Genomic DNA, 287,150 nt, shown 5'->3' with positions numbered 1-287,150 from the left:
AATAATAACTACAACAATAAAAGAACAAGGGCAACAAAAAGGAAATAAATATTTAAAAAATTAAAAAATAGTATGAATATGTCAATGGTTGCACTCCAAAGCATTAACCCCCTCAGTTAAAAAAAAAAAAAAAAGCTTTATTTTCCATCTCAAGCAGAGTCAGAGAAAAGAGAGATGTTACAGCACAGCATCAGTGCTCATGGAACTCCTTGCTTGGTGTCATGCATGATGTCCCCACGTCTCTCCCCCCATCTTCTAGCGTGGCAAAGTGTGGGCTTCACCAGGTGAGCTAGCTCCTGGCCCCTGTGGTACCATTTATAGCCTGAAACTATTTGAAGATTCACTGAATTCAGCGTTAGCAAAATGCTCCTTCTTCCTGAAGCCTCCATGTTCCCCTTAGGTCAAATCATGTCTCCCTCTTCTTTTGATCTTGATGGCAAAAAAAAAAAAAAAAAAAAATGGATCAATCCTACTTGGCTGGGGAGATAGCTTAGTGGTTATGCAAGCAACTTTCATGCCTAAGACTCTAAGGTCCCAGGTTTAATTCTGAATCCCCAGCACTACCATAAGCCAGAGATGAACAGTCTCTGGTAAACAAGAAGAAGGGGGGGAAACAAGAAAAAAGTGAATCTTATCTTTCCCACCAGTCATTCCAGTCATTCCGGGAGTCAGCAGTCACATTTTATTCACTTCTAGGATCTTTTGAACCTCAACAGAGGGTCTGGTGCATAACAGAAGTCCAAAATACTCCCGGTTTAACCAGAGCTCACTGTGCATCCATCACTGAGGAATGTTTTTGCAATTGCAGTGAATGCTTTCTAATAGCTCAGCCACTCACTTTACAGACCAGAAAGCAAGATCCAAAAAGATAGGATGACTTGCCCTTAATCGCACAGATGGCAAAGTGCAAAACCAGGCTTGCTCCAGGTCTGCAGGGATCCAGAGTCGCTGTTCTTGCAGTCCAGGGCGTGGCACAGATTTAAGCGTTGAATCCTCAAGCTTGAGGTCGAGTTCAAACCCTGACTCAGAACATATACCAGAGTAATGCTCTTGTTCTCTCCCTTTCCTAAATGAACGAATAAATAAATCAAAACCAATAAAAGTTAAAAAAATATATAGAGTGGGGGTAGATAACATAAAGGTTATGCTGAGACTCATACCTGAGGCTCCAGAGTCTCAGCTTCAATCCCCAGCATCACCATAAACCAGAGTTGAGCAGTGCTATGGTAAAAAAACAAAACAAAAACAAACAAACAAATAAAAAAATCCCTGCTCTTTCCACCGGTGATGGGAAGGATGGGGATGGATGGGGCGGTGACCTGGAGGAGCCTGGATAAGGACACAGTGCTTGCTGCCCAGGCACAGAGGTCAGAACCTCTGTCTAGCCATGGTGTGGCGTCAGGTGTGGCCGGGGCGGCCAGGGGTGCACTGCCAGCAGTGTCCTTGCGGCCCCAGTGTGTGAGGCCCATCTTAAGGGGTCTGCGGGGAGGGGGTTGCTGCATCCACCCGGAGCTCCTCCAGGGACCGGGAGCACGCGCTGCATTAGGCGCAGGTCACCCAGCGCACAAGCGGGCCCCAGGCTCCTCCCACGAGCAAGTCCCTGCGGTCGCGCCGCCTCCTCCACCCTTCCCGGCTTCTAGCCCCACAGCCGGCTCCCCTGTGACCAAGTGCCTAGCGCGGGGGCTCAAAGGGACGTGGCCCGCCGCAGTGGAGACCAGGAGAGGAAGCTGGAATGGCCCGGATGGGCTGGGTTTGGCGGTCTTGAGTGGTTTCCGGGCGCCACCTCGTGGTCATGGCTCGCGTTGCCGCACCTGCTTCGAAGGGCCGCAGGTGCTGCGCTGCAGGCCAGGGTTGGCCCAGTTGGGGGCTCTTGGACATTGCTTGGGTTTCCTTTAGAGGGAGAAACCAAACTCTCGAGGTCCTTCCGAGACCTGTGTTGAAGCAAAAAGGCGAGGAAGGAAGATCGAGGAGGAGGTCCACTGAGACAGGGGTGGGAGGCAGGGTAGGGACCCTCTTTGGGACTCAGGAGGAATTAATTAGACACCCCCAGTAACTACATTATGCCTCTCTTTACCATGACTTCCTCACATTCCAAAGTACACTGCACTCCTAGGGTCTAGGAAGTTCCCAGCTGAGGCCAGTGCTGTTGGTGCATGAACCATACTTTGAGGAGCTAAGCTTTAGATAATGTTGTGGAGAGAGATGGCATTCTGAGCAGGGATGATCTCATTGAGACCAGAGATGAACGGCCTAGGCTGGTTGATCGGCTCTGCAATGTGAAGGACCCAGGTTTCTCTCCTCCCGTTGCACTTACAATGAAGTCCAGTGACTTGCCCAGGGATAACAGGTCAAGATGTGGCAGAACTACCTTTTGGACCCAAATCTTCTGGCTCTGACACCCATATTCTCTGCTTGATCCTGTGCCTTCAGTCCTTGTTGCTATCTGGTGCCTATAGCTAGCAGGAAGCTGGTCTGTGGTGGGGGAGTGGGTGAGGTGGAAGGGTTTCCAGCCGGAAATCTGGGCAGGTGACCTCCAGGGACTTGGGTGAGACTGCAGAACCTGTTGTCAGGTGGGGCAGATGAGTCCTTGGGACGCTGTAGGGGACAGAGTATCCCAGGCAGGGATGGAAAATAGTGACTTCTCATTGCTGCCCCTGTCCCACCTACTGGTATTACTAAACAGGCATAACTCCATTTCTCTTTCTTTCTCTCTCTCTTTCTTTCTTTCTTTTTTAAAATATTTTATTTATTTATCTGGCACATGTGCTGCCGGGGATCCAACTAAGGACCTCATGCTTGAGAGTCTAAAGCTTTACCACCGCACTACCTCCCGGACCACATCTTTCTTTCTCTCTCTCTTTCTTTCTTTCTTTCTTTCTTTCTTTCTTTCTTTCTTTCTTTCTGTTTTTTCTCCTTTATTGGGGGATTAATGTTTTACATTTGACAGTAAATACAATAGTTTGTACATGCATAACATTTCTCAGTTTTCCACATAACAATACAGCCCCCACTAGGTCCTCTGTCATCCTTTTCCAGGACCTGTACTCTCCCTACCACCCAGCCCAGAGTCTTTTACTTTGGTGCAACTCAACTCCAGTCCAAGTTATTTTTTATTTTATTTTTTTTTTAAACTGAGCACTGATCAACTCTGGTTTATGGTGGTGCGGGGGATTGAACCTGGGACTTTGGAGCCTCAGGTATGAGAGTCTCTTTGCATAACTATTGTGCTATCTACCTCCACCCTCTTTCTATTTTTCTTTCAATTACAGATATAGAAATGTTTTTTTAAAAAAGAATTTATTTATTTATTCATGAGAAAGATAGGAGGAGAGAAAGAGCCAGACATCACTCTGGTACATGTGCTGCTGGGGATCGAACTCAGGACCTCATGGTTGAGAATCCAATGCTTTACCCACTGTGCCACCTCCTGGACCACCAGATATAGAAATGTTTAGCTGTAGGAAAGTACAGGAAATTATACAACAAACACTTTAAATTTTTTAAAATAAATAATAAATAAAATAGAGTCAGAGAGAAATTGAGAAAGGAGGGGAGATAGAGAGGGAGAGAGAGAGACATCTGCAGCCCTGCTTCACCACTTGTGAAGCTTTCCCCCTGCAGGTGGGGGCTAGGGGCTTGAACCTGGGTCCTTGAGCACTGTTGTGTGTGCACTTAACCAGGTGTGCCACCACCTGGCCCCAACAGACACTTCTATACCCTCTAATAAAGTGATTTTTTAAAAAATAAATTTAATCTTTATTTATTTATTGGATGGAGACAGCCAGGATTGAGAGGAAGGGGGGAAATGCAGAAGGAGACAGAGAGAGAGAGAGACAGAGATTTGCAGCACTACTTCACCACTTGTGAAGTTTCCCTCCCTGTAGATGGGGACCAGGGGCTTGAACCTGGGTCTTTGTGCATTGTAACATGTGCGCTCAACCAGGTGTGCCACACCCCCTTTTTTTCTTCACCAGAGCACTGCTCAGCTCTGTCTTATGGTAGTGCTGGGGACTGAACCTGGAATCTAGGAATCTCAGGCATGTAAATGTATTATGTAACCACTTCTTCTTCTTCTAGCGTTTGCCCTTCTTCCGTAGCCAGTCAACAGCGTCAGGTTGAGCCTGATGTAAAGTTTCGAGACCTCCTTTGAATCTGGAGAGGTGGCAGTCGTTGACTATGTGGGTCATAGTCTGTCTGTAGCCGCAGGGGCAGTTTGGGTCGTCTCTGGCTCCCTAGCGATGGAACATAGCGGTGCACCGGCCATGGCCTGTTCGGTAGCGATTGAGGAGGGCCCAATTATAACGTGCTAGGTCAAAGTCGGGTTGACACTTGCAGGGGTCTGTGATGAGGTGTTTGTTCTTTACCTCAGCTGACTGCCAACTCTGTTTCCAAGAGACTGGAACAGAGAAGTTCAGTGTAGGCGTAGGGGACCAGATTGGGTGACGAGACGTCAAGCGTTGAACAGGGTGGGCGAAGATATCTGCGTATATTGGCCGGTCCAGTCAAGCGTAGACGTGGGAAATGAACTTAGATGATGCCGCATCCCGACGAATATCTGGCGGGGAGATGTTGCTAAGAACTGGCAGCCATGGAACCGGGGTGGAACGGATGGTTCCAGAAATTATCCTCATGGAGGAATATAATTTGGAATCGACCAAGTGGACATGGGGGCTACGGAACCATCCTGGGGCACAGTATTCTGCAGTGGAATAGCATAATGCCAGAGATGATGATCGTAGTGTGGAAGCGCTCGCGCCCCATGAGGAGCTGGCCAGTCTTGCAATGATGTTATTCCTCGCGACCACCTTTGCTGCAGTTTTTATGAGATGTTCGTGAAATGACAGAGTACGATCAAGAGTAACGCCAAGATAGACTGGCTGGGCTTCATGCCGGATTCTCGTATCGCCAAGCTGCACAGTAAGCTCACGCGAGGCCGAGGCATGGTGTAGATGGAAAACAAATGATACCGTTTTTGCAGTGCTAGGGATTAGTCGCCATTTTTTACAGTAATCAGATATCAGAGACATGTCTTTCATGAGTGTTTCCTCAAGGATGTCGAACTTGGATGCCTGAGTTGCACAGCAGATGTCATCGGCGTAGATGAACTTCCTTAAAGAAGTTTCTGGGAGGTCATTGATGTAAATATTAAGTAGCGTAGGAGCCAGAACAGAGCCCTGGGGGAGGCCACTTGAGACAAGTCTCCATCTGCTAGACTTGTCACCCAGATGCACCCGGAATCTTCTGTTTTGGAGAAGAAACGATATAGTGTTGGCCACCCATGGAGGCAGGCATCTTGAGATCTTGACTAGGAGACCACAGTGCCAGACCGTGTCATAGGCTGCTGTGAGATCAACAAAGACAGCACCCGTCTTTAAATTCTTCTGGAATCCATTTTCAATGTAAGTTGAGAGGGCCAGGGCTTGTTCACAGGTAGATCTTCCTGGGCGGAAACCAGCTTGGGCGGGTGATAGGAATTTCTCTGTAAGAGGAGAAATACGTGACAGAAGCAGCCTCTCAAGGAGTTTGTAACACACAGAGAGGAGAGAAATTGGTCTATAGCTGGCGGCCAGTGTTGGGTCTTTCTTTGGTTTCAAAACTGCTATTATCTTCGCACGACGCCAAACTTTGGGCATAGACTCAGATTCCAAGATGTGGGACAGGAATGAAGCGTAACCACTACACTATCTCCTTGGTTTCAAGAAAGTGATTTTTATTTTATTTTAAATAGAAAGAGAGGGACAGGGAGTCGGATGGTAGCACAGCGGGTTAAGTGCTGGTGGTGCAAAGCAGAAGGACCGGTGTAAAGATTCCAGTTCAAGCCCCTGGCTCCCCACCTGCAGGGGGTCTCTTCACAAGTGGTGAGGCAGGTCTGCAGGTGTCTATCTTTCTCTCCCCCTCTCTGTCTTCCCCTCCTCTCTCCATTTCTCTCATTCATATCCAACAACAACGACATCAGTAACAGCAACAACAATAACTACAACAATAAAACAACAAGGGAAACAAAAGGGAATAAATAAATAAATATTTAAAAAAATAAAAAGAAAGAAAGAAAGAGAGGGACAGAGAGAGTGAATGTGACCATAACATCAAAGCTTCCTTCAATGTGGTTGGGTTCAGGCTCAGATCTGGGTTGCACACATGGCAAAGTAGAGCACTATCATGCAGGGGTAGATAGCACAATGGTTATGCAAAGAGATTCTCATGCCTGAGGTTCCAAAGTCCCAGGTTCAATCCCCTGTGTCACCATAAGCCAGAGCTGAGCAGTGCTCTGGTAAAAAATAAATAATAATAATAAAATTAAAAAATATAAAAATGAACTGGAATTGGTGTGTTCACCAAAGTAAAAGACTCTGGGGTGTGTGTGTAGGGGGGAGAATACAGGTCCTGGATAAGGATGACAGAGGATCTAGTGGGGGTTGTCTTGTTATGGGGGAAACTGAGAAATGTTATGAATGTAGAAACTATTATATTCACTGTATATTATAAAACATTAATCCCCTAATAAAGGAAAAAATATATAAAAAAGTAGTGCACTACCCAAGTGAGACAGTTTGCTAGCCCAATAAAATGGTTATGAATAAATGGAGTCTGAGGAGACAGCATAGTGATTATGTAAAAGATCTTCATTCCTGAGACTCTGAGATCCCAGGTTCAATTCCTGGTTTGAAAAAAAAGTTTATTAGAAAAAAAAAGTGGGGGTGGGTGGGTAGCCAGTAGTGCACCGGGTTAAGCACACATAATACAAAGTGCAAGGATCTGGGTTCGAGCCCCCAGCTTCCCACTTGCAGGGGAGTCACTTTACAAGCGGTGAAGGAGGTCTGCAGGTGTCTATCTTTCTCTCCCCTTCTCTGTCTTCCCCTCCTCTCTCCATCTCTCTCTGTCCTATCCAACAATGACGACATCAACAATAACAACAATAACAATAAAACAACAAGGGCAACAGAAGGGAATAAATAAGTAAATATTAAAAAAAATAAATTATCGAAGAAAGAACTGAAGTCCACCCTGGCTTCTTTTTTCTTCCCTTCCTTGAAGTACTTTTCATTTCCAAATATATTTCAAAGTGCTCACCAAATAAACATATTCCCACAGACAGTATATGGTATTGTTTTGTATTGTAAAAAGCTGCCTAAGTGGCATCACAATATTACATATCATTTTGCAAATTGCTTTATCTCAACATTATGCTTTTGAGATCTGTTAGTGCTGATCTGTGTAAATCGAATCCACTTACCATAATCTCTGTGTCTTTTATCTTATGACAACCACAATTTATCTGCCCTCCTGCTGAGAATAGTAGCTTGCGATATTTTATGATTATGATCAATGCTACAGAGAGCCTTCCTGATCATGTCTTCAGCTTCTCTAATGTCTGTCAAATTGTTCTCCAAAGTGGTTGCACCAATTTTTACTCCCATGAATCATCTATACAATTCCCGGTTCTTCTCACACTCTGATGAGGTCTATTAATTTTTGCCAGTCTGTTGGTTATGAAATAGCATTTCATTTTTGTTTTAATTTACATTTCCTTAATTATTAATGAGATCCAATATGTTTTTCTCTTATATTAGTCATGGACATCTTCCATTCTTTGAAAGCCCTGTTTAGATATTTTGCTTATTTTTGGACCTTGAGAACTTGTTTGGAGGTTCTAGCAGGGGAGCGCAGCTACTCCTATACCCTCAACTGAAAATGGGTCCATCTTTATTGGGGAAATCTGTCCTCTGTGCAGTTTTGGGTGGGACGCACAGAGGTGAGGGAGGAAGGAGATACCCGGCTAGCCAGCCAGATCAGCCGAATCAGCCCTGGCAATCAGAGAGAGGACACTAGAGCATCACTCTAGTGTAGATACTGCCAGGCATCAAACTCAGGACCTTATGGTCTTTTTTTTTTTTTCCTCCAAGGTTATTGCTGGGGCTCGGCGCCTGCACCAGGAATCCACCGCTCCTTTGAGGCTATTTCCCCCCCCTTTTATTGCCCTTATTGTTTTTTTTATTATTGTTGTGGTTATTATTGTCGTTATTGATGTCATTGTTGTTGGATAGGACAGAGAGAAATGGAGAGAGGAGGGGAAGACAGAGGGGGAGAGAAAGATAAACACCTGCAGACCTGCTTCACAGCTTATGAAGCAACTCCCCTGCAGGTGGGGAGCCCGGGCTCCCACCATGATCCTTACACTGGCCTTTGCACTTTGTGTCATGTGTGCTTAACCCGCTGCACTACTGCCCCAACCCCCAGGACCTTATGGTCTTAGGCTTAATGCTTTAGCCATGGTACCATCTCCCAGGCCATTTTATCTTATTTTATTTTACTTAATTAAATTAATTAATTTTTAAATCATTGCTGGGGCTTCACTGCTCCTGGTTAACATTTTCAGATAGAAGGAAAGAAACAGAGACATAAAGGCAGAGAGATAGGGGGAAAGATGAAAGATACCACAGCACCAAAATGTCTTTGGGGACTTAGTTCAAACCTGAGTCTCACACATGGCAAGGCAAGTATAGTATCCAGGTAAACTATTTTGCCTACCCTATTTATTTATTGGTGTGTGTGTGTGTGTGTGTGTGTGTGTGTGTGAGAGAGAGAGAGAGAGAGAGAGAGAGAGAGAGAGAGAGAATCAGAGCATCACTCCAACATATGCAATGTGAGAATTGAACTTGAGACATCACACATGCAAGCCTTGTACTGATACCACTGAGCCATCTTTTGGACCAAAAAAGGAAGATTTAGACCATGCTGTAGGTGTTAAACTTATTCCTGATTTTACTTGGTCTTTCTTACGTTTGTTTTGACTTTATCCTACTTTGTCTATTATTTGATCTTTAAAATCTTGTTTTGTATCTATTTTGGGTGTTACTTAGAATCCTTCTGGGAAAAGATGAGGTAAGATGAATAATAGCCCCCTTATTGTGTTGTACCCCAGTGCTCTCCTGGGGTACAATCCACCCAGAGGATGAAATGGGACTGGGACTGGGGTGAGTGGGGTATGAGAGGGTCTAAGAGGGAGGGGTAAGTCATTAATGGAGCACTTGGGCCTGAGAAGTGTGTATTTCTTTCTTTCTTTCTTTCTTTCTTTCTTTCTTTCTTTCTTTCTTTCTTTATTCCTTCCCTCCATCATATATATATATTTACCAGAACACTGCTCAGCTCTGGCTTATGGTCATGCGGGGGATGGAACCTGTAACTTCAAAACCTCAGGCATGAGAGTCTCTTTGCATAACCATTATGCTATCTACCCTGCCCTTTCTTTATATTTTTTCACTTGCTTGTTTTGGATAAAGGCAGGGAGAAATTGAGAAGGAAGGGTGAGATAGGGAGAGAGAGAGACACCTGCAGCACTCTTTATTTTTTATATTTATTTATTTATCCCCTTTTGTTACTCTTGTTTTATTGTTGTTGTTATTATTGTTGTTATTGATGTCATTGTTGTTGACTAGAACAGAGAGAAATGGAGAGAGGAGGGGAAGACAGAGAGGGGGAGAGAAAGATAGACACCTGCAGACCTGCTTCACCACTTGTGAAGTGACTCCCTTGCAGGTGGGGAGCCGGGGCCTCGAACCAGGATCCTTATGCCAAACCGGGATCTTTACACCAGTCCTTGTGCTTTGTGCCACCTGTGCTTAACCCGCTGCACCACTGCCCAACTTCCACCTGCAGTACTCTTTCATCACTTGTGAAGCTTCCTCCCTGCAGGTGGGGACCAGGGGCTTGAAACTGGGTTCTTGTTCGTTGTAATGTGTGTTCTCAACAAGGTGCACTCCCCACTCCCTTCCTTCCTCCCTCCTTCCTCCCTGTCTTTTTATTGGATAGAGACAGAGAGAAATCAAGTAGGAAAGAGGAGATAAAGAGGGAGAGAGACAGAGAGAGACACTTGCAGTCCTGCTTTACTGCTTAGGAAACTATTCCCCCTGGGGGCTTAACCCTGAGTCCTCAAGCACAGGAAATGTATGCTCTGCAGGGTGCATCACTGTCCACCCTGTCGGCCTGCCTTCCCCATCCCCATCTCTCTTTCTTTTTTGTTTTTGCCACCAGGGTATAGCTGGGGCTGCATGCCTGCATAATGAGTTCACCGGTTCCAACAATAATTTTTTCCCTTTTCTTTTTATTTTATTATTATTTTTTATTTTGATTAATTATTTTTTGCTTCCAGGGTTATTGCTGGGGCTCGGTGCCTGCACTACAAATCCACTTTTCGAGGCTATTTTTTCCCCTTTTGTTGCCCTTGCTTGTCGTATGCTTTACATTGGTTTGTTCTAGCCCTCCCCCGCCAAGAGAATTGGATCAGTCCTGTTAATTTCGCAGGCCTGCTGGGCCCCGCCCCAGGGACCCCGAGAGAGGGTTCCTGAGTCCGAAAGTTCCTGAGTTCGAGAGTTTCAGAGTTACAGAGTAAGAGAGAGTTCCACAGTGGAAGAGTTTCAGGGGGTTCCCCAGTATGAGAGTTCCAGAGTTCCAGAGTTGGAAAGGTCCTGAGTTCCAGAGTAAGAGAGAGTGCTTGCGCCCCCGCAAAGAGACAGCAGAGTTCTGTTTGGTGATTAGTTTGTCTTAGTTTGTGAATCGTTGTTCCTGAATAAAGAAATACAGCTTTCCTGCCCAGCCGTTGTCTCCGCGTCTCTGTTACCTGCCCGTGAAGCTAGACCCGCCCGGCAAGAGCCTTCCGAAAATTTTAACAACAAATGGCGCCCACGTGGACCTGACCTGCGCATCTCTCAGATAAATAAAGACAATTTGGCTACCTATGCACGATGGCCTTCTCTTCTGCTTGTGAAGAGATCTCCAAAGGCCTCTGCTCTTTCTTCACGAGACTGTTTTGCTGTTTCTGGAACATTTATCTCTGGACCACTCTGTGGTTTCCACTCGTTCGGGCGAACTCAGAACAGCCAGCGGAAGAGCCAGCGGGAGGGAGGCGAGGCGCGGAGCTGCTGTTTCCACCTGGTTAAACAGCCAGCCAGCCGGCTGCACCCAGACAACCCCACGCACCGCGCCCGCAGCCCCGCAGCCCCGCAGACCGCAGGAGGCCGAGGCCAACACGCAAGAGCCCGAGGCCAACACGCAAGAGCCCGAGGCCAGCCCACAGGAGCCGGCTCTCCACCGCGTGGCGCAGGGCACTGGACGCGTGATCCCTCCATGCTGCTCGGCCACTGCGAGCAGGGTAGCAGACATGACAGGGCCATGGGGCAGGGCCACGGCGGCCTATCATGGTGCCACCCCTGGGCACCTAGGCCCACGCCTTCTACAAAGATGGCCTGCCTGCCCTCTTTCTATGAATTCTGTAACCATCCCGGGCCTCCCGGACCCCCGGGCTCCCTGCCGAAACTGGGCACACGAGATCTCCAGCCGCCGGTTCGGTCTGAAGACAGACAAGCTGGAGTAAGCAGAGATTTGTGCAGAGATCGCAACCTGCAATTCCTAGAAGTGGAGCTGCTCGGGAATGGAACTGCGCGGGAAGCCACCTCCGAATGGTGACCCCCCCCCCCCCAACCACTAAGACAGTACAGATTTAAATTCGTGTTTAAAATGACATGTCTTTGTAACAAAGGTTTCTCTCCTAGTGTATTAATGACCATGTTTATGTGTATGTTTAAAGTTTGGTAAACAATAGCTTTAAGGCTAAATTCTTACTAGTCAAAGTTAAATGAAAAAGGTTTTCAATATAATTCTCATAAAGATAAAATTAACTTACATTTAAAGTCTAAGGTAAAAATTAGTTAACAATCAATATATTTTAACTAAGTTAGTCTAAACAAAAGGTTAAATAGACTTGTTGATATGTAAAACTCTCCATTACCTTCTCTATTAGAAATGGTAGATCACACAATGGCTATGCTAATTATTCTCATGCCTGAGGTTTCCTCTCCGGCCCACACCTAGGGTGTGTCTCCATCTTGAATGGGTGTAACAAAAGGTTAAAAGACGTTGTTGATATGTAAAAGTCTCAAATTCTTTCTCTATTAGAAACGTTGGATCGTGCAGTAGATATGCTAATAACAAGTTTTGTTTCATAGTAAGTAAGTTGCAGCCAGCTGCCTGTGGGACTCTAGGCCATTCCCCGCCCCCATGCAATTGCCCGTCAGGCAAGTAGCCCCCCAGAGGCAAGAAATGTTTTTTTTTTTTTTTTCAGATATGGCCCCCTCAGGCCTTCCATTGGCAACATGCTGGTTTTTGTTATATATGTTTCTGTTCACCCCACACCCTTGATACTATAGTCATTTAGTTAAAAAGAAAAGGAGGAATTGTGCTTTACATTGGTTTGTTCTAGCCCTCCCCCGCCAAGAGAATTGGATCAGTCCTGTTAATTTCGAGGGCCTGCTTGGCCCCGCCCCGAGGGACCCCGAGAGAGGGTTCCTGAGTCCGAAAGTTCCTGAGTTCGAGAGTTTCAGAGTTACAGAGTAAGAGAGAGTTCCACAGTGGAAGAGTTTCAGGGGGTTCCCCAGTATGAGAGTTCCAGAGTTCCAGAGTTGGAAAGGTCCTGAGTTCCAGAGTAAGAGAGAGTGCTTGCGCCACCGCAAAGAGACAGCAGAGTTCTGTTTGGTGATTAGTTTGTCTTAGTTTGTGAATCGTTGTTCCTGAATAAAGAAATACAGCTTCCCTGCCCAGCCATTGTCTCCGCTTCTCTGTTATCCGCCGTGAAGCTAGCCCGGCCAGCCAGAGCCTTCCGAATTTTAACAACACTTGCTTATATTTTAAAAAATTATTTATAATTTTATTATCTTTATTTATTGGATAGAGACAGCCAGAAATTGAGAGGCAGGGGGAGACAGAGAGGGAGAGAGACAGAAAGACACCTACAGCACTGCTTCACCACTCCTGAACCTTTCCCCTTGCAGGGACCAGGGGCTTGAACCCTGGACCTTGCGCATTGTAACACTTATGCTCAACCAGGTGCACCACCACTGGTCCCAAAAATTTATAATCTTTATTTATTGGATAGAGACATCCAGAAATCAAGAGGGAAGGGGGAGATAGAGAGGGAGAGAGACAAGAGAGACCTGCAGCTCCGCTTCACCACTGGAAAAGCTTTCCCCCTGCAGGTGGAGAGGGGCTTGAACCTGGGTGCTTGTGCATTGTAACATGTGAGCTCAACTAGGTGCACCACCACCTGGCCCCTTTAATTTTTATTTTTTTAAGTCTTTATTTTATTTTACTTATTGTGTAGAGACAGAAAGTGAGGAGGAAGAATGTTGCTTCCAGCTCCTATGAGTAACCGGCATTTCCTGGGCCCCAGGCCTTGTTTACACTGTGTGGGTTTGACTCTAGCGCCTGTGGCTGATGCTATGCTGCCATCTTTCCTGCTCTAGAGTCCAGGACACATACCCCTTTGCTCTGGACTCCATTTCCAGGATGCTTGTTACGAAATAGTCTTGGAAGATACAGCTAGATCAGAGTTGGTAAGTTTGCTTATTGTCCAGTATAATAAGCTTTCTTTCCAGGGTAAAGAATGATCAGATTTGGGAGTCAGGCGGTAGCGCAGCGGGTTAAGCGCACGTGGTGGCAAGCACAAGGACGGGTGTAAGGATCCCAGTATGAGTCCCCGGCTCCCCAAGTGGTCTGCAGGTGTCTAACTTTCTCTCCCCTTCTCTATCTTCCCCTCTCTTCATTTCTCTCTGTCCTATCCAACAATGACGACAACAGTAACAACAACAATAATAACTACGACAATAAAAAACAACAAGGGCAACAAAAGGGAAAATAAATAAATAAATATATAAAATAATAATAAAAAAAGAATGATCAGATTTGCTTTGGTTCCTTATAAAGGTAGGTGTTCCCAGGGCCTGGAAGATAGCGTAATGATTATACAAATTATTTATTTATTTATTTAATTTATTTTTGGATAGAGATAGAGAGAAATTGACGGGGAAGGGGGAGATAGGGAAAGAGACAGAGAGACACCAGCAACCATACTTCACTTCTTGTGAAGCTTGCTGAGGGGGACAGGGGGCTTGAACCTGGGACCTTGCACACTGTAGTGTGCATGCTTAACCAGCTGCGCCACTGCCTGGCCCCTATTTATTTATTTATTTATTTATTTATTTATTTTTACCAGAGCACTGCTTATGGCTTATGGTTTATAGTTTATGGCTGTGCTGTGGATTGACTCCAGGACCTCATTGGTCCTTATTGGTCAATTGGCGATACAGCATCAGGCAGATGTTATCTGCCTACAAGAAACACATATAGCAGTCGATGAAGCTGCTCGATTCACCGTCAGTGGATTCAATTTAATATTCTATAATCTCCATCCTAAACACGGCCGAGCCATCTACGGCAAATTGTGTCTTGCAGACGTTTACCATACGGCCTCTTCGACCTTCTACGACTCCATTACTATTGGAACTATTCAGCTCGTCAACGTATATAAGCCTCCCAGTGCCTCATGGGATAATGAGGTCCTGCCTAGCCCAAATCACCCAGCCGTTTACGTTGGAGACTTTGATAGTCATCACCAAGACTGGGGATATTCCTCCACTCGTGCTGACGGCTCTATCTTAGCCGACTGGGCTTCAGCGAATGACCTCTCCCTATTATACGATCCCAGTCAGGCTTTTTTCACAGTGCTAGATGGAATAAAGACTCGTCACCCGACCTGTGCTGGATTAGCACAGTCAACGGCCAAGCCTTTCCCGCTACGAGACAAGTTCTCAAGATCTTCCTGCACAGTCATCACCGCCCAGCTATCATCCACATTGGTCTCCAGCTTCCACTGATTCTGTGCTCAGAGAAACTAAGATGGAACTTTCGGAAAGCAAACTGGCGTCTGTTCAGTGATCTTACCAACAAATCTATTCCTGCAATTCCAATTAACTCTATCCCCTCTGAAGATTCCTACAGGCGCTTCCGCCAAGCCATCTTCAAAGCAGCTTCCCAAGCCATTCCTCGTGGGAGACGTGCTAACTATACGCCTTGTCTTGATGCTGAATGCGAGCAACTACTAAAGCAGTATGATGAGTCGGGCGACCCAGATGTGGCTGACCATCTCATTGCCTCCCTGGATGCAGCACGCCAAGCCTGCTGGCAACAACTCACGGAAAGTCTGAACTTCAGTCACTCAAGTAGGAAGGCCTGGAAGCTTCTTCACAGACTGGGTGCCGGTAGCCAACCCCCTCCCGTCTCCCATCCTCCCGTATCTCCAAACTCAGTGGCCAGTCACCTAACTCAAGTTGGACGTGCTAAGATCGACCCAGTCTGGAAAAGAGAAATTTCCCATGAGTGGTCATCCCACTTCCGTTTATCTTGTCCATCTCCAAAACTCTCTCCCTTTACACTGTCTGAACTGGAAGACGCTTTGAAGAGGGTTAAACTGGGAACAGCTGCTGGCTATGATAACATCACCCCAGAACTCATTCTTAACCTGGGTCCCGCGGCAAAGAAGTGGCTCGCTTCATTCCTGTCCCACATCTTGGAATCTGAGTCTATGCCCAAAGTTTGGCGCCGTGCGAAGATTATAGCGGTTTTGAAACCAAAGAAAGACCCAACACTGGCCGCCAGCTATAGACCAATTTCTCTCCTCTCCATGTGTTACAAACTCCTTGAGAGGCTGCTTCTGTCACGTATTTCTCCTCTTACAGAGAAATTCCTATCACCCGCCCAAGCTGGTTTCCGCCCAGGAAGATCTACCTGTGAACAAGCCCTGGCCCTCTCAACTTACATTGAAAATGGATTCCAGAAGAATTTAAAGACGGGTGCTGTCTTTGTTGATCTCACAGCAGCCTATGACACGGTCTGGCACTGTGGTCTCCTAGTCAAGATCTCAAGATGCCTGCCTCCATGGGTGGCCAACACTATATCGTTTCTTCTCCAAAACAGAAGATTCCGGGTGCATCTGGGTGACAAGTCTAGCAGATGGAGACTTGTCTCAAGTGGCCTCCCCCAGGGCTCTGTTCTGGCTCCTACGTTATTTAATATTTACAGCAATGATCTCCCAGAAACTTCTTCAAGGAAGTTCATCATGTCTTCAAGGAATGACATCTTCCGTGCAACTCAGGCATCCAAGTTCGACATCCTTGAGGAAACACTCACGAAAGACATGTTTCTGATATCTGATTACTGTAAAAAATGGCGACTAATCCCTAGCACTGCAAAAACAGTATCATCTGTTTTCCATCTACACCATGCCTCGGCCTCGCGTGAGCTTAATGTGCAGCTTGGCGATACGAGAATCCGGCATGAAGCCCAGCCAGTCTATCTTGGCGTTACTCTCGATCGCACTCTGTCATTTCACGAACATCTCATAAAAACTGCAGCAAAGGGAGTTGGGCTGTAGCGCAGCGGGTTAAGCGCAGGTGGCACAAAGCACAAGGACCGGCATAAGGATCCTGGTTCGAACCCCGGATCCCCACCTGCAGGGGAGTCGCTTCACACGTGGTGAAGCAGGTCTGCAGGTGTCTATCTTTCTCTCCTCCTCTCTGTCTTCCCCTCCTCTCTCCATTTCTCTCTGTCCTATCCAACAACGACAACAACAATAATAACTACAACAATAAAACAACAAGGGCAACAAAAGGGAATAAATAAAATTAAAAAAAATATGAAAAAAAAACTGCAGCAAAGGTGGGCGCGAGGAATCACATCATTGCAAGACTGGCCAGCTCCTCATGGGGCGCGAGCGCTTCCACACTACGATCATCATCTCTGGCATTATGCTATTCCACTGCAGAATACTGTGCCCCAGGATGGTTCCGTAGCCCCCATGTCCACTTGGTCGATTCCAAATTATATTCCTCCATGAGGATAATTTCTGGAACCATCCGTTCCACCCCGGTTCCATGGCTGCCAGTTCTTAGCAACATCTCCCCGCCAGATATTCGTCGGGATGCGGCATCATCTAAGTTCATTTCCCACGTCTACGCTCGACCGGACCGGCCAATATACGCAGATATCTTCGCCCACCCTGTTCAACGCTTGACGTCTCGTCACCCAATCTGGTCCCCTACGCCTACACTGAACTTCTCTGTTCCAGTCTCTTGGAAACAGAGTTGGCAGTCAGCTGAGGTAAAGAACAAACACCTCATCACAGACCCCTGCAAGTGTCAACCCGACTTTGACCTAGCACGTTATAATTGGGCCCTCCTCAATCGCTACCGAACAGGCCATGGCCGGTGCACCGCTATGTTCCATCGCTAGGGAGCCAGAGACGACCCGAACTGCCCCTGCGGCTACAGACAGACTATGACCCACATAGTCAACGACTGCCACCTCTCCAGATTCAAAGGAGGTCTTGAAACTTTACATCAGGCTCAACCTGACGCTGTTGACTGGCTACGGAAGAAGGGCAAATGCTAGAAGAAGAAGGACCTCAGAGCCTGAGGCATCAGAGTCTTTTGCATAACCACTATGCTATCTCCCTCACACCTTTTGTCTCTGACCCTGGATTCCTGTGTGTCAGGCCAGCACCCTCGAACTGTGGCAAGTTAAATTGCTAGCCTGTAAGTAGGACAAAACCTAATACTCTTCGCAGCCTTGCCCAGAGTTCTAATGAATACCATTGGTTGTGGCCCTTTGACTGGCCTTGCAGCTGCACTAGCATCTTAAAAGGCATTTAGAAAAAGTGTGGTTAAAAAAACAACAAAAACCAGCACATAGAAGAATTACCATCTTAACCACTTCCAGCATCATTTGACTATAAGTTCCCTTAGCTTGGAGAGGCCTATCTGTCCAGGGAAGAAGGCAGAGGAGCCACTGACCAGAGGCTCTGGAGGGTCCACGCAGAAGGCGATCAGTGTCACTGACAGCCCCTTCCCCGGTGGCACAATGTGGGCTTTGCTGAGGTCCTATTTATTTATTAATTTATTATTTTTATTTCCAGAGCACTGCTCAGCTGGTGTATAGTGGTAGGGAGGGTTTGAACCTGGGACTCTGAAGCCTTAGGCATTGTTATTTTGCATAACCATTATGCTGCCCCCCCCCCAGGTTCTGGTGCTCCACTCACTACTGGGCTAGGTCCAGCTCTTCAGCCCTCCAGGCTCCACAGGAGCCAGGTTCCTTCATCCTCTCATCCTACTGTGGGGCAGTTAAGTCTTCCCGATTCACATTCCCAATTACATGTTTACAATTAAGACTATTCACAGCTAAGAATACTGATCAGTCTTAACCAGAAGTTTGCCAATTTAATTGATCGTTGCACAAAACTGACTTTTGATTTAATTGATTTTCTCTCCCATATTTCCGTTAATTAATTGTTTTTTTATTTCTTTATTGGGGAATTAATGTTTTACATTCAGCAGTAAGTATAATAGTTTGTACATGCATAACATTCCCCAGTTTCCCATATAACAATACAACCCCAGCTAGGTCCTCTGTCATCCTTCTTGGATCTGTATTCTCCCCACCCACCCACCCCAGAGTCTTTTACTTTGGTGCAATACACCAATTCCATTTCAGGTTCTACTTGTGTTTTTTTTTTTTTTTTTTCTGATCTTGTTTTTCAGCTTCTGCCTGAGAGTGAGATCATCCCATATTCATCCTTCTGTTTCTGACTTATTTCACATAACATGAATTTTTCAAGGTCCATCCAAGATCAGCTGAAAATGGTGACATCACCATTTTTTATAGCTGAGTAGTATTCCATTATATATATATACCACGACTTGCTCAGCCACTCATCTGTTGTTAGACACCTGGGTTGCTTCCAGGTTTTGGCTATTACAAATTGTAATAACATATGTGTTATTAATAACATATTACTACTAAGAACATATGTGTACACAGATCTTTTTGGATGGGTGTGTTGGGTTCCTTAGGATATATCCCCAGGAGAGGAATTGCAGGATCATAGGGTAGGTCCATTTTCTAGCCTTCTGAGAGTTCTCCAGACTGTTCTCCACAGAGGCTGGACCAATTGACATTCCCACCAGCAGTGTAGGAGGGTTCCTTTGACCCCACACCCACTCCAGCATTTGCTGCTGTTACCTTTTCTGATGTATGACATTCTCACAGGAGTGAAGTGGTATCTCATTGTTGTCTTTATTTGCATTTCTCTGACAATCAGAGACTTGGAGCATTTTTTCATGTGTTTCTTGGCCTTTTGGATCTCTTCTGAGGTGAATATTCTGTCCATGTCCTCCCCCCATTTTTGGATGGGGTTATTTGTTTTCTTGTTGTTGAGTCTGGCAAGCTCTTTATATATGTTGGTTATTAACCTCTTTTCTGATGTATGGCATGTAAAGCTCTTCTCCCATTCTGTGAGGGGTCTCTTGGTTTGGGTAGTGGTTTCTTTTGCTGTGAAGAAGCTTTTTAATTTGATGTAGTCGCATAGGTTTATGCTTGTCTTAGTCTTCTTTGTAATTGGATTCGTTTCATTGAAGATGTCTTTAAAACGTATGCGGAAAAGAGTTCTGCCAATATTTTCCTCTAAGCATCTGATAGTTTCTGGTCTAACATCCAAGTCCTTGATCCACTTGGAATTTACTTTTGTATTTGGTGAAATACAGTGATTCAGTTTCATTCTTCTGCATGTTTCAACCCATTTTTTCTGACACCATTTGTTGAAGAGACTCTGCTTTCCCCATTTAATAGTCTGGGCACCTTTGTCAACGATTAGATGTCCATTGGCTTATGGTAGTGTGGGGGATTGAACCTGGGACTTTGGAGCCTCAGGCATGAGAGTCTGTTTGCATAACCATTATGCTATCTACCCTCCACCCTGTTAAAAAATTAAGATTAATTTATTAATGAAGAGGAGAGAGAGAGAATACACACTCCAGAGTATCACTCTGATATATATGATGCTTGAACCTGGGACCTCAGGCTTGAGAGTCTAACCCAACACTTTACACCACTTCTTCCTGGGCTGCTAAAAATACATTGTAAATTGGGAGTCAGGAAGTAGTGCAGCAGGTTAAGTGCAGTTGGCACAATGCGCAAGGACCGGTGTAAAGATCCCGGTTCGACCCCTGCCCCCGGCTCCCTACCTGCAGGGGAGTCGCTTCACAGGCGGTGAAGCAGGTCTGCAGGTGTCTGTCTTTCTCTCCCTCTCTGTCTTCCCCTCCTCTATTTCTCTCTGTCCTATCCAACAACAATGACATGAATAACAACAACAAGGCAAACAAAAGGAAATAAAAAAATACATGTTAAGTTTATTATTACTTTGGTGGCTTCAGGGTCTTGCTCCCAAGCTGAGTTTTTAATTCATTTTATTTTGGAGACATAGATGACAGAGATGGCGAGACTGGGAGGAGCTAAAGCACAGAAGCTTCCCTGGGGCTGTGACAGGCACCTGTGCTGCAGAGATGTGGACCCGGGGTGGTGGGCATGCCATGCTGTGTGTGACTGGGTGGGTTATCTTCTGTTTCCTTTTTTGTTCTTTTAAAAAATATTTATTTTCAGTACCAAGTAGTGGCACACCTGGTTAAGTGGATGCATTACCATGCACAAGGACCCATGTTCAAGCTCCTGGTCCCCACCTGCACGGGGAAAGCTTCATAAGTGGTGAAGCAGTGCTGCAGGTGTCTCTGTCACTCTTTCCCTTTCAATTTCTCTCTGTTCTAACAGATAAAATAAATAAAGTTTAAAAGGTCTTATTTTATTTATTTCACACAAGGTAGAGATTTTTTAAGAATGTTGATTTCTTCTTCCTCTTCTTCTTCTTCTTCTTCTTCTTCTTCTTCTTCTTCTTCTTCTTCTTCTTCTTCTTCTTCTTCTTCTTCTTATCTTTCTTTACTGGATAGAGACAGTCAGAAGTCAAGAGGGAAAAGAGAGGTTGCGAGGGAAGGGAGAGATAGAGATGGAGAGAGTGAGACACCTGCAGCACTGCTTCACAATTTGCAAAGCTTTCCCTCTGCAGGTGGGGACCAAGGGCTTGAACCCCGGTCCTTGCACATTATAACATGTGCGCTCAACCAGGTGTGCCAGCACCTGGCTCTGAGATAGAGATTTTAATGAGAGTGAATGAGAGAGGAGCTAGAGTGCCCCTCTGGCACCAGGGATGGCACAGGGAGTCGTAGGCCTGCAAGTCCTCTGCTCTACCAGCTGAGCCATTTTCCCTGGTTACTGTTAACTTCTGCTTTCCTCTTTCTCATTTCCTGACCGCCAACTTGTTGTCACTGGGGCTTCACTGCTCTGGGGTAATTTTTAAAGAAAGAGTTGGACTGGTGAGAGTCACCACAGCACCAAAGCTCCCCTCAGTGCCACAGTGCTCCCCTGGGGGTTGCTGGGGGGCCGGAGCCTGGGTAGTGTGCATGGCAAAGCAGGTGTCTTTCCAGGTGAGCTATCTTGCTGGTGCCTGACTTCTACTCTTTTTGGATTTATGTGGCTGTTCTTCTACTTCTTCTTTTTCACCTTGAGCAGTCAGTGTATCACTTTCCAACTTTAAGCTTTTCTTCTTCTTTTTTAAAGATTTTATTTATTCATGAGAATGATAGGAGAGAGAAAGGACCAGACATCACTCTGGTACATGTGCTGCCAGGGATTGAACCTGAGGCCTCACACTTGAAAGTCCAGTGCTTTATCCACTGTGCCACCTTCCAGTCCACGCCTTTCTTCTTTTTAAATTTCTAATGTGGCTCGGGGAAGTGGCTCAGTGATAGAAAGTAGTACCAGCCATGCAGCAGGTCCGCAGGTGTCTGTCTTTCCCTCCCCCCCACTCTGTCTTCCCCTCCTCTCTCCATTTCTCTCTGTCCTATTCAAAAACGACAACAGTAATAACTAAAACAATAAGACAACAAAGGCAACAAAAGGGAATAAGTAAATAAATATTTAAAAATAAAGAATAATAATAATAAAAAAAAAGTAGTACCAGCATGGATGAGGTCCTGGATTTGATCCCTGGCACTTTATGCCTCTTTCTTTCTCTCTAATAAATAAACAGATCTTTGAAACTTTATTATTATTTTGTCTCCAGGGTTATCACCAGGACTTGGTGTCTGCACTAAAGATCCACGGCTCCCGGAAGCTATTTTTTCCCTTTTGTTGCCCTTATTGTTTATTGTTGTTGTTATTATTGTTGTTGTTGGATAGGACAGAGAGAAATCAAGAGAGGAGAGGAAAACAGAGTGAGGGAGAGAAAGACACCTGAAGACCTGCTTCACTGCTTGTGAAGTGACACCCTGCAGGTGGGGAGGTGGGGGCAACCAGGATCCTTATGCCGTCCTTGCGGGTCCTTGCACACTTCGCGAGCCATGTGTGCTTAACCCGCTGCGACACCGCCCAGCCTCAGTGTTTTGAAACTTTTAAGGGCTTGGGAAACAGTATAATGGTTATGCAAAAGGATTTTTAAAAACATATTTATCTATTATTTATTCCCTTTTATTGCCCTTGTTGTTTTATTGTTGTTGTCGTTGTTAGATATGACAGAGAGAAATGGAGAGAGGAGGGGAAGATAAGGAGGGGGAGAGAAAGAAACAACTGCAGACCTGCTTCACCGCTTGTGAAGCGACTCCCCTGCAGGTGGGGAGCCAGTGACTCGAACTGGGATCCTTACGCCAGTCCTTAGGACTTGCGCCACCTGCACTTAACCCGCTGCGCTATCGCCAGACTTCCCAAAAAAAGGCTTTTAATGCCTGAGGCTCTAAAGTCCTAGGTTCAATCCTCAGCACCACCATAAACCAGAACTGAGTAGTTCTCTGGTCTCTGGCTCTCTTTCCCACTAAAATACCATCAGTAAAATATTAAAGGTATTTAAAAGTTTTAATGTTATTTACTTCTCTGAACTCATTGTTTTTACAGTATCTAGATTTGATGCATTTATAGTCATGTTCATTTTTAAATATTAAAAGGTCACTTTCAATTATTTGGCACATGAGTGATTTTGGAAGACTAAGCTGTTTATTATGGAAAATTAAATATGTAAAAGCGAAGAGAACCTATAATGAGCCCCCAGGTACACATCAGCCAGGGCTAGCTGTGATTCTGAACATATGGCCAGCCTTTTCTTTTTCATCTCTATTTCCACACACTCCCTCAACTCCCAAACCTGGTTTATTTTGAGAATGTTTTAAATTCTCAAGTGTATGGAACACTGTCACTTATTTTTGTTAAGGACTAGTAATGTACATTGTGGTCTGCATGATGCTGAATTATTAATTTGTCCTGAGACTTGCCCTCTTACTAGCGTATACCACATATATGTAATTGGATCAAGTATTCGAACCCAGGTCCTTGCACTGTAAATTGTTATTGGGTTCAGCCCCTGCATGTGACTAGTTTTGGTGACTATTCCACATGTGCTACAGATTGATATCTGGTCTCAGTTGTTGGGTGCTGACTTTAACATGTGTCCATTAGATCAAGTTTGTTAATTTCATCATTTGCATCAATATCTTTGCTAACCTTAGTCTTTTTAGTTTATTAATAATTGGAGGTCAGGGGTAGATAGCATAATGGTTATGCAAAGAGACTCTCATGCTTGAAGCTCCAAAGTCCTATGTTCAGTCCCTCACACCACTATAAGCCAGAGCTGACCAATGCTCTGGTTAAAACAAAAACAAAAACAAGGGGGCCAGGCGGTAGCACAGCGGGTTAAGTACACATGGTGTGAAGTGCAGGGACTGGCTTAAGGATCCTGGTTCTAGCTCCTGGCTCCCAACTTTCAGGGGGGTCGATTCACAGGCGGTAAAGCAGGTCTGCAGGTGTCTATCTTTTTCTCCCCCTCTCTGTCTTCCCCTCCTCTCTTCATTTATCTCTGTGCTATCCAACAACAGCAATGGCAACAATAACAACAACAACTAGGGCAACAGCAAAGGCAACAAAAGGGAAAAATGGCCTCCAGGAGCAGCAGATTCATAGTGTAGGCACCGAGCCCCAGAGATAACCCTGAAGGCAAAAAACAAAAACAAAAACATATATATTTGGAAAAGCTCTATTGAAGTGTCTTACTATGAGGGTGGATCTTCCCTGTGGTTCTGGTCATGTTTTGCCTCATGTATTTGGAAGTTATTCTATTAGACATTTAGAGTTGTTTATTGTTTACTTAGATTTTTCTTTCTTTCCATTTATTTATTTATTTGTTTATTTATTTGTTTATTTATTTATTTTTATACCAGAGCACTGTTCAGCTCTGGCTTATGGTGATGTGGGAGACTGAACCTGGGACTTTGGAGCCTCAGATGTGACAGTCTTTTTGCATAACCACTAGGCTATCTAACCCCACCCCTAGAGTTGTTTATTTTTGAAACAGTTTGACATTTATCATTGTATGGTGACTTTCTGTAACTCTGATTTCTTTTTTTTTTTTTAAATTTATTTCTTTATTGGGGAATTAATGTTTTACATTCAACAGTAAATACAATAGTTTGTATATGCATAACATTCTCCAGTTTCCCATTTAACAATACAACCCCCACTATATCATTTATTATCCTTCATGGACCTGTATTCTCCCCACCCACCCACCCCAGAGTCTTTTACTTTGGTGCAATACGCCAATACCACTTCAGGTTCTACTTGTGTTTTCTTTTCTGGTCTTGTTTTTCAACTTCTGCCTGAGAGTGAGATCATCCCATATTCATCCTTCTGTTTCTGACTTATTTTACTCAACATGATTTTTTCAAGGTCCATCCAAGATCGGCTGAAAACGGTGAAGTCACCATTTTTTACAGCTGAGTAGTATTCCATTGTGTATATATACCACAACTTGCTCAGCCACTCATCTGTTGTTGGACACCTGGGTTGCTTCCAGGTTTTGGCTATTACAAATTGTGCTGCCAAGAACATACGTGTACACAGATCTTTTTGGATGGATGTGTTGGGTTCCTTAGAGTATATCCCCAGGAGAGTAATTGCAGGGTCATAGGGTAGGTCCATTTCTAGCCTTCTGAGAGTTCTCCAGACTGTTCTCCACAGAGGCTGGACCAATTGACATTCCCACCAGCAGTGTAGGAGGGTTCCTTTGACCCCACACCCTCTCCAGCATTTGCTGCTGTTACCTTTTCTGATGTATGACATTCTCACAGGAGTGAAGTGATATCTCATTGTTGTCTTTATTTGCATTTCTCTGACAATCAGAGACTTGGAGCATTTTTTCATGTGTTTCTTGGCCTTTTGGATCTCTTCTGTGGTGAATATTCTGTCCAAGTCCTCCCCCTATTTTTGGATGGGGTTATTTGTTGTCTTGTTGTTGAGTCTGGCAAGATCTTTATATATGTTGGTTATTAAACTCTTATCGGATGTATGGCATGTAAAGATCTTCTCCCATTATGTCAGGGGTCTCTTGGTTTGGGTAGTGGTTTCTTTTGCTGTGAAGAAGCTTTTTAATTTGATGTAGTCCCATAGGTTTATACTTGCCTTAGTCTTCTTTGTAATTGGATTCGTTTCATTGAAGATGTCTTTAAAACGTATGCGGAAAAGAGTTCTCCCAATATTTTCCTCTAAGCATCTGATAGTTTCTGGTCTAACATCCAAGTTCTTGACCCACTTGGAATTTACTTTTGTATTTGGTGAAATACGGTGATTCAGTTTCATTCTTCTGCATATTTCAACCCATTGTTTCCAACACCATTTGTTGAAGAGACTCTGCTTTCCCCATGTAATAAATAGTCTGGGCCCCTTTGTCAAAGATTAGATGTCCATACATGTGGGGCTTCATTTCTGGGCTCTCAATTCTATTCCACTGGTCAGTGTGTCTATTCATGTTCCAGTACCAAGCAGTTTTGATGACAATGGCCCTATAATACAGTTTGAGATCTGGGAGGGTGATGCCTCCGGTTCTGTTCTTTTTTCTCAAGATTGTTTTGGCAATTCTAGGTCTTTTCTGGTTCCAGATAAACATTTGTAGCATTTGTTCTATTCTCCTAAAAAAATGTGCTTGGGATCTTGATGGGGATAGCATTAAATTTGTAGATGGCTCTGGGTAATATATCCATTTTGATGATGTTAATTCTTCCAACCCATGAACATGGAATATCTTTCCACTTCTTTGTGTCTTTTTCAATTTCCTTGAGTAGTGACTCATAATTTTCAGTATACAAGTCTTTCACTTCTTTGGTTAGATTTACTCCTAGATATTTTATTGTTTTTGTTGCTATAGTAAAAGGAATTGATTTCTGGATTTCAATTTCTTGTAACTTAGTGTTTGCATAGAGGAATGCCACTGATTTTTAAATGTTAATTTTATAGCCTGACACCTTACTGTATTTCCTGATGATTTCCAAAAGCTTCTTGCTGGATTCCTTAGGTTTTTCTGTGTATACTATCATGTCATCTGCAAATAAGGAGAGTTTGACTTCTTTTCCAATCTGTATCCCTTAAATTCCTTGCTCCTGCCTGATTGCTATGGCAAGAACTTCCAACACTATGTTGAATAGTAATGGTGATAGTGGGCAGCCCTGTCTAGTACCTGATCTGAGTGGAAATGCTTCCAGTTTTTCACCATTGAGTATGATGTTGGCTGTAGGTTTGCTATATATAGACTCCACTATCTTCAGGAATTTTCCATCTATTCCCATTTTTTGTAGTGTTTTGATCATAAAGGGATGTTGTATTTTGTCAAAGGCTTTCTCTGCATCTATTGATATGACCATGTGGTTTTTGGTCTTGCTTTTGTTGATGTGGTGGATCACATTGATTGATTTATGTATATTAAACCAACCTTCCATGCCTCGGATAAACCCTACTTGGTCATGATGAACAATCTTTTTGATATACTGCTGTATCCGGTTGGCTAGAATTTTGTTCAATATTTTCGCATCTATGTTCATCAGAGATATTGGTCTGTAGTTTTCTTTTTTGGTTGTGTCCCTGTCTGCTTTTGGTATCAGGGTGATGTTGGCTTCATAGAAGCTGGCAGGGAGTATTCCAGTGTCTTCAATCTTCTGGAAGACTTTTAAAAGTAGAGGTATTAGTTCTTCTTTGAAAGTTTTGTAGAATTCATTTGTAAAACCATCTGGTCCAGGACTTTTATTTTTGGGAAGATTTTTGATAACTGTTTCAATTTCATTAGCTGTGATGGGCCTGTTTATGTTATCTACTTCCTCTTTACTTAGTTTTGGAAGTCGGTAGGTATCTAGGAAATCATTCATTTCTTCCAAGTTCTCTAGCTTGGTGGCATATAGTTGTTCATAGAAGCCTTGCATGATATGTTGAATTTCTGCAGTGTCTGTTGTGATATCTCCTCTTTCATTTACTACCCGATTTATTTGGGTCTTCTCCCTTTTTTGTTTTGTGAGTCTGGCTAAAGGCTTGTCGATTTTGTTTACTCTTTCGAAGAACCAACATTTACTTTCGTTGATCTTTTGTATGGTTTTCCTATTCTCAATGTTATTTATTTCTGCCTTAACTTTAGTGATTTCTGACCTTCTCGTTGCTTTAGGGTTCCTTTGTTGTTCTTCTTCTAGGTCTTTAAGATGTGCAATCAGGCTGTTTATTTGTGCTTTTTCTTGTTTCCTAATGTGTGCTTGTATAGCTATGGACTTCCCTCTTAGGACTGCTTTAGCTGTGTCCCAGATATTTTGATAGCTTGTGCCTTCATTTTCATTGAACTCTCGAAACATTTTGATTTCTTCCTTGATTTCCGTTTTGACCCAGAAGTTGTTAAGAAGTGTACTGTTGAGCTTCCAAATTTTGGGACTGTTACTAAACTTTTGTTGATTGTTAAGTGTTAGTTTAATTCCACTGTGGTCTGAGAAGATGCTTGGGATGATTTCAATGCTCTTGAATTTGCTCATGCTGTCTTTGTGGCCTAACATATGGTCTATCCTTGAGAATGACCCATGTGGATTTGAGTAAAATGTGTATTCCAGTTTCTTGGGATGAATGACTCTAAAAATGTCCAATAGTTCTAGTTTATCTATCTCTTCATTTAGCTCCCTTATGTCTTTATTGATTTTCTGCCTGGATGATCTGTCAAGTTGAGAGAGTGGGGTGTTGAAGTCCCCTACTATGATTGTGTTACTGTTAATATTGCTGTAGCTCTTTCAGTAGAAGTTTGATGTATTTAGATGGCTTCTCATTGGGTGCATAGATGTTAATAATTGTTAAGTCCTCTTGATTGACTGATCCTCTGAGCACTAAGTAGTGTCCATTCCTATCTTTTTAAATCTTATCTATTTTAAAGTCTATCATGTCAGATATGAGAATAGCTGTTCCTGCCCTTTTTTTGTGGGTCATTGGCTTGTATGATAGTTTTCCATCCTTTCACTTTAAGTCTGTGTTTGTCTTGTTGAGTTAGGTGGGTTTCCTGTAGACAGCATATTGTTGGGTTGTGTTTTCTGATCCATCTTCCTACTCTGTGTCTCTTAATAGGTGAATTCAGGCCATTGACACTTATTGATATCAAAGATTGAAGATATTTTAACGCCATTCTTGTAGAGTTTTAGAGTGTTTTGATATATGTCCTATTTGTGGTGCTCTGACTGTTTATAGGAGACCTTTCAGAACTTCTTTCAGGGCAGGCTTGGTGATGGTTGATTCCTTCAACTGTTGCTTGTCTGAGAAGGTTTTTATGCCTCCATCTAGTCTGAATGACAGTCTAGCAGGATATAGTATTCTTGGCTGAAAGCCTTTCTCATTGAGCACTCGATAGATATCTTGCCATTCTCTTCTGGCCTGTAGTGTTTGTATGGAGAATTCTGCTGCTAATCTTATGGGTTTTCCTTTGTAGGTGACTCTTTGTTTTTCTCTTGCAGCCTTGAGGATCCTTTCTTTATCCTTATTCATTTCCATTCTAAGTATGATATGTCTTGGTGTCTTTAGTTCTGGGTTAATTCTGTTTGGGACCCTCTGGGCTTCTTGAATCTTTATGTCTTTGATGTTGTCTAGACTAGAGAAGTTTTCAGCTATTATGGCCTGGAAAATGCTTTCTTCCTCTCCTTCTCTTTCTTCTTCTGGTATGCCAATAATGCGTATGTTGTTTCTTTTGAAGTCATCCCATAGGACTCTGTTGTTGTTTTCAGCATCTTTTAATCTCTTTTTGAGATCTCTTACTTCTTTTTTAGTCGTCTCCAATTCATCCTCAATCTTGCTAATTCTGTCTTCAGCCTCATAGATTCTATTCTCTCTGCCCTCTACTGTTTTCTGGAGTTCATCTATTTTGTTGCCCTGCTCTGATACTGTTTTAGCTTGTTCAGCTAGTTGCCTTCTTAGCTCAGCGATTTCAGCTTTCATCTCTCTAATAACCATGAGATTATTAGTATTTTCTTCCATATTCTCATTTGTTGTTCCTGTATTTCTGATTACAATTTTTTCAAATTCTTTACTCACTCCTGTTATTATTTCCTTAGCTAATGTTTGGATGTTGAACTCATTGTTTTGTGCTTCACCCTCTGGAGGACTTTTAGCTGGACTCTTGTCCTGGTTCGATTCTCCAATATTTTTTCTTATTGTTTTAACCATTTTATTTATTTATTATGTTATGAGTTCCCTTTGTGAGTACTTTTCAAATTATTGATCACTATTGGCTGGATTGACTTGTGTCTAAGTAAGTTAATTAAAGAGTTCACAGTGGTGGAAGTTAACAATTGTTTCAATCCCTGAGTTGGAGCTCTGTGGTTTAAAAGCCTTTTTTTTTTTCTTCCCTGTAGGCTATGGGAGCCTGAGGGCTTTTAAACTATCAATAGGCTTATTAGCTTAATCACTGACTCCTGACCAAGAGATAAAGCAGGGTGTGGCAGAGATAATCCAGTGGTTATGCAAATAGACTTTCACAGCCCCTCAGCTATGCCACCAAGGTATAGGTCTTCTCCTGAGTTTCCTGGTTAGATCTCTGTCCCCTGGTGTCCCTCCCTGTTGCTGCTCCAGATTCTGAGGGTAGTAGCAATGGAGACTCAGAGTTACACTTGGTGAGTCTCTGGGGAGTCCTCTTCTCCCTTCAGCTGTCCCCTTGTTGGTGGAGCAGACTGGAGGTGGTGTCTCAAATGATAAACTGCTGAACTGTTAGCAGTCACTTAATCTCTCCTTAGGCTCCTCTCTCCTCTCTGTCACCAGCCACACATGTTTGTACTCACCGGTGATTTACTGGGTTCCTGTGGTCATTCTAGTCCTGTCTTGTTTCAGTCCCGGGTGGTCTCCTTTGGTATTCCTAGTTGATCCGGGAGAGGAGAGGAGAGGAGAGGAGAGGAGAGGAGAGGAGAGGAGAGGAGAGGAGAGAAAGCGATCTGCTGCTCGTAGCTCTGCCTCCGGAAGTCCCTGATTTCTTTTTTAATCTAAAAACTGATTCTGTCTGACAGTAAAGATATACTAAGTTTAAAAGAGACTTTCTAGGTTTAGCCTGGCTCCTCCTGCACTGGAGGGAGCTCCGGCACCATGGTAGCATTCCTTCTGTCTCTGTTTCTGTCTCTCTCTTTCTATCTGAAAAACTCAGGCCTGGAGCAGTGAAGTCCCAGTGACACACACACACAAAAACAATTTTATTTATATTGTGTATGTGTATTTTATTTTTATTCTTTTTTACCAGAGCACTGCTCAGCTCTGGCTTATGGTGGTATGGGGGACTGAACCTGGGACTTCGGAGCCTCTTTACATAACCAGTATGCTATCTACCCCCACCCTGTGTGTGTGGTTTCTTTCTTTCCTTTTTTAAATATTTATTTATTTATTCCCTTTTGTTGCCCTTGTTTTATTGTTGTTGTTATTATTATTGTCGTCATTGGGTAGGACAGAGAGAAATGGAGAGAGGAAGGGAAGACAGAAAAGTAGAGAGAAAGATAGACACCTGCAGACCTGCTTCACTGCCTGTGAAGTGACTCCCCTGCAGGCGGGGAGCCAGGTGCTCAAACCGGGATCGTTATGCCGGTCCTTGAGCTTTGCACCAAGTACGTTTAACCTACTGCGCTACTGCCCAACTCCCTTTTTTAAATTTTTATTTTTTATATTTATTTATTCCATTTTCTTATCCTTGTTATTTTATTGTTGTAGTTATTACTGATGTCGTTGTTGTTGGATAGGACATAGAGAAATGGAGAGAGGAGGGGAAGACAGAGAAGGGGAGAGAAAGATAGACACCTGCAGACCTGCTTCACTGCTTTTGAAGTGACCCCCCATGCAGGTGGGGAGCCGGGGGCTGGAACCCAGATCCTCAATGCCTGTCCTTGTGCTTGGTGCCATATGTGCTTAACCCACTACACTACTGCTCAGCTCCCACAAGTCTTGTATTCTACCACCTGAACTACTTTCTTGGTCAACATACTGTTTGTGTGTGTGTGTGTGTGGAGGTGTTACTATTTATTTTCCTGCTATATTTTCTTTTCCATTATTAAAAAAAACTTATTTATTTATTCACATGGGCATCAGAGCATCACTCTGGCACATACAATGCCAGGGACTATACTCAGGACCTTCTGCTTTTGAATCCATCACTTTCCTCACTGTGCTACCTCCTGGGCTTTCTGTGTATTAGCCTTTTGAAAGCAGTATATGGAAGATACCAGGAGGCACCTGTCATTTGGAAGGACTTCATCTCATCTTGAACAAGGGACTCCAGACTCACCTTTCCACGCAGAGCTGGCTCAGGGCTCAGATTCCCAGCATCAGAGTGAACTTAAAGTTTCTGAAAAGTGTATCATTTGGCCATTTGAGCATATGGGAGAAATGCCTTCCAGTTGCTCCAGTCCTGACAGGGCCCCAGTCCCTTGTCCAGGAGAGGACATCCTTTATCTCTTGTCAGAATAACTACATATTAAAGTACAGTCTGTGTACTTGGGGGACTGTCAGTAACTCAACTGGTAAAACGGAGCTTCATGCCTAAGGTTCACAGTTCAATCCCATAAATGCATGTACCAGGGTGGCGCTCTGGCTTGTCTCTCTCTCCTTCTACCTGCCTCATGTAAAACTCTCATGTGTAATAAATAAAACAAACCTTTAAACAATATGTTTTGTAGTGCCTAGTTGTTCTACTCAGCTATGATACCAAAATTCCAGAAGATCTTTTAAAAATGTCTTTTCTATTTACAATATCCTGTATAGTTTCAGTTTCTATAATTCAGACCAGATAGCTGACAAAATAGTTGGGCTGACGAAATATTGATAGCTCACTTTGACAGTACACTGCTTAGTCATGTGTGCAACCCAGGTTCAAGTCTGCCCCCACTTTTATTGAGGAAGTTTTGGTGCTGTGGTGTCTTTTACTCTCTATCTCTGTCTCTCTAAAGGGGAAGAAGAGTGAGAATTGCTTAATTTGTGGCCCAGGCGGTGGCGCAGTGGATAAAGCATTGCACTCCCAGGCATGAGCTCCTGAGTTCGATCCCCAGCAGCACATGTACCAGAGTGATAGCTGGTACTTTTTCTTTCCTCCTATCTTTCTCATGAATAAATAAATAAGTAAGTAAATAAATAAAAGCTTAAAAGAAGATTGCTTGATTCTATCCTAGGTAATTACATGGCTAGTATATATGGAACTCTGCCTTTACTTTTGTTATTATTATTTTTATTATTTTTTAGAGAATTGACTATTAGTGAGGTGTGTGTGTATGTGTGTGTGTGAGGGGGTGGGGGATGTTAGAGTGTCACTCTGGCATATGTGGTGGACCTCATGCAAGCTGGGAGTGCTACCCATAACCCCACCTCCTGGACTGCTGGAACTCTGCCCTTCTAATGGTGGAAGAGTGTCTTCTTTCCTATACTGGCAACATCATAAGGATGTGAGCTCAGTGAGGTTACTTACAGTCCTGCTTCTCACATGGAAGTATAGCAGTATGCTGAGAGATGAAGAAAGGTGCACTAGAGAACAGGGATCAGTTATCCCTGTGTCATCCATGGTCTGATCATGTGAGTCAACACAGCCTCCAGCCCTCCACTGCATTTTCTGTCTCTTGCTGTTTTAACTGACTATATGGTGAGACAGTAAGGAGTCATCTTTTTCTATCATTTATCATTTTGTATTTTTAAAAGTATTATCATTCATAATTTTTTAATAATATATTTATGAGAAAGGGATAAGGAGAGAGAGAGAGAGAGAGAGAGCACAGGAAAATGAGAACCAGAACAACATCATTTTGGCACTTGCGATGCTGAGGATTAAACTTGGAACCTTGTGATTTTAATTTTAACTATTTACCCACTGATCCAACTTCCAGGCCACTGTTTTTTTTTTTTTTTAATGTTGCCTTTAAAAAAAAATTATTTATTTATTCATGAGAAAGATAGGCAGAGAGAGAAAGAACCAGACATCACTCTGTGCTGCTGGGGGGTTGAACTCAGGACCTAATGGTCAAGAATCCAATCCTTTATCCACTGCTCCACCTCCTGGACCACCAGGCCACTGTTTATATATTCTCTCTCTTAAAGATTTATTTATGGGAGATAGAATGAGAGTGGAGGGAGGGAGAGACTATAGTATGAGCTCTATATGATGTACTTTCTTCTGACCCCAAGAACTATTTTAGGTGATTTATGCCAGACCTTAGAAACTGAAGGTGTCCTTTCTTTGTCTCAGTTGTTTGGCTCAGCATGGGGTCCTGGGTGGGTGCCACAACAGCAAGCTATGTGTGTGTCCCAGGAATGAAGCTAAGTCCCTGTCCTTGACACGGTGGCATGGTGTCCCAGCAATCCTGGATCAGATAGCTCAAAAAAGGTTCCGTTTCAGGGTCTTGGAAGAGGTGAGACCCTGAGACTGAACCAGCTGGACATAGACAGATGACTCCACTCCCTCCTCCACAGTACAGCCTCTGCAGGGGTGGGGGCTCAGTCAGGGTCAGCAGACAGCAAAGGCCCTTGGAGTGGCGGTTGGGAGGGCCAGCCAGGGCAGAGTAGAAAGCAGTGCTCCTCCTGTGGGCTCTGTGCCCAGGCTTGGTGCAGGGCACCTCGCTATACTTTCTCTTATGGTCACTTTAGGAAGGCCTTTTAGAGGAAGCTTGTGATCAATGTAGGGGAGCACTTTTCAGGAGCTGTGTGCACCGGGTGGAAAGTGTTTCCAAGGACATTCTTTCCAGTCCTGTTTCCTCATCTATAAATGGGGGTGATGATAGCTGTCTGCAAGGTTCTGGGAGAAAGGAAACATTGTAGGTACTCAGTAAATGGAAGGTGTTATTCTACCTCCTCCCTTCATGCCTGCCCTAGTTCCTAGCATTTTTGTGAATAGCTGCGAAGGGCCAAAAGGGGTGTTTGGAGCGACCTCTGCTGGCTAGTGGTGGTCAGAGGACTGCATTCACTTCCAGAGTATTTGATCTTGGTCCTCCAGCGCCCAGCTGAGTCCTGGTGGGGAATACATATGGATAGGATCCTGCCAGTAGTATTCTTTCTGCATTAAAACATTTTTTTGGTGGTCCAGGAAGTGGCATAGTGGCTAAGGCACTAGACTCTCAAGCATGAGGTCCTGAGTTCAATCCCTGGCAGCACATGTACCAGAGTGATGTCTGGTTCTTTCTCCTATCTTTCTCATTAATAAATAAATGGGGTGGGGGTATAGCATAATGGTTATGCAAAGAGACTTTCATGCCTGAGGCTTTCAAGTCCCAGGTTCAATCCCCCACACCGCCATAAGCCAGAGTTGAGCAGTGCTCTGGTTAAAATAAATAAATAAATACAATCTTAAAAAAAATAAACAAACAAACCTTTTTTGGGGGTGGTGGTGGTGGTGATGGTGGTGGTGCACCAGGTATAGTGTATATATCACCATGATGGTTCAAATCCTGGTCCCCACCTGTTGGGTAGACACCTGTTGAAAGACTCTCTCTTTCTTCCCCACACTCTATTTTTCTCTGTATCATATAAAAGAAAGAATGAAGGAAAGAAAGGGAGAAAGAGAAAGGCAGGCAGTTGGGAATGGTGGGTTTATTGTGCAGGCACCACGTTCCAGTGAAAACCCTGTTGGCAAAAAGCAAAAACAAAAATAATTTTTTTGTAGAGCACTACTCAGCTCTGGCTTCTGTTGGTGCTGAAGATTGAAGCTATGGCCACTGAAGCTGAGGCATGGAAGTCTAGTGTAAGACCATTGTACCATCTCCCTGGGTCTTGCCTGTCTTCTTGTATTCATATTGAAAAATATAGGGGGCCAGGCGATAGCACAGCAGATTAAGCACACATGGCACGAAGTACAAGGACAGGTACAAGGATCCTGGTTCGAGCCTGCCCCCCCCATCTGCAGGGGGACCACTTCACAAGCAGTGAAGCAGGTCTGCAGGTGTCTGTCTTTCCCTCCTCTCTACATTTCTCTCTGTCCTATCCAACAACAACAACAATGATAACAACAACAATGATAAACAAGGGCAACAAAAGGGAAAAAATGGCCTCCAGGAGAAGTGGATTCATAGTGCAGGCACCAAGCACCAGTAATAACCCTGGAGGCAAAAAAAAACCAAAAAACAAACAAAAAAAACTAATATTTTCCTAAACCAGAAGCTGTAGGCACTTACTGTTATTGTTTATTTAGAATTTTTATTCTTTTTCCTTTTTGTTGCTCTTGTTTATTGTTGTTGTTGTTTTATTGTTGTCACTGCTGCCATTGTTGTTAGATAGGGCAGAGAGAAATTGAGAGAGGAGGGGAAGACAGAGAGGGAGAGTGAAAGATAGCCACCTGCAGATCTGGTTCACCACTTGTGAAGTGATGCCCCTGCAGGTGGGGATCTGGGGACTCGAACCAGGATCCTTACATTGGTCTTAGCGCTTTGTGCCATGTGCACTTAACCCACAGCGCTACCGTCTGGAACCCCCCTAGAAATTGTTATTCTTTTAAAATATTTTATTATTTATTTTAAATGAGAGGCAGATAAATACATATATGGATATTGACATACCAGAACCCTGCTCAGCTCTGGCTTATGGTGTTACTGGGGACTGAACCTGGCACCTCAGAGCTTCAGGCATGAAAGTTTTTTGTAGAACAGTTATGCTATACCCTCAGTTCTATATTGTATGCTTTTAAGTTACCTTGTTCAGGAGCATTCTCTTCTACTGGTAGAGGGAACTGAGTTTAAAAAATTGATGACTGAGGAGACAGTGCAATGGTAGTATAGTGGACTTGCATGGAAGGGGTGCCAGATTTGATCTCCAATATCAGCATCACTAGTCACAGCAGAGCAGTGCTTTGTTTAAAAAAAAAAAAAGAAGGAAAAAAACCCATGACATGTTACTTATTTTCAGTGACATGTTTTTGAGGGGAGGTACTGATATGTCTTTTTTTTTCAATATTTATTTTATTTATTTATTCCCTTTTGTTGCCCTTGTTGTTTTATTGTTGTAGTTATTATTGTTGTTGTCGTTGTTGGATAGGACAGAGAGAAATGGAGAGAGGAGGGGAAGACAGAGAGGAGGAGAGAAAGATAGACACCTGCAGACCTGCTTCACCACGTGTGAAGCGACTCCCCTGCAGGTGGGGAGCCGGGGTTCGAACCGGGATCCTTATGCCGGTCCTTGTGCTTTGCGCCACCTGCGCTTAACCCGCTGCGCTACAGCCCGACTCTCCTGATATGTTTTTTGATTTGGTGAGATGCTTACCTTACCTTACCTTTCACAGCATATTACCCCTCTCCATTCAATAGCAGGCTTTCAAAAGACACCGTATAAGTCTTCTCTCACAGAGAAGTGGTACCTTATCAAAACAGTCATTCTAGTGATCCTGGAGGTAGTGCAGCAGATAAAGCAATTGACTATGAAGTGTGAGCATGAAGCTTGAGTTCAGTGCCCAGCATCTGTCTTGCATTCACAAATAAATCAATCTCAATAAACAAATAAACAAAACACAGTCAGGCTGGGGAGAGCACACAATGGTTATGCAACAAGACTTTCATGTCTGAGGCTTTGAAGTCCCAGGTTCCATCCCCAGCACCAATATAAGTCAGAGCTGAGCAGACCTGAGCAGTGCTCTGGCAAAACAATCAATCAGGAGAAAAAAAAAAAAAAAGAAAAGAAAATCAAGACAGTCACTCTGGCCCTGTACATTCTCAAATGCCTTTTCAGTTCCTCCAGAAGCCAGTGCTCTGACCTACTGGGAAGCAAACCTGTTCTCAGAATTTTCCTGCTTAGGGTAGAAAACTTCCTCTGCCTGGGTGATTTATTTCTGTCCTGCTCCAGTATCTTGCTGCCCTGTCCCCCTGATCCTTTCCTCTTTGGGGTCCAGACCTCATGTTGTTGTTTTTAGAGGCTGCCTGCTCGCCTTCACTGTGGATGGATGCATGGATGCTTCCAGTGCTCTACACCCTGGTTATGCTGAGGGCGAGGGGTGCTTCGTTCACTTTCTTTTTTTAAAGCTTTTATTTAAATTAATTAATTAATTTTCGATTGAATCTGAGAGAAGTTTAGAGAGGAGGGGAAGATAGACAGTGAAAAAGAGACACCTGCAACATTTCTTCACTGATTGTAAAGCTTCCTCCCTGTAGGTGGGGGCTGGGGACTTGAACCTGGTCCTTACATGTTGTGATATGTTTGCTCAAGCTGACACACCACCAGCCAGCTCCCTTACTCATGACCTTTGTTCTTATATTTGGGTAGTTGTGAGTTTAGGGGGTCTGGAAACTGGCTCAGTGTTTCTAGTCAACTCACAGTAACCACTGGCTATTTACAAATGAGTTGCTGAATCAGTTCCTGTGATTTATTTTATTTTATGTTTGCGTAAACTAGCGGCATCACCTTGTTGGCTTGTGACCAAAGAGTCCTAGCTGTATCTCTGTATTTCCTGCTGACTGGCTGAGCTGGGTGTCAGGGACAGGCAGATGTTCATGTTTCAAGCCCAGGAGGCACTTCTGGGAACTGGGTGACTTCCAAATTTTTGTATTTATTGAAAGTTTTACTGAATAAAATACATTAAAAAAAAAAATCCCAGCTGGAGCTCCATTGCTGCAGGCTGACTGTTTCAGATAGAGAGAGGCAGGAGCTAGGTGGTGGCTCACCCAGTAGAGTGCTCACATTACCATACGCAAAGACTCAGGTTCAACCCTTCAGTCCCCACCTGGCGGGGGGGGGGGGGGGAAGCTTCACGAATGGTGGAGCAGTGCTGCAGGTGTTTCTCTGTCTCTCTGTTTCTTTCTTCCTCTCTATCTCTCTCTGTCTCTCACCAATGGTTGCCATGAATGGCGAAGTAATTTAGTTACTGAATCCAGTGGTAACCCTCATGGAAAAAGAGAGGAGGGGGTAAGACACAGTAGTGCTGAAGCTTCCTCTAGTGTGGTAGGGGCTGGAAACACAGAGTGATCATACTCAGGTGATTCTCCTCCAGGTCAAGGTTAAAACATTTGAGTCCCCAGAAGCCTCCTCCTCATGCCCCTTCTGGGCACTGCCCTCCCTCTAAGGGTAACTATTCCGACTTCTCTTACTATAGCTTAGTTTTGCCTATTTATATCCATCTAAAATTTATTTTGTTTTATTTATTATTCTGATTCTTTCTTTCTTCTTATTATTTTTTATTTTATTTTACCAGAGCACTGCTCAGCTCTGGCTTATGGCGGTGCAAGGGATTGAATTTGGGACTCTGGAGTCTAAGGCATGAGAGTCTCTTTACATAACCATTATGCCATCTACCCCTGCCCTTATTTATTATTCTACCTGTACTGTGTGCGACTGGAATCACACAGAATGTCTACTTTGGTGAGGGTTCTTTTGTGCAATATTATGTCTTTGTGGCTTCAGTGGATAAAGGGATAAACCCTTAAGCATGAGGTCCTGAGTTCAGTCCCCAGCATCATGTGTGCCAGAGTGATGCTGTTTCTCTCTCTCTCTCTCTCTCTCTCTCTTCTCTCTCATAACTTCCACACACACTTTTTAAAAAAATTCTTTATTGGGGATTAATGTTTTACAGTCGACAGTAAATACAATAGTTTGTACATGGCATAGCATTTCCCAGTTTTCCATATAACAACATAGCCCCCACTAAGTCCTTTGCCAACATGGTCCAGGACCAGAGTCCTCTTTATTTTGTTTTTTAATCAGAGCACTGCTCAGCTCTGGCTTATGGTAGTGCTAGGGGTTGTACATAACCAATAGTCTACTTTTTCAGCCCATTGATGAGTAGATCTTATAAAAATACCATATCTGTGAGTGTCAGCCATGTGGTTGTATAGACACAAGGTATATCTTGGAATGTTGGTGATAGAACTTGGAACTTTTCTTGGATAGAACTTGGAGGAACTTTTCTATAAATGGTGCTGGGAAAACTGGCTTGAAACATGCCAGAAGAATGAACTGACCTACTTTACCTCACCAGAAACAAAAATCAACTCCAAATGGATCAAGGACCTGAATGTTAGACCAGAAACTATCAAACACTTAGAGGAAAATATTGGTGGAACACTTTCCCATCTAAATCTCAAGGACATCTTCAATGATACAAACCCAATTGCAGGGAAGACTAAAACAGAAATAAACCAATAGGGTTACATCAAATTTAAAAGCTTCTGCACAGCAAAAGAAACCATCACCCAGACAAAGAGACTCCTCACAGAATGAGAGATCTTACATGCCATACATCAGACAAGAGGCTAATACCAAAATATATAAAGAGCTCACCAAACTTAGCAACAAAAAAGCAAATGACCCAATTTGAAAGTGGGGAGAGGATGTGAACAGAATATTCGCTAAAGAACAAATGATACAGAAGGTTAATAGATATGTAAAAATTGCTCCAAGTCATTGGTTGTCAGAAATGCAAATAAAGACAATGAGACACTATTTCACCCCTGTGAGAATGGTATACATCAGAAATGACAGCAACAACAAATGCTGGAGAGGTCGTGGGGACAAAGGAACCCTCCTACACAACTACTGGGAATGTCAATTGGTCCAACCCCTATGGAGAGCAGTCTGGAGAACTCTCACAAGGCTAGAAATGGACCTTCCTTATGACCCAATAATTCCTCTCCTATGGCTATATCCTAAGGACTCAATCACACCCATCTAAAAAGATATGTAGACACCTATGTTCATAGCAGCACAATTTATAATAGCCAAAACCTGTAAACAACCCAGGTGCCAAACAATAGAATGGCTGAGAAATTTATGGTGTATGTATACAATGGAATACTACTCAGCTATTAAGAATAATGAACCCATCTTCTACAACTCATCCTGGAAGGAGCTAGAAGGAATTATGTTAAATGAGATAAGTGAGAAAGAGAAAGATGAGTATGGGATAATCTCACTCATAGACAGAAGTTGAGAAAGAAGAACAGAAAGGGAAACGCAAAGCAGAAATTGACTGAGTTTGGAGTATTGCACCAAAGTAAAAAACTCTGGGGGTGGGAGAGGGGAGGGTAGATTTTCAGCTCTATTGGGGGGTGTGGGTAGGGATAAAGACTTTTGGTGGTAGGAATGGTGTTAATATACACTAAAAAAAAAACAACAAAAAACTTGGCGCTTCAATGCCTTGGGCAAACAGCTGGTGTCCTGCATCAGCAGAAGGGGACTGACCACAACTGTACGGAGCTGTTACATACACTTGCAACACCGAGCTCTTGGAAAGACCTGAGTAGGTCATAGGCCCTAGGGAGACCTCTCCCTCTCTTTGTCTAAAGAGCTGCTGTGACCCAACTTTTGTCTACCCCTGTATGTGAAACTCAGTTGCCCTCTTCACCCACATTTCTAGATATGAAAAAGGCTTCTCCCATCCCAGGCATGCTACGTCCTCTGCTCTCCACTCTATGCCTCCAGTCCCCAAATACTTGGGAAGGATATTTTTTGCATTTTCAGTAAAAGTATTACTTGAGGGGCTAGGAGATAGCTCACCTGGTAGAGGGCACATCTTTCCCTGTGTGACATTTTGGGCTTGAGCCCCGGCACCACGTAGAGAACATCATTGATAGCATCGGTGGAGCTTAAGGATGCTGGAGAGGAGCTGTGGTGTCTCTCTTCTCCTTCTCCCTCTTCTCTTCCCTTCTCTCTCTCTGAAAGTATTTTACCTTGGAGACCACTTAGGCGTGTCACACACTTTCAAGGCTGGTACACACCTAAACAAAATTACCAGGTTCAAGTTCCTGGTTCTCACCTGCAGGAGGGGGAGCTTCATGAGCAGTGTTGTAGGTGTCTCTCTCTCTTCCTCTCTATCTCCCCCTTTCCTCTCAACTTCTTTCTGTTTCTATCAAAAAGAAAAAAAATATTTAAACAAAAATTACCTGTGTGTGCTAGTGAGGACTTCTTTCACTTGTAGGGAGCTGTAGTTGGCAGAGGCATGTGCAGGGAGTTCAAACCCAGCCTCCGGAGCCCCAGTGAGGACTGGCACCATCTCAGGGCTGTGGGGAGGTTATGGGGGTGGTTGTTGTTGTGGTGGTGGTGGTCCTCCGAGCTTATCAAGGCTGTTCCTGTATTCCCTGATTCCATGGCCTCAGGCGGGCCTGCGTTTAGCACCACCCAGGAATAAAAAGCCCATGTTGTCCCCAGGGTTTCAGCCGTGTTGCAGGGACCTCTGGCCGCATAGTGGGAGCATCATGAACTCTGATAGTAGTGGAGAGGAAGGAGCGAATTTGGAAGGCTGGAGTTTGAGACTTCCTGCTGCTGGCCCATCCTCTGTCCCCTTTTCACCCCTCATTGCACCCACCCCTCAAGCGTCACCGCGCCTTCAACCCACTACAAGATCGAGCATGTGCCTGCCTGGGGTTAGTCCAGGCCCCCTTGAATTTGGGGGGCATGGAAGGAGGGCTCCTCCCTCTTCTGCCGTCAGCGCAGGTGAGCCAAGCACGAATCCGAGGGGGCGGTGGCCCAGCTGGGAAACTGCCTTGAAATAGACCCCCTGCCGCCCCCGCGGCTTCCTCCCGAAATCTGCTCAGGTGTAAAACATTCCTTTCGGTGAGTGTCTCTCTGAGCGGGAGGGAGGAGGCGCCCAGCCCTGAGAGCACCAAAGCTCCTCAACCGGCCTGTAGTGAAGGCACTCGGCCACCTGGTGGCGCTGCTGATCCGCCGTGGTTCTCCCTCGCGGCTTCTGGGGCTCTCTGCCCCGCTGGTGGAAAGGGAAGTGCTGCAGCGCTGCCCTGAGAGAAGTGTCCTTACGCCCTTTTTCAGCCTGGGGCACTGCAAAAGGTGGTCTCCTTGCATACTCGAGGCGCAGTGAGGTCAAAGGAGGCCTTAATCCTGAGAAGGCCGAGACAATACATAGACTTTTCTGCATGAGACTACAGAGCAGGAAGTGGGTTCCTGCTCAGGATTCTTGTGGTCGCATATTTTCTTAAAGATTTGCTCATTTATTAATCAGAGAGGGAGAGGAGAGAGAGGGCCCGTGCATCACTCTGATGCATGTAATTCAGGGGATTGAATTCAGGATCTCATGCTTATGAGTCCAGCTCTTGGGGAGTCAGGTGTTAGCGCAGCAGGTTAAGCGCAGGTGGCCCAAAGCTCAAGGACCAGTGTAAGGATCCCAGGCTCCCCACTGGCAGGGGAGTGAAGCAGGTCTGCAGATGTCTTTCTCTCCCTCTCTGTCTTCCCCTCCTCTCTCCATTTCTCTCTGTCCTATCCAACAACGACATCAATAACATCAATAACAATAACTACAACAATAAAACAACAAGGGCAACAAAAGGGAATAATAAAAAAAAAAAGAGTCCAGCACTTGATCCACTGTGCCCCTTTCCAGGTCACCTGTATATTTTCCATTGCTTCCTGAGTCTGGTCCTTGGAGCTGGGGAAGCTTAGGGCCATCTGCCTGTCTCACCACACATCTGCCACATTCATTACCCACCTATTTTATAGGCTAGCTGGGATGGAGAAAAGGGGGAGTGTGATTGTGTGAAGAGCTCCCTTCCCAGTCTTGGGGAGGGAGAGCAGTGGACTGGGTACCCTGGAACCCTGGGTTGGGCTGATGCTTAAGTGAGGCCTTGAAGGTCTGAGGAGAGGGGTTTATGGGTGAGGAAAGAAGGTGATTTGGCCATAGAAGTTAAGAAGGAGGTTGGGGCCCCAGTGTTTGGGGAGCTGAATTCAGTCTCACTGGTGGTGGGCTGTGTGCAGGCGCAGTAGCTGAGGTGGAGCAGTGGGAAAGCGGCCTTTACCCATGAGGTCAGAGCCAGACTCAGCCCTGGCAGCTCACATCCTGCACCCTGGTCACCCAGGGGCATGTGGGGCTCTGCTCCTATGCCCCAAGGAAGGAAAGTTCTGAGGCTAGGTTCTGCCAGCAGCCAGACCTTTGCAGTGCTTGGAAAATTCTTTATCTGGTGTGAGGGTTCGGGACCAGGGGTGGGGCAGGAGAATTGGTGGGGCCAAACCAGTGTCCCTGGGACTTACATTATGTTGGGGGCTGAGGCCAGAGAAGACTGGGTAGGGAAGTGATGGGATGGAGGGAGGTGGCCCTACAGGACTAGGGCCTGAGGTAGACTTCAGATGGTGAATCTGCTGTGCAGCCCTGGCCCTGTGCTCCCTGCTTCCTGGGCCTCAGTTGCTCACCTGGATCCCAAGGACTGGTGCAGAACCTAGGCTGGGCAGCTAAGGGGAGGCCCAAATGGAGGGGTGGAGCAGGGCAGGGTTCTGCAGGTGTGATAGGAACCCCCTCAGGGCCCAATACTACTGGGAGGACCCCCCATCTCTCCACCCAGCTGCTCCCCTACCTAGCATCTGCCTGCCTCTTGTGTCTTCAATAATGGGGGCCTCCCACCCTCACCAGCTGGTTGGACTTCTATTAATATTTCAGTTTGATGAATTAAAGATTCTTTTTTACCCTCCTGCTTCTGCTGTCCCAGGAGGGAATTAAAAGCGCATCTGATCCAATCAAACGCTATTAAAATGCAGTCCACGAGGCTAGGAGCTGGCGGGTGTGGTGTTTTCTTTGCCTGCATTGCTTTGTCCTCTTTGGGGGCAGGTGGGGTCTGGGTGAGGCTTGGTCTGGGATGAGGGTGCAGAGGTTGCGGGGTGTTTGCGGAACATGGGGCAGTGGGGGTGGGCTTGTTGGTGCATCTGTGACTCTAACCCCGGGACTTGACCATGATCCTCTAAGCATGGGGCGTTTCCGGGATCAGTTCAGCCAGTCCTACCCTCCATCGCTCAGCTGCAGAACCACCAAGACTCAGCCTAAGAGCAGCAGCAGGTCCTGAGTGTCCTCCCAGCCTGTCCTTCTGTGAGCTGTCTCGGTCCTTCTCAATAGGGAGAAAATGCTGGGCTTCCTTCCATCTCTCCAGGAACTTCCTGAGGAGGCTGGAGTATGTGGGGGCGACTGATGGAGCCCCACTGGGATTTCAGGCCCTTCTGGAGGTTAAGAGCCATCTTACACTGGTAAAGTGTTTCTCATCCTACTCTTTCCCCCCTTTTAAAGAAAGATAATTATTTATTAATGAGAAATAGAGAAAGAACCAGAGCACTGCTCTGGCACACCCCATGCTGGGGATTGAACTCAGGACCTCCTTTCAGAGAGTCCATCCTGGCTGTACTTCCTGGCTGTCCATCCTTTTTTTTCAGATCCTGGAAGCAGTCTCCAGTCAGTACAGTACAGGTTGCATACTGATCCCTGTTTGGCAGCTGAGAACACCGAGGCTCAGAGTAGGGTTGTGGCAGGGATGCCCTGTCCCTTTGGACAGTGGAGTCTGTTGGCTGTGTCCACCCAATGATCAGAGGAGTGTGTGAGTGACACAGAAGCCCTGTGAAAGGAGGTTAGGGGTCCCCTGGAGAAGCAAAGGCATTCCCTGCCCTTCCCTTCCTTTTCTCTTTTCTCCCTTCTCCTCCCTTCCCCTGTCCTTCACTACCCACCTCCATCCTCCCATCAGCTACACCGTCCCCTCTGGTCACCTGGTGGCTCCCCCTGGTGCCCGGAGCCTTGACCACTCAGCAGGAGGAGCAGGCTGGCCTCCAGGCTTGGCTAGGATGGGAGGGGCTTTTAAATGTTAATTGAATTTTGACATCCATCCTAATGATCTTTGACTCAAAGTTGACAGCCCCTGGACATGGAGGGAGAGAGGGAGAGAGGGAGAGAGGGAGAGAGGGAGAGAGGGAGAGAGGGAGAGAGGGAGAGAGAGAGAGAGAGAGAGAGAGAGAGGACAAATAGTTTTAAATTTCAGTGTGGCAAAAAGACTGGAGAATCCTGAGTCTTGAGAAAAGAGAGAGGGTGAAGAGATGAGAGGGAGGTGGAGCTTTTGGAAGTCCAGGGTGAGAGAGAAGCCTCCTGTATAGAAGGGCCCTTTACTCAGTAGTTTGACTAAAGAACAATTAGTGGGCCCTTCCTTGGCACAACACCATCCTGTGGAGGGCCAGGTGCTCAGTCTGCTGTGGCTTCCACTCCCCTTTCTGACCCATCGTCTCCTCTAAATCCTACTCCTCTGTTGGTCTAAGTGTCCTCACTCTGGGGCCCCTGACCTCCTGTTCTGGTCATACTTGAACTTAAAATTTCTTTAAATTTTATTTTAATGAAGGAGGAAGATACCATGGAGAGAAAGCTACAGAGTCAGAGAGCAGAACATTGTTCAGCTCTGGCTTGTGGTGGTGCTGGGGAATGAACCTGAGTCCCCAGAACTTCAGGAACAAAAGTCTGATTTGATTTTTATTTATAAAAAGGAGACTCTGATAAAACCATAGGATAAGAGGGGTACAACTCCACACAGTTTCCTCCACAAGAACTCCGTATCCCATCCCCTTCCCTGATAGCTTTCCTATTCTTTAACCCTCTGGGAGTATGGACCCAGGGTCATTATGGGGTGCAGAAGGTGGAAGGTCTGGCTTCTCTAATTGCTTCCCTGGTGAACATGGGCGTTGGCAGGTTGATCCATACTCCCAGTCTGTCTCTCTCTTTCCCTAGTGGGGTGGGACTCTGGGGAAGCAGGGCTCCAGGACACATTGGTGGGATCATCTGCCCAGGGAGGTTCGGTTGGAATCATGGTAGCATCTGGAACTTGGTGGATGAAAAAAGAGTTAACATATAAACAAATAGTTAACTAATCATGAATCTAAGGGCTGGAATATTGCAGATGAAGATTTGGGGTCTCTGTTTTGAAGATAACAAGTAGGCCTATTTTAGCTATATTCCAAAGGGCCCATGACTATACTAGTTTTTTCCTGAGCCTGACCTCTGATATGCAGGTGGACCCAAGTTATTGTTTGGAGAGGTGGTGTCATGGCTGGATAAAGGGCTAGGAAACTGGATCAAGGAAGAGAGTAGCTCCCAAATATGGGAAACATGTATAAATATTGTTGACTGTAGACCCCATCGATTTGATCTGGGGCCCATATTCAGCTTAGGAGCCTATGTGACCTCTGCATCCCTGTAGGTCTGAGCTCACATTCTGTGGTCATGAGTAGGAACGTTCCAAGCTGCCCCAATTAGGCATGAAAGTCTTTTGCATATATATGATGCTGTTTCCCCAGCCCCTCACTTGAATTTGATGCTGTACTGGCACCTCCCTTGCTCTTCTTTCCTCACAGTCCCTCCACCTCTGTCCCTCCATTTGGGGAAACAGAGGCTGAGGGAGGGCAGGAGAAGCAATGTCTCTCAGACCAGCCAGCTCTAACGCAGAGAGTTAAAGATGCTAAAGTTGACTCTGGGCCACTGCTTCCCAGCTGCCTCACCCTCTGTATAGCTAAGAAGAGACAGAGACCTCAGTCTAGTCTCTAGACCCCTGTCTTGCATCCACATTTTTGTGTGTGAGGGGAACAGCTCTCACATGCACTAGGGCCCCTTTAGCCTAAAATTTTGACATACCTTGTCGAGGTTCTCTGTGTGGTCCTGTGCACCAGGGTTCAGCAGAGCTGGGCTCTGAATCTGTTCTGCTGTTTTAACCAGGCTTTGTTTTCATTCTGGTTGCCAGGGCATGTGACAGGGTATAGATACCCATGTGCCTTGCTGAAAAGTCCTTACTCCAAATGGAATGATAACAGATACAGAGACTCTTATCAGCCTGGAGCCAGCTCTGTTTGGACTTTAGCAAGATAATATAGCACAAATATTATATACTGTGAGACACTCCCAAGAGGCCTACACTGCTGGGCAATATTCCCTAAACAAACACACTCACTTGCTTTCCCACAGTGAAACAAAGGTATCTTCCATCCAGGGATCAAGGTGCTGAGTCGATTTCACATCAGGTTTTGCTGTTAACTGAGCTGCCCTAAAACTTATGGACAGTCTAGTGGTTTTTAGAGCATTTTGGATTTTTTAATTGTCAAACAGTGACTGCAGCTTTACCTAAACTCATTACTGGGAGCCAAAGGCTTGAGAAAGTTCCAGGGGGAATGGAGAAGTCTCACTGTCTCCTTGGGGGCAAAAGAGAGGGTGGGGCTAGGGTGGCTGCAGAAAGCAGAGCAGCGACACTTATCCCAGGATTCTGATCCTGGGGGCCTTAGACTCTGACCCCAGCCCAAGGTCTCCTACTCCTGCTGTCAGCCTGCAGGGTGACTTATGACTCTCAGGAGAGCCTGTGGCCATTACATTCTTTTTTTGTAGTCAGCTCTTCATCCTGGAAATGTGCTGCCAGGGGACAGTTATTGTTTAAACAAACACCCTCATCAGAGACATTTCCATCTAATGGCCCGGTTAAGGAAAACCAAAATTGAAACCCATCAGATGTGGAGGCTGAAGTGGTGGCTGGGTCAGCTCAGCCTGGGGACCATTTATCAGGTGTCCCAGGCCTGCCAGGCTCTCCCTGGGCTCCTACACATTCCAGCCCACTTTGATATATTTCAGAAAATCCTAAACGCCAGGATTTTCAAAGATGATGGTTTTCTCACAGTGTTCTTTTGAAGTGGAGAAGTCCTGGGAGAGGCAGTTTGGTGGCTATGAGTTGCTCAGCAGTGGGTGACGGGGCAGGGGAATAGCTGGAAGGTGGCAAGGCAGGTTTCTGGTAGCACTTCCAGGTTGCAGAGGTAGGGAGCTCAGATGCAGGGCATCGTGTTCTTATCTCCTCTAGGGCTGCCTGCCTCTTTCTCTCCTTCCACAATAATGAATGGTGGCTCCTTTGCTCAGGTCAATGGGTCAGCTCGTGCAAACAGGGACTGGTGGGTAAAATGACCAACTGCTCACCTTGCCAGTAGCAACTTAAAACCTTTAAAGGTTTTAATATGTGGTCTGGGAGGTGATGCAGTAAGTAGAACATCAGACTTTTAAGCATTAGGTCCTGAGTTCAAGCCTTGGCATTGCATGTATTAGAGACTAACACTCTGGTTCTCTTTCTTTGCTCTTCCTTCTCTTATTAATGAATAAATAAGTCTTTAAAACAAAAAAGGGGCTGGTAGAGTGCACACATTACCATGTGCAAGGACCTGAGTTCAAGCTCCCCAGTCCTCACCTGCAGGGGCAGGGGGGAAGCTTCTGAAACAATGGAGCAGTACTGCTCTCTCTCTCTTTCTCTCTATCAATATCAAAAAAGAAAGAAAAAGAAAAAGAAGAAACACTGGGAATGATGGATTCATCATTTCATCATACAGACACCAAGCCCCAAGCAAAAATCCCAGGGGCAAAATCATCATCACCATCATCATCAACATGAGACCTAAACTCATATCCCAGCATCCTTAGAGAGATCTCAACTTGGCTTCTTCTATCATGGATGGGGAAATCAATGCTCAGAGGGGTCAGATGAATCTCCCAGATCACAGACTTAGCACCAAGGGCCCACACTCTCATTTCCAGCATGTGTCCTCCTGATCAGAGAATGACTCAAGGGGTGGTGGTGTGGGGCGGACAGCTTGCTGAAGAGGACAGTTTGAAATGCAGGCCTTTGTTCCAGCTGACTCAGGCAAGGCCCTCTCTCAAGGCTGTAGGATTCCCTGAAGTTGAGTCTGGTCACTTCATTCTTCTCCCACTGAGGCTTCTCTTAGCCCCCTTGCTTCCACATGATGCCACCCCCACCCCAACTCGTTTAGAGCTGGGGATACTTACAAAAGGTCCTGGAGATGTGCTAAGTGTGCTTGAGTCTCTGTATGTATGTGCCATTGTGGCCAAGTTTATATATATATTAATAAGAGGGATAGGAGGAGAACGAGAAAGAACCAGACATCATTCTGGTACATTTGCTGCTGGGGATCGAACTCAAGACCTCCTTGTTTGAGAGTCCAACCCTTTATCCACTACACTACCTCCCAAATCTCTGGCTGATTGTGTTTGTGCATATGAGTGTGTCTGAGTCTATGTCTGTCTCCACGATCAGTATAGTTAGCTGCAAGTCAGCAAGGAGAAGGGGGTATCCCAGTGATTAACCTGGGTTTCACAAATGAGAATCAGATGGGCCATTGTGATGGTTTTGGGGGGTCTGAAAGCCTGGGATGGCCCAAGAGAACTGCTTAGAAAAACTAGTCCTCGGGAGCTGGGCGGTGGCGCAGTGGGTTAAGTGCACATGGCGGAAAGCACACAGACCGGCATCAGGATCCCAGTTCGAGTACCTGGCTCCCCATCTGCAGGGGGAGTCGCTTCACAGGCGGTGAAAACAGGTTTTCAGGTGTCTGTCTTTCTCTCCCCCTCTCTGTCTTTCCCTCCTCTCCCCATTTCTCTCTGTCCTATCCAACAGCAACGACAGCAATAACAACAACAATAATAAAAATGATGATAAACAACAAGGGTAACAAAAGGGGGGAAAAAAGAAAAAAAAAAAAAGAAAAAGACAAGCTAGTCCTCAGGCTGGGAACCTTCGAACTGGACTAGTCCACATACTCAGCCATCTGCCAGCAAACAGTGCTTCTTTTTTTAACCCATGAAAAATATAGCCTGCCCAGCTTTCTGTGACACAGCTGTTGTGGGGCGGGATAATTACGGCCAGAGTGAAGGCAACACTGGGGCAGGGGGTGGGGAGAGTGGTTGGCTTAGTATTGACTCTCAATAAACCAAGGCCTGTGTTGTTTTTAGTTTCATTCAGCCATCCCTTCATCCCTCCATATTTGTTCAACAAAGGGCTAGTGAGGACTATGCTTTCTCACATTTCAGTGGTTCTCACTTATGGGGACCTAGACCTAGGACCAGGCACTATGCATATGGCACGTCAAGTCCTTTTCCTGAGCCCCTTGCCACTGCTCCTTGTGGTAACTTTGTATGAATCAGCTAAAGGATCCCCATCTTTGGGGCAGACACAGACCCAAAACAGGAAGTACCACTTGTCCAGCCCAAAATGGTACTTCCTGGTACCCCCTCAATTGAGTGGTTTCCTACTTACCCTCCTGATATCCTCACACTGGAGGCCCATATCTTGTTCTCCAGGTAGGAAGCTAAGGACCCTGGCCAGGAACTCCAGGTAGACTCAGGACACAGTTCCCAGAGACGAACTGTTCACTGGCATGTGGCCTCTCAGGAGTGGTGAGCTCCCTGCAGGCCCAGGCAGTGCACCCTTGACTGAGTAGAGTGGCTGAACGGTGGGAACTTTTGCTGGCTGACGGGATGTTTCTATCAAATGTGTTGTGCTCAGGTGACTCAGCCACAGGGTGCACTTCTCAAGGGCGGGGCGGTGCTTAGTACCTTCAGATCTTGAAATGGAGCAGGAGCTTGGTTCAGCATTGGTTGCATTTGGAAAGGGAGGGGGGGTTAAACAAACGAATGAATGGTCTAGATCCTTCCATCAGACAGTTCTGTCTGGGCAAGTCAGAATTGTATTTGTGATCATTACCTGTGACAGGAAAGAGTTTCTGCTTTGCCAACATTGATTCATTCACCAGACATTCAATGAGAACTCCCTGTGGACTGGGAGCCATGGTGAAGATGGTTCTGACCTGGCATAGTCTGGACTTTTGGAGGAGGGGGGAACCTGGGCAATTATTACAGCAGGAACAGGGGCTTTGGGTAGGGTCATGGAGAAAGAAAGAGCAAGCCAGTGGGTGACTCTGGTTCCCAGACCCCCAGACATTCCCTGATATAGAAGAGGGGGCTATCTGTGGAAGTTTGGGGTTGTCCTGAGAGGGGATGCTGAGTCCTCATCAGCCCGGAGACAGCAGAGCACAGAGTGGCACCCCACACGCCAACCAGGAAGACAGGTTCTGACAGGGAGAGGCCCGGGCTCTGCTACCAATCACCCTTTTCCCCCCAGTTCCCTGATACTGGGCTGAGTGAGTATCCTCCCTGGGACAAGGAAAGTCACATGTTTCAGTTCTAATTGAAGAGACTTCTGCAGCCTGGGATGAGATGCTCTTGCAATCCTAAAAGTGCTGCGTGACTCCCTCCTTCTGTCTTTGAGGCCGGTTTTCTCCCGTGATTCTTCACAGCGCCCCCTGGGAAGGAGGAAGGTTGGGGCTTCCTGGGTGAGGGAGTCTTCCTCTGGCTCATACCAGTCTGTCGGCTAGACCACCTGTTACACTTTGGAAACCCGAGCTGGAGGGAGATGGGCAGCTCTGGGCCATGGGGTGGGGGCTCCCATAGCCTGATGAATGTTCTGCAACCAAGGGGGTTTCAGTGGAATGGGGCCCTCTGACAGCCTGTGGCCTATCTCCCTCCGCCCTCCCACCCCCATTTTCAGCAGGAGCAGCAGGGTGTGCAATGAATATGCCACTGGGGGGCACACGCCACGTGCGTGAGGATGGGTGAGAAACCCTGGAAGAGGGGGTTCTAGTGACGCAGGACAGTGGGGAGGAGCGCAACCCCTGTGCACCTCTGCGCTCCGTTGGACTTCTCAGGATGTGTGTCGGAAGGCCAGGTTCCCGGACCTAAACCGCTGGGTACCGGGGCCCCTGCTCAGTCCTCCAGGTCGGGGTAGAAGAGGGGGCTTCCTGCAGAGGGCGCCGGTGAGGCGTGGTGGGAGGGGCGGGCGTGGAGGGGTAGCGAGTGCTTGGTGAGCCCCAGCCTTCCGGCCGTGAAGGTGCCGTGAGTGGGGAGGAGGGCCCCCAGACGCTCTCTCTTTAAAAGGCCGGTGGCAGCGCGGGGCGCTCGGCCGGCACGGGCGGCGCGAACTTGCGGGGCTGGGCGGGCGCCTTGAGGAGTGCGGCAGCGGCGGCGGGAGCCCGGGCAGAGCTGCTGCGGCCCCCTCGCCCTCTGGTGCTCCCAGGCGCTCCCGCCCCTTCCCGCAGTCTCCCCTCTCGCGTCTTCCTCACTCTCCCGGTCTCTCGCTCGCTCTCCAGCGCGCTCTCTCGCTCACTCTCATTTTTGTCTTCTGCCGCCGCCGGGCGCCAGCATCTCGGCGCCCGCTGGTCGGCTCCCACCCCACTCACTCCCCTACAGCCCGGAGCCCGAGGCGGGACCCCCTTCTCCAGGGCCGCCTCGTCCTCTCCCTCCAGCGCGGCGCGGGGTTCGGCGCGGGCAGAGCAGGGCGGCCGCCGCTCCCTCGCCCGCCCGCCCTCAGCGCAGGAGCAGCAGTCCGGCACCGCGCGTTTGGCTGCAGCTCCGGCCGGATAGCCGCCCGCTCATCCCCGCTGCGTCCCGCACTCGGGGCGGCTCCGCGCCGGGCTCGGTCCGCAGCGTCAGCGTCGCCCGCCGCGGCGGGGATCCCCGCACCGAGAGCCCAGCCTCGGGCCGCCGCCTCCCTGCACCCCGGGCAGCGGGCGCGCTTCGACCCCTCTCCGCGCTCAGACCTCGCGGCGCGCGGTGAGTTGTGCCCCGCGGGGAGCGGGCAGAGGGGACCGGCCCCCCCGGCCTCCGGGTCGCGGGCTGCGGCGGGACGCGGGCTCGGGAAGGTGGCCTCTGGCGAGCGCCTGCGCTCCGGGCGACGCGGAGGAGGGCCCGCGGTCCGGAGCCTTCGGGGCTGGAGGGCGCGGGACTGGGGAGGGAGGGTCTCTCCTCGGGCGGGGGCCAGCTTTCCTGACGCCCCTCGGAGAGGGGAGAAGAGGGGGCAGAGGTTCTTCGCTGCTCTGGGAAAGTGTCCGCGGAGGGGGGCTGTGTGAGGTTCTCCTGGAAGGTGGGGGTCGTGTCTCAGATGGGGGCAGCGTCTTTAGCGGCACCTCTGCGGAGAGGCAGGGCGGGCAGGGCGGGCAGGGCGGGGGGCATCGCTTGCACCGCGTCTCCGCGGCCCCGGCGGGAGCATAGCCCAGCTCCGCGCGCCTCGGCTGCTTTCCCCGCACCGCGTCCCGCGCCAGCCCAGCGGCGCCGGAGCCGAAGCCCGCGGCTGCGGGAGACGGCTCCCTGGGGTTTCGGGTCTCCCTGGGCTCTGGACTCGGGGTCAGGCGCTATCGGACACTAGGAACCGACCCTGTCTGGGACCCTGCTGAACCCCATACCTACTACATATGTGGCGGCGTGTGTGTGTGTGTGTGTGTGTGTGTGTGCGCGCGCGCGCGCGCTTGCGTGCGGTGTGTGTGTGTTGGGGGCCCCCTCTGGGGCTGGGCTTCTCTGACACCCGCGATCAGGAAGCGCCCCCTTCCCACTCGGGGGCGGGGCTGGAGGTGGAGAACCCCACGGAGAGGCGCCCCCGCAGTGGGGTGGTCTGAGGCTGTTTGTGTAGAAATCCTATGGCCGCCGCGGTAGTGGAGAGCCGCGAGGCCCGAACCAATGAACCTGAGAGCCAGCTCCTCCTGCCCCGGACCACCAGTGATACTCTGCCCGCAGACTCTCGGTTCTTTTTGGGGTGCCCGGCTTCTTCCCTATCTCTCTCACCCATCCCTGCCATAGGCTGGGGAGAGAGCTGCTTTGCGGGCCCGGCTGTCTGGGTCCGCCTGGTGGGGTCCTCACAGTCTCGTGTGTGCTGGAGCTGTTCCTCTGCGGGGGTGTTGAGGGGGCGGGGTGAGGGTAAGTGCTGGGGTTGGCCGGTGGATCTGGACCTCTAAGGGCATCCCTGCAGCCTGTCTCTCAGCCTCACCTCCCCGGACCAGCTTCTGGTTGAAAGAAATGAGAATATTCTTCACATCATCCACTCCCTCAGGCGTGCTCTGGACCTGCCCTCCACTTTAAGCATAGGGTTCTGGGTCTGGGGTGCCATCTCAGGACCTGGGTGGTGGAGAACTTCCATTAACTGCTGAGGACCCGCGGGGCCTTCCAGAGAGGTGGCAAAAAGATTTTCTGGAGGATTCTGGAGGTTCCAAGGTGTGGTCCCTATGGGGTAGGGGTGGGTGGGTGGTGGGCTGGGGGGTAAAAGTGAGGAGCACAGGTCTTGGGGGAGAGTGCCAGAAGAGGCTGGCACCAGCAGAGATTGTTGGTCAGACCTGATTCCCACTCCCTGGTTTCCCAGAGGATCACTTCTTTGGAGAGGGGGAGGGGGAGGGGGGGGCTCTTCAGCACTTAGAAATGAGGAAGTTTTGGGGATGGTGGCCCTGAGTCTGTGTCACATGCCTGTTCTCTTGTGAAGCTGGTGACCAATGGCTTCATCTCCCCACAACTTTGGTTCTTTTCATCATAAACTCCCTCCCTTCCCCTTTTAGAGGCAAACATTCTCCTCAAAGTTGTCCTTCCTTGAGGTTTTAGTCACTTCTGGGGTTTCTCCTCCCAGGGATGGTTGCATTTAGGAGAGGTACCCAGATGATAGTGGCAGTGCTGAGTTCAGAGAGCTTAAACCTGCCCCCCTCCCATGGTGGGGTTCCTGCAGCCAGCAGTGGAGTGGGGGGGGGGGGGGAGCCCAGGCAGCACAACACTCAGGCAGGACCCAGGCAGTGGAGAGGGAGGAGGGAGAGTGTCAGGAGCTGAGTTGCTTTCCCTGCCTTCAGGGCCCAGTGTAGGTTGCTCCACCCGCCTCCTCCCTCCTCCTCCTGGGGGTGGGTGGGGCCCAACCAGCATCTGGTTGGCTTCACTGGGTTGGAGGAGTGACATCTCCAGGAAGGGAGTGCCAGCAGCAGGCAGCTGTGGTAGGTGAGAGAGCAGGCAAGCACACATCTCACTGAGTAGGATTCCAGATCCCAGTGATCAGGGGACTCAGGATTGAAGGGCTCTGCAGCCCCAGGCCATTTCCAGAGAGTCCCCTGGTCCATCCCCTTACTGCTTGGTCACACCTGTCCTGGGTGCTGCAGTGGGACAGCTGGTAGGAAGGGATAGGACCAGGCCCTACAGGCTTCCTGATCTTTATAATTACAGCTGAAACATCCATCCTCTCTCCCAGACAAGCAAGGAGCTACAGCCCCTAATTACCACCCACCTCAAGGCAGATATGTACCCCTGCTGTCCTCCTCTGCTTGGCCTAGCACCCAGCTTTGCAGTGGGCAGGTCCTACTGGCAGCCTGGGCTGGCGGCCGCTTGCTGGGAGGTTATCTCACTTCTGCAGTGGTGACCACCTGGGAGCTGGCATCTAAACAGCTGCCTGCTAGCCAGGCCTGGCCACAGAGCTCCCCAGACCAGCAAAGGGTGGGGCAGAGGGGCTTCTCTGGATGTGTGTGTGTGTGTGGGGGGAGTGGGGTGAGGGATAGAGGAGCTTGGCTTCTCATTGTTCCCTCCAATCTGGTGTTGGCTCCTGGAAAGCTCAGGGAGGGTTTGTTTTCTTTCTTTCTTTTTTTAAATTAAGTATTTATTAATTTTCCTTTTTGTTGCCCTTGTTGTTTAACATTGTTGTGGTTATTAATGTCATTGTTGTTGGATAGGACAGAGAGAAATGGAGAGAGGAGGGGAAGACAGAGAGGAGGAGAGAAAGACAGACACTTGCAGACCTGCTTCACCGCTTGTGAAGCGACTCCGCTGCAGGTGGGGAGCCGGGGGCTTGAACTGGGATCCTTATGCAGGTCCTGGCGATTTGCGCCACGTGCGCTTAACCCGCTGCGCCACCGCCCAACTCCCGGAGGGTTTGTTTTCTTATCAACTCTGCTTAGCAAGGGACTATCAAAAATTAATTGAGAGATTTCACCGCCTTTGGCCCTGACACTGCAGGCTGCTTTCTCTCCCGCTTCTGGCTGCTCCATTTCTTTCCTTGCCATCCTTGTCTCTGTCTTCCCTCCAACCTCAGCCTCTGCCTCACTCCACTGTCTGTCTCCTTACTACCTCCCTGCCCAATCTGAGGCTTGCAGCTCCTTGTTTTAAATGAGCCTTCTTTCCCCCTGCTTACTCCACACCTACCCCTGCCTGAGCCAGCTCTGGAATGGAAGGCAGAGGGACTTCTGAGAAAAGATGCCGCCTGCCCCCGCCTCCTAGCCCTGAAGGTCTGCAGGAGGCTCGTCCAGCCTGCCAGTGTTCTCAGCTCCTCTGGAGAGATGACTTCCAAGAGTATAGTAAAAATCACCCCCTAAATTAAAGCTGATAACTTCTGTTGAAATGTTTTATTATTAACCTCACCGTTCAGCAATTTCTTGGTAGCAGTGAGGCATAAATATATGTGTACACATGTATATTAAATAAATGGAGGGAATGTGGTGCATAATGACATTATCTGAACCCCATTCAATTAAGGCAGATATTATCTGTGGTAATTGGGAGACACCAGCCCATAATGACAGCCCATGCCATTTCAGGGCCTAGCAGGCTGTGGGTCTAGTTAAGTCTTCCTATTCATGTGCTGAGAGCACCAGCCACCCTTTGGTTGTGGTGACAGTTAATGTTAGGAGCCCTCAACCAGCTGCCTGTCCCATGCTGGACCAGCGGCCTCTGGAGCATGAGGTTTGGATCCCCTCCTGTCCCCCTCACTCAACCCTCCCAGCCTCTACTCTATTCCTTGGGGTGACAGAAACTAGCTCCAGGCCCTGTTTTCTGGTTGGGACCACCACTTCTAGTATAAACATCATCATTGTTACAGGCTATTTTTAGATTTGAATATAGAAATAAAGATTGGGGGGGAGTTGGGCGGTAGTGTATCGAGTTAAGCGCATGTGGCACAAAGTGCAAGGACTGGCATAAGGATCCCGGTTCAAGCCCTCGGCTCCCCACCTGCAGTGGGGTCACTTCACAAGCGGTGAAGCAGGTCTGCAGGTGTCTAGCTTTCTCTCCCCCTCTCTGTCTTCCTCTCCTCTCTCCATTTCTCTCTGCCCTACCCAACAATGACGACGACATTAATAACAACAACAGTAACTACAACAAGGGCAACAAAAGGGAATAAATAAATAAACAAATATTAAAAAAAATAAATAAAGATTGGGGACTTGACCTGGATTCTTCAGATCCTGGTGATGAGGATTGCTTTTCAGATGTCACTGCCCCTTTTCCCTGAACTGCCTCGGGTGGCCTGGGATGAAGTCTCACTTGCAGCCTCAGTTTTGTTCCTAACCATGAAAGACAGTAGAATTTGACCATTGATTGACTAAGGTGGTGGACTCCAGTTTTCCAGGGTAATGCTGGGGTTGGAGGAACTCTGACTTGAAGACAGGAAGAAAGGAGGGAGGGAGGGAGGGAGGGAGGGAAGGAGAGAGAGAGAGAGAGAGAGAGAGAGAGAGAGAGGGAGAGGCTGAGACTGCATTAGTGGCAAAACCCATTATAGCAACAGCTGCAAACGAAGCCACTTGCCCACTTGGGTATTATGCCAGAAAACAATGGGATGCGGGGGACATGTGGGGGTGGGGGACTTGAGGTGGGAGGGAGAGGCCTCAGGAGATCTTGGTATGCTTGAGCCTGGTGGGTGGTCTCCTGGTTTCTGTCAAAGAGGAAAGTCAAGGCTGAGAATCTTCTGGGCTGAAGTGGTGGGACTGAGGGTTGGTAAGCAGAGCTTGCTTTGCCTTCCAGCTGATGGGAGCTGCTGTGATCTGAGATGGCTGTCCTTGGAGGCCCATGCACTCTTGTCATGGTTCCCTGCCTGTCACCATGCTCACAGCTCTCCGGTGGGCTCCAGTTTCTCTATCCACAACCATGACCTTCTTGACTGTGTGTTCAGCCTCCTCTCTGATCATCTTTCCTGCGCTCCTCTTCCCACTCCCCTGTGGTTGTGTTGCTCTCCTGGCTGTTCCTTAAACAATGATTGCCAAACACGTGCTTACCTCAGGATCTCTGCATTTACCATTTCCTCTATGTCTCACTTTCTTCTCCTAGAGTCATGCATGCATGCCTCGCGCCTTTATTGCTTTAGACTTCTGCTCCAATGCCACCTCCTCAATGGATCCTTCCCTCAGAGCCATTATTCCTTTACCTGCCTTATTTTTTTTCAAAGCCCTTGAAGTGCCATGCATCTCCATGTGAATGTGTTTGTGTCTCTGTACCATACCCCACAGGAATGTTGGCTCCACAGGCAGGTGTGTGTGTGTGTGTGTGTGTGTGTTTCAAGCCAAGCAGTTCCCGAAATGCCCAGAGCAGAGCCTGAACATAGTAGGTGCTCAGCACATATGTGAGTGACACGTTGGATGACTGGATGATCATAGCAGAAAAGATTGCACTTATGCCTGACTGCACGAATTCAGTGTGAGGTCTGAGCTGCCAATGGATCTGGAGTGCTGCTGCAGACCCCCTACCCTGGACTCTGCTTCGGAGGGGGTGGTTGCTGGCTCTGGGCAGGGCCCAGCTTTTTCTGGTCATGTTGAGAATTCCCTGTGTTGTGAATCTGGGCTTAGACTTGGGGCAGCCGGAGATGAGGATGAGGCTGTCCATGCAGGGAGTTCATGTGCCCTGGGCTCATTAGTTAAATTATAACTGAGCTATAGAGACAAGGGAAACACATAGAGAAATAGAGAAATGTATGGGATTAACCATGGGGGAAGGAGAAGAAGCTGGGATAATCAGGGCAGGTTTCTTGGAGGAAGAAAGTTCTCAGTTTGCTTCTTAAGCGGAGAACCTGAGAGGGAGGAGACTAGAGGTCATTATAGGGTAGGAGACACAAACAATTGAAATTGTCCCCTACTACTCTCCATTGGAAGTAAGTTAAGGCATTACTTCCCTTCCTCCCTCCCCTACCCCCAGTGTCCACCATGTGCCCAGCACAGAACCAGCCACTTCATGTGTTTACCTTGGTGTAAAGGGGATGTTAAGGGACTGGGGTAATATATAGTGGGGTAATATATATATATATATATACAAAAGACTGTCATGCCTGAGACTCTGAGGTTCCAGGTTCAATTCCAGACACCACTACCAAATGCCAGAGCTATGCAGTGTTCTGGTCTGTCCTCAGTCTCTTTCTCTCCTTCTTTCTCTCTCTCTCTCTCTCTCCCTCCTTCTCGCATTAAAATAAACAAATAAAATATTTTTAAAAATGAGGGAGGCTAAGGTTCTGACCTGAGGCCTGGGAACTTGGGAAGGTTCTCTGTCCAGGTTTGAAAGCTAGAATAGTGCAAAGGATATGATGTCAGGGAGTGTGGGTGCCAGACATCCCCGCGCCCCCCCCCCCCCCTTGTGCCTTCCTCCTTGTTCAGACCAAGGCCTGGTGAGGTGAGTGCTGGGGAGCAGGATTGCTCTTTCTAGAACTTGGATATAGATGCCATCAGACAGAGGGCCCTGCCACCCTCCAGCAGGAGCCATGCTGCCAGGGGGGCTGGGCTGCAGAGGCATCCAGATGAGCAGGACCTGGGTGGAGGCTCCTGCTTCCTAAGCCAGGCCTGTTCCTTTGGGAGGAGCCTGCTCAGCAGACCACACACTGCTGCCTGGCCAGGGGGGCTCCCTGGAGGGATTAAGGGTGTCAGAGGGAGTGGATCTGTGTGGTCCTTCCTTCCAGGGAGGATGAGGCATCTCAACAGCTGAGGAGATTGGAACCAGGCTCTGCTCACCCATTCAGGACTGAATATCAGTTCTGAGCACCTGGGCTGGGCTGGGCTGGGCTGGGCTGGGCTGGGAAGAGGGGAAGGTGACTAGAGATAAGATGAGTACCGGAGGACAGGGCTTCCCTTGCTCTGTAGGTGAGGTGGGCAGAATGTGGCGATTTGGGAGGCAGCCTCAGCTGGATCTGGAGTCTTCCCAGGGCTTGGCCTCACCCTCTGCCCCCCCAGAAGCTGGGCAACCAGATGAGACAGAGCTGAAAGCAGGAGCTACTCCTCTGGTTGGGGTCCTAGTTCTGGGAGCCCATGAGCAGAGAGGGTCCCTTTGATGCTGTGCACCCCCTCCCCTTTATTTTTGTAGTTGGGTTTCATTTGATTGCCTTCTTTTGAGGAGAATAAAAGGAAGCTTGATGGGGCTGGGTGGTAGCGCACAGGGTTAAGCACTCATGGTACGAAGAGCAAGGACCAGCTTAGGGATCCCAGTTCGAGCCCCCAGCTCCCCACCTGCAGGGAGTCACTTCAAGCAGTGAAGCAGGTCTGCAGGTATCTGCCATTTTCTCCCCCTCTCTGTCTTCCCCTCTTCTCTCAATTTCTCTCTGTCCTATCCACAACAACAACAGCAGCAACAACAATGGAAAAAAAGATGGCCCCTAGGAGCAGTGGATTTGTAGTGCAGGCACTGGATAACCCTGAAGACAAAAAATAAAATAATAAAAAAAAGGGCAGCTCGATGAAAAATACTTTGGAGCTGAGTAAACCACGGAAGCTTTCTTAGAATCTGGTTGCTGCCTTGTGGTCTGTGGTTCTCTCTGGCACAGGCCCTGGCTGCGGGGGGAGGGTTTGAGTGAGCTTGTGCTTGTGGAGGTGAGGGAGGCACTGGGGACAGTTTTCTGGGTTCCTTCATGCAGGCCTTGTGTGATCCAACTGGAGCTGCCTCCCTCTGCTGTGGAGGGGGAAGTGGGGGGGGGTTGGGGCCCTTCAACTACTCCTCAATTCCTAACAGTAAGGCAAGCTCAAATCTGGAACAATTAGAGGATTTCCACCCCATGTAAAGTCACCAAGATGACTGTGCCCTCCCCCCAGTGTCTAGGTTATGGTAGGCATGAGGAAGAGGTGGGGAGAGGGAGAACAGTAGACTCCAACCACCCCCTCGCAGCTCTGCTCACTGGAGAATGTTCTGGAACACTGTTGGCCAGTGATGCTGCTGTGTGATGACTGTGTGCTCTTCCCTCCCTGACTAGCTCTGTCTTCTTGGGAGCTAAAGGGTCTAGCTAGGATCTGAGGGCCTGAGGGGAGGGCAGGGGGTGGGATGGGAAGACACTGGGGGGTGGGGTGGGGTGGTGGCCACAGTCATCTTGGTGACTTTGTAGGGTTGGGAACACCTAATTGTCCTAGGTTTGAGCTTCCCTTACTGTTTAGAATTGGGGAGTAGTTGGAGGGCCCCAGGCTTCCTCCCTCCAGGTTCCCCTCCACCGTGGAGGGGGGCAGCCCCAGCGGGAGGGATCAGCCTGGCTCCCTCCACCCCACCTCCAGCCTCTGCTCTTGGTGGCTCCTTTCACTCACAGGGTATTTTTACTTTTCCCTTGTTCCCTTTTCATGATCAAAGGAAGGAGGGGAGGCTAAAAGAGGCAGCTGGTTGCCCAGCTCTTTGGAGAAGCTAAGGAAAGGCAGGTCTGGAAGGACTGAGGGTGGAGTAGAATCTGCTACAGTGGGGCTGGGGCCTAGCTCAGTAGAGGGAGGCCTTGCTTAGGGCAGGCCTGTGCCCTTGAACCTTGAGTCTAATCCTATGATTGTTTATTCACTCTTCTTCTTCTTCTTCTTCTTCTTCTTCTTCTTCTTCTTCTTCTTCTTCTTCTTCTTCTTCTTCTTCTTCTTCTTCTTCTTCTTCTCCTTCTTCTTCTTCTTCTTCTTCTTCTTCTTCTTCTTCTTCTTCTTCTTCTTCTTCTTCTTCTTCTTCTTCTTCTTCTTCTTCTTCTTCTTTTTTGGCCTTTAGGGTTATTATCACGGGCTTGGTGCCTGCACTATGAATCCATGGCTCCTGGAGGCCATTTTTTCCCATTTTGTTGCCCTTGTGTTATTATTGTTGCCATTGCTGTTGTTGGACAGGACAGAGAGAAATTGAGAGAGGAGAGGAAGACAGAGAGGGGGAGAGAAAGACAGACACCTACAGACCTGCTTCACCGCTTGTGAAATGACCCCCCTGCAGGTGGGGAACCTGGGGGAGTGGGGGGTGAGGCTGAACCAGGGTCCTTGCGCTTTGCACCATGTATGCTTAACCTGCTGCACTACCCCCCTCCCTTTCTCCTCTCCCTGCCCCTGGCCCCTCATTCACATTTCTTCTTGCTGAGGCTTCCTTCCCTCCTGTGGACTCTGTCCTTCCCACTAGTGTGTTCTGTGCTTGTTATGTGTGTGTATGTGGTGTGTGCATGTGTGTGCTCACACGTACGCATTGTATGTATGGTGTGTGTATGTATGTGCCTGTACTCATGAATACACACTGCATATATATAGTATATGCATGCATGTAAATAAATGTGTGTATGGATCGCTGTGCACACTACATTGTGTGTATGTGTTGTATGCATGTATCATGTGTATGTCACTGTGTATCCATGTGCACATACTGTGTGTGGCATGTGCATGTGCTGTGTCTGTGCATGTAGTGAATGTGTGTGTCCATGTGTACACACTATGGTTTGTGTGTGGTATAGGTATATGTGTATGTGTGCACATATGTATGTATACACTGCTCAGTCCAGCAGTGCTTGGGTTTCAGGGAGAAGTCAGCACTGAGCATCCAGAGTGATCTGCAAGCCTGAACAGAAACGATTGTGCATCTGTTTCCTAGCTGGATTCTGCCCTCTGCAGCCTCGGCACACACACTGTCACCAGGCCAAGATCCCTTTGCTTGAAATTCAGGTGTCTGAGCCTGAGCTCCCAGGATGCTGGAACTGGGATGGGTCTGAGGGAGCTTGCAGGCCAGAGCAAGGGGTGGTCAGGGCTCATGCAACCTGCACGAGCTTAGTGTCTGCAGGCCACATGCCACTGTGGGAGGTTCAGGGTCTCAGCTTCCTCATCTGTGAGCTAGGGATCAAATACCAGCTAGCGTCTAGAGCTCTGAGCATGACCTGAAAAAATGTCAACAGAGCACTTAGGACAGTGCCTGGCACATGCATTATGCTGTCATCTCTCCATGGGCACTGTTGGTGGGAGGGCAAGGCAGTGCTTCATTGGGCAAGCTGCCCCCTCAATGTTTCCCTGGCCTTGCCTGGATGCAGGCTAGTAGTGACCCCTTCCCTCCCATAATTGTGACAACCAAGAATGCCTCTGCAGGGACAGTGCAGTCCCCAGACTGGATCTTTTTAAAAAATTTAAAAAAAGATTTAATTAAAAAAGATTTAATTTAATTTTTTATTGCCACCAAGGTTATTACTGAGGCTTAGTATCAGCACTATGAATCCACCACTCCTTGTGGCCATTTTTGCCTTTTTATTTTATTTGATAGGGCAAAGAGAAATTGAGAGAGGAGGGAGAGATAGGGAGGGAGAGAGAAAGAGAGACACCTATAGACCTGCTTCAAGATTTTATTTATTTATTAGTGAGAGAAATATCAGGGAGAAAGAAAACCAGAGTATCACTGACACATGTGCTTCTGGATATTGAACTCATGCTTGAGAGTCTAACACATTATCTACTATGTACTCACTATCCACAGAGTGGATCTTACTTCAACCTGTACATTTAACAGATTCTGAAACTGAGGATCAGGATGGGACCTGCCTCACCTTCCAAAAGGCTGTAGTAGGTCTTGGGTTTATCCACATCGTCCTCCATGTCTCTTTTCTGACTTTGCCTGGCAGCCACCACAGCACCCAGACCTCTCCCTACAGCCACCTAAGAAGAGCCCACTTACTGAAACCACTCACCCCAGGATGTGAGTGATGAAGAGAGCTCTGCATGAATGCAAGCAGCCTTCCCCTGTGCTAACAAGCCCCATTTCTGAGAGAGAGAGAGAGAGAGAGAGAGAGAGAGAGAGAGAGAGAGAGGACACTAGCAGAACATTCAGTACAATACTCTTGTTTTTCTGTGGTGCCAGGAACCAGGCCCAGGGAGTCACAGGCTCTCCCACTAAGTTCTTGCTTGCACCCTTGAATAGCTTTTAAGACCCCCTGACAACCCTGATCCCATGCCCAGGCCACTGGCTGCAGGGGTAAGGTGGCACTTTGTAGCTTCGTGTGGTCTGTCCCAGGATGTTCAGTGTGCTGCTGCCTTTGAGTCCTGGCCCACCGTGCTTTGCTGTGTGAGCTTGGGAGATTCACATGATACCTCTGAGCTGTGGCTTCCTCCAAAGAATGTGTTGAAGAAGTAACAGTGATTCCCAGCCTCTGAGGAGCCAGGGGTGAGGGGGTGGGGGTGGGTGGGAGCACTTTGACCAGGGGAATGGTGTGGTGTGCAGTGCCTGTTCATCCCCTCTTCTGGGGTGGGTGGGGTCACAGGAGGAGGTGGGTGGCTTTAATACCACCACTAGATAGGACAGGGTTGGGGACCACGTTCTCCAGGGACATCTCTAATTCAAGCCCTTCTTCCAATTTTGGGAAAAATGGAGGCACAGAAGGATCAGGTGGCCTGCTGGTCTCCATGACAAGCTCATGAACACAGGGGTTTTAGGATCAGCACCCCTGCCCCTGACACACACACACTTAGCCCTGACCCAGCCTCCAGCCCTTCTTGTTACTTCCTGAGCTGAGGGGAGGGAGGTTGCTGGCTTTGTGCAGGGAGGCTGGGGTGAGGGAAGGAACCCCAGGGGAAATTAGCCCAAATTAGCAGTGAGAATGAGGAAGAGCTGGTGTTCTCTCCTCTACCCTGGCAGATAAATATTTAATCACAACAACAATAATAATGACGATGATCATAATAATGTGCAGTTGCTCAGGCTGTAACCTGAGCCCTTCTCTCAAAGGGAGGAAGTGGGGGAGAGAGAAGGAGCAATCTAGAAATGGAGGGAGACAGAGAGAGGGAGGGAGAGGGGGAAGTGTAGAGGAGTGGGGAGGGACGGAGCCCAGGCCACTGAAAAGGAGGCTGGATTTGCCCTTTGCTTGGGTTGGGAGGGCTGGAGGGTGCAGCTTGCACTTCCTGAACCCTGGTAGCTGGTAGCCCCAGCTCTCCCTGACCTTCAGAGTCAGAAGTTTGGTGGGGTGGAGTGGTGGCTAGTGGTCTTTCTTTGTTTCCCAGTTCCCAAATTGCCTAGATATCTCTGGCTCCAGAGCTAGGAGTTAGGAAGTGGGTTCTAGTTGGTGTTTTGCTGATGACCTTGTGACTGGGCAAGATTCTCTCCTACTGGGGCATCAGCATCCTTATTTGTAAAATGGTTTCTTGCTCTTCCTTTGTGCTGGAGTGTGGAGGCAGGTGTCTCTCCTTCCCACAGTAGTGCCTAGCTGTTCCCTGGCAGCTGGGTTTCTGGTGGTGGTGGGTACAGACCTTGAGACATCTTCAGACAGGAGCACTGTGAGTGCTCCCATTTGACCCCCAGATGAACAGTGGCTGTGAAAAGGCCAAGTTCAGTTTTGTGGAGTCTTTGGTGATAACCTCCAGCATCTCATCTCGGGTTCCTGATGAGAGATCAAAATAATGAATGTCTTCTGAGTGTATGTTTGATTCCATCTCTCCCTCTTTCCTAAGGTTGGGAGGAGCACAGTGGAGCTGCTTTCCTCTTGATGCCAAGACACGCCAAACTAGGAGAGCTGTCCTCTTTTCATAGTCAGCCGTGGAGAGCAGGCCTGCAGGACGTGGGAACTGAGACTGGCGCTTGGCTGCACCCAGGCTGTCCCCTTCTGTTGCAGACATGGACTGTGCTGGAAACTGAGCACCTAGACGCCCCCAGTATGGTTCACCGTGTTGGCTGCCCTCAGCCCCCCTGCTGCTGAAGCTGCCCTGGCGAGACTCTTGGGCACTGCTTCACCCATGCTCGCCTGGGCTGTGGGCCCACGTGCCTGCCAGGGCTAGGAGTGGGGCCTGCCATTCATGGGTCTCTAGGGATTTTCGAGATGCCTGGGAAGAGAGGCAGGGGCTGGTGGTGGGCCCGGCTGCCCCTGTGCCTGCTCCTCAGCCTGTCTGGCCCCTGGGTGCCCCCATCTCTGGGGAAGCCCAAGGGCCACCCCCACATGAATTCCATCCGCATTGATGGGGACATCACGCTGGGAGGCCTGTTCCCGGTGCATGGCCGGGGCTCAGAGGGCAAGGCCTGTGGGGAGCTGAAGAAGGAGAAGGGCATCCACCGGCTAGAGGCTATGCTCTTTGCACTGGATCGCATCAACAATGACCCAGACCTGCTGCCCAACATCACCCTGGGTGCCCGCATCTTGGACACCTGCTCCAGGGACACGCATGCCCTTGAGCAGTCGCTGACTTTTGTGCAAGCACTTATTGAGAAGGATGGCACAGAGGTCCGCTGTGGCAGTGGCGGCCCTCCCATCATCACCAAACCTGAACGTGTGGTGGGCGTCATCGGTGCTTCTGGGAGCTCTGTCTCCATCATGGTGGCCAACATCCTGCGCCTTTTCAAGGTCAGTGCCCAGCTGGTTGACCCCAGGGGCCCACTGACAGCCCCAGCCCTCCACTCCAAGGGGCCCAGGCCTGCCCAGCTCTTTTCTAGGGAGTTTGCCTAGGGAGCAGTGTCTGAGAATCTGTGGCAGTCCTGTGGTCTCAGCTCTGGTCTGCTAGGGAGGGCCCAGGGTCTGTGGTGCTGACCATGGTGCTGAAACAGCTCCTGCCCTATCCAACATCTCCTCAACCAACCCTGTATCATTGCAGGGAAACTTTGAACCAAGAAGGGGAAAGGAAGTGCTGTGGGAAGGGAGAAGAAGACAGGGAGGCAGAACTACAACAAGACAGACTGGTGGACAGAAATAGAGATAGAAGAGAAAGTTAAAAGTTAAAATATGGGAGATTAGGGGCTGGGAGGTGGCATATGTGGTTGAGCACCTACATTACTATGTATAAGGAAGGACATTGACTCAAGCTCCAGGTCTCCACCTGCTGAAGGGATGCTTCACAAATGGCGAAGCAGTGCTGCAGATGTCTCTCTTACACACTCTCTTTGCTTCTTCTTCTTTTGAATTTTTTAATATTTATTTTCCCTTTTTGTTGTCCTTGTTGTTTTTCATTGTTGTTGTGGTTGTTGTTGATGATGTGGTTATTGGATAGAACAAAGAGAAATGGAGAGAGGAGGGGAAGACAGAGAAGGGGAGAAAAAGACAGATACCTGCAGACCTGCTTCACCATTTGTGAAGCGACTCCCCTGCAGGCGGGGAGCTGCCGGGGGCTTGAACCAAGATCCTTACACCAGTTTTTGCGCTTTGCGCCACGTGTGCTTAACCCGCTGTGCTACAGCCTTTGCTTCTATCTCCCCCTTCTATCTCAGTTTCTATCTCTATCCAATATGTGAATAAAGAAATAAAATATTTAAAAAAAATGGAGACTGCCAGAGAGAACAAACAAAATTTGTGCTTTCACTCTGCTTTAAAATAATTATAATTCCTGGGGGGCCAGGTGGTGGCGTACTTGGTTGAGTGCACATGTTATAGTGTGTAAGGACCCAGGTTCGAGCTCCCAGTCCCCACCTGCAGGGGGAAAGCTTCACAAGTGGTAAAGCTTGTCTTTCTGTCTCTCTCTCTCTCTATCACTCCCTTCCCTCTCAATTTCTGACTGTCTCTATACAACAAATAATAAAGATTAAAAAATAATAATTACAGTTCCCAAGAAAGGCATGTTTGTGTTCTGAATATTTTTGAAGGACGTGAGCAGCTTCTTCCTCTACCCCAAGATTATGGTTAGAAAATATGTCTCGGGAGGGGGTGGGCGGTAGGTAGCGCAGCGGGTTAAGTGCAGGTGGCACAAAGCACTAGGGCTGGAGTAAGGACCCTGGTTTGAGCCCCCGGCTCCCTCCCTGCAAGGGGGTTGCTTCACAGCAGTGAAGCAGGTCTGCAGGTGTCTGTCTTTCTCTCTCCCTCTTTGTCTTCCCCTCCTCTCTCCATTTCTCTCTGTCCTACCCAACAACTATGACAATGATTTCTTTCTGTTCTATCCAACAACTACAAAAACAATAACAATAACAACAAGGGCAACAAAATGGGAAAAATGGCCTCTAGGAGCAGTGGACTCATAGTGCGGACACCGAGTCCCAGTGATAACCCTGAAGGCAAAAAAAAAAGAAAATATGTCTTTCTTCTCCTCCTTTTTTTTTTTTTAAATATTTATTTATTCTCTTTTGTTGCCCTTGTTGTTTTATTGTTGTAGTTATTAATGTCATTGCTGTTGGATAGGACAGAGAGAAATGGAGAGAGGAGGGGAAGACAGAGAGGGGGAGAGAAAGATAGACACCTGCAGACCTGCTTCACCGCCTGTGAAGCGACTCCCCTGCAGGTGGGGAGCCGGGGGCTTGAACCGGGATACCTGCGCTAGTCCTTGTGCTTTGCGCCACCTGCGCTTAACCCGCTGTGCTACCACCCGGCTCCCTCTCCTTCTCCTTTTTTAATGGGGTTCTGAGCCTGCAGGGAACGCAGCTAAGGATGGAGGGATGGAAGCATGGAAGGAGCTGGTGATCTGTTTTTGGTGCTTCCGCTCTTGAGCAAACACCCCTCACTCATTTTTTTTCTTTCTGCACTTTCTTGTGTGCACACCTTCTTCCCCACTTTTTTTTTTTTCTGAATCCCTCCCTACCTCCTCCTTGCAGCCGCCTCCCTTTCTCATCCTGGGGCAAGAGCTGCTGATTTGCAATTCAATTGGAGCCAAGTGCTTCGCTAAGCTGCTAAAACAACTGAAAGCTACCGGGTAGAGAGAAAAACATTACAAGCATTTTACCAATAATTATGTGCCTGCTCCTCTCAGAACCTGCCTTGTTTCCTCTCTCTCTCTCTCTCTCTCTCTCTCTCTCTCTCTGTGTGTGTGTGTATGTGTGTGTGTGTACCACATGTGTGTGAGAGAGGAAGACAGAGGAGGGAGAGTGAGGGAGACAGAGACTATGAGACATGAAAATACAAGGTAAGGGAGGAGGGAAAGACTCAGAGAGGAAGTCATTGGGCTCCTTTTCACTGTCATGTCAGATTCTTGAGTGAGAGAGGGTATTTGCTGCAGTACAGGATTGGAGGCATGGAGGAGGTGGGACCCCCCCCCCCCACTAGATCCTTTCTGGAACCCACTTGCTCAATGGCATGGTGCATCAGGGTTTGGGGGCAGTTCTGGGGGTTGGAGTAGAAATGAAGGTTAGGGAGAGCTCTGTGTGGGGGATGGAGTCTGGGGTTGTCCTGTTACAGTGTGGGATGGTGGAGGCCACTGCTGCCCACTGCACTCACTAGTGCCATGCCATCCCTGCTGAAGACAGGGTACTACCTCATGGGTAGTTAATTTTACTTGATCTGGCTGAAGGCACTCTTTCAGTGTCTAAGCAAATGGATGCATCTTGAAGGATGCAAAAAGGGGCTAGGGGCAAGGCTCAGCAGTCTCTGGGGTTGATCCCTGGACCACAGGAGACAGCATCAAGGACAAAACAAGTGGAACTCCATAGTTGGAGAAGCTATTAGTGCTTTGGTCTCTCTCATAAATAAATAAGATAAAAACAGTAAGAGAATGGTTACAAAGTGAAGATGAAGCAGGAGCCTTAGAGGGAGCCCTGCCCTTGCAGTGGACCACCTAAACAGTCCTAGGGGCTGTGTCACTGTAGTCATCCCTTGGGGTGATGGTTCAGGAGTAGGCAGCCTGGGTCAGCCCCACAGTTGTGCAGTGAATTGAGGAGACTCAGAGGACAGGGAGAGCAGGGTGTGGGGCCTGGCTGGGGTCTAGTGATGGCTTGGGCTGAGCCTTCAGACACCTTTTGTGACTTTGGATGTTGGAAGTGTGGTAAGGCAACCTGGATGGACCCCTGGGTCCATGACACAGGTGAGGGCCATTCCCCACATCACCCAAATAAGCACCAGTGTCTACACCACAGGGAAGAGGATCATGGGAACTGGGAGCTGTTACCATACATGGCAAAGAATGGTTGCTGTCTGCACCAAGCCACTGAGTATGTATCTTGGATATGTGAATTTTTTTTTTTTTTTTTGGAGGCAACAGTTCTTTTTTTTTTTTTTTTTTTTTTTTTTAAGAAAGGATTAATTAACAAAACCATAGGGTAGGAGGGGTACAACTCCACACAATTCCCACCACCCAATCTCCATATCCCACCCCCTCCCCCGATAGCTTTCCCATTCTCTATCCCTCTGGGAGCATGGACCCAGGGTCATTGAGGGTTGCAGAAGGTAGAAGGTCTGGCTTCTGTAATTGCTTCCTCGCTGAACATGGGCGTTAACTGGTCGGTCCATACTCCCAGTCTGCCTCTCTCTTTCCCTAGTAGGATGGGTCTCTGGGGAAGCTGAGCTCCAGGGATATGTGAATATTTTGCAGAGTGAACTGTGACCTTTGAGCTAACTTGTTTTGGGATGGGGAAGGTCAAAGGTGAGGATAGGGTTACTGGGTTACATGTCTTACCAATTGAGGGCACACAGGTACACCTCTTGCTCTGCCCATCTGGCCACTTATGTTTGTGGCCTCAGGTTGGTCTGCTCCTCCTTCGATTATAGAATGCTGAGCAAACTGGGGCCAGGGATCAGAAGTCCCTCCCTCTCCCCCTCTCCCAAGCTGTACAGAAAACCAGACAGGATTAGGAGGTAGAGATGCCTGGGGAGGAGAGAAGAAATGGGAGCAGAGAGGGAGTGCTGGGAAAGGAAACAAGGGGATGTGGGGAGAGAGCCAGAGGGAGACAGATGGCTGTGGTCTGCAGTCCCTGGGTCCCTTTTAGCAGTGTTAATGTTCCAGGCTGGCGACAAGAGGACTCCTCAATAATTAAACTGATAGAAATGAGAGGCTGGGTGAGAAACTTAAAAGCCATTTACACAGGCAAGAAGGTTGAATATTGGGTAGGGAGGTCAGGAGCAGGGGGCCTCAGGGCTAGAGAGGATGAGAGGGAGCTACTTGGGAGAGACAGGGGAATTGCCCTGCTAGGCATCTGTTTGGAAGGGCACCACTGTGGTCCCAGGTCCACCCCACTCTGTCAAGGCTATTAGTGGGGCTTGCTGGGAACTGCTCCCAGAGGCCATGATTGTAGTTCTCCCTCCTCCAGAGGTGGGCTTCCTGCACATCAGAGAGCAGCTCTAGGTTTGAGGGTACAAGGGTGATTTCCTGCCTAGAGCATGCTGATGGAGCATGCTGATGGGGTGCAGTAAAGGTCAGGGTATGAGTACGACTGTCAGAGCCCCAGAGGCCAGCTTCTTGTCCTACAGAATTAGAAACAGCCCTGATTAAATGACAGGCAGGGCTGGAAATCAGGTCCCTAGATCCCAGGCCCATTCCTTTCAGATGACCTGCCAACATTGACTGGGTTGGAGAAAGGACTTCAGCCTAGATCTTCATGGAGAACAGCAGCTCTGATTTGAGACATGGGCCTTTAGGGACTGGGTGGTGGTGCACCCGGTAAAGCACACACACTACAGTGCCCAGAGACCCAGGTTCAAGCCCTTGGTCATCACCTACAAGGGGGGGGAGTTTCATGGACAGTGAAATAGCGCTACAAGATGTCTTTCTTTCTCTCTCTCTCCCTTTCTTTCAGTCTCCCTCTTCTCTCTTGATTTCTCTGTCTTTACCCTCCTCCCCCCCCAAACAAACAAACAAACAAACAAAAAACTAACTAAACAAAACAGTGCATGGGCCTGACACAGGAATACTTCCTCTTTCCCTATGTCTCCCCTCCCCCTACATAGTCATCCATCCTCTTTGGGTAGGGAATACTGATGGGTATAAAGAGTTCCCTTCACAGGTCCCAGACCCAGAGGAGGCAGTCCAATGCATGCTGTGTTGTGAGGTAGATCCTGGACCTAGGGCCAGTGAAAGTTTGGCTTAATCTTTTCCTCCAGAGCTTCTCACCTCTATTTACCTTATCAGCCATTTATACTATAATGAGAACGAGTTGGTGAGGTCTTTCCCCAAGATCCTCACAGGGAGAAAAAAATGTATTAAGTGCCCCAGAAGGAAACAGTTTTCTTTCTTTAATCTTTTATTTAAAGCCATTTTAAAATTTATGATTAATAGTATAATCAAATATAATTAAAATTACAGGGCTGTAGTCCCACACCACACCCATCACCAAAGTTCTGTGCCCCCCACCCCTCAATGATAACATCATAGGCTTCATAAAGTCTTAGAGATAGTTTGCTCTTGTTTTTTTTTTGGCAAGTTGATGTGAATCATTTCTCTAGATTCCGCATATGAGAGAGACCATCTGGTAGTTGTCTTTTATCTTTTATTTCACTAAGCACAGTCACCTCCAGTCCCATCCATTTTGTCCCAAAGGGCACAATATCATATTTTTTGATTGCAGAGTAGTATTCCATGGGGTGTATATCCCCCATAACTTCTTTATTCAGTCGTCTATTGATGAGTATTTAGTCTGGGAAATGGTTTTCTATTCCTGCCCCTGACAGAACTCAGAAGGATGCAGAAATCATCCTATTTGCTCCTTTGTGCATTTGGCAACATAGCACAAATCCAAGACTCAAGAAAGGCTCGGTGGCACAACACAGAGGTTAAACATTTGGACACAGGAGTCAAACTCCCTTTGTCATGTTGGCAAACTGTCTAGGGGGTGTGTGCCTCAGTTTCCTCACTTCTCAAGCAGGGATAGTAATGGTCTTGTGAACCAGATGGGGGAGTTAAGCATTAGTGTCCAGGGAAGGCCTAGCGTGGTGCCTGGCACACAGTCAGCCTGCAGGAAATGTCACGGCACAGCTTGTCGTTGGGCCCGAAGTCAGCATGAGAGGCTTCATCCATGTGGAAGAGGCTGGAGCGGTTGGGCAGTGACAGACGGTGACCTTTGAAGCTGATCCTGGCGAGGCCCTGCCATCTGCTGGGCCCCTCACATTCCCCTGCAGGGTGTTGGGGCTGAGCAGCCTACCTATCTTCTCATAAGGAGAGCTTCATGGCTGTCACCACAGGGGCCATGGGAGGAGTGTGAGGTGGGATGCAGGGGGAAAGAGGGACCCAGCCAACTTCACCTGCCTGGGATGAGTTGATGAGTCACCATAGCCCCTAGCCTGGCCTGGAGGGATCTCTTTCCCCATGGGGTGGAGCAGAGGTCTTAGTACTGTAAAGGATCCTGGTTGCTTCTAGAGAAAGCCACCTGCCTGGTGCTTGTCCTGTCTGCCCCCTCCTATCCTCAGCTCCTTCCTTGCCCAGGGCTCCTGAAGAAACCTAGTGGTTTAGCTAACCCAGATGTCCTATGGAGGGTGAGACTTTTATGTTTTCAGAGCATTTTCACTGCACAGTCAGGGGGGACTTGATTTTATTTTTCCAGTGACTCATTTATTTATTAAGTGGAGGGAAGTAGAGAGAAAAGCAGAGCATCACTCTGGCACATGTGATGGCAGGGATCAAACTTAGGACCTCATGCTTTATCTATTGTGTGGCCTCCCCAGCCACAGGAGGGGCTTTAGAGATATCCCCCCCATCCTCTCACTGGAAAGCAGATCTGTGCTTCTGGGACCAATACCAAGAGACCTGGTGGCACCTTTGCCCACCCTCTGTTTTATTGTCAGGAAATCCTGCAGGATCCACCTGTCAGAGTGCCTGTCTCCTTTATGCCCACAGCTGCCCCTCTCAGACCACAGTGGAAATAGTCCCCTCGATGCCTGCCTCCAGCCTGTCTGCTCAGACATCACAGGGATCTTTTAGGAGGTGAAGCTGAGTGCTCACACCTTAGCCCCTGGGTTAAACTTTTTTTTTGATTTCTGTCATTACTGGGATTTCACCTTCCAGGCTGACTTTTTTTTTTCTTTTCCCCTACCAGGGTTATTGCTTGGTCTGGGTGCCTACATGATAACTTCCACTCCTGGAAGCCATTTACCCCTTTTCTTTTTTTTAATGTTTAATCTTTTAAATTATCTTTATTTATTAGATAGAGACAGCTAGAAATTGAGAGAAAGGGGAGAGAGAGAGAGAGGGAGAGAGACAGAGAGAGACTTGTAACTCTACCACTCGTGAAGCTTCCCCCCCTGCAGGTCCCCTGTTTCTCTTCTCTTCTCTTCTCTCCTCTTCTCTTCTCTTCTCTTCTCTTCTCTTCTCTTCTCTTCTCTTCTCTTCTCATCTTTCCTCTTTTCTTTCTTTCTTTCTTTCTTTCTTTCTTTCTTTCTTTCTTTCTTTCTTTCTTTCTTCCTTTCTCTTTCATTCATTCTTTCTTTTTACCAGAGCACTGCTCAGCTCTGGTTTATGGTTGTGTGGGGGACTGAACTTGGGACTTTGTAGCTTCAGTCATGAGAATCTCTCTGCATAACCACTATGTCATTATGCTATCTTCCCCAACCCTTTTTCTTTTCTTTTTTAAAAATTTTTTCTTTTTGTTTATTTCCCCTTTTGTTGCCCTTGTTGTTTTTTATTGTTGTTGTAATTGATGTCATCGTTGTTAGGACAGAGGGAAATGGAGGAGGGGAAGACAGAGAGGGAGAGGGAGAGATAGACACCTGCAGACCTGTTTCACTGTTTGTGAAGTGACTCCCCTGCAGGTGGGGAGCTTGGGCGGGGGGCTTGAACCGCAACCCTTATGCCTGTCCTTGTGCTTTGCGCCAGGTGCGCTTAACCCGTTGCGCTACTGCCCGGCTCCCCTCCTTTTTTCATTCAAGGGTGAGAGAGAGAGAAAGAAAGACAGATAGATAAGTAGGTAGATAGATTCCTGTGGTACTATTCCACTGCTCATGAAGCTCCCCTCCTCTACCTTCCCACAGGTGGGGCCAGAGGCTTGAACTCAGGTCCTTGCACATGGTAGCATGGTAATGTGTGTTTTAACTGGTACATCACTGGTATACCAGTTAAATCACTGGCCCTTCAGGCCAACCTTTTAAGATAGAGAGAGGGAGAGTGGGAAAGATACCACAGCACCAGAGCTTTCTCCAATGGGTGGGAGCCAGATTCAAACTCGGATTGTGCACATGTCAAAGCAGGCCCACTAACCAGGTGAGCTATTTTACCAGCCCCAGGTTAAATATTTTCTTGCTCTCGGATTAAAAGATAAACCCCCAAACTCTGTGCCTGTTGGAGAAACCTCATACCACTTGGAGACCCTCCCCACACTTCTCTCTCTGGGGTGTGTCCCACCAATCATACTGCTTTATTTATTCCTGGAAATCACCACGTGGCTTACCAACTGCAGGGCCTTTGCACCTGCTGTCCTCACTGTCTGGAATGTCCCCCACCTCTCATTATGGCTGATTCTTCTCATTAAGCTGAAACTGACTCTTTAGAGAAGTGCCCTTCCCAGTTGCTGTATTTTAAAATAAGTATTTATTTATTCTATGAGAGGAGAGATAGATCGACAGAGACGAGAGCACTGCTCAGTTGTAAGTGGTGCTGAGGCTCACTTTTTGTACACCTCACACACATGAAGAATGGGCTCTGAGGGCCAGCGAAATAGCTCACGTGGGTGAACTGCTTTGCCATGTGCATGGCTCAAGTGGAAGTTCAGTCCCCACCACATTGAAGGAAGCTTTGGAGCTGGCTCCTGTTCATTCTCTCCATCTCTCTACCTTTATCTCCCTACCAAAAAAATGGACTCTACCTGCTGAGTCACCTCTTTGATCACAGCCCAGTGAGCTCATTTTCTATCATCATCAGAGCACTCACCACCGTTTAGAATAAAGCTTGTGTCTGTTTTCCCATTTGCTGTTGGCTTCTGCTGTAGATCAGAGGCTCACAAAGTACAGCCCATGAGCAAGATCTAGCCCACTGTCTGTTCTGGTATGGCCTATGAGCTGAGAACAGATTCTGTGTTTCAAATGGTTGAAAAAACAAAGAAGAATATATCCTGATAGAATTATATGAACACATGCTTCAGTGTCCATAAAGTTTTATGAGAATCTAGCCATACTTGTTAGTTTACACATTGTCTGGGTCTGCCTGGAGTGATGGGCTCAGAATCAAGTAGCTGAGACAGCCTTTGTGCGAGGCCTGAGTGACTCTGAGCTGCACTGTAGCACCAGCTGATGCAAGGCCCATAGCAGGTCCTCAGGAGGCCTTGGCCACATGCACACCTGCAAGAATGGGGGACAGGAGCGAGGCATCTGCAGCAGCAGTAGGGTGTCATGGTCAGTGGAGCCCATGCGAGCTCCTGGTTGGACCCATCTAGTCATCAGCTGGAGACAGTGCACACACTCTGGGGTCTCCAGGACCACTGGGTTTGTCTCATCTACCCAGGCATCTCCAGGGAATTCTTCTCACCTACAGCCTGTTAAAGGGTCCCATGTGTTTGTTTAGTATATTTGGGGAGTGAGTGAGGCATCCTTCTGCAGAGATGACTGAGGTGGGACCACTCATGCCCCACTTATGCGGCAGAGGATGTGGCTTGGGGGTAGAGGGCTCAGATGTTAGGCCCTGAGTTTGATCCCTGGTGCTTCCAAGGATATGCTTTGCTCAGGAGATGGCTCAGTGGGTGGAGTGCTGGGCTTATGCAGCTGGACTCAGTGGGTAGAGTCTGCCTTCATTGTACTCATCTGTAAAATGAACATAACACTCACCTGTGTGTGCAGAGCTCATGGTAGGTGCATAAGGAATGCTGATGCCAGCAGAATAGATCTGAGGGGGTGTTGGTAGGTGCTGGGGGTGGGTTGGGGGAGGAAGAGAGGAGGTTCTGAATGGCCTTCTGCCCTGAAGTGAGGGCTACACAGCCCTCCATTTTCAGTTTCTTCTCCTCCCATGTCCTTCATGTCCCTGTGTGGTGGGAATCTGGGGAGGGGCATCAAGATGCAGGGTCATGGCAAGCTAGCTCACCTGGGAGGGTGTCTGCTCTGCCGTGCACCTGGCCCAGGTTTGAGCCCAGCCTTCTCTGCATTAGGTGAAGCTTCGGTGTTACAGTGTCTCTGCCTGTGTCTCTGTCTATTTCTTTCTGTCTGAAAAAGTTGACCAAGGTGGTGAAGTCGCAGTGATGCCAGAAAAAGATTCAGGGTCAGGTCTGGCCTCATGGAGAGTGTAGGGTAGCAGCCATCTCGCTGCAGTGGCTTTCCAGGCTGGCGGCTCATCACCCTTATCTGGGAGTTTATAGGTCCTTTCAATTCTCTCTCTCTTAGACAGAGATGGAGAGACAGAGACAGAGAGGGGAAGAAGGAGAGAGAGAGAAAGAGAGAGAGAGCGAGAGAGAGAGATATCACAGCACAGAAGCTTCCTTCAATACAGTGGGGACCAGGCTTGAAGCTGGATTGTGAATATGGCAAAGCAGCTCATATCCAAGTAAGCTATCAATATTTCACCAGCCCCATGGGCCCATTCAATTCTGGACCCTCCTGCTGGGTACTGAGCCGGTGGGCATTGAGTCCGTGTCGGACACCTGTGGCAAAGGAGGACCAGGTGCTCTGAGTCTTCCTCTGCATCCTGGCATTCCTGCCTCACCCATTTCTCCAGGGAGCTCCCTCACCTGCCCTCAAGCTGGCCACCCCTCTGTGAAGTGAGAGTGCTGGGGGAGGTGGCTCTCACCACTCTCAGCCTTTCTGGTTGTTTCTTTGCCGCCTTCCAGCTGTCTGAACCCATGTATTTCCTGGTCATGAATCCTGCTTTCTCAGATCTGCCTTCAGGCTTTTGTTTGGGCTGAGTTCTCCTCCTGGGGTGCCCTTCTCGATGTTTGCAGGGCAGAGTCAAATCTGATCCTGCAAGGGCTGATGTGATCCTAGGGCACCAGGGCTCGCCAAGTGCATGGGTACATCAAAGGCAGGATTGAACTGGATCTCTCCCAGTTATCCCTCTATGCCCGGAGCCTGGCCCACTGACAGACAGACTGACAGACCAGGGAGCCTGCTAGCTTGGGGGCTAGGTATGGAACTGAGGCAGAGAGGACTGTGCCTTGTGTAGTGGTGGGGCTCACTGAACCCTCCCTTCTCAGTCCTGAATAAGTTGTGTGCTTTTAGGTTTCCTTTCAGTTTATTAAATTAGCATTTTTATGACACAGGCGTGGTTGAAATGAAAAGAAGGCACATTCTACTTTATATGCCAATTGACCTTTATGCTTGACACTTGCTGGGGGCCCTGGGCTCTGGGAAGGCTGATAAGATGCAGTTCAGGCCTGGCTTCTCCATTCTGGGGCTGCCATGTGGAGTGGCTGGAAGCTACAAGGGTGGGGTGGGAGACAGGGCCTCTCTCAGCCTGATGCCCTCTTTCCTGATTTCCTGCCTCTTCCTTCTGACAGGCTCCTTCTTCTTCCTCTTCTTTTTTCTTATTTAATATGTATTTATTTTTATTGCCACTGGGCAGTCATTTCATTTCTCTCTCTTTTTAACTTTACAGCTTATTGAGTAATTATTTACAGTATAGTTTTAATTTGTTTTATTAAAAATTTAAAATTAGCTTTATTTATTTATTGGATAGAGATAGCCAGAAATTGAGAGGAAGGGGGAGATAGAGAGGGAGAGAGACAGAGAGACACCTGAAGCCCTGCTTTACCACTTGTGAAGCTTTCCCTCTGCAGGTGGGAAATGGGGGCTTGAATCTGGGTCCTTGCACATCGTAACATGTGGGTTCAACTAGGTTTGCCACTACCTAGCTAAGTACTTTTTTGTTTTCTCATACTCCTATCACCAAAGGTCTGTGTCCCCAGCCCCACCCCCATAGATACCCATTATAGTTCTTCCACAGTCTTAGAGGTTGACATTTTGTTTTTCACATTTGTATGCTTGCTCAATTCTCTATATCCCACATATGAGTGAAACCAAATTTTTTCTATGGTGAATAAAGCTGCTAGGAACATGGGGGGTGCATATATCCCTTTGAATCAGTTTTTTTTATTTTTTATATCTTTTGGGTAAATGCCTAGGAGTTGGAATTGCTGGATCACGAGGTATTTCCATTTGTATTTGTTAAGGATTCTCCTTACTAATCTCCATAGTGGCTGCACCAATTTGCACTCTCACCAGCAGTGTGGTAGACTTCCTTTCTCTCCACATCCTCTTCAACACTTCTCTTCTTTTATTTTACTCATGGAGCCCATTCTCACAGGTATGAGGTGGAATCTCAATGTGGTTTTGATTTGCATTTCTCTGATGATGAGTGAACTGGAGCATTTCCACATAGGTCTGTGGGCCATGTGAGTTTCTTTAGAGAACTGTCTGTTCATATCTTCTGCCCACTTTTTTTTTATTGGCTTGTTCTTTTTCTTTTGTTGAGTTGTATGAGTTCTTTATAGATGTTTTTGATATCAACCACTTGTCTGAAGTGTAGTGTGCAAATATCTTTTCCTATTTGTTAGGTTTCTTGTTTATCCTTATGGAATTTTCTTTCTTTCTTTCTTTGTTTCTTTCTTTCTTTCTTTCTTTCTTTCTTTCTTTCTTTCTTTCTTTCTTTCTGTCTCCAGGGTTATTGCTAGGGCTTGGTGCCTGCACTACAAATCTACTGCTCCTGGAGGCTATTTTTCCCTTTTGTTGCCCATGTTGTTTATTGTTGTTGTTATTGCTGGATAGGACTGAAAGAAGTTGAGAGAGTATGGGAAGATAGAGGGGGGTAGGGAAAGACAGACACCTGCAGACTTGCTTCACCGCTTGTGAAGCGACCCTCCCCCCTGCAGGTGGGAAGCCAGGGGCTAGAACTGGGATCCTTACACCGGTCCTTGTGCTTTGTGCAGTGTGCAATTAACCCACTGTGCTACCACCAGCCCCCCCTTCTTCCTTTTTATTCTCTTTCCCCCCCCTTGGAAATGTGCTATAGGCTATAGGCAAGTCCTGCTGCTGCTCTGGGCTCTGCTTTGCTTGTTTGTGGGTTGATGAGGTTGAGCCTGCATCATGCTTCCTGAGCTGTGGAGAGATGAGAGGGAAAATCCTGCTCCTTAGTGGGTAAATCCTTGCTGTCACCTCCTGCCCTTGGGCAGTAACATAGCCTCTATGAGCCCAGTATCCAGAACTGTAAGTGTATGTTGCATGAAATGGGAATGGTGAGAAGACTAGCACAGTGCCTTGTGCATAGTAGGTGCTCAAGAAAGAACAGCTTGTGTGTGAGGCTGGACCTAGGCCCTCATCCCTGCAGCACTCACCTAACAGGCTGTGGGGTGGGAGTTGTGTTTAGTGAAGTTTCCTTCTCCCCCCACCCTCTGGTGCCCAGAGCTGCTTCCCTGTTCCCTGTTCTGATTCTGGAGACTATCTGGGGGCCCACTGACACCCTGAGTGTATGCAAGTCAGAAGAGGACAAAGCTGGATCCTTAGGAGCAACTTCAAGTTGTAGACCACCCCCACCCCCAATATTTGAGGTTTGGGGTTGGAGGGTGTGTTCAAAGAGGGGAATGTGGTGGGCAGTGGGGTGCAGCTAGAAGGGGGTGCATTTGGTTTTCAGGGAGAAGGCTTTCTTTGGCAGTGATCGGCATCTCCTCTGTGGATCTGGCAGGAAAGGTTTTCTCCTCCACAAGGCATCCTCTGTTTAATAACAAATTGTTTCCAGCATGTAGAAAATTATAGAGACTAATATAATAAATGGACCCACCACCTGGCTTGGTCAAATATTGATTTTTTTTTTTTACCCTCCCAGTATTAAAGTTGGTTTTCATCTTAAAATAGCAACAACAACAACATCAATAACAATAGCCCAATACAAATATAGTCAGAGCCCCAGTACCTGCTTCCTCAGAGGTGACTGCAGCCCTCTCACTCCTGTATGAGTTGTTTTTGAATCTGTGCACTTAAAAATACAGAGCTCCATAAATAACGCTTGGTTTTGTTTTGCATGCTTTCAGCTTGATGGGAAGCAGAGCAGGCCGTGTGCTCTGTGGCGGGCTGTTTTTACCCAATGTCACAGTGCTCTGCGGGCACCTTGCTCCTTTTCTCTGCCCCCTAGCTGTCCGCTGGGACAGTGTCTTGTGGGCTTGCCTGGGCCTTCTGTGGTGGCTACCCAGCAAGTGCTCTGATGATTTGGCTCTTGGCAGCAGTGCTGCTTGATTGTCCTTGGCACTGTCTCCTTGCCCCGTGGGAGAGCTTCTCGTGGGTTTTTCCTGAAAGCGGGATGAACTGCCTGCTCCCCATTCTGTGCAGGATGCTGGTCTCTGGACCTGTCTCCCCACTGAAATTGCCTGGGGCTTTGTTAAAACTGGGCTTTCACCAGGTGCCTGGGCCCTACAGCCCTGCTAAGCTAGACTCTGATGGCGTAGTCTTGTTTCATCAAGCTCACAGAAGCATCCCCCAGCACCCCCACCCCACCTGGGTTGTTGCTGGGCTTCTGTGCCTGCATGATTCTTCTTCTCCTGGTGAACTCTTTTTTAATAATTTATTTATTTTTATTTTTTATTACTGCCACCAGGGTTATCACTGGGTCTCAGTGCCTGCACAATGAATCCACCACTCCTAGTGACCATTTTTTCCTTCCCTTTTTTCTTTTGTTTGATAGGATAGAGAGAAATTGAGAGGGGAGTGGGAGATAAAAGGGAAGAGAGAGACCTGCAGCACTGCTTCACCACTCATAAAGTGGGGACTGAGGGCTTGAGCCAAGGTCCTTGTGCAATATAACATGTGCACTCAACTGACTTTGCCACCACCTGACCCCCCCTTTTAACAGAAGGTGAGAGATAAAGAAGACAGAGACAGAGGAGAGACACCACAGTACTGCTCCACCACTTGTGAAATCTCCTTGTGAAATCAGTTCCAATGTGCTGACCAGGGGCTCAAACCCTGGTCCTGGTATGTGGCAAAGTGTGCACTCTGCTGTGTGAACTGTCTCTCCCTAAGCCCCCAGAAGCACGTTGACCTGCATTTGGAGACTCCCCTTTTGGTTTTGCCACTCGTTTGCTGTGTGACATTGTGTGGGTTTCTGGGTCTCTCTGATCCCCACTTTTGTATGCGTAGATGAGAACAATGGTGAGGACTCATTCAGGGATGGTTGGTGGCTCCACTGGGGTATAGCTTGCTGCTGCTGAGGCCCAGGAAGGGCCATGGGTTGCTGCAGCCTGGTTGGCCGCTGGTGCCATCAACAGAAGGGTCATGTCTCCTGAGCTTCTTTGGTGGTTAGGCTCAGGGCCATTGTTTGGCTAAACAAATCTCAGGTACATTGCCCAGTACTTTAGAATGGAATGGGGACCAGGGACTCTGCTTTTGGGATTTGGGTGATAGTTTCCTGACAGTGAGGTGAGTGTTGTAATGGAGTAAATGAGGTGGTGCCTAGAGCACCCAAGGAAGGCCCCCCAGACCCAGCCTGGGGGCAGTTATGGGAGGCTTCTTAGACAACAACTGGGGTTCAGTGACCAGGGCACAATACTAGGTTGAGGCCTATGCTGGAGAGCAGAGCAGGATTTCAGGGGAGCTCCACATGGCTGGTGATGAGAGTGGCGTGTGTGTGTGTGTGTGCGTGTGCGTGTGCGTGTGCGTGTGCGTGTGCGTGTGCGTGTGTGTGTGTGTGTGTTGCTGGCTGTCCCACCTTGGCTTGTGTGCAGTTGGTAGGAGCTGGGGTCTATCCCTGCTGCTGCTTCCGACTCCCTGAGATGGTCTCTTTCTCTCACTGTGAGACTCCAGACAGCAGCTGGAAGGGGCTTTATGGGAAGCCTGAAGTGTGAGGGAATGTTAAGTGTCTTATAAGTACTTTGATTATTTTAAATTGCTTAAGTGGTTTTCTAAGATGGTCCTAAGTAGCCCAGTGACACAGACACAAAATCAATTAGGAAAGTACAACATGAGAAACCCACATGTCCATATCTCTCTTACTCTTCACTGCCCCCCACCCTGTCTGACTGGGACCCCTACCTTCCACCTCCCAGAGCCCAGTCAGCTCTCCTGCCTTTAAGGCCCAGCTTCTTTCTCCAGCATTTTAGCTGTATGTGTGTGTAGGTGCCTGAAAGGATCTCTCTCTCTCTCTCTCTCTCTCTCTCTCTCTCGTTGCTATAACACCAAAGCCTCCTTCAGCATGGTGGGGGCCTGACTCAAACTTGGATTGTATACATAGCAGAGCTGCGCACTATCCAAGTGAACTATTCTGTTGGTCTATGAGATAATCTCTTTCTTTTAAAAATTTATTAATGAGAAAGGAGGGGGTGGAGAAAACCAGAGCATCTTTCTGACACATTCAAGGCTAGGATTCAGTTTGGGACCCTACATTTGGAAATTCAGTATTTTATTTGCTGTACCATTTCTAGCTTCAAGAGAGTCTCTCCTCCCCCCCCCTTTTATTTTGATAGGACAAAGAGAAATTAAAAGGGTAGAGGGAAAGAGAGAAAGAGAAAGATTCCTGAAACACTGCTTCACCACTTGTGAAGCTTCTCCCTCTGCAGGTAGAGACCAAGGACTTGAACCTGGGTCCTTGCGCACTGTAATGCATGCATTCAACCAGGTGTTCCACCACCCAGCCCTAAGAGGGTCTCTTTTGAAGATGCTCATCAGGTGGCAAGATAGCTCACTTGGGAGGGTAGATGCTTTGCCATCTGGTGGGTTATTTATTTATTTATTCATTTATTCTCTTTTGTTGCCCTTGCTGTTTTATCATTGTTGTAGTTGTTATTGTCGCCGTTGTTGGATAAGACAGAGAGAAATGGAGAGGAGGGGAAGACAGAGAGGGGGAGAGAAAGACACACCTGCAGACCTGCTTCACTGCTTGTGAAGCGGCTCGCCTGCAGGTGGGGAGCCTGGGGCTTGAACTGGGATCCTTATGCCGGTCCTTGCGCTTTGCGCCACGTGCGCTTAACCTGCTGTGCTACCACCTGACTCCCTATTTTTTATTTTTTATGCATTATCAATAGAACCAGAGCATCAGTGTAACATATGTGATGCTGAGGATCAAAGCTGGCATCTCATACTTGCAAGTTCAGTGCTCTAATTCTTGCTCCACCTCCTGGACCGCCCCCACCCCCTCATTTTTGATGATTGCTGTGTGACAAAGCACAAGACCTTTCTTTATTCTTTAAATTTTTTTAAAAATTTATTTAAAAAAGGAGACATTAACAAAATCGTAGGATAAGAGGGGGTGCAACTCCACACAATTCCCACCACCGGATCTCTGTATCTCATCCCCTCTCTTGATAGATTTCTTATTTTTTATCCTTCTGGGAGTATGGACCCAATTAGGGTCATTGTGGGATGCAGAAGGTGGAAGGTCTGGCTTCTGTAATTGCTTCCCTGCTGAACATGGGTATTGACAGGTGGGTCCATACTCCCAGCCTGCCTCTCTCTTTCCCTAGTAGGGTGGATCTCTGGGGAAGCGGAGCTCCAGGACACATTGGTGGGGTCATCTGTCCAGGGAAGTCTGGTCGGCATCATGCTGGCATCTGGAACCTGGTGGCTGAAAAGAGAGTTAACATACAAAGCCAAACAAATTGTTGAACAATCATGGACCTAAACGCTGGAATAGTGGAGAGGAAGTGTTGGGGGCTACTCACTGCAGACTATTGTGTACTTTTGCTTTCAGGTATATATTTTGCCCTAGTTTATGGATACGTGTGAACGTAGGCTCTATCTCAGGGGACCTGGTCTATATCTAGGTTTTGGGACTTTGTTAGGAAGTGAACCTCCTGGAATGGAATTAGAGAATACTATAAAAGGAAAGGTCTCAGCCAAGTAATGAAGCTGAAGGGTTGTCATTTTACACCTGAAGTCTCTGGACACAGTCTGAAGTGAAGCATGCTGAGGTGGTATTCGTTATGTTGATTAGGTTGGGATTGGCGGATGCAATATTATTTGGTGTGAATTGAGAGAAGCATGCAGGAAAGTGTGCCCCACCCTAAGGTTTCAGGACTGGGGGAAATACAGGCTTTATATAGTGGAAATGAGAGGTTCCTGCTGTCTTAGGGTTCAAGAAGACAATAGATATTGTTATAATCACATTGTTTAGTAATTGGGTTAACTTTGAAAAATCCCTATGTTAGGATTTTCTGTATAATACGCAACATCACCATAATTTATGTCCTTTGACATTATTTGTATGTAGCTGTGCCACCAGTTGCTTCTGTTCTCCCTGGTCTAGGTTTTTGAGAGAGTCAACATATCAAAAACTCAGCCTATGTATTAAAAAGACTCAGTGTGTGCTTTAAAAAGTTTGAGACATACAATCAATTTTTCCCCTCTCATATTAATTAAATAGTGATTTATATGACTGCAAATTAATAGGAGTGTATATAAACACCATTCCCACCACCAAAAGACTGTGTCCCACTCCCCTCCCCCTCCCCCCCACCACCCCAGGAAGCCAAATATCCACCCTCACCCTCACCCTCACCCCAGAGTTTTTACTTTGGTGCCCTGCTCCAGAAGACCTTTATTCTTTGTGAGACTGCACAGTGGTCTCTGATTCCAGTTTCCTCACAATGGTCGCTACAGTGCTTTCCTATCTTGGCTTTTACTAAAAAGGCCTCATAGATGAGTGTGCCTTGTCCACCCTGCATGTCTGTGTAGGGAGAATTCCTGACAACACAGTGCTGGGTCACAGGGTGTCTGACACCATGATTTGTGGCTCCACTGCCCATGAGGGATGAGGGCTGGGCCTCCTCCATCTCTGTTCTTGGGGTCTGTGCCCTGGAGGAGCTCCCATACTGATGCTGAGTGAGTAACAGACACTGGGGAGACCCCATTTGAGAGGCTGTCAGAAAGGATGTTCAAAGGTTTCCTTCATTGAGAGTCTACATGTGTGTGTGTGTGTTTGTGTGTGTGTGTGTTTTGTGTGTGTGTGTCCATCTCTCCATCACTGGCTAGGCTCAGCTGTTTACCCTCCACCCTCAATTCCACCCCTGTTATGCTGGTGTGACTAATCCTAGTAAAACTGATTCCCTACACCTACCCCACAGTCTTTGGAAGCTCGTGGCCATTTTGTATATCCTTTTCACAGACAGGACTCTGAGAGGTAGTGCTCTGGGTCCTGTGTCTGTTGGGTGGGGTGTAGAGCCGGGTGGATTCTTTGCTTCTGTGGGCCCTTCAGGACTGCCCCCATCCCAGGATTGTGCAGCATGCTCTTCCTACCTTCTAGGCTTTTTACTTTCTTTTTTTTTTATTTTTTAATATTTATTTATTTCCTTTTGTTGCCCTTGTTTTATTGTTGTAATTATTACTGTTGTTGTTACTGATGTCATCGTTGTTAGATAGGACAGAGAGAAATGGAGAGAGGTGGGGAAGACAGAGAGGGGAAGAGAAAGACAGACACCTGCAGACCTGCTTCACCGCCTGTGAAGCGACTCCCCTGCAGGTGGGGAGCCGGGGGCTCGAACCGGGATCCTTATGCTGTTCCTTGCGCTTTGTGCCATGCGCACTTAACCCACTGTGCTACCGCCTGACTCCCACCTTCTAGGCTTTTGCTTAAGTAGCCCTCTCCACTGGAAATGCTCCCCTTCTTTTCTAACCAGCCTGGGGCTCTTGGCAAGATCACTTATACTCTGTGCTCTTCAGTTTCCCCATCTGCAGAATTCACCCAGACCTAGTCTCCCGCCCCCCCTTCCCCAGATCACTGCTCAGTTCTGGCTTATGGTGGATACTTTTGCATAACCACTATGCTACCTCCCTAGTCTCCAGACCTAATCTTACTTTATTTTTAATTAAATTTTTATTATCTTTATTTTTGGATAGAGACAGCCAGAAATCGAGAGGGTAGAAGGAGATAGAGAGGGAGAGAGACACCTGCAGCACTGCTTCACCACTTGGAAAGCTTTCCCCTTACAGGTGGGGACTGGGGTCTTGAACCTGGGTCCGTGATAATGTGTGCTCAGCCAGGTGTGCCACCGCCTGGTCCCCTCCTTTTTTTTTTTTTTTTTTTTTTTTAAACCAGAGAACTGCTAAACTCTGGCTTATGGTGGTGATGTAGATTGAACCTGGGACCTTTGGTGCCAGTCTTTTGTACAACCACTATGCTTTCACCCCCCTCCCAAAGGGTAGTGTGGAAGTTTTCCCACTTCTCCCTGGAGGGCCTCAAAACTTCTGGGAATGGTGGGGATTGAGACTATTCTTTTGTTTTCCTGATAGACGTGGTGTTAAGTAAAAAACAATCCATTGCCTCATTTCTCTCCCAGGAACCCCAAGGAACACAGTGAAATGAGAGATGAGAGGTAGAAAAACCTTACCGACAAAGGAAATTGTCCATATTTATTGTATTAATTTACATGATTCATCAGACCCCCTCTGAAAGTCACGCGGCTCTCCTCCCTGAAGTTCAATCCATCTTCCCACCCGTCAGAACTCTTCTATTCTATGACTCCACCTGCCCCTGGACTCCAGTTTCCCACAGTCACTGAATTTTTACTTCTCTGTCTTCCCATTAGAGAGAGAGAGAGAGAGAGAGAGAGAGAAGAGGGAAAGAGAGAGACACATTAGAGATTATGTCATCTTTGTTGGGTCCTCATAGAATCTAGAGAGAGAGATTTTAACTTTTTTTTTTTTTAACAGAGAGGTGTCAATGTTGAGAGAAAAAGACCCCAATACAAACCAAAACAAAAACCCCTCTGTTTCTACAAGAAACCAGGCACACAGCCTACAGGAAATTAGGCAGCTCATATCTGATTCAGTCATGAACATCTCCTCTTTCACAGGAGATTACACTGGGCTTTGTTTCGGTGTGTGTAGTTGTGTTCATCAGACAATGCTGATTGAAGCTCTACAGCTTATTGAGGACCTATAGGCCCCACATTTTGCCACTTTCTCTTTAGCTCTTGTTTGGCTTCCAGTTCAATGAACATAGATGTCTTTTATGTACAGCTTGGGGTTCAGCTGGCGAAAATGGCCTCTGATTCACAAGCCTTCCAGGTGCCTGTATTTCTGAGCAGCAGTAAGGCTATAGAGGCTGGTGAAGGCTGGAAAAGGGGAACGTGTAGAACACTCACACTTGTTTGCAATGTGAAATCTGTCACCGTTACTTCTGGATCATTCCATACAATGCTGCAAAGTGGTTAGGACAGATACTCTATTTTATAGATGAGGAAACAGAGAAGTTAAATTAGAGTTGGGGTTCCAAACTATAGACTCAGTCCTTTATATACCTGGACATCCTGGGTAGGTCCTTCTAATCCAGTAGCTCTGAATGCAGGGGCTGGAGGTGGTTTCAAAATTAATTAATTAATTATATTATTTGTTTATTTATTTTTGCCTCCCGGGTCATTGCTGGGGCTTGCTTGGTGCCTGCACTATGAATCCACTGCTCCTGGAGGCCATTTTTTCCCATTTTTATTGTCCTTGTTATTGTTACTATTTCCATTGTTGTTGTTGCTGGATAGGACAGAGAGAAATCGAGAGAGAAGGCAAAGACAGAGAGGGGGAGAGAAAGATAGACACCTACAGACCTGCTTCACTGCCTGTGAAATGATTCTCCCCCACCCCCGCTGGTGGGGAGCTGGGGACTTGAACCAGGATCCCTACGCAGGTCCCTGCACTTTGCACCATGTGAGTTTAACCCTGTGTGCTACTGTCCAGCCCACAATTAATTTTATTTTAATGAGAGAAAGAGCTGCAAGAACACACACACACACACACACACACACACACACACACACACACACACAGAGCGAGAGCAAGAGCAGAGCGCTGCTCAGTTCTGTCTTATGGTGGGTGGTGCCAGTTGTTGAACCTGGGATCTCAGAGCCTCAGGCATGAAACTCTTTTGCATAACCACTGTCTCTCCAGTCCTGGGCATGATTTTAAAGGTAGTTTTCAGAGTGGACTCAAGTTGGTCCTTTCTCTGCCTATCTGTGTGTGTGTTACTTGAAGTCCCCTGGCTCCTTCTGTTGGTTCAGTTATAAAAGTTAGCATGCTCATTACAGATTTGGAAGGAAACAGAAGAGCATAAAGAAGCAGAGGAAAACTACCCATTTCTCTCACCATCTGGAGTGAGAACCTTGATGCATTTGTGTACTTCCCTCTAGCCTTTCTGTGCAATTTATGGAGTTGAGCTCATAACATCTATGAGGCTCTGTAGCCAGTTTTTGTCCACAGACTCCAGTTGGGAGCATTTCCCAATATCCTTAAACAAGTCTCTTAAACATGGCATTTAATGACTACTTGATCCCCTGTTGGGGGACTCTGCCATCTTTTATGTGCCACATCTCACTGGTGGCTGGTGGGGTGTGAGGTTTTGGCTTGCCTCCTCAGCCACGCCTGTGTGTTTCCAGCAGGCTCCTTCTCTACCTGGAGATGTGATGGTGAGGGCTCACGTGCTGGGTGGTGGGAAGCAGGAAGTGTGTGTGTGTGTGTGGGGGGGGGGATGTCTTACCTAATTGGAACGGCTATCCTGGGAGAGACAGGTGCTCAGGTGAGCTTCCTGTGAGGGTAGGTGGGAAGGGTGCTGGGCAGATGGAATGTGGGAGGCAGAGCCAGGTGCCTGGGTGATGTGATGGGTGTTGGCTGGGGGGTGGGGAGCTGGGGGCTGCAGAGATGTCAGCTTAATTGCAGGCAGAGAGCTGGGGGCCTGTGGGTTCACTTTTTCTCTGCTTAGAACTAGAGTCCTGGACATGCAGCTCAAGGATTCCAATCCTGTATAGTGGCTGAGGGGGTGGGTGAACAGCAGAGCAGGCAGGCAGGAGGGTGATGACCTCACCTGTACCATTTGCTGTGAACAGGTGGGATGCATGGCAGGAGGGGTCTGGCAAACAGGCAGAGCCTGGGGGAGTCCTAGAGTGGCCCTGCATTCGCAACCTGCCTCACCCACCTGGTGTCTCCAGCCCCTCCCTGTGGCCCTTGCCACTCTCTAAACTCCAACCCCCCTAGTGTGCTGGCCTGTGTTTCCGATGTTCCCTTATCCCCTGGAGAATGTTCTGGCCTTCTTTTCTGTCCTTTACATTAAGAAGTTGAAATATGACTTATACAAGCTGGTGCACACACATCTTAGGTGAATTGTTTGGTGAAGGTTTATAGATGCATGTGCCTGTTATGAGCACTAAGATGCAGAACACTTTTGGTGCTCTGGAACATTCCCTGTAGTCCCTCCTAGTTAGTGTCATTCCCTCCACCAAGGCCTGGCTTCTGACAGCATACATCAGTTTTGTCTGGTTTTGAGCTTTCTGTGCACAGAATCACATGGGAAGACCTTTGTTCTGGCTCCTCTCATGCACATGGTGGTTGGGTATTTAGTTAAGGGGATACTTCATGGTGAGAATGCATTCTGAAAAGTGTCTCCTTAGACATTTTTGTCATTGTGTGAGTGTCACAGAGTGCAATTACACAAACCAGGTGGTATAGTGGTATAGTCTACTGTACACTTGGGCTGTGTAGAGGAGTCACAGTTATAGGTATTGTGTGTCATTCACTAAACTGTTATTGTGCATAACTGTATTGATCATTTGTTCTTTTTCATTGCTCTATAGTGTTTCAGCGTGTGACTGCTTGTATAAGTCAGCATCTATCACATATTTTGCTGCTGCTGAATCCAATGTTTGGTTATGTAACAACACTCTTAGATATTTTAGTGGCCATAAGTGCTCATTTCATATATGTTCATGTAGATTTGTCAGCTCACAGGCAACATGAGTGTTTAGCTAGAGGATACATTTCCACCCAAAGGATAATGCCTCTCTCTCTCTCTCTCTCCCTCTCCCTCTCCCCCCTCCATATATATATATATATATTTGCTTTGGAAATTCCACCTGAGCTTCCAGGATCTTCTTGAATGCCATCTTTCCTGTCATCCTGGTCAATAACACTAGTCACTTGGGTGTCAGTTCTACAAGGCTGGGTTATGTCTCTCTTCTTTACTGCTCTGTCTCCAGGGCTCAGAACACAGTTAGTGCTTAAGAAAATGAATGTGCTTGGTACTGTGGCAGGAGTAGTACATATGAAATGTCCAGTGTAAGTCACCTGCTACAAAGTCAGTATTTCAAGGCCCTTTCCCCCAGTAGGGCTAGTTTCTGTTTTTTTGTTTTATTTGTTTTGTTTTAACTAGGGCTTCATTCTTGAATGATTGCACTGTGCCTGGTGGAGTCTTTTTTATTATTATTATTTTTTTAGTTAGCAGTGTGTGTGTGTGTGTGTGTGTGTGTGTGAGAGAGAGAGAGAGAGAGAGAGAGAGGGGAGAGAGAGAGAATCAGAGCATTACTGTGGCATATATGATCTCTATCCATTTTATTGTATAGAGACAGAGAGAAAGCAAGAGGAAAGATGGATATAGAGAAGGAGAGAGAGAGAGAGACCTTCAGCACTACCTCACTGCTCATGAAGCTTTCCCCCTGCAGGTAGGGTCTGGGGACTTGAATCCAGGTCCTTGTGTACTATAATGTGTGCACTCAACTGAGTGTGCTACCACCTAGCCCTGATCTCTTGGGCCACTCTCTCTTTTGGTTAGAGAATGAGAGACAAATAGGGAGAGAAGGAGACAGGAGAGATGCCACTGCTTGGGAAGCTTCCTCTGCAAGGTGCTCCCATGTGGTGGCAGAGGGTTCAAAGCCTTTTCCTTGAGTTTGGCAAAGTGTATGCTGTACTGGGTGAGTCACCCCCCGCCCCCCTTGGGATCTTTGCTCTAGGAGAGGAAACTGAGGCTTGCCCAGAAAGCAGCAGAGTCTGCTCTGCCTGTCATCCCTGGAGCTATGCTCATTCCATAGTTCTAGGCAGCATGTGTTTGGAATGGCTTGCTCTTTTTCAGTTGCCCACTTTGATTTCACTCGGCCTCACATTCTACTCCGGGGGGTTGTTGAATTAAGCCTTGTGGGTGACCTAGTTAGCTTGTGACCCAGCCAGCTCCTGAAGGATCTATCATCTTGTTCTTCCTCCTGAGTCTGTGTCCCAGAATCAGGAAAGTGCAGGTTGAGGTGGTGTGGGAAGGCCCAGGAACCCACCATTAAAGCCCTCTTCTGGTGGGACCAGCATTTATAGCACTCCTTCCTTTCTTTCTTCTTTTCTTCCTTCCTTCTGTTTTCCTTCCCTTCCCTTCCCTTCCCTTCCCTTCCCTTCCCTTCCCTTCCCTTCCCTTCCCTTCCCTTCCCTTCCCTTCCCTTCCCTTCCCTTCCCTTCCCTTCCCTTCTCTTTCCATGTCTCCATTCATTGTGACCATCCTGGGAAGTCATAGCCTGGCCATTATCATTTGCATTTTTCCAGGTGAAAAACAAGGAACCCAGGGAGTTGGTGTAATGCCTAGAGTTCACCATGGGTCCCAAAGAAGAGCTGGGCTGGGAGCTGTGCATTCCTGTCTCTCAGCCATGTGCTGTCACAGTGTTTTAGGCAGGGCTGTGAAGGGAGGATTGGAGTGGGACTCACAACACAGCAAGGCTTGTCCCAGCCCCCTTTGGGCAGCTGGAAATGTTCTATTAGGTCATTGACTCACTAAATGTCTTTATTTTATTTTATTTTATTTTATTTTATTTTATTTTATTTTATTTCCCTAAAAGGCTTGCCAGGTCTTGGGGTGCAGCCCCTTGGGTTGAAGCTCCCCACAGAGAAGCCAGGGCTGAGAACCCACTGCCCATGGCACTGAAGCACAGCTGTGTCTTATGAGGCTGAGGAGTGGAGCAGTTGGCCTTGGGGGTGCTGAGGGCTTCCTGGGAGGGGCTATCTTGCAAATTTTGGTGGGAGCTGGACATGTGGCAGGGCAGACGGTGTGGGTGCCTTGATATTTTAATTGAAGCCTGAAGACATAGTTGCTCTCTCCACTGTGCTAACAATGTATGGAATAAATAATTCAGCAGTGGCTGTGTTGTGCCTGCTGTCCTCACCCATGGGGGTGGCCACACATGTGCTCGACGTGCAAACTGCTGGGCTGCTCAGGGGCTGCTTTTGTGGGCTAGTGGCTGAGCAGGAGGCAGTGCAGTGCTGTTTTAATAAGACCCCCATCACCTCTCAACCCCAGTGAATTGTTTTCCCCCTGGACACCCCGTGAGGGGAGGTTAGCAGAGTGTAGGGCAGGCTGCTCTCGTGTGAGGCTATTAAGTGGCACTTAAAGGCTCGTTTGTCCTTAGATCATCCTGAATTGGCAACACGATGAAGGAAAGACCCCTCTTAATGGGCACTCCACTGGCTGGGTTTGAACCAGTTCCATTTGATTCAGCCAATATTTATGGAGCTCTCAGTTTGTGCAAGGTACCTGAACAGGTGGTGTGGAGGGGAGAGACTGCCAGAGTGAATCAATCTTCTGGTTGGGGAGGTGTGACACATATGTGATATATCACAGCTTAAGGTGGGATGTGGAAGGGCTGTAGTGGGAGTGGGGGTGAGGGTCTACAGGGCACAGAGGAGGGAGATACTTATCTGACAGGGCATGAATGGGGTGGCTGCCTGAAGGGGGCAGCCGGTGTCTTGTAGGTAGGTAGAGAAGGTGGGGCTCTAAGTGGGAAGGGCAGGGGCTAGTTGTGTGACTTCAGGTATGTGTGTCTTATATGGGTGCCACTAGCTGGTGACATGTGGGAGGGCCAGGTAGCAGATTAGTACAGAGGACATCTGGGTAGAGTGGGGTAGGGAGCAGAAGTTAGGCCAAGGATGTGGGCTTGTTCCTGCAGGATGATGCCCTAGTTGGACTTGGAAATTAGAAATATTTCTTTTTGTTCCCTCTTTTGTTGCCCTTGTTGCTTTTTTTTAAAAAAAAATATATATATTCGTTTTCCCTTTTGTTGCCCTTGTTGTTTTTTAGTGTTGTTGTAGTTATTATTGATGTCGTTGTTGGATAGGACAGAGAGAAATGGAGAGAGGAGGGGAAGACAGAGAGGGGCAGAGAAAGATAGACACCTGCAGACCTGCTTCACCACTTATGAAGCGACTCCCCTGCAGGTGGGGAGCTGGGGGCTCGAACCAGGATCTTTACACCGGTCCTTGCGCTTTGCACCACGTGAGCTTAACCCGCTGCACTACCGCCCGACTTCCAGCTCTTGTTGCTTTTTTTTATTGTTGTAGTTATTATTGCTGGTGTTATTGATGTTGTCGTTGTTGGATAGGACAGAGAGAAATGAAGAGAGGAGGGGAAGACAGACAGGAGGAGAGAAAGATAGACATCTGCAAACTTGCTTCACTGCCTGTGAAGCGACTCCCCTGCAGGTGGGGAGCCCGGCACTCGAACCGGGATCTTTATGCTGGTCCTTGGACTTCGTGCCATGTGTGCTTAACCTGCTGCGCTACTGCCCGACTCCCACTAGAAATATTTCTTTGGGGACCAGGTGGCGGTGTGTGCATCTAGTAGAGCACAGCACCATGTTTAAGGGCCTGGGTTTAAGTCCTAAGTCCCCACCTACAGAAGGAAAGCTTTATAAAAGCTGAAGCACTGCCAAAGTTGCTTTTCTTTCTTTCTCCTCCCTTTTTTCCTCTGTCTCTATCAGAAAAAAAAAAAAAGATATGGCCACCAGGAGCCATGCGGTCATCATGGAGGCTCCAAGCTCCATCTCTAACCGCGGTGGCAACAAAGGAAACATGTTCCTTTGGGAGTGGGAGGTCCCAGTGGACAGTGAACTGCTGATCACTGATGCTTTTGTGGGGAGTGAGATGTGATCACATTGGTTTGAAGAGGTGTGAACCTGTTCTCCTGCAACATACACTCTGAGGCAAAACAATGTTATCTCAGTAATTAAATAAAATGTAAAAAAGGGACATCACTTTTGAGGTAGGATGGAGGGTTGATTGTAGGTTGAGGCCTGAGGCTGAGGAAGTGATCAAGAGACTGATGGGGGGCCAGGTGGTGGTGTACCTGGTTGAGCACATATGTTACAATGTGCAAAGATCCGGGTTCATGCCCCTGTCCCCCATCTGTAGTGGGGGAAGCTTCACAAGTAGTGCTATAGGTGTCTCTATGTTTCTCACCCTCTCTATCTCCCGCTACCTTCTCAATTTCTCTATTCAATAAATAATAACACATAAATAAAATATATAAAAAAGAGACTTAAAAAAAGAGACTGATGGAATGGTTCTAACTGGAAGTGATGGTACAATGTGATTCATCTAGCCTTCCTTCATTCACTCGTCAGTCACATAGGTAGTTATATGTTGGGGTCAGTTAGGAAAACAGCAGTGAAAAAAATCACATACAGGCTTTGCCCATTTGGAGCAGACCCCACTGGGGTGAGGCCAAGAGACATAATAATTCAAGCGATGACAGGTACTATGGAGGAACACTGCACTGTAGAGGTTTGAGGATAATGGAAGAGGAAAAGGACCCTTTTCAACAAAGCTCTCAGGGAAGACATATTTGGACACAGATTTGGGGAGCCAGGTGACTAGATAGTGTTTTGGGAAGACAAGCAATGCAAAGGCCCTGAGGCAGAAACACTTTGGCCCAACTCAGGAACAGCTGGAGTCTGTTCTGAGGAGGCGATAGAGCAGCATGACTCCTGGGACCTAGCACTGAGTCTGGTGTTTCACTTCGGCTGCAATAGGCAGCCCTTGCAGGGTTTTAAGCCGAGAGTGTCAGGATCAAATCTGTAGTTTGATAGGTCCTTTCTGGCTGCTCTGTAAAGACTGAAGCCTAACACTGTTAGAGGCTGGGGGTGAGGACATGAAGCTGACTATTTGTAATTATTCTTCCCCACCTCCCTCCCTCTTCTCTAGTCTTTGCCCCCTCCTTTTCTTCTCCTCTTCTCCTCTGTCTTCCCCCCTGCATCCCTCCCCTCAGAAAACAGTCTGCCTCAGCCCTCTTCCACAGAAAGCTCCAGAGGAGGTCTCTGGGGGTCCTGGTAATTCTGCAGAGTCCTATTTTTCTGTACCCTTCCCCTACACTTTGGCCAACTAGGACTGGGGACCCCAGCCACTGCTATGTAGGCTTAGCCTAGGTCTCTTCCTCCAAGTCTCAGTGTTCCTCACCTATGACTGAGTTTCCTGGCAGATGGACGGCTCCCTCATTGAGCTGGTGTGCTGTGTAAGCAAGACAGTGTATGTGGAGGCAGGGGCAGGGGTTATCTACTGCAGCCAAGGGTGGTCTAGTGGTGGTGATTCCAGGGCTACTTATGAGAAAGACACCACTAGATAACCTTGTTTTGTGAGGATGTCATAGAATCTATGGCTGGGGAAATGGCTCAGCTGGTAGCGCATCAGATTTGCATGTCTGAGGTTCCTGGTTTGACCCCTGGCACATTTATGGAAAAATTCAGCTCTCAGATTTTTCAGATCCCCAGTGTTACAACTGGAATGTAGCCAAGAACGAGACTGAAGCTGCATGGAGGGCAGGGAATTACATTTATTTCTTGTCAGTGGGTTCCAACCTTCTGCCTCAGTAACCAGCTTTTATCCTTTTCAAACTGGGTGTGGCACAAGCCAGACAGAATCAAAGGGTGAGATCGGATTGGCTACAAACAGAGTCTGCCAAGGTTTCCACTCAGGGCACTGGAATGAAGAAGTGAGAGCCCACCACTTCCGGGGGTTTTCTCTCCTTTCCCCTTCATTCTTTGCCTGTGGATTTTTCATTTCAGCACCATAAGTACTGGAGTGATGCTCTGGCTTCTCTCTTTCTGTTCCTTGTGAATCTTTTACATATGTACTAAATAAAATAAACCTTTAAAAAAAAAAGAGGCTTATTAGCCACCCCTAGAATAGCCTGCTTCATGCCAAGGGAAACGGTTTGGCTGACTGGGGTGGCTAGTAGAGGCGACCTAACCTCTGAAACTTGTTCTGAGACATGGCTGTGTTAACTGTCAAAGCTTGTGCTTTCTGGCAGGGTGGTTGAAGCTGGACCCCTAGGGGGTCTGGTGCCTTCTGAAAGCAGCCCTGGCTAAAACATTAATGGAGTCAAAAGTTGCAGGAGAGGGAAATTTGGTGAGGCAGATGCCAGATGTCTGGCTGTGGAAGCAGGGGTGCCAAGCACATGTAAGACTGGGGCAACTGAGCCCCCCTCACAGGGAGCCCTTCCTCTGCAGCCCTGGCCTGGGGCCTTCCATCCCTGCCCCACTGAGCTTAGGCTTAGAAGGTGCTGCAGCCAGAATTGTGGGTGTTGCTCCCCCCTCCCCCGACTTCCACTCCCTTCTCTGGCCCACAGAGAAACTGTTGAGTCCCACCCACAGGAGATAATACACACCAGATAGGCCCCATGAGATCCTCCCTAGGGGGGCTGAGCACCTGCCCTTCCTATTTCTGGCAGAGAATTGACAGTCAAACCCAAACCAGGAGTGTGTTAACTGTGGGACTCTATCAGAGGAGACCCCTCTGATGGGCCTGCGGGACCCGCTGGTCTGCTTATAGAGTTGTAAGCATGAGACACCACCTCCCCGGAGTGGGGAGAGGATGGGAAGGAAGGGCTTGTGTAATTTAATTCTGTGTTTTATCGCTCGCTGGATAAATAGCCTTCATTAAGATGGAAGGTAGGGGGACGGACAGGGAGAAGTTTGATTAATTTTGAACTGATTTCTCGTTTGTTAATTTTCTCCCAGTTCAGCAGGATTATTAAAACAAATTACACACATGGTGCTCTCCTCTCTGGGCTAGGGGAGGCTGGTCTCCTGGGGAATGATCCTTCCCTCACTCCTCCCTTTCCACTGCCATTATTTACTTACAACTTGGGGTGAAGGATTAGACTCCCTACCATGGGGCCTCTGGAAGGGCTCTAGTTTCTTGTTGGGGGTCTTCAGGTCCCTGTAGCCTCATGGAAGATCTGGGTAATCAAAAATTGGAGGGGACAATGGCGGGGTGCTGATTAGGACATGCTCTGCCTAGTAGTCTGATCACCTGGGTGGACTGTTCCTGGGGCCTGGGGCAGGTTTTCCCACTATAGCTGCCCCCTCCCCATGGCATCCAAGGGAGCATGGCATCCAAGGGAGCATGGCAGGCAGGTAAGTATGCTGGTGGTTGGCACATGCTTCTGGGCTGCTTCAGGTTGGTGCCCAGTCCTTCAGCCCTCTGCCTGTCTGTGGTGGCTGGTCCCTCAGTCCTCTGCCTGCCTGCTGTCCATTCTGGCCTGTTCCTTGCCCACCATCTCTCGCCCACCTTGAGCTCTGCCCCTGCCAGGCTGGTTCTCCTGCTGATTGCTTCCAGCCCTGCAGAGAACTGCCCCCTGCTGGGCATTAATGGGGGCTAGCTGGTTGGCACATTCCTGTTCACTGTAGGCATCTAAGATTCCTGCTGCTTGATGGACAGCTGGGCAGGGCGATGAGATTTGGGGGGATTATAAACATTTTTTTGGTGCCTCCTCTAGTTCTGACTGTACCAGAATTCATATATGTGAGTGTGTCACTGTGGACTGTTGGTAGTGTGTGCAGGGGGTGGGGGGCAGCACCTCCTGAGCACACCTTTGTGAGTTTGTGTTCTTGAACCTGGTGGGTGTCTCAGGTACTCCATGTTTGAAAGTGTGTGTGAACTTGAATGTGTGTGGTGTGGGTGTGCTTTGTGTATGAGCCTTTTTGGGATGTCTCTGTGACCCACGTGTATAAGGGCCCTGGGCATGGGAGGACTGACTCTGAGACTGGAGGTCCCAGAGTGCTCCCTTTTCCTGTGTCCCCCCCCTTCAGCTGGCACCCTGTGACATGAGCTGAGGTTACCTGGAGTTGTTCCCTGGCCCTGGCAGCTGGAGTGTGGCTGTGACAAACCTGCCTGTGGAGAGAGGCTTCTAATTGTCCATCTTTCACCCCTCACCTGAGAAGACCTTTCTTCAGATGCCCCAGGCCCAGCCTGAGCTGGAGGAAGGGGCTAGAAGAGAGCCACCAGGAAGGGCAGGGGCCCTGTGACCTGAGACAAGACATGACATCATCTTGACCTTTAGAAGGTCAGCTTTCCCCCCACCCTTCTGGTCCCCCCAGTCTTGTGGCTTATGAGCTGCTGGGACTGTGCCCCTATGTCTCACAAGTTTTTTTGGGGTGCCAGTTCTGCCCTGCAAAGCAGAGCTGAGAGACGGAGCCAGATACTTCCTCAAAGAGACATTTTACATAAGGCTAGAGTAAGGGGACAGGGAGAGGGTGGGGTTGAATGCCAGCTTCTTGGTTGGAGATGTGAATGGAGAGACATCTACCACCCTCTGACTGTGTGTGTGGGGGGTGGGGACAGGGAACTTCAGCTCAGCAGAGGCTACAGACTAACCTCAGGCTCCACCCGAGGGACAGTGTGTGAAGTCCTACGTGGTACAGGGGAAGTGTGGATGGTCAGCATAGCACTCGTGCAGGCCTGGGACTGCCTTTCCAGGAAGTGATGTGCCCTGACTCATGGTTTTTTTTTTTTTTTTAATTTTTTATTTAAGAAAGGATTAATGAACAAAAACATAAGGTAGGAGGGGTACAACTCCACACAATTCCCACCACCCAATCCCCATAACCCACCCCCTCCCATGATAGCTTTCCCATTCTCTAGCCCTCTGGGAGCATGGACCCAGGGTTGTTGAGGGTTGCAGAAGGTAGAAGGTCTGGCTTCTGTAATTGCTTCCCCTGACTCATGTTTTAAGTGGTGGTCCAGGGTCTTGACTCTGCTGGTAGAGCCCATTCCTTGCGAGTGTGTGGAACCCACTTTGATTCCTGGCACTGTGTGTGATGGAATAGAGCTCTGACCCCTCTCTTTCCCTCTCTCTCATAAATGAATAAGCAGTGGGCTGGGTAAGTGGGGTTGGGTAGGTGCACCTAGGTAAGTGCACACATTACCATGCACAAGGACCCAGGTTCGAGTCTCTGCTCCCCACCTACACAGGAGAAGTTTCATGAGTGGTGAAGCAAGTACTGCAGGTGTATTTCTGTCTCTCTCTGTCTCCCCAACCACTATCAGTTTCTCTCTGTCCTGTCAAATGAAATAGAACAAAATAAAATAAGGAAGAAAAAAAGGCCACTGGAAGTGGTAGATTTATTCTCCCAGTCTCCACCTGAAGCTTCATGAATGGGGAAGCAGTGCTACAGATGTCCCCCTCTCTCCTTCTCATCTTCTTTTCTCTCTGTCTCTATCCAAAAATAAACAAAATATCACAAATATAAAAGAATAAGCAAACCCTTAAGTGATGGTCCTGCTCAGGTGTGCCCCTGCTGTCCACACTGCTCCTGTGTGAGGGAGACCAGCTTGGGTTCTGGGCCAGGGATGTAGGGCTGGTGTGAGTGTTGTGGGATCATGTGAATCCAGATGGTTAGTATCTACCTTGATCCCAGCAGCCATTTTTTTTTCTTTTTGCTGATAGAGACAAGGGAATTGAGAGGGAAGGGGAGATAGGGAGAGAGAGAGAGACACTTGCAGCACTGTATCACTGCTTATGTAGATTTCCCCCTGCAGATAGGGACTGAGCACTTGAACCCTGACCCTTCCACATGATAACATGTGTGCTCTACCAGGTATGCCATCTCTGAGCCACCTAGCTGCCCCTTGACACATTTCTGGGGAGGACTCAAGAAATTGATACACATGACATGCTGAATAGCACCTGGCACATAGTAAGTGCTCAGTAAATACGGCTACTATTATGGGTGGTTATGACTTTGATGAGAATTCAAGGGTGCAGAAAGGAAGAAGATCTTCTTCAAGGTCCCAGGCTCTTTCCATGGTGGTTCATAGCATTGCAGAGGTAGAAGTGGCCTTATCTACTTGCTTTGAGCTCACCCTGCCTGCTGTCTGTACCTTCCTTCTGAACTGGTTTTGGCTCTCCTTCCCCACCCAGGGTTTTGCTTCCGCCTCCTGCCAAAGCCCCAGAGCTCCCCCAGGACTTCCCCCTGCCAGCCTGCCTCTGGCTGGGACCGTGATATAAATTACACAGAGCAATGGTGATGTGACTTTTATCGGCTCATGTGTTCAATAATGTTAATACATCCCATTATATCATATCATATTAATACTGAGCCATATATTAGACACAGTGCAGCACATTAACTTGACTTGGGAGAACACTGGGCAGACACCGTGGTTAATTTTCTGGCAGCCTGGCCACGCCTCTGTCACTGGTGGCCAGTGTGCAGGAGGCGCTCAGCAGGACAGGGTGGATGATAATTACCTGCCCCAAGGTGCCCTGCTCTGAAAGCCCCCTTCTTCCCTTTGCTGCCCCAGCTTCTCACCATCTCTGGGTGGATGGGTGGGTTGTGTGGAAGAGGCTTTTGGACATCACTCTCTGGTTGTAGAGGCCTCTCCTTCTGCCCTTACCTAGGGAGTCCAGTGGGGCCGGGGCCAGTAGACTGACCCCACTGGACAGATGTGGAAACGGAGACTCAGAGGTGACAGGGTATGCTCAGGATGTGGTGGGCAAAGGGCAGGAGCTGGGGATGGCAGAGGAGAACATGGAGAAGAATGTGAGTGAGGGACATGAGTCAGACAGACCTGGGTTCAAATCCTGCTTTACCACTTGCTGTGCAATAAAGAGGTTAATTTTATTATTTCATAAGATTTGGCTTTTTCTTTTTTAATTTATTTTTACTGATCACTGCTCAGCTTTGACTTATGGCTGTGCTGGATTGAACATGGAACCTTGGAACCTCAGGTATGAGAGTCATTTTGCTGTCTCCCTGGCCCTATTTTTCTTTTTTCATAGGAGATAGATAGGTAGGCAGATACATGCCACAGCAAGAGTTTGCTACCCACAGCACAGGGATTGAATGGGGAGCCTCAGGCATGCAAAGCCAATGCTCTATCAGCCAAGCTACTTTCCTGATGGTATGCTGTACGATTTTGTTTTTATGTTTTTTAGGCCTTGGTGTTCTTACCTGAAAAAGGAAGGTAATGAACAGTGTTCCTCTTGTGGGGTTATCATGGGTTAAATGAGGCTATCCTTGTGAATTGGCTGGCATGGTGGAGGTGCTCATTGAACAAGAACTTCTTGTCCTGTTGTGATGGTTACCTCTGGGCAGCCTCCCTGCCTGCTGCCCGCTCACTACTCCCACTGCCCCCAGCCTGGTTGGGCTTGGCCAATTATGGGGTCCTATAATGCTCTCTTGGGGAGTGACACAGCCACACTGGGTGGTCCCGAGCATCCTTGTCTCTTGAGTATTTGGACATGATCTAGTGCCCAGTGCTGCCAGCTTTCTGGGCCAAAGGAGAAGCCCAGTTTCACCATCCAGTGGACCTGGCTGTGACTCCTGGTCCCTGCAGTGACCCCAATTTGGTCTTCAGTTTTCAGAGCTGCAAGTTCTCAGAGGGGAGTGGGAGCACCCTTCCCCAGGGCTGTGATGAGGAGTAACAGAAGGTGACCCTGAATGGCTAACATCACAGCTGGCAAATGCAGGAAAGATACAGCAATGGCTCCTAGCTTCCTGGATGACTGCACCCCTCTGTCCAAGTCTTTTTAAAATTTTAACATTATTTAATTATTATTTATTTATTTACTGGATAGAAACAGGGAAATTGAGAGGTAAAGGAAATATAGGGAGAGAACAAGAAAGAGAGGCACTTGCAGCCCTGTTTCACTGCTTGTGAAGCTTCCCCCTGCAGGTGTGGGCTGGGGGTTTAAACCCTGGATCTTTGTGCATGGTAACGAATGTACTCCACCAGGTGTGCCACCACCCTACCAGGTGTGCCCCCATGAGCCCTTAGTAGCTGTTCTTCCAAGTGAGCCTTGTAGTGAGGTGGCAGAACCCTGATTTTCACCGCTGTACCCCCCTGACAGGTGTAAGGAGAATGAAGTCAACTGGTATCGTGGCCTGTTTGCTGCCTCTGGGAATGAGCAAGAGTTTTGGGCCCTTTTGGACAAGGGGGTGCGGGGGTTCTCCCTGGCCTGGGCCTCTCCTCTTCAGGCCTCTGGGCTCCTCTGTCACCTGACCTCCCTCTCACCCCCAACCCGTATCACTCTTGACAAGGTTATGGAGTAAGCATGTAAAACCTGCAAAAGTGAGTGTAATTTATTGATCTACATTTGGCTCATGAAACAGGACAAGTGCTGATTTGAGGATCTTGTTTGTTCTCGCCCTTGTGTTGCTGGCTCCCCCACCCACTCCCTGTGCTCTTATCTGCCATAATTCCTCGGAGTCTGCATCAGAGCTGCCTCCTTTGTCAGCCTCTCCACTCTGCACTCTCTATTCTTCTCCAGCTTCCGTGCCTTATCTGCCCCCCTTTTTTTCCTGGGCTCCTAAGAAAACATATAATGTTTAAAAGGGTGAGACAAGGGAGTGAATAAAGTGCTTTCTGGGGAAATATTTGTTCAAAGGCCTGTTGCCTGCATCTGTCTGGTTCTCTCCCAGAAAACATAATTCAAAGCAGGTCTGGAAATTAATCCAAGTGTCTGCTTGTGTTCCTGATAAGAGACTGGGCGGGCCTCTGGAGAGGGGGGTATGGAGCTGGGTGTAGGGTCGCTCCCTAAAGGTTGCCTTCTGGGGCATATCTGTGACATTAGGGGGACAGGGTGCATGCAGTGGGCCCCAGGCGGTGAGGGATACCTGGGCCCAGTTTCTTGTCCTCAGCGGTTGTATGGAGGGAATGAAGTGGCTCCTTTGTTCACTGAGCACCGGCTTTGTGCCAAAATATTCTGTCTGAGGACAGTAGGGGAGGGTAAAATAAAAGTCTCTGGATTTATGAGGCTGATACCTTAGAGGGTGGGTAATAAGTGAAATAAGTAGGTAAGCATAGAGCATGTTAGCAAGTGCTCAGTGTCCTGGGGGAAATCAAAACAGGGCTGGTGGAGTTATGTGTTGGAGGGATGTGGGGTAGTGTTAAGATTGGGTTGTCAGCAAAGACTTCTTGAGAATGTGACACAGGACCATTCTTAAAGGGGAGGCATGTTAGGGAGTGAGCTGCATGCATGTCTGGGAGAAGAACCTTCAGGCAGAGAGGACAACCAGTGCAAAGGCCCTGAGGCAGCATGTGCCTGGCATGTGCAAGGCAGAGCAGGGAGACTACTGTGGATGGAGCCACAACAGCTAGGCCAGCGTGAGGGTGACTGGACATCAGGCTAGAGGTAATGCATTATGGAAATGCTTTGTTAAAATACCAAGCACTGTTGATAATTTTGATAGGCTGGTCCAAGTCAAGATGGAAAGAATATTTTATTAGCACCCAGCAGGTGCTGGCATGTGGATTTTGCAGGAAGAGGGGAGGCCACCTGTTATCTTTTCTGCCTCTTGTCCACTTTCAAAGCTCTAGTCCTGGCTGCAGGATGGCATGACCTTTGCTCAAGTCCCTTGCTCAGTATGGCACCAGCAGGAACAAGAGGCCCTGTGTGACTGGGGCCCTGAGGTGGGGTGGGATACAGGAGTGGGCGAGGAGCCCTGGCCTGGCCAGTGAGTATAGGTGGCAGTGGATGTGTCCACATGTCCTGGCTGTGCTGGGAGCTTCAGGGAGAGAGGTCAGGGGTCTGTGAGCTCCCTTGGCAGCCTGGGGTGGGGGTTCATGATCCTAATTAAAAGCTTGGCTTCAAAATCCTTGATGATGGAATTTCTAATTAAATCAATTTCATCTCATCTGGGAGACAGTGGTTTCCATACGATAGGCATGAAATTAATAATTATGTTTAGAAATTAACTGTTGCTCAAAGCCGAGTCATTTACACAGCCCTCCAGGGCCTCAGCCCCCCACCCCTGCCCTCTCCTTTGTATTGGAGACAGAAGGGCCACTTCAGACCAAGGTGTGACAACCAGGAGTGGAGTAGGGCTGACCATGGAGAAGGCGCAGAGCTGGTTGTCCCTGCTGCAGCACCAGGACCCTGACCTTGGAGAAATGAGTGACTGCCTTGTCACTGGAGGCTGCACCTTGAGAGAGAGAAAGAGAGAGAGAAAGAGAGAGAGAGAGAGAGAGAGAGAGAGAGAGAAAGAGAGAGAATGGGGCACATACGCTGGTGTCTGTGGAAGCCACGTGTGTCAGGGATGGCTGACAGCCCACATCACAGTTAGTATCGTGGGGTCTGGAACTCACTGCTCTGGGTCTATATCCTGCTTTAGCCACTGGCTGTGTGATGTTGGGAAAGCTATTTATTTATTTTTTTAAATCATCTTTATTTATTTGTTGGATAGAGACAGTCAGAAATTGAGAAAGGAGGGGGTCGGGTGGTGGCGCAGCGGGTTAAGTGCATGTGGCGCAAAGCGCAAGGACCGGTGTAAGGATCCCAGTTCCAGCCCCCGGCTCCCCACCTGCAGGGGAGTCGCTTCACAGGCAGTGAAGCAGGTCTGCAGGTGTCTGTCTTTCTCTCCCCCTCTCTGTCTTCTGCTCCTCTCGATTTCTCTCTGCCCTATCCAACAACGAACAACATCAACAATGGCAATAATAATGACCACAGCGAGGCTATAGCAACAAGGGCAACAAAGGGGGGAAAAATGGCCTCCAGGAGTGGATTCATGGTGCAGGCACTGAGCCCAGCAATAACCCTAGAGGAAAAAAAAAAGAAATTGAGAGAGGAGGGGGAGATTGGGAGAGAAAGAGAGAGACAGAGAGATGCCTGCAGCCTTGCTTCACCACTCACAGGTGGTGGACCTTCAGGAGAGGACCAGGGGCTCAAACTGGGGTCCTTACGAATTGTAACATGTGTGCTCAACCAGGTGTGCCACCACCTGGCCCCAGGAAAAGCTATTTAACCTCTCTTCTCTGGTTTGGAAAAATGGGAGTGGGGATGAAGAAGGCCAGAGTATGTGCTACTGTAAGACTGAAGGTGGTGAAGCATATGAACCCCCTTCAAACAGTTCTTGCACATTATATGCCCTTGCTAGGTGCTGGTGCTAGTGATAATGGGGTCTCTCTCTCTCTCTCTCTGTGTGTGTGTGTGTGTGTGTGTGTGTGTGTGTGAGATTCATTTCAATCACATTCAGCCCAGACAAGCCCATGATGACAGTGGACCTGAGGTGGAGATAAGCAGACTGGAGCCCTCACTTGTGTCTTGTTGCTTAGATTTGGATATACTGAAAACAACAACAACAACAACAAAAACCAAACCTTTAAGGTTTAAAACTCAAACTGAAACACTTGCTACCTCCTTGTCAACATGGGTTGGGATCCAGGCTTGCCTGGGACATTTCTGGCTATGGCAGCACAGGGAACATGCCCTTGAGGACCACACAGGGCTTTGGTCTTAAAATGACAGTCTCCTGCCCTCAGCTCCCTGGCCAGAACATGTCATGTAGTTCTGGTCAGTCATACAGGATGCAGGGCTGGGATTTTATCACATGCCGGGAAGACAGGGCCCAGCAGACGTCTGGCTGGTGTCTCTAAGGCCAGAAACCAGTGCCAGTTACCTGCATATTCATTTAGCATCAACTTCTCTGACTAGCATGCCAGTTCCATGAAGGTGGGAGGGTCTCCTGTGCTTGCCCAGAGCCAGTGCGTGAGTGGCAGGTAGTAGTAGCTGCTAAGTAAAACATCACTGAGTGAGCAAGATTTCAGTTTATGGTTGAAGCCATGGAGGTTTTTTTTTGGGGTGGGGGGCAGAGGGAAGGGAGAGTTTGTTTTTGCTGTGTCACCACACCTAAGAGGGCAGGCAGCTCTGCTAGCTCCTTCAGGGCACTGTGTCTCTGGGAGGGGATGAGGATTGTCGGGTAAGGAGATGCTGCCTCTGAAAAGCTGGCTTTTTTTTCACAACCCTGCCTGCTTTCATGTACCTTGCTGGACTTTCATCTGTGAGAAAGCCAGCTGATGCCAGGGGGCCTGCCTCCAGTAGCCTGGTCATAAGGGCGAGGGGTGGATGGCCAGCCAGGTGTGTCTGGCCCTCAGGGTGAGAGGCCTATGGTGGGGCTGCTGCAGGCCTGTGCTCTGTCTGGTCCTGGCCTGGGCTGGACAGGCGGTGGTGCTGCAGGAGCCTGGTTTGTGTCTATGGCTTCCGGCCTGGCTTGTGGCTGAAACAACAGGACAGAGTCAGGCCTGGGGTGTGGTAGATAGGAAAAGCTCCTTCTGAACTGACATTTTCTGCCTCACATACTCACAGGATTTTCCTCGCAAACACTTGCTTTCCTCCTGGACAGATGCAGTCTTTGCTGTTGTTGTGACTGCTTTATAGGACAGGAAGCTGGGGCCTGAGGTTGCACAGCAGACCTGCTGAGAACTCTACTGTGCCAGCCAAGAGGCAAGAGCAGGAAGGTGTGTGTGTGTGTGTGTGTGTGTGTGTGTGTGTGTGTGTGTGTGTAAACGTGTGTGTGTGTGCTTTTGAACACCCAGGCTCAAGGGAAGAGGGTTGGGGTTTCTGTCAGATGGTTCTAGAGTGTCCAAAGTGATAGCTCCCGGCATCTGGCTGCTTGGGTTAGGGTGCCCCAGAGGTCAGAGTGGGACTTCCCCCTCTTTCCACCTCTGGCTGGGTTGAGGAGCCCCCACTCCCAGGGGCTTCCATTAAACTGGAAGCCAGTGACCCTGAGTCTGCATGGCAGGTGTCTTGGGCACCACCTGTATGTTCTCTGGAGTCCCCATGCCTGTGTGGGTGTGGGGGACAGCTTCAGGGCAGGATTTGACCAGAAACATACCTATGGGTACACTGACACACATGCAAGCATGAGTATAAACATGTATATGTACACATACACACACACACACACACACACTCACACATGACCCCTTGAACTAACTCTGTGCTCTGCTTAAAATCTACTCCCTCAGACTCTCCCCTTTGTCTCTGTGGGGTCTTGTCTGCAATGTCACCTTGTCAGAGGTGTTCCCCTGCCCCCTTACAACCTCCTGCTCCCCTTTTGTTGCTGACACATGCTCTGTGGCTGTTACCCCTTTCCTAGCCTGTCCCATTTCCACTGGAGCCCTAGGAGGGCTGAGAGTCCTCCTGTGTCCTCAGCACTCAGACACATGCCTGACAGAAGTACTGAAGGGATGCATGCATGCATGAATGAATGAGCTTCTGCACGTGTGCTCCAGCACGAGTGTGTGGGCACTCTTAGACAAATGCACTTGGCATTTAGCTTCCTTGTTACTCAAGCCTGGAAGCAGCTTTTGTCTTTCCCCACGTGGCATGGGTCTTCTTGTTACTCCAGAAAGGAGAGAAAGAGAGAGATATGGAGAGAGAGTTTCTTTCTTTTTTTTTAAATATTTATTCATTCCCTTTTGTTGTCCTTGTTTTATTGTTGTAGTTATTATTGATGTCATTGTTGTTGGATAGGACAGAGAGAAATGGCGAGAGGAGGGGAAGACAGAGAGGGGGAGAGAAAGATAAACACCTGCAGACCTGCTTCACCGCCTGTGAAGTGACTACCCTGCAGGTGGGGAGCCGGGGGCTCGAACTGGGATCCTTACGCTGGTCCTTGCACTTTGCGCCACATGTGCTTAACCCGCTGCACTACCGCCCAACTCCTGAGAGTTTATTTCTGTGCCCACTCTTCCAATCACTCACTTCTGTGAGCATGAGGTAGCTGCAGAGACAGTGTTTGGCAATTGGGGTGTCCTGCTCCTCTCTCCTAGGGTACCCCCAGGATGCAGTGGACATCAGATAGTGTTTGGGGGTGGAGTGAGTCCGATTTTCCTCTGTGTAGTACAAAGAGGGTGCCTTAGACTGCCAATGAATTGATGAAGAGACCAAGCATCTTAGCAACCTAGAGGATGGGCCTGGTACCTAGGGAATGCCCAGCTTGGGGCTGGGAGAGGTCTTTGAGTTTCTCTGGAGAATGAAGTCTCTGGGAGTGCTGCCTGGAGGAGGTGATCTTTGAACCAAACCTTGATGCTTAGCTAATATTTGAATATGGGGGTAGGGTGTATGTGTGTATGGGGGAAGCTGAAGGACCATGGGCAGAGGAAGACAGGCAGAGAGGAAGCAGACAGGCAGAAGGACCTGGAGTAGGACACTTGTTGGCCAGGTGCTGCCAGTATCTGGGTTCTTGCTGAGTCTTATCTCTTGACTAGAGGTTGCAGCACCTCCAGAGCCCTGCAGGTGTTGGCTCACAGTAGGTCCTCAGTCATGCTGGGTGTCAGTAGGTGGGAGGGATGGGAGGCAGGGAGGAGGAGAAGCTGTGGCTGGGCTGCCTGCCTCCTTCCCTCCTTCTCACTGTTAGGAGGGAGGAACTCTGAGGAGAATGTTAATCAAGTGTCCCCTCCTGTCCTTTGAGAGAGCACTGCTGAGGAGACAGCCTAGTCCAGCTCAGCCTGCGTGAGTCACCCTGCCCTGGCAGCCCCAGGGTGCTCCCCATTTCTCCAGCATCCTCTCCTGTCTGGGTGGGAGAGACTTGGAAAGCCTGTTCCCAGGGGCAGCACCCCCCATATCCCTACAAGATGATGCAATCAAGACACAGAGTAGAGAGCCTAAAAGGCAGAAAGGAGTCAGAGAGGGCTGGGGATAGCCTAGTGGTTCTGCCCTAGCCTAGTGGTTCTGCCCTAGCCTAGTGGTTCTGCCCTAGCCTAACTGACTTTCCTATCTTTCTTTCTCTCCCTCCCTCCCTTCCTTCCTTCCTTTCACTCTCTGTTTTCTTTTCACATTTGCCATTTTCCTTTGGCTAACATATTTATTAGTTACTACCCAATGTTTTTTACTCTTCATTTATATAAATTATTATATAAGCTCTCTAGAATGATTTCTATTTTAATGTGATTTTCTTTTTTTTTAATTTATGGGATTAATGGTTTACACTTGATAATAAAACATAGTGGTTGGTATATGTGTAACGTTTCTCAATTTTCCATTAAACACTCTACTCCCCCCCACACACACCTAGGTCCTCCACCACCATCCTGTTTCTGTATCTCTCATCTCTCTCTCATCTCTCTCTCTCTCTCTCTCTCTTTCTCTCTCTGTCTCTCTCTCGCTTTCTTTGGTCTTTACCAGAGTACTGCTCAGCTCTGGCTTATGGTGGTGCTGGGTTTTGAACCTAGGTCATTGGAGCTTCAGGCATGAAAGTCTTTTTATAACCACTGTGCTACCTCCCCTACACCTTAGATTTTCATGCCTGAGACCCCAAGGTCCCAGGCTCCATTCTTGGTCCCACCATAAGCCAGAGCTGAGCAGTGCTCTGGTCTCTCATATAAGATAAGATAAAATAAATATTTTAAAAAAATGAGTCAGAGAACTTCCAAATGTGAAGGCACAGATAATAACTTAGAGCACTTTTCAAGAAGTCCCACAAGTCACCTCAACTTTAGGTTAGGGATTGGAAGGAATCACCTGTGTTTTGCAGCTGAGAAAACCAAGGCCTGGAGAGGTGAGGGAATGACAGAGCCAGCTTCCCCAGCCTGTGGGTGGTGTAATCTGAACCGGAGCAGTTTAGTTCCCAAATAGAGCTCTGCTTTAGACCAGCCTCCTGGGAAGCTCAGGAGCCTGGGAGGGAGGGAGGGCAGACAGGGTGGTGGTGGTGGGGGGGGGATGCTGGGTCATCTGTCTGCAGGGTCCTTTGCAGAAGGCTCAGCCCTCTCCCCCCATGTTGGATGTCTGTTCTAGGTTCTCTGGAATCGGTGGTTGCAGAATTGGGGCCCCTCCTGGACTCTGCAGTCTGGGCTGGGCTCTCTTGCAGACTAATGTGCATACCCCTCAAGAGCCTTGTGTTGGCCCTCCCATCCTTTATGGGTATGCAGAGAGGGGTGTGTGTGTGTGTGTGTGTGTGTGTGTGTGTGTGTGTAGGGTGGTGCCTGGGCCCCAGGTTTGGGCAGAGGCCTGGGAGGACTTCTTCCATTTTTGCTGAATGCCTGGTTAAGAGGGGGGGCCGGGAGGTAGGGTGAGGAAGGGGAGAAGGGCCTCCTGTGAGTGACCCCATCTTCTGATGTTCTGTCTGTCTCCCTGGGCCTCCCTCTCTCCTTCCCTTTCGCTGTGTTCCAGCCCTGTGTTAGGAGCAAAAGCCAGAAATGGGAGACAATCTTCCTCTAATTAGGAGAGTGGATTCCTGGTGTGTGATTAGCACTCCTAGCTGAGGACAGAACAGAGAGAGATGCTGGCAAACAAACAAACTGGGGGCTAGAGAGGTGGGAGGTGTCCTCACTCCACACATCTCTCTCTCTCCCTCTCCCCACACTTCCAACTCTAAATTCAGGGCACCTCCATAAAGTGGAATGATGCATGGATGACATTTTTGTTCTCTTGTCAATTAAAAACAAACAAACTATAGCTGTTTCCTACTGGTACAAAGCACAGACAAGCCAGCAGGCCTTCACAGACACTGCACAGCCATCTCTGGGCCCATGAGATCTGTCCTTCCCCACACCACTACTTAACCTCTAGATATCTCAGTGCCTCTCTCTAAGACAGTGGGTCTCTGTTATGGGCAGGTTGCCTCCTCTGCCTGGGATATCTGAGATTGTCTAGAGACATTTTTGTTGTACAGCTTGGGGAGGACCGTGCTGTTGGGAACATGGATGCTGCTGAATACCTTGCAAGGCGCAGTGACACAACCCTTCCTTCCTTCCCTTCCCTTCAAAGAACTACTGTACCCCCAAGTGTCAGTGGAGCAGAGAAACCCTGGCCTAAATAGTAGGAAATTTAGAATTCCACCCAACCGAGCATAGTTCTAATAGCTTTATCAGACCTTAAAAATGATTATACTGGGGGCTGGGCAGTAGCACAGAGGGTTGAGCACACATGTCTTGAAGTGCAAGGGTCTGCCTAGGGATCCTGGTTTGAGCCCTGACTCCCCACCTGTGGGGGGGGGGCGTCGTCGCTTCACGGGTGGTGAAGCAGGTCTGCAGGTATCTATCTTTCTCTCCCCCTCACTGTCTTCCCCTCCTCTCTCCATTTCTCTCTGTCCTATCCAACAGCAATGACAACAACGATAATAACAACAACAGGGGTAAGAATAAGGGGAAAAATGGCCCCCAGGAGCACTGGATTCATAGTGCAGGCACTGAGCCCCACCAATAAACCTGGTGGCAAAAAAGAAAAAAAGAAATGGGGAGTCAGGCGGTAGCTCAGCGGGATAAGCGCACGTGGCACGTTATGATTGGGCCCTCCTCAATCGCTATTGAACATGCCATGGCGGGTGCACCGCTATGTTCCATCGCTGGGGAGCCAGAGACGACCTGAACTGCCCCTGCGGCTACAGACTATGACCCACATAGTCAACGACCGCCACCTCTCCAGATTCAAAGGAGGTCTGGAAACTTTACATCAGGCTCAACCTGACGCTGTTGACTGGCTACGGAAGAAGGGCAAACGCTAGAAGAAGCGCACGTGGCGCAAAGCATTAATGGACCGGCTTAAGGATCCCGTTCGAGCCCCGGCTCCCCACCTGTAGGGGAGTCCTTTCACAGGCAGTGAAGCAGGTCTGCAGGTGTCTGTCTTTCTCTCCCCCTCTCTGTCTTCCCCTCCTCTCTCCATTTCTCTCTGTCCTATCCAACAATGACGACATCAATAACAATAACTACAACAATAAAACAAGGGCAACAAAAGGGAATAAACAAATAAAATAAATATTAAAAAAAAGAAAAAAATGATTATACTTTTAGGACTTGAGAGACAACATAATGGTTATGCAAGACGACTTTCATGCCTGGGGTTCTGAAGTTCCAGGTTCAGGCCCCAGCATCACCATAATCCAGAGATGAGCAGTGCTCTGGAAAAAAAAGATAATACTTTTAAGTTAATCATCAGCTATTCAACCCCAGTGTTCATTTTTGGGATGCTGTTTTCATGTTAAAGTCCTCTTAAAAGCAGAGAGTGTAATAGAAATTCTGTAATATAGCTCAAAAGTAACCAGCGAATGAGACCTGAGGCCACATGGAGGGCAGGGAGTTAGGTTTATTTTATGTTAACAGGTTACAGGCCGATTCCTACCAGACCTGCACAAGCTTGTCCCGCAGCAGCCAGCTTTTATCAGTTTCAAACTGGGCGTGGCACAAGCTGATTGGTTAGAAACAAAGTCCATCAAGGTGCTGACAATAAAGGTGAGAGCAGGGTGGCTATTACCAGAGTCTGCCACTTGGGATGCTGGAATGCGGAAGTGGGCACCCATCAGGAACCTATAGATTTTTAATTTCAAGAGGATTGGGCCACTGTTTACACGGGGAGGTTTGTTTTCTAAATAGGTGCTGTATTTGCATCGTTCTACATGAAAACCAGATAAAGGGCAAAAGTTGAAAGGCCCCCTCCCAACCCTGCCCCCAGCTGTCCTCCTGCTCTGTTCACTCCCAGTTGGCTACTTAATTAACCCTTTTGTTTCACAGATACACAGTACATATCTGCCTCTCCCCAGAGAAGCAGGGGCTGATCCAGAGCTCTCTCTGCATGTCTGCATGGTTTGTTTTTTCTTTCTTTCTTTCTTTTTTTTTTTTTTTTAAATATATATATATTTTTTATTTAAGAAAGGATTAATTAACAAAACCATAGGGTAGGAGGGGTACAACTCCACACAATTCCCACCACCCAATCTCCATATCCCACCCCCTCCGCAGTAACTTTCCCATTCTCTATCCCTCTGGGAGCATGGACCCAGGGTCATTGTGGGTTGCAGAAGGTAGAAGGTCTGGCTTCTGTAATTGCTTCCCCGCTGAACATGGGCGTTGACTGGTCGGTCCATACTCCCAGCCTGCCTCTCTCTTTCCCTAGTAGGGTGGGTCTCTGGGGAAGCTGAGCTCCAGGACACATTGGTGGGGTCTTCAGTCCAGGGAAGCCTGGCCGGCATCCTGATGACACCTTTCTTTATTATTATTATTTATTTGTTTTAACCAGAGCACTGTTCAACTCTGGTTTATGGTGGTGCGGGAGATTGAACCTGGGACTTTGGAGCCTCAGGCATGAGAGTCTGTTTGCATAACCATTATGCTATCTACCCCCTGTTTGTTTTTCTTTGATACTACCTCTCTGGGACAAGAGGGAGAAAGAAAGACACAACACTGCTTCACATCCACAGAGCTTTCCCTGGTGCCATGATGTTCCCATGTGGTGCTGGGTTTTGAATCAAGGGCCTCATGCATAGTAAGATGTGCTCCTTGCTAGTTGAGCTAATCTCCTGGTGCCCATTTCTTTTTCACTAATTTTTTTAAAAGTACTTTTATTACCACTAGGGTTATTGGGGCTCAGTGCCAGCACTACAAATATACTGCTCCTGGTGGCCATTTTTTTCTTTCTATTTTATTTGACAGAACAGAGAGAAATTGAGAGGGGAGATAGGGAGGGAGAGAGAAAGATAGACACCTGAAGAGCTGCTTCACCACTTGTGAAAAGTCCTCCTTTTAGGTGGGGAGTGAGGGCTCGAACCCTAGTCCTTATACTTAATCAGGTACGCCACCACCTGGCGCCTTCCACTTTTTTTTTTTTTTTAAATTGGGTTAGGGAGATAGCAAAATGGTTATGCAAAATTACTTTAATATCTGAGGTTCTCAGGTCCCAGATTCAATTGTTAGCACCGCTATAAACTAGAGCTGAGCAGTGGTCTGCAAAAAATAAATCCCCTCCCAAACCAAACCAAACCAAACCAAACCAAACCAAACCAAACCAACCAACCAAAGCAACTAGAAAAGAGAGAGAAACCAGAGTGCCACTCCTCCATTTCATGCCTTGTTGGAGATCAAATCCAGGGTTTCCTGTGTGTAAGACAGGCACTCTGGTCACTGAGCAGCTGCTGGCCCCTGCTGTCACTGCTTTCCTTCCGCCTTTTGGAAATCCCAGAGAGGTACCAGGCTCTGCATAGTATTTCTGCATGTCTCTAGTGTCTGTCACCAATCCCCTCTTGGTTGACATGTAGGTTGTTTGCCAAGTGTTGCTACTCAGATGATGCAGCGTGGATTGTCCTATAGGGATCATAAGGGGCTGGGGAGATAACATAAAGGTTATGCAAATAGACTTTCATGCCTGACGCACGAAAGGTCCTAGGTTCAATTCCCAGCATCACCATAAACCAGAGCTGAGCAGTGTTATGGTTAAAAGCAAACCCAACTGAACTCATACGTTGTCACACACAAGGATCTGGGTTTGAGTTCCTTTTCACCACCTGCAGGGGAGCTGCTACACAAATGTTGAAGCAGGTTTCTTTCTCTCTCTCTCCCTACCTCCCCCACCCCTCTTTCTGTCTTATCTAATAAAAAAAAAAAGACTGCTGGGATTGGTGGATTCATAATGCAGGCACTGAGCCCTAGCCATGGTCCTGGTGGCAATAAAAAAAAAATGAAGGTCACAAGAACTATGTGAGGGGGTTTGGTAGTTGATCCTTAGTGACTCAGAAAATACAAAATTTGGTCATCTATTCCCACACCCCATCTTTGCCTCTGGGCTCTCCCCAGTCTAGGGTCTTCCTGTGGGGGGATTCAGTGAGGGGCCTGCCTCCTCAGGGTTTCTTAGTGACTGAGCTGGACTGTGCCCTGTCCTTAATGGCCATCCTTAACAGAAGGTGGGTCCCTCACTGTCCCAGGGGTAGGCCAGGTGTTGTGTGTGTGTGTGTGTGTGTCTGTGTTTGGGGGGGGGGGTCAATAATCTTCTTGCCCCTAAAACCTTCCTTATTTTTGTTGCCCAAAGACTGAAGCACTGGACATAAGCTTCTTATTTTTTCTTTTTCTTCTTATTTTTTCGTTTTTCTTTTTCCTTTTATTGGGAGGTGTTGTTTTACTACATCATCATTATTATTATTATAATTCCCCCAAGCCTGACTCTTACATGATTCCATAGGGGGCTATACTTTACATTTTTTATCTTAAGTTTTTAATTTTTATTTTTTTATATACCTTACATTTGACATCCACCCACATCAGCACGCCCATCCCTTTACCATGGACAATGAGAGCAGGGCGTTAGGCTCACAGGAGGGGTGTGAGTTGTGACGGAGGGTGGATGGGGTGCACAGATCACTGATCAGCCCTGGAGGAGTCTCCTTCATAAGAAGGCACTGGGCTCAGGCTGGGGAGGAGGGGTGCAGGAGGGCCAGAGAGCCATTTCTGTTTCTTTGGTAATGTTAGCTGTTAGCTATGGAGGAAGGGCTGCCCAGGGTTGGCCCAGGCACAGGAGTTGTGTGTGTGTGTGTAGGGGGGCACAGACAGCACCATGGGGAGACGTGGTTGTGGTGGCAGATTGTGCAGAGGCCTGTGACTGGCCACTGAGAGCCTGTGGGACCTGGTTAGACTCTACTTCTGTTGTGTCCCAGGATATGGAGGAGGGACTTCCTGGAGGCCCCATTTCAACTGGCCTCTTCCTCTATGCCATCACACTTCTCCTCACCCCACCCTCAGTCCAGCTGTCACCCCATGGGAAGATGTCACCAAGCTGGGCTGGGGGCACCTGGTGTCTGTGTGTGATGGCCTGTGGTGCTGTGAGATGTGCTGTTAGGGCTGCCCCAGGAGGCTGGCTGGGAGAGTTTCTGGGGGAGAAGGAGGGCTGGTGGTGACAAGCCAGCCTCCTTCCTGCTGGCAGTGGGGAGGGACGATGGGGCTAGGGAGATCTGGGGGCAGGTGGGGGCCTCAGACCCTGGGATGGGGTCAGGGGCAGGGCTCTCCAATCCTCACCCTCTTGGGGCCTCAGTTTCCTCCTACTCAAGGGTCTTCCCCAGGAAGAGAGGAGGTGCTGCCCTACCTGTGGGGAGAGTGGGGCGGTGTCAAGAATGTGTGACCCAGGGTGGGGGTGGTGTGCAAGGTAGGGGTGCCAGCTGCCCCATCAGCAGTCCCTCTCGCCTCCAGATCCCCCAGATCAGCTACGCCTCCACAGCCCCTGACCTGAGCGACAACAGCCGCTACGACTTCTTCTCCCGCGTGGTACCCTCGGACACGTACCAGGCCCAGGCCATGGTGGACATCGTCCGCGCACTCAAGTGGAACTACGTGTCCACACTGGCCTCAGAAGGCAGCTATGGTGAGAGCGGTGTGGAGGCCTTCATCCAGAAGTCCCGAGAGGACGGTGAGTCTGGAGCCCGCCCGCAGCATCTTGCTGGGAGTGGGGAGACCGTGGCCAGTGGGTCCTTCCTTGAGCTCTGCTTCCACCAGGCTATAGGCCCTGCCCTCTAGGCCTTAGCATCTCCCCTGAGCTCCAGGATCAGCCTGTGGCCTAGCTAGTTGGCTGGCTGATTCCTGGGAGCAGGGGTGGGAGGGTTTAGGGGGGTTGGGGGTTGGGGGGTGGGGGGTTTGGGGGTGGGTGGGGGGTGGGGGCAGGTGTGGCAAGGCAGATGAGAGACTTTCCCTATTCTTGGTGTGAGGCCTTCTCAGGAAGAGAGGAGGGAAAGGTAGTGGGTGGACATAGCCTTGTTTGGGGGGTCTCAGGGAGCTAGGAGCTGAGCAGTCAGCTAGCAGGTCCCTGGGGCGAGGCTAATGTGTGGGCTTGGGGATTTGGACTATGACTGAGCTGTGTGTGGGGGGGTGAGGGCTAGGGGCCGCAGGGAGTCCATCTCCTGTGGGGAGGGGCATTGTGTGGGCCTTAGTGGAGTAGTAGGTGCTCTGTGGGTGGGATTTGAGGAACAGTAGGAAAGTGATTTGCTCCCTCTGAGGACTCCCCCAGACATTCCCTTTCCCCCATTCAACTCTCTGGATCCCCTTAATTGCTGTCCTCAGAAACTCTGGTGATTAAGCTTTTAGTTATCAGCGAGTGCACAGGCTAGCAGATGAGGGCCAGCATCTCAGCATAGCCTCAGCCTGGCCCTCTGATGACCATGCTGGAGGAGGCAGCCTGCTTGGGCTGTGTTGGGGGGCAGCCAAAGAAGTAGGCAGGTCTCTGGGTGGGAGACTCCTCCTGGCTCGGCTGAGCCTTGCTGAGGCAGTTTGGTGCACTGAGGGCCGTGGGGCACTGAGGGCCGTGGGGCAGCTGGACAGCCTCTGCGTCCTGCATGGTGGTGGTGGTGGAGAACAGGAGACCCTTTTCCTGAAGACCCCTCTCCCTATAGAGAGCACCTGTCTGTCCCCTCTTGGGGCCTTTCCCAAGGGCCCCTCTAAACAGCTCACTTGGCGCCCTTGACCTTGTGGGATCTATATTTATACTTGTATAGCCCCAGGACTCTAATTGCTTTTCCCTAGGACCACAGAGTGTCCAGAGGCTGGCACTGGTAACACCTGTGGGCATAATCCTGCTATAAATCTCAGATAAGCCCCTTTAATTGTGCAGCAGAGCTACTCTATGCCTGTGCTGGTGGAGAGGTTAGCAGGGCGCTGAAAGTGGGGCAGGCTGAGTGATGGCTGCAGCTCCAGGCCATTCCCAGCCCAGTGCCTGGCGGGTGGAAGGAAACACCCACTCACAACTCTGGGTGGGCTGGCAGCCCACCCTGGGCCCCCAGGTCAGGGTCAGACCCCTGGGTCCATAGCCCTATCCCTCTAGCCTACCTTTCTCTCTTTGGCATCCACTCTGCTGGCCAGTTCCTTGCCTCAGTGACTTACCCAAACCAGCCCACTGCCTCTCTGCCTAGCAGGCTTTGGGGACAAAGGAATAGGGACGGAGGTCTAGAATCTCAGTCTTTAGTCATGTTTGCACCCTCCTCCGAGGGACCTGCAAGCCACCTCAACACTTACAGAGCCTGCCCATGTGCTTGAGCAGGCTTTATAGCTGTTGTCCTGGGTTCCCAACCTGTGAGTTAGTACCTCCATTTCACATAGGAAAAAAACGAGGCACAGAGAAGGCATATAATGGCATTTAACAATATCTCTGTTGTACAAAACATACAATGTCAATAACTGGACACCAGCTTACATAGTGAACAAATTAGAGGTCATGATTTTGCTTTTTTTTTTTCTTTCAAATTTCATTTATTTTGATTTTTCAAAGATTTATCACATGACTCAGTTTTTTTTGGGGGGGAAGGGTGCAGCCAGGGCATCACTACAGAACATGCAGTGTAAGGGATCAAACTGGGAGTTTTAGACATGCAAATCTGATGCTTTACCACTTGAACCATCTCTCTAGCAGCTATTTATTTTCTGTTAAAATACTCTTTTGAATTAGTGATGTAATGATGGCTTATAAGATTATAAAATTTCATGGGTGTAGTTCCATACTGCACCCACCATCAAAGCTCTGCCTCCCCCAAAGTTACAGTTCTTACAAAGTCTGAGAGACACTTTGACTACTTTTCCCCCAAGTTCATGTGTCTCAGTTCTCTATATTCCACATATGAATGAAACCCACTTCCTTACTTCACTAATCATAATCACCTCCCATTCTGTCCACCTTGTCCCAAAGGACACGATATCTTTTTTAATTTTTTTAAAAATTGATTAATTAATTTATTTTCCTTTTTGTTGCCCTTGTTGTGTTTTTATTGTTGTTGTAGGTATTATTGTTGTTGCAATTGATGTCGTTGTTGGATAGGACAGAGAGAAATGGAGAGAGGAGGGGAAGACAGAGAGGGAGAGAGAAAGAGACACCTGCAGACCTCCTTCACCACCTGTGAAGTGACTCCCTTGCAGGTGGGGAGCCGGGGGCTCGAACCGGGCCCATTATGCTGGTCCTTGTGTTTTGTGCACCTGCGCTTAACCAGCTGCACTACCGCCCGACTCCTACGACACAATATTTTTAAATTGCAGAGCAGTATTTAAGGAGTATAGATCCATTAACTTCTTTTCAAAGCCTACTTTTCTTTTAAAATTAAAAAAATATTATTTATATATTATTGGATAGAGACAGAGAGAAATTGAGAGGGCAGAGGGAGATAGAGAGCAAAGAAGACAGAGAGCCACCTGCAGCCCTGCCTCACCACTTGTGAAGCTTTCCTCCTGCAGGTGGGGACCAGGGGCTTGAACCTGTAGTGTATTCACTTTACCAGGTGCACCACTGCCTGGCTCTTATCCTGTAACTTCTTCATCCAGTTGTCTATCAATAGGTATTTATGTGCTTCCACTCCTTGGATATTATGAATAATGCAGCTATGAGTTGAGGGAGTGCATGTGTCCCTTTGAATTTGTGCTGTTATGTCTTTTCACATTCTTTGTTTATTTCACATTCTTGTGTACTCTATCTTTTGCCTTTGTTTTCCACTACTTTAACTGAGACCCACATGGACCAGCACTGTGTAAGTGCACCTGCGCTTAACCAGCTGCACTACCGCCCGACTCCCAGGACACAATATTTTTAAATTGCAGAGCAGTATTTAAGGAGTATAGATCCATTAACTTCTTTTCAAGCACACACACACACACACACACACACACACACACACCCACACACAAACACACGCACATGGACACACACACACACACACATGGGTGGGGGGGGAGAGAGAGAGTTCATAGCACTAAAATTTCTTTTTTTGAAAATATTTTATTTATTTATTCATGAGAGGGATGGAAGAGAAAGAACTAGACATCACTCTGACACAGTTGCTGCCCGGGATCGAACTCAAGACCTCATGCTTGAGAGTCCTATGCTTTATCCACTGTGCCACCTCCTGGTCTACAGCACTAAAATTTCTTTCAATGTGGTGGGCAGTTAGAGAGCAGTGGAGAGGCAAGGCCTGGGGTGAGGCTGGGCACTATGTTTTAGCTGAAGCTAAGATTATTTATTGTTTAAAATTTCTTCTTTTTTTGTACTTTTTAATAGGACAGATAGAAATGGAGAAAGGGAGTTAGAAATGGAGAGAGAGAGAGAGAGAGACCTGTAGACCTGCTTCACTGCTTATGAGGCATCCTCCCTGCAAGTGGCTTTTACTTTGGTGCCCTACTTCATATTTATTTATTTTCATGAGAGAACGAATCAGGGAGGGGGACAGGCCAGAGCTGTGCTCAGCCCTGGCTTATTGTGGTGCCTGGGATTGAACCTGGGACCTCTTGGGGCCTTAGATTTGAAAGTTTGGTATAGTACTGCTGTGCTCTCTCCTCAGTCCTATTGTCTGATTATTTAAAAAAAAAAATTTTTTTTTTAACCTACCAGCATCTAATTAAGCAACTGGGTAGCTAGGAAAAAAACAAACAACAAACAACAACAACAACAACAAAACTTGCTCCAGATTGCTTTAAAGAACTAATAGAAAAATAAGAGCTAACAGCTTTGCCAGGGCCATCAGCTCTGGGGCATCACTGCCTGGCAAGGTGCCCCTCATGGTGCTGAGGTCTCTGTGCTCCCCCTTGGCTAGGGGCCTGGCCTCCCACCAGGTGGACCTCTGCACCCAGAGTTCCCTTCTGCTATTGCCCAGTGCTGGGTTCACAGTCCTTGGGCTCTGGCTGAGCCTGCCCTTGCACCTGGGCCTTGAACCTGCTGTCCCTCACCCCCTGCCCCCTCCTTGCCTGCTAAGTGAAATTTTACTTGGAGGAGCGTCTTTAGGCAGGTGAAAAGGAGAGAGAAAACCACACTCCAGTCAGCCAAATTGAAATCAGAATTGAGCGGCCGGTAGAAAGCAGCCGCTGTACCTTGTCGTCTAATCCCTGTGAAAGATTAAAGATGTCTCTGGCCATATATTGTATTGATTCATCCTCTGAAGTATAAATCATCTGTGAGCTGCTCAGAGCAGCGCCAGGAAGTGGGGCGGAGGGGAGGGTGCATGTTGGCGCCATGGGGCACTCGGCCAGCAAGTCCTGGCTGCTGGCTGTTACACTCTAGCAGATTTATGTCCATTTCATAGACAAGGAAACTGAGGCCAGAGAGGGTGGTCACATATTCCGAGTCTGAATATGGAGGAGCCAGAACTTGAATCCAGTCTCGTCCTCTGAATTGGGAGCTCTGGGAACCAGATGGTACTCATGACTGTGTTCTTGGCAGAGGGCTTTAAAGAATCCCTGACCATGTTCCCCAGATGCTATTAGCACCACATCCACTTCTTCACCCACTTATGTTACTGATGCCCCATAAATAGCTTATCTCAGTCCTGCCCTGTGTCTAGCTTCTGTCCCTGCACAATTACTAATCCTGGGGGCCTGGTGTTTTTGTCACTGTTTTGCATATGGGGGAACTGAGGCTCAGAGGCCTGAGATGGCTGCCCAGACCCCCGCAATACACCTGAGCAAGGCGTCATGCATCAAACCTGGGTTCTTCAACCTCATACACTCCTCTCTCCAGTGCACATCACAGAGACAGCAGTAGGTGACATGAGCTGTAGCTTGGACATGGTCCTGGCTATGTGATTCTGGGAAAGTCAGTCAACTTCTCTGGGCTTCTTTCATCTGTGAAATGGAGTGAAAAGGAAGCATGCCTCTGGCCCATGAGTGGGGACTCAGAGGGTGATTGGTAGGGTGGCTGGCCGGCCCCCAGCCCTCCTTGGTGGGTGGCCACTTCTCAGGGAGGGGTCAAAGGGGGCTGTGTTGTGCTAGATGGAGGCTGTGGACCCTGTTCACAAGCTCAGGTGCCCAGGCTATTGTCATAGGACTATCTTACAGGACAGCTGACCTGTTTGTGAGAGAGCAGAGGAGGGAGTGTGGGTGTGACATCTCTAGGGTCATCTCATGGGGTGTCTGTGGATACTTCTTGTGTGTGTGCCTGCTTCCTGAGGGGTCTGCTGCATCCTCCGTTTGTGTGCAGGTGAGGTTGTCTGGGGAAAGACTGGAATATGGTATCTCCTGCCTGTGCTCTGGAGATAATGCCAGCAAGTCACCAAAGAGATGGGACACAAGGTGTGGCTCTGCCCTCCAGTCCCCCCCCCCCCCCGCCACTGCCCAGACCACACCCTGGGGGCTGGTGGCATTGGCTGTGATGCCCCTGCAGCCTCTCATACCCATGACTCTGTGTAAGCTGTGGTTGGCTTGCACTGGTGCCTCTTCTCACAGACAAGGAAAGTCGAGGTTCAGAGGAGATGGGGCTGCGGATGGTCCCACAGAAGTGGCAGATGTCTCTCCCCACCCCACACACCCCTGGGTTCCTGTGCAGGTTGACAACATGCATGGAGTTTTCCTGTGGGTCAGACCCTGCGTCCTGTGTGCCATGCATGTAAACTCATGGAACTTTCCAGGTATTATGTGAAATGGAAGCTCAGAGAAGTCAGGGAACCCCCTACCCCCAGTCCCACAGCTGGAAGGAAGCAAGAGTGGGGTCTGAACACAGCAGATAGCCTCTTTGCCTTCAGTGCGTGGCAGAAAGGAGAGAGGGCAGCTCTTGGCAGAGACCTCTGGGAGGCATCTGAGAGCTTGGTGCTCCTGGGGGAGCACCCCACAGTCCTAGGCCTGGGCTCCTGGGAGAAGGAGGGGCTCAGGTCTGGAGGAGGACACCCTGACCTAGCACAACGGGAGATCCCAGAGTATCCTCAGAGGTCTGGTCTGCCGCTGTGCTCCATTAGTATTCAGGGGATGTGAGGAAGTCAAGCTGTTGTTGCTCTGACCTCTGGCTGATTGCTGTGTGCTGGGATAGCATTCAGATGCTGCAGCAGCCCCAGGGCCTGCAGCTGGAGGCCTGGGCTGGGATTCTCCTGGGCTGCTGTCTGTGTGACCACACTGGCTGGGAATGCAATACTTGCTTCCTGGAGGCTCTGAGAGCTCAGGGGAGGAGCTTGGCTACCTGTACTGTTCAGGTTTCTGGGGCACCCCCAGAAACCAGAACCTTGTAAGATGGCCTCAGACAGTGCACACTGCCCTATCTGCTGCCTCCCTCTCATCCCCTGCCCTCATCTTCTACTTCTTTCCACCTCTCTGCTCCAGCCACACCAGCCTGTTCCTCTGTTAGTTCAGGAATTAGGTCATCTCAGGGCCTTTGCACTGCTCCCTCTGCTTGGAGGATTCTCATGTGGCCCACATTTTCAGTCCATCCGCAAGCCTTCCCAGATGTTCCCTCTTCAGAGAGGTCTCTCTGGACACCACATCTGAACCCCTCCGCAGCCTATTGCTTCATTCCCTGTACGCCATACCCTGTTTTTATTCTTCAAAGCACTCGACATACAATTTGTTAGTGGTTTACAGGTGTGTACACACACACACACACACACACACACACACACACTTTTTTTCTTTTCTTTTCTTTCTTTTACTTTTAATTTATAAAATGGAAATTTTGACAAGACCATAGGATAAGAGGGGCACAACTTCACACAATTCCCACCACCAGAACTCAGTATCCAATCCCCTCCCTTGATAACCCATATGCTTTTCACCCAGAGCACTGCTCAGCTCTGACTTATGATGGTGCTGGGTATTGGACCTGGATCCTGGAACTTCAGGTGTGAATGTCTCTTTGCAAACAACAGAAGGACACTTGGAGCCTGACAGAGCTAGGTTGGGCTCAAAGGCAGCTCAGCCTCCTCCTCCCAGAGCTCCTGGTCTGTCCTCTGCTTCTACTGGCTCACCAAGGGCAGAAATGTGTGTTAGGGTGAGATGCAGGCTAGCTTCTTCTCCCTGCCTGCCTCAGTTTCCTAAGGCACTGCCTACCCGAGAGACAGGAGGAGAAGCACTCAGCTAGGCATGCTCAGACCTCCCAGCTGCCCAGCTGGCCTCATAACCATTGGTGGGGCGTGGTGATGGTAGAGGAAGCAGAGCTCAGAGAGCGGTGTAGCGGTGTCCCTTAGTGTTTTCCTGAAGAAGTGAAGGAATTGGAGGTATGAGCTGAACAGCCACACTCGAAGTGGCTGGGGCTCTCACCCAGCAAGGCAGGCCCTCCAGCAGGGCTTGGCAGAAGGGTTCTGGGAAAGTGGAAGAGAAGGAAGGGGTCACCAGGTGGGGCAACAGCATGAGCGAGAACCTGGAGGGAGGTGTGAATGAGGCAGATGGAGCTCTGGTGAGGGGCCTGGCCTGGTCCTAGTGGCCAGTGGAACTGATGGAAGATGGAGCAGAGGAGTTTCTTATAGGCCAGCCCTATGCTTAATTTCCTTTTGACTCCACTTGGAGTCATGGCTGCATGCCTGAGAGAGTATTCACACATGGAATCTCCACATGCTGCACCCAACTCCCTCAGGACCTGGGGGGGGGGGGAGTGAGGATGGGGGTCCCTTCTGTCTATCAGGGCTGAAAGCCAAACCTTCTCACAGCTTTCTTCATTAGCTCCCCATCCAGAGTTGTTACTTGGGGGAGAGGCTGGGATCTTTTCCACTCACCCCCTGGGAAGCCCCAGTCACCCCTGTCCCAGTGCCTCTTCCCTTCAACTCTGAGCTCCTGTAGGCCAGAGAGGGAGGCACCTGTCCCCAGATCCATGCCCCTCGCCCTCTCTTGCACACAGTGGGGCCTCTGTTGATTTTGTGTAGAATGAACACATGGGTGAGCAGATGAGCAGCCCTGTTCCCTTGGGCAGGTCGCTGCCTTCTAAGGTCTCTACTCACCCACAGGAGGAGTGGGCATATCAGCTCACCTCATGTCCCAGCTGTGACATCTGAAAGGCATGTTCTCATAGTCCACAGTTTCTGGTTCCAGGCACACTTAATTTGAGGACCTTCCATAGTTAGGGAGGTAGCACAACTGGTAGAACATAAGGCCTGGTCTGCTGGAGGCTTCTGGTTCCATCCCTGGCACTGCATGTCCTGGAGTGGTGATGCAGCTTCTCTCTTACATCAAACTTCTTTCTCTTTCATGTGAAATAAATATTAAAGAAGGGTCTTCACAGTTTGTTCTCCTTGATCCTGGCTCATCTGAAGGGTCTCCAGACTTTCACTGAAAGCTACTTATTTAGGAGGTGTCTCTTAAGGAGCACTGGGAAAGGAAACATCCTTCAGAGCCTGAAGGATAGGGTGCCAAGTGGTGGCCCTCAAGGGCTCTGTCTCCTGGTTCAGGAATGTGAGGCTAAATGCATGGGGATTGAGTTTGGAGCAAGCACATCATCTTCTTGTCCCTAATCAAATGCTATGTGGTTGAAATGAGCCCTGGGTGTGGGGAGGTGAAGGCAGGAAGGGCCTTTCTATTGGCTTAGCTTGGTGTGTTTGAGAAGGATGGATGGCTGACGTACAGCATCTTTTCAGTGTTGGGAGAGGCACCTCTGGATGCTTCCTCCAGCTGCCGCCTGGAGTCACAGTGCATGGACCTGGCTTACCCATGACCAAACATTCTCTAAGGGTGCAGAAGGCAGTGGGCCTTGACCCACAGCAAGTTCCTGCCAGTCAGGTTCATCTTCCAGGCCTCTCTCAATCTGACATCTGAACTTGAATTGGCTGTACCTTCAGACTCTCTAGTCTGCCACCCACCACTCCAGCTTGGGTGGAAATTAAGTGGACCTGGCACGCATGCCCCTCCTAAGCCCCGAGGCCCCTACACTGGCTGGGACTCCTGGAGACCATGAGGTGCTGTCGCGGCTGTGACTGCTAGTGATTGCCATGTCAGTCTCTGTCCTGCTGTGAAGATGAACCCGTGCTCGCCCGACTGCCTCAGGGATGGCTCCTGTCCACTCTGATTTCTCTGCCATTCTGGCCCATGGCAGGGTGCTGACACCTCTTGAGTTTGGGAGTCCCCTGGGCTGGGATCCCAGTCACCGGGTGCTCTGGCTGACTGTGTGTGGTGGGTTCATCCTAGACTGTCAGAACAGGGTAATGCTCCTGATCACATTTGCCTGGGAGCTGGAAAGACTGACAGGAGATGGTAGATGCCCAGGCTTTTTTTTTCTTTCCCCTCCTCCCTCGGCATTAGCATCCCTTCCCCTTTGGATAGGAAGTGACATTTTCTTCTTTCCCCAGCTTCTTTTGTGGAAAGTCTTTGAAGATTTCTTTGGGTTAAAAAAAAAATCCCTTTACTGGTTTCAGCCCCTTTGTGGCTTTGGCTTTCTGAATGCTGTCCGACCCCAGGTGACATTGGGAAGTGGCCAGAATTCTGGCTCTGCTCCACGGGCTGTGTTGTCTCAGGCAGTCTTTGAAGGACTTTGGGCTTTGGGTTCTCACCATGTGCACTTAACCTGGTGTGCCACCACCTGGCTTCTAACCTTGGGTTCTATATAGTGCAGAAGGGGCCTGAGTATCTTCTCCTTTACTGCCTGTGTGAACATTAAATGAGCTAATATTTCTTTTTAAAATTGTATTATTGGATAGAGACAGAGAGAAATCGAGAGGGGAGGGGCAGATAGGGAGAGAGACAGAGAGATACCTGCAGCCTTGCTACACTGCTCATAAAGCTTCCCTCTGTATGAGGGGAGCAGGGGCTTGAACCTGGGTCCTTGTGCACTGTAATGTGTGCACTCAACCAGGTGCATCAACACATGCTAATCTTTATATATCTTTATATAGCACTTTGGACAGTTTGAGCATGAAACATTGAGCTGCCAGAATTACCCAGAGTGGGGGAGTACGGCAGAAATACTGGCTGGGAGTTGGGGCTGAGTTTTAGTCCTGGCTCTCTTTGGGTGGTTATGTGGCCCTAAGCTGGTCACTTTCCCTCTCTGAGCCTCAGCTTCATCACCACTATGAAGAGGGTGGGCTGGGACATGGGTCCTCACACACTTCACACAACTCTCTTTTCTATCTCTTCTTATCACATAGAGGATTGAGTACCATAAGGTAGCCTCAGGCTTCCCATGTTCCCACAGTTCTAGGACCCTGACCTGAGCACACAGGGTAGCCATGCCCACAGCAACCTGCTTCCTCAGCCCCTCACTTCTTTACCTCTGATCCTTTTTGACAAGTATCTATTTTGTTTGCTTTTTTTTTTTTCTTTACTAGGGGATTAATATTTTACATTTGACAGTAAATACAATAGTTTGTACATGCATACCATTTATCAGTTTTCCACATAACAATACAATCCCCACTAGGTCCTCTGCCATCCTTTTCCAGGACCTGTACTCTACCCCCACCCATCCCAGAGTCTTTTACTTTGGTGCAGTACACCAACAACAGTCCAGGTTCTGCTTAGTGTTTTCTCTTCTGATCTTGTTTTTTAACTTCTGCCTGTGAATGAGGTCATTCCATATTCATCCTTCTGTTTCTGACTTATTTCACTTAACATGACTTCTCCAAGCTCCATCCAAGATTGGCTGAAAATGGTGAAATCACCATTTTTAACAGTGGAGTAGTATTCCACTGTGTATATATACCACAACTTGCTCAGCCACTCATCTGTTGTTGGATACCTGGGTTGCTATTACCAATTGTGCTGCTATGAACATAGGTATACACAAATCTTTTTGGATGGGTGTGCTGGGTTCCTTAGGATATATCCCCAGGAGAGGAGTTGCAGGACCATAGGGTCCACTTCTAACCTTCTGAGAGTTCTTCAGATTGCTCTCCACAGAGGTGGTACCAATTGACATTCCCACCAGCAATGAAGGAGAGTTTCTTTGTCCCCACAGCTTCTCCAGCATTTGTTGCTGCTACCTTTTCTGATGTATGACATTCTCACAGTGGTATCTCATTGTTGTCTTTATTTGCATTTCTTTGACAATCAGTGACTTGGAACATTTTTTTCACGTGTTTCTCGGCCTTTTGGATCTCTTCTGTGGTGAATATTCTGTCCATGTCCTCTCCCCACTTTTGGATGGGGCTATTTGTTTTCTTGTTGTTGATTTTGACTCTTTATGTATTCTGGTTTTAGCCTCTTGTCTGATGTGTGGCATGTAAAGATCTTCTCCCATTCTGTATGGGATCTCTTTGTTTGGGTAGTGGTTTCTTTTGCTGTGCAGAAGCTTTTTAATTTGATGTCGTCCCATAGGTTTATTCTTGCTTTAGTCTTCTTTGTAATTGGATTTGTTTCACTGAAGATGTTTTTAAAATTTATGCGGAAAAGAGTTCTGCCAATGTTTTCCTCTAAGTATTTGATATTTTCTGGTCTAACATCCAAGTCCTTGATCCACTTGGAATTTACTTTTGTGTTTGGTGAAATCTAGTGGTTCAGTTTCATTCTTCTGTATGTTTCAACCTGTTTTTTTCTTCAACCATTCGTTGAAGAGACTCTGCTTTCCCCCATTTAATAGCCTAGGCACCTTTGTCAAAGACTAGATGTCCATAGGTGTGGGGGCTTACTCTGGGCCCTCAATTCTAGTCCACTGGTCAGTGTGTCTATTCATGTTCCAGTACCAAGCAGTTTTGATGACAACAGCCTTATTATACAATTTGAAATCTGGGAACCTGATGCCTCCAGTTCTGTTCTTTCTTTTCAAGATTGTTTTGGCAATTCTAGGTCTTTTCTGGTTCCAGAGAAACATTTGTAGCATTTGTTCTATTCTCCTAAAAATATGGTTGGCATCTTGGTGGGGATAACATTAATTTTGTATATGGCTCTGGGTAGTATATTCATTTTAATGATGTTAATTCTTCTAATCTATGATCATGGAATATCTCTCCACTTCTTTGTGTCTTCTTTATTTCCTTGAGTAGTGACTCATAATTTTCAGCATACAAGTCTTTCACTTCTTTGGTTAGGTTTATTCCTAGTTATTTTATTGTTTTTTTGTTGCTATTGTAAAAGGAATTGATTTCTGGATTTCATCTTCTAGCTTAGTGTTTGCATAGAGGAATGCCACTGACTTTTGAATGTTAATTTTGTAGCCTGACACCTTACTGTATTGCCTGATGATTTCCAAAAGCTTCTTGCTGCATTCCTTAGGTTTTTCTATGTATAGTATCATGTCATCTGCAAATAGGGAGTTTGACTTCTTCTCTTCCAATCGGTATCCCTTTAATTCCTTGCTCCTGCCTGATTGCTATGGCAAGAACTTCCAACACTATGTATGTTTGCTTGTTTTCTGAGCAGAGCACTGCTCAGCTCTGACTACTGGTGGTACTGAGAATTGAACCTGGGACCTCTTGCATGTAACTCTTGTGCATTATCACTGTGGTATCTCCATGGCTACATGGAGGTCATCTGAATCTCCAAACTTGGTGTGAATCCCATTTTATTCAAATTTGCTCTCTTGCCCTTCTTTCTCTTTGCTTTCCTTCAGTCTCTCTTCTGGGAGCACAGTGGGCTCTGTCTTCCCAGGATCCTGTGGACTAGAATCCATCAAAATCTGATTTCTTCCCCTTTGCTAAAGAACAAGTGCTAAAAGCAACTGACCTACCCCTCCCCCACCTCCCATCTCCCAGCTTAGGTTTGGGCCCTGACCTCCTGTAGCTGTTTGCTGACTACTGGACCTGATCCTGTTTTCCTCTCTGAAATGGGTCCCTAGCTCCACGACCCTACCCTGATCTCCATAGAGATACATCTAAAGAAAACACCAGTCACCTCCTGTAGCCCTGGGAGGACCCTGTGAGGGCACAACTTTCTTTCCTCTCCGTCCTGAAATTTTGTTTTAGGCTGGTTTTGGGCTACTGAGTCTCCTGGGTGGGATCCAAATTTCAGCCTCAATCTCCTGTGGTCTTAGGCAAACACTTCCTCTCTTGAAGCTTGTGGTTCTTCCATTCTGTAAGCTCAGGAATAAATGCAAGAAATGATGGCTTGGTTCAGGGCAGGAGTGCACAGAGTACCCTGGATTCAGCACCATGGACAGCACCTCCCACATTGGAGAGACCCCCCAACAAAGAGCTGGCTGCCTGTGGCCATTGAGCAGAGCTTCCCCTATGATGTACAGGTTTCTTGCCCTTGCTTTTGTTATCAGTTTCTTTTTTAGACAAATGTGCTTATTTCTGGGCACTGCTGCAAATCTTTTTTTGGGACAAGGCAGGTCTGAATGCAATTATATGGCTGGGCTCAAAGGTTTGGAAGCAGTTATCTCCTGAAATCTCTGCAGCTGGCTTCACTGTTGCTGATGGGAGGGAAGGTTGGGAACTGATGGACAGAGCCTGTGGGGGTCCCAGTGAGAGGACTTGAGTGACTGAATCTGGTTCTTCACAACACCTCTCTTTGGGGAGTGAGAAGGAGGCAGTGTTCCAGAGAGAGAGCAGTGTGCAGAAGGTAGGGGTGGGGTGGGGAGTAGGCCAGCCCATGGAAGAGCCTGAAGCCCCTTAGACCTACCTTAGGCTTGCTGGTGTCTTTGGACAAACCACTGTCCCACTCGGATGCTTGGCTTCTCCATCTGACAAATGGGGGTAATTCAAGTTCCCACTCTGTTGATTATTGTAAGAATGACAAAGCCAGTTGAATTAGTTATCAGGAAGGGCTGGAGGGGGTGAGGGACTGCCTCTGGGGTCTCAGGTCCCTGGGATGAGCAGCTGGTTTCTTTTGGCTGAGGTTCTCTTCCATCGCAGTGAGGCCACCCTCCTCTGTCTGCCTGGTGTGTGCAGCGTATTATAGTCACACCCCATTTTGTTCTAGACAGAATGGTCATATGGCTGTTCTATGCAAATTCTCATTTTTAATGAGCCAGAAGGAAAGCTAACAACCATCTTGCAGGCATCTTGGGGCCCCAGGGACACCTTGGGATAGGGAGGAAGCAGCACAAAGTAAAATGTAAGAAGAGAGAAAGGGAAGGAAGAGAGAAAGGGAAGGAAGAGAGAAGGAAAATGGGGTTGGGGAGGGGTGAAGGGGGAAGCACAGCACAGTCTGGGCTACAAAGTAGCAGAGAGAGAGAAAAAAAAGCAGTGGTCTGGGAGGTGGCGCAGTGGATAAAGCATCGGACTCTCAAGTCCCCGGCAGCACATGTACCAGAGTGATGTCTGGTTCTTTCTCTCTTTCTCTTCCTATCTTCCTCATTAACAAATAAATAAAATCTTAAAAAAAAAAAAAGCAGAGGAAGCACAGACTTCATTTACCTTCTCCCAGAAGCCCCTGCGTGCCCATTTTACAGTCTATAGACCCTGCTATAGATCAAAAGGAGCTCTGGACTCTGGGCAGTACCCTACTCCCAGGGACATTTAACTTTTTTTTTTTGATGGAGTTATCATTGGGGCTCTACTCCTGCACGATCCCACTGGACTGTCTGTCATTTCCTTCTACCTTTCCCTTCCTTTCCCTTCCCTTCCTTTCCCTTCCTTTCCCTTCCTTTCCCTTCCTTTCCCTTCCTTTCCCTTCCTTTCCCTTCCTTTCCCTTCCTTTCCCTTCCTTTCCCTTCCTTTCCCTTCCTTTCCCTTCCTTTCCCTTCCTTTCCCTTCCTTTCCCTTCCTTTCCCTTCCCTTCCCTTCCCTTCCCTTCCCTTCCCTTCCCTTCCCTTCCCTTCCCTTTCCACTCTGTCACTGGTAAAGCCTCCCCCACACCCTTCCTGTGCAGGTGTTCCCATGTGGTGGCTGGGGCCTTGAACCCAGGTCTCTACTCATAGTAAAATGTGTGCTGTACTGGGTGAACCATCTCCCTGCCCCTGCATTTAAATGTCTCTATGATGTGGGTTCCTACTCACATTTAGTGCCAGATTCCTGGACTATTTCTTGTATGGCCGCAGGAGACACACATGGAACATTCTCACTTGCACTGTCTCAGTCTTCCCTCCCTCCCTCCTAGGTGGGAAGTACTCTCCCCATGAAAGCTGAGGCCCCATGGGCAGGGACCCACCTCCCTGTGTCCCTGGAGCCCTGGGCAGACCCAGGATCTCTGCATTTTCTAGTGCTCTGCCTCTGGAAGGGCCAGCATGGATGCAGCACTAGCTTGGGCCTAGCCTGAGATGAGGGTGGGGCTGGCACGAGGGCCAGGAGGACTTCATTACCCAGCGCCTGCTTGTGGCAGCTTCGGGGAGGGACGGCGCTGAGCCTACTGCCCGCCTGCCGCTGGCGGGAGATATGCCTGGCCTGCCTGGGTAATTACATCTCAACATTTCATTTTGCTTGTCAGTTTCCATGTCCTGGGGATGTGGGCTCCTAAATATTTCATTCCAGCTTGTAGCTGCCTTTCCTTTTTTGGCCAAACCGCAGGCCCAACTGTCCAGCTGCTCGCCCCCACCCCCAGCCTCTTCCTGCCTCACCACGCCAGGGGTCCTGCCGCCTGCTAGAGCTGATAAGGGGTCATCCTCTTCCTGCCCCAGCCATACAGTGGTCCCCACCATCCCACCGGTCCACCTGCCTGCCTGTCCGGTGCTGGCTCTGTGTCCCAGGGGGCAGGAGGTGAAGAGGCCAGGCAGACAGCCTTGCTGGAAATCAGTCTTGCTTTATCCAGTGTTGATTAAACTCCTACCTTCCAACTGTGTGCCTGGCACTCTTCTGGGAACTGGGGAGTTGGGGACCCAGGAAAGAGAAAGACAGGCCTTTCATTGCAGGGGTGTGTGGGCCAGGGAGGGAGCTGACAATAACATATAATGAAAGCAAACATCTATCAAGTGCTCTTGTGTCCAAAGCCTTGCCAGTACTGTCTCCCTTATGCTTCTTCATACTTTCCCCCCGCCCCAGCAGGGTTTTTGCTGGGGCTTCTTGTCTACATGATTCTATCACTCCTTGTGAACTCTCACTTTAAGAGAGAGGGTGAGAGATGGGGAGGGGAGGGGGGGGAGAGAGAGATATGGAGAGAGAAGAGACATAGCATGGCTTCACCTCTTCTGAAGTTTCACTTGTTCAGGGGCTCCCATGTGGTGTCCAGGGGCTTGAACCCAGGTCCTCTTGCTTGGTAAAGTGTGTGCCCTACTGGGTGAGCTATCTCCTGGCCCCCTCTCTACACTCGTATTCTGTGAGGAGGAGGCCCAGAGAGGTTAGTAACTTGTCCAGAGCTACATGTTTAAGAAGGGGCAGAGCTGGGAGGTGTGTGCATGAGACTGGCACGTACCCGTGGAGAGGGACATTGTGATGAATTCCACCTGGGGTGTTCCATGGAGGAAGAGCAGAAGTTGGACCCCTGGGCTGGGTGGGGCTAGGTGGGTGGGGAAGCAAAAAAGGAAGTTTTTTTTTTTAATTTCTTTATTGGGGGATTAATGCTTTGCTTTCAACAGTAAATACAATAGTTTGTACATGCATAACATTTCTCAGTTTTCCATGTAACAATAGAACCCCCACCAGGTCCTCTGTCATCCCAAAAAAGGAATTTCTGGTAGAGGGACAAACCCTGGCTAAGGCTGAAGGGTGGGAGAGTTTGAGTTGGGCTGTTGGAAGCAGTTCTGTGTGGTAGAGTGAGTGTGGATTTGTGGAGCTGGATGGCTAATGTGTAAGTCCAGCAGTGTCATTGGGCACAGCTGAGGAAGAGGTGTGGGTGTTGCTCTGTGAGTGGCTTTTTGTCAGTGCATGCATCCCTGACTTGCCTTGTGAGTCCTGGGTGGTCTCCCTTCCTCTCTTAGAGCCATATCTGAGAAATAGGTGATGTTGGGGGCGGCAAGGGCTGGGGTCTTCCAGGGGTCTATGGGGACAGACCAGGGACCAGACATCTCTCTGTGCCTTGCCCTGCCAGTCTGCTCCAGCCACCTATCTCCAAATAGCTTCCTTTCTTTTTCTAGTTCCCCCCTGCCTTTTTCGCTTTAAAGGTATTTTTTTGCCTAAATGGGTTTGTGTTAAGATATTAGGTCGATCACTCAGCAAATTTCCCTCTGCTCAGAGCTCGGAACTGAGAGGCGTGAATAATGCAGCTCTGAGCCATGTTGCCCAGTGGCTCCAGGGAGGGGACTCAGTGAGGCTCGGAGTCCCACTACTGCCCTGCTTCAGCCCTTCAAGCCTGCATGTTTCCCTCCCCAAAACTCCCCCAGCAGCCAGGCCTGCTCACGTGTGGCCCTTTCAATCCTCACAACAGTCCTAAAGCCTGGCGGGGGGGGGGGGGGGCACTGCCACCCACTTGACAGGTACATAGCAGAGGCTCAGAGAGGTTAGGCAGTGTGGTTTGCATCATGAAGTGTTGGTATGCATGAGACCCCTTCTGTTTCATTTGGTTTAAATCCCCCCTGCTTAACACTATTCTATTTACATAACCACTTCATTCTATTTACATAACCACTGTTAAAAAGTTCCACCCTCCCTCCAGGGCATTTGTGGTTCAGTGATAGGATTCTCGCCTAATCTGCCCCCTCTTTGTCACACTCTGATTTTCACCAGTCACTTTTCTCTCCACCCTCTCTATGTCACATCCTGTTTCCACCTTACTTGGCAAGTATATATAAAGACAGCATTGTGAGTTTTATGGTACTGTACTTTGAGTCTAACTTAGCTCGTCTTAGATTGTGCTGCGTCCTGCATGAATAAAGAGATACTGCCTACAGCTCAACCATGAGTCCCTGGTGGTCTGTTACCCGCCCGTGAAGCCAGCCCGGCGAAAACAACATAACCCGGCGAAAACAACATAACCCGTCGAAAACAACAATGAAGGGGGTGCTAGAGGTGGGACCCAGGGCCAGATGTCTCCTGATTCAGCCTCCAGTGTCACTCCAGGCCAGTTCTGGCTAGTGTCTCTTGCACCCCCAGATCCAGCCCAGTGTTCTGCAGGGGTAGGGCTGGGTATAATGGGGGGGGCTGGTGACCATAGGAAAGGGTTTCACTGAAAAGGCAGGCCCTTGTCTCAGAGGGGGATAAGGAGGCCGCTCTGTGCTAGCTGTTAGGTAGCCCCCACCCAGCCACTAGTCCACCCCATTGTGGCCTCTGCCCTAGACACACAGGGAGATATCCGTGTGCTGAGGTGAAGCGAGGCTGTTGTAGTGGCTGAACCAGCAGGAGGGGTTTTCAGGGCAGATGGAGAGTTCACTGGGGAGACTCAGCAAGGAGGTCTTCTCAGAGGAGGTGAGCCTGAGCAGGTGCCTCGTGCTCAGGTGACCTGAGTCTATAGTTGGGCTCAGCCTGTGTCTGCACAGTGTGTGTGAAATTGTGGTGGGATGTGATTTTGTGTGTATTGTTGTGTGTCTGGGTGGGAGGCCTGCTGTTGGGGTGGCTGTGTGGTAGGCGATACACAGTGATGAGTGATATGTCTGTGTGTGGTCATACCTAGCTGTGTGTGTCTGTGGTGGCCAGGTGACTGCAAGGCTAGGACTGTCTGTGCCTCACTGCAGTGAGGTGTGCAGTATATGACTGTAGGGGTTCTGTGTGTCTTCATGACCCTGCGCAGGATGTGGCTGGGAGGGTGGGTGTGGTGTGTGGAGACTTGTATGTGTGTGTCCTGTGGCCCTGCAGCTGTATGAGGCTATAGCTGGGCTCAGCCTGTGTCTGCACAGTGTGTGTGAGATTGTGGTGGGATGTGATTTTGTGTGTATTGCTGTGTGTCTGGGTTGGGGGAGGGCACTGCATTTCAGGGAAGCAGGTTGTAAGTCTGGCCATGGATAGGCCCTGTCCTTCTGAATGTTCTGCTAGCACCCTGTCCCCAGAAGTCTAGTCTGACCCCCTGTCCTCCAGGATTTGCCTCCCCAGCCCTGGGTACTGAGGCCCCTGTGCTATTGCTCAGCTCCTGCCTACCTGCTTCCAGACGGGCCTTCCTGAACCCCATCATTTTTCACCCTCACCCCAATTCCACCACATGGGATTTCTTTAAGCCTCCTCCACTTTTTTACACTGGGAACCCTGATGTTCAGAGAAGTTAAGTAACTAATCTGAAGTTGCACAGCCAAGAAGTAGTAGAGCAGGTGTTCCCCCTTCTGCCTTAGACTGGGGGTGGGGGTGAAGTTGTGTGCAGGTGTGGTAGTCATGATTTATTTTATTAAGTTTTTTTTTTGCCTCCAGGGTTATTGCTGGGACCTGCCCCTCCCCTGAGTTCTCACATCATCCTCCAGACAAGGGGCACCTCACCTCCTCTCATCCCCTCCCCCATATCACACCTCCCCTGCTGGCTTCTGGCAGAGTCTAAGGTACTAAGTGGACAGGCTGCAGCCTTGGGAGTGCAGACTCTACCTCTTTGTGGGGTAGCCAGAACAGAGCACACATGTCCACCATCCTGGGGCTCCTGCAGGACTCCCTAAACACCCTCTCATGTCCCATCATCAGGAACCCACTGCCTTTGGCCTTGGGGAGAGCATGGTGAATAGAAGAAAAAGTCCCCTGTCTTCATGCAGCTTTTGTTCATGCAGCTGTGTGTATTCATAAGTAATATATCTCCATGTGGTCTTTAAATCCTGCTTCAATGGGACAGATCATTCTGCAGTGTGTTTTTTTCAGTCAACTTACAGGTTTTCAGGGTTTTGTCATGCTGGTAATGAGAAGCATTTTATTAACCTTAAATACATAAAAATCCGTTGTACAAGCATGTCGCCATTTATCCATTTGGCTGTGGTGAAATATTTAAGCTGTTTCCTTTTTTTTTTTTTAATTTCAAGCAGGGCTGTGGGGAATATGTGTGTGTGCCTCTCATCTATGCACAATCTGTCTGGGGGGGGAGCATGGAAGGGGCTGGCCAGCTGAGCGACACTTAGCACCCCAGCTATAGACCAGGCCTTCCCATGGCCTCCCCAGAGACAGACACTGAGGGAATGGGACAGGTGAGGTGCAGCATAGTGTCAGGGGCATAAGGGGGCACCTGGACTCTCACTGTAGGGCTGGGTGGATGATCTGGAGCTGGGAGCAGGGGCGCTGGTGGGGCCCAGTAGGTGTGGGGATACCCTGGCTCACTCTACTGATACTGGGACAGGCAGCTTGGTATGCAGTTGGGGCTGGCCTGGGCCCCAAGCACCCCAGTGCATTGGTGATTGAGCACATCATGTAGGGTGAGCTCTGCCCCAGCTGCTCTGCGCTCCCAGGAGGGCACTGCCTGGCCTCACTGGCCTTGGGCACCTCTCTGCATCCAGCTCTGGCTCAGAGGTCCCCACTGCGCCATGTGCTTGGATGCTTTTGGCACAAAGCTGTGGCTTCCCGCCCCCTGGCCCTGCACATAGAGGCATTGGCTGGGTGGCCTGAGCTGGCAGTAGGCACTTGGCAGTTGGTGCTTGCCAGGGAGCTGGGTGGCCTTATGTGGAGTGGGGAATTCACCCAAGGGGCTCAGAAAGGCCTAGGAGGGCACAGGGAACTCTAGACTCCTCTGGGTCCCTTACCTTCCTCAGATCTCATGCCTGGAGCCTGTAGGTGTGGGTGGGGACTTTACTCTTTGCAGGGAGATGGGGGTTGGGCTTTATTTGATTGTGTTTGCTGTTAGCATGAACTTGGGGGTTCTTACTCCATTCAGTGAGAGCCTGGGGAAAGGGTGCAACTGGGAATGGGAAACATGGGGGTCCTCTCCTGATGAAGAGTTCTGAAGATCCCTATAAAGATGGAGCTGTGTCCACGGGGAATGACTATAGGAGGACTGGCAGGTATGGTGTGTAACTCAGAGATAGGGTTGGGGGGCTGCAGGAGATATAGAGCAGCCTAGACATTCCCTTCCTCTGCCCCAGAGGCTCTGCTCAGAGAGCCGGTTTACAGTATTTGACACCTCTAGCTTGTTTCCTCATCTCTGTGCTAGAGCAATCTGGGCGTGTGAGGGTTCATGGATGATGGAAATGTAGGGGGTGCACACAAGTGCTAGTCCCTCAAGGGCTGCCCAACCCCCAGGAGCTGGTGTAACCCATGGAGAGCCCTGCTTGCCCCTTACTGCCCACTCTGGGGTCCCTCACAGCTATGCTGACAACTGTGCAGTGAAGCCCAAGGGCCTGTGGGCACCTGCTTCTTCACCTGGTGGCAGCAGGGACAGAAATGGGCTAACCCAGGGCAGGTGCTGTATCCATCCGTGCACCTGCTCATGGACCCTGGGTATTCCCCCCCCCCGCCTCACATGGCTTGATCATGGCTTTGGTTAATACTCCCTACTTTCTGTGTAATCTTCAGGAAGTCACTTCATCTCTCTGTGCCTCAGTTTCCCCATCTGTAAATCAGATATGTACCAGTGATGCCAGTCTCAGTGCCTCCATTCACACTTAGCTCCCTCCATGTCCTCTGGCATCCCAGACACTCCCCTGTCCCTCCCTCCTCCTGGCGCAGGATAATCACACTCTGAATGCACCAAGCTCCTCTCCAATGCCTTGTGACTCATCCACATTTCAGCTGACAGAGTTGTGGTCACCTCTGTCCTCTTTCACCAGCAAAAGGAGGAACATGTGAGCCGTGCCCTGGGCTCAGGTGGACCAGCCCAAGGAAGCTCTAAAGGGAGCTTCACCCACAAACAACACTTAGCTTGAAAGCTCCTCACTGCTGGAGAACAACAAGCTGCCCTTCCCTACCTCCCTCTGCTGCCCCCTGGGTCCCCTTTCCCTCCTGGAGCCAGGTGGCTCATCCTCACCCTCCTGCTCCTTTTCCATCTGTTTCCCCAGATGGGGGGAGAAGTGTTGCAGTTGGCCCACTTTCTAACTGGAAAGGAACCATATGGAGGGTTTAGCTGGGAGCTGTCTCCTGGCCACCATGAGGGCAGGGCTGATGCTGTGGGTCTCAGGCTGATTCCTGGGACTGCAAAGGCCTCAGATCTGCCCCAGAACTCTTGCTTCTTTCCACCCACCTCATCTGCATGAAAACCTGGTTGCTATGTTCTTCTGGAACTTCTCTGGGTGCCTAGAGAGATGCTTGAGAAGTTTGGTCTGGGCAGGGAGACAGTATTATGATTATACAAAAGATTTTCATTCTCGAGTCTCTGAGATCCCAGATTCAGTCTAAGACACCATCATAAACCATAGCTGAGCAATGCTCTGGCAAAAAACCAAACCAAACCAAACCAAACCAAGCCAAACCAAACCAAACCAAAACAAAACAAAACAAAACAAAACAAAACAAAACAAAACAAAACAAAACAAAACAAACTTGATCTACTTAGGAGAGGCAGAAAGTAAAGAAGGTGGGCACTGACCAGGGCAGGGTGCAGGGGGCCGTGGCTGCCTAGCCAGCTGCAGAGAACCAGGGGTCCACCTGGTAAGTGTCTTGCATAGAGCAGCCCCCTGCTAGTGAGGGGTCTTGTTTCCTCCAGAAACCTTGTGCCTGGCTGCTGCCACTTCCTCCCTTTGAAACTCAGCCATGTCACAATGTGTGGGCAGCTGTCCCTGGTTGCCATCTCTGTGTCTCTCCTTGGGGGAAAACTGCTGTTGGCACCTTGGAGAGCTAGTGGGTGGGTGGCTTGACAGTAGTGTGAGTCTTTGCAACTGAGGTCCCACCCAAAGGTGCAGGGATTCTGTGCAAAGGGCTGGGGTGGCCTTGGTTTGGCTGAGAGAACATTTGTAGGCCCAGGGGTGTCTGAGAGGGGCATCCAGGTGCCAGATGGAATGATGGGATTTGAGGAGTGATTAAACCCCAGGGAAAAACTGGTGGATGCCCCTGAGTGGGGCCCAGAGAGTGAGGGTGAGTCTTAGAGAAATGGCCTGGTTTCAGGAAGAACAGTCCCTTGGGCTTTCCCAGCAGCCCTATTGGCTCTGCCTCCAGGGACAGGGGTATAGTTCCCTGGAGGCCCCACTTTGTGTGGCTTTGGGCAAGTCACTTATTTGAGACCTGATTTCTTTGTCTGTCAGAGATGGGCAATGACAGAAAGTGATTCATAGGTGCTCTTGTCCTGGGGTGTGAAGGACACTGGTTCTTGCAGTACTGCGTGCTTGCTGGGAGCACTGGGTTCTGGCTGGGAGCATTAGAATGAACTGTGAGGGTTTCCATGAGAATTGCAGCCTGGATGAACCTGTAGGCTTACTGAGGACTGAGTGTGGGAGGAGACAGGCCCTGGCCGAGTGCTCACCCCCAGGACTGGCCAGGCAGACAGTGGGCTCATAGTGAAGGAGAGATAAAATGGATCCCCAAGACTCTCGGAGACCCCCTGAACCTCCCTACCCATATCCCATGGAGCCCACAAGCGGCTTCTCCTCCAGGCCTGGGCCATCACTTCCTGTAGCCGATCAGAATGGCTTTCTGGTTCTCTGGAGCTTCCTGTGTGTGTGTGTGGGGGGGTGGGTGGGTGCTAGGCCCTCCTGTGAGCTGGGGTACATGGTGGGTACTGGAGCATCTGCTCACTGGGTTTCCCAAGGGGGCTAGAGAGGAGCCCAGGTGCACCCAGGGAGGAGTGTGGCTGGGGGTACAAGGCTGCTGTCCTGTGCTGCTCTCCCCGAGGGCCTGGCAGTGAGCATGGGAAGCATGTGAATGTGGGTGTGGGGTGCTTTTATCCTCAGGCTTACTCCTGCAGGGACACAGCACAATGAACCAGAGTCTGCCAAGTGCTTCCATGTGCCAAATATCACTGCATTTCCATGAGTGGCTCATGCCATGACCATTGTAACAACTCTATGAAACAGGCCATATTATTCTCTTTTTAGATGGTGTCTTTTTAAATTAAAATTTTTTATTAGTGATTTGATAATGGTTTACAAGATCAGAAGATGGCAGGAGAATAGGTCCACACTGCACTCACTGACACAGTCTGTGCCCTCCCCTGTTGCTCTCCCCACTTCCCTTCTCCCCCTCAAGGGCAGCTTGACTACTTGGCTTTTTCTTTTTAACAACTTCATGTGTTTCAGTTCTTTATATTGCATGTATGAGTGAAACCATGTGGTAGTGATATTTCAGAGAAATTCAGGTCATTTGACAACAGATATAAACTAGAACAACAAGAGTCTCTGAACACAAACAACAAATTAAAGAACCTCCAGGTATTATGTATGATAACAAAGATGAGAAAAACAAAACAAAACAAAAACGTAAGAAAGATTAAAAAGCACTAGAGAGAAAATGACATAATTTAGGGGGCTGGGTGGTGGTGCACCTGGTTAAGTGCACATAGCACCATGTGCAAGGACCTGCACAAGAATCTGGACTCAAGCCTCCACTCCCCATGTACAGTGGGGACACTTCATGAATGGATGAAGCAGGTCTGCAGGTGTCTATATTTCTCTCTCCCTCTCTTTCCCCTCCCCTCTCAATTTCTCTCTGTTCAAGTGAATAAAATAGAAAAAAATAAAAGGCTTCCAGGAGCAGTGGATTCATAGTACAGGAACCAAGCCCTAGTGATAACCCAGGAAGGAAAAAAAATTAAAAGACATCATTTAAAAATACAGAGAACGGTGCCCCCAAAAGAATTTTGGTCCAGTCAATGCCCACGTTCAGCGGGGAAGCAATTACAGAAGCCAGACCTTCCACCTTCTGTATCCCACAATGACCTTGGGTCCATACTCCCAGAGGGATAAAAAATAGGAAAGCAATCAGGGGAGGGGATGGGATACAGAGATCTGGTGGTGGGAATTGTGTGGAGTTGTACCCCTCTTATCCTATGGTTTTGTTAATGTCTCCTTTTTAAAATAAGTAAATGAATAAATGAAAAGAATTTTGGTCCGTACCCCCTGAGGGGGGCAATGTTAGGGAAAGATGACCAGAGGGCTCTGTATCTCAGTTCCACTGGGATCAGAAACATTTGTCACCAGGAATCTTTTTTTTGTTTGTTTGTTTTAATACTTTTTAATTTTTAAAAGAAGAATTTAATATTTATTTATTTTTAAATCATTTTATTTTATTTATTTATTGGATAGAGACAGAGAGAAATTGAAAGGGGGTAGAAGATAGAGGGAAAGAGACAGGGAGACAGCTGCAGCCCTGCTTCACCACTCACGAACTTTCCCCCTGCAGGTGGGAACCGGGGTATTGAACCCAGGTCCTTGCACACTATAATGTGTGCACTTAGCCAGGTGCCCCATGGCCTGACTCCTAATAATTTTTATTTGCTATTAATAGTTTTCTACAAGATTATAAGATTATAACATATAGTTCCACACCACACCCAACACTTTATTATTCCTACCTTCTAACTTCCCAAAGATAACCACCATAGTTATCACAAATCTTATAAACAGTTTGATTGTTTCTTGTTTTGTGTGGATTTTTTTTTTCTTTTTGGGCAAGTTCATCTAAATCATATTTCTAGATTCCACATATGAGTGAAACTATCTTATAGTTGTCTTTCATCTCTTATTTCACTAAAAATAATTGCCTCCAGTTCTACCCATTTTGTTCTGAAGGACACAATATCGTATTTTTTTATTGTAGAGTAATATGCCCAAGATGACTGGCCTTGGTACACATAAACCAGAACTCCCACCTTCTGCACCTCCAAAGGAATTTTGGTCCATATGACCAGAGGAGGAGAAAGACAGGGGATGGTGATTAGAAGGCTCTGAACCTCAATTCCATCAGGACCCTGAGAGAAGAAAAGGAAGGACATTTGGAAGTAGTAGTTGTTGTAGGTGTGACTTAGAAAAGAAGAGAAGGAAAGACCATAGGAAAAATGGGCAAATATATATATATTTATAGAAATAATAGTCAACTTATATCTGTGACCTTAGGAGAACCACTGCAGTTTCCAGTGGAGGGAATGGGGACACAGAACTCTGGTGATGGGACTGGTGTAAAATTATGTCCCTATTATCTTATGATTTTGTAAATCACTACTATATCACTAATAAAAAAAGAGTACTATATGCATGTAAATGTGTTATACATAAAATAATTTATATTTCCACTAGGGGTTTTGTTGCTGCATGATGAATCTACCATTTTCTTTTTTCTCCTTTCTTCCTTCCTTTCTTTCCCTCTCTGTCTCTTTCTTTTTCTTAATATTTATTTATTTATTCCCTTTTGTTGTCCTTGTTATAGTTATTATTGTTGTTGTTATTGATGTTGTTGCTGTTGGATAGGACAGAGAGAAATAGAGAGAGGAGGGGAAGACAGAGAGAGAGGGGGAGAGAAAGATAGACACCTGCAGACCTGCTTCACTGCCTGTGAAGTGACTCCCCTGCAGGTGGGGAGCCAGGGGCTCAAGCCGGAATCCTTACTCCTGTCCTTGCACTTTGCGCCACTTGCGCTTAACCCACTATGCTACCACCTGACTCCCTTTCTTTCTTTTTGTTATAGAGACAGAGAGAAATTGAGCGAGTAGAGAGAGGTGGAGAGAGAATGAGAGACACCTGCAGCACTGCTTCATGTCTCTTGAAGCTTCTCCTCTGCAGTTAGGGACCAGGAGCTCAATACTGGGTTCTTGTACATGGTAATGTGTGTGCTCTATGGGGTGCAACATCACTGGATCCTAGATGCTGTATCTGAGGCACAGAGAGGCTTGGTCCCTGGTCTGAGGTCATGCAGCGGCAAGGAGCAGAGCTGAGATTTGAAGCCAGGCAGTTTAACCCCTAGGCATGATGCCACATTGCTTCTTACTAGTAGCTTATTTGCTATAGAGGAAAACTGAGGCACAGAGACTGTAAGTGCCACATTCAGGTGGGGCACCTTGCAGGAACATGGTGAAGCCCAAATGTGGGTGGTTCAGTTCTACGGGAGTTGGGCCCCCAGGGTGCCCCCCCACCCTGACTCAGGAGCCTTGTTGGGGTGTGGAGGTGGCCCAGGCTGATGGTTCCCTCCTGTAGGAGGCGTGTGCATCGCTCAGTCAGTGAAGATACCGAGAGAGCCCAAGGCTGGGGAGTTTGACAAGATCATCCGGCGGCTCCTGGAGACCTCCAATGCCAGGGCAGTCATCATCTTTGCCAACGAGGACGATATCAGGTGAGGGCCAGTGGTTTTGGGGTGGGGGTAGCATTGTGAGGGGGTCCCACCCTGGGATCCAGAGAGTTGAGGAGGGGCAGTGAGTATGTGGGCTGGAAAGCCTCCCATGTTGGGGCTCAGGCTACAGCTGACAAGTGTAGCCTGCACTTTTCCCAGACCCCTGCCTTGCTTCCTGCATTCATCCTGCCCATGTGGAGAGTAATGGAATATGCCTTTGCAGCCACTTCCTCACGCTTGCTGGGCAGTGACTGAGTGCCTCCTGTGGGCATGGCCTGTGTGGGTCCTGACTTGGTGAGGCCCAGTGTCCCAGCAGAGCTAGCTTGGAGGCGGGGGAAGTTCCCTCTGTCCTCCAGGAGTGTATAGGGAGCAGATCTTTGAAGGACCAGGACTTCTGATCCAGGAGGAGGAGGGAGGCAATAGAAGTGCAGAGAGTAAGGGTGTGTGTATGTGTGTGTGTGTGTGTGTGTGTGTGTGTGTGTGTGTCTATAAGTGGGAGAAGGGCCAGAGGACGGCATGGACCTGGGAGGATTTGCTGGGCAGGTGTGTTTCTTAGGAGGGACAGGTGTGCATCTAGGAAATCAGGTGTGACCCTGGCAGATGTGGCTCTGGAGAACAGAAAAGTGTGTGGAGGAGCATGCTGGGCCCATAAGCAGGGGGAGGTACAGGTACAGGTACAGGTACAGGTGAGAGGGGTAATGGATCTCTGAGCTCAAGGGGCACCATTGACTTGGAGCCCTTGTGGACTAGGGGTGGGAGTTCAGGCCTAGCCTGAGGGCAGGCATGGACTGTGAGGGGGCAGGTAGGCCCCTGGGGTGGGGATGTCATCCAAGGTCTCTCTGGTAGGTGTGACTGGATGGGGACAGTGCCATGGCAGACACGGCTGGGTTGGGTTGGCATGTGTCTCCACAGGCGTGTGCTGGAGGCGGCACGGAAGGCGAACCAGACTGGCCACTTTTTCTGGATGGGCTCAGACAGCTGGGGCTCCAAGAGTGCCCCGGTGCTGCGCCTGGAGGAGGTGGCCGAGGGTGCTGTCACCATCCTCCCCAAGAGGATGTCTGTGCGAGGTAGGCCAGTGGACCCTGCTGCACCACCACAGTCAGCATTGTCTCCAGCATTCCTTTTAGTCCCCCCACACCACCAACTTCTTTCCTTCCCAGCTCCTCACCTTCCCATACCCTGTCTTCCTCCTTCTTGCCCCATAGCCTCACTGCTCGGTTCTGACCTTCCTCAACATCAGGATTCAAATCCAGATGCAGGAGTTTCCTTCCTTCCTTTTCAGCTATTTCTGGGTGTGGGACATGTGGGGCGTGTACAGGAGACTCATTACCAGGGGCTCTCCTTCATTCTCACACATTCCCTTTGCTCCTTACCCCACTAGTGTGGGTCCCCTGCTTGAAGGAGGCTCGGGGGCAGCTACAAGTGGAGGTTTTGTGCTGGGGGCCTGGGTCCAACTGGCCCTGGCAGAACCCACAGTCATCCTGGGCAGGAGCTGACAACTCGGGTAAAAACATTCAAGTGAGTGTGGAGTGACATTCCTGTCAATGACTTGAAGAGGCAGGGACTGCACTGTCTTCACCAAGAGGAGGGGAAAGACTCTACCCCCACCAATTGGCTCAGTGGACTGAAGCATTGATGGGGCTGGACAGGCCAGAGGGAGCACAGACATCACCAGTTTCCATGCCGCCCCGTGAGGACACATCCTACAATAACACACAAAACACAAAGACTCTGGAATTGCTACCCATGCCAGACCCTTTACAGACATCTCATTTACTCTCCCCTACCCCTGGGGAGACAGTCTTCTCTACATTGAGTAGACGAATGAGGCTCAGAGGGAATAAGTGACATCATAAAGTGGCAGTGAATGATATATAGAGGCTATTAAGTGGCAAAGCTGGGCTTTGAACCTAGTATTTGCCTAACAAATGTCTTTTTTTCCCCCCTTTTCTTCTTCTTCTGGGGTTGTAGCAAAGCCTTTGGAGTCCTGGCTCTCAGTTGGGGTGATTTAGACTCCCAGGGAATGCTTGGCAGTGTCTGGAGTTCTTGTGGTTGTCACCAGGGTGGGGGGCATGCTGCCAGCATCTAGTAGTGTAGTCCTTGAACACTGATTACCAGCCTATAGAGCCCAGGGCAACCCTAGAGCAGAGGGAGCAGGTCCCTGGGGGTCCCTGGCATGAAGACTGAAAAGGCCTACAGTGGCTAGCCCTCTCCCCAGCACTGGTGTTTTACCTAGGTTCTGGTGGCCATTCATTTCTTTCCCAGCCAGGAGGCTCTCCCCTTGGTTTGGGCCCCACTGAGCTTTTAGCCCTCTGGCCTGTTTCAAGCAGGAGGGGCACCGGGAGGAGGGAGCCAGTGCTGCCCCCCCTGGGCTGGGGCTTTGTGAGCTTAGAGCAGAAGTGTTAAGTCCCTTGAAGATGATGGAGGCTGGATCTGTCCAGTGCTGGGGAAGTCCTGGACATGAAGGAAGGCCCTGGTTTTGCTGTATGACCTGAGTCATCCCCTCTGCTCTCTGGTCTGGCCCCTCTTCAGAACTAGCAAGCTTGAATGGCAGCTCCCCACCAGCCTCTTTCCACTCTAATCTCAGGACCCTCACATGACTCCTTCCCACAGAGCCCCTCCATCAGCACACTGGTGTTTGAAAGGCCGCAGAAACATCCTAGTCGGGTGCGTCTCTTCTCTAAAGGCAGCAGTTGTAAGATTACACATGCTCCCCCTGGGACTTAATACAGCTCTTTTCATTTTGAATGAAATGAAATGCTCCACATTTTGTTCTTTCTGCCTGGGTCCTGGATCAGAGGATTTGCTCTCCCCTTTACCCACCCCTTCCCCCCTCCTTCCCTCCCTCTGCCTAGACCATCGCTAAGCCTAGGGGAAGATGCTAGGGCTTCGGGCAGATGGGTGGGGAAGTGAGAACCAGAGGCCCAGATGCCCTGGTTCCCTGCCAGGCTTTGACCGCTACTTCTCCAGCCGCACACTGGACAACAACAGGCGCAACATCTGGTTTGCTGAGTTCTGGGAAGACAACTTCCACTGTAAGCTGAGCCGCCATGCACTCAAGAAGGGCAGTCACATCAAGAAGTGCACCAGTGAGTATGCCTAGGGCAGGGCCCACACAGAGGTAGGGCGGAGCCTGGGTTGAAGGGGTAGAGCCTGAGACTGAGTTGGAATGGGACCCAGATTGAGGGGGTGGGGTTGGGGGGGCAGGACCAGGAGTGATTCTGCCTTCTGGCATGGAGACCTTAGGGGTGGGAGGGCTTAGGGCTGTAGAAACCCCTGCTGTGCTCTCTTGGACAAGCCTTTGATGACTGTTGAGTATGGAAGGGACTCCTGGGTCTTGGCAGCAATGCTGACCAGCTTTTACCCACCTTGGAGCTTATCTGGACTCCCTTAAGGCCAGCCACCACAACTGAGCAGACCACAGCTGGCCTGTGTAGAGTCTTGGTGCTTGTCACTGTGACACTTGGTGGTGCAGTGGATAAAGTATTGAACCCTCAAGCATGATGCCCTTAGTTCTGTCCACAGCTTTGTATGTGCAAGAGTAATGCTGTGGTTCTCTCATTGTTCTCATAAATTTTAAAAACAGAACAAAACAGAAAAAACCCTCTATCCTCTCAGATTCCCCTAGTCATGTAGTAAACACCAGTTTGGCTTCTAGGGTGTGTCTGGCCCTGCTCTAAGCACCTTGGAAATAACAGTGAAGGAAGGAGTGAAAAATCTCTAGGAGAGGTTATCCTAATGGTGAAATAGATAATAAACAAGATAGTTGAATAAACTGTAGATTTTGTCAGAAGGAAGGTAGAAATAATTAAATGGAAAGAGGCTTACCTCTTGGCAAAGGAAGCAGCTGGACAAGTCCTAGGAAGGACAGGAGGTGAAACCCTGGGAGAAATGGACAAGGGGTCAATTTTATAGATGGAGAAACAGAGTCACAGAGAAGGTAAGTAAAAAATCCTGAGTTCCTGTAGCTGGAAGGTAGGAGAATAGAATTTGAATCCATGTCTCAGTTCCCAGCCCCTAAACCCTCTAGAATAGCTATCTTGGTGTGTCCTCATTAGGATGTTTGGGTGTGGGTTCTCGTGTTTTTGTTTGCTTGTTTGTCACCAGGGTAATTGCTGGGGCTCAGTGCTTGCACAACTCCACTATTTCTGACAGCCATTTATTTTCTTTTCCATAGGGGGAGATAGACAGTGAGAGAAGGGAAGGTGCTGCAGCACTGCCCTACTACTAGTGCAGCTCACCCCCACCCCGCAGGGTCTCCTATGTGGTGACTTGGGGATCATACCCAGGTCTTGCACATGATCACATGTGTGCTCTGCTGGGTGAACCACCTGCTCTCCATGAATTCTTGCTCTGGGCAGCTCTGCAGCAGGATCTGGCCTCAGTGGCGCTGGGAGGGCTCTGCCAGCCCTCAACTAGAGGACTGCCTGTGCAAGGGTGACAGACACATTCCTAGGTCTTCCATGACAGACTGGTGGAGCTCAGGCAGGGGTCACTTAACCGGTGGCAGGGGCATGTGAGTGGAGTCTTTGGCAGAGGGCAGTCTCCCAGGGCAGGGAGTGAGGATGCAATATGAGCAAGATGGGGGGGGGGTGTTGCAGGATGCTCTCCGGTAACCAGGGCTCCCTGAAAATTGTGGCCATGTAGAATAGTGGCATCCTCTGGAGTCCCCAGTCAATTTGTAAGTGGTAGTAGGTGGCAATGTGTGTGGCACAAGTGTGTGAATCACTATGCTTACAGAAGATGTGTGTATGTGTGTGTGTAGTGGAAGGGCTTGCATTCCTAGGGGAGCTGATAATGTAAGCATCACTGTTTTTTATGTATCTACTATGTTCTAAATACTCTAAAGTCACCTCATTTCATCTTCACAACAGTTTGAGGGATTCTATGAGTGCCATATTATAGAGGAGTACAGAAAAGTCAGAGAGGTCAAGGGGCTTGCCCACGGCTGTACCGCACAGGCTGTCAGCAGACAGCAAACACAGCAGAGGCTCCAGAAGCTGAGCCCTCCTGGGTGGGATGACCAAGTGTCCATTCTTTTCTGGTGCAATTGCTTTTATTTATGCAGTGCCCAAGTGGGGATGGAAAACTGTATGATCACCCTGATTATCAATCAGAAGATCTGGCTGGGGGAGGGAGTGGAGACAGGAAATGGAGCAGGTGGGTGACAGCAGCTAGCACCTCAAGGGGGACTCACTTGATGGATTTGCAGGGGTTAGGTGGGGAGAAAGACTTACTTAGACCCTATGGACTCTGTGCAGACCCCTAGCCTGCTGGTCAGGATTGCAGATGTCCTCCTCTTGCTGGGGTTCAGGGAATGGGTGTCTGTCCTATGAGGAGGTATCTAGGTGGTTGTTGCAGGGGTAGGGGGGTGGGGGCTGGAGAGAGGGGAGCAGAGCAGAGTTCAGAAGAGGGAATGTTTTTCTTGGGGCCTGAAACCTACCCTGTGACCTCTTTGGGTCTTTGCTTTCACATCTGAGCAAAGGGCTTGGAGATGAGCCAGCAACTGAGAGTCTCAGGACAAGTGAGGAAGTGCTCATGGAAGCACTAGTCAGCTGTAAAATGGTGGCTTCCTGGCCTGGCTGTGCCTTAGAGACATCAGGGGAGCTGTCCAGACTATACCTGGGCCTCATCCGTGGTCCACTGGACAGGCACAGGAGTGGAGTCTGTGCTGTGGGCCTTCTTCTTCTTCTTCTTTTTTAAATTGCCCCCTCCCACTCCCCAGATAATCTTATGTGTATTTAGGGCTAAGAATCTTGGCTGGGAACAGCACTTCCCAAGTTTTTTTTCTCAGAGTCTCTGGGGATCTTTTAAGCTACTGAGGCCTGACAGCTGCTCCCAGACTGTGGGATTGAGTTGGTGTTGGGTGCAAACTGGGTTCAGGATCTTTAAAAAAGTTCCCCCAGGTGGTTCTTGTGTGCAATGAGGGATGTAGCTCACAGGGAATGGTGGTGGGAGGGAGGGCAGTGCACGCGGCAGGGAAGGTGTGAATGGAGGCTGGGGTGCACATGGGGGTCTTGAGGAGGCGTCCGAAACCAGCACCTAACAGCTCACCTGGATCCTTCTGAAGCCCCATACAGAGAGGCTTCTCAGAGTCCTCCTGTGGCTCCAAGTCAAACACCACCATGCCCATCCACCTCTGTGTATGCTGAGGAGCTGCTGGGAAAGTTTACAGGACCTGAGGCCCACCCAGTGTGAAGGCAGCTTTGGCCTCCCCAGGTCTTACACAGGTGTAAGCTGAGCTTATCTTAGATCTTAGGCCAGGAGAACTGGGATGACATTCACAGGGTGTTGACTTGGGACTGGGTACCCAGGAGGGTCTGCAGAGAGTGCTTTCCCTTTACATGTTGACCCCACTCTGCTTCTCCCTGCTGTGTGACCTTGGACTAGTGATCTAAAAATATTTTATCTGTTTATTATTTATCGGATAGAGACAGAGAGAGATTGAGGAAAGGAGAGGGGAGATAGAGAAGGAGAGACACCTACAGCACTGCTTCACTGCTTGTGAAGCTTTCCCTTTATAGATGGGGACAAGGGCCATGAACCCAGGTCCTTCCACACGGTAAGATGTGTGCTCAACCAAGCGAGCCACTACTTGGCCCATGGACTAGTGATTTAACTTCCAGGAGTCTCCAAAGCTTGTCTGTAGAGCAGGAAGGATAACATCCATCTCAAAGGGTTGCTGTGAGGGTTGGGGACAAAGTGTGTTGAAGAGGCTGGCTGGAAATGGTCTGTGCTGGTGTGGAGAGGGAGGGGAGAGATGCAACTCACAGGAACAGCTCCGGTGTGTAAGCTATGGGATCCTGGGAGCAGGGTGGGCACCACCCTGAGGTGGATGTTGTAGGCTGTCACAGGTTTGCACCCACTTCACAGAAGAGGAGCCTGAGGCTATTTAAGAGGATCACAGTGCTGAGCAGGTGGCAGGGCTGGCTCACGTCTGGACGGCCTGGCTCTGGAGCAGGTGTTCTGCTGTCTCTGCCAACTCCTTCCCTGTCACTCCCTGTGTCGTTTCCATTCTGTCTTTCCAGTCACCTCTTCCAGCTCATCCTCATCAACACTGCTGGGCATGGGTTGGCTCACTCTGGTCCCTTGGGTTCTCATAGACTGATGGTTGGCCTCTGCAGGGCTCAGTCCCTGGGGCAGCTTTGGAGGGTGGCCATCCTTCAGCACTCCCTGACTCTAGAGTGGCTGGGGACAGGGCTGCTGGGGCCAGAGAAAGTCCCCACAAAATGGCAGATGTTGAGTTAGAGGCTGGGCTGACATGTGCTGATGTGCGGAGGCTGGGGGTGGTAGGAGAATGCCCACTCTTTCTCAGACTCTTTCTCAGGACTGTAGGAGTCCTGGGGCTGCCACTTCCCAGCCTTGCAACCTTGGGTAGGTTACTCCACTCTCAGGACTTCAGTTTTCTCTTCTGTGCCCAGCCTGGGACCCAGCCCCACCAGAGCTCTGTCCTGAGGGGTCCTGGAGGTGGGTGGGTGGAAGCCACAGTACAGGCAGCATCTGTAGGCAGCCTGTGTGTCACCCACACAGATGAGTGAGGGGTCACTGAGTGGGTGTTGCTGCAGCTGTGGGGACCTGGGAGCCTGCCTCCCCCCACCAGAAGCCCGGGGAGCAGACTGGGGAATTAAAGACATAAACAAGGGAGATGCCACATCCATCTTTCTGACAGCACTGCCAGCCAGGTAATGGCTGAGCAGGAAGGCCCAGTTTATGAAGAGATAGGAGAAATTTACTGCCTGCTGCTCCCGAGGGTGGGAGCTCTCAGCAGAAGTGGCGGCCCTGTGGTGGCTGGGGACTTGGGAGACATGGTGCCCCATCCTGCACTAACAGCAGTGACGACAGCAGCAATAACTACAGCTGATATTTATGTGCTACTTATGACTTCTCAAGCTCTGTGCTGATGTTTTATGCTCAGTCTTCACAGAGACCCATTTTGTAGGCAGGTAAATAGGGGCACACACCTGTCTGGGCTGCATAGGTAGTTTGGGGTTGAACCCTGGCTCTGTACCAGGGGTCTGAACCCTGGCTGTCTGGCTCCAGAGATGTCCTGTCTCAGCCAGTTACTGTCCTAGCCCTAGAGCCGCCCCCACCCTTGGCTCTGCCAGTCTGGATGTGGAGGGGCCTCTCATTCCCACCTTCAACAAGGAATGGGAAACCTCTTTCCTGGGGGAAGGAAGCAACCTCAGCACTTGGGGTTACCTGCTATGTACCAAACTGTGCTGTGCATCTGAGGAACTCACTTTTGCTCAAACCACCAGCCACACTGTGGCCAGAAGGGTCCTAGACCTGTGCCCTCAAGGCTGCTTCTCTTTTCTTTATGATTCTGTGCCCAGTCTCATGCTGTCCAGCAGCTGGAGGACAGTACAACCTGACAGACCAGGTGACATGTGATGGGGCAGACAGATCCAGCACTCAGAGTGTGAGGCAGTGAGAAGGCAGATCCAAAGGCCTCTCAAAAGGGGAGCAAAAGTCTGAGATAGCAGGGATGGTACCTTTTTACAATGTCAGAATTCCTGGCCGAGAAGTCAATACTTGAGCAAACGCCTAAAGGCAGTGAGAGAATAAGCCATGTGAGACACAAGAAGGAGTGTGTCAGGTAACCAGCCATGACATATGCAAAGGCCCTGTGGTAGGCATGCACCTGGCAGGTCTGAAGAGCATGAGGATGCCCCTATGGCTGAAGCAGAGAGAGCAATGGGTGGTGGTGATGAGATCAGAGGTGGGGCTGGTGGTATAGCTCATGCAGGCCTTGGAAGCAATTTACAAGAATTTAATCTCTTACTCAGATGGTGTCAAAGCCATCACAGGGTTTGAAAGCAGATTGGTGTGATCCAATTTTGGTGTGTTCTAAGAGGCTCACTGCCTCCTGGAGAGGTCTGGGGCAGGGGCTGAGGGGGAGGCCAGTTAGGAGGTTGGTACTGTTGTCTGGCTGGGGTTGGGGGCCTTAGAGGTAGTGAGAAGAGGCCAAAGTCTTTATTTTATTTTATTTTTAAATTACAGAATTACATGTCAACAGGGACTTGAATCCACACCATTCCTACCACCAGGGTTCTGAATCTTCACTCTCCCCACTGAAATCTACCAGTTGCCCTAAGGTTGTGGACATGGGCCAATGATCACCTCTACAACTTTCTGTCCACCTTTATACATAATTGCTCCCTTTTTTCCTCTCTTCCCTCCAAGCCACTCACGATGACGTAACTATGTCCATATGTCCCTCTCCTTCTCCTTCTCTCTCTCTGGGTGCTGATGGAGCTGGAGTTCAGAGTCCTCTTATCTTCATCCTGTCACTTCTCCCCGCTAAGAGTATGGATCAAGGTTGTTTATGGGGAGCAGAAAGCAGGAGTTCTAGCTTCTGTAATTGCTTCTCTGTTGAACATGAGTGTTGACAGTTTGATCCATACCTCCAGCCTATTTCTATCTTTCCCTAGTGGACCAGAGCTCTGGAGATGCGAGGGTCCGGGACACATTGGTGAGGTTGTCTGACCAAAAAAGTTGGGTTGGAGTCCTGGTAGCATCTGTAACTTGGTATGACCTAAGTTGAGACAAAATGGTTAATGAACAGGAACCAAAAAGTAGGATTAGAGCAGATGAGATTAGGAATTTTAGGGTAGAAGAAAGCTAGAAAAAACATTTTAGGCATGTTCCTGGGGACACTCAACTATGTTTGTTTTGCTTGAGTTTGGTACCTAGCTTGAAATTGCATAAAAATATTGTCTGAGGGGCCAGTGGTGATGCACCTGGTTGAGCACACATACTACAATGCACAAGGACCCAGGTTCGAGCCTCCGGTCCCCACCTGCAGGGGGAAAGCTTTGCAAGTGGTGAAGCAGTGCTGCAGGTATATCTCTGTCTCTCTCTACTACCCCCTTCCATTTTGATTTCTAGATATCTCTATCCAATAAATAAAGATAATAAAAAATAATAAAAATAAAAAAAGAGAATATTGTCTGAGAGAATGGTGTCAGAGTAGAGAAAAAGGACTAGAAAACTGGATTAGGGCAGAGAGTAGATCCCATTCTTGAAAAAAAAATCTGGGGAGTCAGGCCATAGCTCAGCGGGTTAAGCACATGTGGTGCATAGTGCAAGGACTGGTGTAAGGATCCCAGTTCAAGCCCCCAGTCCCCCACCTGCAGGGGAGTCACTTCACGGTGAAGAAGGTCTTCAGGTGTTTATCTTTCTCTTCCCCACTGTCTTCCCCTCCTCTCTCCATTTCTCTCTGTTCTATCTAACAACGACGACATCAATAACAACAACAACAATAACTACAACAACAATAAAAAAACAAGGGCAACAAAAGGGAAAGTAAATAAATAAATATAAAACATTTTTTAAAAAAAATATGACTAAAATTAACTATTTACAGGAGTCTGGTGGTAACACAGCGGGTTAAGCGCAGGTGGTGCAAAGTGCAAGGACCGGCGTAAGGATCCTGGTTCCAGCACCCGGCTCCCCACCTGCGGAGGAGTCGCTTCACAAGTGGTGAAGCAGGTCTGCAGGTGTCTCTCTTTCTCTCCCCCTCTCTGTCTTCCCCTCCCCTCTCCATTTCTCTCTGTCCTATCTAACAACAAAGACAACAATAATAACTACAACAATAAAACAAGGGCAACAAAAGGGAATAAATAAATATTAAAAATAAATAAATATTAAAAAACGATAAAAAAATTAACTATTTACTTCCATCCATCTGCTCCAGGGCCCATATATACATATTTATATTTAGCACCAGAGCCTTTGTAACCTCTAAGTCCCCCTTGGCATGAGCTTACAGCTCATGGCCACGACTGGGAACATTGCAGACTGCACTTATTTCAGGACCAATCTTTTTCAAGTGGCAGGGCATGATACCTCCAGCCTCCCTTCCGAGACTGGGGCTATCTCTACCATCATTGCTTTATGGTGAGGACAAGGTCCTAAGGTCATAAGGTCTTTATGGAGGAGGCCAAAGTCTTTATGAACTTTTCTGTGTAGTTGCAGAGTTTGTTGAGTATTTGATGTGAGAGAAAGGTGACAGGAAATCGGGGGTAACTTCCAGGCTCTTAGTCCTATGCTGAGCTGGGACCCTTGGGCTAGGGAAGGAGACCAGGAGCTAGCTGAGTCTAGGACATGTAGAGTGGCAGATGTCTTTGGAGCAGGAGTGCACAGGAGGGGCACAGATGACCTTGTGCATTGGGGGAGGGGGTCATCAGCACACAGAGGGGACCAACTTGGAGTGAGTACAGTGAGTGTAGCTCAAGTTGAAGCACCCAGCCCTGGACTCTGGAGTGTGGAGAACTGATGGAGAGACACAGCTGAGTTGGCAGAAGGGAGACAGAAGTGTGGGCCCCATAGTGTGAAGAAGTGACTTTCATAGTCACATGCCATCCAAGGATACATGGGGTGAGGACTGAGAATGAACCTGGGCTTATGTGGAGATATGGTACAAAATCTAAAATAGAATTGGTCAGGAGAAAAACAGGGAAAGAGAGAGACAGGCTGGGAGTATGACAGTATCGACCTGTCAATGCCCGTGTTCAGTGGGGAAACTATTATAGAAGCCGACCTTCCACCTTCTGAACCCCATAATGTTCCTTGGTCCATATTCCCAGAGGGACAAAGAATAGGAAAGCTATCAGGGGATGGGATGGGATATGGAGTTCTGGTGGTGGGAATTGTGTGGAGTTGTACCTCTCTTATCCTATGGTTTTTGTCAGTGTTTCCTTTTTATAAATAAAAATAAAGAAAAAGAGAGAGACTGATGGCAGTGAGTTGGGGCAACACTTTTGAGAAGTTTTCCTGTAAACAGAAACCTCAGACTTGAGAATCTGACACTTATATCTCTTTTTAAAATTATTATTTATTTGTTTATTTTTTTGCCTCCAGGGTTATTGCTGTGGCTCGGTGCCTGCACCACGAATCCACTTCTCCTGGAGGACATTCCCCCCATTTTTGTTGCCCTTGTTGCTATTATTGTTATTGTTGCCATTGCTGTTGTTGTTGGATAGGACAGAGGGGAAGACAGAGGAGGGGAGAGAAAGATAGACACATACAGACCCGCTTCACTGCCTGTGAAGCGACTCCCCTGCAGGCGGGGGCTTGAACTGAGATCCTTAAACTGATTCTTGCACTTTGTGCCATGTCTTATGCTTATACCTATTGTGCTACTTGAGAGGCTACCATCACGAGTTTCTTTCTTTGATACACTTTTAAAGTTTTTGATTTTAGTTAGCTGGGAGAGAAGTACAGTCAAGAGAGGCTTGTGGGTTTCTCTCCTCTCCTCTCCTCTCCTGGGTCAACTAGGAATACTAAAGGAGACCACCTGGGACCACAACAAGACAGGACTAGAACGACTTCAGGAACCCACCAGATCACCAGTGAGTGCAAACACATGTGGTCTGTGGGCAGAGAGGAGCCTAGGGAGAGATTAAGTGGCTGTTAACAGTCCAGCAGTTTACCAGTTGAGACACCACATCTAATCTGTTTCACCAACAAGGGGAAGGCTGAAGGGAGGAGAGGACTCCCCTGAGACTCAACAAATGCAACTGTGAGTCTCCATTGCTACTGCCCTCAGAATCTGGAGCAGTGGCAGGGAGGCCCTCTGGGACAGAGAACTAACTAGGAAGCTCAGGAGAAGATCTATACCTCTGGAGCCTAGCAGTGGGGCTGTGAAAGTCTTTTTGCATATCCACTGGATTATCTCTGCCACACCCTGCTTTATCAGAAGTCAGTGATTAAGCTAAGAAGCCTACTTTTAGTTTAAAAGCCCTCAGGTTCCCATAGCCTACAGGGAAGAAAAAGAACAAAAGAGGCTTTTAAGCCACTGAGCTCCAACTCAGGGATTAAAATATTATTGAAACAACTGTCAATTTCCACAGCTGTGAACCCTTTAAGTACCTTACTTAGATACAAGTCAATCCAGGCAAGAGTGATCAGTAATTTTGAAAGTACTGAGAGAGGGACCTCATAACATACTATATAGAATGGTTAAACCAACAAGAAAGAAATATTGGGGAAATGAACTAGGATAAGAGTCCAGCTAAAAGCCTCCCAAAGGTTGAAGCACAAAATAATGAGGTCAACATCCAAACACTAGTTAAGAAAGTAATCACAGGAGTGAGTAAAGAGCTTGAAAGAATTGTCATCAGAAATGCAGAAACAACAAATGAGACTCTGGAAGAAAACACTAATTATCTCAAGGTTATTAGAGAACTGAAAGCTGAAATAGCTGAGCTAAAAATAAGAACACAACTAGCTGAACAAGTTAAAACAGTATCAGAACAGGGTAACAAAATAGATGAACTTCAGAAAACATCATATTTTTTTGTTTCTTGGTTTAAAAAAATTTTTATTATATTTATTCCCTTTTGTTGCTCTTGTTGTTTTATTGTTGTAGTTATTATTGTTGTTGTTATTGATGTTGTTGTTGTTGGATAGGAGAGAGAGAAATGGAGAGAGGAGGGGAAGACAGAGAGGGGGAGAGAAAGATAGACACCTGCAGACCTGCTTCACCACCTGTGAAGCAACTCCCCTGCAGGTGGGGGGCTCGAACCAGGATCCTTCCTCTGGTCCTTGCACTTTGAGCTGCCTGTGCTTAAGCTGCTGCACTGCCACCTGACTCCCCCCAAACCACATTTTTACGAGAATAGAACAAATGCTACAAATGTTTATCTGGAACCAGAAAAGACCTAGAATTGCCAAAACGGTCTTGAAAAGAAAGAACAGAATTAGAGGCATCACACTCCCAGATCTCAGATTGTATTATAGGGCCATTGTCATCAAAACTCCTTGGTACTGGATCATGAATAGACACACTGACCAGTGGAATAGAATTGAGGGCTCAGAAGCTTCTACACCTATGGACATCTAATTTTTGACAAAGGTGCCTAGGCTATTAAATGGGGGAAAGCAGAGTCTCTTCAACAAATGGTGTTGGAAACAATGGGTTGAAACATGCAGAAGAATGAAACTGAACCACTATATTTCACCAAATATAAAAGTAAATTCCAAGTTGATCTAGGACTTGGAAGTTAGATCAGAAAATATCAGATACTTAGAGGAAAATATTGGCAGAAGTCTTTTCCACATAAATTTTGAAAACATCTTCAATGAAACGAATCCAATTACAAAGAAGACTAAGGCAAGCATAAACCTATGGGACTACATCAAATTAAAAAGCTTCTATACAGCATAAAAACCACTACCCAAACCAAGTGACCCCTCACAAAATGGGAGAAGATCTTTACATGCCATACATCAGACAAGAGGCTAATAACCAGAATATATAAAAAGCTTGCTAAACTCAACAACAAGAAAACAAATAACCCCATCCAAAATTGGGGGGAGGACATGGACAGAATATTCACCATAGAGGAGATCCAAAAGGCCGAGAAACACATGAAAAAATGCTCCAAGTCTATGATTGTCAGAGAAATGCAAATAAAGACAACAATGAGATACCACTTCACTCCTGTGAAAATGTCATACATCAGAAAAGGTAGTATCAGCAAATGCTGGAGGGGTTGTGGGGTCAAAGGAACCCTCCTACACTGCTGGTGGGAATGTCAATTGGTCCAACCTCTGTGGAGAACAGTCTGGGGAACTCTCAGAAGTCTAGAAATGTACCTACCCTATGATCCTGTAATTCCTCTCCTGGGGATATATCCTAAGGAAACCAACACACCCATCCAAAAAGATCTATGCACACATATGTTCTTAGCAGCACAATTTGTAATAGACAAAACCTGGAAGCAACCCAGGTGTCCAACAACAGATGAGTGGCTGAGCAAGTTGTGGTATATATACACAATGGAATACTACTCAGCTATAAAAAATGGTGATATCACCATTTTCAGCCGATCTTGGATGGACCTTGAAAAATTCATGTTAAGTGAAATAAGTCAGAAATAGAAGGATGGATATGGGATGATCTCATTCTCAAGTAGAAGTTGACAAAAAAGATCAGAAGAGAAAACACAAGTAGAACCTGAACTGGAATTGGCGTATTGCACCAAAGTAAAAGACTCTGGGGTGGGTGGGTGGGTGGGGAGAATACAGATCCAAGAAGGATGACAGAGGACCTAGTGGGGGTTGTACTGTTATGTGGAAAACTGATAAATGTTATGCATGTACAAACTATTGTATTTACTGTTGAATGTAAAACATTAATTCTCCAATAAAGAAATTTAAAGAAAAAGCGGGTTGTGATTTAAGTGGAGGAAATGATGACCTATTTATATGCTTATGAGAAAAATGTGGGTGGGGTAGTTTTCCCTGGAAGATAAGGAGCAGGACTGAGCAGTGAGGAGAGGAATTGTCCACGTGGGTCTGTATGATTCAGACCCCGAGCTATCTTCCTTCAGCCCCCTCCCGGTCCTGTGCAACACTCTCTGGAAGTTCTGAGGTGTGCGTGGACACCAGCGAACACAGTGAAGGGCAGGCCTTACCTGGGGCCTCACTTGTGTGTGCCAGATGCAACTTCTCCAGGAGTTTCATTTTCAGCCTTTCACAAGGGGGTGTGGCAGAAATTTCAACAGCTCATCAGGCCTGTGAGAGGTTCAAAGGGGCTTTTAGGCTGTTCCCAACTGACCACATTTCTCAAAGTGGGGTCTGCAGACACCTTGGGACATGTTCTTGAGATTAGACTGTCCAGTTCTACTATGATCCTTTTTTTTTCTTTCTTATTTCAAGATTTATTTATTTAGACCTCAAACTTGTGGGTCTGATATTTATATCCACTGTGTCACCTAATGGGCCACCATAATGATTTTTCTAAAGTTTTTAAAATCTTATTTGTTCCATTAGAGATAGAGGCAGAGACGGGAGAGAGAGAAGCCAGAGCAGCACTCTAGTATATACAATGCTAGGGATCAAATCTGGAACCTAACACATCCAAGTCCAAAGCTCTACCACTGTGCCACTTCCCTGGGTGTCACCATGATGATTCTTAAATCTGGCATTTCCCTTTGATGAGCACCCAGAGGTGATCTTTACCAGCTGCTGGTACGATTTCTCTGCTGCTTTGATCACTTGTCATTGGAAGCCACTGTCATAGTCCAGACTTCAGTTTCTGATTCCAGCGTTTTCATTCTGGGGTCATATTCTTGGGGCTCTGCAAGAGTTGTTTCTTTTTTAAAAATCTATTTATTAGGGGATTGATGGCTTACAGTCAACAATAAAATACAATAGTTTGTACACGTCTAACGTTTCTCACTTTTCTACATAACAATTCCACCAACAGTTGTTTCTTTAGGAGGAAACTGATGATTGGTTCATGGTCAGAAAGCCATTGGGTGAAATGACCACAGAGCTCCCAGAGCTGGAAAAAAGATAGCTCCTCACCTTCTTACAAGGGAGATGTGATCCCCATCTGTTCTCACCAGCATAGTTGTTTCCCCAAGCCCCTCAACTGGCTCAGTACTTCCTGGAACATGGGTTGGCAAAGAGCTGAGGCCTAGTGTTGGGGCCCAGACCTAGGGATAGAGAAGACTGGTTTGAGTTTGGAGTTAACCCAGATGGAAAGCAAAGAACTTGATGGAGCCTGAAAAATCCAGGGACTGAGGGGAGGGGCTGGTAGACACCTCAGCTGAAACTGGGAACAAGTGTGTAATTCCTGACATAGAAGAGGTCTTGGGAGCAGGGCTCCAGGGACCTTCAGTAACGCCTGTGTTTTGTGGAGGTGACAGGGAGACTGAATCTCTCACAGGTGGAGTCAGGGAGGACAGAGAATGACTGGGAAGCAGAGTAGCTGCTTTCTTCCACATTTGAGTATGGGCACCCCGAGCTCACCTCACAGTGTATGTGTGCACATGTGTCTGTGTGTGTGTAGTGTCTAGTATCTGCCAGGTGTGGGGGGCGGGGCCCAGTCTGCAGTGGAGGTTTTGAGGGTGAGTATCTATCCACGGAGGAGTATCAAGGCAGAGGAGAAAACAGAAGCTTCAGAAGAACTCCCGTGGACAAGGCATTCTGCTGCATGCTTCCACCTGTGCCTTCTTGACTCCTCCCAGCTGCCTCTCAGGATAAGTATCATTATAGTGACATCTGAGGACAATGAGGCTCAGGGGACATAGCTGGCTGGCTCGGGTTTCATAGACATCCATGGCAGAGCCAGGAGGAAGGTCCAGTTGTGCTTGCTCCACCAGCTACAGTGGGCAGCTCTCCCTGGGGGGGACCTTAGCACCCTCTTGTCCTACTCCTTGGAGCTTTGCCCCAGGAAAAAACACAGGTGTGTATTTTCATGTTAGTATGTAGCTGTAAGCCTAAGTGTGTGTGGTGTGCACATGCACCTGCGCTGAGTGACGGGTGACAGGTGTGGGCCTGTGAGTGCAGACACCTTCTGTGCTCCATGGCTCCTCAGCCCTGACCATCTGTCTTTGTCTTTGAAGTTAGGGTCCTAGACTTAGCCCTCCATGGAAGGGAGACTGGTTGTCTGTGCTCTCAGAGAGGACAGCATCGCACTATCTCCTGGAGGTTCCCTGAATCCCACACCTGATATTGACTCCTTTATTCCTCCCCTATATCCCCTCCCCTTCCTGGTCTCATTACTCTGCTAGTGCTTTCAGACTTCCCCTCCTAAATAAAATGCTGCACTCGAGTCTGTGCCAGGTCCTCCTTTTGAAGACCAAGAGTGGGTGGATCTGAATGACCACATGTTTGTATGAGTGCCATGCTCTCTGAGCAGCTGTGCATGTAGTGTGTGTGTGTTTATATGACCACTTGTTTCTATAAGTTTAAACATGTATAGACATGTGAACATGACATTCTGTGTTTGTTGCTGTGCATGTCCAGGTGTGAAAATATGCATTATATCTAGTTGATTTTGTATATCCTTCCAAGAGGGAGCTAGTTTGTGCCTGTGCTCAAGTGCGTGTGCGTGTTGGAGCACTGTAAGTTGAGGGCATAACAGCTGGGCAGAGTGAGTTGAGGAGAGGTGAGAGGGAAGACAAGGAGGAACTCTGATTATTTCAACCTTGAAAACTCATTTCAATTTACAACCTGCAGACAAAGGCTGCAGTCTCCGTAGTAACCGCAGCTGCGAGGTTTTGATGGAGAAAATCCTCTCCCCGATGGTTTCCCGGCTGGCTGTCACCCGTGGCAGAGCCAAACGTTTCTCTGGCTCACTGTGCCCCAGGACACAATTAGGACATCTTCAAACTGTTGCTGCTGTCATTGTCACCGTGTGTCCGGAATTTATCTCTTCCAATAGCTTTCGGAAATGTGCGTCTTGCTTCTTTCCAGAACTGTAGTGCACCTGCCTGGGCCTGGGGGTTCCCCCATCCCACAAGTGGGCAGTATTCTTCCCCATGGATGCCCCACCTGCCTCCTTTAGACCAGGAGAGAAGAAGTCTGAATTCTAGGTTAGACCTGGCTGGGCAACTGGCCCAGAGAATGGGAAGGGGGGCAGGCTGGAAGCTGAATGGAAGGAGATGGACAGTTCACAGTGGTGGGAAACTCTCTGGGGAGCCAGAGAGATCTGGGTTTGAAACCTGCCACTTTGCAGCCTGGCCACTTTTCAAGTGTATATGAGCAACTGCAGAATGCCAGGATTCCTCTGAGATTCTGGGTGTCTTGCAGCCACCTGCAAATCTTAGTCACCTCCTCCCTGAGGGGGTCAGCACAGCCTGTTCGCCAGAAACATTGGGAAGAGAAAATGTCAGGCATTCTGTGGCTCTCAGTGAGTGCCAGCCATGTGGAAAGGCTACCTGCTGGGGTGTGCAGGGAGATACACAAACTATGGGCACAGCTCCCAGCATTGAGACCCAACATCTTGTGTAAGGATGTTCTGTAATTCCTGTTGTGATTCCCATTGCCCTTTGTTTCCTGAGGGGCAGGAAGGCCTTAGGGATGTATGTGGGGTGAGTCGTATGTGTGTGTCAGTGTGACATTCTCAAGCCACACCTCCCTTGTAGATCAGGGCCCTTTGTAGCTCCCCTGACTGCACCTATTTTTTCACCATCTAGGCTAGACTGGAGACAAAAGTCAAAGGCATAGAAGTTTGTTGAGAAATTTCCAGAAGCCCATGGTTGGTTCCATGACAGCACTGGAGTGGGGATTCTGGAGGGAGAGCTCTCAAGGGTTGCTGGGTTCTGCAAGACCCCAGGGCTCCTCCAACAAAGCCTCTCTAGAGAGAGGCAAACTTTCCTGCTGAGGGCACACCCCTGGGTCTGCCCATACTCTTGCATTAGTGCATTTGATCCTGGACTGAGTGACTTCTGCAGGGAAGCATCTTCTCAGTACTGAAGAGGGACCCCTGGGGAGACAGAGGAGTGAGGCTGAGGCCCACTCGGTAGGACAGTATATAGTCAGGGCCCACTAACTCTGGCCATATTCTTGGTCTTGGAGAGGGTGGCCTTCTCTCTGCAGTGGCTGCAGCCTCACTCTGTCCTGTTGATAATTCAGTTTCTCTTCCATAGGAAACAAGGGTGTGATATTTGCTGCTGGGGGTCTCAAGTTGCCTTTTATCTTCTTCAGGCTGCAGACAGCAGGACCTGGGGGCAGGGGGCATGAAGGTGGGACCCAGGGCACCTTGCCCCATTCCTATCTTAGCTGTGTGGGGACAGGATCACCCCTTTTGCTTCTCCTTCTGCACTTAGACTATTGATCAGAGGCCTCAAATAAGAGGGCAGGATGGGGAAGCTGGAGAATTTGCCTTTCATGTTCATCCCCATCTCTGCATTGGCCTAGAAGTAGTGATGCCTGTTGGCTAAGCTCTATTGGCACAGGAATTCTGAGGTCAAGCAGGATGGGCACCTCTGTGCCTTTGGGTATTTAATAAACATTCTGTATACCTAGCAAGCACCAGGCCTGGGTGAGCTGTGAGCATTTGCTCATTGATGCTTATAGGGAGCCGTTCTGACCCAATGAGTAAGGACTATCATTGTCTTCATTGGAACCTGGAGATAAGTGACACACTGCTAGGGGAGTTGGTGGTACTAAGTTCCAGTCTTGTGCAAGTGCAGTGCAGTGAAAACAGGTCACCAGGGTCCAGCTGACAGGCTTCCTGGACACCCAGCCCATATCCAGCCCTGGGGGACACCTAAGAAGCAGTGGGCTTGGTCTGGACTAAACAGTACCCCTAGGCTCAACAAGGTACTATTCAGTCTGAGGTCTGGTGACTATGTATGTCCCAGAATCTGGACTGTAGTGTTGGTCTGTGCTTCAGTCTTTGTGACTGAGGCAAGTATAAGAGGTGTCACTGACTCCACAGGAGACCACAGTGACTGTCTGCTGCCTAGGAGGCAGCATCAGGGGGAAGGAGGGGTGTCAACTAGGGTCTCTTGGGGATTCAGGTCACGAGCAGTCTAGGATGAGGGGCAAGGACTACAGCTGCGGACATTCGTCCTGCCACTAGAAGACCTGGCTCACCAGTTGTGTGACCCAGGACTTCTTTCTAGGCCCTTAGTTTCCCTACCTACATGCCTTGTGGTGGGAACAGGGCTTTCTGCCTGGATGGGCAGCCCATGGTGAGATGCTTGGGGACATCCCTGCCTTCAGTGACAGATATCACTCCTGTCCAGGACATTTCCTGGCCTGTGGAGGCAGCTGCCCAGACCAGACCAGACAGCAGTAGGGCCACAGGAAGACCCCAGGGGCAGCAGTCTTCTCAGAGCCCTGGTGAGTTGGGGGGCAGCTCTGGCTGTTCTGGGGCCTCAGGGGTCAGTGGTACTTTGGGAAGAGCTGTGGACTTTTTGCCTTTGAGTGGCTGTACCTTACATGCCTCCCCCACTCCCTGAAATGATGAAGCCAGTGCAGGCCTTGGAGCCAGGAGCCCTAGACTTGCCCAGATGCCTCTCCAGGCCTGTGGGACTGCTCCAGCTTCCCCATGGGGTCTGTGATGGTTTCACAGTCACCGGACCTCCTGTCTCACTGCAGACCGCGAGCGCATCGGGCAGGACTCAGCATACGAGCAGGAGGGGAAAGTGCAGTTTGTGATCGACGCGGTCTATGCCATGGGCCATGCACTGCACGCTATGCACCGGGACCTGTGCCTGGGCCGCGTGGGGCTCTGCCCACGCATGGACCCTGTGGACGGCACGCAGCTGCTCAAGTACATCCGCAATGTCAACTTTTCAGGTGCGGACGTGGTGGGGTCCTGCTCCCCATGCTGTGGGCCCCTGCAGTAGGGCAGGGGGCCCAGGCTCTGTGGGCTGGGGGCCTGTAGGTATTTCCAAGGGATTCCATACAGGGTTCTTCCCAGAGGTGTCTGCCCTGCTCAGCCAAGATGCTGAGTGTGTGCCGCCTGCTGTGTGCCCACAGGCATTGCAGGGAACCCCGTGACCTTCAATGAGAATGGAGACGCGCCCGGGCGCTACGACATCTACCAGTACCAGCTGCGCAATGGCTCTGCTGAGTACAAGGTCATTGGCTCCTGGACTGACCACCTGCACCTCAGAGTAAGCGGCGGGCAGGTGCCTGGGTCGGGAGGGGCTGCAGGGCGGATGTCAATCATGCCTCCACTCATGCCTCCCCAACCTAGGAAGGGGAGACCAGGGAGAGGTAGCTGAGGGCCCCCTGACACCTCATTGGACCTTCCTTCAGGAGCCCCTCCCAGATTCCAGAGGCCCTGGAGGCCTGTGACCCAAATTGGGGAAAAGGGAACCTGGACCTCTCTGTCCCTGCCCTTTGGTCTAGCCTGGGATTTTCCTGTCAGCCACTCACTCAGATGGGAACTGCCTCTAACTAGACATTCATACTGGAGTGAAGTGGTCTGAGGCTTGTGGGTAAGCTGGGGAGGGGCTGCATTTGGACAGGACTGGGGAGGGCTCTTTAGGCGCAAGTCTTCATCAGGTGGTATGGTTTTGCACACCTTTAAAAATTTTTTTTTATATTTATTTATTTTCCCTTTTGTTGCTCTTGTTTTTTATTGTTGTTGTAGTTATTATTGTTGTTATTGATGTTGTCATTGCTAGATAGGACAGAGAGAAATGGAGAGAGGAGGGGAAGACAGAGAGAAAGATAGACACCTGCAGACCTGCTTCACCGCCTGTGAAGTGACTCCCCTGCAGGTGGGGAGCTGGGGGCTCGAACCAGGATCCTTGAGCCAGTCCTTGTGCTTCACGCCACCTGCACTTAACTGGCTGTGCTACCACCTGACTCCTGGTTTTCTGGACCTTTTCAAGAGTTAGTTCTCTGATACTGTCAAACCGCTGTGCCATTGTTATTCTGGGTATTGTGGTATCTGTTCACATATCTCCCCTTCCTCCTCCATGGGATGGCTTAGGGACATGATGACCTCCCCCCCTTTAACTCAGTGTTTCTAACTGTAAGTATACATACCTATGCTTTGGGGTGGGGGTGGGGGTGAGGGAAGGACCTGTGTCTTGTCCCCAAGAAGATGCCTGTGGACTTGGTCCCTACCTTGCCAGGTGGAGAGGTGATTTGTGCTCAGGACACAACCTCACAGCCAGATGGATCAGAAAGACCCAGAAGCCCAGGCTCATGTCTGACCTCAACCATCCTTCTTCCAGATCCTGGGAGAGCTGCCCCATATCTCCTCTTGGGATAATCTCTTCCAGGGATGAGCCCCTTGGGCTCTTCAAAGCACTTTCATCCTCCCATGATCTTACTTAGCCCAACAATCCTGGAAGTCAGGGCAAAGAGCTCTAGTAACCCAGCCTGAGGAGTGTTCTAAAGACTACGCAGTGGGCTGTATCAGAGCATGTCCCTACTGTGATGCTCCTGGTATTGCTGAGGGGAGGAGGACAGACAGATGGGACAGGGTACTGAGTACAGTGGTAAAATGGAGGCCTGTCTGGTTTTGGTGCAGTGGGGGCAGCAATGGCTGGGACTTGTTGCTGAGAATCCTTACTGAGTGGCTGCTGGGTCACTGATCTGAGCATGTGACCTCCGGGGAGGCTGCCCTCCTGGGAGGCTGTAGCACTGTCACCCTGTTCTCCAGATGTAGCAGTAGAAGGCAGCACAAGGCTGTAGGTGGGTGGCAGTGGAATCCTCCCCTGAAGGTCCCCTCATACCCTTGTAAGACAAGATCCTTCCTCCAACCTGGAGATGGTGGGCAGGTGGCAGTAAGCAAGTACTGAGCCTCAACCCTCCCCACTTTCTCCTTTGTACTTTCTTTGGGAGTCACAGGGCAGGCGCTGTTTGGAGGCAGAGGACCAAACCTCATCCTGCCTGCCCACACACTTCCTGCAGGCTCTGACAACAAGACTCACCACAGCCAGGACATCACTGCTGAGGCTGTGGATACCACATACTCACAGGGTCCCTGCTGGGGTGTAGCCCTGTGCCAGGGGGCTGGAGACACAGCAGAGAAACAAGTATAAAGCTCCTGCCCTGGAGGGGCTGTCATTTCAGTGAAATAAAAAGAATTTCTTGGCTGGGAAGGTAGCAGAATAGCTATGTAAATGATTTTTCTGCCTGAGGCTTTGAGGTTTCAGGTTCAGTCCCTATCCAAAGCTGAGCAAGTGCTCTGGTGAGAAAGAAAATTCCATTATTTCCATTATGACTTTACACAAAAACCACTCTAAGTAACTAAGGGCAAAGTGGCTTCATATCTACTCTCATTGGATCAGGTGGGAAAACAAAGGTTCAGAGAGGTTGAGACATCTGCTCAAGGGCACACAGCCAGCTTGGAGAAGATATCAGATTTGGGCATATTCACTGCTCTTGCCACAGGGGCCATAGAGTCTTCTAGAATGCCCACCACCCTCTGTGTCCTCTGGGGGAAAGGTCTTTCTCCTGCAGTGTCACATTGCTTGTACACAAGAATGGCCCTGCCCCATCATTTCTGCAGGACAGTGGATGCTGCTGTGCTCTTTGGCTTCTAGGGGAGGTCCTGACCTTGTTCTGTCTGGAGCTACAGTAAGACACACCGCTTCCTTGAGGCTGTCTTTGAACTCTGAATGTCCACTCTTCCTCTCAGCTCCAAAACCCTCCTCTCCTTAGCTTTGGAACCAAGTGTTTCCGTTCCCAGGAGTGGTTACCAGCACAAAGGTTGTCCCAGCCCAGCCAGGCCCAGTGGTCTCCAAGAATAAACCAAGACCCACATTGAGTGTAACAGGCACTTTGAATACAGCTCCCGAGTGCAACCCAGCTCTCTGTGCCTGGAGCCTGGGGCTCTTTTGGGCTTTGTGCTTATTTCCCAGAATCCTGGCGCACAGTCAACAGGATGTGCCAACACTTAAGTGGCTCCTTTGCTCACAGCAGTTGTGTCTTCTGAGACATGCTACTGTGACTGGCACTAATCTAGATCTGGATGTGAAGCACCAGCCCCTGGGCACACAGGATGTGTCTTCTTTGTTACTCCCTGTGCTGCCCACAGGAGGTTAGTGGGCTGAGCTGCAGGGCAGTGCACGCCTGCTTCAGGGTGTGCATGATTATCTGGAGTGAGGGTGCACACTTACTGATTTTATTTAATCAATTATTGCATGGTTTTTCCCCAGAGCACTGCACAGCTCTGGCTTATGATGGTGCTGGGGACTGAACCTGGGAGTCCAGAACCTCAGGCATGAAAGTTGTTTTCATAACTGTTATACTGTCTCCCTAGTCCTGCACACTTACTTATCTGTTAAGCCTTGAATTCTGAGGGGCCTGGGAAGTGGCTTGGCAGACATAGTGCTTGCCCATCATACGTGAAACCCTGGGCTCAATCCCTGGCGCACAGGTGATGGAGCAGTGCTTTGGTGTTTCTCTTCCTTTCTCTTTAAAAACACGGAACGGAAAAGTTGGGCTGGGGAGGCCCTCAGTGGTGCTACACATGTGCCAAGTCCCGTGTTTATTTCTTGGAGTCACATTAAACAAACTTCAGATTCTGAGTCACGGTAGGACCAGAAATTTACTTTTCCAGCAGATTCCTGAGCGATACTGCTGCTGCTTTGGGGCCCATTATAAGTAGAAAGATCTTGAGGGGCTGTGAGTCAGCACCCAGAGTCTTCTCTTGCTGTGCACCTCTAGGTTGTCTTCACTGATCTCTGGACTCAAGTTTCCCCAACTCCTGGCAGTTTGGGATTTGACCTGGGTTTCTCCTACACCTGTTAGACTCAGCTGCCCAAGCAGTGGGGCCTGGGCAGCGGGCTGTCTGGCTGAGCCATTCAGGTATGGGGCCCCTGAGCGCAGGTAGCACGTCCTGAGGCCCCCTCCTCTGTGCTGTCATTGTCAGATAGAGCGGATGCACTGGCCGGGCAGTGGTCGGCAGCTGCCCCGCTCCATCTGCAGCCTGCCCTGCCAGCCTGGCGAGCGGAAGAAGACGGTAAAGGGCATGCCCTGCTGCTGGCATTGTGAGCCCTGCACGGGCTACCAGTACCAGGTGGACCGCTACAACTGCAAGACATGTCCCTATGACATGCGGCCCACGGAGAACCGCACGGGCTGTCGGCCCATCCCCATCATCAAGCTGGAGTGGGGCTCGCCCTGGGCCGTGCTGCCCCTCTTCTTGGCGGTGGTGGGCATCGCTGCCACACTCTTTGTGGTGGTCACCTTTGTACGCTACAACGACACACCCATCGTCAAGGCCTCAGGCCGAGAGCTGAGCTACGTCCTGCTGGCCGGCATCTTCCTGTGCTACGCCACCACCTTCCTCATGATTGCCGAGCCTGACCTGGGCACCTGCTCCCTGCGCCGCATCTTCCTGGGGCTGGGCATGAGCATCAGCTACGCGGCCCTGCTCACTAAGACCAACCGCATCTATCGCATCTTCGAGCAGGGCAAGCGCTCGGTGAGCGCCCCGCGCTTCATCAGCCCTGCCTCGCAGCTGGCCATCACTTTCAGCCTCATTTCCCTGCAGCTGCTGGGCATCTGCGTGTGGTTTGTGGTGGATCCCTCCCATTCAGTGGTGGACTTCCAGGACCAGCGGACGCTCGACCCCCGCTTCGCCAGGGGGGTGCTCAAGTGTGACATCTCTGACCTGTCGCTCATCTGCCTGCTGGGCTACAGCATGCTGCTCATGGTCACTTGCACTGTCTACGCCATCAAGACTCGTGGCGTGCCTGAGACCTTCAACGAGGCCAAGCCCATCGGCTTCACCATGTATACCACCTGCATCGTCTGGCTCGCCTTCATCCCCATATTCTTTGGCACCTCGCAATCGGCCGACAAGGTGAGGGGGTGGGCCTGGGGGTACCTTGGGCAGGGTGAGGCCTGTAAGCCGAGACTGGGGAAGGCAGCCTCCTGGGACCCACGGGCATCTACTCTGCTCTGGAATATGCCTCTTTCTGCTTTCTCTCTCTCTCTCCTTGCATTTATTTCATATTTATTTATTTTTGTGAGAGAGACACACAGAGAGGAGAAAGAGAGGAAGAGAGAGGGAGACACCTGCAGCACTGCTCCAATACTCTTGAAGCGTCCCACCTGCAGGTGGGAATTTGGGTCTTAAACCTGGGTCCTGACACATGGTAGTAAGTGTGCTCTTACAGGTATGCTGGGATCTACTTTTTTCCTCCAGGTTCTGGGTTTTCTTTCCTCCTTTCTTTTCCTAATTCCTCTTTCCCCCCTTTGTTTGTTTCATTTCTCTCCTCCCCCTGCTTTCTCTCTTTCTCCTCCTTTCTCCGCCCCTGCCCTTGCACTCCTCTCTCTCTTTCTCCTCCTTTCTCCGCCCCTGCCCTTGCACTCCTCTCTCTCTTTCTCCTCCTTTCTCCGCCCCTGCCCTTGCACTCCTCTCTCTCTTTCTCCTCCTTTCTCCGCCCCTGCCCTTGCACTCCTCTCTCTCTTTCTCCTCCTTTCTCCGCCCCTGCCCTTGCACTCCTCTCTCTCTTTCTCCTCCTTTCTCCGCCCCTGCCCTTGCACTCCTCTCTCTCTTTCTCCTCCTTTCTCCGCCCTGCCCTTGCACTCCTCTCTCTCTTTCTCCTCCTTTCTCCGCCCCTGCCCTTGCACTCCTCTCTCTCTTTCTCCTCCTTTCTCCGCCCCTGCCCTTGCACTCCTCTCTCTCTTTCTCCTCCTTTCTCCGCCCCTGCCCTTGCACTCCTCTCTCTCTTTCTCCTCCTTTCTCCGCCCTGCCCTTGCACTCCTCTCTCTCTTTCTCCTCCTTTCTCCGCCCCTGCCCTTGCACTCCTCTCTCTCTTTCTCCTCCTTTCTCCGCCCCTGCCCTTGCACTCCTCTCTCTCTTTCTCCTCCTTTCTCCGCCCTGCCCTTGCACTCCTCTCTCTCTATCTCTTCCTTTCTCCGCCCCTGCCCTTGCACTCCTCTCTCTCTATCTCTTCTCTACCACCCCTCCTCTTTCCCCTCTTTTCGTCAGCCTGTGATGCAGCACCTCTTCTTTCTCCACTTGTCTCCTGCCTCACTCAGCCCACCTTCCCTCCTGTCCAGTCCTGTCACGCCCTCCCTCTGCTCTAACAGCACCCCATGGGCACTTGAGGTGGGAGATGTGTGGGCACTTGATCCCCAACCCCAAGCCACTCAAGCTCAGGAGCCTAGGTATGGCAGTTGTGGCTGAGGGTCCTTGTTCCACTGGTTGGTGGTTCTGTTGGGTCATTCTTCTTGTCTGGCTGGAGGGTCTGGGCACACCCAAGGCTCTGTGGATTGTGCCCACATCTAACCCTGGCACTGTTTTATCCCAGGGGTTGTCTTAGAGGATTGGGAGCCAGTGGAGTCAGGGGCCTGAATCAAGGAGACAGGAGTGGGCTGAGGACCTTTGTTACCTTTGGGATCTAAGGCAAACAAGCTTTCTCTCTCTCTCTCTCTCTCTCTCTCTTTCTATCTATCTATCTCTCTCTATCTCTATCTCTATCTCTGTCTGTCTTGTCATTGTCAGGGCTTCAATGCTCCTGGCTGACTTTTTCAGATAGAAAAATATAGACAGAGGGAGAGGGGGAAATACACCATAGCAGTGAAGCTACCCTTAGTGCAGTGCTGGGCTTGAACCTGGGCCAGCAACCCCCTAGGTGAGCTGTCTTGTTGGCCCAGAAGTCTCCTATTCTCCATCTGCAGATGGGGACCATGCTCCCTCTGCAGTTCTTGTAGCTATTACAATAGTCACTGTCATGATGGATGTGTAAATAGCTTACTGGGAAAGGTTGGGGATATGGTCATAGGGGTGACAGGGCAGATGGCCCAGGACCCAAAGACTGCAGGTGGATCCTGGCCATTCCTGTAGGGGAAGGGTAGCCCCTGGTTCTGAGCAGTGACATGCAGAAGTGTGGGTTGGAGAGGACCCATGTGGCTGCTGACTGGATCCTGAGGAGGGGCTGGAGCAGCAGTGTGTCCCTACTAGACTGATAGGAGCACAAGGGGTGGGGTAGGGAGCTGGAGGCCATCCAGGTGAGCTAAGCTTGGGGTGCCTGATAGAACCACAGGTGAGCTCTTAAGTCAGAGGCTGATCTTACAAGCCCAAGGTTCGGGCTGAGGACTGGGATAGAGATGCACAGTGGCATCATCCTGTCACTTAAAGCCATGAGTCAGTTCCTGGAGAACTGCCAGTGAGGCTGCCACCAAAACCAGGGCAGATGAATGCTTGTCATGTGCTACTGACATTGAATGCCAACAGGTCCCATAAAAGATGTCAGGGTAGCTGCCATGGTTCCCATTTACAGATGAGGACATGGAGACACAGAGAGATTTGTCTAAGGTCACACAGCCTGTAGGGGACTTGACTGGACTTGATCCTGCTCAGTCTGACTCAGGAGCCTCCAGCCTAGCCCATACTGCTCTTGCAGCTCTGGGCTTTCTTGTTAGGTGCCACTTTTTCTCCAACTGTTTCTCAAGGGCAGGAGCTGTGTGCTTTACTTCAGATCCCTCGGGCCTGCTCTAGGGGGTGGTGTGGGGGTGGAAAAGTGGCCTGTCTTCCAGGGGTATGTCTTCCAGGTATGAGGCTGGTGGGGGAGTGGTCCTAAGAAGCATATGTAGATGAGGTCAGGGAGTGTCCTGAGTCCTGAGCCAAGCCTGGCTCTAGGACACCCCACACCTGAGCCAAAACAGTCTGTGTGCTTGTGCAGACTGGGTGGGAACAAGCAGGCACGTGCTGAGGGATTTATGGCTGCCCTTGTGTTCGTCATGTGTATGTAGCTGTGGGTGTGCGTACAGGTGTGTACGTGAGTACCCCTGTGAGTCTGTGTGTGAGTCTGTGTATGTGTGAGCCCATCTGTGTTAGAGTCAGGTCTACGTGTGCAGCTCAGCTGGGGTGTGTGTGCAGGTAGTGACACAGGTGTATGAATATGTGTGTGAGCGGGTGTGTGTGCCTGGTGCTTGCTAGTGCTTAGCTGCTCCCCAGGGGTGCGTGTCTGCTCCAAGCGGAGCTGTCTGTGCCGCTCTGCTGAGCAGGGCTGGCTTTCCCAGTGTTAGCTTGGATTTCCAAGGCTTACAGCTGCAGCCGGTGGCATTATCCTGAGCCGTGTGGGGCCGGCCTCTGCACCATGCAGGGCTCCTGCTCAGCTGGGTTGGGACCTGAAGTGGCCACAGAGGATGGCTGGGGTAGGGGGAAGTTAGTTTGTCTGCTTTGTACAGATCCTGAGACTGTCAGCACCCACTGGGGGCACCTGGCACAAGTACAGAACAGGCAGAACCACTGTTGCCCCCCCATCAGAGCCCTTGAACCCTGTACCCCCCCTGACATAGCACAATGGCAACAACTTCGTCATTCACAGCAGCTCTTGCTAGTGCCCTCTCTCCCTCCACCCCATCTCCCTTCCTAGATACCCTCCTTCACCCTGGAAGCACCCCAAGGTTGAGGCAGGGCTCCAAGCAGGGGACTGAGGGGACCAAGTCTGATGAGAGGGGAGAGCAGGCATGGTGTGGGGCAGGCAGCTCCAGGCTAGGAGTCAGCTGGGTGGTGGAATCACACCCTGAAGGCTGCCTTGGTGCCTGGGCCCCCTCCCTGTGGGGTGTCCGTTGGGCTTTAGAGGTTTTGGGCAGCTCCTGAAGTGTGTTTTCATAAGGAGTGTGTGAGAACTCTCATCAGCACAATGGCATTACCCCCCCACCCCCATACACACACACATACTTGGACCACAAGGCCACTGAGCAGACTTCGAAGTCATGAGACCCAGGCAGCATGGGTGGAGGAGGAAGAGGGGCTGGGCTGCAGAAAGGCACACACCAGGAGTGTATGAGAACTGTAGGCTCTGGAGCTAGGAGAGGGGCTGGTGTGTGTGTGTGTGTGTGTGTGTGTGTGTGTGTGTGAGGGGGGGCAGCCTCACTTATACCATGCACAGGGCCAGACTGGGGGTGGGTAGAGGAACCTCTGGAGTCTGTGCTGGGAGGAAGAGGTCCCAGTAGAAATGGGACAGCTTGGCTAGTTTGACCTCTGTAACCCCTGTCTATATTGTATTTGCACAAAGACCCCTAGACTGAAAAGCAGTTGAACAAACACCAAGGACTTTGTGGTGCCTGGGCTCAGGGCTGCCTTTGTAGATTTCAGGGCTGCATGCAAAATGGAGAGGAAGAGCCCTTGTTCTTGTTGAAAGGGCAAGTGTCCAGGACTTGGGGCTTCTGCAGCAAAGATGCGTACACCCAAGGCACTGACTCTAAGTGCATTTCTGGAGGGGACCATAGCTGGCCAGGGTGGAGCAGGACCTGGGTCCAGCCTCTGATCCTCACCACAGGACTGTGTTCACTGCAAGGTATAATCTGTTCATACAGGGCCCTCTCTCTCCCATGCTATCAGCTCTTGGGCTCAGCTGCACCCTGTCCATCAGAAAGGTGGACCAAGGGCTAAGGTGGGGATCTAGCCTAGGGATGTCCTACCTTACACCCACAGCCCCATTGTGAAAGAGGAGGCAGCCTCTGTCCCCAGGGAGCCCTCAGCCTAATAGGGAGACTTCTGGTGTCTGCAGGGAACCCCCAGTACAGTGGTGAATCAGAAGCCTGGTCTTGGCCAACCCAGACTACTATTATTCCCTGTAGCTCTGTTCTGCTACTCTGGGGTCCCTTGCCCTAAGGTGACCAACCCTCTCAACTCCACACACACACACACACACACACACACACACACACACACACACACACACACACACACACACACACAATGACTGGTCACCACTCTTCTCACTCCACTGCTGGTCAGCAGCTCCGCATAAGGTGCTAACTGTCCTCCCCTGAACTTGGGACAGTTGTCCCAATGGGGATGTGTAAAGCTGTCTTTCTGCAGCCCAGCCTCCTCTTCCTCCTCCAACCATGCTGCCTGGGTCTCATGACTTCGAAGTCTGCTCAGTGGCCTTGTGGTACAAGTATGTGTGTGTGTGTGTGTGGGGGGGGGTATTGCCATAGTGCTTACGAGACAACTGAGGGTCTGAGAAAGAGCAGACAACCTCTGGATGCACGCCCTCCCCTTTAAGACCCTGGTGCTTCTCCAGCCCCTCGCCCATGGGCAGGGGAGCAGGGAGGGTGGCTGCAGTGGTGGCCATACTGATGACTAGGGTGGGAACTGGGGAGAAGCAGTAGAACTGGAGGGCCTGGCCCTTGTCCTCAGGGGGCTGCCAGGTGAAGCCAGGGCCCTGTAACTCTCAGAAGCAAGTCCAGATCCTGTCCACACCCCACTACAGGACTGGGTACAAAGGACAAAGGGTATCTCAGGGGACTGGATAGAGCAGGGGATCCAGGAAGGCTTTCTGAAGGAGGCAGCATATCAGACAGGCACTAGAGGAGGTGGCCCCGGTCCCTGGCCCAGGTCTAGAAACAGTAGATTTAGGGAACTTCCTGCCCCACAAACCCACAAATCTTAGGTCAGAGCCTTGGTCTCCCCTATCTACCCCACCCTGACAGAGGGTAGGCGGGCAGGAAGTGGTGGTGGCGGCTGAAGTCTAGTGAGGGAGCAGGACTGCCAGGCAGGAAGGAGGGCAGTGGGGATTGTGAGGCCCTGCCTGCAAGGCCCTGCTTTGAAGAATGGATTATCCAGCCCCCAGATTAATGGGCCTTCGTCCTGCTAAACATCTGTCACTGTTCGTGCTGGCGAGTGAGCGTGAAATGTGCTCTGACTGCGCTGCCACTGCAGCATCTCGCTGGCCGCGGTGGGCCCCGTTCCAACATCCTGTTCTGAGAGGGAGGTGTGGGGGGCAGTCAGTGAGTGGGGGTGCTGGTCCAGAGACTTGGCATAACCATGGGGACTTACTCCTTGGCACCCACAGGTGCTCACGCCACTCCCAGCTCTATGCAAGGGGCTGGTCCTGAGGCTGGTCAGTGAGGATCCCCTGAGGGCTTCTTCTCAAAGGTGTTCCCTGAATCTGCTGTAATTGTAGGAGACACCTGCATGTGCCATCTGAGTGCCAGGCACTATTGTACGCCCTCATGACATGTGATAGTCACCCATTTTTACTGTGGTCCTGGGGAGGACGTGCTGTGACGATCAGATGTGCCACACAGGGGAGGCAGGCACAGCCGTGACTTATCTGGATCCTGCAGCGCAATGGTGGAGCCTGCATCTCAGCTCAGGGGTTCTGGTCTAGAGTCCCAGCTTGGTGTCGTGAGTCCCTGCTGCACCAAGGGGCACAGGGTGGGTCTTGGGCCTGCCGGCTGCTGGGGTGTGGAGTATGGGTGGGCATGGATGGTTGGGGTCCCGGGGGCCCGAGCTCACCTGCCTGCCTTTTCCCCAGCTGTACATCCAGACAACGACGCTGACGGTGTCAGTGAGTCTGAGCGCCTCGGTGTCCCTGGGGATGCTCTACATGCCCAAGGTCTACATCATCCTCTTCCACCCGGAGCAGAACGTGCCCAAGCGAAAGCGCAGCCTCAAGGCCGTGGTCACGGCTGCCACCATGTCCAACAAGTTCACACAGAAGGGCAGCTTCCGGCCCAATGGCGAGGCCAAGTCGGAGCTCTGTGAGAACCTCGAGGCCCCAGGTGAGTGTTTGGCCCTGCCTTCCTCCCCAGCACCCTGACCTGAGGGTGTGGGGGTGCTGGAAGATCCCCAAGGACAATGGGTTCTTCCTTCTTTCCCTCCATCCCAGGTTAGCACCCTCTAACCTGCCTCCTGGCATCCTAGTAGAACCTCAGGGACTCCCCCACATCCAGCCATCACCCCCACCAGGGGCCTTTGACCCCTCTATGGTGAGGCAATGGGTAGCCTGGTTCATGCAGGTGACACTGAGACTTTTCTGAGAAAGGGGGTTGTCATAGGGCCAGACTCTGGAGATTGGAAACCTGGTCCACTAGGGGTGGAAAGTACCGGGGGTGGTGGCCGGAGGACCTACCTAGCCACTGTCATCAGGTAGCAGGTTATCCCCAGGGCCTGGTTCTATGAGACATCAGCTATGGGGACAAACTTCAAAAAGGATATGGTAAGGAGGAGGAGGTACCTGAGGGGCAGCCCTACTACAGGCCTGAGGAGGGGATGGCCCTCAGGGTCAAGGAACATGCATAGGAGGGCACAGGCTACCACCTCTGCTAGCATCCCTGTCCCTGCCCCCGCCACTCCCCCCCCCCCCTTTAGCCTGCCCTCTGTGAAGGCAGAGACCAGGGAGAAGCTAACAGGACCCATGGTGGGAGTGGGGATGGGGTGGGGTGTTTGTTGAGGCCTCAGGCCTGTTTCCTGAACCCTGACCTTGAGCCCCACAGACCCTCCATCCTTTTCCACCACCCCCCCACAGCCACCTTGAAAGGCCAGCACCTTCACCATCTATGTGACACTGGTGTGTGTGTGTGAGGGGGCGCAGCTCAGAGGGCAGGAACCTGCTCAGCACCAGGTGGCAGGGCTGGGTCTGAGCATTGCTGTCCCACAGGTGGGGCCTCCAGTCTGTGGGCTAGGCTTCCCTGGCCTCATTTCCTGCTCCTTCAGCATGGGGGGAGTCCAAGGATTCTGTGGTCACTCCTGTCTGCTATGTTCTCCTCCCTGGGCATCCTCTAAGTGTCCTAGTGGTTTCAGTGGCCACTCTGCCCCTCACCCCCACATGAAGTCATGGGGGCTCGCACCGGTTGGTAGAGGCAGCAGGACCTAGAGTTAGCACCACATTCCCCCAATGCTGGGGAAGGGCTACTGCTGGAGGCAGGAGGGGTGTGGACCCAGAGCGCAGGCTCCAGAGGGGGCCTCCTTCTTCACACTCCAGAGATCAGGAGAAATGGAAGCCCTTCTATCCCTGTGTATTCATGTAGTCACCCTTCCTGGATTGGGGCTCTGGTGAAGCACCTTCTCCCTGTCTCCCTCAGCTCCGTGCCCAGTGTGAGAGTGTGTCAGCTGTGGAAAGGAGTAAAGTTCCTTTCTACACCCAAACAGGACTTTTTGCTTCCCCGAGCCTTCCCTTCTGTTGAGTGATCTTCACAACAATCCTGTGAGACCCAAGTAAGGCTGGAGGTTTTCTCCCCAGCTGAGGCCCAGAGAGGGTTAGTGACTCTCCTGGGGTCACACAGCAAAGTGGTGGCTGACTGCCCCCACACAACCTCTGTTCCTTGACTTCATAGGGCCTCCCTGTCCGGAGGCCTCTATTTTCCTTGCTGACCAGTGTACTCAGTTGGTTTTTGACCTGTCCTCTTTTTTATTTTTTTTAATCTTTATTTATTTGCTGCATAGAGACAGTCAGAAATTGAGAGGGAAGGGGGTGATAGAGAGGGAGAGAGACAGAGAGACACTTGCAGCAATGCTTCACCACCTGTGAAGCTTTCCCCCTGCAGGTGGGGGATAGGGGCTCGAACTTGGGTCCTTTCGCACTGTAACAACTGTAACATGTGCGCTCAACCAGGTGCGCCACCACCTGGCCCCGACCTGTCCTTTTTTTTTGATTCATGTCCCCTTCCCCAACTCTCCACTACTGATGTTCTCTGCCCAACCCCTCCTCCTAGAGCATCAGCTTTCCTGCACCTCCAGCTCTGAGACACTTCCGGGGCCCTCCACTCTGAGATGAGGTGGGACAGTGTCCTCATAGGGCTTTGTCCCCCACCTGTGGTGGTACCTGTGCAGAAACCCCTAGTGCAGGCCTGGCTGGGCCCTTCTGTCCCACTCCTGTTACTCCAGTCCAGACTTGGGTATCCTCCTCCCTCAGAGGCTCATGCTCCATCCCTCAACACCCTGCTTTGCTCCTGAAACCACTGCTGACTAACTAGACATGACACTGGTGCTGTGACAGGCACCATGGGGACGGTCCCGGGCCTTCACAGAGAGCTCCAACAGCACCTTGTTGACATTGTTGCTCAGAGGCCACCAGGGGACAGGATGGTCCCCACCTGTACCAGACAGAGAGGAATGTGGAGGTGTGAGGAGAGGGTGGCCCTTTTTTTCTGCAAGGAAGGCTTGGGAGCTGCTCACTAGTCCCTCCCCCCTTCCATGGGAGCCAGAGGCCAGTGCCCTTGTCCCCGCTGTCTCTCAGCTCAGTGACAGTGCAGGTGGCAGGCAGGAGCCAAGTGATTAATTCTGGGGGCATTCAGAACAGGGGGGTGTGAATCAGAGGAGAGGGGTGGTGTCAGACCAGTGGAGCAGGGACATTTTTCACTCTGTCGCTGGCAGGCCACATATCTTTAAACAAACAACAGAATAAATAATTCAGGGGCCTGATTGCCAGCAGATTGGGTGCTGAGACACGGGAGCGACAAATAGTGGCTGTCAGCTGGTGCCTGTCATGGCCCAGCTAATTGTTATCTGTGGTGCAGACTGCCTGTCACTAGCACGGGATGGGTGGGGGCCCTGCCTATACCTCTAGTCCCTGTCCTTGTGGCTGAGGCTGCTTCAGTCCTGTCCCTTTGCCTGCTGCTCAGTGAGGCTTGAAGAGTATCCCCACTCATCCTAGGGCTGGGAGTCAGAAAGGGTTTGTCATGACCCCCTTCTACAGACGAGGAGGAGGCTGGAGAGGTACTTGTTGGCAGGACCACATGGTAGGCCTGAGCTCTCTAGACAAGTGGCTTTAAACTGGGCCAAAATCTCCTGACTCCCAGTTGGAACTTCCTCTGGCTCCTCACGGCCAGACTCACGGTTCCCATTTTCCCCATAGTAGATGGAAGCTCTGCCAGAAGACCCTGGGCCCCTGGCTTTTGGCTGAGGGCCCAATGTGCTTCCAGGTTCTGGAACGCATGGGTTAGATGTATTTCTCTGTCATTGCTGGAGTCTTATCACTCTAGGCCAATATTTTCAGATAGACAGTCACTACAGCCCCAAAGCTTCCTGCAGTGCAGTTAGAGCCAGACTGGAGCCTGGGTCTTATATATGACAAAGCAGGCACTCTATCCAGGGGAGCTATTTTTTGTGTTTTCATAACTGGATTTTCTAGGTGGACAGCTCTGTTCTTAGTGGGAGAACAGGGGCCACTGCACCTCACTTCCCCGCCACTTCCTCCCATCTCCCTGTCCCTTTGCCTCCCTCCTGTGTCGTCCCCTTCCCCCAACCGCCAACCCTCCCCAACACAGCCCCAGACTCCCATTTTCCTGCAGTTGGTGGGATCTGGTTTTCCTTCACCTCTGAGGGAAGCAACTGCTGATGGGCCCGCAGTTTTGGAAACTCAGTTTTGTCAGTTCACCTTGGGGTGATGGAGCCCTGGGTAACCGATTCTCCAAGCTCTACCTGCTGCCCCTGATTTATAGTGCTGCTGCTGGTTCTTTTTCCTATAACAGTGGAAGAGCAGAGAAGTGGTGTAGACAGGCTGGTGACAGAAACCCAGATGAGAGAGAGGGGGGGGGAGAGAAGAAAAGATAAAAGGGGTGTGTCACTCTTCTCATGTTACAGATGGGGAAACTGAGGCAAGGAAGGAGATGCTTAAGATCCAGACTGCTGGCCCTTTACCTCCTGCTACCCCTGGGTCCAAGCCCCCAGTCACTCAGCTCCTTTCTCCAAGTGTCCCCAGCCAGGCCCCCCTCCTAACCCCATCCTGTGAATCTTTTTCCTTCTTGGTTATTCACCACCCTGAAGGGGCAGGGGTCATTCTAGAAACGAAAGTGGGAATTCTTTACATACTTCAAGGTGCTGTGCTGTGCGCTTACTCTCTTCCTGGACATTCCAGGCACTGTTCTGCCACTAGTACCCACTAGCATCCACCCTGGTGGCACCTAGAACTCAGAACTTCCCCACCACTGCTTGTCTACATGATCACTCACCTTCTGCTGAATGTCTCTGCTGCCAGGGAGCTCAGCTGCCATGTAAGCCCAACCCTTCATTCTGTGTGGCCAGGAGAAAGTTCTTCCTGTAGCTCAAACAGTATACAAGCCTCCCTGCTGGTGTCTCCCTGTCAACTAGTGTGCTTCTTCTCACACACAGTGGCCCCCTGACAGTTGGACACAGTGGTCCTGCCTCTGTCAGGGGGCTTTTGGTAGTGCTGCTTTGAGAAACAGATTCCAGAATGGAATGGTTTCAATCACACATGTTTATTTCTCACTGATAAAATAACACATCGTGGTTGGGCATGAGGTGAACCCAGGCTTCTTCCACCTTGTTACTCCACCAGCTCCAGAGGGCTCTCTATGCCCTCACTGCTGAGGTGGCTGTCTTCAGGGACTCTCCTGCTCATGGCAGATGGAAGAAGTACAGGAGAGACCATCCATTTTAATCACGTAGCATATAAGTTCACAAGCCCGTCCACTCATATGTCATCAAAGAATGTAGTCAGTGGGGCCACATAGAGCTGCAAAGGAGGCTGGGAAGTATAGTCTTTAGTTTGCTAGCCATGGATGCAGGGAAAATGGAGAGAAGTCATTGTGCAGCCCTGCCTTCAGTGTCTTCTCTCCAGGCCAGCCACTCCCAGTGAGCCTGGCTATTGGGTCTCCTTTTCTGAGCTGACTGAATCCAGATGAAGGGTCAGAGCAGTCAGTTTTGTGACAAAGGGCACCATCATTTTCTCCCATCTAGCATCCTCTGCTCCAGTGGGTGAGTCCCCACCTCTACCCCTACACACACAAGAGGCAGCACTTATGCTCTGACTGTCCACTGAGCTATTCCTCAGGCCACAGTGAGCAGCCCTGAACATTAGCAGCACAGGACAAAAGGCAGGACCTGAGCAGACTCTGTACCTTTCTAACCTTGATCCCTGTGAAGGGGGACCCCCAGAAGACTGGGGCTGGGAGATGGGAGATACCAAGACATGCAACCCCAGAAATGGAAGCGGTACCTTCACCTGGGGCTTGGAGGACCCAAGAGACTTCCTTTCCCTGTGGGCTTGAGGAGAGGGCCAGGTCAGTCATCTGCCTCATTTCTTGCCTCCCCAACCTCTCTAGTTCTGGTATTTGCTTCCTCCATTGCTTTTCCTCTCTCTGTCCCCAGGCTGCCAGGCTAGTGCATCTAACAGTATTGTTCACAGTATTCTTCTGGAATATGTGCTGCTAACCTGAGAAACCTCCCTTTGCTTATACTTTTGTTTATATAATTCAATCACACATATTTGGGACTCTTAAAGTATGGTGGAGTCAGGAGGTGGCAGTGGCTCCATAGGAGAAGCTCCACTCAGAGAAGGGTTTAGAAGGGGTGGTGGTAGGGGGAGGGATCTTCCAGGCAAGCAGCTCATCCCTGTAAAGGTGTGGGGATGGGAAGTATGAGCTAGGAGACTGGGTGAGTCCAAGAGTTGGGTGCAGTGGAAAAACAGTGTGATATGACTTCTCTGGGCAGATGACCTCACCAATGTGTCCTGGACCCTCATATCTCCAGAGCTCTGGTCCACTAGGGAAAGATAGAAATAAGCTGGGGGTACGGATCAACCTGTCAATGCCCATGCTCAGTGGAGAAGCAATTACAGAAGCCAGAACTCCTATCTCCTGCTCCCCATAAACAGCCTTGATCCACACTCCCAGTGGGAGAGAAGTGATAGGATGAAGATAAGAGGACTCTGCACTCCAGCGCCATCAGCACCCAGAGAGAGAGAAGGAAAAGGAGAGGGACATATGGAGGTAGCTACGATGTTATGAGTGGTTTAGAGGGGAAGAGAGGATTGAATCAGAAAAAGAAGGGGTAACTATGAATAAATGTGGACAGATAGTTGCAGAGAAGATGGTTGGCCCATGTCTACAACTTTAGGGGAACTGTGGTGGATTACAGTGGGGAGAGTGAAGATTCAGAACTCTGATGGTGGGAATGGTGTAGATTCAAACCCCTGTTGACATGTAATTCTGTAATTTAAAAATAAATAAATTTTAAAAAAAGAAGAAAAAAAAGAAAAATAGTGGGCTAGGCTAGGTGGCACCAGCATATGGTTTGGGGTATATGGGTTGCTTAGTCTGGGGGGCTGGATTTGATGCCTTGGCATTGATGTTTGTGCGAAAGGAAGGGCTGGGGGCTAGAGAGGCCATGCAGTGACTCCTGTACACCTGCTCTGTCTCCTTCCAGTGCTGGCTAACAAGCAGACCTACGTTACCTATACCAACCATGCCATCTAGCTGGGCTTTGGTGCCCAGTGGGAAGAGGAGGAACCCTCATAGATGGTGCGTCGGGCCAGGGCCACTTCCAGGGCCCCAGCTGATGTCCTGCCTGCCCGTGGGCACCCACGGACGTGGCTTGGTGCTGAGGACAGTGGAGCCCTCCAGCTGTTACTTCTGGGCAGCCTGGGCAAGTTGGGCTGGCGACAGGAGGAGGATGATAGGCCCGGGTAGCTTCGGGTACCCCTGGGCAACCCAGGAACCTGTGTCTAGGACTGTTGCATATTCTGCCTCCAACCCACAGCAACCTGAGCCCCACTGTTAGTTGTCTCCGTCGCTCTATCTATCTCTCTGGTGACCTGTTAGTCTGTCTCCATGCCTGTCTTTATGTTCTCTTATCTCTCCACTGCACCTTCTTTTCTCTCAGTCTCTGTCTGTGATGTCTGCTTTTTCTGTCTCTGCTTTCTTTCTGCCTCAGCCTCCTCTGTCTCATTCATTCTCTGTCTCCAGGTCTCTCGTGTGCCATGTACATCCTTCCTCTGGTGCATCTTTCCCTCCTGTATGCTATGTACGAGCTCACCTTCGTCCTCATCCAGCCTGGGCCCTTCTCTCCCTGCGGACATTTTTTTTTTCTTTCTGATTCACCAAATATCCCACCACCTCACAAAAAAAAAAAAAAAAAAAAAAAGGAAAAAATCAAAATGCACAAAAAAAGTCAAAACAAAAACCAATCTTGAGTGTGTTGCAAAGTGCTGCGTCCTCCTGGTGGCCTCTGTGTGTGTCCCGTGGCCCGCAGCCCGCCCACCTGCCTGCCTCAACTCGTCTGCCGTGTGTCCCGCCTGCCCGCTGCCCCCTTCTGCCGATGACACGGAGTTCAGTGCCTGGGTGTCTGGTGACAGTTATTGATGACAATGTGTAGCGCATGATTGTTTTTATACCAAGGACATTTCTAATAAAAAGATACACATGGTTTTGCACCCTGGCTCCATACTCATTGAGGGGACTGCTGTGGAACCCCAGAGCCCCAGGCAGAGGAGGGAGGAACTGGTTGGTGGAGACAAAGGGTTTGGAGTGGTGGAGGCTGTCCCCTTGGCTGGCATGGAGTGAGGGCAGGACAGGATGATTCCAGAAGCCAACCTCCTGGAGCTCCACTAGAAAGGGGATGCTTGACCCTGCCCACTGTCCTGTACCCTTAATGAGGGGACCATTCCTGTCCTCTCCCTCCTCTGCCTCATCTCCACACCTGGGACCCACACTCACCCCAGACCTGACCTCTCCCCAGACAGGAAACTGGCCTCACTTCCTGCCTGCTCTGCCTCCAAGTCAACGATGCTAAGGAGATGTGTGTCTGTCATGCAGACCGATATGTGTGTCTCCCCGTGGACCAGGTACATGGCACAGTGTGTGGGCCCCACTGCCCAGGCATGTCTCTACTGACTGCATGTCTCTCTGTGCTCCTGGCACCTCTGTATGCAGGCTTGCTTGTCTCGTTGAAGTGTCTGCCCATCTGGAGCCATGTGGGGGTAACTCTGCATCTCACCCACATCATTGAGGGTGCCAGGTATCTGTGCCAGTGTGTGTTCACAGCCACTGGCATCCCTAGCAGGCTGGGAGATGGGAAGCTGAGAGCAGTGCAGGGGATTGGCCCTGCCAGGGGTAAATTATAGGGTGGGTGACACAATGAGGCCACAGGCAGCAGCTAAGACCCACATGGTTTGTGCCACCTCCTTGTGCCAACCCAGGGCCCTCACCTCCCACACCTCCTGGGCTGACTGGTGGCCTGGGCCATAGTGACCAAGGCCTGGAGGGATCCCGTGGGAGTTGGCAAGGTTCGGTCGGGGTGTGGGCATGTGTGTGGAGAAGCAGCTGGGGTGTCAAATGGGGCCCGTGTTGGTGTCCCCCATACCAGTCCATCTGACTCTGTGGAGAGTGCTGGTCTCACACATGCCCGTGCTCCTTCAGAGGCTCCAGAAATCCTGTCTGAGGGGACAGGAGGGGACAGAAGGAGACAGAAGCCACTCAGTGGGGGTTTTGCTTTTGCAGGATGGTCCCTAAGACCTGGATGCAATTTTGCCCAGTGCCCCAGATTAATCAGGCAAAATGAAGTTGTCAGACCAAGGATGTTTTCCAGAGCCTTCCATGGCAGTGTTAATGTTTGTGGGTGGGAGCAGAGGAGAAGGAGGTGGCTATAACAGCTCTCCAGCTGCTGATTCTGACAATACACCCAGTCTGGGCACCTTGTCTCCTCTTGGGTCCCCTTTTGCTGCCCTGAGCTCCGGGTCCAGCATGATACCATTTGTGGAGGCCTCTTCATTCTATTCAATAGATTATAGGGAGAGAATCTTATCTCAGGTGCTCAAGAGACAGGGCAGTTTTCAACACCTCGTGAATGGGAGACGAGGCTCTTACCTATGAGGCATCCCCAAGGCCTGAGCTGGGGCTCTGAGAAGGGGCAGGTGGGTTGGGATAGGGGAGGCTGGCCAAGTTCTTCTTCCCTCAGGGCCCTTCCAGGACTACCCTGCCTGACAGCTCCACACTGAGGGAGCTTCTAATATGATGGGACAGACAGTGCTTTAGACAAACAGCCTAGAAATGCTGATGGTCTCAAAGAAAAAGAATTGCCTGGGTGGGGTGGGGTAGTGGGGAGCCAGCAGGAGGCCCAGGACAGATTGAAAGATTGGACTGAAAGAGATTTACCTCACAATTCACCTGAACTTTCCTGTGGAAACATTCAGACCCTATAGATGCTGGTCCTCCCTGGGTAAGAGCCTAAGGTGGCTGGGGGTGCAGCATGAGTTAGTCATACCAGTTCCCCAGGATCCTCTGTCCTCTAGGTGATGTGGAACAGCATTCCACAGGCAGAAGCTTTCCTTTCAATCCATGTCAGCAGCCCTGGGAACATGTTGGAAAAGTGAATTACAGGCCCACTCCACAGCTTCTGAACCCAAAGTTCTGGAGGGGGTGCGTTTGTGATCCCTGTGACAGGCCCTTCAGGTCACTGGGGTGTCCACCCTACAACCCCTGCTGGAAAATGCCCACAGGATGGGTGGACCGCAGGCCTGGGGCTCCCTGGAATGAGAGGTGGGGCTGTGTCTGGGCATGAAACCCAGTGCCAAAGGCATGAAACCCTGGAGAAGTTAGTTAAATGGGCTCCCTGCAGAATCCCCTCTGAGCCGTGCAGCTGTGGAGTGGAGAGCAGCATAGGTGGGGTTCCAGAAACTGGGTCAGAACACGAAGACTGTTTTGCTATGTGTGTGACCCAGGTTTGAGACTAGCCTCTTCTGTGCTGAAGAAGCTTTGATGCTGTAGCCATAAACTTTTCCTTCACTCTCTCCTTCTGCCCTAAACAAACAAAATGACAAAGTCCACCAGACTATAGGATACCCTTGTAGAAACCCCAGCACTTTGGGAACTCAGTTCCAGATGCAACAGACAAACTTGGGTCCTTTCTAAGTCCCATGCACTGGTTCTGGGTTCTAATCACTGTGGTTTGTTAGCACTATTCAGGGGTCCTGGCCCCACCTCTGCCTCCAGGCCCAGGCAAGGATGCCCTTGGAGCCCACAGGAAGATGCTTGACTTCAGAGGGACTGTGTAGCTTCCAGACAGATTGAGCCCAGGGGAAGTGGCAGCCATGCTTGAAGCCTCAAGCACGTGCACTTTCACTGCTCCTGGGACAGCTTTTTCATCTTTTTGTTTCAGGCAGAGAGACTAGGAAGGAGGAGAGGCAGACACTACAGCCCTGGTGCTTCCTCTGGTGCTGTGGTGATCCCATGTGGTGCCAGTCCCAAACCCAGATCACACACATGACAAGCCATAAGATCTAGCAGGTGAACCATCTTCTGGCCCCATGAGCCACTTCTCCTTTTATTTATTTATTATTATCATTATTTTATTATTTCACTAGGGCAGGTTCTTCCCTCCTTCCAACCCTGGGCTTCCATGTGCCCACTGAGCACAGAGGAGGGATGGAGGTGCTTCCTGGCACCTGGGGCTCCTCTGTCCTCCTGCCTGCCCTACTGCCCCTGCTGTGCCTTGGGGCTTGGCTCTGGACTCTGAGCTTCCCTGGGCTTGGGCCTTCCCGTAGATAACCCAGTGCCAAATGGCACACAGCACCAAAATCTCACTTCAGTTGGCACAAATGGCAATTAGCATCTAATGAGGCTTCTTGCTTTATTTTTAGGTAACCTCCAAGGCCCTGCCTATGTAATATAGCCCGCCATGGCTCGGCAGATAATTAAAGCGTGCCACCGTAATTTTCCTTTTTTTTTTTTTTTTTAAATAAAGCCCATAATTATGTTTTTATTGAGAGTGAGGGGAAAAGAGGAGGGAAAGAAAACAATGAGAGGTGGAGGTGAGGCAGGAAATGGGACCTGGCTCCCCATATTCCACCAGCAGAAATAGGGGTTCCCATCCTGGGCACAGCTACACCCCCAAGGCCCACTTAACTCCAGGGTCTGCACTCAGGTTGTTCCTCTCCAAGGCCCTTTCTTCTTGGTTGTCCTCACCAGTGCTTCCAGAGTCTCCCCTCAGGCCGGGTTGGGAGGGCCTTGCCGTTATTGTCCCTGCTCAGGACCATCAGCCCTGAGCTTCAGAGCACCTCAACTCAAGGGAGGGGTCTGAAAACAAGGGAACCAGAAGCTGAGAACTCTTGAGCTGGGCAGGAACACCTGGAGTATTTTTTACAAAATAGAAATAGAGGTTAGGATCCCGGTTCAAGCCCCCGGCTCCCCACCTGCAGGGGAGTCGCTTCACAGGCGGTGAAGGCAGGCCTGCAGGTGTCTCTCTGTCTCTCTTCCTCTCTATCTCCCCCTTCTCTCTCAATTTCTCTCTGTCTCTATCCAATAACAAATAAAAAAAATTAAAAATATAGAAATAGAGTAAAAGAGACCACAGTACCAATAAAAGTATTTTATCATTTTATCTTTAACTAGTGTACTACTCAGCTCTGGTTTATGGTGGTGCAGAGGACTGAACTTGAGACTTTAAAGCCTCAGGCATGAAAGTGTCTTGCATAACCATATATATATATTTTTTTTTAATTGCCACCAGGGTTATTGCTGGGGCTCACTGCCAACACTACAAATCCACTATTCCTGATGACCATTTTTTCTTTCTATTTTATTTGATAGGACAAAGAGAAATTGGGGGGTGGTGATAGAGAGGAATAGAGAAAGAGAGACATGTAAACCTGCTTTACTACTTGTAAATCTTCCTCCTGCAGGTGGGGAGTGGGGCCTTGAACATGGGTCCTTGCTCATGGTAGCATTGTGCACTCAACCCTGTGCACCACTGCATAGCCCTCTGCATAACCATTATGCTACTATCCCCTGCTGCCCACTCCTCTGCCTCCCTGGCCCCACGGCATTAAAAGAAGCTACTGTGCTGTGGTCTCTTTCATTGTCTCTCTAATAAACCCATAGAGCCAAAGCTTCCTTCAATGCAGTGTGGGTCAGGCTCAAACCTGAGTCACATGCATAGCAAAGAAGAGCACTATCCAAGTAAGTTAACTTTTCCAGCCTCACCTGAAGCTGTTTGTGCTATTTTATTACACCCGTTTGAATATTTTCATCATGTCCAGTAAAACTCCCTCCTGGGATGGGGTCTGCTAACTGAACCTGGCCCTGGACTCTGCTTGTGGGACTTGATGTCCTTCCTAAGGAGGAGGTGAGGGGCTGTCACTATGCACCTGGCGTATTGGTGTGGGTAAGCTGTCCTGGTCATCTGAAGATAGACTTGGCCTAGAGCCAGTGCTGGAAATAGGCAGAGCCACGGCCCATGTGGCTTCCCAGTGCCATTGTCCCCAAACATCTCCCCACTGCCATGTGGGCTCCTACCTAGAATCCTTAGCTAAAATCTGGGCCAAGGCAGCTTTGCCCTAAGCACATCATCTGTTTAGCAACCTTGTTGGGCTCATATGTCAAGGCACAGGCTGTCCTAGGGGTGCTTGGGTGTGGGGAGGGCACGTGAAAGCTATGAGACTTTGAGGAAATATCCAGATTCCCTTAATTCTAGTAATCAGTAGTCCTTCCACTTCTTTCTGAGTCAAGACCCAGTTAAGTGTTCATGCTGGCTGGTTTATTGAGCCTACCCTCCCACCATAATGCCAGTCTCCCCCACCATCCCTGCCCAGGGGTTTTTGTCTGTCTGACCACAGCAAAATTCCCGGGACCTTGAATAGTACCTGGCACACCACTGCAACAAGCACAATGAGTATTTGTCAGGTGGGTGAAATGGGTGAGGGCTGGAGACTCAGTGGCATCTATTCAGCTGTATCTACCTTTGATGTCCTCCCCCCCAACCACCACCACTCAGAATCTAGGCCCAGTTAGATTTCTGAGTCTCTGATCAAAGTCCAAAGGGTCATTTCTTCACTGTCACTTCCCATGGTCTCTAGCAGTGGCCTGAGGAGAGTATGGATATAGCATGATGGTCTTTGGGGAGGGAATGGGCACCCGACATGCATACAGGCACACACACTGCTCTGGAGTTGGAATCAGGAGACCGCCATTCTAGGTAAAGCTAACTTGCTGTGTGTCTTTGGTCAAGATGCTTTCCCTCTCTGGGTCGGTCTTGATTTCTTTATCCACAGTGTGAAGGTTTAAAGGCTCTAAGCCCTCAGAGTCTGGGTAGGCAGGCAGCATTCCAGCAGTACAGAATGGGAGGTGACTGCTAACAAGAGTCTTTTGGGACCAGTTACTATGACAACCGCACACACTTAAGGTGGGGGAAGGGCTTGAGTATGCAAATAAGGCTGTCCTCCCTCTTTCTCTGCCCTGGCAGTCTGTGATCAGAGGAAGCAGCTTTGGTGATATTGAGGGCAGTGTATGAGGACAGAGAAACCGCGCAGGGGAGCAGGGGATCAGTTGGGGTGCACTCCACTATGGAGTGGGAGATGGGTTGGCTGGCAAAACACAAAATTGTCAATAGATGTCTGAACTAGAGGAGGCCCCCACTGCAGCCCCACCTCCCCCAAAATCAAGTCTTTCCCACCACCATCTGATCAACCCAGAAAGGTGCATGGTTTCCCCGGCGCCTCCCTCACCCCCACCCCAACACACGCTGCAGAGAGCAGAGCTTGGCAGGAAGGAGCCACCTGTGCATACTACCATAGTATGGAAATGGACAGCTGTGCCTGACACCCAAGGGGCAGAGAGGCTTACAGAGGGGTCTGGGCTAGAGCCAGGCTCTGGTTTCTGCTGGATTTTGGTAACTTGACACCGGCATCACTCAGCTCTCTAACTTCAATGTTTGCATTATTTAATGTGTGAAAGACAGCTACTAAAGATAATCACCAAGACACAGGAGGTCAGGAGGACAGGAATCTGCCCAGGAACTGGCCTTCCTCTTGAAGACAGTGAGCTCCTTCTCCTTCTCCTCCTCTTCCTCCCCCTTCTCCTCTCCTCTCCTCTCCTCTCCTCTCCTCTCCTCTCCTCTCCTCTCCTCTCCTCTCCTCTCCTCTTCCTCCCCCTTCTCCTCTCCTCTCCTCTCCTCTCCTCTCCTCTCCCCTCCCCTCCCCTCCCCTCCCCTCCCCTCCCCTCCCCTCCCCTCCCTTCCTCTCCTCTCCTTTCCTCTCCTCTCTCTCTACTCACCCTCCTCTGTGGTTTTGGGTTTCTCTGCCATTGTCTTCTCCAGTGCTGGGATTTCCCTGGGGTCTCTGGGCTTCTGTCCTTTTTTGTCCTCTTCAGTAGTGAACTTACTATGAACAAGAAATAACTTCCTTTTCATGCTCAGATACTGAGATTTCAGCAACTGTTTCTACGTTATGGGTTTTCCTATTCTGATGAATATATCATTAGCTAACTGCCAGCTTTACATCTCTTTCTCCTAGCCTCTTCCTGCATTCCCCACCCACTGCTCAGAATCATCTATGGTAGAAACCAAGTTACCCTATTTGGTTATCAGTAAACACAGGAGCCAAAAGCCTGCAGCCTACACCCCCCCCCCCCCCCCGCATCCCCTGTCCCACCTGTTCCTTAGTGGGAAACCCAGTCCATTCTCTTTGCCCTCTCTTCTATGCCTCTTGTTCCTGGACAGCAGACCTGATCTTCCAGTTCCCAGCCATTATCTCTGTCCTTTAAAGATTCTCCCTTGTGAGATTTTTCCAAATGAAATCTGCCATCACCCTTGTTTGTTTGTTTTATCACCACCAGGGTTATTTGCTGGAGCTTAGTGACTGCACCATGAATCCACTGTTTCCTGTTTTGATTTCTGATAAAGACAGAGATAAACTGAGAGGGGAGGGGAAAAGTAGAGAGGTAGAGAGGGAGGAGACAGAAAAATACTTGTGAATAATATCTTCTTTCTCCTGCTGCTAAAAAAAAACAAAGAAATATTTGGAGAGATAGCATAATGGTTATGCAGAAAGACTTTAATCTCTGAGGCTCTGAGGTCTCAGATTCAATCCCCAGCACCACCATAAACCAGAGCTGAGCAGTGCTCTGGTATCTTTCTCTCTCTGTATCTCTCTCATTAGAATAGGCAAAATACTTCTTTTTATATATATATGAGGATGAGATGAGTATGTCTGTGTGAGAGAGAAAGAGAGAGAGAGGGAGAGACAGAGAGAGAGAGAGGGAGAGAGAGAGAAGAGTGGGAGAGGAGGGAGGGGGGAGGGAGAGAGAGAGAGAGAAGAGAGGGGAGAGGAGTCAGAGCACCACTCTGGTATCTGTAGACCTGGGGATCAATCTGAGAACTTCAGACATGCAAATTTGATGTTCCACTGGTTGAGTGATTTCCTCAGTGATCTTCATGTTTCCTTTAAGGGTTTTGTTGCACTTCATGCATCTGTGGATTTATAGCTTTTATTATATCTGAAAGATTTGTGGTCATTATTTCTTCAAAACTGTTTCTACCCTTGCCTCCACTCACCTTTGGGGGTTTCTATTTTATTACATTAGGCCTTGAAGTTGGCCAGTAACTCAGTGATGCTTGATTCCTTTTGTCTTTTTTCTCTCTGTGTTTCATTTTGTATAGTCTCTACTGCTGTGTCTTCAGGTTCACTAACCTTTTCTCCTGAGATATCCAATTTGCTGTTAATTACAGTCAGTGTGCTTGTAACCTCAGCACTGCAGCTTTCATCACTAGTCATTTAGTCATTTTTTTTATTTCTTTTCGTTAAACATTCAGTTCTCCCTTTAGCTCCTTCAACACATGGAATATAATTATAATGACTATTTGAATATTGCTGATTGCTAATTATGTCATTCGTGTCCTTTCTGGGTTGGTTTCAATTGATTGATGGTGCTTCTTGTTTTGGGTTCCATATTCTTCCTCCTTTGTATGCCAGGTAGTTTGTTGGATGTCAGACACTGTGGCTTTGGCCTCGCAGGGAGCTGGTTATTTCTGCACACATAAACATTCTCCAACTTTGTCTAGAGAGTGGCTAAATTACCTGAAAAGAAATAGATTCTTCTGGATCTTGTTAGATGGGACCAGAGAAGCACTTAGTCGGCATTCATTCTGCTCTACTCATGAAGGAAACCTTGATAAATTCTCTAGCTTTACCCTGTGTGCTCTGGAGCTTTCTGATCCAGATGGAGGGTCATGTGTGACCCATGACAGCTCCTTTTCTCCAGCCTCAGCTCATTTCCTTTCTGGAGCCTGGTCAGTATTCAGCTGAGCACCTATGGAGTCCTCTCTGGGCTCTTCCTCTCCAGCTTTCTTCTCTCCAGCCTCTGACCTATGAACTTTGCCCAGCTTGGCCTCCCCAGGCTCCAGCTCTATTTCCTCATGAATGGGAAACTCTAGGCTTAGCCTGGGGCTCAGCCTGGAAGCTCTTCCTGGAGACTACTAGGGGGAACTGCAGAGTTCACTTCATTTGCTTCCCAGGTCTTAGGTTGTCACTGGAGCTCAGTGCCAATGTGCCTCCATCATTTTCAGTGGCCACAGGTTGTAATAAAGGAAGAAAGGCAGAGAGAAAGAGAGACACCTCTTACAGCACTGCTCCGCCACTCATGAATTTTCCCTCTTGTAGGTGAATCTTATTCCAGGTCCTTGTACATGGTAACATTTGTGTTGTTGTGACCCCAACAGGAGTTTGGGACTATTAGCATACAAATGATGTCACCCTGAGGAGGTGCTTCAGAGAAGGGAATGTATAAAAGCAAGGGACTTGGAGCACGTTGCTCTTTTTTTTGGCTGCTGCTGCTGATTCTCCTGGTGAGATGCATCTCGGTGGAGTATCCACCATGGCTACTTCTCCCGGGAACAGAACATGTGTGACTCTGCTAGCTGGTAAACTTTTAGACCCCTCTACAGCCATAAACAACCTTTACCAGAGCTGATAATTGTTTATCTTATGGGACTAAACTTTTGATAACTACACTCAGACTTTTATGGACCTAGTGTACTCTTAACCCCTGATGATAAGTGCTTATTTTGCCTTTTACCTGTTTCACCCTAATAAACCTTGTATTATTTAAACCAGTTCCCAGCTCCCCGCTGTGCATCATTTCACACACCACAGCAGCCTCCACCAAACTCTTTGTAAGTTAAATTACAACAGTGTCACACTGGGTGTGCTACCACCTGGCTCCCATCTCTTGTTCTACCCGAAAAAGTCAATCTGGAGTGGTGTAGCAAAGCCCTGGTGATGACTGGGTTGCAGTCTACTTGGCTGCCATGTTTCCATACACAAGCCTCTGGGTTCAAGCTCCTGGTCCCCACCCTGGGGTTGGAGGGTATGGAGGACCTATAGGTATGTCTCCAGCCTCCTTTCTTCTACCTTTCCTCTCCTCAGCCCAGTGCGAGCTTCTTCTCACTTCATGCTTTTTCATCTTGGAGCCCTCTCTTTCTCCTTCCTAACTTAGCCTGTGTCCCCTTATAGAATTGACGAGGAGATAAAATTGACTCCTGGTAGAGCCCATTGTCAACATGACATTTGCACCTTTCCCCCATGCCCGAGTTGATTTTCTCAGGTATCCTGTCTCCCCTCACATGCATATGAGGTTCACCGGTACACCTCAAGTGAGTGAGTGTATGTGGGGGCCCTGCCATGGAAGATTCCTCTCCTGGGCTGGTTCCTACCTGCTGAGACTCTGATCACCTCAGCCCTGAACTGCAATAACAATACTGGAAAAGAAGTGAGTAAATACAAGTTATTGTTGAATATTAGGAATGTCTGAGTATTTACAAGTCTGGTGGTGCTTCAGCAACCAGAAATAAGTTGTAGGGACCCAATTCTTGCTTATAAGCACCCTGTCATTTTACTTCAAGTCCTAGAGTCCCCGAATCCATCAACAACATAAACTGAGAACCAACTGTTTCTCACTGAACTAAGTTGTCTCTACAAAGAGGTAGGTCTCTTCTGATTGCCTACAAACAGTACCCCTCTGCTCCTCACACCAGCCACCGACTCACTTTGTCTCCCACATACAGCTGCTCATAACTCTCTGGTACCATGGAGAATATTATAAAACAAACAAAAACAAACAAACAAACAAAAACAAAACAAGATTTCTGCAGGCTGGGAGGTGGAGCAACATATAAAAAGTGTTGGACTCTTAAGCATGAGGTCCTAAGTTCGAGCCCTGGCATACAGGTGCCAGTGTGATGCTCTGGGTTTTTTTCACCTCTCTTTCTCACTAACATACAAGTATTTATTTATCTATCAATTGGGGCAGGGAGACAAAGACACTCAGAAACTTTGGCACAAGCCATCCTGGGATCAAACTCAAGACCTTATGCTTGAGGGCCCAACACTTTATCCATTTTTACATTTCCCCCGTCCCCAGATTGTTCAGTATCTATTAAACTCTTTTTCTCAGGAGAACAAAACACTATGGGCAGGGACTTTACACTATTCTTTCTCTTTCTTTTTTTCCTCTTTTTCTTTTCAAATTTAATAGAGAGAAATTGAGAGGAAAGGGAGAGATAGAGAAGGAGAGAGAGAGAGAGAGAGAGAGACCTGTAGACATGCTTCACCATTCAAGAAACTCCCTCCTCCCACCTCCACCCCTTGCAGGTGGGGAGCCAGGGATTGAACCCAGGTTCTTGAACATGGTAATGTGTGCACTCAACCAGATATACCACTGGCCCCTTGCTCTGCTTTCTATAGCGTCTGGCACATGGAAGATAGTCTATAAACAGTAAATGAACACAAGAACAGCCTGAATGTCCTTGGCTCTCCAGGAACTGCTAGGACCATGGAGACCTTATTTTGCTTTCTTGAGGAGAGGTTAGTGGGGGTTGTAGGCAGTTTTGGTTTCTGGAGGTGGGAGAATTAAGTGCTGTGGGACAGAATTTCTTTGCTTTTTCTTCATCCCAGCTGGGTCCTGCACAATAGCTAGGACAGAAGCCAGAGTCCACCCCTATTTGTTCTGGAAGGAAACTTGTAGTCACCACAAATGGGAGTGCAGATGCTGCAGTTTGCAAGGTTAAGTGCACTGTTCAGTCATGTAAATTGGGAACTTCTCTAGCCCTGCTGAGCCCTGTTTTCCCTAATTGTGCACTCAGACTGAACTGTGGCTGTCCCAACATGGTGTCACTGTAGAGTGGAATAACACAGACTCCAGGAAATGTATTTTCAGTTACTGTGATTATGTTGTCTGAGCCCAGAAATCAGGGCACATTTTTTCTTATTCATTCATTTGACAAGTCAGTACTGAGTACCTCCTTGGACTCTGAGGAACAGGACAAAGGGTTCTGCTACAGGAATTGCTTGGCTTTGGATTGCAGGTGGAAAAGACTTTCTCTCACAGCCTGTGGCTCAGCAACATGAAGAGACCTGGTGATGCGGGGAGGAGTTTGGAGAATCAGGCCACAGCCTCATGAAGTCAGGCGGACTGATCAGTGTGAGCCTCAAGAGTTTCTGCTTCTGGTGGGTATGGGCTCTCCCAGTGGACACTTTCCAGTGCTGCCTAAACTTACAGTGAGATTCTCTGGGCTTCCAGGCACACATGGCAGAGAGGTGACCGGGACAGTGAGAGGTGAGCCACAGTAGCAACAGTAGTGAGGAGTGTGCAGGCAGGCACGACAAGTGAATAGCATGACACATCTTCTACCACAGAGCACCTGCAAGTGCTCCAAGATAGAGAGCCTGTCTTTTGAAATGCATAGTTCAGTGGATGTCAGGGAAACCTTGGGGATGTCAAACATGAGGGTGCTGGAAGCTGGAAGGTAGAGAGTTCAGACAATGGAGGGTGTGTGTGTGGGGGGGGATCAGGCCATTTCTATACATACTACAAGCTCAGGGTTTCTCTAGAGCAGCTCTGTTGCCACTGTGAGCTAGGTGATTTTTTTTTTTCTAGGGGTTAGGGGGCTGCCCTATGCACTGCACGGTGTTTGTTAGCACTCTTGACCTCAACCTAGAGGATACCAATTACACCTCTTTCCTCCAGTACTAACAACTGGACATAACTCATGGGGGGGGGGGGCAAAGTTGTTCAAGTCCAGAAATAAAAACCTCAAGGTGTGGGTGGTAAGGGCCCCACAGGAAAGAGAAAGATCTGCCTCATGGGGAGTTTTAATTATGACCTCTAAAACAAACTAGTATTCTTAAAGGCTACACTTCTTGTGAAAGGATATAGAAAAGTTCGTCCAGTGGCAAAGAGAAATGATAAGCATATTTTTCTGTTTCAGCCTGTGCTCTAGGCAGAAAGTCTTTTAATCTGTGACCATAGGACCAGTAACACTAGGCTTGAGGGTAAACATTTGCACTTCCTGTGTGTGTGATACTCCAAGTAGTGAAATTAACTCCTAGTATCTGAGGGCACTGGGTAGAAGCAAAAGCAAAATTCTCTTTGGAAGGATATACTCTCAACTTGTGTTGTATAGTATTCATAGGGAGGCCAACTAAGCTTGAGAGTAAGATACAGATTACAAATACAAGAGGAAATAATCGTGATTCAGCATGAATCAATAGAAATGGTAGACTATAGATGTTGGAATCAACAGACTCAGAAAGCTTTAAAAAAATAACACGTTCAAAATGTCTGGAGAAATAAAAATGCTACCAAGAAAACCAGGCAAATATGAAAATGAACAAATAAATTCAGAAATGAAAACGATAATGTTGAAATTTAAATCCCAATGGACGGGTTAAACAGCAGATTAGATACAGTTGAAAAGATAGTTAGTGAACTGGAAAATAGATTTGAAGAAATCATTAGCCATATGTAGCACAGAGAGAAAAATATGAACAAGAGAGAAAAAGACATAGGCTACAGAATGAGAAATTTAACATGTCATCAAAGGATTCCAGAAGAGATAATTGAGGGAGTTGGGGGAGGCAATATTTAACATTATGCTGATTAGGAAATTTCCAGAAACGGTAAAAAAAAATTTAAGTGAAGGGGATAAGGAATTTAAGCAGAGGAAGGAAAAACCTAGACTTAGAAACATCACAGAGAAACTGCAGAATCCTACAAAGGAGATCTTAAGAGCAGCGTGATAGGAGGGGGGGAAAGTCAGAATATAAATGGCCCCAGGTGTCCCAGGAGGCAGTGCAGTGGCTAAAGCACATAACTTGAAAGCACGTGGTCCTGGGTTCAATCCCCAGCATTACACGTGCCAGATGGATTCTCTGGTCCTCTCTCATTAATAACTAAATCCTAAACAAATAAATGACCTCAGAATGGAGCTGGGCATGTGAGCGCTTTTTGAAATGTTCAGAATTACCTGGGGAAGGGTGCCTCGAGGTTAATGCCCGTGGACTGCTAGCTTGAACAAGTGGGGCTCAAACCTCTGCTGCTAAATATGCAAAGAAATAGGATCTTAGAGTTCCCTCAACTGGCTTTGGTGGTTTCACACTCCAGTGTGTGTGGGGGCGTCAGTGCAGAACCTCTGGTCCAGGGGCATTGAGAGGCTACAGCCTTGAGTATGGAGGTGGCCAGTGTGGGAGAATTGCCTGGATCCAGTCTGGGAAGGGCTGAGAAGGAGGCAGTCGGAGAGCTGAGGCACTTGGGATGGTGGTATAAAAGACCTGAAGACTAATTCCCAACCTCCAGTCCTGATTGGGGTCATTGATCAGTGGTCAAAGGACCCTGGAGGACCTTGTCACCCTTATCTAAAGACACAGATTTTTAGCCCTCAATTTCAGAGTCTTTCTGGAATGTTTGAAACTCTCTGAGTAAAGTACACCCCCTCAGTCCTAAGGCACACAAGCAATTAATTACCCCACACACCTGTCCTGAGAGTTCATTGAGTGTGAAGGCAATTAGCTCCCTCCCACGGTCCCCAGACACATCCAGCACATAGGCAGTTACCAGTGACCTCACACACCCACTGTCTCCTTTTGTTAAAGCTTAGTACAGATGGTCTTCCTCACTTCCAATAAAAACTGCAGCAAAGGTGGGCGCGAGGAATCACATCATTGCAAGACTGGCCAGCTCCTCATGGGGCGCGAGCGCTTCCACTTCCAACAGAGGGTAGCTTCTACAGCTATACATTAGTCTGCCTACAGCTTGGGGAAGGTGTATTATTATTATTTTAAATAAATAAGCTCTCCTTCTTTATCCAAAGAATAAAATCTTCCCCTTTCTTCCTCCCTTTCTTTCCTCTTTTCCTCCTTTCTTTCTCCCCTCCTCCTTCTTCCTTCCTTCCTTCCTTCCTTCCTTTCCTTCTCTCTCTCTTTCTTTCTTTCTTTTTTATTTATTTTTATTTTTGAGAGAAATGCAGAGAGAGAGAGACACAGAGAGAAATACCAGAGCACTGCTCAACTCTGGTTTATGGTGGCGCAGGGATTGAACCTGGGATTTAGGAGCCTCAGGCATGAAAGTCTCTTTGCACAACCATTATGCTGTCTCCCCCACCCTTCTTTTCCTCTTTCTTTCTTTCTTTCTTTTCTTTCTTTCTTTCTTCCCTTTTCCTTTAAACTCTATAGAATTACTAGTGGTACATCCCCAAGCCATGACATTCCCAGTAAGAGGTGAGGGTTAGCAGGGAGAAGTTGATGTTGGTGGGACTGTGGAAAACCGAGGTGGGGCTTGGTGTGTGTGTGTGTGTGTGCGTGTGTGTGAGAGAGAAAGAGAGAGAGAGAGAGAAGGCAGGAGAGAAGTCAGAAGACTGTGGGGGAGTCTATTTGTGAATGGATGCAGCCTCTCCCGCTACCCCCTGCACCACACAGACATGCGTGTGCACACACACTCTTCTTCATTCTTGCTATGAATTTCTCACCAAACAAGCTTCATTAATCGTCTAATAACCGGATTAATTAAGGACGCTAAAAGTAAACAGCAAGAAGGTAATTTGCTCCTGATTACTGTGTAATTGCGGGAGGATGAACTCATTTGCATATGCAAAGAAGGCTCCCAACAGACTGAATGACAATGGAGGGAACTAATTGTGCAGCTGACCCACACTCTTTTCATCTTTCCTGTCCATCTTTAACCCCTCCACTTTATCCTCTCTTAAAGTTGACTAAGAGATCAACTTCACCACTGTTCCCCCCACCCCCCACCGCCTCTCCCTGACTCCAGCCAGGTCCTCTGGCCCAGGCGGGTTCCTGTGAACCGCCCCCCCCCCACCACGACTAGTAGGGGTTATTTCAGTAGGCACTTGCTCCAGTGACCTTGGCAACAGCTTTCCCCAGCCTCAGTTTTCTTAGCTGGGAAACAGGATCTAAGAACCAGTGTCAGGTTCTGGGCATAGGCTTGCTGGCCACTGTGTGTGTGTGTGTATTTATGCCTATGCATATATAGAATATATGGATATGTTTTAATCCGAGCTGGACATTTTGTTGAGTATGCGTCTTTAAAGTTCCCTTTGGAACTTGCCTCTTTCAGGAAGTCTTCCAGGATTATGCCTTGTACAGGACTAGCTGCAGTGGTAATTTGCTCATTTCCACAGAAGAGCTGGCTCTCCTCTCGGCCAGTCTCTTGGCTCTGGGGATTGGGGAGGAGTAAAGACCCCAAGGCAGCTTTTCCTCCCACCTCTCACCTAGCCCCACCCACCTCACCCGGCAGAGCTTAGCCTAGGAGGGGGCTCCGTGCTGTCACCCGCTCCAGGGCTGAGACGCCAAATTGTTTTCTGCTGGCGGCCTCCGTCTCTCTAGAACTCAATTTGCGTTTTCAAAGCAGCTAATAGACGCATTAAAAAATCCATTTTCACTCGGGATTGAATCTGACTGGAGGGAGATCAATGCACCGAGGCCTCTCCCACTCCCCTCCTCTCCCTCAGCTCCCCCTCCCTTTCCCCTCCTTACCGCCCCTCTAGCGTTGCGGTGGAGGCCATGGGATCCGCCCTGCTGTGTTCCTCCAACCGCCCTGCCTGCCCCGCGCCCGCCCCTCTGCACCCCGTTTTCCTCCTGCCTGTCATCGACCCCTGTCCACACTCGCGGGCTAGGCCGCGCCCCCTCGGCCCCTGGCTCAAGCGCTCCTAGCCCTCCCAGGACTAGCGGGCCAAGAAGGGTGCTGGCGTGGGGGCTGGGGCACTGCGTGGTTCACCATTGACCTGCACCCCACAGTTTCAACCCAGCGCCCACCTGCCGTCGTGGTCAGTGAGGAGCCCCTGGACCCAGTAGGCTTGGTTTGTGAAGCCCTGGTACCAGCCAGGGACACAAGGAATTAGAACCCTGCCAATGTCTGGCTGGGGGAGCCAGAGCAGAGGCATTGCTCTCCTCTGCTGGAGGAGGGTGACACCTTCCTGCAGTTGGGAAGACAGTGTGACCCCCTGACTGTGTCACCCAGTTCTCAGGCTGTGCTGGTCCTCAGTGGGGTGCCCCATGATTGCTAAGTGATGAAAGCGGCATCTCACATTGCAGATGGTGACAATCAGAGAACAGGCCAGGCTGGCCACTGTGGTAAGATTTCTGTGCCCAGGGGCCCAGTGGTGGAGCACTTGCTAGAGTACACATGCTACAATGCAGAAGGATCCAGGTTCAAACTCCATGTCCCCACCTGTAGGGGAGAAACTTCAGGAGTGGTGAAACAGTGCTGGAGGTGTCTGTCCTTCTCTTTCGCTCTCTGTTCCCTATTGATTTCTCTCTGTGTCTATCCAATAAATAAATAATTTATTTAAAATATTTGTCTTTACCACCTCTCCTGTGTGGTCTTGGGGGTGATGATAGCTTCTCAAGGCCTCAGTTTTCTCATCTGTGAAATGGGAATTATAGGGCCATTCTCAGGGCACCATTGTGGGGATTAAATGATTCTTGCATTTCAGGTGCTTAGAACAGGGGCTGCTGGCTTTTGTCAATCTTTCTTATTCCCCAAAGCCATTGCCACAGTCTGGAGGGGGCTGGAGGGGACTGCCCTGCCTTGTCTCTGCTGGGAGCAGCATCTCTCCCAACCTGGCCTCAGCAGTGGTTTCCTCCTGTGCTCTGTCTCTGGAGAATAGTCTGCCTGCAGAGGCAGGGAGGTCCCCTCTGACTACCAGTCTTCGGACACTCTGGGCCTCTCCTGCTACCCTGAAACTGCCACCTGTTTGGTTTCTGTGCCCCTCAGCTCTGCCCTCACCCTCTGGCCTGTGTGCTGGTCTCTTGGGAGTCCTTCAGTGGACAGGTGAGAGGAGAGGCTGTGGTGACAGATCTGAATTTTGGAAGAAATGGTTTCCAGAGCCAGAGGGAACTGGGGTGCGTGCCCAGGTCAGCACTTCTACTGGCTGTGCACCTCATTAGCCAGAACATTGGGTGTATGACTCAGCCTGGCACAGTGGCCAGCCAGGGCCCTCCAGGGGGAAAACTGCCAGGACTCCAGATCTTTCCAAGCTGTCCAGGGCTCCCCCAGGCCCTGACTCAACAGGAGTGCTCATCAGTCCCTGCCACGTTGAAGGGTTGTTTCAACTTCTAATAAAGTTCTGAAGACTTTTTTAAAAATTAAAATTAAAATTAAAAAAAATATTTTGGATAGAGACAGACAATTGAGAGGGGAGGGGGAGATCAAGAGCATGAGAGAGAGAGACACCTGCCACTCTGTTTCTTCACTCCTGAAGCTTCCCCCCTGCAGGTGAGGACTAGGGGTTTGTACTCGGGCCCTTGCGCTTGGTAACATGTGTGCTCAACTGAGTGCACCACCACCTGGTCCTCTGAAGACTCTTGTAACAGGTTGGGTCTTCCTTGCTAACTGGGGAGGCAGGAATTGGGACTCCTTCCTCTTGTGTCTGCAGAGCCCAGCACATGCCTGGTGCTCTGTAAAAACGGTTGGATTGAAACATCAGAGGCTTGAAGAGCTGAGCCTGAACTGATTTGAGAGGTGGAGGGAAGTCACCATGTTTCACCCAGAGGAGAAGGAGGATAGGATAGAGGGAGTTGAATTGGGCCAAGAGGGTGTAGAAATAATCAGGGAATTTTTTTTTTTTTTTTTTTTTTTTTTTTTTTGTGAATGGGATACAAATGTGTGTCAAAGACTTTAAGTTATCCTTTAAAGTTGGGGCCAGTAAGATGTCTCAACTGGTTCAGGCATCTGTAACAAGAGAACGGTGTAGAGAACTGAATCAAGGAGAATCCAAAAAGCAATCCGTATTATAAATCACCAGGAAATGAATTTACAAATAGGTGGAAAAGCTGTTCAATATGCACAGGGTCAATAATCATTTGCACCTTTACTAGACAAGATTCATTTGCATTTCTATGAAAAAGACTCATTTGCTTTAACCATTAGTTTTTTGGTGTAATGGGGCCTTTTGCATGTGAATTCACTGCTCTCAGGCTGCTTTAAAAAATATATATATGTGGAGGTCGGGCGGTGGCGCAGTGGGTTAAGGGCATGTGGCGCTAAGCGCAAGGACGGGCATAAGGATCCCGGTTTGAGCCCCCGGCTCCCCACCTGCAGGGGGGTTGCTTCACAAGTAGTGAAGCAGGTCTGCAGGTGTCTATCTTTCTCTCCCCCTCTCTGTCTTCCCCTCCTCTCTCCATTTCTCTCTGTTCTATCCAACAACGAACAGCATCAACAATGGCAATAATAATAACCATAATGAGGCTACAACAACAAGGGTAACAAAAGGGGAGAAAAAATGGCCTCTAGGAGCGCTGGATTCATGGTGCAGGCACCGAGCCCAGCAATAACCCTGAAGGGGGTAAAAAAAAAAAAAAAAAAAAAAAAAAAAAAAAAAATATATATATATATATATATATATATATATATATGGGGAGAGAGAGAGAGAGAGAGGGGAGGGGAAGTGAGAAAGACACAGAGAGAGACAGAAATATAACAGCATCACAGCTTCCCCTGTTGCCATGGTACTTCTCATGTGGTCTTGGGCTGCTGAGTGCATGGCAAGGCACATGCCTTACCCAGTAAGCATCTCTCTGGCATCTACCATCATTTTTGTATGGCTTTCAAAGTACAGCAGACTTTCAAAGTACAGCAGGTGGTGGGGGAGTGACTCAGAGACTAGAAAACAGGATTTGTATGGGTGATAATCCTGGGTTCAATCCCCAACACTGCATATGCTACACTGGTGCTCTTCCCTCTCTTTCACAAAGTAAAAAATATTTTTAAAACAAGACCCCCTTAAAACACCAGCACAGACCATGAAAGGCAGAGGGTGTCGGGCTGAGCTTCATTGACGGGAGACAGACGACCTGGGACTCATGGTTGAGCTGTAGGCAGTATCTCTTTATTCATGCAGGACGCAGCACAATCTATACCAAGCTAAGCTAAACTAACAACTAACTAAAATGAACAATGTTGTCTTTATATATACTTCCCAAGTAGGGTGTGAACAGGATGTGACACAGAGAGGGTGGAGAGAAAAGTGACTGGTGAAAATCAGGGTGTGACAAGGAGAGGGGGTGGAGCAGGTGAGAATTCTACCACTAAACCACCAATGCCCTGGAGGGAGTGTGGTGGTTTATGTAAATGTAAAAGTGATTTATGTAAATAGACCAAAGCTTTGAATGGGAACAAATCAATCCCTATATAGGCATATGGTTAAGCAGAAGCCAGGGGAGCTGGCATACTACCCAACATCTCCCCCTTTCTTTTTAACTATTTGCCATAGTATCAGGAGTGCGGGGCACTTTGTGAGGCAGGGAGACTGATAAGAGGCACACTTTTTGGGGTTCTACTGTCCCTCCTTGCTCAACCTCTCCGTAGAGAGAGAGACTAATAGGATTGACACACCCCCTCAGGCTCAAGCCCTTCCAAGCTCAACCATATCCTCACAATTCCCCAACATCTCTCTCTTACTTTATGGCCATATATAACTGGGTCAATGTCTGTAAAAGGCTTCATCTCTGTCAGGGGAATAGCAGTGTAGGGGTGAACAGAAACCTATATCATACAGGCATTTTCAAAAGAACTGGCATAAGACATGGAAAACAAAATAGGCGAGCAGCAATAACCAGTGTGATGCCAAGGGGAGGCCTGAGGGGGTATTTTCTGCCTCAAAGGGCAAGGCCTAGCAGGCGAAAGGGCATTTCTTGCCTCTGGGGGTATCAATTGCCTCTGGGGGCGCTTCATGCCTCTGTGGGCATCTCTTGCCTCAAAGAGCGTTTCCTGCCTCTGTGGGCATAACCTAATAAGGAGGGGAGTTTTCTGTCTCTCAGGACAGAGCCTGCAGACAAGGGGACATGGTCTATAAAGTCTCAAGGCAATTGGCTGAAGTTAGTCTTTGAGAAACACAGCAGCATGTACCAGTAAGTCTGATGGAGGTGTCAGTCCAAAGTAGCTGACCACAGAAGAAAATGCCAAGGGATGAAACGCTGCATGTCTGTCTCGATGGGGAATGTCGGCCACCAGAATTCTGCTTTTCTGTAGAGAGTGATCTTTGGGGTCTGTGAATCTGTTTCTTCAGGTCGTGCCAGGTCACATCGTTGGTTTCCAGGGGTGTGTTGTAGTCATTCCATTTTGTAGGCGATGTCAGAGAACAGGATCCAAATGGATTTCCAGGAATTCCATTTGAGTAGATGCTTTTTCATGTGAAGACTTGACAGCTGAAATTTACTTACTTGTCAAACAAAACTTGTAGCAGATTAGAAGTTTACTATAATTGATAACTCCATTATAATTGGAAGTCCTTTTTAGTATGATTTTAAGGTTGTTTAAACAGTTTAAACTCAATAAAATGTGGAAAGGTAAACAGAAGAAGCACAGTAGAAGCCTCAGGCATGAGAATAATTAACATAATCATTGCACTATCTGCCCCACCCATAACTCATAACTTTTCAGGATTAAACGTTTCAGATTTATGCTAAGACCTAAAAAATAAATCAAAGGAGGGAAAAAACAATTTTTTGGATTGTTTCTGGATGTCTCTAGAAATCATGGCTGTGTCCAGCATTTTTTTTTTAAGTCAATGTCAAACAAAAATTCAGTCATTCAAATCACTCTCTTACGAAACAGATCTCACCATGTAGCATCAAGAGTCCCCGGAGGGCTTCCTAGTCCAAAAAGCTCTTCAAAATTCCATTTAGGGTGCTTCTGACTGTTCCTGCTGGATTGCTTCAGGCACCCATTTTTTAAAGTGTCTTCCCATGGAAGAAAGAATCCAATCAGGAGAGTAGAACTAACCACGTGTCTCCATTCTTGGGGACTTCCAGGGTACTGGAGAATGCTCCTCAAATTAGATTAGTCCTTCTCCATGGGAAACATGCGAGAAGAAGTCCAGAAAGTCCCAGTGGAAATCTCCATGCATATCACAAGATATACGACGGTCATAAAGAACCAAATTGTGGCCCAGAGCAAAATGCAGTCCTTCTCCTTGGGAAACATGGGCGAGGGAATCCAGAAAGTCCAAGGAGAAATCTCAGTGCATCTACCAAGCTCTATGATTAGGGTCACAAGAAACCAAAGTTTCCGGTCAGGGAAACCAAGTGTGGCCCAGAGCAAAATGTTCCAGAGACAGAGTAACTGTCTCATGATGAAACAGTAGAGGCTTTGGCAAACCTCTTCATAAGTAGAAAGGCAACCCATGGTGGATGGGTAGCCAGGTTTACTTATCTGGGCGATGGGCGGGTTAGTGCCACGTTGGTGCCGGTCTCTGTTTCAGGGCTTATGTCAGTCCCTGTTCGGGCGCCAGATGCCGGGATAACCTGAGGGTGCTTCTTCCCGAGCTAGTGCTCTCTGGGTTGGAGAGAACTCAACTGGAGCTGATCTAGGCTGCTGCGTGGGAGAGGGATCAGGAACTCGTGCTGCATTAACTTCGCAGGAGATACACTCTGGAACTCTCGGAGCCAGAAAGCAATTTCCAAGCATCTTTAATCAGAAGAGCAGCTGTTTTTATACTCTCCAAGTAGGGTGGAAACAGGATGTGACATAGAGAGGGTGGAGAGAAAAGTGACTGGTGGAAGATCAGGGTGTGACAAGGAGAGGATCAGGGTATGACAAGGAGAGGGGGTGGAGCAGGTGAGAATTCTACCACTAAACCACCAATGCCCTGGAGGGAGTGTGGTGCTTTATGTAAATGTAAAAGTGATTTATGTAAATAGACCAAAGCTTTGAATGGGAACAAATCAATCCCTATATAGGCATATGGTTAAGCAGAAGCCAGGGGGAGCTGGCATACTACCCAACAAGAGGGCCCTACAGAATGAGCACTAGACCACAGGTTTAGAGCCTTTAACCATTTTTTTTGTGGAAGAGGCTGAGGCTGGGGCCAAGGACTCATTCATCAAAGACACACACTCCCCTCCCCCCACCTTGAGATTGCATTTGAGGTAGGGAGAAGGCTATGGTGCACCTGGTTAAGCACACACATTGCAGTGGTTAAGGACTCAAGTTCAAGCCCTTGGTCCCCATCTGCAGGAGAAAAGCTTTACAAGTGGTGAAACAGGGCTATAGGTGTTTCTCTGTCTCTTTTCCTATCTTCCCATCTCCTTTAAATTTCTGGCTCTCAGGCTGGGAGTATGGATCGACCTGTCAATGCCCATGCTCAGCGGGGAAGCAATTCCAGAAGCCAGACCTTTCACCTTCTGCACCCCACAATGACCCTGGGTCTACTATACTCCCAGAGGGATAAAGAATAGGGAAGCCATCAGAGAAGGGGATGGGATACGGAGTTCTGATGGCGGGAATTGTGTGGAATTGTACCCCTCTTATCCTATGGTTTTGCCAATGTTTCCTTTTTATAAATAAAAATAAATAAAAAAATTCTGTCTCTATCTAATAAATAGATAAATACATAAATAAAATAATAAATAAGATACTGTGTTTGGGCTTTGGGACCTTTGCAGGAGAGTCTGAGCCTCTGGTAGCCATCCATAGTTCTTTTTAAAATTTCTTTATTGGGGGATTAATGATTTATAGTCAACAGTAATATACAATAGTTTGTACATGCATAACCTTTCCAAATAACAATACAATCTCCACTAGCTCTTCCTCTGCCATCATATTCCAGGACCTGATACCTCCCACACCCCTAAAGTCTTTTATTTTGCTACAGTACACCAATTCCAGTCCAAGTTCTGCTTAGTGTTTTACCTTCTGATCTTGTTTCAGTTTCTTTTTTTTAAATTTATTATTATTTATTTTCCCTTATGTTGCCCTTGTTGTTGTAGTTATTGTTGCTGTTTATGTCATCATTGTTGGATAGGACAGAGAGAAATGGAGAGAGCAGGGGAAGACAGAGAGGGGGAGAGAAAGATAGACACCTGCAGACCTGCTTCACCACCTGTGAAGTGACTCCCCTGCAGGTGGGGAACCAGGGACTCAAACCGGGATCCTTATGCCGGTCCTTGCGCTTTGAGCCATGTGTGCTTAACCAGATGTGCTACCGCCTGACTCCCTCATAGTTTCTTTTTAATCATCTTAAAAATTGCAATTAAGCAAACAATAAGTCTGGAGACATTACCTGCATAGCTGGATGGAGTTTCACATTGATATATATATATACATATGTATACCTTGCAACCATTATTCATATCAAGGCATAGAGCACTTCTAGGCCTTTGAAGATTCCAGCTTCCTTGCGGTTAAACCACTGACCTACACCATTCTAGTAACCTAAGTTAGTTTTTCTTGGTTTTGAACTTCAGATATATAGAATCATGCAGTATGTACTCTTTTGAGTCTGGATTACTCCACTCAGTCTAATATCCACAAACAGATTATTCCTTTTAACTGCTGAGTAGTATTCCAGTGAATGATTATACCAACAACTTATTTGCCCCTTTGATGAATATTTAAGGTTTTTTTTTTCCACTTTGGGGCTATTCTGAATAATGTTATCAATACTTAAGCATTCTTGCGTGTGTCTTTTTATAAATACATGCCTTGACTTTTTTCCTGGAGTAAATACCTACAAATGGAATTTCTGGGTCATAGTTCTGTCACATGCTGAGGTTTGTAGATGGAGACAAAGAGTTCTCCAGAGTGCTTGTTTTAACTTCAGATTTCACCCAGTTGCTCTTCTTCACCAATGCTTGACATTGTCGTATTTTAAAATAATTTTTAGGCAAAGACAGAGAGATAGAGAGACAGAGAGTATGAAACAGACCGCAGCGCAGAAGCTTCCTTCAGTGCCACGGGGGCATGGCTCGAACTTGCTCTCACACATGGCAAAGCAGCACACTGTCCATGTGAGCTAGTTTACCAGCCCTGGCATTGTTAGTTTTTTTTTTTTTTCTTTTAGTCCTTTTAGTGAGTACATTCTAATATCTTGTTTTGGTTTAAATTTGTGTTTTCCCCATTTCCTGACAATTACTGATGCTGAGTACATTTTTCATAACTTAGCGAGCATTTGGATATCTTCTTTGTGAAGTAGCTGGTGGCATTTTGGCCATTTTAAATTAAGCTTGTTTGTCTTTTCCTTTTTCTGATTTATTTACTTCTTTACTTTATAAGAGAGAGAACAGCAGAGCCCCACTTTGGCTGTGCATGGCGCAGGGCATTGGCTGCAGGTCCTGGTTTGCTGAGCGTGCACCCCTACTTGCTATGCTAGCTCCCCAGCACTATCTTTTTCTCTTTTGATTTTAAACACTCTTTGTATATTCTGTATGTGAGTTCTTTGTTAGCTATATGTACGGGTAGGCAGCGTCTTCTACTCTGTGGCTTGTTTTTTCCTTCTCTCAAATGCTATCTTTTCATGAACAGATGCTTTAATTTACAACAAAATCCATTTTTCCTTTATAGTTAGTCTTGTTTTTTAAAGAAATATCTGCCTATCACAAGGTCATGAAAATATTCTCTTATATTGTTGCTGGAAGCTTTATTGCCTTGTTGCTCACATTTAGATCTATGATCAAATAGAATTATTTTTTGTTTATAGTATGAGTAGTCAAGCCTTTTTTTCCTTCATGATCCAATTGATCATATAACTTGTCCAGTACCACTTATTGAAAAAATAATCCTGTCTCTACCGATTGCAATGGTGTCCTTGTCATAAATCAGTTGATCAAATATTGTGAATCTGTCCTCAGAATATTATTTTCCTACTAAATTGCCCTATTTGTCTACTCTTAATGATATCACAGTGTCTTAATTGCTGTACCTTTATAGCACTGTGTATAGAATCTTTGTAATTGTACGTGTTTGTTCTTTTTCATCATAGTCTTGGCTATTTTAGTGTCTCCCCCATCACAGGACTACTTTTTATATAGAAAGAGAAAGGTGGATGTGGGGAGAGAGAAAAAGAGAGAAGGAAAGACACCACACCACCACAGTTTGCCCCAGTGCTGTGGGGGCAGGACTGGAGTCTAGATTGTGTTCACAGAGTGTGTTCGTGGCGAAGCAGCCACCCTTGCAGGTGAGCTATCTTACAGACCCACATATTTTCATTTTCAGATAATTCAGGGTAGGCTAATCGGTTTCTGTAAGCAAAAATCTTTTGGGATATAGAAACTATTCTGAATCTGCAGATCACTTGGAGAAATAGCCAGCAACACTGAGCCATCAGGTCTAGGAGCACTATCTCTCCATCTCCCTCTGCTTCTCTGGCATTTTGGAGCTCTGCTTCTTTCATCCCCCTCCCCACACCACATTCTGGCACATGCTGGGGCTCAACTTCCACCCCTAGACTGTGGTACCCTTCAGGGGACATATAGGGTCTGACTGAGGGAGGGGCAGTGAGCTCTCTAAGAAGAAAGGGGGCAGGGCCAGGAGTGGCACACCTAGTTAAGCCCGAGGACCTGGGTTTGAGCCTCTGGTCCCCACGTGTAGGGGGAAAGCTTCTCAAGTGGCGAAGCAGGGCTGCAGGTGTCTGTCTCTCTCCCTCTCTGTCTCCTCTCACCTCTCAATTCCTTTCTGTCTCTAATAGTAAATAAAGAAAGAAGAAGAAAGGGGGCAGCAGGGCCTCCAATCATTGTCCTTTCCACTGAACACCCTCCACCCTGCCCAACACACACACACACACACCCTGAAGAAAACCTGTTTCGAAGGATGAGCTCTTCAAGCTTGGCAGTTATGGAGAGCAGTTACTTAACCTCGCTTTTCCTGCCTGTGAAATGGGTAAGTGGCGTCTTGAGAGTAGCAGTGTGAGGAGTGATGACTATGTGTCCCAGGGCACATTAGGTACCCTGTGGCTGATAAATGCTACTAGTATTTGTGGGGGTTTTTTTGCCCCCAAGGGAAGACTTTTAAAATTTTTAAAAAATTGATTAGTGATTTAATAATGACTGACAAGATTGTGGGATAAGAGGTGTACTATTCCATACAATTCCTGCCATCAGAGTTCCATATACCCTTCCCTCCACTGGAAGGATTCCTTGTCTTTATCCCTCTGGGAGTATGGAACAAAGATTTTTATAGGGTGCAGAAGGTGGGAGGTCTGGCTTCTGTAATTGCTTCTCCGCTGGACATGGGCATTGACAGGTCAATCCATACTCCTATCCCAGCCTGTTTCTATCTTTCCCTAGTGGGGTAGGGGTTTGGAGAGGTGGCGTTTCGGGACACATTGGCGAGGTGGTCTGCCCAAGGAATTCACGTTGTAGTCCTTACTTTATCTGACAGGGTTAGAGTTAGAATGATTGAGGGGAGTGAAATAGGAAGTAGGTGAGGTGGGGATCTAGATCTAATTAGAAAACATCTGATTAAGTACTTTATGGTGTCTTTTTTACGTCTTTCTACTTGCATGCGATACTTTTTGAGTCATTGTAGACAATTACACACTTTTACTATAAGGTATATATTTTTCCCTATCTTATGGATACATGTGCACAGGGGCCCTGGTCTATATCTAGGTTCTGCAATTTTGTTAGGAAGTGCTCCACCCAAAATGGAATTAAGGAATTCTATGAGCTTGGAAAGGGATTGAGTATTGGAGCTGGAAGGCTGACATCCCAGACCTCGAGTCTCTGGACACAGTCTGAAGTGAAACATGTTGAGGTGACACTGGTTGCCTTGATTTGGTTGAGATCAGCAGAGGCAGTATCAAATAGTATGGATCAAGAGAAGGATGTAGAAAAATAGGCAAAGCCCCAGAAGTTCCAGGACTGGGAGAAATATGGGTTTTATAGAGAATGAGGAAGGTTTCTTGCTGTCTTAAGAGTTTAAGAAGGCAAAAGATAATTATAATTGTAACCAAGTTATTTGGGAACTTAGTTTATTTTGAAAATCTCATGGTTAGGATTTACTGTACCATACAGGACCTTACCATGATTTATGCCATTTAATGTTATTTGCAAATAACTGTATCTTATATATTGACAAGACCAGTTGCTTCTGAGCTCCTTGGTCTAAGATTGTAGGTGATATAATAATAATAATAATAATAATAATAATAATGTCACAGAGCACATTAGGTGCCATGTGCTTGATAAATGCTTCTAGTATTAGTTTTGTGCCCCCAAGTTAAGAACTTTAAAAAAATTTATTTATTTATTTATTTATTTATTTTTATTATTAGATGGAGACAGAGAGAAATTGAGAGGGGAGGGAGAGACAGAGAGACAGTTGCAGACCTGCTTCATCACTTCATCATTTTTCCACCTGCAGGTGGGGTCAGGGGCTTGACTCTGTGCCCTTGTGAACTGTAATTCATACACTTAACCAGGTGTGCTTACTGCCTGCCCCCAGGTTATATATATTTGCTGGGTTATTGCTGGGACTTTGTACCAGCATGATTCCACTACTCCAGGTGGCTATTTATTCATTTTTATTTATTTTTCTTATAAAGACTGCACTTTTCATAACTGCCATGTGCTTGCCCTGCATTCTCTGAACCCAGTTTCTAGGACTGGCACCCACAATCCTGCTTGCCTTAGGCCTTCCAGGGCCCTTGGACCATAAGTCTCAGCCTTGGCCAGTCTAGCTCTGTGCTGACTGCCCACTGAGCCAAGTCCCCTGTGGTGGGGATGTCACTGCTACTGGTGTCTCCAAGCCAGGGTGTGCTGGCCCTGCCTTGCCTGGTCACCCTGCCTTCAGTACTAGAAAGAACTAATTAAGCTGTTGGCAACTCTTTCTTGTTTCCTAATCACTGCCTTTGTGCTGACAGAAGCTGTTTCTTACCAGATTACTCTTAAAGGGGGCCAACCCTTTTCCTAGTGAACATTTTAAACATGATTCCATGAAAGGGAAATACATTTTGCTAAGTACTTTCCTTTCCTCTTCAGAGGTCAGTCACAGCTGGGCTTTGGTTTGCCCCTCATCCGACACCAGTCAGCAGCTAGCCAGTAAACTCCAACCACGCAAGTCTCCACAGCAGTGTCCTGTCAGCAGGTGCAAAGCCATGGTGCTGACTGCTTAGTTGTCAGTGAACATGGGGCCTAAGGGGGGGTGATGCCTTCTGTACACAAACACATACACATACACAGAGAGAGAGAGAGAGAGGGAGAGAGAGAGAGAGAGAGAGAGAGAGAGAGAGAGAGAGAGAAAGAGACCAACAATGGCAGCCTGCCTCCAACCAGGAGTTGCGCATACCTGGAGAGGTGTGGGGGTGTAGTAGATCTCACCAAGAGTGGGAGCAGAGGAAAGGGGCTCCTTATCCCATCCCCTAGGCAAGGGGTTTAGGCAGGGCTTCTTGGAGGAGGCAGTGCCTGGACTGAAACTCCAAAAGCATTACAGACAAAGGGAGTGAGGGGGAGAGGCTGAGGAATTGGGACTTTAGAACTGAGTGACCTTTCTTTGCAAACAGTGGAGCCAATCAGTCTCTGGTGGCTCTCCAGGCACCACACCTGAAAACTGTGTTCAGAAACTCCACCGAAAGAGCAGGCCTCTTATACCTCACCAGAAGAGCTTGAGGCTGCAGCAACTCCCAAAGAGGGGAGTTTGGTGATAATTTTCCAAATTCAGAAAGCCTTTCTCTCCCAGCTTCCTGAGGGCCCAGGCTCCTGAGGTAGCTGTGTCCCCTTCAACCTCTCTAAACATCCCTCACCTGCTTGGCCAGGGGTTATTCCTTTACATGGGACCAAGGCTCTTGTCTCCCTTCCTCTGGAACCTCCTGCCCCTTTAATTCTTCCTCTTCACCCTCCAGACTCCACCACAGGTAAGAGAGCAAGCATTACAGACACCATCTTGGTCTCCACATGTAGACTTTTTCTCCTACTAAAGAAAACTAAAATCAAGCCTGTCACACACACCTCCAGGAACAGGTAAGCCTGCTGACCTCAGGTATTGCTTTTCTTGGGAAGTTTTATAGACCACTAGGTTCCAGGAAATCCATATCTCATGACAGAACTCCTTCTAGCCAGTCAGCTTTGTGATAAAACACCTTCCAGCCAAACAGATTGGTGACAGGACACTGTTAGCTAGATGGCTATGTGACTTCTCCCCCACTGGCCTTCATAAACCTTGAACCCCAGCCTCAGAATGGCTACCACTTGATTTAATCTGCTTTTCTCCCACCAGCTCTTGTCTTCTCAGTTACTGGCCTTTCTGGGTGGAGAGCAACTTCACCTTTTGATTTGATAGCAGCATTGCAGACCCCCAGTTGGATACATTTCCTGTTTCCTGCCCCTGCTTGTACTTGTATAGTCCTCTGCACTGATGCTGCTTCCACCCATCACCTGTCAAAGTCATGCTTGTCTTTCAAGGCCTCTCCAAGATGCTCCCTCCCTGAGAACCCCTCCCAGAGTCCACACAGCCTCCTTTCTATGGAGCGGGCACCAGGAGGACATTGATGTCACCAGGAGGGCTGACTAAAAATGGGGCAAAAAAACCCATGGGCCAAGAATCTAGATGGAAGATCTGGGCCAGGAGGCATAGAAAAGCAAAGAAGGATACACCTGGACTCATCTGCTGTATGTGTTGGCAGGAGAAGGGCTGGCTGTCTGAGTTGGTATTGGATGGGTTTCATGAGACCCTGAGATGGTGGGAAGATTCTAAGAGGTGGGGAGATGGTGGTAACCTCTAAGGGGGTGATGGTCTAGGGAAAGGAGAGAGGGGAATCAATCCACTGGGATCAGAACAACTGGGATTGTGGTGGTGGGTGGTGAGCAACTGGGAGGCTGGAGGGATGTGGAGGTACTAGGGGAAGCTCACTGGGGGGGGTGTCCTTCTTTGACTGCAAGGATAGAGTGAGGGGACACAGCTCAGTGGCTCCTGGGAGGGTTCAATCCAGGGTTTCTCCCCAACAAAGACAAAAACCATGGAGCAGTTGGCTTTGCATCAGAAAAAGACCACTGTGTATAGGGCTTGTTTGGATACATGTGGACTACTGCCAGGAGCACACAGGGAACCTGATAGCAGGGATGTGGAAGGCAGACAACTTCTCTTACAATTTTTAATTTTATTTGTGTACTATTACTATTTTGTTGTTGCTAGCTTTCACCGTTTTAAGCCCACTGTTTCAGGCAGAAAAAAAAAAACCCAAAAAACAGAACATAGGGGCAGGGCAAGATACCACAATACTGAAGCTTCCTCCAGTGTTGTGGTGGTCAGGTCTGAACCCAGGTTGTGTGCTTGGCAAAGCAGGTGTACTATCCAGGTGAGCTAAGCTATCTTGTTGTCCTGGGAGACACTTCTTATAAACATTTTATTATGAAAAAATTTCAAGCATACACACATTTTACTAGATTGACTTTATTCCAAATTTCCCCATCTACCCATCCATCTTTTTGATGTATTTCAAAGTTGCAGACATCTATGGCTTCATCTTTAAGCATTTTAGCTTGTGCATCATTAACTTGAGTTCAATATTTGTTTGTAATTCCTTTTTTGTTTTTAAAGATGATATTTACATAAAGCGAGATGCATGCATCTTAAGTGGAGGTCATACCAAGGGTTCTGAAAATGTCCATATCTGTGTAACCCCGCCTTTGTCTAGAGAGAGAATATGACATCACCTCGTGCCCCTCCCCAGAGAGCCTACACCTAAAGACTCTTCATTGATGGCTGTCAGCCTTCCCAACCTGAACACATGGCTGCCTGGGGAAGACTTTATTTCCCAGGCTTCCTTGTGGCTTGGTCTGGCTATTAGGTCTGGGTTATGGAGCATTAGTGGAAGTACCATATGGCAACCTTTCTCAAAGACAACAGGCCTGCTCTGGGCTCCTTGCTTCATTTTTCCTGTTCTTTTCCATTGCCTGGGACACAGCAATCATGCTGCCATGCTGGAACAGAGGAGGGGACCCACTCAGGGCTGGGGGGGGGGGGTTGCAGGGTCAGTGAACTAAGAGGTGTTAGAGCAGAAGAATTTATTGGCTCATCTGTTCCATGTGAGTGAGAACTAATTATGTATGTTGGATCAGCCTGTCAAATGACAGTCTAATATAGAGTTGTTTTTTTTTCCTTTCTTTCCAGAGCACTGCTCAGCTCTGGTTTGTGGTAATATTGAGGGTTGAACCTGGGACCTTTTGTCCCTCGGGCATGAGATTTTCTTCCCAGCTCTCAAACTTAGATTTAATGACAAACCAGGAACTTTTAAGCTATTGTATTATGTGTGTGTTACCTATTCAAAAAAAAAAAGTTAATTGTAACAAAAAAAATCAAAAATTAAAAAAAGGCTTTGGGGGTGAATATGGAACTCAGTGAAGTGCTGCTGAGATTGAAATAGAAATGAGGAGAGATTGCCATCTCCTTGCCTACCGCTGCAGAGGTGTGTTGAACTGTGCTGTTGCCCTAGTTAAGACATAGGGTTGGTGATGCAAGGCTGAGACCACCTGATGGTAGCCTGAATGAGACACAAGTGTCTGTGTGTGAAAGCCCGTGGCTTCCAGACACCATGGATCAGAAACCTAGCTCCCACCCTCCCACTGCCCATCTCAGTGCCATGACCAGTTCCTGGGCACAGTTAGGACATTGGGCCTCACACCTGATGTGGCCACAGGGCATGACTAACCTCCAGCAGATGAAGATGTCCCTCTGGTGCTAAACACTCTGGGCCTAGCTGTAGTGTGTGTGTGTGTGTGTGTTTCACAGCATCTCACAGCTCAGGTGTGAGTCACCTTCCCTGCCTCCCCTGTGGGCTAGTGTGTGTGTGTGTGTGTGTGTGTGTATGTGTGTGTGTTTCACAGCATCTCACACCTCAGGGGTGAGTCACCTTCCCTGCCTCCCCTGTGGGCTGGTCTTGTGCTGTCCTCTGTTCCCAGATGACCTTCTCAGGCCTGCAGACCCTCCTGTTGGGACCAAGAATTTGGAGGTGAGTCTTATCCTGTCCTGCAGCATGCTATCGACCTGTTTCCTGCCCTCTGGCTGATGACTGGTGACATTCACATGCCAGGTCTTAATCTTCTTAGGTGTCCTCACTCACAACTGTCTGAGTCTGCCCTCCCAGATGCCAGCTGTCACTGTCTCTTCCAGCCCCAACCCCAAACACATTGGAGGAGTCTGAATCTTAACTAATAACTCATTCTGGAGTTTTTATTGATAATATCATTTGTACTATTTTATATAATACTATTATGTAAAATCATATTATAATCAGTGTAAGTAGAATAAACTATAGATATACACACATAGATTTTGTTGGGCAGGGAGGCGGCAGTCTCTACAGCAGTCGATTTTTTTATGTCAATTTCAGTATCACTTTATTGGATTTATAGCACTGTTGTTCCGCATTTCCTCCAAGATCTTTTTTAATGTTTAATTTTTATTATAGTTTACTTTTTGTAAATAATTTATACTATATTTATAACATAAAGTGTAATTTCCCTTTTGTATCTGTATTAATAACAATGGTTAATAGCTGCTAAATACCCACTGGGTGACCGATGCTCTCAGTATTTTTTTGTTTGTCTTTTGTTTTTATTTTTTTATTTTTATTTATTTATTTTATTTAAGAAGGTATTAATTAACAAAACCACAGGGTAGGAGGGGTACAATTCCACACAATTCCCACCACCCATTCTCCATATCCTACCCCCTCCCCTGATAGCTTTCCCATTCTCTATCCCTCTGGGAGCATGGACCCAGGGTCATTGTGGGTTGCAGAAGGTAGAAGGTCTGGCTTCTGTAATTGCTTCCCCGCTGAACATGGGCGTTGACTGATCAGTCCATACTCCCAGTCTGCCTCTCTCTTTCCCTAGTAGGTTGGGTCTCTGGAGAAGCGGAGCTCCAGGACATATTGGTGGGGTCTTCAGTCCAGGGAAGCCTGGCCGGCATCCTGATGACATCTGGAACCTGGTGAATGAAAAGAGAGTTAACATACAAAGCCAAACAAGTTGTTGAGCAATCATGGGTCCAAAGCTTGGAATAGTGGAGAGGAAGTGTTAGGGGGATACTCACTGCAACTCTAGTGTACTTCTAGTGTACTCTAGTGTACTTCTGCTTTCAGGTATTTATTTTGCAGTAGTTTACAGATACGTGTGGACATATGCTCTCTCTCACAGAAAGTGGTGTATATCTAGGTTTTGGGACTTTGTTAGAAAGTGAACCACCTGAGATGGAATTAGAATATACTATAAAAGGAAAGGCCTCACCCGAGTAATGAAGCTGAAGGGTTGTCATTCCACACGTGAAGTCTCTGGACAGTCTGAAGTGAAGAATGTTGAGGTGGCAATTGTTGTGTTGGTTAAGTTGTGATCGGCAGATGCAATATTATTTGATATGGATTGGGAGAGGCATACGGGAAAGTGGGCGCTATCCAATGGTTCCAGGACTGGGGGAAGTAGAGGCTCTATAGTGGAGATGTGAGGTTCCTGCTGTCTTAGGGTTCAAAAAGACAATCGATAGTTAATGTTATTGTTAGGTTCGGTCATCCAAGAAATTCACCAAGAGACCAGGGTGATGTAAAGACCAAGAGCTTTATTTACTAGCCCGGGATAGGGCTAGGGCTGAGAACCCACAGCTGTATTGGGTGCTCAACCCTGATTACAATTTCTACTGTGCTTAAATAGGGCTCAGGACAAAAGGCCTACGTGACAGGCATCATGTTAGTTTAGTTAAAAAAAAGTTGTTCCCAGCCATAGCAGGAGGAGGCAGGGAGTAGGGGCTGCACCTTTGGTTATCTCTCCCTTCTGTCTGGTGAGCAGGATGTAGCCGGTTGGGGAGTTGCCTTTGTTAATTGTATCTCCTTAGCAGGAAATGTTTCTTTAACTGATTCTTGTCAAACAAGTAGTTGACTGGCCTTTCCAGGGGGCCCATTATCTCGAATTTTACTTTTTTAATCCTTTTATTTCTGGAACAACATTTTATCTTCTAACATTATCATCACATTATTTGGTAATTGGGTTAACTTTGAAAAGTCCTTTTGTTAGGGTTTGCTGTACAGTACCCAGTATCTTGTATATAGCTGTGCTATTGGTTGCTTGTCTTTTGTTTTTAGATAGAGGCAGAGAGAGAGAGAGAGAGACCACAGTGCTGAAACTTCCTTCTATGCAGTGGAGGCTAGGCTTGGACCTGGGTTCTGTGCCTGGGAAAGCAGCTTACTATTCAAGTTAGCTATTTCACTGGCTCTCAGTGCTCTCCTTATGTCTCCCTGAGGCAGGAATTGTCCCCATTTTACAGATGCAGAAAATGAGGCTCAGAGGTGTTCACAGACACTCCAAGGGTTGGAATCAGATCCAAAATATTCTGTTCTCTGTAGCTGCCAGGAGAAAGGTTTGGAGTGCAGTCTAGCTCAGCCACTCACCAGCCTCTTTCCTTCCCTGTGTAGTGGGAAGCTGGGACATGATGCCTGTGACCCTCTCATCCCTGAGGGGCTCTCTCTGATTGGGTTCCCAGGAGTTTAGTCAGCTCTGCCATGGTGATCTGAGTTGCTGGTGCTTCTGTTGATAGACTCAGTTCAGAGATATTGAAATTCAGGCAAAGGTGGCATTATTAAGGACTGGTTGTGGGGGGTGAGTTGGATCTGGACATTATAGGGTGGGATAGGAGAAGGATCTGAAGGAACTAGGGGTGACCAGAAAGAGGATGAGAGCCTTAGAGGTGGCAGATAAGTGGGACAACCTCTGGGATGTGGCCCTGGTGACACACTTGTAAGGGAATGCGATCTAGGGAGCTAGGGCATCAAGGCCTGTCTTCTGGGGAGCTGTGATTTGGCAGTTCTTTCTGATCCAAGGGCCCCAAGTCATGTCTGTACCTCCACTCTGCATCCCCTAGGCCTGCCAGCCCCTGAGCCTCTTGAGCTCTTGAGGTTTCTGGATCCTTCTCTGACTTAGTTCAGACTGGAGCAGCCTGTTCCTTCAGGGGAGCTGCTCCCTTCCCCCTTCTCCCTCCCTCCCCCCTAGCTGAGGGCCATTGATTGGGGGTGGGGTGGGCAGTGACTGTCAGAGGAGGATGTAGCAATGAATTCCAGATAAACTCTGTGCAGCTATCAAGGGTGGGGGTGTGTGGCAATTTTGAGAGCAAACTCAAGGTTGTTTACCCATCAGAGTGTCTCCAGGTGGTTATTTACTTTTCTCCCAAAAGCACAGGGCCTCAAGGGGCCTCAGCAAACAGAGAAGAGGTGTCTCTGTGTTAACTGATTCTGTCAGCCTGCTCCTCTCCTGGAGGCAATTGGCATGCAAGGAGCCCGGGGACAGAGGCTGGCCCAGCCCTGGGAGCTACAACCTCAGGGGAAATGACAGTCCAGGTACCACCCACCGTGATGAGGAGCTGAAGACTCAGAGTGGGTGGTCACTGCCCCAAGGCCACAGAGTTTGCCAGGACTTGGCCTTTCCCAAACCTGGTCCTCAGATGGGGTGGAGCACTTGGATGGAAGGGGAGTGGCTTGGGCACATCCTCCACTGGCTCTGATAGCTTTGCAGTCCTGGACCCTGACAGACCTGGGTTTGAATCCTGAGCAGGACCTTTATCTCTGGGAGTCTCTGTTTCTCTGACTGTATTGTAAGGATGTGGAGGCTTATTGACTGACTTGAGGGGTGTGGGGATGGGAGATCACATGAAGTTTGAGCTTTGTAGTATTTGAGTCCAAGTATAGAGCCTCAGTTTTGCTAGTTGCTGGAAGCCCATATGATTCTACTTCTTCTTTTTAAAATTATTTAAAATTATTTTATTTATTTCAGGTCGAGACAGAGAGAAATTGAGAGAGAGAGAGAGAGAGAGAGAGAGAGATGCTTGTGAAGCTTCCTCCTATAGGTACAGACCGGGGACTTGAACCTGGGCTCTCACATATGGTAATGCATGCATTCAACTGTGTGCATCACCAGCCAGCACCTGTGATTCTCTTCTTACCAGAGTGAAGATGAAAAGTTGAGTCACTGCTCTGTGCCTCAGTCCTCTCCCTAAGAAGTGGGCATAATGATGAAAGTAACCCCCCACCTCCCAAAGGAAGTTGTGAGAATGAGCTAGTCTTATGAAGGTGCCTGCCTGGAAAGTACTTGCTGTGTTGACTGTTTCTTCTTCTAACCCAAGAGGAAAATATGGCCATGATATAACTGCAACGAAGTGGTGTTTATCGGAGAATGGGAATTGTGATTTGGGTGTATAGCTAAGAGCTAATCCAGTGAGTGGTGTTTCATTCTCTCCCTATAAGAAGTCTGGAGGCTAGAGTCTAGGGCTGGTCCTGCTACCCATGGATGCCACACTGTCCCCCTGAGCCACAAGGTAGGCTGCCAGGCTGAGGCTTTTTTTTATTGGTGTGAGATGTATATATTTGTTCTTCATTCTTTCCTGGCACAGAGCTCTTAAAGCCCTCAAAATTTCCCAAGTTGGGTAAGCCACAAAGGTGTCTTTTGTTATGTTAATGAAGCGGCTTTTGGAAAGCACCTAAGGATGGGGGCTGGTTGCCAGGAGAACCAACATGTGATTAGAGGGCTGGGATTTCTAGTGCTGCCCCCTGATCCCTGGGGAGGGGAGAGGGAATGGAGTTGAATCAAACATTGATGACCAATGATTTAGGCATGCATACCTATCTAAGGAAACCTCCATAAAAATCCCAGGGAAGGACTTGGAAGACCTTCTTGGTGGGAGAGCATATACACATTTGGGGAGAGTGGGAGAGTGTGGGGGCCCATACCCCACCATACATTTCTCTTTCTGACTTACATTCTTGTATAACAAGCCAGTAACCTAATAAGCCAGATGCTGCTTTATGTTCTGTGAGCAAATTCTCCACATCTGAAAGGGGTGTGTATAGGGGGAGCCTTCAGTTTATAGCAGTGTTCTTTCAGCGCTGGTCCTTGACTTCTGAAATTGGTCACTGTCTCTTCTTCTTCTAGCGTTTGCCCTTCTTCCGTAGCCAGTCAACAGCGTCAGGTTGAGCCTGATGTAAAGTTTCAAGACCTCCTTTGAATCTGGAGAGGTGGCAGTCGTTGACTATGTAGGTCATAGTCTGTCTGTAGCTGCAGGGGCAGTTCTCTGGCTCCCCAGCGATGGAACATATCGGTGCACCGGCCATGGCCTGTTCAATAGCAATTGAGGAGGGCCCAATCATAACGTGCTACGTCAAAGCCGGGTTGACGCTTGTAGGGGTCTGTGATGAGGTGTTTGTCACTGTCTCTAATAGCTGATGTCAGAATTGAGTTACACTGTCAGATGCTCAGGTGGTGATGCAGAATTGCTTGGTGTATGGGGAAAACCCATGCATTAGATTTGGTGTCAGAAGCATAACTGAGCACAGGGTGGACAGTGGGTGGCAGTTAGCTCTAATGGGCACAAACGCCTTCTCTTGGAGAACTTGCCTTCTGTGGACCTTTTCATGCTGTTTTGAGTCACCAGCTTTTCTGCTGGGCTCCTGATCAGTAACTCCAACTTTTTAGTCCATTTGATTCTAGTTTAAACCATAGATCCCAAACTCACCCAAGCAAGTGTTTTTCTTCCTGGGTCAGTTGCCTTGTAGTTCTCCTGGTTATACCAATTGGAAATTGCAACAACTTTTCTGTCTTTCAAATCTAACACCAAGCTTCTGCCCTGGTGGTATCCTCCAGGGTCATCTGCTCTGGTCTGACTCTCACTGCTTCTGACTCAGCCCATTTCCATAGCTCTACCTCCAGCTATGCCCTCTCCCCTACTCTAGACTCAGTGTTTCCTGATGCTCCCCACCTTCATAATCTGGCCCAGCCCACTCTTCTGGTCTTTCATCCCATCCGATGCTGAGGGCCTTCACATCTCTGAAACCCCTAAGCACACAACCTTGCATCTTGCCTTCTTATCATTACCTACTTTGTGCCCACTGCCAGGAATGTCCTTCTGGCTCAGGTCTTTTCTCACATATTTGGTAAAGGATGGAGACACAATCAAATTGTTATGCCACCACCACCACCCCTATTCCGGCTCCCAAAGCCTCCTTGAAAGCTACATGTGGATGAGGCTGAAGTGGCGGAAGCTGGGAATTGGTCCTAGCTGAGTGTTATATGTCCTGGTTGGAGCCCTCAGTCGGTGCACTGTCTTCTGTTTTGTGCTGCTGACCCACACTCATAGAATGCACTTTAACTTTGGTCATGCTAATGATTGCTCTCGCTGACCTGCAGGTCATGTTTCTGGGCAGGCTCCAGGCTGAGGCAGCCTGTGGCTGGTGCAGGGCTGCTCTTAGAAGCCTGGGAAGGTTTGTTCAGCTGAGGCTGAGATCATGTGGTATGAACTTCCAAAGGGGCTAACCCTGGGGCAGGGGGTAGGTACGCAGGGTATCTCCCCCAAAGTTCTCTGCTCTGTCAGTGCCTGTCTCAAATATGACCTCCCCTAAGAAGCTTCTCTTCCTCTCACATTCAGCTCCTGGCTTGGGATGGTCATGGATTAAAGGCCTATAGCAGGAATGGGGAGAAGAGAAAGGTGGGGGAGTTCTTGCCAGAGGTGGACACCGTTCCCCCCTGCTTTGCCCAAGACAGAAGCATTGGGTGGAGGCAGGCTGAGCCCCAATGCCTACTGGATTGAGAAGAGGGAAGGATGTAGCACCAGCACTGGCCCATGCTACTGCTCACTCAAACTCATCACCTGCCAGTGTGGAGGGCTGCTGAGTGTGCGAGTCTTGCTGGCTCCACTAGATCCTTTCAGAGATGATACTGAGGGCTGATGAAGGCCCAGAGATCACAGCCAAGGTCACGCCAGTCCTGGGACTGGGCTCAGGACACTGACTCTCTGCAGAGCCCTCTAAGATGGCCCTTCTCTACCCCTCCCACCCCAGGGTTTGCTGGGCTGGTCTGCTGTGCTGAGGCCTCTTTCCCCTCTACCAGCCAGTTCAGGACAGAATTCAGTAAATAACATGCTGCCCATCGATTGCAGGTCAGCGGGGCCAGGGCCGATCGATGGCCGCAGACAGCTGGGCAGGCGGGTAATGAAGTGCCAGTTCCTTGGCGGGGGCGCGGCAGGCCTTGGGATTTAATCCCCTGCCTCTTGCACAAGGCTCCAGCTGGGGTGACAGGGAGAATGACAGATTAGGTTCTGAAGCCTGTGTGGGGAAAGGAAAGAAGGTGGGGCTCTGTGGAGTTAATGAAGCTTGGGGGAAGCACACCCCCTTTTCCCTCTGGACTGCCGCCACACAGGGGCTTCCATTAGGAGCCTTTCAGAGGAAGTGTGCTGCCCACCCTCACTGCTCTGACCCATTCTACAAAGCATATTTCACAGTTTTCTTGTCCTTGAAGACTGTCTGCCCCTCTACAATGGAAGGACTCAGGAAACAAAATGTACTTGAGTGCAAGTTTGATGCCACTGTAGTTTTATCTTCATAGTGGTCTGGCTTGATGAGTATGGCTGCCCTTGTCGGCAGAAGAGGAAACAGGCTCAGATAGGAAGAGAAGCTTAACAGTTAGAGCTGCCCCATGGTGGACCTGATCGGGCAGCCTTCTAGGTGGCAAGCTCCCTGTCACTTTGGGTGTTCCAGCAGAAGCTGCAAGGTTGACAGTGGTGGGGCTGTGGAGGAATTCCCACTCAGGTGGTGGTGTTGTGTTGGGGCCCTTCCCAACTCTGAGTCTACATGAGTCTTTGTGGGCTGGGCTTGGGGGCAGGACCCTTGGCCCCTAGTGGAGATGGAAGGATCATTAAGTAAGAAGTGTCTACAAAACCTGAGACTTCTAGCCCCCAGACTGCAGACCCCTGGAGTTTTCTGGAGGCACCTCGGCTCCCCACAATGAATTCTGTTAAGGTATGATTGGCATGCAGTGCTGCACTCTATGCAGGTTCACAACATGACAGGCTGATATTTGTATAAATTGTGAAATGATCACTATGACAGATCTAGTTAATGCAAATCATTTTACAGAATCACAAATTTATTCTTTCTTATGATGATCACCTTCAAGACCTGCTTACTCGTGCCACAGAATTCCCAACCCATTTGAAATCCCCAGAAAGGTTGCTTTGAGTAGACCTGGAACTAAAGAATCTCCTGCATCTGTATTTAATTGAAGAGCATTGCAAGGAGGGAGAGTACAAGAAACAAAGCACTCTTTTAACTTGCAATTACTGCTCTGTATGAATAAGTAATAGAGTAGAGCACAAACAAAAATGTGCAAACAAGTTGGAGGCTGAGGACAGAAAGTGTCACCAATAATCCCTCATTTCTATCTCATATTCAACAAAACAGCCTTGTTCTCATCTAATCTTATTATAATTGTTCTCTCATTATGATAAGAGTGTGGCATACATGCAAGTGTTTCAAGCACATTCATACTGACAAAATATGACTTATCTGTTCTGCACATTGGAATTCTGCTTTGATGTCACTGAAGAAAAGAGTTCTACAGTTGAAATGCTGGGACAATGCCATAGGGAAGTGACCCTGGCTGCCAGCTTAGGTCCTTTCTCAGTAAATGGGGTGAGGATGGGGGATTAGGGCTGACATCCTCTGCCTCCCCTTAGGCTCAGGCCATGCCCTCTGGGAGCTGACCTTGACTCCAGGAAGCAGCACCTGTGTGGTGAACAGTAGATGACCAGTCCCAAACCCACAGCCAGTGTCAGGGGGTGACACCTATATTAGGGATGCAGGAATAAAAAGGGGTTGGCTGGAACATTCTGGATGGTTCTCTTCTTTTTTTTTTATTTAAGAAAGGATTAATTAACAAAACCATAGGGTAGGAGGGGTACAACTCCACACAATTCCCACCGCCCAATCTCCATATCCCACCCCCTCCCCCAATAGCTTTCCCATTCTCTATCCCTCTGGGAGCATGGATCCAGCGTCATTGAGGGTTGCAGAAGGTAGAAGGTCTGGCTTCTGTAATTGCTTCCTCGCTGAACATGGGAGTTAACTGGTCGGTCCATACTCCCAGTCTGCCTCTCTCTTTCCCTAGTAGGATGGGTCTCTGGGGAAGCTGAGCTCCAGGACACATTGGTGGTGTCTTCAATCCAGGGAAGTCTGGCCGGCATCCTGATGATACCTGGAACCTGGTGACTGAAAAGAGAGTTAACATACAAAGCCAAACAAATTGTTGAGCAATCATGGACCCAAAGCTTGGAAAAGTGGAGAGGAAGTATTAGGGAGGTACTCACTGCAAACTCTAGTATACTTCTGCTTTCTTACTTTGGTGCCATACTCCAAACTCAGTCAATTTCTGCTTTGCGTTTCTACTTCTTTTTTTTTTTTTTTTTTACATGCATAACATTCCCCAGATTCCCATTTAGCAATAAAACCCCCACTATTTCATTCATCATTTTTCATGGACCTGTATTCTCCCCACCCACCCACCCACCCCAGAGTCTTTTACTTTGGTGTAATACTCCAATTCCATTTCAGGTTCGACTTGTGTTTTCTTTTCTAATCTTGTTTTTCAACTTCGGCCTGAGAGTGAGATCATCCCATATTCATCCTTCTGTTTCTGACTTATTTCACTCAACATGATTTTTTCAAGGTCCATCCAAGATCGGCTGAAAACGGTGAAGTCACCATTTTTTACAGCTGAGTAGTATTCCATTGTGTATATATACCACAACTTGCTCTGAATGACTCTGAAAATGTCCAATAGTTCTAGGTTATCTATCTCTTCATTTAGCTCCCTTATGTCTTTACTGATTTTCTTCCTGGATGATCTGTCAAGTTGAGATAGTGGGGCGTTGAAGTCCCCTACTATGATTGTGTTACTGTTAATATATTGCTGTAGCTCTTTCAGTAGAAGTTTGATGTATTTAGATGGCTTCTCATTGGGTGCATAGATATTAATAATTGTTAAGTCCTCTTGATTGACTGATCCTCTGAGCATTAAGTAGTGTCCATTCCTATCTTTTTTAATCTTATGTATTTTAAAGTCTATCATGTCAGATATGGGAATAGCTGTTCCTGCCATTTTTTGTGGGCCATTGGCTTGAATGATAGTTTTCCATCCTTTCACTTTAAGTCTGTGTTTGTCTTGTTGCGTTAGGTGAGTTTCCTGTAGACAACATATTGTTGGGTTGTGTTTTCTGATCCATCTTCCTACTCTGTGTCTTTTAATAGGTGAATTCAGGCCATTCACATTTATTGATATCAAAGATTGAAGATATTTTAACTCCATTCTTGTAGAGTTTTAGAGTGTTTTGATATATGTTCTATTTGTGGTGGTCTGGTTGTTTATAGGAAACCTTTCAGAACTTCTTTCAGGGCAGGCTTGGTGATGGTTGCTTCCTTCAATTGTTGCTTGTCTGAGAAGGTTTTGATGCTTCCATCTAGTCTGAATGACAGTCTAGCAGGATATAGTATTCTTGGCTGAAAGCCTTTCTCATTGAGCACTCGATAGATATCTTGCCATTCTCTTCTGGCCTGTAGTGTTTGTATGGAGAAGTCTGCTGTTAATCTTATGGGTTTTCCTTTGTAGGTGACTCTTTGTTTTTCTCTTGCAGCCTTGAGGATCCTTTCTTTATCCTTATTCCTTTCCAATCTAAGTATGACATGTCTTGGTGTCTTTAGGTCTGGGTTAATTCTGTTTGGGACCCTCTGGGCTTCTAGAATCTTTATGTCTTTGGTGTTGTCTAGACTAGAGAAATTTTCAGCTATTATGGCCTGGAGAACGCTTTCTTCCTCCCCTTCTCTTTCTTCCTCTGGTAAGCCAATAATGCGTATATTGTTTCTTTTGAAGTCATCCCATAGGTCTCTGTTGTTGTTTTCAGCATCTCTTAATCTCTTTTTGAGATCTCTTACTTCTTCTTTAGTTGTCTCTAATTCATCCTCAATCTTGCTAATTCTGTCTTCAGCCTCATTGATTCTATTCTCTCTGCCCTCTACTGCTTTCTGGAGTTCATCTATTTTGTTGCCCTGCTCTGATACTGTTTTAGCTTGTTCAGCTAGTTGCCTTCTTAGCTCAGCAATTTCAGCTTTCAGCTCTCTAATAACCATGAGATTATTAGAATTTTCTTCCATATTCTCATTTGTTGTTCCTGCAGTTCTGATTACAATTTTTTCAAATTCTTTACTCACTCCTGTTATTATTTCCTTAGCTAATGTTTGGATGTTGAACTCGTTGTTTTGTGCTTCACCCTCTGGAGGACTTTTAGCTGGACTCTTGTCCTGGTTCGAGTCTCCATTATTTTTTCTTGTTGTTTTAACCATTTCATATAAGTTAAGAGGTTTTTCAATCCCTGAGTTGGAGTTCAGTGGTGTAAAAGCCTTTTTTTTTTCCCCCTGTAGGCTATGGCAGCCTGAGGGCTTTTAAACTATCAATAGGCTTCTTGGCTTAATCAATGACTCCTGACCAAGAGATAAAGCAGGGTGTGGCAGAGATAATCCAGTGGTTATGCAAAGAGACTTTCACAGCCCTTCAGCTATGCCACGGAGGTATAGGTCTTCTCCTGAGTTTCCCAGTTAGATCTCTGTGCCCTGGTGTCCCTCCCTGTTGCTGCTCCAGATTCTGAGGGTAGTAGCAATGGAGACTCAGGGTTGTACTTGGTGAGTCTCTGGGGAGTCCTTTCCTCCCTTCAGCTGTCCCCTTGTTGGTGGAGCAGACTGGAGGTGGTGTCTGCACTGACAAACTGTCGAACTGTTAGCAGTCACTTAATCTCTCCTTAGGCCCCTCTCTCCTCTCTGTCACCAGCCACGCGTGTTTGTACTCACGGGTGATTTACTGGGTTTCTGTGGTCATTCTAGTCCTGTCTTGTTTCGGTCCGGGTGGTCTCCTTTGGTATTCCTTAGTTGTTTTCCACCTCAGTAAAATCGGATGGTTCTCCTCTAAGAGGGAGGTCTAGGACAAGGCAGCAGTGGTGGTGGGGGAGGTTTTGATCACCCACCGAGAAAGCTGTATAGGTGACTGATGCTGGGGGCAGTGTGGGAGCAGAAAGGATATGGGAGTAGGAGTCACAGATCAGAGGAGCAAGTGCATGTAGATGGTGAAGTTTTCAGCTGGGTCTGGAGGGTGAATGCTGGTCTCCACCTACATGGGAAATGACTTGATGTGGCTCTTGTGGGTAGTATGTGTTTGTCACCAGGGTTATCACTGGGGTTTGATGTCTGTACAACAAATCTATGGCTGCTTCTGGTGCCCATTTTTCCCTTGAGAGACACCTGCAGACTTGCTTCACTGCTCATGAAGCTTCTTCCCTACAGTTGGGGACTAGGGGCTTGAAGCCAGGTAGGTCCTTGTATATGATAACATGTGCACTCAAATGGGAACATCCACCCTCCTCCTTGGCTTTCTGGTCTTACAAAGAGGCCTAGAAACTGCTGCTACCCTGGACTTGGAAATTCTCTTCCAGCACCTGCCAGGCTTTGAGAGCATTCATAGGGTTTCCTTTGTGTCATATGAGGATCCCACCCAATCCCCACCCACCCTCTGACCTCGCCATGGAAAGAGTCCATCTGGCCTGACATATAGACCTAGGGCCCCTTTCTCTGAAGAGTTGACAGGGATGGTCCTGACTGAATGAAGTAGGAGGTCAACATGCTAACCTCATCTCTTAGCACTCCTTCTTTCTTTCTCAAACCCTTAGCAACTCTGGTCTTGGGTCTGACTCTCCAAACTCACCTCACCCTACCCCCTAGGTCCTTTGTACTTACTGTGTCCTCCACCTGGAAGCACCGTCCTGTAAGGTTTTGCACAGGGGCCTCTTCTTAGCCTCAGGTCTTGACTTGGGGATCACTTCCCCACACAGCTACTCCATATTACTCACCCCAAAGGGTCCACACCTGCCCCCTCACCACACCTGCCCCCTCACCTAGGCCATCACTTGGGTTCTCTGTTCTTCACAGAACACATCACATTTCTTCCACTGATCTTGTTTACTTATTTACTTGAGCATTTCATTTCTGCACACTGGAATGCCAGCGCCACAGGGCAGGGACCTCACCTGTCTTGCTCACTGCTGTGTCCCCAGTCCTGCCCACTGGGCTTGACAAATAGTAGCCTTTTATCAAATGTTTGTGGAACCAATGAGCTTAGTGCTTTGTGGTTGTACATAGTCTCTTTTAGGGATGAATTCCTGAGAAATGAGTGATTTACTATTTTATTTTTATTTTTTGCCACCGGGGTTATCACTGGGACTTGGTGCTTACATAATTTTACCATTCCTTGCAGCCATTTTTTTTCTTTTTTAAAAAATATTTATTTATTCTCTTTTGTTGCCCTTGTTTTATTTATTTATTTTAATTTCTTTATTGGGGAATTAATGTTTTACATTCAACAGTAAATACAATAGTTTGTACATGCATAAATTTCCCTGTTTTCCATATAACAATACAACCCCCACTAGGTCCTCTGTCATCCTTCTTGGATCTGTATTCTCCCACCCACCCACCCCAGAGTCTTTTACTTTGGTGCAACATGCCAATTCCAGTTCAGGTTACACTTGTGTTTTCTTTTCTGATCTTGTTTTTCGACTTCTGCCTGAGAGTGAGATAATCTCATATTCATCCTTCTGTTTCTGACTTATTTCACTTAACATGAATTTTTCAAGATCCATCCAAAATCGGCTGAAAATGGTGAAGTCACCATTTTTTATAGCTGTGTAGTATTCATATATATATATATATATACCACAACTTGCTCAATCACTCATCTGTTGTTGGACACCTGGGTTGCTTCCAGGTTTTGGATATTACAAATTGTGCTGCCAAGAACATATGTGTACACAGATCTTTTTGGATGTGTGTGTTGGTTTCCTTAGGATATATCCCCAGGAGAGGGCTTGTTGTTTTATTGTTGTAATTATTGTTGATGTCGTTGTGGATTGTGGATAGGACAGAGAGAAATAGAGAGAGGAGGGGAAGACAGAGAGGGGGAGAGAAAGACAGACACCTGCAGAACTGCTCACTGCCTGTGAAGCCACTTCCCTGCAGGTGGGGATCCTGGGGCTCAAACCGGGGTCCTTAAGCCGGTCCTTGCACTTTGTGCCACCTGCGCTTAACTCACTGCGCTACCACCCGACTCCCCAGAGCCACTTTTTTCTAATAGGTGAGAGATAGAGAGGAGAGAGAGAGAAAGAGAGAGAGAGAGAGATAAAGAAAGGATAAACAGCTGCAACACTGCTCTACCACTTGTGAAATTTCCCCCTGAAGATGGGGGCCAGGGGCTTGAACCCCTCATCATGTCTGTACTCTACAGGGTATGTTACGGTAAAGCCCAGATTTTCACTTTTAAGCACAGAAGCTTGGGTCCTTGAATGAGAAAGTTGAGAGAGGGGCTCAGGGCGTAAGGATTGTTTGACTGAATGGACAGTGAAGTTTTGGAATGTGGAAGTAATGGGCGTGCTGGGGTGTAAAACTGCTCTGGGGGAAAGATCACTGTAGGCGGAAGGTTCTGGATGTCGGTGATATGAGGGGAAGAAGCCTGGACAAGGGGGTATGGAAGGGGGAAGACCCAGGATGGTATCTGACTCTCATCACACTTCCTTTCCTGGGTCAGGGAGACTCACTGCTGGCAGCTTACTGAACAGAAGTGGGGGCGGGGGGGGGGGGAAGAAATGCAGTGAGCAAAAAGTATTTTAAAAAATGGTGTAGACTTCACAATGTAGTTCACTCACATTATTACCCAGCAGCCACAGCTGGAGTGTGTGGCCTTGTGCTTCACAACCCACATGAAACCTCTGTCTCCACCTGCACATCCCACAGGGCAGGGGCCAGGTCTACTGACACTACTTGCAGTCTGGAGGCCACTGAAGCTTGGCGAGAGTCTAAGCAGGTGAAGGAAAAACTGCATTCTAAGTTAAACAAAGGTGGGGATGGAGCTGGGGGGGGGGGGTAGGATTACTGTGCAGAGAACATTCTGGAAAAGGTGTTAGGTTGATGTGGCTGTCCAGAGGAGCCTGCTGGAGGGGAAGGAGGGCCAGAGGACAAGCCACAGGGGATCAATGCCATGTCATTTCTTGATGAGGTTATAGGGTGAATCAGGCCCCAGCAGCTACAGCGTGTCCAGTAGGAGTGGGGTACCAGAACTGAGAGGGACTGACAGAAATCTGTTTCCAGTGCCCCCCACCCACCTCCTCAGTCAACTATCCTTTCCTCTAGGCTGGCCTAGCAGCTTTCCCACTTCTAATCTCGTTTAGTATGGCAATTAAATTTTAAAGGTCCATCAGCACGGTCCCTCCATGCCAGGTTATTCCCAGATAGAATTATTTAATAGACTGGATGGCAACTCTGTGGACTCCGTCTGGGGCTGCAGACCCACTGAGGCAGAAAATTAATAAACACGGTTGCTGCCCCTGCCGCCCTCTCCCTGCCTCTCTGTTCACTCTTTCCTGTCTGTCCCAGGGCTGGGGGGCTCCAAGGCTTGTGGACTTGCTGACCATCTCAGGGTCCCAGGAGCCCCATTCTGACACATATTAGCTGGGCTGCTTGGGAAAGTCTACTTAACCTCTCTACCCTCAGTGCACTCGTCCGTGTAATGGGGTCACAGTGAGTCTCACAGAGGTGACAGATATAAGACATTTGGCCCAATAACCAGCCTGTGGCAGGAGCTCAATAGACCACAGTTCATCCCCTTTCCCTCACAAATAATTCTGCACTGGTGTCAGGACTGCCTGGCATGGAGGGAGAGGGAAAGGGTGAATGGGGAGCTGCACCAGCAGTTGTATCTCTAACCAGGCCATGGCTGACTTCCAGGACCTGCAGGTCCATGGGACTGTGGGCCAGTTGGAGCCTGGGTGTGGGGTATGAGGAAGAGAGGTCCAGGTTTGGCCTCTTGGCTGTGAATGTCATTTCCTGTGTGCTCATGGACAAATCACTTAGCCTTTTGCACCTCCATTTTCTCACCTATAAATGGGCCTGGTACCAGTGTCTCAGACATCATGAGGCTTGCTGAGCTGACTTGAAACTGCTTTCTTACTGGGCTGTGGAGATAGCATCATGGTGCACCAAAGGTCCCAGGTTCAATCCCCAGCACCACCATAAACCAGAGCTGAGCAGTACTCCAGGAAAATAAATATTAAATACAAATAAATAAAAAGTGCTTGTTAACTTAGTAGTAGGTGCTATGCCAGGCAGCCCTCACATGGGGCAACTGTTTGGAATAGGAGCAGCTGAGTGAGACAGCGGTGGGTCAGAAGAGCCAGTGGCATGCTGCTGGGGAAATTAGCACTTTTCTTAGCCTTGGCTCCTTAAGGTGTTGGTGGAGGTTGTTGGACAGTGCAGCCCTGTGAGGGAGGTGACCCTCAGTCCCCTCACCCTCACCCTTCAATCAGGGCTCCCTACATCCTGATATTCACTACTTGGGGAGCCTAGCCCCGAGCCACCTCCTCTGGGCCCTGCCACTTAATCCTGCATCCAGCACTATTCTTCTCCACCCTATCTTGTGGCCCTGCCTGCCAGAACAGTCTAGGCCTGGAGACCTGCCCCGACCCATCTGCCTACCTGCCATGCCACCTGCACCCCTGAACTCCCTAAGAATGCAGAAGAACCATGTTGCTTCTAAAGAGGGGCCCTGCAGCCAGCAGGCAAGGGGGTATGCTGGGTTGCCCCCCACAAGAGGACTGGGAGAAGGAAAGTTGGATTAGGGCAGAGAGTAGCTCCCATTCTTGAAAAAAAATCTGTGGATAAAATTAACTATTTACCCCCATCCACCAGACCCAGGGCATATATATGGCAAGTTTTATCTTTTTACATTTAAGGTTTAGCTTTATCATTCACTCTGAATGAATGTTTATAATAAATCATGAGATTTAGGTTGAGTTTTTCTTTTCTCTTTCTTTCTTTCTTTCTTTCTTTCTTTCTTTCTTTTTAGTATATATTCCACTTGTCCTCACATCATTTGTTGTAAAAGCTATTCTTTCTTTGCTGAATTGCTTTTATATCTTTTTCAAAAGTCAACTGATCATACTTGTGTATATCTGTTTCTGGGCTCTCTGGTCTGTTCTACAGACATATGCATCTCTCCCTTCACTAAAAGCACACTGTCTTTAATATTGTAACTTTTTAAAGTCTCTTTTTTTTTCTTTTAAAATTTTTATTTATTTATTTTTACCAGAGTACTGCACAGCTCTGGCTAACGGTGTTGCAGGGAATTGAACCTGAGATTTCAGAGACTCGGGCGTGAAAGTCTTTTGCATCACCATTATGCTATTTAGCTTGCCCTGCTTTATAAAGTCTGTAATGTGATTCATCTAGCTGTTTCTTCAAAATGGTTTTGGCTATTCTAGCTTCATTGTCTTTCTATGTAAGTTTTAGAATCAGTTTACTTGTATCTATCAAAAAACAAAAACTTCACTAGGATTTCTATTGCAGAGAATTGAAATTAAACTGTATTAAATCAATTTGTGAACATGTTATGCCTCTTTATGTAAGTTTTCTTTTAGCAGTATTTGTAGTGTTCAGCATTTAAATTTTGTACTTATTTTGCTGTTAATACCAAATCATTTTACTTTAGGCAGCTATTGTAGATGACATTGTTTAACAGTTTATATTTGTTTTGTTGTTTTTGATTGCTTATAAGAAAATTTATTTTCACAGGGTAGAGTCTGGTCCCTACCATACTGAAGAACGCTTTGGTGTTATGGTCTATTTTATTCTCTGTCTCTATCTAAAATAAAATAAAGAAGGTTTACCTAAAAGTTGTTTATTTATTGATGAGAGAGAGAGATATTGAGAGAACCAGAGCATTATAGTTAGTTCAGTGCTGGGGACTGAACTCAGGACCTCATGCTTGAGATCCCAAAGCTCTACCCATTGCACCACCTCCTGGGCCATTATTGCTTTTATACAGAAATATGATTTGATTTTTGTATATTGCCCATGTATTCTACAACCTTACTCCTCAACTCGTATGTTAGTTTTATAAGTTTTTTTTTGTAAATGTATATTGTCTACATAGATAATTCTATTATCTGCAAATAAGAACCATTTAATTTCTTCCTTTCCAATCTGTATGCCCCACTTTTTTTTATCTCATTCCATTGACTATGTTTTCTGTACAATATCTCTCCCCCCCCACTCTCCTCCCCCTCATTTTTTCTATAAAGCCAGAGAGACAGAGATAGAGTAAAAAGGACCACAGCATTGAAGCTTACTTCACCTCCCTGGTTGCTTAGTGTAAACATTTAATTGTTAGAAACTTCCTTCTAAGCTCTGCCTTAGCTGCGCCTCACAAATTTTGGTTTGCTGTAATCTCACTTTTATTCAGTTCAAATATCTTTTAATTTTCCTTAAGATCTCCTTTGATTCATGGTTAAAATAATTTTATTGGGGAATTCTTTTTAAAAAGTTAGTTGCAGTTAAAAAAATAGCTTCTGATTTAGGGACTTAATTTTACATCTCCCAAAAAATGTGTGTTAACACACCTCACCCAAAGACCCACTGAGTCTCCAACTCCTCTTTAAACCGACCTCCTTCATATTCCCCTTTCCCCACCGTTTTCCTCAGATCTGCTGATATAGACAATTTACTGACATATGACTGAAGATATTGCTTTATTATTTATTTTTAAAATAATAGGTTTTTAAGTTATATGTTTTAATTTAACTTGATTTTTTGATGAGAGAGAGAATGAGAGAGATCAGAGTATTGCTCAGCTCTTGCTAAGGGTAGAGCTGGGGATTCAACTTGAGACCATTAAACCTCAAGTATGAAAGTCATTTTGCATAACCATTATGCTGCATTCCTGGCTTGAGAGTGCATTGTTTTATTTGCATTGTTTAGAGATTTATCACTCACCTTTTTGTTACTGGATTTTAATTTAATTCCATTGTAATCATAGAACGTATTTGATATGACTTCAATATTTAAAAATTGGTTAGTATGTTTTATGAGTCAGGTGTGGCCTAAAATGGTGAATGTTCTATCTATGTGCATGTAAAAATAGTGATGTAAGGGACCTACTAGTGGTGCACCTGGTTGAGCATATACAACTTACCATGCACAAGGACCCTGGTTCAAGCCTCCAGCCCCCACTTGCAGGTCGGAAGCTTCACAAGTAGTGATACAGTGCTGCAGGTGTCCCTCTTTCTCTCTCTATTTCTATATCCCCTTCCCCTCTCAATTTCTTTCTGTCTTATCAAGATAAATAAATAAATACTTAAAATTAAAAATAGTTATGAGGGACTATAATAGCTATGCAAAAGACTTCCATATCTGAGGCTTCAAAGTCCCAGGTTTAATTCCTGGATCTACCAGAAGTCAGGTCTGAATAGTGCTCTGGTATACAAAATAAATAAGTAAACAAAAATAAAATTCCTGTAAAACCTTAATCACTCAATAAAGAAATTAAAAAAAATAAAACAAAAATAGTTATGTGTTCTCTGCCAACGGATGAAGTGCTCTGTGTTAATTAGATGTGGCTTACTGATAGTGTTGTTCAGTTTTATCTTGTTACGTCTCGTCACCCAATCTGGTCCCCTACGCCTACACTGAACTTCTCTGTTCAGTCTCTTGGAAACAGAGTTGGCAGTCAGCTGAGGTAAAGAACAAACACCTCATCACAGACCCCTGCAAGCGTCAACCCGGCTTTGACCTAGCACGTTATGATTGGGCCCTCCTCAATCGTTATCCAACAGGCCATGGCCGGTGCGCCGCTATGTTCCATCGCTGGGGAGCCAGAGACCACCCGAACTGCCCCTGCAGCTCCAGACAGACTATGACCCACATAGTCAACGACTGCCACCTCTCCAGATTCAAAGGAGGTCTCGAAACTTTACATCAGGCTCAACCTGACGCTGTTGACTGGCTACGGAAGAAGGGCAAACGCTAGAAGAAGAAGAATCTTGTGACTAATCTGTCTACTTTTTCTAGCAACTACTGAAGGAGGAGTGTTTAAATCTCCAACTCAAATTTTAAAAAATAATTCCTTTGTACAATTTGGTCAGTTTTTGCTTCATTTAAAAAATGTGTTTTTATTTATTTATTGAGAAAGTATGAAGAGGTGTGTGTGTGTGTGTGTGTGTGTGTGTGTGTGTGTGTGTGTGTGTGTGTGTGTGTGTGAAAGGGGGGGGAGGGGAGAGAGAGAGAGAAACCAGAACAGCACTCCTTCATTTTATGTGATTCCAGAGATCAAACCTGAGGGGCAACATGTGCTATGCCACTCAGTCACCCTCCCTCCAGCTACCTTTTGATGATAAATCTTCTCCAACTTTTTACTATTACTTATTTATACCATGATGTGGGTTTTTCAACTTACTGTTGAATATTTTTTTTCCAGTAGTGCTAGCATCTACAGTATGCACAGCTTCACTGCTCCTGGATGACATTTTCATTCTTTTAATTTCAGAGAGAGAGAGAGAGAGAGAGAGAGAACAGTGTCAGGTCTTTCCTTGGTACCATGGAACTCCCATACTGTGGCAGAGCTTGAATCATATGAACTATCCTTTGATGCCATAGTCTTGGTAATTTCTAATTATGTGTTTAGATAATTTACGTTTATTCTAATTATTTGTATGTTGAATGAGAACTTTCATTTTATAATTTGATTATTATATTACTTTGTTAATTCTGCGATGCATTCCTCTGTTTCCTCTTTCTACTCTCTTTTGTATTCTGTGGCTATTTTTTCTACATTCCAGTTATAAAATATCTTTGAGGTTTTTTTTTAGATTAATGATTTAATAATGATTAACAAGATTTTAGCACAAGAGGTGCACAATTCCATACAACTCCCACCACCAGAGTTCCATATCCCATCCACTTCATTAGAAGCTTCCCTATTCTTTATCTTTCTGGGAGTATGGACCAGAATTCTTTCTTTTTAAATTTTTTAAAAATTATCTTTGCTTATTTATTGGATAGAGATAGCCAGAAATCAAGAGTTAAGGGGGAGATAGAGAGGGAGAGAGACAGAGAGACACCTGCTGCCCTGCTTCACCATTTGTGAAGCTTTCCCCCTGCAGGTGAGGACCAGGGGCTCAAACCCTGGTCCTTGAACATTGTAACATGTGCACCACCACCTGGCCCCTGTTGCAGAAGGTAGGAAGCCTGGCTTCTGTAATTGCTTCTCTGCTGAACACGGACAGTGGCAGGTCGATTCATACTCCTAGTCTGTTTCTATCTTTCCCTAGAAGAATAGGGCTCTGGGGAAGTGGGGTTCTAGGACACATTGGTGAGATCATCTGCCCAGGGAAGTCAAGATGGTGTCATGGTAGCACCTGCAACTTGGTGGCTGAAAGCAGTAAGGTATGAAGTATCTGTTGAGTTTTAAAAACAGCATCTCCTTGTGTACTTTTTTTTTTTTAAAAAAAGGGGTAGCTCTAGGGATTACAGTATGCATATTTAACTCCTCAGTCTACTAAACAAACATTGTTTGAACAAGGTCATCAGGCCATAGCATGGAATTGCTGAGAGATCAGCTAGGATTAGGATCACCAGCTTTAGCTAATAAAAAGCACAAGATGATCCCTGAAATGTTTCAGGGATTTCATGAAATCTGAACTAGAAGAGCATATTAAAAAATACAGGTTGCCTAGTTATGTTTAAATTTCAAACCAGGAATGGATAATTGTCCCATGCAATATTTGGGATATACTTATAGTTGAAGACCATTTTATATCTGGAATTCCTATTTAATTGGACATTTTGTTTTTATTCAGTAATGTTAGTTAAAATGTTATTTGGGTTAAGGTGTCCAGGAAGAACTAGGCTTCGTGGTGTGAGATGGGTACAGGTAAAATGCTCCCCTCCCCAAAAAGAGATTTAGGAGGTAAAAATCAAGGCAACTTGGAAATGGATGTGAGGGAGAGAGGTATAAGGACAACCTTATGTGTGACCTGAGTCCTCACTGGATGAAGACTGTTACTTGAGATGAGACAGGGAGCCCAGGGGAAGGGGTGGGTGAAAACTGCTGAGGGTCAGATGGGCTGATTTTGTATTGCTTCTCTGTCTTTCTTCATTCTTTCCTTTCTTTCTCTCTCTCTTTTTCTTCAGACAGACAGAGAGAGAGAGAGAAAAAAAAAAAAGGAGATGCTATGGTACTGAAGTTTCCTTCAATTCAGTGGGTCCAGGCTTGAACCTGGGTCAGGCACATGGCAATGCAGCACACTATCCAAGTGAGCTATTCCTCTATCCCAGTGCTGCCTTTCAGACATCCAAGCAGTCATGGACACACACACACACACACACACACACACACACACACACACACACACACACACACACACACTGCCATGGTCAGAGATGGATCTAGGTGGCTACCTAGAGGAGGAGGAGGACCTGGCAGAAGGGGTTTAGAGTGGGGAGGGATGCCTGCAGAGTTTGTATCTCCAGGGGCAGGGGGTGGACTGAGAGGTGGAGCAAGAGAAGTCTTGCCATTGGGTTGAAAGGCATTTCATGTTTTCTTCTAATGGGAGGGATTTTTGTCTGCTTCATTATATGCCATACAGATGGAAGGAACTGGTAAACCAGGGAGAGAGTTATGGCTGGACTGTGGGGGATTCTCTACCAGAAGGTGGAGGCAGTGTGTGTGTGACTTGGCTGGAAGAGAGACCTCTTCCCCAATTTGTAGCAGTGAGAGTTAGTTTAGTTTGAGTTCCTTGAAAGTCAGACAAGATTTGGTCTGAGTTAAGGAGAGGGGAAGGGAGAGACCAGTCTTACTGAGCTGGTTACTTCCTGGGCAACTGGTTCAGGCTACTGGGGGAGATGGTGGCATAATCCCCACAAGGATATTTATCTGTCTGCTCCCATTTTCCACTAGATGAAATTGCCCCTTTGGGATGCTGACTCTGACAGAGAAAATGTGTACAGGTTTGCACGAGTGAACTGATTGAAGACCATCACCTTCACCTTGAATGTGTGGGCAGAACACAGGTGGCCTGTTTCTATGAAATGTACATACCCTACACCTTCTGACTTTGTGAAGGAGCAGGGTACAGTGAACTAACATAACTTTATCTGCCATTGAGACATACGGAAGAGGGTGGGAAGCAGGGTAATTTAACAATTGAGTGTCAGCCTTGTGTGTTTGAAGCCCTGGGTTTGGCTCCTGGCATTGTATAAAAGGCAAAGAAAATCAAAGCAAACTTTATTCAAAGAAGAAAAAGAAATAAAAAAATTTGTGGTTGGGGAGGTGGTTCAATGGGTAGAGCTCAGGACTTGGGTATTCTTGATCCTGATTCGATTCCCAGCACTGCATAAGCCAAAGCCATGCTATGGTTTCTTTCTCTTCTTCTCTCTTGCATGAAATAAATAGGAATCTTTTTTTCAGTAGACATGTAAGAGAACAACTATCCCATGATATTCAGACCTTCAGTTCTCAGAAGAATGGATTAAAAAGACAGATTTAAAAAAATGACCCTGCTTATCTCCATGTACAGCTGTCACTGGGCCAGGACATGCTGTTTAGCTGTTACCATGGTATAAAGTCACTTTAAAAAACTTATTTAATTTTTTTTTGAGAGATAAAAAATGGAAGAGTGAAACTAGGATGCTCCTCAGATCTGGTATATGGCGATGCCAGGGGTTGGACCTGAGGCCTCTGAAGTCTCAGGCACACCAGTCCTGTGCTCTTACATTGAGCTAGATCCCTGACCCCTACTGAGTTTCTGAGATGCTCATTGTAATCTCCCCTAATTCACTCACAATAAATAAAACCTTTGTACCATGACCAGACCTCAAGATAGTTCACTCAGGGCAATCTGAGCACTATGACTGGGCTCCAGTCTTCTGTTTGTTTCTTTAATAAACTCACTCAAATCTGAGCTTGTCTCTTTCTCAGTGGACAAGCTACACCCCTTTGTTCTGCTGGCTGTGCAGACTATCAGAGTCCTGATTTTTCCTTCTTCCCCAGTAAAGAGAGTAGGTGTACCCTGAGGTGAGCTTTTTGGTGTGTGTGTGTGTGTGTGTGTGTGTGTGTGTGTGTGTGTGTGTGTGTGATCTGTCTATACAGTGGAAGTTGTAATCCCTGGAGGGCCAGTGGACTGCCATGTTGGCACTAAAATCATTATTACTGGGATGAGAGTGAACTGGAATGGAATGAGGACTGAACAGTCAGGGGGTGGGGGGTCACTGAGGGGTTCCCTTCCACTAGTTTCTTTAGTTTGGGGGTTGGTGGAAGAGGGTGCTATGTTGACGGTGGAAGGAGGGAATGAAAGAGTCAAGGGGCTGTGGGCATGGAAAGATGGAGCTGCTTTACTGCAGGAGTAGAGAGGCTAGAGAGGGGGATTCAGGTGGACAGGATGAGGCTGCCAACCTTGAACCTGGACTGTAACCTTTACCTGATAGTCAGCAGCAGGTGGGGCTTAGACAGGTAGCTGGGTTGTATGGGGCTGGATTCCACTAGTTGGAATCTTCTGGTGCAGGAGCTGTAAAAAGTGGGGAGGACATAGTAGAATGGGGCTGGGGCTGAAAGAGGTTTCTGGGCCACAAGGTACACATCATCTCACCTTGTTAACAGCATGTCTCCAAATAGCTCACTTGGATAGTGTGCTGCTCTACCACGTGTTAAAAAAAAGAGAAAAAGAGCCTATTTGGGGCATGACGTGTGTCTGAAAACAAACAAACAAACATGTGTCTAGCTTTGGAATACTTCAACTCCCCTGTAGCCATCATGTTTCCTACCTGGACTGCAGCAGCCACTCCCTGGAGGTGCCTCCTACCTGGGGAAGCTGTCCTGGGTGTGCCTGGCAGAGGGGTGCTGGGCTCTGATGCAGCGCTTGCCCTCACCATGGTGACTTCCATGCTGCCCGAAGGGAGCTGAGATGATGTTGCAGAGTAGCCCCTTGTGGTGAGGGCTCTGACTTTTCCCTTCCCCACTGTCCATGGGCTGTGGGCTGTGTCAGGGATGTGCTTTGATGTGGTAGCTTCTATGTCTGAGAACACCTCCCAGAGAGCCTGCTGAGAACTCTGGGCTGCTGGGAAGGGGCTTGGGAGCTCCTACTGCAGAGAGTGAATTTCCCACTATTTGACACCCCCCCCCCCCGGCCCCTTGACCTCATCTCCTTTCCCTCTCCTGCCTACCCAGCCTGCTCCCACTACATTGGGGTCCTCACTGCCCCTGGGACTTGCTCAGCATCCCCTTTTCCCTTGCCAGTCCTTCTATTTGGAACATTTCCCTATCTAGCCAAGCAGACCATCTCCTCACTTCCTCTAGGCCTTCCTCAACTGTCCCCATGGCAGGGAGGCCCTTTTGATGACCTAGTGTGAGACAGCACCCCCGTCAGGGATCTGTCCTCTGACCTCCCATTAGGTTGCCTTCTTAACACGTGTCACCATGGATGTCACTATCTGTATTTAGTTTGTGCCCCCATCCCCTCTTTGTGCCTTCTTGCTCCCCCAGGGTTATGCTGTGTCTGGTGGGGTTAGGTTTTACTGTGTGGCCAGTGTCTGTTCATCACCTTGGAAAGATCAAGTGCCCAGCACACACCACTGAACAGAAACTAGAGAGATAACTTTGGTCCAGAGAGAGAAAGTGACTTTGGTGCCCCAGGGGTCAGTGTAGCCCTGATGACCAAGAGACAGTGTGCATGGTGCTGAGACCAGGAGACAAGCAAGTAAACACATGGCAAAGCAGCACACTATCCAAGTGAGCTATTTGGAGATAAGCTATTAACAAGGTGAGTAAAGGTGCAACCTGTGGTCCAGAAACCCATTCTGCCCCAGCCCCAGCCCCAGCCCCAGCCCCAGCCCCAGTCCTACTATGTCCTCTCCACTTTTTATAGCTCCTGCACCAGGAGATTCCAATAGTGGAATCCAGTCCCATACAACCCAGCTACCTGTCTAAGCCCCACCTACTGCTGACTGTCAGGTAGAGGTTATGGTCCAGGTTCAAGGGGAAAAAGGAGGAGGTAGCCCTTGAGTTCTGGAGCTCACAGGAGTTAGCTGGATGAATAATGGGGGAGATGGTGTGCTATCCACAGAAACAGTGCACAGAGACAGCATGAAATGGGCTCTTTAGGCATCTGAAAGATATTGGGGGAGGTCAGGGGGTTGTGGTGGGGGCAGGGAGGCTGTAGTTATGATAATCTCCAGATACACTGAATGGGCTGGCTCAGGAAGTGTTCTGTGCACAGGGCCACAGGGGCTTAGGATTTATAACTTACGTGACAGGGAGCCCCTGAGGCATTACTGCAGGTGAAGAATATGATCTAGGTTGTGATTTAGAAAGATTTCAGTGGTTGCCTTGCAGAAGCTGGAGGGGCCTGGAAAGTGATTATCATCAGGCCATGGTGAATGGGGATTTGAACTCAGAAGAAGCCATTGGGAGAGATGCTTGGGAGGCTCTGCTGGGGTAGGAAGGGGCTGTCCAGGCCTGCTCAAATGGGGTAGGGGGTCTCTGTTCCCACCCATGGATCCGGAAGCACGGGTGAACATGCTTTGCTGCTGCCTTCTCGATCCTTTCCTTGGTGCTGATACTGAACATGCAGAGCATTGGCTCTACCACTGAGTTATATTCCAGGTATAATTACTTGAAATTCTTAATGAGCTTTCAGCGAGGGCCCTGCAAATTATTCTGCCACCCACCTTCTTCACTCAGGCAGCCTGGACTGGGGTTCCTTTCCTGTTAGCAGAAGCAGGAAAGGGTGTGTCTAATGAGGGAAGTGCCTCTCTGGTCTTTCCAGGTGAGATTACAGCATGCAGAGCCTCCTCTCCTAATACCTCTGGGACCTGAAAGGGCACCCTGCCGGACTCCCTGTTGGCACCCCTATCTGCTTTGTATCAGACATTCAGTCCTTGGAGTCAAGACTGTGTGCTGGAAACATGGGGTGACATCTTAGCCATACACACACCGACCTGATCTCTCTCCACTGTCCCCAAGGGTATGTCAGAGGCAGCACCTCATGCTACCCTCCCAGAGGCTCCAGAACATCCCAGGCCCTCACAGCCACACCTATCGCCATGCAGTCCTTGGAGCCAGCTCCTCAGCCCCTGTCTTCCACAGAAGGAGCTTGCTCCTCCTCATGGGAGTCAGCCAAGGCACTTCAGAGGAGCTAGCCAGTTGTCTTTGTTATGTCTGTTTATTTAACACCAATATTTCCTAGCATATCTCTAAGGGGCTTGCAAATAACAACTCTTTTATCCTCACAGAAACCTCATGTGACAGATATTATTGTTGTTATTATGTTTCTTGTTATTTCATAAACCTGCTTACAAAGATGTCAGGAGATTGGGTAGAATTAGGGTTGGTCATCCAGCATGTTTTCTTGAGCCTCTTCCCTCCATTTCTTCCTGTCTCTTCTTTTTTCTTAATGTGTGTGTGTGTGTGTGTGTGTGCGCGCGCACACACGCATTTGTAGCCAGGGCCTCATTCTTGCTGAATTTCATATTCCCAAGCTATCCTTTCAGTCAGGTAGAGAGATGCCAGTCCCTGTCCGGGCGCCATTATGCCACGCTAGCTTCGCGGGTGGGAGACAGACGACCAGGGACTCATGGCTGAGCTGGGAAGCAGTATCTCTTTATTCATGTGGAATGCAGCGCAATCTAAGCTAAGCTATCTCTAATCACAATCCTGTCCTTATATATACTTGCCAAGTAGGGTGGAAACAGGATGTGACATAGAGAGGGTAGAGCAGAAAAAGACTGGTGGAAATCTGGGTGTACTAGGAGAGGGGGCGGAGCAAAAAGACATCATGAACTAGTAGGGATTAAACCAATGCCCTGCAGGCAGGGTTGTGCTTAGTTAACAGTGGTTATGTAAATAGAATACAGTGTTAAGCAGGGGGGGATTAAACCAATGTAACAGAAGAGGTTTTAGAAGCAGAATTAGAAGCATACCAACAGAGAGACAGAGGGAGAAACATCACAGCATCAGAGCTTCCTCCACTGTCAGAATACCTTCTATGTGGTGCTGGAGTTTGAATGTAGGTTGGATGTCCTACCTGTTGAGCTATTTCTCTGGCCACTCATTTCTTTTCATTCCATTCCGGTATTCTCACTGGGTCATCCATGTTTCCCCTCACAGTCATAAGGTGACCAGTATATTCCATACTCAAACCAAGGTTCCAGCAGGAAAGGAGGTCTTTCCCCCTCTAATCAGGAATAAAATATTTTCCAGAGCCTTTCCTGCAAACTCTTCTGTGATTTATGGGCTCAAATTGGGTCCCATGCTTAAGCCAATCATAAGAAAAAGGACTTCTATGGTTGGTTGTGACATTCCTGTCAGTAGTCCTAAGGGAGAGACCCCCTTTCCCTGAACCCCATCCTATAAGTTAGGCACATTGAATGTATGTCTGTCACAACTCTGCTTCAAACTCTTGCTTCCTGGCTTTTTTGAAACTGTCAGGGAAACTCACACAAGTGATGAAAAGAGTTAGAAATGTCTTCTTCACAGGTGCCAGTGACTGTGGTGTAATGGGGGCATTAAGTCAGTGCTTCAGCTGTAGCAGCAGAGTCTCAGTCAAGGAAGAGTGGGGTAAGTGTTGGGGAGGCAGTCTGTGGGGAAGCTGAGGTGGCATCTCCTAACTAACCAGACCATGCACATGCCAGCCATCCCTACCTACACTGAGGCTGCACCTGGGCTTAGCCTGGGAGTTTGAGTAGTTTAGGATGTTGATTTGGGCAGTGGGGATCCAATGAGTAATTCTGAGTAAGGCTGAAGTGAAGTGGGCTTGAGGAGCTCACTCTGACTTCCCCGAGGGATGCTTTGGCATGGCCATGCAGGTCTGAGTGAAGGTGGTGACAGCAGGAATGGAGCTCCTCCTAGTCTGCAGACAGGTCCTCACACACTGCCAACCCCCACTGGAAGATAATTTTTTCAGCCCTGCCTCTCGTTCTCTTACCTCTTCCTCCTGATAATTCAAAAGAGCACTGTCCATTCACGGTCTATGCTTACAGGACTTCCACACATTCTCTGATTCCTGACGATGTGGCCTCCAACTATGCCGTATACTGATGAAGAATTTTTGGGGCCGGGTGGTGGTACACCTGGCTGAGCACACATGCTGCAGTGTGCAAGGACCCAGGTTTGAGCACCTGACCCACCTGCAGGGGAAAAGCTTTGAGAGTGGTAAAGCAGGGTTGCAGGTGTCTATCTGTCTCTTTCCCTTTCTGTTTTCCCCTTCCCCCTTGATTTCTGAATGTCTATATCCAATAAATAAAGATAATAAAATTTTTTAAAAATTTATTTAAAAAATTTCAAAACTCCACTAAGGAGCTAAAATTATAAGTAAGCCTTTCAGGAGACAGAGATGATAGTAAAATTCTGCTCCAACCATTGTGTGTAGGAAGGGTCCTTCAGGGTACATGTGACTTCTTAGGGACATCTAACACTATCTGGCCTACTGGTGGCTGTTCATCATACATCCTGCCCCCTCCTCCACTCCCCACTTCTCAGAACTCTCCTTGAGTTGGTTTCTTTCCACATATATCTTAAATACTGAGTCCTCCAGCATTCACTATGGCCTGGTACCCTCCAACCTTCCTCCTCTTCTCCAGACTTGAGTCTGCACCTGCCTACTGGACTCCTCCTTCTGGGCACCCTCCAAGCCCTCAGATCAATAGACCAATCTGGAATCATTTTTCCTTCTATCTGCTCTTACCCTTCTTTCCCTATCTTCATCAGTGACTTGCTTTGTCTTCTACCAACCACTCAAGTCAAGAGGTTGTGGCTACTTCTTGTTTTATTTTTTAATTTCCTAATTTTTGGATAGAGACAGAAATTGAGAATGAAGGGATGATATAGGGGGAGAGAGAGAGACGGGGGGGAGGTGCAGTTTCACTGCTCATGGAGCTTCCTCCTGCAGGTGAGGACTAGGGGCTTGAACTTGCATCCTTGTGTACTGTAACATGTGTGTGCAACCCAGTGTGCCACTACCTGACCCCTACTTTATTTCTGATTTTTAGCTAGAGACAGAAGGGAGAGAGAGAGAGAGAGAGAGAGAGAGAGAGAGGGAAAGTGAAATAGATCACAGCTCTGAGTCTTCCTTTAATGCAGTGAGGGCCAGGCTTGGATCCAGGGTCCACACATGACAAAGTAGCACACTGTCTAAGTGGGCTATTCTGCTGGCCCTGTGGTTATTTTTAAATACCCACCTCCCTAACCTCTCAATAGGTCCACATATCTAGGGATCCTCAGAATCATCTCTTAAATCTATTCTCAAATCTGCAGCCACTGCCTTGATTCACACCTTTGCCTGCCTCTTCCCTATGCCACTCCTGAAGTCTCCCAGCAGGCACCTTGATTTCAAGTCATCAAAGTACTGATCTTGTCCTTGAAAAGGCACACAGCTGCAGGCATGATCTGCAGGCTTGATGCCATCCACACCGCAGAAGTGGCCCACCAGAGAAACTGTTGCCTCTGACCACAAAGGCAGGGAACCCCATGGCCACCATTAGAAAGTCAGTTTAGGAAAAACTCCTTAAACTGAGTCTGGGGTCAGGAAGCCCAGAGGAAGATGCAGTGGCATCCTGTCTCCAGTGCAGTGGCTTCTCTAGGAAGCTGGAGGGTGGATCCTGCAGCACTGCGGAAGAATGGCTCATGTTCTTGCTCCTTGCCAGTGGATAAGAAGAAGTGCAAGAAGACCACCACCACCTCCATCTCCTGTGTTCTGCAGGTCATGATAACTTCTACCTGCAGAATCTAGCTCATATTCTAAAACCCAGCTGCTTTGGAGTCTAGAAATGTGTTCATCTTGCTACAAGTTGACCCCCATCCCCAATTCCTCTCATCTATTCTGTTTTCTGCACCACTTCGAATGTAACTTCTTAAAATTTTTTTTTGTTTATTTTATGTGATAAGACCAAGCTAAATTGAGAGAGAAGGGTGATAGAGAGGGAGAGAGACAGAGAGATACCTGCAACACTACTTTACTCCTGCAGATGGGGACAGGGGCTTGAACCCAGGTCCTTGCACATGGTGATGCATGCACTTAACCAGGTGCACCACCGCCTGACCCCCTGAATGACGGTGGTTGGGTTAAATGTGTCTAGCACTACTTTTCTTTGCAAGGTTCTTGCATATGGGAAATGTGCCTTATTAATCTTGGTGTTCTCAGAATCAAGTGTGAGTGCTCATGCTAATAATAGCAGTCATTTCTGGATACTGAGGGTTTTTTGTTTTTTACTTTTTAATCTTTTGTATTATTATTTATTTTCCCTTTTGTTGCCCTTGTTGTTTATTATTGTTGTTATTACTGATGTCATCGTTGTTAGATAGGACAGAGAGAAATGGAGAGAGGAGGGGAAGACAGAAAGGGGAAGAGAAAGATAGACACCGCAGACCTGCTTCACTGCCTGTGAAGGCGACTCCCCTGCAGGTGGGGAGCCGGGGGCTTGAACCGGGATCCTTATGCTGGTCCTTGCACTTTGCGCCACCTGCGCTCAACCCGCGGCACTACCACCTGCCTCCCGGTACAGAGGGTTTTCTACATATCACCTAACTTGATCTTCCTAATGACCCTCCCAGGGCATGTGGTTGAGGCTGCTCCCATGCTTCAAAGCTTCTGCTTCCCTTCTTTCTGGGCACAAGACTTGACCATATTTCTTGGCCTCCTGTGCACTATATGTGTACATTCTCACTGCTGGGAACTGAATGCAACTGACGTGCTACATCTGGCAGGATTGCAGGAGAGCAGCTGTGCTTCCCTTGTGATGATTCTTCTTTGCCAACAGGAAGCCAGCTGCAGAGACCCAGCCAGAGTCAGCAGTGAGGGGCAAAGAGCTTGGGCCCTTGGAGTCACAGAAGGACGAGGACCTATCTGCAGGTATGAGTCACCCTTTCTGGGATGCCGTGCAGGTGAGCTATAAGCTGCTATTGAGTTCAGACCATTACATCTTGGGTGTGTTTGCAGCTTAGCCCATTACTATGGATGCAAATGGGAGCTAGGATTATTGCTCTCAGGACTTTCCCCTTCAAGAAGGGAGAAGCTGAGCCACAGGGCAGTAGGGGAGCTTGCTCAGTGCCACATACTAATTCCAGGGATCAGAGTGCCAGCTACGGTGAACCCAGGCTGGATGAAGGCATGGCAAGAGGGGGTGGTGTCTAGAGGGGGCAGGTGGGATGTAGAGGCTGGTGGTGAGAGGTGGATGGAAACTGGAGCAAGGCAGAGGTCAGGGACAGAAGCAGAAGTTGATCTGACCTTGAGGGAGCACCCAAAAGGAGCAGGAGGAAGAAACCAGGCCTGGGGAGGAGGTGCTGGAACAGTGGGTGAGAGGAGACACATGGCATTTGGCAGACAGCTGCTCTGAGAGGACCAGCTGTGTGAGGCTGAGATAGTCCTGGGTGTGGCCACTGGGGCAGGTCAGTATAGAGTGAATGCCACTTATGGACTTCAAAGATCATCTGGCGTAGCCCCTGCCAAGGAGGAAGCAGCCAGGGAGGGGTGAAGTGACTTGCTAAAAGTGACAGTGCTTTTTAGTTTTCAAACTCCAGAAGCTGACCTGTGTGGCACCTGCTCCACTGCAGACACATATCTGGAGCCCAGGAAACCTAAGGCACCCATCCCCCGCCTATCTCCCCCCCAGCTCCTCCTGGCATCACTGCAAGATTGTTTTAACTATAGTATTGGTGGTGAAAAGACTGGCAGCATGTTAAAGACTGTGTTAATTAATTAACAGGCATTTCATTGAGAGACAATGGCGTAATTGTTGTTCATGGTGGATAAATACTAATTGAATATTAAGAACATATTTGTGCAGAAGAAGCTGCTGCAGGAGTGAGCTGTGCCCTTTGTCAGACAGATGTTTGGACTCTTTACCAAGGCTGAGTCATGGGCTGAATGTGCTGTGGCATTTGGGGCCTTGACAGGAAGGCAGACAGGCTGGGTGTGTGTGTGGGGGGGAGAGGGGGTAGAGAACAGGCTCCCAGGCAGTGTGGAGTGGAGAAGTACTGCTATCAGGTGTGGAAGTAATAGTTAGGTTAAGTGAATGACAAATAAGCATGAAGCTGCGACGTAGACAATTTTAGGTGTGAATTTAGGTGCTGCACTGGTGTCCTTCAAATAGCTGGTTTAATCCTAGTAGCAAGGTGGGGCCTATCAGCTCCATTTGACAGAGAGGAAACTGAAGCCCCGGGAGGCTAGGTGACAGGCAGGATCTCAGGACCTGTGGTCTCTGTGCTTCCATCTGTAGCTTCACCACTTATGGCGGGCAATTCAAATGAAGTCCCCAGGTCCCTGGCCAGTTGAGGGGATGTGACTGTCTTCCCTTGGTACTCTTGAGGCTCTGTGTCTCTGGACAGACCGCCATCTGGGAATAAGCACCTCTCCACATGGGTTTCCACCATCCTGGTGGGCTCAGGCCTGCCAAGGTGGCCGCATAATGCAGTAAGTGATACAGGTTCTTTCAGTTCAACCTTTTCTGTGTTGAGACATTTCAGACAAGTGACTTAGGCTCTCTGTTCCCAAGTTTCCTTTCAGATGATAAAAACAGAGATGACAATAAACCTTACCTAATCAACAGCAAATGGCCCAAACTGTGCCTTTATGTACATGAAAAGCTTCACCCACCCCTGCATCAGGGGACACAGGTATGTTGTATTGACTGTGCTGCCCAGTGGGCTGCCCATTTGGCTAGATGTGTACAGTCAACAGCCTGCTCGACTGTACATGACAGCCCTGTCTACAGGGTCATTAGGTGTGTAGGTGGTCTGTCACACAGTAAGCACTCTGGGCGTGCTAGTAATCTTCGTTTCCTGACCCCACTTCCTCTAGAGTTGGGTATGACTTGCCACTGCCCACGTGCCGCTGGCTGCCTCCTTTAAAAGGGCTGATAAGAGCACATTGACTTGAGAAGAAAACATGAGAGGAGACAATTCCTGTCACAGCACCAAAGGCAGCAGAGGGGCTGCAGAGCCTGACTGCACGGTGTGTCTTCACAGCCCGGCCCTGGACTTCTCTCTCAGCCCTGTCTCAGCCTCTTAGTCATCTGGTGCAGCAGAGAGAGCTAGCTCATACTAGGGATATCAGATTTCCCCGGAGGCAGGCCTGTGATGGCGATCCAAAGCCAGCTGGGCTCAGGCTTGGGTGGGAAGTGATCCCAGAAAGGCCTGTGGGAGTAGCATTGCAGGTGTTGAGGCTCCAGCTTTTAAGCCTGTCTGTGGAGGTGCAGAGAATCCCTGGCAGTGATCTCACTGGGCGCTTCAGCAGCCTTGCAGGAGGGCAGGAAGCTGAGCCAGGGGTGCTGAGTGGAAGGCAAGGGGCAGCACTGGTGGCCCTCCCACTGCAGAGCCAGGCTGGGCTAGGGTGTGGGGGTGGGGGCTCAGTGAGGAGCCAAAAGTGGAGGCTCCACCTTGCAGGGAGCATACCAGTGGACACCCACAGGGCTTACAAGGGCTTTGTAGGGAGCAGCTTCTCTCACTGGTCCTGTGCTGTGGCCTCCTAGCTCCCTCCTCTGAAGATACTTGGACCTGCCTATGCCTATGGGTTCACAGTTAGACTGGCCCAGCCCTCTGGACTGCACGGTGCAGGGTGCAGTGGCTGGCGAGGTGGGAGTGAGGCAGTGAGAGAGGTGTTGCCCTTCACTGCAGCCTAGTTCCTGGTGTGTTGCCCTCCTGTGTCTCCTATCTCCAAGGCTGTGGGCAGGGACCCTTCTGCCAGCGCAGGGCCTAGGTTAGCTCCTAGCATCCTCCAGCACTCAGGAATTTCCAGGCCAGACCAGGCACTTGAGACATAATCCTCAGGGTTACCTCCACCCTCTATAGGCTGCTGAGCTCTCCTCTGTGCAAGGGGAATTAACAGGCCAGTGACATAGTTGCAAAGTCCTCTTTGGAAGCTCCATCCTGAGGATGAGGGTGGGGGCCAAAGCCCTCTGTCCTAAAGGAACTGGGATGGGAAGATGAACTCTCCCAACCCAGTCTGAGAGAAGAGAGCAGAGGTGCACCCCACCTGGGGGCTCTGTGTTCACTGCCTGTTTGACAAGGTCACAGGTCAGGACAAGGCCACATTGACACAGAAACACCAGGAAGGGAGTGGGGGTGGGGGTGCCTAGGTGGGTATGAGGGCAGATAGCAACACTATCCTCTTGGTGGTGGTGGTGCATGGAACAAGCCCTAGAGACCCAGGTAGGGACTTGTCAAGGACAACAAGGCCTGCGTGATAAGAGCCAGGCAGAGTCTGTGTCCCTAATCATCTTGGTTACCACACAGGCCTGGAACCATTGCCTCACAGTCCTCAGGGTCTCCCAGAGCCTGTCAGGCCCTGACTGGGTGGGAAAAGCTGAGTGACCTGTGTGCCATGTCCCTCTAGGTTCCCTTTGTAAGTACTGGGGAAAGAAACTTGGGGAGTAACTCTGTGGCAGCCAGCTCGGGCCCCCAGTACAGCAGCCTCCTCACCTCAGTCCCAACACAGCCCCCACCTCATACCAGTAGAGCTCTCCTGGGGAGCTGATGACATCAGAAGTGCCCCAGGAAGCCACCCACCCCCAGGGTGACAGACGGGACTATTTATACAGAGGAAGCACAGCCCTGTCACCCTCCAGCTCCAAGTTGCCTTCTGTTTCCCCCGCGCCCGCACCCACCGCCTGCCCGGGCTGCTGTTCCTATATTAAGAGCTTGGCAGATGGAAGGAGCCAGGACCTTCTCCCACACCCCTGCTCTCTGTATGTGCCAGGGGCCCTACAGTGAGGGCCTCTCACCCTCTCTGAACTGCCTGTGCCTACCTGGGACCCTAGGACTTAGGAGGGACAGATTGGAGGGACCCCTAGAGAGGAGGTATGCAGAGGTGAAATAATTGCTAGGACACAGGAAGTGAGGAAAAGGTGGAGGGGACAAAATATAGAAGTGAGTGGGGCCTTTGCAACAGGGAGAGGAAGTAAAGTTGGAGAGAAAGCTATACAACAGAAGAAGACTCAGAGGTCTCAGGGGCCCTCAGCCTCTAGATTGACTGTGTGCAAATTAGAAGAAGGTGCCCTCTGTGGGTGGATGAATTAGAAGGAGCAACAAGACAAGTATGTGTGATGCCAGGACACCCACCTCAGGAAGGGCCCAACTGTGTTATCCTTACATCTACAGTTGTAGGCCCCAGCAAACTGCTGCTGAAGCCCTGGTAGGGAGCAGCTTGAGGGAGTGAGGTTTACCCCCTGGCTGGGTTCAGAGCTGGGGGCTGCTCCAGGCAGATTCCAGTGGTCTATAGTTAGGATCTGACCACCCAAGAGGTAATCCGCTTCACAGTGCTAGCAAGCAGACAGTTCTGACCCTCTCTCCCAACCCAGTACTCCTGGATCTCTGAGAGACCAGGGTCCTTGGAAACCACACAAATGTCCCAGCCTGGCAGAGGGACAGTAATACCATCACAGCATGTCCAGCTGGTCTCCCAGGAGTGATGCTCCACACCTCTGGGACCGCTCCTCTGGTTCTACTGTCTGCTTCATTCTTCCAGGATGCTCTGCAGGCAGGACAAACACCTGTTCAGCACCATAAACCCAGCTGGGACCTGCTCTCTGTTCCCTATTCCTTTGTAAGGCCATTGAGTGGACCCTTTCACCAGGCTGGTGTGCTTGGGGTCCCACAGCTTTGACTCCTGATTGCCTCTGTGGCTTTGGTGCTGGAAGGTGTCAGCCAATGAAGTGCACTTTGCATTTTAATAAATAAAGTTGTGTTTTAGTCATTTGCATTTAAATAAGGTACTGCCCCCCCCCCCCCCCCGTGGCACCTTAGAGAGAAGACTCCTAGCCTCCTGTTCCCTGTGAATCCTCCTCACTTGGTAAGCTTAGTGGGGGAATAGAGGAGCAGCAGAGACATCCCCCTATCATTTGGGATTTCTGCAGAATTCTTCAGAGTATGGATACACATACACACATGAACTCACATACATGTGAGTATTTGCAGCACCCACTTGCCTCATGCCATCACACATAAACACAGGCACACTCACAACCCACACCACTTACACATAAAAACACACAAACACGATGAAGACATTTATGTTTGTGCAGTTGTACACACCACACACAATAACAAGAACATGCACACACACACACACACACACACACACACACACACACACACAACTATGCACCAGCACCTAGCCACCAAAAATGACAAAAATGCCTCCTTGCCTTGTTCTCTCAGTTGCCCAACCCCAGGAGATGGTGCTTTCAGAAAGTAAGTCTGCAAAGCAGCCCCAACAACCTGCTGCACCCGAGGTTGCTGGCCCTCTGTGAGGTCTCAGGTGCAGGGCTAGGTGTCAGAGGAGCTGAGGTACTTGAGGGCAGTGGGGTAGGCAGCTTGAGGAAGAGAGCTTAGGCCTGGAGGTTGGGCCTGGAAGGTAGAGCCAGGGAAGATGGATTCAGGGCCTGTCACCAATCACCCTAGTGTGACCTCTAGCTCTTACCTCCCCACCTCTTTCTCTCTTTTTAATGATTACTTTATTATTGAGAGACAGAGAGAGAACCAGAGCACTGGGGCTGGGTGGCGACTCACTTGGTCGAGCACCCAAGTTAAAATGCACTAGGACCCAGGTTTAAGCCCTGGTTCACACCTACAAGGGGGAAACTTCACAAGTGGTGAAGCAGTGCTGCAAATATGTGTCTCTCTCTGTCACCCCCTTTCCTCTCAATTTCTGGCTGTCTGTATCCAATAAATAAAGATAATTAAGAGAGAGAGAGAGAGAGCCAGAGCACCAATCCATATTCATATCCATTGCCAGGGATTGGACTCAGGACCTCATCCTTGAGGATCCTATACTTTGCCTACTATAACAATTTCCAGGCCTCTATCACCTCTCTACCCTCCCTCATTGGCTTGGCAGTCAAAGTCCCAGGCTCAAATAATATCACAGAGAATTGAAGGGATTTAATCCTAGGGCCTCAGGCTTGCCAATCTGATGATATCACTTTGGGCCTGCAAGCAAGTGATTCTCTTCTTCTCTTAGTGACCTCTGAGAGAGGAGAGAAACCTGTGAAGGTTCCCTTCACTGACCTTAACCAAAGACTGAGGGAAGCTGGGTCTATGTCTCTGTCAAGGCAGCATGCCAGTACCTCCTACACATGTAACACTGCACTCAACAGCGACTACACACTCATATGAAGCTCTCACCAGTCTGTTTTTATTTATTTCACAAGATGTGAGGAGATAGATAGATAGATAGTTGGAGAGAAAGAGGGAGGGAGGGAGGGAGGGAGAGAGAGAGAGAGAAACAGAATGTCGGTCTAGTCTAAGCAATGCTGGGGAACAAATTTGGGACTTCAAGACTGGAAGTCCAACTCTGCTCATTGCACCACCTCCAAGGCTGCTCACTAGTCTGGTTTTACACCTTGCACAACATGTTCAAGTACTTTTGGAAGATATTCCCGATTAAACTTAATTGTCTCTAGAAATTTATTAGGAAAATGCCCTCTGCCTCTCCTGCTGCCTCTGCCTCTATCTGTCTCTTTCTGTCTGAAACAGTCCACTGTGAGTGGTGACGGCCTGGAGGTCCTCTTGCCCCACCAGCCAGTGCAGCCTGAGTACAGGTTTTCACATCACACAGCCTGGGCTCTGCTCCGGGTGCTGGTTTGGTTTCCTCATTATGTGGGGGACAGCTGAATCCATCCCTGGCTTGTAAATACCAGCAAGGACTCATTCCTGGCACACAGCCAGGGATCAATAATAGAAATCTGGTCTCACTGCTGACCCTCGAGTCACATAGCCTGCCTTATTGGACATAAAGACAACCTCTATTTCTCCATCTGCAAAATGGCCCTGCCTTCCCAAAGGACAGGATGACAGGAAGACAGGAGGGCAGGAAGAGTGTTGCTGAGCAAAATTGTGCTCTGTGCTGAGTAAGCTTCAGGTAATATGGACATATGGGCCGAGCCCACTCAAGGTGCAGGAGGGAGGGCCCAGCACAAGAGCCATTGCTCTGTTACCTGCAGTGGACACCACAGGGTCCCAGTTCCATGGCCTGCTCACCATGTCCTCAGACACCATGTCTGTCCTCAGGGCCACCCCCTGAAATCCACTAGTGTTGTCCTGTTTCTAGATGAGTGGACTCTAATGCCAGGGTCTCTCCATTAGCTCCTGGTGGGCCACAGAGAAAGCTGGAATTTGAGTGGAGATGAGAAATAGTGCTGGTGACAAATTACCTGACTATTTGGACCGAGAGCAGAGGGCCTGGCAAGGATGAGGACCCAAGGTAGGAGCATGCCAGCCTGTTTAGGAGTAAGGAGGGATGACAGGTGTGTCCTCAGCTCTGAAGGGTCCTGTCAAGGCTGGTCTTCTCTATTTTATTTTATTTTGCAGCTAGGGCTATCACTCAGTGCCTGCATGACAAATCCACTGTACCCAATGACTTTTTTTTTCTTATAGAGACAAAAGAAATAAGTGCAGCACTGCTCCACTTTTCATGAAGGTTGCACCCTGCAAGTGGGATCTGAGGGTTTGAACCTGGGTCCTTCTGCATAGTAGTGTGTGTGCTCTACTGGTTATACCACCGCCTGTTTACATTCTCTGGCTTTCTTGTTCTCAGTGTGCCTCAAAATAGCTGTCACTTTCTTGCATGCACTGTAATGGAAAGCAGGTCCACAACTAAGAGGAGCCAACCAGGGCTTCCCTGAACTGGAAAGGCAAAGGCTGCTGGTCCCGGAGGTGTGGAGTCTTAGGGTGGGGATAGGGAACTCAGACTTTGGGGGGCAATGGGAGTGGAGCTTGGTAGTGAATACCAGTTTGCCCATGTTCTCTGCTCCTAATGACCTGTCTCAGAACCTCTTTGGCATCACCATGCTCATAAATGCTTCCAGACTCATAATCAGTTTAACCTGGGCATAAAGAAGTACATATATGATTCATTTAGGAAATGTGAAAGTGTCTCCTGTCTGGAAGTGCCACTGAAATCTCACTGCACCTCTACACAAGAATGCCTCTGCAGGTACCTCCCCCAGTCCAGCTGTGATGGACAGTTCTACCTTTTCTGGACTTGCAGCTCCTATAAATGCCTGGACATCTGTGGGGCTGGGGGTGGGTCTGTGGGGTGCCTTCGTCTTCCTGGATAAGAAGCCAAGTGCAGGGGCAAAAGCTAGGGACTGGGGCAGTCACATTGCACTGATAAAAATATGCCCCCAGTTACCTCCATAATTTTAGACTCCTTAAAAAAATAATGATAGGTATCTCTTGATCACCACAGGGGATGGCTTTTAGGACATCCCTGCCTACTACCCTTGGATACCAAAGTGCTAGATCACTTTGGTGGAATCTGTGGATGTGGGACTTGACAGTAGAAAAAATGTGAATAAGTAGAACTATGCAGTCCAAATTTGTGTCATTTAAGGGTCAATTCTATTTGATCTTCATGACAACCATCTGAAGCAGGTGTGGGTGTCTCCTCCATCTTAGGGACAGGAAGTCCAGCCCTAGGAGATGGCACACTGTCCCAAGGCTCCAGGCTGAGGCCATCCTACCTGAGAACTCACCTGGGGTGGGGGTGGGAGCAGTGGGAGGACTTTAACTCAGACTGTTTCCTCTCTCACCAGAAACTACACTCATTTTTTTATTTTAAGAAACTCTTTGGGGGTTGGGCTGTAGCGCATGGGTTAAGCACACATAGCATAAAGCACAAAGACCGGCATCAGGATCCTGGTTCGAGGAACTCCAACTCAGGGATTGAAAAAACTGTTAACTTATATAAAATGGTTAAAACAACAAGAAAAAATAATGGAGACTCGAACCAGGACAAGAGTCCAGCTAAAAGTCCTCCAGAGGGCGAAGCACAAAACAACGAGTTCAACATCCAAACATTAGCTAAGGAAATAATAACAGGAGTGAGTAAAGAATTTGAAAAAATTGTAATCAGAACTGCAGGAACAACAAATGAGAATATGGAAGAAAATTCTAATAATCTCATGGTTATTAGAGAGCTGAAAGCTGAAATTGCTGAGCTAAGAAGGCAACTAGCTGAACAAGCTAAAACAATATCAGAGCAGGGCAACAAAATAGATGAACTCCAGAAAGCAGTAGAGGGCAGAGAGAATAGAATCAATGAGGCTGAAGACAGAATTAGCAAGATTGAGGATGAATTAGAGACAACTAAAGAAGAAGTAAGAGATCTCAAAAAGAGATTAAGAGATGCTGAAAACAACAACAGAGTCCTATGGGATGACTTCAAAAGAAACAATATACGCATTATTGGCTTACCAGAGGAAGAAAGAGAAGGGGAGGAAGAAAGCGTTCTCCAGGCCATAATAGCTGAAAATTTCTCTAGTCTAGACAACACCAAAGACATAAAGATTCAAGAAGCCCAGAGGGTCCCAAACAGAATTAACCCAGACCTAAAGACACCAAGACATGTCATACTTAGGATCCTGGTTCGAGCCCCCAGCTCCCCACCTTCAGGGGGTTGCTTCACAAGTGGTGAAGCAGGTCTGCAGGTGTCTGTCTTTCTCTCCCTCTCTCTGTCTTTCCCTCCTCTCTCCATTTCTCTCTGTCATATCTAGCAACAGTGACATCAATGGCAACAATAATAACCACAGCAATGACAAAAAAAGACAGCAAGGGCAACATAAGGGGAAAAAAAATAGCCTCCAGGAGCAGTGGATTCATGGTGCAGGCACTAAGCCCCAGTGATAAGCCTGGAGGCAAAAAGAAAGAAACTCTTTAATTTTTTTTTTATTTTGTAAATTTTTTTGTTTGATAAGACAAAGATAAATTGAGAGGGAGGAGAGATAAAGAGGGAGAGAGAAAGAGGGACAACTGCATCACTGCTTCACCACTTGTGAAGCTAGCCCCGCCCCACAGGTGGGGGCTGGGTATGCCACTGGCCAGCCCTCTACATTCACTTCTGCAACTCCCTTCTTCTCCCCACTCTGTCTCTACTCTCCTCCCTCCTTCCTTTTTCTCCCCATATTTCTGGGCCTCTACTTTCTGGTTGGGCCTCTCTGCACAGAGTGAACATTCCAGGTCACAGACTCCTCACTCCTATTGTAAAACAGACCCCACTGGCATCTGGGGAAACCTGCTGACCCCTTCTTGGAATGACACTTATAAATTCACACAGTAAAATTTATAAGATCCCAAAGAAACCAATATTCAAATGCACTTATCAAAATATTAAGAAAAAATTGCAGTGGAGTAATATATGTGCTTCTTTATTAATGCACTAAATAATAAGACTGAGCAGTGGGACTAATGAAACTACCATCATTTTGAAGTAGGGTTGAGCATAAATGATATTTCAAGATTCCTGCTGCAATTATAATGTGATTTGAAATTATCTGCTCTTTCTGTGGGTGACAGAGCCTCACGTTCTGTGATAACGACTGTGGCTTGTTGCTGACACATCCAATGAAAAGAAATGCTGAATCCCAACCAATGTCAAGTGAGAATAAAGGGATTTAAAAAATACTTATTTATTTATTCCCTTTTGTTGCCCCCACTTTTTTATTGTTGTAGTTATTATTGTTGTTGTTGCTGGATAGGGCAGAGAGAATGTAGGGAAGAGGGGAAGACAGAGAGGAGGAGAGAAAGATAGACACCTGCAGACCTGCTTCACCACTTGTGAAGCGACTCTCCTGCAGGTGGGGAGCTGGGGGCTCAAACCACAATCCTTATGCCGGTCCTTGCATTTGCACCACCTGCGCTTAACCTGATGCACTACCACCCAACTCCCAAGATGGATTTTTTTCTTTTTTTGTCATGGCTGGGGCTTCACTGCTTCAAGCTGACTTTTTTAGACAGAGTAAGATACAGAGAGGGTGAGGGGAAGACCACAGCACTGCAGTTTGCAATAGAGGCTGGACTTGAACCTGGGTTGTGTGCATGGCAAAGCAGGTGTACTATCCAGATGAGCTACCTTGCTGGCCTCAGATGGGATTTTCCCACTCACATCTACATCCACAGCCTCTCCGAGTTCTAGCCAGGTTTGCTCTGTCACCTGGCCCCAGCAGACAAGGTCCCCTGTGGAAGTGGGCATAGGAGGCAAGGACAGCGGGGGTGGGGGGACACCACAGGGGCCAGATTGTAAAAGCATCTCTGTTCAAAGATAATGCTCTCACTTTCTCATTGATCAATATCATCTTTTCCATGAAGCCTTTGAGGATGCCTTCCCGTTGTCTCTACACAACACTGGCTTTGTGAGGCCAGGAATTCCCTGGAGAGATTGTTTATCTGCTCTGTTGACACATATGTTCCCTACTTATTCTCAGGAATGCCCTTGGCAACCCCTGCACTGCACTCCTCTGCCTCCAGGGTTATTTCCAAAGACACTGGGGAGGCCTTGAGGCTTTGTCTCAAGCTGAAAACCAAGCTAGCTTGGAGTGCTCAGCAAATGATGAGTGAATGACTGAGCTGATTGGGGTGAGAAGAGAAAGACAGCTCCTCAATGCCCCCTGAGTGGATCCTCTGTCATTTTCCTAGAAGTCCTGGATATCAAATATATCCAGGGTGTGAGAATAGGAAGCTCTCGAGGATTGTTTTGGATTGTTCACACTCTTGACTCAGACCATCAGTGCTGGCTACACCCTTTCCTCTGTCTCAGCCTGTCTCTTAGCACTGACAACCTGTTCACATCTGCCTCTCAGAGCTCTGCTCCTCCCTGGCCACACTTTGTGCCATTTGGCTCTCAAATGAGGTGCCTCACTACCCTCCTTCCCTCTCCTGTAACCAAGCAGGAAAAGCTCCATTTTAATTTCTGGGTTTTTTCCCATTTATGAAATTCTACTTGTTTTTGTCTTTCCTTTTTTTTTTTTTTATTGCCTGCAGAGTTATTACCAGGGCTCAGTGCCAGCACTATGAATTCACTGTTCCCAGTGGCCATTTTTTTCCCTTTCTATTTTGCTTGATAGGACAGAGAGAAATTGAGAAGAGGGGGTGAGATAGAGAGGGAAAGAGAAAGCCAGACACCTGAAACCTTGTTTCACCACTCGTGATCCTTCTCTGCAGGCAGGGAGCAAAAGATCAAACCTATGTCCTGTACATGGTAATGAGAGCACTCAACTAACTGCATTGGAAAGAATTGGGCCGAGATCATTCCTCACATTTTTTTTTTGCCTTCAGGGTTATTGCTGGGGCTCAGTGCCTGCACCATGAATCCACTGCTCCTAGAGGCCATTCCCCCCCCCCCCCTTTTGTTGCCCTTGTTGTAGCGTTGTGGTTATTATTGTTGTTGTTGATGTCATTTGTTGTTGGATAGGACAGAGAGAAATGGAGAGAGGAGGGGAAGACGGGGGCGGGGGGAGAGAAAGATAGACACCTATAGACTTGCTTCACCGCCTGTGAAGCGACTCCCCTGCAGGTGGGGAGCCGGGGGCTTGAACCAGGATCCTTACTCTGGTCCTTGCTCTTTGCACCACGTGTGTTTAACCCACTGCACTACCGCCCAACCCCCTCCCCACACGTTTAAAGGCTCATCACACACAAACCTAACAAAAAATTGAGGAGAAAGTATGATTTTCAGGAATTTTAAACTTTATTTAGGAAACTTGAGAATGCCCACATGTTGGAGTACATGTGGGCCATGAGAAAGGAAGAGAGAAAGAGAATGAACAAGAGCCATTTACTCATATGTTGGCCAGGTCCACTTCTGGAAAGAGACAGAGAGAGAGACAGAGACAGAGAAAGAGAGGGAGAGACCACGCCCATAACACCAGTTCATAACTCTTAACCTTCATCTTCACTTCCTTTCTAAGACACGCTTACACCTGTTACCAATCCCAGCTCTCCATGCAATACTTTCTTCCTTCCCCAGTGGATGGGAAACCCGTGTGCCTAGGGAACATGTGTTCTGGTGTGGTGTCTGTGCTCTCTCAGGGGCTTCCTGTTAGTTTCTGACTTCAATACAACCAGATGCATCATTGCCTGCCCCCTCCTCCATTTTTCTAAATCATTGATTTGTTGGGGAGGTTAATGGTTTACAGTACAGTTTTTGGCACATGGGTACAATTTTCCATCTTCCTGTGATAGGTGTCTGCAAACCATTTCTTTTTTTTTTAAATTTTTTTATTGTATTTATTTATTTATTAGATAGACAGCCAGAAATTGAGAGGGAAGGGGGTGATAGAGAGGGAGAGAGATAGACACCTGCAACACTGCTTCACCACTCGTGAAGCTTCTCTCCTGCAGGTGGGGACCGGGGGCTTGAACCCGGGTCCTTATGCGCTTTAACATGTGCGCTTAACCAGGTGCGCCACCACTCGGCCCCACCATTTCAATTTCTAACTTAACCACCATGCACTATCTTTGAGCTTCACTTTGGGCCTTCTCAGCTGTCTCTACTTTGCCACGGCAACCATTCAATCAATGGCTTGCACTTTGCACTTTCTCACATTCTCTCTACTTAGTTATAACTAAGGAAATAAATATTTCACTAATTATGTTTATATGTCTGATAAACCAGGGTGCCAGCCACATGAAAAGCAGAGAGTAGAGTAGAAATGTCTTCACAGGAGGATAATTATTCAACCTTCTCATGCAAACCTTGCACAACCATATATATATTACTTTTACTCATTTATTAAATGTTTACAAAATACACATAAAGGTTGTTAATAGCTCATTATTCTAAACTGCATGGTACCCATAAAAACAATGTTTGAATTTATACTAATTTTAAAACCAATATTAAAGTCTAAATAACCACACAGACTTAAAAAAATGTATTAGTGATTTAATAATGATTAACATTTTATTATAATTTAAACATTTTCTTTATTGGGGAATTAATGTTTTACATTTGATAGTAAATACAATAGTTTGTACATGCATAGTATTTCCCAGTTTTCCATATAACAATACAACCCCCACTAGGTCCTCTGTCATCCTTTTTGGAACTGCATTCTCCTCCCCTTTATTATAATTTTTATTTATAAAATGGAAACACCAACAAGACCATAGGATAAGAGGGGTACAATTCCACACAATTCCTACCACCAGAATTCCATATCCAATCCCTTCCCTTGGTAGCTTCCTTATTCTTTATCCCTCTGGTAGTTTGGACCCAGGGTCATTATGGGGTGCAGAAGGTGAAAAGTCTGGCTTCTGTAATTGTTACCCCACTGAACATGGGCATTAACAGGTCGATCCATACTCCCAGCCTGTCTCTCTCTTTCCCTAGTGGGGCAGGGATCTGGCGAAGCAGGGCTCCAGGACACATGGTGGGGTTGTCTGCCCAGGGAAGTCAGGTTGGCTTCATAGTAGCATCTGGAATCTGGCAGCTGAAAAAGACTTAAGATACAAAGCCAAACAAATTGTTGACTAATTATGAACCTAAAGGCAAGAATATTATAGATGAAGATTTTGGATCTCTGTTTTGGAAAAAGCTAGTAGGTCTATTTTAGGTATATTCCAAGGGGCCCATGACTTCACTAGTTTTTGCCTCAATTTCACAGAAGCTTTCCCAGCACCTCTTCAACCTTTCCTTTCTGTTCCAAGCTCACCCTCTTTTTCTATTCCTATAAAACCCTAAAATCCCCACCCTGAGAGCAGGATGGTGTTTGGAGACCAATACTAGTCTCTTGAATATTGGCTTTCGTGGTAAGCAGCAGACCTTGGCATTCAGAAGTACCCCCACCTGCAATGCTGCATGGTGTGACTTCAGACTCCTTCCCCCCATATGGGCCATACCTCGGGCAAGTTCCTTTCGGGATTCTTAGGGAGTCCCCCAAATTCCTGAAGATTTACCAGGGACTAGCAAACAATAGTTTGTGGTCATATTTGGCAAACTAAGTGACAAGAATAAAAGTAAGAATGTTTTAGGACATGAAAAACACATGAAACTGAGATATTACAGGTCATACCTATGTGTTTCTCTCCCCCCCCCCCCCCAGAAGCCTTTATTTCTGCATTTTCTGTGGCTGGTTTGCACTAAGTTGGCAGGTGCATGTGTCACAGGCTGTGTGGGGCTGGTAGAGCACAGGGGTTTGTTAGCCTGCTCTTTATAGACTGAGCTTGCAACATGCGGCCAAGATCCCATGAGGCCTGTATAGCCTGGGCTTGAGGTTTCATCCAGAACCCACCACTTTTTCCATGAGACTGATGGGGTTACATAAGCACCTTCCTGCACCTCTGAAGGTGTGTTCTCTACTTGTTAATTGGCACCTCTAGCTGAGGTCAGTTTGAGGATTTCCCAACATTCCCTTGGGTGGTATCCTTTGGTACTAGTAGGTACAGGTCAGTACTATTATTATTTTCAGATGTATGCATTTGTTTAAAGCAGAGAGCAGAGTGCAAAGCATGCTCCCTCCCCAATACTCTGCCTCTTGGCTGTATTATATCACCTTTTAGAAGCTTGTTTGTGCAGCAGCCCCTGAAGGTTGCCCTTTGCAGGCAAGATCATCCCAGAGAAGGCAAGCTGTGGGGGCCTCCCTAGGACAGGCCTGTTGAGCAGGATGGAGTCACACAATTTTGCCCCTGGAGGTGCAGTGAGAGGCACATGTGTGGGGGAGGAGCTCCATCAGGCTAATGCCATTGCCTGGCCAAGGGCTATGTGTCCAAGGAGCATCAGGCAAGTTTTTCCTAGGGATTTGGGCAAGCCCCCGCTCTTCTTGTCACTACGGCCCATTAGCGTCATTGGGGTGGACTGGAAGCTCTCCCTTGGCCTTGTGTGGGGCAGGCCTTCTTGTACTGTTCCCTGCCATCTCTAATGCCTCTTAGGCATCTATTCCTGCTAGCCACCTGCCCCCATGGCAGGGCCAGCAGTGTGGTGAGTTCCAGGGGCCTGGGAGCTGGTGAGCGAGCCTGGCCTGGGGCACGAGGTCCCTCCCTATGTGCCTTGCCTCCATGGTGTCTGTATTAATTGTTTATGTTGGAGTCTGTTAATTGGCAATAACCAATGTGCTGAAGTGTCTTTTAATCACCCCCTCTCAGGACCCTGAGGCTGTGAAGGATTGGTAGATTCAATAAAGTGAGGAGGAATTAGCACTCCCATCCTCTTCATTATCACAGTTAGATAAACTGCCAACACCTGTCATGCAAATGAGGAAGGAGAAATAAAGAAATATTCAGCTCCAGTTCCTGACCCTGCCAGCAACTTTGGGGGTGAGATGCTGACCAGACCACGCTGAGTATGGTGTATACCCCACATACATGGGAACACACACAAACATACACACACACACACACACACACACACACACGTAGATGGACCCACAGTCTTGCCTGTGCCATCCTAGAGTACACTATGCACTCAACAGGCATTTTGCATGCACCTACCACCTGCCAGGTGCTGTGCTCCCTGAGGATGTGACAGTAAACTGCCACTGCCCTGGAGGAAAACACAGCCGCGTGTGTGTGTGTGTGTGTGTGTGTGTGTGTGTGTGTGTGTGTGTGTGTGTGTCTGTGTGTGTCTGTGTGTGTCTAGGGTGTGCACACTGGCAGCCAGGTGCCAAACAGACCTCTGTGGCTGCAGTGGAGGCCAGAAGGAAAGGACTCTCAGAAAGCAGGTGGGCAACTGGAGAAGACCTTCCAGTCCCTTCAGCTTTGCATCCCTCCCATTTGGGGTCACATACCACAGCTGCACATGTTTGCCTGGCTCCATCTGCTAAGGCTATGGAGCTATGTCCTTAGGGAATGTCCTACCATACTCACACTCCCGGGGTGACTGGGCTTCTGTCACTGGGCAGCAGGGAGAGCTTTGCTAGCTAGTGAGGTCTGGAGCTGGGAGGGCCTGCTGGGTTTCAGTGATTTTAAGCCAGATAACATTCAATGGCTCCCCATTACCGATATCTCAGTTCTACATGTATGAGCTGACTAGAGTCTCCTCTCCCAGAGCTTGCCCCCTTCCTCCATCCTCCTTCTGTCATGTGTATTTATGCTTCGGGCAAGTTGAGCGCCCCCCCACCCCCACCCCACTGGCCATGTTCCTTTTGCCTTCAGTCAGCTGCTCCTGGGGTTGTCTCTGCCTGCCCAGATACTTCCCATCCATCCTGTTTGCTGCCTTTTTATGGGGACAGTGGTGGAAATGGGCTGGGGTCTGTTTGGCCCTTACATTGGGTTTGAACCTCACGGGGACACATATGAGGAAGGGGCAGCTTCTTCAGAGACACATGGGTCTCTAGATGCGGGAAAAGCCAGGTTGTGGCCCTGGATCTGCCAGGACCTGAGAAGCTGCTGCCCTTTGGGGTGTCCTCAGGATGGGGCCTTCTGTAAGAAGACAAGAGGCTACATACGCTGTTGTGGGTTGATACAATCATATTGATGCCAGGAGGTCACTTTAATGACTGGCTTCTTCTGCTCAGTCCTCTAGGTGGGAATGGGCTTCTCAAGTTCTATGTCTCTGGCCAGGGGCTGGAACCACCTGGATCTGGCAGGGATAGTTCCATCACCTGCCCCTGCTACCATAGTGCTTGGGAAGTGTGGCTCTGTGCTTCCGACTTCCTGCCCACCTGGAGTGCACAGCAGGAGACCGCAGACCATGCCCCGACCCACTTGACTGGACACAGAGCTACTGCACATGTACTTTACGTGGACCAAGTCTAAACATACTGATGTAGGGGGCCGGGCAGTAGCGCAGTGGGTTAAGCACACATGGCTGTAAGTGCAAGGACTGATGCAAGGATCCCAGTTTGAGCCCCCAGCTCCCCACCTGAGGGGGGTTGCTTCACAAGTGGTGAAGCAGAGCTGTAGGTATCTGTCTTTCTCTCCCCCTCTCTGTCTTCCCTTCTTCTCTCCATTTCTCTCTATCCTATTCAACAACAAAGACAGCAATAACAACAAAGATAAATAACAAGGGCAACAAAAGGAAAAAAAAAGCCAAATAGCCTCCAGGAGCAGTGGATTCGTAGTGCAGGCACTGAGCACCAGTGATAACTATGGAAGCAAAAAAAAAAAAAAAAAAAGATACTGATACATTCCTTCTCCAGAGCTCTGCCCAACAAGGGAAAGATAGAAACAGGCTGGGGGTATGGATCAACCTGCCGATGCCCATGTCCAGCAGAGAAACAATTAACAGAAGCCTTCTGTACCTCATAAAGAATTTGGTCCATGAAATAAACACCAAACCTAATTTTATTTATAGTAATTCAAAAAAAAAAGCAAAAGTGAATGATAGATGATTGATTCATACATATATGTATATGTATGCTATAAGACATAAAGCTGGGTAATTTTTTAAAATTTTAGAACAGTGATAGCCTCTGAAAACTAGAGTAATGATATTAGGGTAAAATAAATCATGGAGTCACTTATTTTGAATGTATTGACATATTTTAACCCAATCAAACTTATATTTTTAAAATTCACCCATGACTATGGATGTAGAACAATTTGGCCATTTTTTTTTACCTCTTTATGTACTTTACTGTATAAATAGTCTACAATTTTTCATTCTTTGTTGAATAGGAATTCAGTTTGTTTCTAAGTTTCTTTTTGCTGTTGCTGTTATTCATACACACACAATGAAAAGAAAATTATTACTATCTCATATAAGTTAAAGTATTTGTTAAACAATACTAGTTTTTTTCATAGAAAATAAGTATATATAGGAAGTTCCTCAGTATGACAAAATATCACATATAAGCATCACACTTGTCGGTCAGATTTTGGAAGTTCCCTGTCAAAAGAATAAAATAAGGTCAAACAATAAAAAAAAAAAGAATTTTGGTCCATACTCCCAGAGGGGTAAACAATAGGGGAAAGGAGTGCCAGACAGTGGTACACCTGATTATATGCTCACATTACAGTGCGCAAGCACCCAGGCTCAAGCCCCTGGTCCCCACCTGCAAGGAGAAAGCTTCACAAGTGGTGAGGCAGGACTGAAGATGTTTCTCTGTCTCTTTCCCTCTCTATCCCCCTCGCAGCCTCTCTCTGTCTCTATCCAATAATAAATATAAAGGATTTTTTTAATTAAAAAATAAAACCATAAGGGAGGTAAACCAGAGGGGGGCTATGTACCCCTATTCCATCAGGATCCAAAGCATTTGTCACCAAGCATCTTGTTTTTTAAAAAATTTTTAAAAATATTTATTTTCCCTTTTGTTGCCCTTTTTATTATTATTGTTGTTATTGATGTTGTCGTTATTGGATAGGACAGAGAGAAATGGAGAGAGGAAGGAAGACAGAGAGGGGGAGAGAAAGATAGACACCTGCAGACCTGCTTCACCGCCTGTGAAGCGACTCCCCTGTAGGTGGGGAGCTGGGGGCTCGAACCAGGATCCTTATGCTGGTCCTTGCGTTTCGTGCCACATGCGCTTAACCCACTGCGATACCACCCACTCCCCAGCATCTTGTTTCTATACCATCAATAAAAGGAAATTGAATCTAGAAAATACCAGAGGAAGTCAGGAATGGCTTCATTCATCTGAAAGAGAAGAAGGAAAAAGGAAAGACGCTTGGAAGTAGTAATAGGTGTAGGGGTGTGAACTAGAAAGGAACTGAAGACAAGACTATTGAAAAAACGGAGGGGGGAAATACATATACATACAGGACTACTGAATATCTATAAATATAGATACAGACAGGACTATTGAAAAATGAAGGGGGTAATACATATATGTATACAAATATATACATAGATGGATAATTATAAAATTAGCCCATCTTGGTGACATTTGGAGAACTACTACAGTTTCCAGTGGAGGGGATGGAACACAGAACTCTGCTGGTGGGGGTTGTATGGAATTATATTCATATTGTCTTACATTTTTGTACATCAATATTAAGTCACTAATAAAAAGATTCTGAGGTGTTGTGTTCATGAGCCCATTTTGGGGGGTTTAAATGTATCTCTGTTGAGGCTGAGTGGAGGTACAGTTCCAAGTCCCCATACCCCCATCTGTAGGAGGGAAACTTCACAAATGGTGAAGCAGTGCTGCAGTGCTCTTTCACATTCTATACATCCCCTTCCTTCTCAGTTCCTCTCTGTCTTATCAAATAAAGATAAATGAGTAGGAGTCTGGGTGGTGGTGCACCTAGCTGAGCACACATTACCATGCACAAGGACCTGGGCTCAAACCCCTGCTCCCCACCTGCAGTGGAGAAGTTTCATGAGTGGTCAAACAGGTCTGCAGGTGCTTCTCTTTCTCTCTCCCTCTCTGTCTTCCCCTCCCCTTTCAATTTCTCTCTGTTCCAGCTAATAAAGAAGGAAAAAAGGTGGGGGTGGGGAGGAAAGAAAAAATGGTTGCTGGGAGCAGTGAATTCATTGTGTAGGCAGTGATAACCTTGGTGGCAATAAAAAATGCACACACACTCAGCTTATGGATTTCTTTTATTTAAACCAGATACTTCTAGTGGGGTGATATCCAGAATCCATGCATTAAACAAGATTTAAATCACAGAAACTGTATTACAACTGGCTTAAGCTAAAATAACAGTGGGGATTAATTTAATGACTTAAGTCAGTGGGAAAATATAGAGCTTCAGATCTAGTCAGACTTAGGTGTTCCAGCAATGCCATTAGAATTGTCTGGGTAGGAGCACTATCCAGACTACCCCATTAGGGAAAGATAGAAACATGCTGGAGTATGAATTGGCCTGTCAGTGCCCAAATCCAGCAGAAAAGCAATTACAGAAGCCAGACCTTCCACCTTCTGCACCCCATAAATATCTTTGGTCTATGTTCTCAGAGGGATAAAGAGTAGGGAACCTTTCAGTAGAGGGGATGGGATACAGAACTCTGGTGGTAGGAATTGGGCCCCTCTTGTCCCACAGTCTTGTCAATCATTGTTGAATCACACACACACACACACACACACACACACACACACACATTGTCTGGGTGGCAGGGCAGTGACACACCTGGTAGAGTACACATATTACAATGAGCAAGGATCCAGATTCCACGCCCACTGTCCCCACCTGCAGTGGCCAAGTGGTGAAGTAGTATTATTGCAGGTGCCTCTCTTCCTCTCCTTTCAATTTCTCTCTGTCTTACCAAATACAATAATATAATATAATATAATATAATATAATATAATATAATATAATATAATATAATATAATATATAATAATAATTGTCTGGACTCCTTGGAGCTGGCTTCTCTCACAGGCAGGCAGGGATGATCACTGGCCACGTAGTCTTCCCTCCTAACTGGCTGGAAAATACCACCAGAAGAAATAGCTCTTCAAAGCCTTAGTGGTGTTGATGGGTTTGCTTAAGTTGGGGTCATGTGTTCAGTAGGAGCAGGGGTGAGGCCATGCCCACTCAGTCCACATGGATTAAGAAGAGGAAGTCTCCAAATGAAAACTGAAGTCTGGCCAGATGTGAAGTCTGAAGACAGGGCACATACACTTTGTTCCTTCTTTTTTGCCCCTATTTCCTTACTGTCAATGGAATGAGGATGATATGGCTGTAGCTGTAGCAGCTATCCTGGACCATGGGGGTGACCCTGGAATTGATACCATGTATAGATGAGCAATAAGAGAAGGAGCCCAGGTCTCTGAAAACTATAGAACAGAGCTGCTGTATCATTCCTAGACTACTTTACCCTGGGCTATTACATGATAAATATACTTTTATCTTGTTTAATGTAGTCATAGTATTTTCTATTACTCCCAGCCAAGCCAATCTTACTAACCTAATGCTCCAATCTTATTCTAGTATTGGGCCTAGAATAAGGATACTTACAGTGGGGTACAGGAACCATATTGTAACTCCAAGGCCTGAAGCTGTCCCCCCAAAGCACAGCCTCCTTCACTCCCCTGGACTGCTGATTCTGAACTTCTCTTCCACCCACACAGTAGGAGGGGACCCCAGGAATCTCCCCTGCCCCCACCCCACTTTTGGGCAAACAACTACTGTACAGACTCTCTATAGGTCCTGAGGGTATGGAGCTAAGGCACGGCTTTTCCAGAAAGAGGTGTTTGGAGTGCTGGGGTGTTGGTGGGCAGGAGTCCCATAGGTGGGGTGTCGGCAGGACCTGAGGGGAGTAGCAGAACGGAGTCTCAGGGAACGAATTCAATTTCACTAGATGCAGAGGCACAACCCAGACAGAGGGCAGAGCAGAATGTAGAGCAACAACATATCTAGAAAACTAAGAAATCCCCATGACTGGAAGAGGGGATGCGAGTATAGGAAGATGGGGAGCATGGCTGGCAGGGCAGCTGAACCAGGCTCCCCAAAGTCTTGCAAGTCTCTGGGTCATAAGCAGTAGGGAGTCATTAGGAGTTCTTCCTAAGGGAAATTAGTAGGTCCAATTTATGAACCTTGTTTGATAGATGAGGGTGTTGGAGTCTAAAGAGAGGAAATGACTGGCCCCGTTTCCTGGTGCACATGGGTCCTGGATGTGCAGAGCACTGTGCTGCTGGCCCCACTGCTCCAAAGAGAAGGAGTAGATGGGAGGGACCCAGCTCCACCTCTGCACTCTGTGTCCTTCCTTTTCTGCCTGCTCCAGCCTGTGTGTCACTGTATAATAATGCCCCACCTTGCTGTGACCATCAGAGTCCACCTAAAGAGGTGAAGTGACAGGGAGGCCTCAGACCACCTGAGAATTATGTCACTGTGGGGAACAGCCTTGCTGGTTCTCAAGGCCCGGCAGTCACCATCTCTAGTGATTCAAAATCTCTTTCTGGAGAAGCCAGGTCTTTTTTTTTTTAGGAACCAAGATCTGGAGAAGGCAGACCAGCACCCTTGCAGCAGGAGCAGGTGCTGTCTCCCTATGCGGGAACCAAGTTACAGCATTAAAGGTACACGTGCAGCCAGTGTGCACACTAGAGGGTTTTCCAGTCAGCATGCAGGCCACGGGTGTTCAGATAAGGCCCTCCAGTCAGTGTGTGGATGGTTAGTGACAAGGCTGACTCTTCCTGACATCACACAAGCTGCGTGCATGGCCAGCAGGAGTTTCTCCTCTCCACCCTCATGGTCAGCATGGATCAAGCTTTGTCATTTGCTCCAGAAGGTTGAGGCTCTTCGTTGCTATCTGGGAAGGTCATACAGGGGTCACCAGCAGGCCCTATGCACGGAATTTTCCCAGTGAGACTGTGAATTTAGCTCAAGGGCGATAAGCGTCCAGACACTTCTTTGTCAGGATTCACAGGGTATAGGGAATTAGGATAAAGAGTTCAAGCTTGTCTCTCTCTGTCTCACTTGGGAACTGTGATCTGGTGGGACTGCTCTGAATGTCCTGGAGGGGGAGTCAAGGAGATGCTAGAACAGAAAAAGCTGTAGCTAATCCAGTGTCATCTTGGAGATGCCCTGGTAGGTGGGCCTGTGCAGAGGTATCTCATATTCAGCTGGGGTGCTGTATGTGGGGGGTGAGGTGCTGGGGGACATTTGACTGGAGTTTATTGGGTCCCATTTACCACTCACCCCTTGAGGCCTGAAGGGGTCGGATCACTGGCACCCTCATGACATGGAGGGCGGGGTATGAGGGTCTGGGGGGAAGCATCTGCCTTCCTAAAGGCCTGCTAAGCAAAGATAATGAGTTCTTTGTCACGAGAAGGAGGTGAATCTCAAAAGACAGGAGGAATACACCTATCTTTTATGCAATGACTGGATTTAACTTCTGAAAGCCCTGCCCCTGGATGAGAAGCCATAAAGGGATGAAATACCTTCATTAGTTTTCAAGGGAAATAATTATAGTGCTTCTGTCCCATGCCAAGGATACCTAGTTTTTCACAGACATATATATATATATATATATATATATATATATATATATATGCAATTGAACAAGGAAAACATGTTTGTGCAAGTTATAAACAATTAATGGAAATTAAATAATATGTTTTGTAACTAAAATGACTGTAATGAAGGTTTCTCTTTCCCACAGAGGAGAGGGCAATGCCCTGATATTGGTACAGCCAGGCATGTAGGGTGTGCATATTAAGGACTGAATTTTAGGCAGTCACCTTGCATTGAAAAAATAGAGTCACAGCAGAGGAAAAATCACTTTGGGGCAAAGTAAAGGCTTGCCAGAGAGCTTGGTGTGGCTTTTCAGGGAGCAGCCTGAGGAGCCCTGGATGGCTCTCCCTCTCCTTGCATCCACTCGGCATGACAGCAAAGCAAACAGTTTGGTCCATGAAAACATGTCACTCGGCTCAGCTGTATCCCACCTACAATCTCTGTGTAGACACTGCAGAGTCAAGTAAACAGATGGTTAGTTTATCTTTGTTTGGAACTGCAATGCAGAAATATCAGAAATATTTTAGAGTATGTTTAATTAGCAGGTTTTCGGGTAAAATTATTTATTAATAACAAGAAAGTGAAGATATTGTCCAAAAAGTTAAAAAATGTATTTTTTTCAAGAGCTCATAAGATAGAGGACCTTTATTAGTAGGTGACCTTTACAGATCCATGTCCCCCCTGGACATGGGTGGGGACAGGGAACTACGAGGACAAACTTGACTGCTTCTTCTCCCCTCCCCTGTCTCACAAGGTATATTGTTTGCAGAATCCAGGTGCCATGCTCCCAACTTTCTAGCAATAACCACCCTCCCTCCACTTCCTCTACGTAGGACACCCCTCCTCACGCTCATTCTATTTGAGTAGGATTGGCTCCCCTGGGCCCCAGGGGAGGTGCCTAGACACTTGTAGCCAGTCAGCAAAGCTCTCCACCATTTGAATTAGTACACTTGTGGGCATACAAGAACCAGTTAGGTCAATGATATGTATGGAGTCAGAGGAGTCTGAGAAAGGCAGCTCTCCACTGAGTAGTGCTCGGTGCCACGAGACTTATAGGATGTTGCACCAGGAACAGTGGAGCCACCCGATAGGGGGCAGAGAGGGAGATTTTAGGATAAGTTTGGTTCTATGGGAGGAGTGAGGAAGGGTACAAACAAGGTCTTTTGGAATAGCACTGGGCAGCTGGATCCAGTTTACCTCAAGCAGCTACCTTTGTATTCATACATCCATTTAATATATTTGATATATAAGAGAGGCCAGAGCACTGCTCTGACATTTGTGGTGTTGGGGACCCAGCCCAGACCTCACATGTGTAAGTCTTGTGTTATAACTCTGAACCATCATCCCAGTCACTAAAATAAGATAAAAATAAATAAATAAATAAATAAATAATAAATAAAGATTTCACAAGCCTTTCTACTTCTTAAGCTTGAACTAAAGTGTTCCTCCCTGGTACTCCTGCTTTCTGTTACAGAGTTCCAAGGGTCCAGGGTCATATGCAGGGATACTGAAGAGAGATTGCTCAGGGTCTTTCTTTAGAGCAGGATGCAACCATATACTGGTTCTATATGCCCAGAGGTATACTAATTAAAATGGTGGAGAACTTCATTGATTGGCTACAAATGTCCAGGTAGTTTAGCAAAGGTGTCAGAAAACCTGATCTCTTAGGAAGAGTCTCCCAAAATTCAGAAGAGACCACCAAGCACTGTGTCTCCTATTTAGGGTAGTGGAGGCTGTGGTGTGTGTGTGTGTGTGTGTGTGTGTGTGTGTGTGTGTGTGTGTGTGTGTGTGTATGTGGTGGTAGTGGAGGGGGGAGTATTTAAGTCACAGTCAATTTGTTTTCACTTCGAAGAGGGCAGAGTAATCCCCTAGCCATGGTTTCTCTTTCCACAGTTCTGGATAACAGTGGTTAGGAATTATTGTATGCAATAAAATAGGTGTGTGTGTGTGTGTGTGTTTGTGACTACATTCACATATTTTTTTTTTTAGAAAATAGTTTAATTGTTCTATTTTACTGTCTTGTTAATCTCTTACTGTGCCTAATTTACAAATGAAACGTTATCATAGGTGGAAGCTACAGGGGAAATGCAGTTTATGCAGGTATTCTGTGTAATTTTATGCATTCGGGGGGTGTCCTGGAGTGTACCTCCTGTGGAGAAGGTCTGCTTTATACCAATATACTTCAGACCACAGTGCTGGACTCTGTAACATAGGCACCTTATTGAGATATTTAGGCCACCACGACTCCCTCTTCAGCAGCACCTGCCAGTGTTCTGCTGTTGGTATAAAGCACAAGCCTGTGGGCAGGGGTGGTGGTGCATGTGGGATGGGGTGTTCCTGGCTATGGGAAGAGGCAGGAAGCCTGCATCTCTGGGCTATTGACCAGGTCAGGTGCTAGCAAACTGCTTCCTGTGCTTTCTGTTCTCAGAGAACATTCTATTTTTCAGATCAGTCAGTAAACGAATACCAAGAACCAGGGCTGAATTAATTTCTTCTACTACAGTGACCACACATCTGGGATAGCAGCTGCAAATAGAGTCATTACTGACTGAGTTCACAACACACTATTGTTGTTTGCTAAGATCTTGCTAGCTTTCATGCTGGCCAGTCTGTGGGTTGGGGTAGGGGTGTTGTCTGGAACATCATGACTTCAGCCTTCTGGTGTGTGGTAGTGTGGTAGTAGAGCATTACTGTCTCATGGGGTTGCCTTGTTGCATCTGGTTCCTTGTATTTCTACACTGTGGCAGGTGAAATGTCTCCTGTTATAATAGGGCCTCTTGTCACTCCTGAGGGGCTCAGTTTCCTGGGAACTTGAGAACTGGAGGGTACTGAAGACCCATTGGCCTAGCATAGGGTAGATTCAGGTGAGACCACGTTATGATTGGGCCCTCCTCAATCGCTATCGAACAGGCCATGGCCGGTGCACTGCTATGTCCCACATAGTCAACGACTGCCACCTCTCCAGATTCAAAGGAGGTCTCGAAACTTTACATTAGGCTCAACCTGACGCTGTTGACTGGCTACGGAAGAAGGGCAAACGCTAGGAGGAGGAGGTGAGACCACAGCTACTCCGGAGCTTCTAAAGTGCCTCTCCAACCTGCAGGTCACTGTGGCTAGCCTGATGCCAGGGGCCATGTTAGTACAGATGTGTATCTAACTGGTCCCTGCACTGCTGGTGCTCAGGTAAAGGAAAAGCCAGGTAAAGGACAGCAAGTTTGTTTTGGGGGTGGGGGTTAGGTGGGGGGTAAGGATCTGGATGAACCTACTTTAAAGATGGTGGGAAGAAGTAATGGTTAAGAAGGAATAGAAGGGTTAACTGGAATCAGTTGTGCTTCCTGTGTGCCCATGACCATGCCCATTGCTACTGCAGCTTCCTACTGCGGAGCACATAGCTGGCCTCTGGTCCCACTGTTGCCCCCGGAGGCCTCTGTGGGCTCTGTGTCAGGGTCCCACTTCCCTCGCCTGCTCTCAACCTGACTGGCCCTGGCAGTGATGCCTGGCAGTTCTGACCTCTGTCTAGGCTCAGGTGTCTGCTCACAGGTGACTGGCTCCAAAATGTTCCATGTGTCTTACTGAAACTTTCTTAGACCTGCTCTGCTTCTGGGAGTCCTCCCACCCAACCTTCTTTCTGTGGCTGTCCTCTGTGGTTAGCCTGTATTGTGATTAAATGGTCCTCCCCAGCCCTCTGCCTCTCTCCTACTTGCACTCACAGATCTTTCCTAGTCCCGTTTTGGGGTGTGCCTTTCAGAAGACTTCATATCACAATTTCGTATATTAATTTAAAAATAATCCAGTGCAAGGGAGCAAACACAGGACCTTGTCCATGAGCAACATTGCTGAGCTGCCTTCCCAACTCAGTATTTTTATTCCATATTGAGAGAGGGAGAGGGAAGAGAGAGGGAGAGGGAAGAGAGAGAGAGAGGAGAGAGAGAGAGAGAGAGAGAGGAGAGAGAGAGAGAGAGAGAGAGAGAGAGAGAGAGAGAGAGGCTAAAGCACCATTTCACCACCCATGGAGCTTCACTTAGTTTTGTCCTTGGCATTTCCATGTGGTGCTGGGTGTTGAGGCTAGGGTCCCATATGTTCTCTGTTACCAAGTCAACTTCCTGGTCGATATTTCATGGTTTAAGTGAAGTAAGAGACTTATGGATGTTAATTACATTTCTCCTTAAAATGCTGTATGTCTGAAGTGTTACTTAATTTCTGATGGTAAAAAGACAAGATTATGGTCCAATCTCTCTGGAATTTATGTGGAATTTATTAAATTTATTTATACATCCATTCAGCTCTCCTGTCTCTGGTTATATTGCCTTCATCACTTTAATTATGCCAGGAAATTTTCTGGTTCCCTTTTGCCAATTAGTGTGGATCATCACTTGGTCCTGATTCCCATTAATGACTTCTGCAAAATGTCAGAACTTCTGCCAGCTGCTTGAGCGAGTACCCAGCATGGAAATTTCTGGCAACTTTGTCCATATCAATAAACACAGGCCAGTTCACACTTATATCCTTCTCAGCTTGATTAAGATGACAACCCACATCCACACATACTACTCTCATATCTTTGGGAGGTGAATTTCTGCAGTCCTTTCTGGGCATAGCTCTGCTCATCCTCTGATCTTGCTGTGTATCAACCCATATGGAATCTGAATCCTGAATGTTCTGGGAGCAACTGGGAGGGGTGGCCATAAGGGAACTTAATGATGGGTCAGTGACTGGGACAATGATCTCTTTACTTGGGGCTTAGGTCTTCTGAATCCTTATTATTCCCCTTCAGGTGGCACCACTTCAGCAGGATGCTAATGCTTCCTGGCCAATGTCCTCCCTTTTACAGTAGGGACCCGGGGAGGTTGTGAATTCAACAGACACTGTAATTCAGTATATAACTTCAAAATCAATCTCTAAGTTCAGTCTTCAGCAATTTCAGTTCCATGGCTATATGCAATAAAGGAGTCTTTCAGCTTGGTCATATAATGGCCCTGAACTTTATTTTGTGCCTTGAGGTGAACATTTTGATTTGAGGCTGTCATTTCCTGACTTTAAATTATCCAGTGTTAGGAACAACCGTCCAGCCTATGGTCCCAGCATTCCTTGTCCTTTATAAATTGGTCCTTGGCAGCTGTGAGACCTCTGCTTTCAGTTGGCATATGGTCCCAGGTGACGGGAGGTATAACATGATTAGCCATTCGCCACCATGTGCCGTAGGTAACGACTTCTGTGTCCTGCAATATGATCTGGAGTCCTGCTGGTTTGGGCCCCATGAAGTTGTGAAAACCAATTCCAAGTAAGTCGTATACCCCTAAGGATTTTTCAGGAATCCCACTCCTGAAATGTGCTTATTTGCTTGCAAGCACCAGAAATTGATTTAGAGAAAGTTGAACAGGAACAGGATTTGTTAGAAAAAAAAAAAAAGATATCAAAGCAGGCCACCGAATGGAAGGAATGTCTAAAGCATGGGCTTCAGCACCGACAGAACCCAGAGCTGTGTGGACATCTGAGTGTCATGGTTAGATGCCCCAGCTCCCACCACTTTCCTGTCCTGCCTATTTTCATTCAAGATGCAGTCTCTCCCTCTCTCTCTCTCTCTCCCTCTCCCTCTCCCTCCCCCTCCCCTCCCCCTCTCCCTCTCCCTCCCTCTCTCTTTTCTCTCTTTTATTAGTATATATATATATATATATATATATATATATATGTATATATACTAATAAAAACAGAGAAATTGAGACTGAAGGGCAGGACAAGGAAGGAGAGACACAGAGAGACACCAACAGCACTGCATCATTGCTCATGAAGCTTTCTCCCTGCAGGTGGGGACCAGGAGTTTGAATCCAGGTCCTTGTGCATGGTAATGTGTGCGCTCTGCTAGGTACTCCACCATCCATCCCCTAGATACAGTCTCTTGAGAGACTGGATTGGCTGGATTAGATGAGTCATGGACCTGACCTATGGTGAGAGACGTCTGGTGGTGACTGGCCACCTCCCAGAAGCCACACAAGGCAAAGGAGGCTGTAGGGACAAAGCCAGCATGGGGATTCCACACACCACTGCCTTACAATTCTGAGCCTTCACATTCTGTTTCCTTTTCTGTGGGTGTGGGAGGGGAACCTCTACTTTATTTCAGACCTCAGCATGCATGTCACCCCCCCCCCCCAGGAAGTTTCCATGAAGCTCCACACCTGAGACATGTGCCCCTCCTCAGCAACCTCACACTCTTTTGCTCCCTGTGTTGTAGTTGTCTTCTTTCCTGTCTTTCTCACAGGATGGTGAGCTCAGTGACAGTAGAAGGATTAGGTTTTTCTGCTTACAGTGATAACCCCCACTGCACAGCATGTCTTTCAGTAGCTATTTGCTACATGCATAAAGGGGCAAAGACCTGGATTTTTTTTTTTTTTTGCTAGCCTGCTCTCAGTTTGGGGAAGGACCTTCTATTCTAAGACACTTTAGTTAATAAAATGTAGAGGGTCTGGGCAGTGGTGCACCCAGCTGAGTGCACACATTACCATGTACAGGATCTAGGCTCAAGCTTCCACTTCCCACCTGCAGTGGGGGAGATTTGTGAACAGTGAAGCAGTGCTACAGAGTGTCTCTCTTTCTCTGTCTCCCCATCCCCTTTCAATTTATCTCTGCCTTATTTAGTAAGAGGAAAAGGAAAAAAATGGTCATGAGAATGGTGGATTATGTAGTCACCGAGCCACAAAAATAACCCTCGTGGCAGTTAAAAATCAAGTTGAAAAATTCAGAATGGTAGCAAGTCTTCAAGAATATTCTGGTGGCAGGAAACAGCAAGTCACTTAAGCATGTTCCACATAAGGTGGTGGTTATGAGGAAGTGGAGGTGTCTTTCAGAACCCAAGGGACTGGGCAGGAGCTGGGACATATGAGGAGTGAACACACTTGCTTTGCCCCCTCTTCCCTGGCTGTGTGGTCTATACCCTGTCTCTCCTGCCTTTGGGTTCTGGCCTCTTGTCTCAGTTCACAGATGAGGACGCCTGTCTTCAGCCATGTCTCAGGACCTCTTGGCTGTGCGTCCTGAGGGGAGATGCTGGCTTTGAAATGGAGCTTTTCACAGAGAGTTGTTTAGGAATGTTCCCAGGATCAACCCCTGCAGGAAGACAGTCTGCAAAGGGGGAGGGGGGAGAGTACTGTGATGGCACCTGAGGTACAGTGACAGCGTGGGAGGTGAGGTGTCTCTTGTGCCCCTGTCCTGTGTGGCCCAGATATGACATGCCCTGAGGAGAAGGTGGAGGCCTGGTTTCAATTAGAAAGGTCTGTGGTGGAGGTGGTGGTGGTGGTGGTGGTGGTGGTGGTGGTGGTGTGTGTGTGTATTGAGGGGGGTGGGACTGAGGTGTATTATGTTGCTCAGCTCTGGGGCAACCACAACCTTCAGTTTGGGGACGGGGCAGTTTACTGAGGCTGGAGGGGGTGAAGGCCTGTAGTAGGCTGAGTCCCCTCTGATTGGCATGGTTCATTTAAATGAGTGAAATTTGACCCTGGGGCCCCAGTGCCTCATTTCTCTTCTTTACTGTTGGGGAATAAGAACAAATTGATTGTGAGCAGCTTTAATAAATTGATTCAATTTAGTGGGGGAAAAAAAGGCAAAAGAAAGGCAAATATGTATTGCTTCTGGTCTTGAGGCCAGTGGTTAATCTCAGCTGCATCACCCTGTCCCAGTGGTGGCTTCAATAATTAAGTGGAGTGAGGACTAGGGAAGAGACACCTCTTCCCCATGCTGGGTGAGTCAGAGAGGAGCTAATGGTCCACAGAGTTGGAGTACTCTGTTCCCCAAGTGTGGACACTCCTGAGCTAGGAGACATGGGGATGTATGTGGGCCAGACCTGGAGCTCACACACACATACAGCCCTGTGTGCGTGCCTCCGCACCTGCACCCCACACAACCCAACACCTGTGCATTAGTCCCAGCCCCCTACGCACTCTCATGTGCAAGGCCACACAGCCCCAATCCACACTGGCTTGAGGCCTGGCCCCTCACAGCTCCCAGCTTTAGTTTTCCCATCATTAATGTGGGCACTGGAAGAAGCCTCCAAGGGCCTCCAGGTGCACTGCTCAGCCCTTTGCCCAAGGCATGCCTGGGCTTGCTGTGGCACCTCTTGCTCCCCTGCACCTAACTTGTGTTTGTTATCAGAAGAGGGCCCCCGATGGCCTTGCTGCACGGGCTCTGCTTCTTCTCCCAGGGGAGCTGGAGCCTTTCTCTCATCAGATGCTTTCTCAGGCACCAGGTCAGAACTTGAATCTAGAACCCCACTGCCTACATCTGTGTGACTTGGAGTCAGTTACTTAACCTCTCTGTGCCTCAGTCTCTGCATCTCTAACTGGGTCGTAGAGTCTTTGTGGGGTTCAGTGAATGAACAGAGAAAACAGGTGGGACCGTGCCCAGGAATGCACACCAGTGTTAGAGCTGTTAGGAGCAAAAGTGGACTGAAGGGGAGTCCCCCTACCCCAAGGCTGGGCTTTTCAACCCTGACTGTACATTAGAAGTACCCAGGGGGCCAGGTGGCGATGCACTTAGTTGAGCACACATTTCAATGTGCAAGGACCCAGGTTCAAGCCTCCCCCATCCCACCTGCAGGGGAGAAGCTTCTTATGTGGTGAAGCAATGTTATATATGTCTCTCTCTCCCTCTCCCTCTCCCTCTTGATTTCTGTCTCTATCCAGAAAAAAAAAGAGGAAGAAACAAATACATGTGGAACTAATAGAAGGCTATGAAAAGAAGAAAAGGAAGAGGAAGGAGAAGGTGCAGCAGCATATGAACATATGAATACTAAACATAAGAATATTCATAGCAAGACCTTCTGCAGAACACTGAAACAAGGCCTCTGAGTGTGGACAGGACTTGCGGGCCTGCTAGAAGTCTCCAGGTGGTTCAATGTGCAGTAGGTTTGAGAACCACCAGGTCAGACAGTTGCAGGAAAGGGAGTACATCTGGGTGATAGGCACAGCCCAGACAGAGGCCACCCTGGCAGAACAGCCAAGCATGACTTCCAGAGTGCATCCTGGAAGTAGCAGAAGAGATGAGGGGGTGGGGAAAGGGTAGGTGTTGGAGTGGCTTAGGGTGGAGAGGGGCTCAGAGGTGGAGCAGGCCTTCTGTGCTGCCCCACCTTCCTGACCAGGATGCCAACTCCTCCCAGCTGCCTCTGCTCTCCCATTTCTGTCTCCCAGGCCCTGCGCTCCAGCTGGCGCCCGCCTCGTTAATAAAGGCAGATTGCTGCTCAGTTCATCCCCAGCACTCCTGACGGGGCCATTAATATTCCAGGGAAGATTAACTCCCCCCTCCCCCCTTCCCTCCCATGCAGCCGCTGGGCCCCGCCTGACAGATGAGGGCCTCTGGCTCCAAGAAAGAATACTCCAGAACACAGACAGAGGACTGCCTGAGATGACTCTGTGGCTTAGGCATTACCATGATTCCTCCACCCCTGCCAGGTTCTGTTTGAGAAAGCAGGGAAGCGTGAGTGGGCGAGGGGCAAGGCTGAGTGGAGTGGTGTTCTCTCCCAGGGTTCTGCATGGAGTCCTGAAGGTTCTTATTCAGTCCTTTTCTGCCTCAGAGAATGCAGGAGATCTACCTGCAGTCCCCAGGTGGGAGTCTAACATAGGGCTCCCTAGTTCTCTGAGTGACCTTGTATATCAGACCTCAGAGGATGATAGTGCCACACATGCTCCCAGAGACCTCCTGGCTTAAGGCAGTGGTGGAAGTCCCTAGGAGTTGCTTGGGAGGGGGGGCCTCATTGGAGCCCCCCATGAGAATCTGTTGCCCTTAGTGAGTGGAGGCTGAGGAATGATTAAAAGCAGGTCAGGTCCCCTGTGCCCCCAGGTCTTCTGGTATTCATACCCTCTAATCTCTCTCCTCAAGTCTTCTATCCTTTTACTCTTGTTTTTTTTTTTTCCTTCCTTCCTTCCTTCCTTCCTTCCTTCCTTCCTTTTTGTGCCACCAGGGTTATTGTTCGGGCTCGGTACCTCCATAACAAATCTGCCATTCCTGGTGGCCACCCCACCCACTCCACACCCATCTTTTTTTTTTTTTTAAATAGATGCAGAGAGAAATTTAGAGGGAAGGAGAGAATAGAGAGGGAGAGAGAAAGAGACTCCTTCAGCACTACCTCATGGCTTGTGAAACTTCCCCCTGCATATGAAGACCAGGGGTTTGAACCCATGTCCTCAAGTATGATAACATATGTACTCTACCGGGTGTGCCGTTTCCCTACTCCAAAAGTCTTCTACTCTTGAACTCAGACTGGCCCGAACCATGGGGCAGAAGTGGTCCTGTATGACTTTGAAGGCTTGCATCTCCTGGAATGCTCATTCCTGGGCCACCTCTTAGACTTCTGCTGTGAGAAGACTGGGTAGGGCTCCTATGGACAGCCCAGCTGAGCTCCTAGATATCACACCTGCAGGCTTTGTGAGGAGACCATCTTGGGTGGGAATTAACAGTCTCTCCTTCTGGGTATAAGTGGATGTAGGCAAAGGAAAGGAGAATGTGGGACTGTGTTAGACCAAGGATATCAGGGGCAGCTCCAGCTGCAGACAATAGAAGATGCTCAAATAATTGTTTGGGGTAGAAATACGTTTATCTCTTACTATAGAGTGTCCTGAGGTAGGCAATGGAGGCTGGTTTGCACGCTGGCTGGCAAATTCCAGAGAAGCCCTTCACACTGTAGTCTGTATTCTGTTTAACTGCATTTCAGTGCCAACTCCCCTGGAGTAAGGCCCTATGAGCTGCTGTCAGCCTTCTTTCTTGTTGCTGCACTATGTGTGGCTTCCATTCCCACCCCATGACCCAGTGTCACTGCTGGAACTCCAGACATTACTTCTGCATTTGGGCTATAAAAAGGCAGAAATGATGATGGCCACACCTCCTTCCTTTATAGAACCATCCTGAGAGGGCTGGGGAGATAGCATAATCATGCAAAAAGCCTTTCATACTGGAGGCACCAAAGGTTCAAGGTTCAATCCCCAGCACCACTATAAGCCAGAGCTGAGCAATACTCTGGTAAAACAAACAAAAAACATCTTGAGGATGACATTTACATGTGCATCCTGTTAACTAGGCCTCATCCCATGGGCACATGCTGACCTGAATGCCTAACTGCAGATCAGGAGTACAGGGAGGGGCCTGAATACTGGTGATACCCACAGACTCTGGTAAGGGGAGGTCTTACTCTCTGGGTGCAAGGGTGGATTTGACCTGCACACCCAGGCTTGGGGAGGGGTGTGTGAGAGGCCCCCAGGCAGAGAGAAGCAGGGACAGATGTGCTGTAGGAAGCCAGACTTAGAAGATGCCTGTTGGTGAGGTCAGGTGACAGTTATTCCTGAACTTTCAGAGTCTTTCTGAAAGTCACAGCTGAGACCCTACAGGGAAGTGTGGGAGTGGACAAGGAACAATATGGATGCTAGAGAGACCCCTGTTCGGTCTCTACTTCTTTCAGTCATCACAGGGACTTCACTGCTCTGGGCCAACTTTCTAGATAGAGATAGACAGAGAGGCAGAGAGAGAAAGAGAGAGAGAGAGAGAGAGAGTTAAGGTAGTTTTAAAACTTCCTTTGGAAAAGTGAGGGTTGATTTTAAACCTAGATCAGGCATGACAAAGCAGACACACTATCCAGGTGAGCTATCTTATTGGCTCTCTGAAGTCCATAAAGACAGACAAATCCATGCCAAGGAGCCCAAGGGAGTTGCTGTGTCCTGAAAACAGGGTCCTCTCCCTGGTAATTTGTTTGGGGCAATGGGCACTCTCTATGGGCACCTCAAAGCATTGTGTCCATCTCCCCACCTTCTGCCTTCTCTCTCCTGTCCAGGCTGTTGTCCTAATCTTCTTCTTGGGGGTGTTCAGCCCAGACCAGACACCTCGGACATCCCTCTCATTCCCAGCACCTGTCACAGAGCTGTCCTCTTCATGCCTTCCCACCCTCTCCCTCTGCCTCCTCCTGGATTCCCACCATCCTACAGGGATTACTGCCACCAGGGCAGAATGACTGGGCTGGGCTGATTTGTTTTCCCTATCTGCCCTGCTGTCAATCATTCTTCTTGAAATCACCAGGGGCTCCCACCCATCACTAGCTGCACAGTCTTCTGGTGCTTTCTCTCTGCCTCTTAGGGGAAATGCAGTTGCAGCACCCAGGACAAAGGGCCCCCCAAAGTCTCAAGTCTTCCTCTGCTCAGCTCTTCCAGCCCATGGTACCGACTGCACTGAGCTGTTTTGGGGACTCTCCCTGCTTACTCCCCCCCCCCCTCATTCCTGCTGTCTTTGGCCTCTTCCAGTCAGGTTCTGAGCATAATGTTATAAAGTTTTGCTGGGCCCTGGAAGGAACTTGTGAGACATAAAGATAGAAACCTGTGCAAGTAAAGTAAAAGGCAAAATATATCAGCAGATCATTTTGCCAGTTCTCAGAACTTCCAGGGAGAGGGTAAAGGTAACGTTCATTTTCCAGCTGAGGAAAATGAGGCTCAAGAGAGCTGAGAAATGCACCCAGTTTCTCAGAGGGTGTGTTGAAATTTGAACCAAGGTCTGTTTCTCTTTCACATTGGTGCTTTGCTCCTCAGGACACTGAATGGCCTGCACCCCTCACACCACGGATGTTCTTGATTCATGTTCAGTGAGTGTGCTAGCCCAGCCTGGGCTGTGCATCTGCTGACACTCATTCTAATCTCTCGCACCTGGCTCAGTGTGAGGAGCCCCTCCCTAAAGGAACCCACTCCCCTAGCCAGGTGGGCTGTTGTCTTGTGGAGCCTGAGGCTGCCCAGGGCCTGGAGCTTCATAACTGCTCCAGCTGCCCTGCCTGGAGCTCTCTCCCAGTCACTGCTTGACTGACTTCTTCTCATCTGTTACGTCTCAGCTTAAATGTCACTTCTCCACAGAATATAAAAAGGTGAGATTTGGGGAACACAGTGTGACATTTAAAAAAAAATTCAGTTTGCCATATGACGCAACAACTCTACTCCTAGGAACATACTGAAGGGAAACTAAAACATACATTCACATAGAGACTTCTGTGTGAAGTTTTAATTGCGATTTTATTCATTATAACTCCCAAGCTGGTAGCAACCCAGTTGTCTACTCACTGATGGAAGTACAAAATGTGATTTAACCTTATAGTGGAATACTATCTAGGAATTAAAAGAAAAAATTCCAACTACTGGAATATGCTATACCATGGGCCTTCAAAATATGCTAAGTAAAAGAAGCCAGATATGTAATATCACATTGTAAGTTCCTATTTATATGAAGTTTCTAGAAAAGACAATCTACAAAAAGTAGATAAACAGTCGCCAGGCACAAGATGAACTGTATCCGGGTTTTAAGAATCTTCTTGGTGTGATGAAAGTGAAAAGTGGATTATGATGATGATTTTACAACCCAGTACATTTACTAAGTATAATTGGCTTGTCCATTTGAGATGGGTGGATTTTGATATATAACTCACTAAAGCTGTATGAGAAAAAAAATATTAAAAGTCACTTCCCAGAGCAGCCTTCAATGACACCTGCTCCCCAGCCACTCCAAACGCTTCCTCTTACACCATGTCGTCAGGCTCTGCTCTCTTTGCCTATCCCCTGTCAGGGTGAAACTGTATATTTAGGGTAGGGGTCACCTCTTTTATGCAAAATTCCTCTAAAATGGTGCTTCCCTGAGGAAGGGTCTTGCCTATTTTTTAAATAGCTTTGAAAAATAATTTACATCCCATACAATTCACCTACCTAAAGCACACGACTCAATAGTCTATTTAATTAGTATGATCACAGATAAGTACACGCATCACCACAGCAATTACCTGGAGAAGGATTCCCAGACCCTGTAGCTTTCACGCTTCCACCCCTCCACTACCCTCAGCGTTAAGTAGCCACTGAGCTGTCTCTACAGATTTCCTTCTTTTGCACATGTCCTACAAATGGAGTCACAGCTGAATAGTCTCTTGTGATCTTCATATAGCATGATGTGTTGAAGGCTCATCTATGTTGCAGCATGTGTCAGTCTGGGAAGCCTCACTTCATTGCACAGCACTTTGTCCTATGCAGGCACTGTAGTTTTTGCAGGTTAAAGGTTTGTGGCAACCCTGCATCAAGTCTAGACATGTCATTTTAGCATGTGTTCACTTTGTGTTTCCGGGTCACATTTAATTAAGCTCTACGTGGCGAGGAAGTCAGTATAATGGTTATGCAAAAAGGTTTTCAAGCCTGAGGGTCCGAAGTTTCAAGTTCAATCCCTCATGTCACCATAAGCTACAACTGAATAATACTGTGGTGAGAGAGAGAGAGAGAGAAAGAAAGAAAGTCAAAGGTAATTAAGTTACGTGCATTATTCTCACTGGAACACTAAAATAATGGAACTCAGCTTATTGTAGTATTTGCTTTGTTACAGTGGTTCTTGAAGGAAACTCACAATATATTTGAGGCATGCCTATACTTAACTTCTCCTTCTAACTAAATAATATTCCTTTTTATGGACATACATTCTTTTTTTCCATCCATCAGTCATATATTCGGGTTGCCTCCACATTTGAGTTGTTATGAATAATGCTGTTGTAGATATTGTGTGTATTTTTGATAATTTATGTATTTATTTTATTACATTATATATAATGTATTTATGTTTATTAACAAATTCATTTAGTACCATGGAACTCGAGCAATGGACTTACAAGTACATGTTTGATACACGGGTCAGAGTGATGCTCTTACTGTCCCTCTCATTAGTGTAAATATTTTTATGTGACCATGCTTTTCATATACATATATATATAATAAGCTTTTATAATATATATGTATATATGTTTCATATATTATATATGTACATATGTATAATATATATGTATGTATATGTATATATTATACATATATATATATAACCTTTCTGTTGCCCTTGTTTTTATTATTGTTTTAGTTATTGATGTCGTCGTTGTTGGATAGGACAGAGAAATGGAGAGAGGAGGGGAAGACAGAGGGGGAGAGAAAGACACCTGCAGACCTGCTTCAGCGCCTGTGACTTATAAGTACGTTTGATACACGAGTCAGAGGGATGCTCTTACTGTCCCTCTCATTAGTAAATCTTTTAGTGTACATATTTTTATGTGACCATGCTTTTCTTTTATATATATAAAATATATATATTATATATATATATAACCTTTCTGTTGCCCTTGTTTTTATTATTGTTTTAGTTATTGATGTCGTCGTTGTTGGATAGGACAGAGAAATGGAGAGAGGAGGGGAAGACAGAGAGGGGGAGAGAAAGACACCTGCAGACCTGCTTCAGCGCCTGTGAAGTGATGCCCCTACAGGTGGGGAACCGGGCGCTGGAACCAGGATCCTCACGCGGGTCCTTGCACTTTGAGCCACATGCGCTTAATCAACTGTGCTACTGCCCGACTCCCGTGACTATGCTTTTCTTTTGTATATGTACTTTGGATCGTAATTGCTAAGTCATGTGGTCAGCTTTTTTTTCCCTCCAGGGTTATCGCTGGGTCTGGGTGCCTGCACTACGAATCCACTGTTCCTGGAGGCCACCTTTCTCATTTTCTTGCCCTTGTTGTTGTGCTTGTTGTTATTGTTATTGTTGTCATAGCAGTCATTGTTGTTGGATAGGACAGAGAGAAATCAAGAGAGGAGGGGAAGACAGAGAGGGGGAGAGAAAGACACCTGCAGACCTGCTTCACCGCCTGTGAAGCGACCCACCTGCAGGTGTGGAGCTGGGACCTCAAACAGGGATCCTTACTCTGGTCCTTGCGCTTTGTTCCATGTGCGCTTAACTCGCTGCACTACTGCCCAGCCCCCGTGGTCACTTTTTTAAATGACTACTTTCCAGAGTGACTGACTGCACCATTTTCCAGTTCTGTCAAAAATGTTTCAAGCTTCAGATCTCTCCATATCCTCATCATCCTAGTGGGGATGATGTGAAGCAGTATCTAATTGTAGTTTTAATTTATATTTCCCTGATGACTAATGATGTTAAGCATCTTTTCATGTGCTTATTGTTCATTTGTGTATCTTCAGAGAAAATACCTGTTCAAATCTTTTGCACATTTTAAAAATTGGTTGTCTAATGAATTCTTTATTCTAGTAATAGGTGCCTTACTGAATAACTGATCTGAAAATATTTTCTCCTATCTTGTGCATTCTTTTTTTCCTTTTCTTTTGTTCTTTCTCTTTTTATTTTTTAAGATAGAGGGGCAGAGAGAAAGTTAAAGAGACACAGCATGGAAACTTCCTTCAATGAGGTAGGGGCTGGGTTCCAAGTGTATTTATTGCTTTTTCACTGTCTTGATAATGTCCTTAGAATCATACTAGTTTTTTAATTTTCACAAACTTCAGTTTGTCTTTTGTGACTTGGGGTTTTGGTATCATGTCCAAGATTTCATTGCCAAATCTGAGATCCTGAATAGTTATATTTCCTTGCAGTAACTCTTAATTTAGGTCTCTGCTCAATTTTGCGTTAATTGTTGTATGTGATGTGAGGCAAGAGTTCAAGTTTATTCTCATTCAAGTTCATTCTTAAATGTTTTTTTATTGCCATCAGGGTCATCACTGGGCTAAGTGCCTGCATGATGAATCCACCACTCCTTGTGGGCATTTGCCCCTTGTTTTTTCTTTTTGATGCTTTTTGATGCTCTGTGACAGAGTCATAGAGATATTGAGGGGGGAGACAGAGAGGGAGAGAAAAACACCTGCAGCTCTGCTTCACTGTTCTTGAAGGTTCATTTTTGCAGGTGGGGACTGGGGGCTTGAACTTGGACCCTCATGCATGGCAATGTGTACACTCTTCTGAGTGCACCATTGCCTAGCCCCTTAAGCTCATTCTTTTACATACAGCATTCCAAACCCCTTTGTTGAAAACCACAACAACAAAAAC

General features: G+C 48.1%; 1 protein-coding gene across 3 annotated transcripts; it reads left to right on the top strand.

Annotated features, from left to right (window-relative positions):
* Nucleotides 1-51,256: 51,256 nt before the first annotated feature.
* On the top strand, nt 51,257-182,637 carry GRM4 (glutamate metabotropic receptor 4). Of its 3 annotated transcripts, none has more exons than XM_060189626.1 (11): nt 51,257-51,312; nt 64,783-65,666; nt 115,278-115,494; nt 142,420-142,555; nt 143,465-143,619; nt 145,501-145,641; nt 163,400-163,600; nt 163,784-163,920; nt 167,643-168,578; nt 175,000-175,246; nt 181,632-182,637. In XM_060189626.1, the coding sequence occupies exons 2-11, from the start codon at nt 65,148-65,150 to the stop codon at nt 181,679-181,681; spliced, it is 2,739 nt and encodes a 912-aa protein (XP_060045609.1). In that variant the 5' UTR covers nt 51,257-51,312; nt 64,783-65,147; the 3' UTR covers nt 181,682-182,637. The 3 variants fall into 3 exon arrangements, with proteins under 3 accessions (XP_060045609.1, XP_060045611.1, XP_007527507.1); XM_060189628.1 differs by lacking the exon at nt 51,257-51,312 and adding an exon at nt 51,397-52,174 and having other exon boundaries at nt 64,783-65,597; XM_007527445.3 differs by lacking the exon at nt 51,257-51,312 and adding an exon at nt 51,398-52,174.
* The last annotated feature ends 104,513 nt before the right edge of the window (nt 182,638-287,150 follow it).

Source organism: Erinaceus europaeus, chromosome 4 (assembly GCF_950295315.1).
Source record: "Erinaceus europaeus chromosome 4, mEriEur2.1, whole genome shotgun sequence".
In the NCBI taxonomy this organism is placed as follows: domain Eukaryota; kingdom Metazoa; phylum Chordata; class Mammalia; order Eulipotyphla; family Erinaceidae; genus Erinaceus; species Erinaceus europaeus.
Note: the sequence above shows the minus strand (reverse complement) of the source record. Positions and strands in the feature narration are given on the sequence as shown.

What these genes read in the sequence shown, in the direction of transcription:
- GRM4 (XM_060189626.1), top strand. Translation starts at nt 65,148, where the DNA reads ATGCCTGGGAAGAGAGGCAGGGGCTGGTGGTGGGCCCGGCTGCCCCTG. An exon ending in CCAGAAGTCCCGAGAGGACG is followed by an intron (nt 115,495 to 142,419) that starts GTGAGTCTGGAG and finishes TCCCTCCTGTAG; the next exon opens with GAGGCGTGTGCATCGCTCAG. An exon ending in CAAGAGGATGTCTGTGCGAG is followed by an intron (nt 143,620 to 145,500) that starts GTAGGCCAGTGG and finishes GTTCCCTGCCAG; the next exon opens with GCTTTGACCGCTACTTCTCC.